Source organism: Canis lupus, chromosome 6, assembly GCF_003254725.2.
Source record: "Canis lupus dingo isolate Sandy chromosome 6, ASM325472v2, whole genome shotgun sequence".
NCBI lineage: Eukaryota > Metazoa > Chordata > Mammalia > Carnivora > Canidae > Canis > Canis lupus.
Window position 1 is genome coordinate 10,785,462 of NC_064248.1, and position 244,573 is coordinate 11,030,034.

Below are 244,573 nucleotides of genomic sequence, written 5' to 3' on the forward strand. Positions count from 1 at the left end.
TTGTTCTCTCCAAAAGAGAATTAACATGGAAAAGAATATTCCATTACATTCCACCCTCTCAGCACCCCCTGCTGTTCACATTGGGTCGTTGCTCAGCAATCCAGTTTTCCTTCTGGCTTTGCTGTGGTGACAGCGGCAACAAGGAAGGGCATGAGAATTGTCTATCTGGCTCAATAGATTTCTGTAAAAGCACTTCAGAGTGTCTTTCTCTAAGTCTTTCCTCCCGAAAAAAAAAAAAAAAATTCCAACTCAAGGTAAAATTGTTCCAGAACTTATTGCGCTTTTCTATCAAGATAAAATATTGGGCACACGGTGCAAGAATTTAAGTCTCACAAAGAGGAAATTTGCAGACGTGGTCGATGTTTGGCATTTGCTAAATACAGAAAACAAAGCTGCCCAGGAAGAGAAAGTCTGGAACTTTCTCTGCTGACATTTTTCCCGTGGATAAATAAAAGACAAGGCAAATGAAGACAGGCCAGGCAGATCTACTTCCACAAATGCAGCCATCTTCCCCATGAAGCCAAATCACTAGGGTTTTCAGGACAACAGACAAATGTCTCTCCCTTTCTGCCCCTGGAATAGTAAAGAATGTTCAGGTTATCTTGTTGTCTGGCAAATAGCCTCTCCTCACAGAAGCCAATTCTGAACCTAGAGAATAAGACTTCAGAATAAGTACTGTAGACAGAAGTTTAAAAAAAAAATCAGAGAATTTTAGAACTGAGAGTAACTTGACCAACCACTCTATTTCGGAGGTGAATAAACGGAGACCAAGAAGTGGAAAATGCTTTGCCCGGTCCTACACACTGATAGAGGCAAGCTGGAATGTGATCCTCAGCCTCCTCACCCTGTACTTATCACTCCATAAGCAGTTTCAGATGGAGGCTACAAAAGCCCTTTTTCATGCTTCTGGCACACTGTACAACCCAGAATTCCTCCAATTATAAATACTCAAAATTACATATAAAATGTAACAAAAATATTTTAACACACAGCTGAGTTTGGGGAGAGAAAGAAAAAAAAAAAAAAAAAAAAAAGGAAACACCAGATGCCAAAAACACAAAGGAAAGCAAAACAAGCCCCCAGGACAGATGACATGGCAGCCGTTCGGGGTATGGCTGTGAATGCTGGCACTGGAGGTGGGCCCAAATGGTCAGAGGTTTCAAATGTTTTAAGTTCCACTTGTAGAACGACTTGTGACCTGTACAAGATGGAAAGTAGACACCAAGATCCATTCACACTGGTGGGAGCCTCAGGAGGCTGCATGCCAGTAAGAGGGGCATTGGAAAGTGCTTTTTAGGTAGGGAGAGGACAGAGGAATTTGGCTTCATTGGGATGTGTAGTAAAAAAAAAAAAATACTATCTTAAGAGAAATTAGCCCACCAAGCCTGTGTGACATGCTTGGCAGGTGCAGAGCCTGAATTTTATATGTTCCCTTAGTAATTTTTTTTTTTTTTGAAGTGGGCTCCATACTAGGCATGGAACCTGGACTCAGAGCCCTGAGATCAAGACCTGAGCTGAGATCAAGAGTCAGATGCTTAACCAACTGAGCCACCCATGTGCCCCACCTTGGTAATCATCTTGGAGTGCCTGGAAGGAACAAATGCAAAGCTTTTCTGGAGGAACACTTTATAACCCAGTCCACATGAGATTTTTATAGACAAAGTAGATCCCCACTAAAGATGACCTCATAATAATTACCAGACCCACTAAAATGAGCTACATTCACACCAAAACCATGAAGAAGTCAGCCCAGGTCATCATTGAGAAGTACTACACATGCCTGACAGTAACTCCCACACCAACAAGCATGTGTGCGAGGAGATTGCTGTTATCCCCAGCAAGAAGCTCCACAGCAATATAGCAAGCTGTGTCACACAGCGGATTGAGAGAGGCCTGAATGTATCCCCATCAATGTGCAGTAGGAGAAGACAGAAAAGAGAGAGAACTATGTTGCTGAGGTTTCTGTCCTGGATCAAGAAATCATTGAAGTTGATCCTGACACTAAAGAAATGTTGAAATTCTTGGACTTTGGGAGTTTGTCTAACGTGCAGGTCACTCAGCCTATAGTTGGGATGAATTCCAAAACACTGCATGGAGCCACTTGAATCTTTCTGCTGTGCTATCTTTAATAAACTTTAGATGACAACAACAAATTCCCAAGACAGATAAGAAAATGTTGTGATTTGCCATAACAGAGAATCAGCTAACACAACCATGGCTAAATGAAAGGCTAAGTAGCCAAACCAGACAAAATAAAACCAAACAGAAACTACAGAACGATCTGGGAGAGACTATAAAATAATATTGTAAATGATTACAGTGGTTACATAATAGAAACCATAAGGAAATAACATCCAAAAGAGAAACGTAAAGATCCTATAAAAAGAGATTAGATTAGCAATTTTAAAACTTCCCACAAAACAAAGTTCAGACCTAGTTGGACTCTCAGGCAAATGCTACTAAACATTCAAAGAAAAATAAATACCAATTCTTCATAAACTCTTCCAAAAAAAAATAGAAGATGAAGGAACACTTCCCAATTCCTTCTATAGACTCAGTTATTACCCAATTATCAAAACCATTCAAAGACATCACAAGAAAACAATATAGCAATGTTCCTTATGATATAGATGTGAGAGCCATCAACAAGATACTAGGAAACTGAATCCACCAATAATAAAAAGGGTTATAGACCATGACTAAGTGGAATTTATCCCAGGAATGCAAGGCTAATTCAAAACACAAAAGTTCAATCATTATAATATGCTAAATCAACAGAACAAAGGAGAAAAAAATCCAGGAACATCTCAATAGACATAGAAAAAGCATTGACAAAATCTGACACTTTCATGATAACGACACTTGACAAACCAGGAATAGAAGGGAATTTCCTCAATCTGATAACAAGGTTTGAGATAAATATACAAAAATCAATTATATTTCTGCACACTCTCAATGAACAATTGGAAAATGAAAATAAGAACACAGTTCAATTTACAACAGCATTAAAAAAAAACTTAGGAATAAATTTAACAAAAGAAGTGTAGTGGTGCCTGGGTGGCTCAGTTGGTTAAGCATCTGACTCTTGATTTTTGGCTCAGGTCATAATTTAGGGTCATGAGATGGAGCCCTGAGTTGGGCTCTGTGCTCACTGTGGAGTCTGCTTGAGAGTCTCTCCCTTGGCCCTCCCCCTACTTGCTTTCTCTCTCTCTCTCTCATAAATAAATAAAAAAATAAACAAATAAATAATTATTTTTTTAAAGGAAGTGTAAAACTTATACTTTGAAAACTACAAAACATTGTTTAAAAAAATGAAAGACCTAGATAAGTGGGAGGACATTCCATGTTCATGGATTAGAAGATTTAACATTGTTAAGATAGTAATACTTCCCAAATTGATCTACAGATTCCATAAAACCCTTACCAAAATACCAGATGCTTTTCCTGCATAAACTAACAAGCAAATCCTAAAATTGGTATGGAAATACAAGGCACCCAGAATAGCCAAAAACAATCTTGAAAAAGTCAAAGGACTTACACATTCAAATTTCAAAACTTACTACAAAACTACAGAAATCAAGGCAGTAAGCAATTCAGTGGTAGGACAGACATACAGATCAATTGAATAGAATTAAAAGTCCAGAGATAAACCCTGACATTTATGGTTAATTGATTTTTGACGAGGGCGCCAAGACCATTCAAATGAGGGAAAGAATCATTTTTTCAGCAAATGGCACTGGGGCAACTGGATATTCACAAGCTGAAGGATGAGGTTGGAACCTTTTCTTACACTATACCCCAAAATTAACTCAAAATTAAATGCATATATATATATGCTAAAACTATAGAACTCTTAGATGAACACATGGTAAATCTTTATGATCTTGGGTTAGGAAATGGTTTCTTAGACTTGACATCAAAATCACAAGCAACAACAGAAAAAAATAGGTAAATAAGATGTAAAATTAAATTTTTGTGTGTGTTTTAAAGGACAACGCACAGAATGGAATCATATATGTAATAAGAGATTTACACCCAGAATATATGAAAAACACTGACAACTCAATAATCAGAAGATAACATAACACAATTTTAAAATGGACCAAGGATCTGAATTGACATTCTCCAGAGATGATATGCAATAAGTGCCTGAAAAGTTGCAGAAGTGGCATGTGGGTGACTCGGTTAAGCATCCAACTCTGGTTTCAGCTCAGATTGGTATTTCATAGGTTGTGGGAATGAGTCCCAAGTTGGACTCTGAGCTCAGCAGGTAGTTTACTTGGGGATTCCCTCCCTCTGCCCCTCTCTCCGCTCACATGCACTTTGTATCTTTCTCTTTCTGATAAATAAATCTTTAAAAAAATACAAAAAGAAAAGATGCTCAACATGATTAGCCATTAGAGAATGCAAATCTAAACTGCAAGCTACCAATTCATACCCAGTATGATGGCTATAATAATTAAAAAAAAAAAACAGACAAAACAAATGTTGCCAAACGTGGGAAAATTTGAACCCTCATACACTGCTGATAGAAATGTAAAATGATGCAGCCACTTTGAAAAAAAGCACTTGGCAGTTCTCAAAAATGTTCAGCATAGAATAACCCAGCAAATCTACTCTTAGATATGTACCTAAGAAGCACCAAAACTTATAAATGTTCATAGCTGTATTATTCACAAAAGCCAAAAAGTAGAAACAATCCAAATGTCCATCAATAGCTGAATGGATAAATAAAAGTGGTATACAATGGAATATTATTCAGCAATTAAAAGGAATTAAGGACTGATACATACTACAACATGGATGAGCCTTGAAAACACTATCTAGATGGAAGAAACTAATCACAAAAGACTACATATTATATGATTGCATTTGTATGACATGTCAGAGTAGGCAAATCTACAGAGACCAGAAAGTAGATTTAGTGGTTGCATAGCACTAGGAGAGAGGGTTGAAGGAAAATAGGGAGTAACTGCTAACGGGGACAGGATTTCTGTTAGGGATGATGAAAATGTTCTAAAATTGATTGTACAACTTTATGAATGACCTAAGGACCATTAAATTGTACACTTTAAGTAGAAACATTGTATGGAATGTGAATTGTATCTCAATAAATCTATTTTTTAAACAGTGATAGTTAAAAGAGAACTAAATTATAGAAATAAAAAAATTAAAATTTAAAACTCAGTGAACAGATTAATTACATAGGAATTTGACACAGCCAAGGAAATAATGAATGATTCAGAGGATAATTCTGAAGAAATTATCCAGAACACAGCAAAGAAAGATAAAGATGTGAAAAACATAAAAGAGAAATATGATTTCTATACCCAGATAAACTAGAAGTCAGTAGTGAGAACCCTTTCAAATCTCCAGCTCTGATTTCATTACAAGTTTAAGTGTTCTTTGACAGGAGAGACAACAACTATTAAAGTGATGCAGAATAACATAGAAAATAACAAAATAACATTTCACAGTACATTTCACAGTAACCGAACCACAGAGAAGATAGATGAAGATTTGAGCTTTCTTCAACAAAATTGAGCAAAGTTGAAAAAAATTGAACAAAGTTGAAAAGCAGAAGTGGCTCAAAATACCACTGAAGTGACAAAATTGGTTTTCACGTGTACCTTCTGGAACCTATTGAATGCTTCATAGTAATAGAGCACTTACAGTATATGAATACATTTTGCATTTAATTCTTATTCACAGGACTTTTACTAGACATTAATATGCCAGTATACAGGCATCATTTGGTGTTTTTATCAATAGATGAGTATTTACACTTTTTTAAGAAAAATATTCTATTTATTTATTCATGAGAGACACAGAGAAAGAGGCAGAGAGATAGAGGGAGAAACAGGCTCTTGTGAGGAGCCCAGTGTGAGACTAGATCCCAGGACCTGGGATCACAATCCCAGCCAAAGGCAGATGCTCAACAATTGAGCCACCCAGGTGGCCCAGTATTTACCCTTTTTTGAGTGCTAACATTCTCAGAGTATTCATACAGCAGTGACAGGGAGTCTACTCTGCAATGCTCTGTCCATTGTAGAAAGTTCAGGACTTTTTCTCAAAATCCATTTATGCCGATGCTTTGCTACCCTTTGATATTTGTTGAATTGATTGTAACATTTGTATATTCTTGTCAAGGACTTCAGAGCCCCCACCCTGTTCTGCAGTCTAGTTTACTGTTCTTTGAAAGCTGGAAAAGCAAACCCCTGATGTAGTTGCTTTTTGTGAAGTGAAGAGCATCTTGGCTGCCTCATAAATGTATCTCCTTAACAGTTCTTGAGCACCTACTACATGCCAGGCACTGAATCAGCTGCAGTGCCCCAGACAGGAGTCACACCTGTCCTGGTGACATTTGCATTCTAATGGGAGAAAGGAGTGGAAAGAGTCTACAGATGGAGAAATGAACAAGGGAAAGATTACCTAGTCTATTCATTTCCCCTTGCTACAGAAACAAAATCCTATGCATTTAGTGGCTTAAGACAACATGTATTTCTTCTTTTACAGTTCTGGGGCAGAAGTCTGAAATGCGTCTTACAGGGCTAAAATCAAAGTGTCCTCAGGTGCAGTTCTTTCTGGAGGCTCTGAGGCGAGGATCTGTGCACTTGCCTTTCCAGCTCCTGGTGGTTTCTTGTATTCCTCGGCTTGTAGCCTCTTCCTCCATTTTCAAAATACATCACTACAGGCTCTGTGTCTGTCATCACACCTTCTCTGACTTCTCCTATGTCCCTTTCATATGCACCTTTGTGATTACATCCAGTCAATCCAAATAATCCAAGATCATCCCCTCCTCCCAAAACCTTTGATCACATTTGCAGAGTCTCTGTGCCATAAGTTAACACTCATAGTTCCAAGGGTTGGACGTCTTTGGGGAACCGTTTACCAACCTACCATAGCAAGCGATAAGCACTACTAGAATGAAAATAGCATGCATGGCAGAGAGGGCCTAAAATAACACCTTCAGGTTGAGTGATGAAGGAAAGGCCTCTTTGAGGCGGTGTCTAGGCTAAAATCCAAGTCACGGGAAAAATGCTGGGGGGCGGGGTGAGCACACTCTAGGCTCAGGGAATAGCCAGAGCACCCGTTAATTCTGAGAGCCCCTCACTGAGCTGCGCAGTTGAGTTCAGAAGGTAAAACCCCAAAACGAGAGTCAATTTGGACTGTGGCTTTGAAAGTCTTACTGAGATTACCATCTGCAATTGCTTCTTACAAGTCTTGTTCTCATAAACAGGATTTTTTATTTTTTAAAATATTTTATTTATTTATTTATTAATGAGAGACACAGAGAGGCAGAGACATAGGCAGAGGGAGAAGCAGACTCCCTGTGGGGATCCTGACACGGGACTCGATCCCAGGACTCTGGGATCACAACCCGAGCTAAAGGCAGACACTCAACCACTGAGCCACCCAGGTGCCCAGGATTTTTGATTATTTACATTCAAGCAGGAGTTAAAAGTGGAAGCCTTGGGTGCCTGTGCCTGGATGCAGCACTTTCTTACCTGGGGGAAAACTGCTGAGCAAAGGGGCCGCTCCTCATCTTCTCCTGCTTCTCATCTCATTCCTTTCATAGATTTCACTTTCCTTGCTCTGAGTCTCATGGAGTCAAGTTTAATTTCAAGTTTGCATGAAACCAGCAAATGTGCTTGAAGAGCCTAATGCAAATTGCCTCTTGAGAGGTCTCCCACCTTTTTTCTAAAAAATAAATTTATTGGGGATCCCTGGGTGGCTCAGCGGTTTGGCGCCTGCCATTGGCTCAGAGCGCGATCCTGGAGTCCCGGGATCGAGTCCCGCGTCGGGCTCCCGGCATGGAGCCTGCTTCTGCCTGTGTCTCTGCCTCTCTCTCTCTCTATGTCTATCATGAACAAATAAATAAATAAATTTTTAAAAAAATAAAATAAAAATAAAAAGTAAATTTATGAAATTTATGTATGTATTTATATAGAGCATGAGCAGAGGGAGGAGCAGAGGGAGAAAGAGAATCCCAAGCAGACTCTGCACTGAGCACAGAGTCCATCACAGGGCTCAATCCCACAATCCTGAGATCATGACCCAAGCCAAAATCAAGAGTAGGATGTTTAGCTGACTGAGACCCCAGGCATCCCTCCCACCTTTTTACATCTACAGCAAGTTTGACTGTCTCAACTACAGCTTCCATTGCGGTCCTCCTTAAATTATACTTCTTACACAGTATTAAAGGCTTGGGTCAAGGCCAATTCACTTTGCACTCCTACACTGTCCCCCCACCCCCCAGCAGAATGTCTGGCACAGAGCAGATAATCAATATTCACTTGTTCTTTTGTGCAACAGACACCTACTAGGCATCTATAGGCCAACTCCTGAGCTGGGAGCTGAACAGCCCTAGTCTTAATATCCATAATATCCATCCAGACTAAGAACTGACCATTCTGAAAGACTTTCTAAAGGACCAGGATGATCCTAACCAGGAAATTATTTCCATAAAGGAAAGTTAAATAAGACTGAGTATCTGTTTGCCAATTTGCATACAGTTATGAACCTGGTCCTTTGGTCAAATTTCAACCTTGGCAATCAAATCAGGCCATCTGAAATACTTGCTACTTTTATGATGGCTTGTAAATCTCTCTTTTCTGACTCTGAACTACACCGCTGAGCTGTGGGGTGTTAAAGGTTAAGCCTCTGCTGTCTTTCTAGCTCCTGGGTTGACTGACTTTTGCAGCAGAGAGTGAAATGACCCCGTTCATCAGAAGGCACAGAGGTTAGTGCTAAGACAAAAGGTGAACTGCAAAGTTAAGACACGGATTTTCAAGCTTAAATGAAAACCAGCAGACATACTTGGAGAGCCTAATACATATTGGTGGTAATTATAAGGTCATGAGTTCATCTCAATATGGCAAATGAAACCTACCTGGCAAATCTTAGGAGTCAAATGCTAGAAATCTGTTAAGGAAAGAGGCAGCTGCTTCCACTGCCTGCAACCTAGGGCTGATGTGTTGTTTCCCCCAATATCCAAGAATATATCATCTTTTAATTCCCAAGCATGATGTTTTATAACTTGCAAAACCTGATAACATTGTCCCAGAGTCCAAGGGGTTATTTCTAAGTCCAGCTGCATCTCTTTCTCCTAGTTCTCATCCCCACCACACACTGCCTCCTTTGTGTACATTTCCAATTGCACTTTATCACAAGAGCGGGTTAGAAGCCTCATATCCTGACAGTTCATAAAATATGCAATTGCACCCAAATGAAAAAATTCAAAAACCAGAAGACCTCCTTGTTGGGAGGATGTCTCAGATATCAAGCCGTGGTTCCTGCTGGGAGAAGCCTGTTCTTCTGGATCCTCGGGGTTTGGGCTGGGGCTGGGGCGCCGACGGATTAGGGAGCCTCAGGACCCACGCACCTGCTCACACTGAGCGCCCCAAGGAAGAGTTACCTCCACAACAGGTCAGCTCATCACGGTTTCTTAAATCTAGTAAGGATCTCGTGAAGAGCACAGCTGTACTGCACTGAGTTAAAGCTCACTCTTAATGCAAAGTTTAAAAACGCCCTGCAGTTTCTGCAACCAGATCTCGGCATTTATTAAGTTTCTAATACATCGGGAGCCTCCAAAACTACAGGTGGCAGCCCTTTCCTCCGTCTCTGAGAGCCCATGCCCTGGTATCTCTCCGATCTTTGGCGTCAGCGAGTGAGGTGCTCAGGACGAGGGTCAAGCAGGGAAATTGATACAACCGGGAGAAGTGGCTCCCTCTTCTCGCAGCCCCCAAAAGACAGCACTGAGGGGCACCCGGGGAAAACATGGGTCTCGGGGCCTCACCGCTCCCCGTGCGGGCTCTGTCCAAGAAGAACAGCATCGCGAGGTACCGACGCCTCGCGGGACCCGAGGCCGAGGCGCTGCGTCACCGGAGCTCTCTGACCGCCGCAAAAGGGCGAGGGGTGGCCGCCCCGCTTCGGGCGCCTCAGGTGGGGACGCCCCGCCCATTCGGCCGCGCTCGCCTCCGCCCCGCCCACCCCGGCTCGCTGCCCCGCCCACCCCGGCTCGGCCCGCCTTCTCCCCGCCCGCCCCGGCTTGTCGGCCGCGCCCACCCCGCGCTCCTCAGGTGGGGCCGCCCCGCCCACCCCGGCCCCGCCCGCCCGGCGCGCCTCAGGTGGGGCCGCTCCGCCCGCCGCGCTCGCCCAGCCGCGTCAGGCCGCTTCTCCTCAGTTCCTCACGGGCGGCGGCGGCGGCGGCGGCGGCGGCGGCGCCGCTACAAGTTTTGACATTTTGGCGGCGGAGGAGCGCGGCGGCACTTCGGCGCCGACGGCTGTGGCAGTAGCCGACCCTCGAGGGCCCTTCAGCCGCGCCCCGGCGCTCCCGCCTCCCAGGCTTCGGGCGGCCACGAGGCCCGGCCGCGTCCTCCCGCGTTGGCTCGCCGGGCGGCTGCAGCCATGTCGCGGGGGCCGGAGGAGGTGAACCGGCTCACGGAGAGCACCTACCGGGTAAGCGAGCTCAGCACGGCCGGGGGTGCGGGGAGGCCGGGGCCCATGGAAGTCGGGGGGCTCGGGGAGGCCCGGGCCGGCTCGCGGTCGTCGCCGGGGGGGAGGCAGGGACGAGGGGGGACTTCCCGCGGGAACACCCTCCCCGCCCCCTTCCCGGCGCTGGAGACGCCCTCCTGCACTCACCGCGCCGCGGGACGGGTAGAGGGGCGGGGGACGGCGGAGGCGGGAGGGGTCTGCCCGGTGCCTGGGGGCCGCGGCCCGCTGCCCCGCTGCCCCGCTTCCCCTCCGGGTGCGAGTCGCGCCGGCGCGGCCGCCGCGGCCGAGCTGCCCGGGACGCGAGAGCAGCGTCGGGGTCCGGCGGCGGGGTTCTGGCCGCGCCGGGGGCGCCTCTGGGGGGCGCCGCGGGCTCCCGCCGTCCGCTCCCGCCGCGACCTGACGAGATCCACCTAACCTTCAGGAACGCCTTGACGGTCACTCTTCTGAACTTGCGTTCCTCGCGGAAGAGCGTTTTTTCCCCAGAAACAGACACAGATTTAGGATTAGTGGCCAGCGAAGTACTTGTAAATGAATTCCAGTTGAAATAAGATACGTGTTTAATCATCTGCAAAACGACTTTGGTTTTAATTCGGCGTCGGCTCGTCGAACACAACTTCTCCAAATTGCAGCCATTTTTAATGCCCGCAGTGTGGTCACTTTTATAGATTTTATTTTTAAGCCCTCGTGCAAGGTCTGCGTGAATTCCTGAAATCAGAGAGGTTTATTGCCTGTTGTAGGATAAGAATAAGGAAAAGCTTGAAAGTACACGCGTAATCTATCCTTTGAGTTCAAAATATTGATTCCCTTCATCGGAAATCAGGCACAAATAGGCAACGTGAATTATACTTCTTGGATAGATATGGTATCCATAGTTGACACAGCATTTTTGGTCTCTAAGTGACTGTATTGTCTTAATAGAGGGCAATTTTTAGAATTCCCAGAAATTGGAATGTTAGGATTTTACATCTGTATTGAGTTTGTTAATATTTTAAATGATTTCTGAAGATGGTTGGGGTTGACAGTGTGTAAATAAAACATTTTTAGACTTGGGGGAATTGGAGCTACTCTGATAACTGTCAGTTAAGGAAAGTATGCAGTTGAGGAACGCAGATCATTGCAGATTTCAGGCAGTCTAAATATCCAGTGGGGCACAAAACCACGTGAACACCAAAGTTGCCTCCAAGAAGACAGGCGCATCTATCTTTGAATCTAGGATGATAGATCAATTTGAGACAAGCAATCAGATGCTCTGAAGTAACTTTTGCTCCCCCCCCCCCTTCCCACTTCTTCCTTTCACTTTTAACAATGACTCAGTGGAGGGGCTGTACCCAAGTGATTTGTAGTGCCACAAGTGCCAACCCCAAAGAACTGGGGCAGGATGCAAAACGTATGGATTTCACAGTTTGAGTTATACATATTTATAGACAACAGGCAGTGTAGGTCATTTTTATGGTTTGAGAAGTTATACACTGAACATTAGAGACCAGTTACTGCTCTCCATTCCCAGGTGTCTTAAAACATATTAAAAGCTCACAAATGTGGGACACCTGGGTGGCTCAGTGGTTGAGCATCTGCCTTTGGCTCAGGGCGTGATCTCGGAACCCGGATGGAGTCCCACGTTGGGCTCCCTGTGGGGAGCCTGCTTCTCCCTCTGCCTACCTCTCTTCCTCCCTCTCTGTGTCTCTCATGAATCAAAATTTTTTTTAAAAAAATCTTTAAAAGCTCACAAATGTTTATTGATAAAGTTTAATCACCATTTTTTCATTCACGTTTTGGGAACATGTTTTTTTATGTTGAGTGACGATAAAAGAATTTACAGCTCCAGACAGCAAGTATATATATATAGTCTACGAAGTGAATACTGCTGGCTCATGTTTTGGCTATGATGGAAATGCATAGTGAAATTTTACATTTGCAGATCTGATTGAAATCCTGAAATCCTTCACCACCACCTCATTGAGTTCTTCCCCACCCCACCCCCCTGACAACCAAAGCTAAAAACAATTTAAGCTTAATGTTGTAAACTCACAGTGTGATGAGTCTAGTTATTTAATTAAATTAATTCATTTTATTTTTAGAGAGGGAGGGAGGAGGATGGAGGGGAAAAGGGAAAGAGAATCTTAAGCAGCTTCCATGTCTAGCACGCAGCCTGGATGCCAGGGCTCAATCTCAGGACCCTGAGTTCATGACCTGAGCAGAAATCAAGAGTTGGATGCTTAACTGACTGAATCTAATTTTTTTTTTTAAGCGATTTCCTTTATGTTACCTAACAGTCTACAGTGTTTTGCTAATAGAAATATAAGCAGGTGTGTTGACAAAAGCACCTGCAAATGAGATTTAATGACTTGCTAGTATGGATTTTAGATTTTTTTTTTTTTAATACTCAAATTTCTCCAACTTTGAAATAAAGGAATAAATTCTTTGGGGAAAAGTAGGGGATTATAAAGTGTAATTCTCTGTATGCAGTATCAAATATCTTTCAGTATTTATTTACACATTTGCTGAGTTTTCTAAAATGTGTACTTAGACAAATGACTACTAGAGACCCATACTGAATCCCAGGAGGATGTGTGTTTTATGGCTTCATAAACAAATGGTATGATAATAAGCCCCAAAATGTCAAGTAATGTTACTGTTGCTAATTAGAGTTCAGCCAAAGATTCCTCCCCATATCCACATAGTATGCCCATAATTTGCCCTCAATGCTTACTTGTGATTTTGCATGGTTTTCTGATGAGTACATGCTTTAGTGGTATGAGGAAGAAGTAAAGTTCAAAAAAACCTTTAATTAAGAGTAACCACAACCTTCCTAGAACTTACAACTGCTAAAGTCTTAGGAAGTTGAGGACAGATGAGTATGAGGTCATCTATACCTATTTTACTTTTGCTAAGCAGCTGCGAAGAGGAAAAATGTCACTTAAAAAGGAGGGAGAAAAGGGCACATAAGTCTTTGTTTATTTTTTTTTATTTTTTATTTTTTTTAAAGATTTTATTTATTTATTCATGATAGTCACAGAGAGAGAGAGAGAGGCAGAGACACAGGCAGAGGGAGAAGCAGGCTCCATGCACCGGGAGCCCGATGTGGGATTCGATCCTGGGTCTCCAGGATTGCGCCCTGGGCCAAAGGCAGGCGCCAAACCGCTGCGCCACCCAGGGATCCCAAGTCTTTGTTTAAATGTCATCTTCTCAGAGAGGTCTGCTCAAACAACTCTTCAAAATTGTAGACAACACCATCCATCTCCCAGTCCCACCCAACTTTACCTTTCCTGTGTAGTGCTTAGGACATTTTACATGAACATTCATTTATCTCTCATCCCTCTCCAACTAGAATATTAGCTCCCAAAGGAAAAGAGCTTGGCTTTGTTATATTCTGAACAGTTACTGGGCATGTAGTAGGTGTGCGGGTTTGTTGATTATGTGAACATTTATTTGATTTATTTAGTAAATACCTAGGCTATTACTTGATACTTTACATAGAGCATTTGTTTCATTCTAGTTATACATCAACCCTGGAGGTGGATGTGGATTTTGTTACTTTTGAGAAACTGAGGCCCAAAAGTCTAGGAGGGACCAGTATCCACATGCTTTTTACCCTGCCAGCTTCCATCCCTCTCCTTTTTGAAAAGTAGTTTAGTCTCTAGTGAGCAACAAATTCACAAATCAAATGCCTTTTCATAATTTGGTGATCTAAGATGTCAGGATTTTCTGCCATTTTGTCCACCATCTTTGTTTTGAACAAAAATTTGTTTAATAAAAAAATGAGGTACTTTTGTTCTTTAATCGGGTCAAGCAAGCATCTCAGCATGTATACTGGGTTTTGTTTTTTTAATGGTTCTTTATTTTCTGGACTTGGATTTAATTGGAGATGTGGAAGTGAAAGTCCCTACCTAGTTGTCTTCCAGTGTGGACTGTGGTATACAGGTCCAGCTTGTGAAGGTTTCAGTTGTCTTGTGTGTTTATTGCAATAGCTGTATACACTATTTGATCGCTTCATCTGTTCCCAGAACACTACTTTCTTCAGGTATGCTGAAGATAAAATGGGATTTGCAAAGGCCCAGACATTGCTCTTGGCTCCATGATGACCATAAAAGGGGACAGTAAGAATCAGGTGCCAGTAGCAGCAGCAGAAAGAGTTGCCAGGTATCAAATATTAAACTAAACAGCCCCGTATTGTAGCTTTTTGTCTGGTAAAATGAAAATAGAAAGACAAACAATGGTTGTCTTTTTCTGTCATACATTTTTTCCTGATTGGAAAGAGGTTTTAGAACTATGATAACATTATTACTATGTAGACAGAGCAATGTCCTTTATTATGAAGCTTGGGAGGCTGGGAACACTTGGCCAGGTGATACCATTTATAAGTTTCAGGTTGCTTTTGAGTTTACATTTGTTACATTATTCCAGTAATGGGCATTAATTCTTGCCTGGCACTTCCGTTATAATGAGCCACAGGCAGACCTGCAGGGGAAACCTAATGTGCATGGAATTCCAACAAATTGGATTTTTGTTTTTCATCAGCATTCCACACAGCTATTTATTCTGTAGTTCAAAAGTAAAAATTATTATAAAAGCTACAGAAACATTAACTTATCTGTTGACATTTGCAAGTAAATTTTATTTCTTAAACATTTTATTGAATTATACATTTTGAAAGGTGTGCTTTGGTGTATATAGCTCACAAAATCCTCTCTAACTAAAAAAAACAAAAACAAAAACAACCCAAAAACCCAAAATCATCTCTAACTGAACACATGTGTATAACCAACATCCAGATCAAGATACAAACCATGACCAAGCCCTCCTGAAGTCCCTTTTATGCCCCCTTCCAGTCACTGTGCTTCCTCCAGGATAACTACTCTCTTTAACGTCCAACAGCACTGATTAGTTTGGCCCATGTCATCTGACGTCTTTCACCCAATGTGTTTGTAAGATATACCCCTGTTGGAGTAATTGTAGTTCATTCTTATTACTGTGTAGTGTTGTACTAGGCAAATATATCACCATTTATCTATTCTCGTGAGAGGCTTTCAGATTGTTTTCAGACTACTCCAGGATATTGTGAATAGTGCTGCTATGAACGTTCTAGTACATGCCTGATGGGCATAGGCCCTCATTTTTCATGGGTATATGCATACATGGGAGTGGAATTGTTGGGTTATAAAGTATTTGAGTATTTAGCAGTTTTCCAAAATAGTTGTACCAGAGTTCCAATAGCTCATTCTTGGCAACAGCTGATAATTTCTTTCCTTTTACTTTCAGTGTGAATATTCACAAAAATTTTGGAAATTTTCTAGTATCAGAAAAATACAGTTTGAGTGTATGCAAATAAGATTTTAAAATTCAAAACAAAACTGCCCCAGGTTTGCTGGTTGGATGCCTGCAGTGCAATCTGCTGAAGGCTGACTCCCTAAGGGGTACTTCCGGTCAGAAAGTAGAACCTAGAACCTAGGGAATGTGGGTCTGAGAGAGGCCATTCAGCTGTGGTATTCAGTAAAGTAAAACAAATTTAAGTTTAGTAGGCTCTAAAACTATTGTAGTTGAACACATCAAAAGGTTTTATTGCATAAGGGGTTTTCAAGGCATAGAAGAGCCATGTTTTAACAAATGAATGCTGGGGCAGGGGTGCAGAGTTACAGTTAATTGAATTTTCTTGTTCATTTGAGTATTAAAGCACCTTTCCCTTTCTTTCTGCTTGACTTCTCTTGAAAATGTACTTACTTTACTATTATGGGCTTAATAGACTAGTTTTTTAAAAAGAATTTCAGTGAGTTACAGTTAAGAGGCTTCAAGACTAATAGTACTTTCTGAAGGAAATGACCATTTTAATTTGGGTCTTTTCCCCCACTTACATTGTACATGCTGGAGAACAAATCCCCCAAATCCTGCTTCTCAGCATTTCCCACATTCATATTATATGTTTTTTTTTAATTTTTATTTATTTATGATAGTCACAGAGAGAGAGAGAGAGAGAGAGGCAGAGACACAGGCAGAGGGAGAAGCAGGCTCCATGCACGGGGAGCCCGACATGGGATTCGATCTCGGGTCTCTAGGATCGCGCCCTGAGCCAAAGGCAGGCGCCAAACCGCTGCGCCACCCAGGGATCCCCATATTATATGTTTTTTATGTGTGTGTTGGTTTTAATCTCTGAGGCTTTTTAAACTGTATTTTTCTGATACTAGAAAATTATTCACAAAAATTGTGGAATTCACACTGAAAGTAAGTCATCTGGATCTCACAATCCAGAGAGAACAATATTAACTCTTACTGTCACACTTTGTGATAGTTTTTAGTCCATCTGTCTGTGTCAGTCAGTAATCTGTGCCTCATCAGCTTGCTGACTCCACAGTATTCCGTTCTTTATCAACAATTTATTGATCCAGTCCCCTTTTACCGGACATAAGATCGCTGCCAGCACTTTGCTATTAAAGCACTGTACCAAACATCATTGTAAGTAAAGCTTTGCATAAATCCGGGATGTTTTCTTTAAGCTCAATGCCCAGAAGGGAGTTGTGGGTCAAAGGGTAGGTGCAATTTAAAGCATATTTGCTACACATTGCAAAATGCCCTCTGGAAAACATGCCCCAAATTATACTTAATCTGATTCTGTGAGAATGTACCTTTCTTGAACCCCAACCAATTAAGTAGGTCTTTCAAAGCCACTTCCTTTTTTATAACCTATACAGGGTTTTTTGTTCTTGTTTTTTTAGTAAAACATGTATAGCTATAATGTATAATAGCATGTGAACATTGACCAGGATGATACCTGAGATTCCACATCTTCTGCTATTGAGTATAACTTCCCCCATAAACTTTGTACTTAGAGATGTGTACAGAATAATTATAGCTCTGTGGTTCTTGAGGCCTGTGTATTTTCTTATTTTCCTCAGCCTTGATTTTATACTTCAGACCTTGAGTCTGTCTTTCTGGTTTATTATTATTTTAGAGACTGTGTTCTGGTTTTAATAGCTGCCTCACATCCTTATGGATACAGGTGAGATTTATGTAAATGAGATAAAAAGTTGCTGGTTCCTTTCTCATTCAAAAATAAATGAAAAATATTACCAGGAGGTGTTCCCAATCCAAGGAACAAAACAAATGAGCACTTCTCAGAGATCTGATTGCTCCCAGCCTTTTAGAGCTACCTGTGCTTTAAGGAGAGCAGCCTAGGGGTAAAGATGCCCTCAGGTTTATTGCTTAAACTATTTATATGGTGCTTTGGAGGTTTAAAAGTCCCTAAACAAGAGCAATTTCTTCACTAAAAATACCCAAGTATAGCAGAGGTTAAACTATAGGGCAGGGGGAAGGAGACTTACTTGTCACTTTTATTCTGCCTTCTAGAGTGTTTACATTTTCTTTTGTAAGTGGATTACTTTTATAATTTTAAGCTTTTAAAAAAGAAATTGATGTACCATTTTAATGGGTAAGAAGTTTTGAAAACTAAGCTAAAATGTGCCATTTTCTGACCTTTCAAAGATAAACCTAAAGTCTCACTGTTTTTCTCTTAATTACTGCTTATTGGAGTACATCTTTAACATTTACTAACCTGAGACTGAATGCAGCAGAAGAGAATGCAACAAAACCGAGAACCCTGAAATTCCAGTTCTTATAGCTATCTTTTAAGAGTCTTTTTCTGATGTTATAAGCAGCTGATCCTTTTAGATGCAACTGTATACTTGAAAGGTATAAAAGCAGTAATAACAAGGACAAGAAAAGGTACAAAAGTAGTAATAACTTGTCAGAGGTAAGTAAGGATAAAAGTTCAGATGATTAGAACACATAAACATGTCTAGAATAATAAACATGGAAAAGGTTGGAGTTGGGGGTCAGAACAGATCTCAGATGATGTATCTGGCTACCAGCCACTCTAAGTGCTTCTCTTTGGCCTTGAGGCTGGAGCAGCCCCATCCTGAGTTAGGAGAAGGGAAGCCTCTGCCTGTGTGGAGGGAGACTGCAGGAGACAACCCTGGTCATCTTCGTATTCTTATCAGGTACAGATGCATGAGACCTAAGCTCACTGACCAATCTGTTACTGGGCACAGAAACTCAAATGGTAAAGGAAAACCGGGAAAATCACAATGATAATTCCTTTTACTTAAGTGCTTTTATATGTATATATGTCATCTATGTATATATAAATATATATAAAAAGATAAATATATATATGTTAAAATTAAGCTCTATGCCTACATGGGGCCTGAACTCATAACTCTGAAATCAAGAGTCACACACTCTACCAACTGAGAGTCAGCTGGTGCCCCTATCTGTGTGGGTTTGTTTGTTTTAATAAAACTTGAATGGTTTTAATTGATCAAATGGTATATTTTGTCATGGGCTTCATCTTAACGCTCAGAGCAGCTTGGTGCAGGACATCAACATTTCTAAATGTATAAACATGTAAACACATTTAAAATATGCAAAACGTTCTTACAGGACACTCAGTCCAATTGTTAAACTCTTTGAGAAGACTGCTTATGCAGCTAACCAGTCCATTCTTTTGTCTTATCCCAGATTTTTGTATGTACTTAAAGTCATATTCCTCCATTTGACCTTGTGCTTCAATTTTCTCATCTGTACTTAAAGATAGTAGTATCTACCTCTGGTTATTGTGAAGATTGAACACTATAATACATGAAAGCTCTTAGTGTGTTAATTGTTAGCAGAAGCATGTGTTTACTGGAGTGTAGCCACCATAAGAGCATTGATTTTCATCTATTTTGCTTACTGCTTATCCCCAGTATCTAGTAGACTGACTGCCATAGAGGCAGCACTGAGTAAATATTTGATAAAAGAATAGTGTTGATATTATTGGTACACATTTTTCTGTCAATGAGCTATACACTTCTTGAGGGTTTTTTTTTTTTTTTTTGAATCCCTCAATTCTGTGCACAGAACTCAGAAAAATTTGTTGAATACGGAAGATCTATGTTTATCACACAGTTGTAGCTAAAATCCTCACCTTGGTGGCCAGGGGGACTGAGCTAGCACTGGTAGTAATAGCTATGATGTTCTGAGCACCTGTTACAGATGTGCCAGTTTTCCTATGTACCACATTTGTGCCAAGCACTATGATCACCACTAGGAACCACACTGGAGAAGAAAACAGTCTGTGCTTTTCTAGAGTTTATGTCTTATGACAGGACAAAAATGCCAAAGTTTTCATCTGTCCAGCATTTCCCTTCCTCCTTGGCTTGCCCAATATTGCGTTATGTTTCCTTGCTTCTTCCCCACCCTCTCTCCCAGGGATCCAGTCTTTATCAATTTAGTTCTTTGGACTTTATTTTATTGGAAGAAAGGGAGAAAATAAATGCATGTGCAGGTTAAGTTCAAGAGGAGTTTTTAAGGCAGGTTGTAAGAAGTCTTTGGAAAGTTGGGTATAAATAAGAGAATTAGATGAGAAACAAAAAAAAAAGTTTTGATTCCTCTCACTGGTATCTGAGAACTACATGTAATGAACTGAAAGTATTTTTAAATTATGTTTTTGAACAGTATTTTTCAGATTGCAAGGGCTGCAGGCTTAAGATTTATTTTAAGCAAGCACCCCGGTGAGTTGGGGGAGGGGCAGAGGGAAGGAATCCCAAGCGGACTCCTCATTGAGCAGCATTGAGCACAGAGCATCGTGCTGGGTTCAATCCCTCAACTCAGACCATGACCTGAGCTGAAATCAAGAGTCAGATTCTGGACACTTCACTGAGCCACACAGGTGTCCCAGGGCTGCAATTTTAATGCAGAACAGAATAACCCATCTTACAGGGCCTGGGTGAGGGAAGTTCAACTAGAATTATTTGAGATATGATGTAAGAATAGCATTTGGAACTAAAAAGAGAATGTTATTTGCTGTATGAAATCATCAGTACTTTGATCTAGTAAAGTTCCTGTTGCATACTTAAGGGCTTTCTAAACAAATGCAACTCAGCACTTGAGAATGCTTTCCTGTAAATTCGTTGCTTGCTTTTTATTCCATGACACACCTTTTAAAAACAATAAGTAGGCAGGTAAGAACGCTCAACCAAATAGTCTAGTGTGCTCTATAGCCTTCAAAGTATATATCTGTTGACAGCTATTTTAAACCCAGTAACTTGGGCAGCCCGGGTGGCTCAGTGGTTTAGCGCTGCCTTCCGCCCAGGGCCTGATCCTGGAGACCTGGGATCAAGTCCCACGTCGGGCTCCCTGCATGGAGCCTGCTTCTCCCTCTGCCTGTGTCTCTGCCTCTCTTTCTTTCTCTCTGTGTATCTCATAAATAAATAAATATCTTTAAAAAAATTTTTAAAAGACAGTAACTTAATCATTGCTGTTTCCTTAATAGATACTAATTTGTGATAAAATTATGTATTTCTGATATATAATATTAAAGATATTTGCATTTATTTTTAACATGTCAATCTGAATTGCCTTTTTTTTAAATACCTGTCTCCCTATTTTTTTTAAAGATTTTATTTTTTGACAGAGAGGAAAGCACGTGGGTGTGCACACAAGCAGGGGGAGTGGCAGGCAGAGGAAGAGGGAGAAGCAGACTTTCCATGGAGCAGGGGGCCTGATGCAGGATTCTGTCCCAGGACTCTGAGCTATCTTATACCTGAGCTATAAAGGCAGATGCTTAACCAACCGAGCTACCCAGGCGCCCCCTGTTTCCCTGTTAGACTATGCATTTACAAGAGCTAGAATACTTTCCTCATTCATCTTTGTGTTCTGTATGTCCAGCATAGGACAGGGTTCACTTCATTGTAGGTATATAAAAAAGATTGAACACATACATATATAGTAGTTTCAAAGGCCCAAACATGAGAAGACTTTATAGTTAGTGGAATGAAACCTAAATACATGTTGTATAAACTTGCCATACTACCCTTCTTACTCCCCACCCATAGGAGATACTAGAAGAGAGGCCCATTTTCAGATTCTGATTGAGAGTTATGTAATTGTCATCTTGGTACTGTAGCTATGGGGGGAATTATGTTTCCATTCTTAAAAATGGGAACCTGCACCTCTGTGAACCAAGCAGAAAAAAGAAAACTGATGTCTTCATAATTGGAATTTCAAGAAGTGATTTTTTTTCTTCATTCTCCCAGGTATTACTCCCTCTGAAGTGCAAGGTCCAGAAGTTACTTCAATTCTGGGGTAGGGTCCCCAAATACTTTGTCCCATTAAGGCCAGGGTGGGCCAGACATAGTTATAGTGTCTGATAGCTTGCTAATTGCTAAGGTTAGGAACGCCTGTTTTCAGCCCCAAAAGGTAGCTTCACCCTGCCATGAAAATCTATAACTTAGTCGTGTTCTATATAGCACCTGGACATTAGACCCAGTATAAAAGTGTGCATTTAAACTATAAGGGAAAGTGGTTTCAAGTCCAGGATCGAGTCCCACATCGGGCTCCCTGCATGGAGCCTGCTTCTCTCTCTGCCTGTGTCTCTGCCTCTCTCTTTGTGTCTCTTATGAATCAATCAATAAAATCTTAAAATCTACAGACAAATGTAAAACTTTTGTCTAGTATTTAAAGTAGAATGATACTTTGTACTATTGAACAGGATTCAGGCCATGACTTTTTCTTCCAGTTACTTTATCAAGGATGGTCATGAACTCAGATTGTGACATGTTTCTCCCTCCCCAATCAAAACAAAACAATTGAGTACCTAGATTCTTATACTAATTTACTGAGTGGGATAGCTCTGGGACTGAATTCTCTTGATTGGTTTGATAATTTCATCCAAAAGGCTTGAACAGTTACAAGAACATACTTCTTTTCTCCTGCCAGTATGGGATCTTTTTAAGCATCTTAACTGCTTTTATTTTTTTTTTTTAAGATTTTATTTATTTATTCATGAGAATACACACAGCGCAGAGAGTCAGAGACACAGAAGGAGAAGCAGGCTCCATGCAGGGAACCTGATGTGGGACTCCATCCCAGGTCTCCAGGATCATGCCCTGGGCTGAAGGCGGTGCTAAACCACTGAGCCACTGGGGCCACCCTCTTAACTGCTTTTGCGTCTACAATTCTTGCTGCCTAAATGAGGAGAGAATAGAGAAAGTGGAGTTTGTGAAAGAAGTCTTTCTTTGAACAGTGAAATAAAAGGTCATGGAAATGTTATTGCTTCTGGTAATGTATCTTAAGAGGTAGCAATACATAATTTTCTGGATGATTACACTGGGTCTCATCACTCAGTTGGTTCTTAAGGAGCTCATGATCTAATAGGTGCTCTCAGAACCTTTGGAGAACATTCTTCCAAGAGAAGCTAAGCCCAAAGAGATGGCCCTGTGCTTTGCTGATCACTGGCCCAGCAGCTTCTCTTGCTCAGGTCATGTTGCAAGGGATGGAGCCATGTAACCCTGAGGGTGTCGTGGCTTCATTTCTGGCATGCCTTTTGCACTCTGAAGAACCACTTTTGCAGAAATAATTACTTATGGAACACCAGAGGGGCTCAGTCAGTTAAGCATCTGCCTTCGGGTCAGGTCATAATCTCATGGTCTGGGATCCTGGTCATCGGTGAGTCTGCTGTTCCCTCTGCCTACCCCCCTCCACCCACCCCCCAGCTTGTGTGTGTGTGTGTGTGAGTGTGTGCACGCACACACACAGTCTCTCAAATCTAAAAAACAAACAAAAAAACTTATAAACCAAAGCCTGGATGTGAGGGGGAGAGTGGAAAGGAAGAATGTAGGCAAAACAATGTCTAAGTCATAGAAACTTTTATGGAGAATTTTATCTGTGAGCTAAAGATTTCCAATGAAATTACCCTTACTGAAGGACACAGAAAGGATTTTTTTTTTTTTTTGCCTGGAGAGACATTTGCCAAACTCCTTCCCCAATGATAGCTGGAAAGACAGCTGCTAATCCAGCAGGAGATTTGCCTCAAAATAGCTGGGTTATCTTTTTCTACTAATGGATCTAATTGATTTTCACTCTAGGAGGAGAAGTTCCTGCTAACAGGTACATGGGCATAAATGATTGCAGACCAGTAGGAGTTTTCTGTATGGTCTTGGACCAGCGTTCACAAAGTACAGTGGATGGCCTGCATCTCTGGCTCTTTGTGGGCAGGCTAGTTAGAACGAACCAAGGAATGAACAAAGACACATAGCTTTGTGACATTCCATAGCATTAAGGATTTAAAGCCTGAGCCTTTAGCAGCCTGGAACGTTAAGGAGAGTCAAGGGTTTTTGTTACTGCTATTTTCCTTTAAAAAACAAAAACAAAAAAAAAGGCTTAATTGAAGTGTAATTCATTAAAAATCACTCACTATAAGTGTACAATTCAGTGGGGTGTTGTGGTTTTTTTTTTTTTTTTTTAAGTAAAAGGAACAGAATTGTACAACCATCGCCACAATCCAATTTTATAACATTTTCATCATGCTATAAAGGTCCTTTGTGACCATGGCTGTCATTCTTCATTCTCATCCCAAGTCCCAGGCAACCTCTAATGTATTTTTGGTCTCTATAGATTTGTCTTACTAGGTATTTCATATAAATTGAATCATATAATATGTGGTCTTGTGTGACTTACCTTCTTTCAGCATGATGTTCATCCATGTTGTATGTATTGGTACATTATTACTTTTTATGGCTGAATAATCCATTTATGGGTGTACCGTGTTTGTTCATCTGTTCGCCAGTTGGTGAACATTTCCAGAGAGGGAGAAGCAGACTCCACACTGAGTGCCAGGCCTGACATGGGGCCTGATCCCAGGACCCTGAGATCATGACCTGAGCCCAAAGAGCCAGTTGCTTAACTGACTAAGCCACCCAGGTGCCCCTAACAAGATACTTTTTTGAGGGCCACGTTACTGTCTAATACTTAAAAAGTAATTTAAAAGCCAACTTGGAGAAACATAGAGTTGGGAAGGCAAAATTCACAAGGAAAACCCTGGCATTTTCAGATTTTGTAAGCTTGTTAGGACTTAGTAGGTATAGAGCAGAGCCTTACTACTTTTGTGACCCTCAGTTGGAGCTGTTACTTTGAGCTAATGAAGTTACAAGCAGTGTATTACCTCATGCCTGATTTTCATGGCTAATTGGCCCGCTGGGTCATTGTGTCTGTTGCATTATGTTCAGATGAGCTGAGGGCACACCGTGCAGCTTGATTCATCCATGAGCACATACATCTCTTCTGTAACAACAACAATAATCAAAAACTGCTGCTGAGTACATTTTGGGCATTGGTGGTCCAGGCACTGTTCTTGATGCCACAGGTCCTTGGCCTTATTTTATATGCAATTCCTGTTAAGGAAACACTAAACAGATTGGTTGTATCCTGTGGGGTAGTGAACAGCCTTTTGAAGGAAGAGAAGCAAGGAACAGAGTTAGGGGGTGATGGTGGGAGGTTAGAGGTCCTACTAGACATGGTAGGAGCCAAGTGGAGGAAAGTGTCTCAGAGGTTTGGAGCTAAAGACTGGTGGCTGGGTGTCCAGGAGGAGAGCCTTCAGGCGGAAGGAGAGCAAGTACAAAATCCCTGTTGTGGGAATGGGTTTGGTCTGTTCCGAGAACAGCCCAGAGGCCACTGTGCCTGGAGCACGGTGATTTGAGGCAGAGGAGGGAGTGGCCAGAGCCCAAACCTGCTTGATTATGGGAAATACACAGGCTTTGCGTGCCCTACCCTACTGTTAAAAGGATAACACTCTGATAACGTTAATCTGTGAGAGTTGAGGCTAAAACCATGATAATGTATGAGTAAACTACCTTTCCTTGTTTCTTTTCTATCAGATATTTTCAGTCATGTATACTTTTTTGATGCTGACAGGGGAAGCAGTTAAGGTTCTTTATAAAAGGTACTATTTTTCACTCATAGGAAAAAAAGTGTGACAGCTGGTTATGGGAGCACACGTTACTACAGCTTCTTTCTCCAGGGTGTTTGGTGGTATCTAACAAAATTGAAAAATTTGTCACATACCCTATGTCCTAGCAATTATTTTTCTAGGTAATTTCTTTGTACCTGTGTGTACAAGGAGATGTGTATAGTCCCTTGCCACATACTTTATATTAGCCAAAACTTATAAGCCATCTAAATGCCAATCAGGAAGTAAAGAAATTAGCCTAATTGATTGTGAGAGCTAGGAAGTCTGAAATCTGTAGGACAGGCTAGAAGCGTACACTGCAGGGCTTAAGCAGAATGGAGTCTTCCTCAGGGAAACCGTAGTTTTATTTAAAGGCTTTTCCGCTGATTTAAATGAAGTCTACCCAGATTATTGAGGATAATACTTAAACTGATTATAGATGTTAACCACATGTATAGAATTTCTTCAGAGCAACACCCACATTAGTATCTAATTGACTGACTGGGTACCTGGCATGCAGACACCTAAAGCTAGCTACCACAGTGGGAAGTTACAGAAGTAAAATAGGAATAGACCAGTCAATAGATAATGAGGTGGACAGCTCTTGGGAACATAATACTGAATAAAAAAATATAAGAGTGAAATGTATTATGATACCATTTATTAAAATGCATGAAGCAAAAGTATAGGTCATTCATAACTAAATATATGTACGTATAAAAGTAGAAAATGAACAGCATTCTTAATTGATAGTTCTCTGGGGAGACTTGGCCATGGTGGTTAAAGCATCCTGTGGTTTGGTAATATTGTTCTGCAATGTTTTAATTCCTTCACACTGAAGGAAATCAATATGGTAGTGTTAACCATTATACCTGTGAGGACACAGGTAGTTGAGGAATCTTTTTCTTTTCTTTTTAAGGGAAAGAGAAGAAGGTCACATATTTGTTTGCCTGAGTAGAATTGGTCAATATTTTACTGCTATTAGAAGATGTTCATAAAAAGTCAAGAGTAATATTACAAGAAATCCTCTAAAAAGAAAATAAGCATAGAGCCTGAAAAATAGCACTACATAAACATCAAAGTGTATCCCAAATGGAAAAAAAGGAATAAAATGTTCTCAACTGAATAAAAACACCTTCAATTTCCTTTGTACCCCACACTTTTTTTTAGAGGTTTATATATTCACGGTCTCTCTTGTCCTGATGTGATGCTTCAAGGTAGAATAGCCAGTATCACTTATTTTCATGTTACAGACAGGAAGTGAAGTATCTGGAAACATCTGTGGAAATGGGACTGTTCATCCATTTGAAGAGTTGACTAATATTTTAGAGCTTTTGTCTTGCAAAATTAATTACTACGATTGATTCGGTGTGCACTAAATGTCAAGTGCTTGGAAAAGCACATCAGTCTTCTATAAATAGTACTTATTATCTCACTGAATCTTCATACCCCACATGAGGTCCAAATGATCATTATTTACATTTTATAGAGGAGGAGATTGAGGCTTAGTGAGGTGGTGATTTAATTTGCCCAAGTTGTTTTCAGAGTTTTTTTATCCCGTGTTCCCCAGACCCATTGCTACTGGGATGGCAGGTAACAAATGATAGATAATACAAATTGATATATTCTGCAAGTTGATAGCTAGTAGCGTAGATAGATAATACAAACTGAAGGGAAACCAAAATACTATTTACATTTGGCTGATAAGCATTTTGTGTTTTATAAATTTGAATCTTGTGTATTTTTGCTGTAACTTAATGCTTCAAACAAAACATCTCTGTTGTCTTATTTTCCTTTACTTGGTTTGTGCTTCCCATTCAAGATGGGTATGGAAAACAGGATTCTTCTGACCATCTGTTAGCCTACAAGCAACTGCTCTTTTGCCAAATTTACTCACTAATATTTTCCCTAAAGGCAGAGGACATAATCAAGTACTGATGATGTTAGTACAGGAACAGCAGCTTCCAACAAACAACACAAGGAGGGAAGAAGATTTTCAAGTGATGTCTATCAGGACATCTGGGTGGCTCAGCAATTAAGCGCCTGCCTAGGGTTGGGTGTGATCCTGGAGTCTTGGGATCGAGTCCCACATCGAGTCCCACATCGGGCTCCCTGCATGGAGCCTGCTTCTCCCTCTGCCTGTGTCCCTGCCTCTCTCTCTGTGTATCTCTCATGAATAAATAAATAAAATCTTTAAAAAAAAAAAAAACAAAAAAACAATCAAATGATGTCTATCTAGAAGTATTCCCCCACAGTTTATCCTTATTAACAGATAATCTTGTCACATGAAATTAGAATGTTCCTTGATTAGTTTAAGCATTTGTAACATTGCTGGATTAATTTATGAGATTGTATAGAATAAAATATTGAAAATTTCAAGGACAATTATGTTATCTGAAGTGTGTTATAAAACTCTATTTGAGATTTTTAAATCACTGTTAAGAGTTTATTCTAGTGTAAATATTACCCGCATTTTTCAACTCAGAAAAATAAAACACTGAAATATCAAATAATTTGTCCTTGGTCATGTAGAGAATTGGAAAAAGAAACCAATTCTTAGAATTTTTTAAAAAAAGATCTTATTTATTTATTCACTAGAGACACTGAGAGGTAGAGACACAGGCAGAGGGAGAAGCCAGGCTCCCTGCGGGGAGCCTGATGTGGGACTCAATCCCAGGACCCTGGGATCATGACCTGAGCCAAAGGCAGATGCTCAACCGCTGAGCCACCGAGGCGTCCCCAATTCTTAGAAATTTAAAGTCAGCTCAGTTTAACTATCTGCCTAGTCATAATTGTATTAATTTATGCTTCATAGTCTATAGTTCCATATTGGTAAAGGTAATAATATTTCAAAAATGAAAGAAAAATCTGAATAGTGAGGAAGTTAAAACCATCATGAGATTGTATAATTCATTTTAAAATTATGATGTGTAGGTCTACAGGAAGCAGAGAGAAATGAATGAGATAAACGGGCCAGCTAGAAATCTGGTGGAAAGTGCCTGTAGGTTCTGAGTAGCCTGTTTGTCAACATTTTATTTGGAACAGCTGACAGTTGATTCTCCTATCCCGCTGATTGAGCTTTTGTCTTAGAACCAATTCCTCTTCATATGAGACACAGCACAAGTAGAACAGTGATATCACCAGTTATTATAGCTTAGACTATCCATATTGATCTTTGAATGGAAATGAAAGTCATCGTGTTTGAAATTGGTTTGGGAAATTATCCTCCTTGCCCGCGATAACAGATAGAATACATACTAAGCTTTTGTTATTGATTGTAACAAAATTGTGTTTCTTGGATCATTAATACCTTTTATACTTTGTATCTTAAACCTTTTATTCTTAGTGCCAAACCTAAATTAAAATAGATTAGTTAATTACTACTGGTGATTTTTCTCTAAATCCTAGGTTATATAAAAAAATTTAGGTCTTAACAAGCCTTAACACAGCATGTGACCTATGAAAGGACAGCTGCCCTCTCAAAAAAAATGTGGGACCCATCCAATTCACAAAGATATCCACTGCTACTTGTGAAATTTTACAGATCATGGAATACAAAGGCAGCACTGCCTTTTTGTTCCTGGGTTTAAAAATACATGTACTTCAGCTAAAATAACTAGATTAATGGCCAACAGCCAGGGTTGAAATGGATTTTCCACTGTTCAAAGGGGGCAAAGTTTCTGGGGGAAAAATTTCTGTACCTAAAGCTAAATAATGAGGAATTGAATGTTGAACTTAGAAGCTTAAAAACTCTTGTATTGTTTTCTCTGAAGCTTAATGTAGTTCCAGGTCTTATTAGTTAACCTGTTTTTCCCCAGTAGCATCATTTGGGTAGTGGTTTATGCTTGGTGTTAATTTTGGAAGTTCTCATTAATTCATTGTTCATATTTTAAGATAAGACCTAACATGTAAACATTTCAAGAATTTTATCAAGAAACCAAATTATATTTTTCCCTCATTTGGGTAAGCTGAATTCAGAATAATCTTAAAGAACATAGATCTGGGCTTCTTTTTATGACTGTTTATATGCTAGTAGACAGGGTTAGTTCTGTATCTTTTTCCTTATATTCTTACCCATTGAGACTTGGCCTCATAAGATTATTATAAGAATTTATTTTTATTTTTTTATTTTTTTTTATTACAAGAATTTAACATGGGGGCACCTGGGTGGCTCAGTGGTTGAGCATCTGCCTTTGGCTCAGGTCGTGATCCTGGTGTCCTGGGATTGAGTCCCACATTGGGCTTCCCATGGGGAGCCTACTTCTCCCTCTGCCTATGTCTCTGCCTCTCTCTCTTTGTCTCTCATGAATAAATAAATAAAATCTTAAAAGAGAATTCTAAATGTTTTTAAAAGTTTTTTCTTTTATATCAGAACTTATGTTCTCAACATCCAGACTTGGTGTCATAAGATTATTATAAGAATTTTTAATGATATTTGAAAAGTAGTATCTTTTTATTAAAAAGTGATTATTTTTTAATGAAATTCTTAGATTTTTTAAATTATGAAATCTCCTACATTGCTGATGGTAATGTAAAATGGCACAGGCACTCTGGAAAATAGTTTGGCAGTTTCTTACAAAGTTAAACATACACCTATATGACGCAGCAGCTGAACTCTTAGATATTTATCCTGGAGATATGCACACTTATGTTCACACACACACACACACACACACACATACACACGCAAAATATGTGTGATTGTCCATATCAGGTTTATTTGCAATTGCTGGAGACTATAAACATCCCAAATGTTCAGTGGGCAAATGTATGAACTGTGATACATCCATACTAAGGGATACTACTAGTCAAAAAAGGGAAAAAATTATTGATACATTGATACATCCATTGATATGGATGGTTCTTAAGGACATTGTGCTGAGTGAAAAAGTCAGTGTCAAAGGTCACATATTATATGATTCCATTTATATAACATCCTCACAAAAAAAAAAAATATATAACATCCTCACAATGACAAAATTACAGTGATTGAGATCAGTGGTTGCCAGGAATGGTGGTGAGGGTATGGCTATAAAGGGGTAGCACAAGGGAGGGAGATCATTATGTTACGGGAACAATTCTGTATTATCACTGTAATGATGATTATACAAATCTATACATGTGGTAAGATTTCATAGAAACAGTGCACCCCTTTCCCAAATGAGTGATACAAAAATTGGTGAATACAAATAAAGTCTATAGTTTAGCTAAGAAGTGTTGTACCAGTGTCAATTTCCTGGTTTTGATAATATACTATGGTTATATAAGTTAGCATTGGGGGAAGCATACCTGAGAACTCTGTGCAGTTTTTACAACTTCTTGTGAATTTTAAGTGATTTCAAAATAAGCCTAAAAACAAGGGAACTGAGAAAAGATAATAGAAATAGCAGCTGTGGCCACAGATCCCTGTGATCATCAGGTATTGAGGCTTACCGTCTTGCAGAGAGACTAATAGGGGAGTCATCATTGGTTTTGGAGCTTTATGGCTACTGGTTGTGAATGCAGCTCAAACAGATAACTGGCTCTAATAACACAGGATGAATAGACTTCCAGTTAAGCACAACAGATTGACCATGACTTTTCTTTTTCTTCTAAGAATACATTGAAGTGATAGCAAGAGAACTTAAAGGGAAAGAGGGGGGGAACCTCCTAAATCCATATTGTAAAAGGCTGGCCAAAGGCCTAAGAAAATTTGGGGAAAACAGAAAATGGACAGAGGAGTAGTAGCTGCCTTAAGAAAACATAAAGAGTCTGCAATGGGAGTACTGATGAGAGCTGAACCATTCACCCCCAGAGAACTCCAGAGGCTGAGGAGCAGTCCCACAGAAGGTGGGGATGGAGGGCATACCTAGGGGTAGTATAGGAGTTACACAAGTTAAACTGCCCGGTTCCCTTTCCTACCCCAACCACCACTACTACCAGCAGCTCCCCCTGCCTGGCAGACTGGAGATTTAATCTTAGGCTATATTGAATCAGAGGAGTTCTCCATGTGAAAACACCAGCAGGAAGGAATAAACCTTGGAGTAGAGAGCAGGGGAATTCAGTAAAAATCAGCCCAGTAAACTGTGGAATTGCCAACCCAGTCCCCTTCCTGGTGGGGAAAGCTGACGACCTGGTGATTGCCTCTTCCCCTACCCTTGATGGGAAATGAGAAACTTCTCCAGAGAGAGTCAGTGGACTCTGGTTACTGTCACAGGGCCATTTTCTCTATAGCTGACTTGTCAGGTCACTCTGAAAAGTCATTTTGAATGAAGCCTGCTAATCAACAACTACCCTGTATACACACCCACACACACAAGCTTCCAACCAGCATTTTAGGGCTTTACTCTTAAATACAAGCTGACAGGGATCACCAGATGTTTGAGGAAAACCTCCAACACAAAAGACAGATGGATACTAAACAATGAAAAGAAATAATCAGGAGATAATATGGGAAACTGGAAGAAAATAAAAAATATTCAGTTTATTCAGATTAGAGACGATATTACATTTACAAAACAGGATGCTTTTTTGTTTTGTTTTATTATATTTATTGCTTTTATTTTTTAATACTTATATATCTTTAAAGATTTTATTTGAGAGAGTGTGTGCATGTGTGAGCAGAGGGGAGGGATAGAGGGAGAAGCGGACTCCCGGCTGACAGCTGACTTCTCAATAGCATAACTGGTTATTAAAAATAGTGGAGCAATATCTTTAAAATTCTAAGGGAGAATCGCTTTAGCTCTGTAATATTTAGCCCAGCAAAATATCAATCAAATGTCAAGGTAAAGATAATTTCAGACACATGGGGACTCAAATTTCATCTCTTATGCATCATTTCTTAGGTCGTTCTTGGAGAATGATCTACAGCAAATAGGAATAAATGAAGAAAGAGGAAGGTGTGGAGTCCAGTTAATGAGACCTTTAACACGGGATCAGAAAGGGACATGCAAGGGTAACAGCGTGGCAGGGACAGTCAGGCCAGACTGAGCAAGAGGACGAAGAGTCCTTGGAGGAAGTTCTGGAGGAAAATGGAAGATTAGTTGACAACTTTGTGCATTTGAAAAATAATACTGATAGATTTCTGCTAGATGTGATGGAGCATGTGGAAAAATTTAAGGTAGATTCATGGAAAACTAAGCTGGAGGGGAGGGGGATGGGATGATTGTTAATCCCAGGAGAAGAAAAGAGGTACCAAGAAAGGAAACCTAATCCTTATTACATTCCTTGCATTGTAGTGACCGATATTTACAAAGTCATAATAAACCCTGACTATTGACTTACCAGGAAATTGCCATTTAATTATATAGGAAAGATTGAGGTAGGGCAAGTGGGGTGATATGAAGAATTGAGCCCTCTTTTACTGTAGTAGAAAGCCAGTAGTTATCCAAAATTGAGAAATCAAGAATATTATCCAAAACTATGGTAGATAAACACAAGAAGAGCAGCTTAGTTGAAAGTGCTCATGGGAGTAAGTTCAGGTTTGAAGAAAGGTTGAGCCAGGCATTGTTTTTCATGATAAGCCTTTATCACTGTTTGATAGAAGTTATTATGTTCTCTCTGTACTGATTTATAAAGGAGAACCTTTTTATTCTGAAGAGCATGCGTATCAAGTATCTGCCCCTTTGAATGTTGTGTATTTTTCATTCTTTTTATTGCCTGGTCCTCTACAAACAGGGTTCACATTTTGACAGAGGACGTAAGGAGATTTGAGTAGTCTATTTGGAATGATTAATATTGTGAAGCTCATTATTCATAGGTGAAACAAATACATTCAGTCACCATGTGTTCTAAGTCAAGTTACAGCCCCACAGGAATGATGTGTTATCTGTACTTCAGATTTAGGATATTTTAAGTTTAGATCAACATTCTAATCAATTGCCTTAAATTATCATAGCATTTGTCTCTATGTTGATGACTTTCTAGTGCTATAGGAGTAATACTTTTAGAAATGAAAACCATGACATTTGCACAGATATGGCATCATGAAATCCATGAGAGGGAAACCATGCCTTCCCAGCTACTACTGTGTGCATAGAACCTACCACTTGATGTTACTCCACAAATACTTAATGAATAAACTGATCACTAGGGAAAAAAATGCCAGCGACCACCTAGACGGAAGGTTGCAGGCTGGACTGTATCCCAGAACTATCAGCAATACCCACCCTTATACCTTCTCCTGATAACTAAGTGTAGTAAAAACAAGATCTCTTAGAAATTTCTGTTCAGTTGATAATGAAAATATTGCTCATGTAATTAAGTTCCGGTCACGTGCAACTGTTTTTAACACTAGCCTGACAACCATTAACCTACTTAAACCGCAAAGGGAGTATCAGCTTCTGGGCCCCATAGCCCCCATGGGGTATGCTTTGTAGGTGTGCATGTCTGCTACTTGATCCATTTACAGTAGGTTCTAGGCAGCCCTTGGGCAATGGAAGACCTCCAGGATTACATATGCCTTGCTGATGCAAGCACCCTGTTCCATGTACAGCTCTGTGCTGTTTACCATATGTGTTCTTCATTATTTTAAAATAAACATTCATGGCTTTCTGGACTGTACCGTCAAGTATACATAGATATCCCAGGCTATGTAGTGACAAAATCTAAAGATGATCTACTGTTTGCTTATTTTATTAATTTGTTTATTTTGTTTATTTGTCAGAATGTTATGGAACAGTTCAATCCTGGGCTACGAAATTTAATAAACCTAGGAAAAAATTATGAAAAAGCTGTTAATGGTAAGTCTCTTTTCTAAATTTATAAATATGGTGCACCTATAAAAACCATTCATTAAATATTCTACTTAATTATTTTGAAGTGCTTAATAGTGAACTCTTAAAATATCTTTAAGTTGGTAGAAATTATTTACATTTCATTGTAGAAGTTTGCAATGATAGGATATTAATATATTTGAGATGAATAAATGGAATCATAACCAATAATACATTAAATGGTAATTAATTGAATTTTTTTTTTTTAATATTTTATTTATTTATTCATGAGAGAGACAGAGACATAGGCAGAGGGAGAAGCTGGCTCCCCATAGGGAGCCTGTTGCTGGACTCAATCCCAGGACCCCGGGATCACACCCTGAGCCAAAGGTAGATGCTCAACCCCTGAGCCACCGAGGCGTCCCAATTAATTGAACTTAAATTTACAAAATTAATGGAGTAATAGACTGTATACATGATGCATTTTAATGATCAAATCATAGTTTTTTGGCATGACTCAGTGTTTTTTTATGACTCCGTGTTTTATATCTTGCCATAAACATGTTTTCTACTTTGCAAACCAACTTCTTTATGAACTAATAACACATATGAAATGTATACTTAAAATATTTGTTAGTAAAAAAAAAAAAAAATATTTGTTAGTATCTTGCGGATACAGAGGAATTGTTCTCTTTCTATAGAAGAATTCTTTGCTTTTGGGTGTATAACTTGTGATAGTGATATGAGCAAATAGTTAGCCTGAATGGAAAAACATCTAAATTAAAGGTTGAACTTAGATTCTCATTTCAAAATGAGTGCTTCCGTAAAATGAATTCAAGCATTGGCTTTGTGAACCAGAGTTGTATGCTAGTTTCAGGAGGTTTCATTTGAGGAAGCTGACATGCATTTCCCTAATAAAAGGTGAATGTTATCAATGATTACCTTAAAAACTTGAGATGCTACTAATCATCAGATTCTAACACGGGCAAAACAAGTCTTCCTGTGTAACAAGTATCACCTCCAAAATATTCAGACCCCAGTTCACCCTCTACTCTGGTTCACAAAGACCACCAAGTAATGAGTAGAAAAGACTTCAGATCAAGTTTTGTGTCTTTTATGTATGTATCTTTTGTTTTTCTCTTTCACCATGGCCAGCACCTTTGGCTGCTCCCTCTTGAGATTTTGAAAAGAAAACTGTGACCTCACACACCCTCAGCATAAGCATGCCCCAGGAAAGGAGTGTGGTAGCTAGACTGTATGACAGGTGCCCAGTTGTCACGGTCATGGAAAAGTAAAGTGCTTATTTACTTTCTTGATCTCTGTGCTATTTACCAGAGATTTTCAGCATCGGGAAATCCTCCCTCACCCCCAAGTAGTGTCAGTGACTTCTGCAGGTAAGCCCTCACTCCTTCAAAGAACAGGAAGGAGATTTGTTTTAGAATTCTTGCACAACTGATTCTCCCTTGATGACTGCTTAGTCATAAGGCCACAAAGTCATGGCCTTAGATGCCCCTGTGAAGGAAATCACCATGACCTGCAAGTGGTTTTTTGTTGTTGTTGTTGTTGTTGTTTTTCCTTCTAGCACTTGCTGCCTCTCTGAAACAGAGTTTTATAAGGTGACTCAGGGACCTTCCAGCAGTTTAGTCTCTTGTTAACAAGGCTTCTCCTCAAGGGGACTATTCTGTACTTTGAAAGTATTTCCAGTATTTTTGCAGGCCATCTGTTTTTTACTCAAGCCATTGAGAAATTGAGATGAATTTGTGAAGTCCTTGGTAAGAGTTTGTAGTATAGTTGAGGATGCCAGATGTGCAGTCGACACTCAGGTCATAAATCAGGACAACATGTACAGCTAACAAAGAGCATGGGACGAGCAATGTCACAGGAATTTGAGCAGTCAAGGTTGTTGGGGGACAGGGAAGGGAGGGGGACTTGTAGAAGCTGTGCTGGGTGACAAATGGTAGGTTTCAGGCAGAATAGACCACATCCAAGCCAAGATTTGAGGTCCACATTGGCATGGGTGGGAAGCTGTTGGGAAATAGTAAAATACAAGCTGGAGTAGGGTCAGGTTATTAATGCATTTGCAGCATCAGTTACCTATTGTCACATAATCAGGTGTCCCTAAACTTGGTGGCTTAAGATAACAATAGTTAATTATTTCTTAAGTCCTGTAAAGGCAATGCAGTTCTCTATCCCCCAGGGTCCCAATCCTACAGTTGCAGTCAGTAGGGGCACTGGGCTCTCTCCCTCCCATGGGCATAGTAGGCTGTTCTAAAGTGCAAACCCCTGTGGGAGTTATGCTTGCTGGTACCCCATTGGCCAAAGCAAGTCAGATGACCAAGCCACCCATTGATATATAGGCTACTACAAAGCTTGGGAATTCCGGAAAGTGTGGTTTATTGAAGACCATTGCTGTACAAATCTATCATGAACTCTGGAGTACTGACTTACACTGTGGGCAGTGGAGGCCATTAAAAGTTTTTGAGAAGAACTGTAACCTGATGAAATCATATTTTAAGGGAAAATTATCTGGTAGAAGTATATAGATTAAATTGATGAATTGGTCAGCCACTAAAATAGAACAAATATGCTTTGTCCTTAAAACAATAAGTGATAGAGGGCCACCTGGGTGGCTCAGCGGTTTAGTGCCTCCCTTCAGCTCAGGTCGTGATCCTGGAGTCCCAGGATCGGGTCCCTCATCGGGCTCCCTGCATGGAGCCTGCTTCTCCCTCTGCCTGTGTTTCTGCCTCTCTCTCTGTGTCTCTCATGAATAAATAAATAAAATCTTAAAAAAAAAAAGTTATAGAAAATCTCAATGTATTCACAAAGGGGGGGATAGCAAAATTATGAAAATATTATTTGATTTTTTTTTTATAAAGTTCTGGGTAAATTAGTTTTTATTTTTGTTAAAGATGTATTTATTCATGAGAGACACACAGAGAGAGAGGCAGAGACATAGGCAGAGGGTAAAGCAGGCTCCCCATAGGGAGCCCAATGTGAGACTCAATCTCGGATCCTGGGATCACGCCCTGAGCCAAAGGCAGATGCTCAACCCCTGAGCCACCCAGGCATCCCAAATTTTATAGTTTTTAAAGTTAATTCCACTTTATCATAAAAGCAAGGATATTTTACCATTCTGAGGTTAGTTTTATTTTATTTATTTTTTTTTCTGAGGTTAGTTTTAAATATAAGAAATGTTAATGAAAATTTTCTTTCTTGTTAATGAAAAATTTTGATGTAACATGTGAATGTAGACCAAAAATTTTGTTTATATATTGTATAAAACTGTATGCTATTCTCCCATCAATCTGCTTGTCAGCTTTATCAGTATCTTACAATTTAAAATCTTCATATTAAAATATTGCATGTATTAACTTGATAGTTTATTGGCTACCAACCTTGTTTTTAAGTGGAGTCTTCTCTTTTTTTAGTTCTGGCTGAGACCAGAGACTCGAAAAGTACCATAAGTTAGAACTGAGGAAGTGACCTTAGCTGGAGTTGTGTGCACTCCCTCTTATTTGCCACGACCTTGGGCATGTCCCAGCATATCTCTGCTCTGCTCTCCTTCATGAAACAGGGTGATAACACCACTGACCCACGTCTTCATATTTCTAGGTAGATGAACTTAAATAATGGCTTGGAAAGTCCACATAAATGCTAATTGTTACTGTTCTTTTTTACAATTATGCTTCAAGGTTATTCTCAGTCTTATGAAGTAATCCTATAATAGAGCATAATCATTCTTAAACTTGTATGCATATATAGTAAAAGCTGTCAGTTCTGTAATTTTTTAACTCTTCAAGAAATGCTACCATCGATGAATTTGCCATGAAACTACTGCTTTTTTGGCCAGGAATATCTTCATCTGGACTTGTATATAACTTGTTCTGTGACACCCTCCCTCATTTTTTATACTTGAAATGCCTTTTTTAATTCACCATTTTAAAACAATATCCATTATAAAATTGGGGCAAAGCAGTTGGTATGGCCTCTAGTTTTCTTTGCAGTAAAAGGAAAGGAATCTTAGAGATTCCTAAGGGCACTTTTAGCTCCAAAATTCTATAATCTTCAAAGTTGGTCTTCAAGTGAAATACATTTTCTTCAAAATCACCCGAAGTAGGCTAGGTCTTGTTGAAAAGCTTGCTTGTTGTACATTGTCAATCTCCTCAAACTTAGCTTGTTGTAAAGTGAAAGAAGGAATCCATATTAATAGCTTCCATTTATTTGTCTTGTGCTCACAGTATTAGGACATTTTATAGATGACCATCCTTTGCTTCAGAAAGGATAGCTACATTGCCCAAGGAGGTCATGTCATTAAAAGTAAAGGTTCAAACCCGAGTCTGTCCTGCCCCCAATTTCCTTCCCCAAAGAAAAATCAGAAACAGATTTCTGTACCTTATAATTTAGTCTTCAGAATCAATTTGAAAGGAGAAGTAGTATTTTTAGGATGATTAGAATTCAGTTTATATAGCAATAAAAGTTTTCCTTGTCTCTGCCAAAGGGTATAGTAGAGGGAGGATAGAAACTTCAGTTATTTTTCAGTAATTCTGTTGTGTTTTTGTAATGATAATGTATTTCAAATTTCATAGATTTTTTTTTTCCCTAACAGCAAGGATATTGTTCTGAGCCACAGGCTCAGAATACCCTTTTTCAATAGAAAAAAATAAAAACTCCATTGAAAGACCAGGTTCCTGGGCCACCCTATACAATTTTTTTTAACTAATAATGTTGTAGACCTGTATAGCTGTAGAATAACCAGCTGAGGAAAGATTTCTTGCTGGAGTGGATGTGTTTCCAGCCCTGATTTGATATTGAAAACATCCACGCTGGAACTGGTATCATGTTGAAGGCAGGGCCTTTTCTAGATTCCAGTACCTGCTGTTGAATGTTCCTAAAGTCTAAGGTAAGGATCCTATATGGTTTTCCACCAGGTGAGGGCCTCTGGAAGAGCAGTGAAGGGACCACTGCCCCTTGGCACAGCAATTAAGCAAAAGCCCTGACTTCTGAGAGCCACCATCGGCACAGCCCAAATCTTCCTGCCCTGGAAGGGACTGAGGGATATTTGGAAGCAAACCTCAATGGCACTTCCTCTTTTCTTTGTCTGAGTGATGACTTGTGTGTGTCACCTTCCTTGTCTAGCTATGATCCTTGCGGGAAAAGCCTACTACGATGGAGTGGCCAAGATTGGTGAGATTGCCACCGGGTCCCCCGTGTCAACAGAACTGGGTGAGCTGACTGTCCTTTATATACAAACGCAAGTTGAGCTGGTTCCAGGGCCTTTCCTCTTGTGAGCCCTTGAAAGAAACATGAAGTGGCTCAAATCCAGAGTAGTAAGAAGAACTAGCCCAGTATTCCAGTGTGTTCACTTCTGGAATGATTGAGTTTGCTGTGGTCTGTTGAAAGTGGAGGCTTAGTTAGAGGGCAGGCCAAGCCCAATGACTGGCCTCCTTGCTCCCTAGGAATTGAGCTTCTGGCTCTAAACTTGGGCCCGAGCTCTTCCCCTTGGATCCCTGGAGCATAAAGCCCCAGGAGCTTTGACCTACATTCTTAACAGAAGGAGATGGGCACCGCAGGCCTCCTGACTCTGGCAGGAGTGTTTCCTGTGACTCACCTAGCAGAAAGTCAGACTCCTTTACGTCCTGCTCTTGGCTCTCACTGCTTCCACAGTTGCTCTCAGTTGTGATTTTTCCGGTTTTGCTGGTATGAATTGATCTCCTGTGCACATGCGGAGGGCAGCCACGCCCTCAGCAGCACTAGTTGCAGAGGGAATCTGGGTTTCTGTTTACAGAGTCCATTCACTGCGCCCTCTCCTATGGGTGGAAAAGTCACTGTTTTTCCTTTTCTAATAACCCCACACATAACCATCATTTTAAAATCTTGAATAAAGAATGAATATGTTTTGTTTTAAATTAAAATGTTTTTCTTTTTACAAAGGGTAAGATTTCTGGCTTTAAAGTATTTGTCATAATTTGAAATGTTCAGCATAGCAGAAGAAAATATTGGTGAAGTGGGTGTATTTAAAGAAAAGTGTGTCTCCAATTAAAAAGCAAAAAGGGAAGCTGAGAAGAGGTGTGTATAAACAAACATTTAGGAATCAAATAATTCACATCATTTCTGTAAAGTGTCTTAAGGGTGTTCAAGATTGCTTGGAGAACTCTTACCTGACCCTTAAAAGTGGAGAAACAAATTCAAGGTGTGGTAACAGTGCTGGGGTTGGGGGCTGGGCTGCAGGATGTGAAGTGGAACTGTGCACTCAGGAATATTTTTTGACGACTTTGGTTCTTGAAGAGTTTGTAAAGAGTCTTGAAACCTAAGCCTGAAGTGATGTGTGATGACTAAGTCTGTACTGCTCTATTTAATAGAATGAGGTACATGCAGAAATTTTTCAAAGCTGTGACTTGTGTTCTGTTGGTGCCATCACTTGTGTATGTTCTGGCAAGGTATGGACTCTAGAAACTCTGTCCTCAGCAGAGTCAGCTTAAAAAAAATACACACTGGATTGTGTACACAGAAAGAGATAGTAAAACTTACTAGGATGATGAAGATGATTAGAGGTTGCCAAAATAGGATTAAATTAAAAAGAAACATCCTATTTGTGTCAGGCGCCACGGGAAAATATATGACCCTTGCATTAAACCATACAGTGCTCTGATCCACCATTATTCAGTTTGCCTTTTTAATGTTTTATCGTTCTTGCCACTATTTAAATAAGATTTCTGTTCCACACCTTACTTTAAGCAGCTATGAGTTCATAACATTGAATCAGCTATTTCCACAGCAACTGTGTTGTTACAAACATAGGCCAAAAACTTCAGTTTCAATGAGGAAAATATGTTGCAGTGGCAAAATTTCTTTCATGTGGACATGCGTTTTATTTAGAGGGAATGGAAATAACTTCTGTGTTTTGTTTTTGTTTCAAGTTGTCTTTTTGCTTATATTCACCATGTCATATAGTTAGTAATTTTCTGCTCATTTGCAGCAATTTCACAACAAAGTGCCACCCTAGCAAGCGTTGCTTTCAGAGCCTTAATGTTTAAATTGTTTTCATGTGCCTGCTTTTTTTTATTTTGTTTAAAGTATAGGCTAAAATACTCCTGTTTAAATTCCCTGTATGAAAGAGTAATGAATGAATCATAGAAAAAAGAGACCTATGGTAGGTTCTATATTTTTCATTTTTCAAGAAGGTTTTATTGTCTAATTACTGACTTTGGGTGTTGGTATTCATAACTTTGTTATGATAGTATCTAATAAAACTGAAGGGTCCTTTCATATGTAAAGATCTTGAATCATTTCAAAGTTTTCATTCCTTTAGAGTATTATTATCTCTGAAAAACCTTTGTGTCTCCACTACCCCCAACAAATCCTATAGTTCTAAAAGTTTCAATTTAAAAATTTTCCTCAGGAAGGAAGTGAAAGGGATGTTGAAGAATTCTTATGATTTCTAAAACAGATTACAAGAGTAGTTTTCATTTTAATGTTGAACTCCTATTTTTTAATGTTGCTGTAGGAGAACTTTATATATAGTCTTTTTTTACCTGAAATTTTTACCTGGCCAAATGCATTATCAGTGTTAATTAGAGTGGCAAAACTGAACATTTCAGTCTCTCTTCTTACTTTGGAGGTGGGGGAGGGAGAGAAGGAGCTAAAAGCCAGAGGAGAAAATTGATTAGCCTTTTATTTTTTACTTGTCATTTGGATTGGCATCTATTAAGACAGAGCTGTAGCCCTGCCATTTCTGATTCCTGGCTATGGGTGTTTCCATTTATATATTCCTCTTAACATATCAGCTCACCAAATGCTGTATGAATAACTTTAAGATGCTTTTGCCTAAAAGTAACAAATACCCAATTACTAGTGCCTTAACCATTAAAGATGCTCATTATCCCACATAAGAAAGCCTGGAGTAGCAGGCTCCTGGTTGGGTAATCATTAGTAAGAACTCAGGTTCCTTCTCTCTCTCTTCTCATCCTTAAGCCCTACTCCTCATGGTACCAAGACGCCTGCCATTGCTAGTCTTAGGCATCATATCCTTTCTCCTCCCTTTGTATCCAAAAAGCAGGAAGGGGAATTTCTTCTCAGTTGTGCCCTTTACAATGGAGGAAACCTTTCCCCATCCACCCTAGCACATGCATCCTCTTATGTCCCATGACCCTGAAGCCAGAGAGCTTTCCCCAGTATGGTTAGCCAAGGAATCCATCTGAGAGGGAGAGGGCATAGCTGTTAGGACACCTGATGAAGCTACCAGATCAGGCAGTTCTGGTACCAGAAGTCTTGTTTCAGCAACTTTCAATGAAATGAAAGGACTTACACAAATGTCCTCACTTTGCTGTGTCTCAGACTGCATAGTGCTTCTGGCATTCTGTGTGTATCTCTGAGTGGGATTATGTTTTTCTCCCACGTTGGGGTGTGTGGTTTCAGTAACATGTATACTTCAGATGTTATGATTATTGCTTCTTCTGGACACTTGCTTTTTCTCCTGAAAACCATACCTATCCTTTGTGGTCTATTCCTATTTGGGAAGGGACTCCAAGCACAGAGGAGGAGTTAGGGATTTGGGGGTAGTTGCTGTTTTATTGCCCTTTTGTTTTCCTTTTCAGCCTTTGAGTGTCTTGTAATCATGAACTCTGAGGTGCATTTTCTCAGTCTCTGCTTCTCTCCTTTCTTTCCTTTTCTCTTCTTCCTCTCTGCCCATGTGTTGGTGTGACCTCATGGCCTCATATTTGAAAACTGGGGGACTAGAGAAAATCCCCTATAATTTTACCACTGTAACACAACCACTGTGTCACCACTGTATTCTTTTCTGGTCTTTTCTTCGCATGAGGATGCTCCTATACAGGATGCCTTACAGCAAACAATGAGTCCTGGCTCTTCCAGGCACAGGGTGAAGCACCTGATGGGTGTTATTTCATCTCATTGACTCAATGGCCCTATGAGTTGGGTGTAGGCACTTTCACTATCTCTGATTTATAGGTAAGACCTGGGAGGGAAGGGTGTGCCCTAAATCACACAGTTGATAATAGGTGGTTCAACCTTAGAATCTGAGTTTTTCATCTCTCCACTATACTTCACTGAGGCAAAGGGAAAAGGAAAGAGCTAGCCAAGAAAGGGCCATTGAAGAGGGAGATGGGAACTCCCTAATGAGGACCTTTCCAAGAGGGAGATGAGCAGGAAGCAGAGTGTCATTGGCCAAAGACTGTGGAGAGGCCGGCAGTTGTGGTGATTAGAGGTCACCGGTCCCCTTGAAAATAGTGGTTTCACCAGAGTGCTGACCATATATGCCAGGTATTATATTGGGGTTAGGAAGGATGGAGATTACAGAGAAGTTAACATATATATATTATATGGATAGTGTATATGGCTCTTACAAGTATTGCTTGACTTTTGCACTTGTACTGCTATGCTTCATACAAAAACTCAAATTTCATTAAGTGCCTCCTCTGTGTCATGTCTCATCCTCAAGATCTTCAGAGATAAATTTTCCCTGCATTATCTGCAGTGTGGGCAGTAACCCACTGTTTCCTTGATGTGGCTAATAGGCTCTGAGGGTAAACTTGGTGGTCACTTCCTGCATGGAGGGAAAAGAGAACCTCCATGAGCAACCACATTGAGTCCTGTGTCCTTGGCTATGTACTCTGCATCCAAGCAAGACAGAACAAGGGTTATAAGAGTTGGTGACCCCTAGAGAGTATGGTAGGTGGTGTTGGGTGCTACGTGGGTCATAGAGCTTCCCCCCAACCCCAACTGAAGGTCAGGTAATATCCTGTGACATAGGACAAGGACACCAGGCTAAATTTTATTTTCCCTTGAGACCCTGTCAGGTAGCATGCTGCCCAACACCTAAGAGATGCTTGTAAAGTTTATGTTGTTATTTTGCTCTTATCAACTTGTGTGACTTTGGGCAACACTTAGTGTCTGTGAGTAGGTTGGCGTGCCTAAAGGGATGTCGGCAATACCTTCTGGGTTGTTTGAAGATGAAATGAGATAATGTGCCTTGTGGATTTTAAAGTTTCAAAGACTAGGGACACCTGGGTGGCTCAGCGGTTGAGCGTCTGCCTTTGGCTCAGGGCATGATCCTGGAGTCCCAGGATTGAGTCCCACATCAGGCTTCCTGCATGGAGCCTGCTTCTCCCTCTGCCAATGTCTCTGCCTCTCTCTCTATGTATGTCTTTCATGAATGAATAAATAAAATCTTTAAGAAAAAAAAAGTTTCAAAGACTAGAAAGATGCCTCTCTGTTGCTACTTCATATGCACAAATATTTGAGAACACAAAAACAGTACAGTTTTTTTTTTTCTTTTTAAAGATTTTTTTTTTATTCATTTATTCTTGAGAGACACACAGAGAGAGGCAGAGACACAGGCAGAAGGAGAAGCAGGCTCCATGCAGGGAGTCCAGTGAGGGACTTGATCCCAGGAGCTCAGGATCACTACCTGAGCCGAAGGCAGACTCTCAACCACTGAGCCACCTGGGCGCACCCAGAGTACAGGTTTTTTTTTTTTTTTTTTTTTTATTGACATTATTCTTTTCTGTAGAGTAGGTGATGTAAGTTTGTAAGGCTATACATTTTACTTGATTATTCCTGATTATTCATGAACCAGTTTTTCAGTTCTTTCCATTGTATTTTGTTTTCTATTTCATGAATCTCTACTCTTACCTCTATTTTCTTCTTTCCATTATCTTTAGAATTACTGTTACTCTTTTTCTAATTTCTGAAATAATACATTTAATTCATTAATTTTACATACAGGCCTGATTTTATTTTATTTTTTTAAAGATTTTATTTATTCATTCATGAGAGACACAGAAAGAGAGGCAGAGGGAGGAGAAACAGGCTGTATGCAAGGAGCCCGATGTGAAACTCCATCCCAGGAATCTGGGATCACACCCTGAGCCAAAGGCAGATGCTCAACCACTGAGCAACCTAGGCATCCCCAGACCTCATTTTAGGTGGCGTTGCAGGACCATAAAAATGACCATGCAAGTTAAAACTATTGAAAGCCATCTTAATAATCAATGGGGAAAATTAGGATTGCCCCATGACCTTTGAAAATGTTTGTCAAAAAACACTAAAAATTCTCTTATTCTCAGTTATAAATGTATAGGGAAATGAAAAAAAATAGTAAAACTATTTAGTACATAGTAACTTAAAGTATTAGAAGCACTGATTTATAAGCATTTTTCTTTATTTGTAAGAAACTTAGTTCAGTGGCATTTGTCTCCTCCTGTAACTCAGAATACAGAATTGGCCTCTTCTGTATGCTTTTGCAGATTGTCATGCTCTTTCCTAAGCTTGCATCAGCTTCTAGCATTTTATCTTTTGTGATTTCAGTGGGACGAGGTATTCCCAATAGTTCTTTTAATGTTAAGTTTTCTTTGATTTGACTTTTTCTAAAATATCTCCATTCTTTTTGTCATAACCATTTTGCTCATTGTGTTGATAAGTTTGGGCTTCACTAAGTTCTTGTGGCTGCACTTCCAGTCTCCTGAACTGGCCACAGTGTCAACATTTTCATAGGCAGCTGCTACTTCAACTCTGTTTACTCTTGTTACTATTCATTTCTTTGCTGCACTTTCTCTTTTAATTATCCATTTTTGTAACATGTCACATGGATTTATCACTGGAAAACAAGGAAGCAACACAACTACTGCACTTTGCTGTCTGTGTGCCACACTGTCTTAATCACTGTGACTTCCTAATGTACCCTGATACCTAGTAGTAGACATCAAGTAGAACAAGTAGACCCTTTTACTCAAGATTGCCTTGGCTATTATAGGACTTTTGTGTTTATATATATTTTAGAATCAGCTTGTCAGTTTCCACTAAAACATCTCCTAGGATTTGTACTACAGATTGACTCTGTAAGTAGATTTAGGAAGAATTGACATCTTAACAATACCGTGTCTTCTAATTCATGAAGATGACACTTTTTTTTTTTAAGATTTTATTTTTCATTCATGAGAGACAGAGACAGAGAGGCAGAGATACAGGCGGAGTCCATCCAGGAAGCTGAATGGGGAACTTGATCCCAGGACTCCGGGATCACGTCGAGTCAAAGGCAGATGCTCAACTGCTGAGCCACCCAGGCACCCTGAAGATGGCACTTTTTAAAAATTTATTTAGGACTACCTTTATTTCTCTCAGCACTATTTTGTGTTTTTAATTGAAGGAATCTTGCACATTTTTATATATGCATTCTTATTTGTGGTGGTTTTTGTCCTCTATTGTAAATGGTATTTTAAAATTTTTATTTTCTAATTGATTCCATTGTTTTCAATTTCAGTGACTATTTTCCATCACTATTGTATTTAGCTCTTTTGAAATCTGCAGATTGATTTTTGTCATAGCAGCTTTGAGATATAACTACATACAGTACAATTCACACATTTAAGGTATACACAGTTTTTAAGATTTTATTTATTCATGAGAGACACACAGAGAGAGGCAGAGACCTAGGCAGAGGGAGAAGCAGACTCCCTGCAGAGAGCCCGATGTGGGGCCTGATCCTGGAACTCCGGCATCACACCCTGAGCTGAAGGCAGACACCCAAGGTCTGAGCCACCCAGCCATCCCTTGTGACTAGTTTCTTTAACTTAGTATAATGATTTCAGGATTCATTCACGCTGTAGCATGTATGAGTACTTCCTTTCTTTTTATGGATGGATAATATTGTATAGGTGTACCACATTTTATTTATCCATTTATCAGTTGATAGGTACCTGGGTTGTTTCTATCTTTTAACTATTATAAATAATGCTGCTATGAACATTGATGTACAAGTTTTAGGTGTACACTTCGGAGTGCAATGCCTGGCTCTTACAGTAAGTCTACATTTAACCTTTTGAGGAGACACCAATCTGTTTTTCAAAATGAATGCACTGTTTTACATTCCCACAAGCAGTGTGAGGGTCCAGTTTCTCTACATCCTTGTTAACATCTGCTGTCTTTTTGATAATAGCCATCCTAGGGAGTATGGAGTACTATCTCATTTGGGTTTTGATTGACATTTCCCTAGTGAATAAGGATGCTAATCATCTTCTCACATTCTTTGGAGTGTCGTCTTTGGAGAAATGTCTATTCAGATCCTTTGCCCATTTTTAATTGAGTTGTCTTTTTGTTGATTTTGCAAATTAACTTCTAATTTGGGTTTTGTTTTTACATTTTGATTCCTTTTATTATCTATGCAGTAGTTGCATTGAAGTTCTGATGCTATTATTGTGCCTCTTGATTCTCATTCATAGAGGATACTCTGTATAAGAGCTTTATTATCTTATAGTTCCCTCCTTATGTTAGGTAACACCTAAGGGGAGTGTATAAAAGTTTTGTTGCCACTGGAAGTCACCAAGAAGTGAACAGGAGAAATGCCAAGCAATGATGGGACTTCTGTCATTTAAATGTATTTAAATAATACAGTTTACTTCTTAGAAAATAGGAATCGCTGATGTAATATGACTTACCATTTGATAAAATTCTTGTAAAATATTTAGAATTTACAAAGCAGCAGAAATGCCGATTTTCTGTTTTATCTATATGAGCAGAGGTATTTGTGCATGTTTTGCAGGGTGAGATGACTCAGACTTCATGGAAAATATTTTAATGTAAATATCCAAAATTTAAGTTATTCTAACTCTCTGATACTTGACAAATAATACCAGTTTATTTTCTTTTTCCTTTTTTTAAAATTTAAATTCAATTTGCCAACATAGTATATAACACCCAGTCCTCATCCCATCAAGTGCCCTCCATCCCTCCACACTCCTCCCTTCTGCAACCCTTTGTTTCCCAGAGTTAGGAATCTCTCATCATTTGTCTTCAAATTTTGTTTTATACATAGAAGACATGTTTTTTTTAAAGATTTTATTTATTCATGAGACACACAGAGGCAGAGACAGAGGCAGAGCTCCATGCAGGGAGCCCGATGTGGGACTCAATCCTGGGACTATGGGATCACGCCCTTAGCCAAAGGCAGCTGCTCAACTGCTGAGCCACCCAGGCGTCCCTGTCTTCAAATTTTTAATTTTCTGTAAATCTGCCAGATATATATCCTTCCCCCAAAAAAGTCGTATCCTGGTCATTTTCTATGGAGATTGAAAGACTCTGTATTAATAGACTCTGTTCTCCTATTGTAGAGAATACTTAGAAGATGTGTCATTGCTTTTTTTCAACTGTAATTTAAGGTAAAATATTAATTTAAGAGAACTACCAAATTTTAGTCATTTTTATGCTAAATACTCTAAATCATTTGAAGATTATAATAAGAATTAGTATATATTTTGAAGTCTCTTTCAAGTTCATTTTGCTCAAGTATCACCTTTTCTTAGTTGTACCTTAACTGCAGAGGTGAGCAAACTGGAGCCAGAGGGCTGGCCAGCACCTAATCGTAAATATTATTTTACTGGAACCTGGCCACACCTGCTTTCTCACGTATCCTCTGTGGCTGCTTTCAGGCTTCTGTGGCAGAGTTGAGTGGTTACAACAGAGAAGTTTCCCACAAGGGCTTAAACTATTTACAACCTGTCCCTTTACAAGACCTTACCCTGAAGATAGATGGAAGACTTTTAATACCATACAGTTGATTACATGTGAAGACTGAATGATTGTGTGAGGGATTTGATATCTTTTTTCCAAAGAAAAAGTGATTCCTTATCACCTGCTAAATGTGTAGGTTTAACAGACATTAACAACCACAGCAGTACATGTGCTTAGAGCACAAAGAGCACAACCACTTTGCCTTATTGGGAGGAACTAACAAAGCCAGAAACCAGAGCTCTGTAGTCAGGATTGGTAGGTAAAATATTTTAATCTATGTTAATTGTTAAATAATAAGTCCCATAAAGAATTCATTGTCAGAATGTGTGGTTGCAGTGCATGCACAAATCTTTATCATGTGTATACAGTTCACCTCAGGAACAGTACTCGTTTAAGAGAAGAAACTAAAAAAACTAAAAAAAAAACTAAAAAAAAGATAAAAAAAATAAAAATAAGAGAAGAAACTGAAATATGTATAAAACTTTCAGTTTTGTCTCTAAATCAAACAATGTTTGTTTTTAAAAACTTAGAAAATATTGAAAAAAGTAGAAAGGGAAAACATGGTCAGAGGAAAAAATTTTGGCAAAATATTTAAAAAAGTATGAAATAGCTTTTTCTTTTTTTTTTTTTTTAATATTGATTTATTTATCTTATGATAGACATAGAGAGAGAGAGGCAGAGACACAGGAGGAGGGAGAAGCAGGCTCCATGCCGGGAGCCTGACGCGGGACTCGATCCCGGGACTCCAGGATCACGTCCTGGGCCAAAGGCAGGCACCAAACCGCTGAGCCGCCCAGGGATCCCCAGCTTTTTCATTTTTAAAGCATGGAAAAATAAAGCTCATTCTCATTTATTTCTCAAATAACAGGAGACTTACTTTGGGGAGTTTACAGATTTGCTTTGAGGATCTTACAGCTCAACGTTACATAAATTTAGACTTTTGTTCCTGTTTAGTTAGCTATTATTTTTTTTTTAGTTAGCTATTACTTTGAATCATTTATTAATTTGTTTGCCCCAGTTTCTTAAATTGTGCACAAAACAGACGATTTTATCTCCTTATCACCAGAAAACCTACAAAATCATAGATTTTCTTTTGTTACTGATAGAATGTTTATAGGTTATGCAATCTATATTTTTATTTTCTTAGGTTACGCATCTTTAAGAAATACATTTGTTATAGTTTTGTCCTGATACTCAAAATCAGTCTTTGGTCTTAAAAATAAGAGCAGAAAAAAGTATCTGAAATTTCTTCAAAGAAATGTTATGAATATACAAAGAATTGATGAGAGCACTAAGTTGAGCCAAAGCAGTTATTTTTCTTTTAAGATTTTTGGGAAAAAAAAAAAAAAAAGATTTTTGTTTAATTTTTTGAGAGACAATGAGCAGGGGGAGGGGCAGAGGGAGAGGGACAGGGGAAGCAGACTCCCCATTGAGTGGGGGATCCTATGTGGGCCTTGATCCTACAACCATGAGACCATGACCTGAGCGGAAACCAAGGGTCAGATGCTTGACCAACTAAGACACCCAGGCGCCCCCAAAAAGCAGTTGTTAGTGACTAAAATCCCTCATCTTTTAGTTGCAGTTTAGGCTCACTTTAAAGAGATTAAAATCCTTACCACAAAAATAGGAAACAATAGAGAATTTATTTTATTTGCTTAACCTTGTACCTGCTGTATCCCAGGTGCTGTTAAGCACATTACAAATACTTCCGTACTCATGATAGCCCTCTGAAGTATGTATTATTATAATTATTTCCATTTTATAGATGGAGACACTGGGGTTCGAAGAGAATGAGTAACTTGCCAAGGTCACCCAGTTGGCTAATGGGTAGCTAATTTGATCCCCAGCAGTCTGACAGCTATGTGATTTAATTTTCTATATATATCAGAAAGGTGTACTTTTTCTGACTTGCTTTATTTTATGGCAGTGAAGATTATCCTATCCTGCTTGTTATAGTTTTAAAAGATTGTGTTAAATAGTGAACCATCATGTAGTCTGAAACCAATATGTATGAGTCTGCATTTTGTGTTTTCATTGGATATTATCAGGATTTTCTATTTTGTACTTCAGAGCATTTATAACATGACCATTTATTGTTTTTATTGTTTAATTTCAGTTTGGGTTTGGAAAAAAGATTTTTTGTCCTGGAATTGTACACGTGACAGATGCCTTTGGACTTTGCAAGTGACTTTTGTCATTTGGATTTTGAAGTGACAGATACTCAACACGTCTTTGTCCCTTTGGGAACAAGAAAGATCTTAGCTATAGTAATTATAAAGATAGATCATCTTATAATTTATAAGTAATATATAAAATATCTACATACACACCTACTGTTTAAGTCCCCATATCATTAAAATATTGATTTCTGTATAAATTCCTAAAACGTCCAAGAGGAGGTTCTATAAATTGTACTTTAAAGAAATTATTACAAGAAAAGCATTCTTTTTCTTAGCTTTGAAGTAACTATATGTGCAAATGAAGTACTATAATTAGTAAAAACTAGAGGTGTAAAAGCTAAGTTGTCAAAATTAGTTTAACATTTAATGCTTCCTGATTGCATAGTGGGCACATCCTGAATGTAAATCTGAAACATCATTGCCTGTTTTTCATAACTTTATTATGCTTATCTATTCTCTTAATTTTTTGAATTTTGAAGTATGTGAAAATTATTTTGCTTAAACCCAATTTTCACAATTGATTCAAATTGGTCGTCGTCATCTTAAAGGATATCCTGTGTACTATCAATCATGTTGGAGAGAATATAGGAGTCCTTATTCTCATGCTCTCAGCCATAGCCAAAGAACAGCTGGTCAGGGGGCCACAGCATCTGCACAGGTCATAGTAAGGGGCAGTGGCTCAGGAGACCCATGGGGCTCTGCTTCACCACCACCACCATCATCTTTGATGGGAGCTATTCGTATTCTCTTACAAATGCTGGAAGATGTCTTACTTTGTTCATGGCACTGTGCTAGACCTGAAGTTATGTGTCAGAAACAAACTAAGGTCTAATACACAAATAGAGGAAGGGAAGGAAGAAAAAAGTATCTCTGGTCAGATGCATAGGAAATAGCAGAAAGGGTGTGGCCCTTGGAAGAGGTTGAGGAAGGGGGGAGGATAAGTAAATAAAAGGGAGACGGATATGCCAAAGATAGGTGTAGTTAGAATCATGATGTGGGAGGGGCTTGGCTTGATTGTGCTAGACACATATGCCAAAGCAGACTCAGATGCCAGGGTGGCAAGTGACAGCCATGATGTGGGGTTTTGAGTAGGTTCTTTGTTAGTACAAGTGGAGTTCTGACCGTTTTTGATCATCAGCCATTTGGGAATAGATGTACTTCCTTAGGTACTCTTTCCTGTTCCAAACAACTTGACAAAATGATTTACAGTAAAAATGCCAGGATTCCTGGGTGGCTCAGTGGTTGAGTGCCTGCCTTCAGCCCAGGGCATGATCCTAGAGACCCAGGATCGAATCCCGTGTCGGGCTCACTGCATGGAGCCTGCTTCTCCCTCTGCCTGTGTCTCTGCCTCTCTCTCTCTTTCATGAATAAATAAATAAAATCTTAAAAAAAAAAAAAAAAGTAAAAATGCCATCAAGCACATGAAAAGATATTCAGCATTATTAGCTATTAGGGAAATGCAAGTCATAACCTCAGTGACCTACCACTTCATACCCAATAGACTGGGTATAATTTAAAAGACAATAACAAGTGTTGACAAAGATATAGAGGATTTGGAACCCTTGTACATTGCTGGTGGGAATGTAAAATGAAGAACCTGTGGTGGAAGAGATCCTGTCAGTTCCTCAAAAATTTAACACAGAGTTACTGTGTGAGCCAGTAATTCCATTCCTTAGGTATCTAAAAAAATGAAACATGCCTGCACAGAATCTTAGCAGCACTATTCACAATAGCCCAAAGGTGGAAACAACCCAAATGTTGAACAGCTGATGAATGTATAAACAAAATGTTAGGATATCCTTATAATGGAATATTATCTAGTCATTAAAGAGAATGAAGTGCTGACACATGCTACAATGTGGGTGAACCCTGAAAACATGCTAAGTGAGAAAAGCCAGATAAGGCCATGTATATTACAAGGTTTCATTTATATGAAATTTCCAGGGTCAGCAAATCGATGAGAGACAGACAGTGGATTGGTGGTTGCTGGAGGCTGAGGGAGGGTTGGATGACTGCTATTGGGTACAGCATCTCCTTTTCAGGAATGAAATGCCTTTGAACTGGCTAGTGGTAACAATTGTACAACATTGTGAATGTACTAAATGTTGCCACCGATAAACTATGTTATGTGTGTTCTACCATACATAACAAAAAAGGTGGGGCACCTAAGTGGCTCAGTTGGTTGAGCATCCAACTCTTGATTTTGGCTCAGGGTCCTGAGATTGAGCCCCATGTTGGGCTCTGTGCTCAGCAGGGAGTCTGCTTGAAGCTTTCTCTCTTCTTCTCCTTCTGCCCCTCCCCCCCCACTCAAGTGCACTCATGTGTACTCTCTCTTTCTCTCAAATAATATCTTAAAAACCCCAAAGTAAGTGTGTTCTTTCTGAGAAGTTCCCAGCACAGGATATCCTAATTAATTCATACTATAAACAGTATACTAGACATATTAATTCAAGAGGCCAGTTGTGTATGTTTCCCAGTCCCCTTGAAAATGCAGGTAGCCCAGCAGCAGCATCATGAACATCAAGTTATGTATGACTTTATTCTCCTCAATTTTTCAGCAGAAATCTGCAGACCTGAATTAGGACCCCAGTCAGAAATTTTTGAGACAGTCTGCTCTGTGCTGTACAGCACGTCTCACATGTGTTAGCTCCTAACCTCACCATAACCTATGGAGAGTTTTAGTTGGCCCTGACCCAGTGTGAACAGGACAATAAATGAATTTTGTTGGCAGTAACGGAAGTTCAGAATTCAGCATCTCGTTTAATTCTCACAACAGTCCTCTGAGATGGGGTTATTTCCACTTTATGGACAAGAAAACAGAAGCTTAGCTTAAGTAACTTGTCAGACTTCACTCAACTGGGGTGAAGGTGGGGGGTCTGTTGAGTCCATGGAGAGTGGAGGCCTTCCCTAGACTGAGGGAGCTCAGTCAGGTACAATACGGCTTTTCAAACCCTGTGCTTAAGTCTGAATTTTTTATTTTGTAGTCCGTAAAGAGGACCCCAAAGAAGTTAGATTTCTATGTAGGGAACAAATTATGAAAGTAGTCTTTGAAATCTGGAAGACTGGGCACATGACAAAAGGATTTCGATCCCTTGTGGGTTATTCATTAAATCCAGTGGAAAGAAGAAACCAGAAGCCAGACTTTGATTCAGTATAGAAAATGGCCTTGGGACAAGTCAGTCCTTCTATAATACTTGCAGAGGAACTCTGACCATCGTGCTTGGAACAGTGTCTCCATAAGGATTCTGAGCCTGGAGGAGGTGTCCTGACCACCATTTAGCAGTGTCTGCTGGGGCAGGGAGGCTGGTGAGTCAAGGGTATAGAAGTGGGTATACTCTAGGATGAGCTTAGAAAGGTTTTTTGATGGACCAAATGAGTGTTCAGATAAGGGTTTTGGGCTTATTCCATTCTAACTCTATAAACCAGTTTTTTCTAGACTCTTTTGAAAGCATGGCTATCATTTACAGCATCCTTAAACTTGGTCCCACATTCAAGTTATCTACAACATAATAAGGACATTATCCAAATATATACATGCATACCTGTAATCCAGGACTGAGTGCAAGGGCAAAAGATACACAAGCTACGGGATTTCACAGGATGAGGTAGAGTGGAGGAGGTGGAGGGAAACCAGGTGTCAGAGATGCTGTAGCATCCTGATGAGTCAGCACTGGAATTAGAAAGGGTGGTGGTTTCTGGAGGAGGGAACAGTTTGGAGCAAGGGAAGTGTATTTTAATTTGCCAAGAATTTAGGATTAATGGAGAGGATCATGGATATAATGGGTACAAATTAAATGGAGACCTTGTTATTTGGAGGGTAGGCTACAGATTGTGTTTGTTATGTCTCATTTCATATTGAAATAAGAATTAGTAGTATTAAGACTAAAAGATTTTGACTTGTTAAAAGCTGACTAATATTTTAGGAGCGTGGGTTCAAAGATAAAATTACAAGGCGATTACAGAGTAAATTGAATGGCAAGCCCTTCACAAATAAGAACTGGACCTGTAAGAGTCCAGAATAAGTCTATTCCTGTGACTCTTGAGTGCAGTGTCGCTGACACCTATATGAATCAGGCGTTTATGACTCAGCCATGCCGGATGGTCAGCAGCTCCCACTTGTGTAACAGTAGAAATTTGTGACAGTAACTAAGGTCTCTCTCTCTCTCCTGCATCTGTGGACATGTGTGTGATTAAGTATTTTAATCTCTCATTTTTATTTTCTACTCAATCCTGCCCAACTTCCCATTTCATGTTAATATTTTAAATAACTTATGGATCCTCCAAGAAGTTTAGAACTGTACTTTCATTTTACAGTGAGTATTAAAATATACTTCAAGTTTTTAAAAAATTAATATTTTTACTGAAGAATCAACTTAAACGCATTTTCTACCTTTATTATTTTCAAATGTCTGTTTTTAAACATAATTAAACCTGTGACTATATAAACTATTTTGTGCACTGCTCTTTTAAATTTAGCATTCCACTATTTTTTTGAATTAACAACTAATTGGTTTACTCACTGTTTTTGGTGATGACTGCCTACATTTCACTTCTTTACATGACCAAACTGGAGGCCCTGTGCTGGGACTCGGAGGGTGAGCATTGTGGTATCAAGGTTTGTTTCTTCTTTGCTCTTGTGAAAAATGGTCCCTTAACTGGGAAGGGAAAAAAAGGTCACTCCATGGTATTCTGAAAAGCACATAAAATCAAATATTCAGTAATTAAGGGATTATAATAGTTTTTTCCCCATTTAAATCACGATATAATTGAGCATCTACTATCTAGCAGGCATTGTTGTGGACACTAAGAATATGTAGAAGTTCCTGCTGTCTGGAAATTTATATTCTAGTGGGTGGTAAATGAACATGTCTGATATCCCAGATAGTAACAAGGTGACGTGCTGAATGAGGGAGGAAAGGGGTGAGTCTAGGGAGCATGGTCAGGGGTATACAGTAGGGAGGGAGCTTCACAGGCACATGTCTGGGGAGATCATTCTAGCTTGAGTCCAGCAAGGGCAAAGTTCCTGAGGCCTTGTGAACTTGGGTCACAGTTTGAGAGCCAGTCTGATTGAGATGCAGTTAAGGATAGGAGAGTGGGAAGCGATGAGTCCAGAGGTATAGCAGGTGTGAGGGCGGGGCCAGGTCAAGTAGGGCCTCATGGGTCTTGTAAGAATGTTGCCTTTTAATCTGAGGGGGGGGGGTGGAGAGCCTCTGAATGTTTTGAACTCAGGTGTGACTTGGTTCAACTTAGATTTTAAAAGCTTCTTACTGGCTTCTGTGCAAAGAATAGTGTAGGAGGGTGGAAACACGGAGACCAGTTGGGAGGCTGTTGTACCAGTCCAGGTGAGAAAGACGGGTAGCTTGGACTGGGATGGAAGGTACAGACAATGGGGTTTGCTGTGCACTGGATGTCAAGTGTGCAGAAGTGGGTGTGGTGAGTTGGGGTGTCCGGGTTTGCTTTTAAATATGTGAGATTTGATGCCTATTAGACCAAATGGAAATGTTGACGCGGCCACTGGAAATGTGAATCTGGAGTTCATTGTGTGAATGTGTAGCTCTATATCCCTGCGAACAAGTTGGGCCCTGTTTTGCTTGCCCAGCAACATTGACACTTAACACTACATGCCCCCTGGCTTCCCTCAGTGGAAACCAACAATTACTGAGGATCACAGCATGTCAGATGCTTCACTTCTTTCATCTTGTTTGAGTCTAACCAGGTTCTCCGAGGGGCTGTTTATTGACATGTCCATCTTACAGATGATAATTGTAATGGATAATCCTTTCTATGCCTCCTAAGTTCCTTTCCTAAATCGTGTTTAGTTTGTTCCAAAGTTCGTTGCATGGAGCAGGTAGCCATTGGGAGTGAGATACTGTGGGGGTGTGTGTGGGGGTGTGTGTGTGTGTACACCTTGTTTGGTGTTGGGGGCGGGGCTCATTTTCATGGGGTGCATTGAGGAGTCAGTCCCACCACTTTGGTTTTACTTCCTGCATGACCTAAACACTGAGCTGAAATGGCTTCAAGCGAGCAGGCCGCCCTCACCCACTGATACTGCCCAGCCCCCCAGAGGTAGCCTGTTCCATTTTCAGGCAACACTAGTAATTAAAGTGTCCCAGCTAATGCTGAGTAGACATCCCTTTCCCTGTAATTCACATACACTGGGCATCATTCCATCCTTGGGTACCTAGTAAAGAAAATGTAATTCCTCTTCTACATGGTTTCTTGTTGCATATTTGAATGAGGATGCAGAGTAGTTACAAGCACAGACTTGGGATCAGGCATGAGTTCAAATTCCAGCTCTACCACCTTTTAGTTCTTGTGTAAACTTGGGAAAATCATCTAACTTCTTAATGTCTCAGTTTCCTTCTCTATAGTGCAGGTAACAGCAGTACTCCCTTTTGGGGTGTGAGGACTAAATCAGGCCATCTCTTTAGGGCAGTTAGCACAACACTTGGCACAACGAAAGGACTCAATCAGTACCTGCAAGCTACTGCTCCCTTTGGGGATCTTAGAGTTGTGTGCTGGTATTTGTCGTCTTCCCCTCTAAGGTAGAAGGTTAGGACTTCATTTGAACTGCAAAAACACAGAGTTATTCTCTTTTCTGTGTTTCAGTTATCCTTGTGGAATAAGAGATATAATAAAGTAATTCTATGTTTTGTGGAATCTACCTTAGATTCACATCATAATAAAACCACCCAACATCTACATGAGGTGTGTGATATTTGATCCAAGGAATAAATGGCTTCCCATCTGAAAGATGGGAGCAGTAGCCCATTTTATTGTTTTTAAATTTGTTTAATTAGAATTGGTTGCCTAAAACAAAATAACCGAAACCCTTAGTTCTTTTGAAAGAAATTTTTCACTTAATTTTTTTTTAAAGTAGGCCCCAATGTAAGGCCTGAACTCACGACCCTGAGCTTGAGACCTGAGCTAAAATCAAGAGTCAGACACGTAACTGACTGAGCCACCTAGATGCCCCTTCACTTCGAATTTTTAGGATGATTTTACTCAGTAATTCTGAACCGAAATAGTCTTTGCACCTTCTTATATGTATTGTCCTCTCTTTGTATTTTGGGGACCTGTTTCCACATTTTATTTTCTTAAAGGGGGGCAGAGGGATGGGGAAGAAAGAGAATCTTAAGCAGGGGCTCGATCTCAAAACCCTGAGATCATGACCTGAGCTGAAATCAAGTTGGATGCTTCAGGTGCCCCTGTTTCAATATTTTTAAAGGACTTAAAAATTTTTCAGATGTAGCATTTTTTGGGGGCTTGCATGAAATTTCCTATAATTAGTTAATGATACCATACTGAATAACTAGTTATCAGCTTCATTCATTATTAATAATACACCTGCTTTCATTTTTGCTAGTATCAAAATGGTTGTTTTTTAGTCTTAATCTACTAATCAATAAAAAAAGATGAATAATTAATATTATCCTACCTCAATATAATAGCTTGTAGAAAACTTAATCTTTTGATGCTGTTTTTTTACATTCACATGTAAAGAAAACAATTGCTTGTAATCTGTATATGGATGCAAAATTGATAAATTATTTCTATGTGATATATAATTGATAAGCTTGAATAAATTAATGTCATCCTTTTAGCCAAAATAAGAGTGGTACATTAAAACCCACCTTGGGGGATCCCTGGGTGGCACAGCGGTTTGGCGCCTGCCTTTGGCCCAGGGCGCTATCCTGGAGACCCGGGATCGAATCCCACGTCAGGCTCCCGGTACACGGAGCCTGCTTCTCCCTCTGCCTGTGTCTCTGCCTCTCTCTCTCTCTGTGTGACTATCATAAATAAATAAAATTAAAAAAAAAAAAAACCCACCTTGGGAAATATTTTTCCTTCATTGCAAATCCTGTGCTTTATCTTGACAGTGCTTGTGTACAGCAGATGAGCTAAATTAGTTTAATTGCTAATCAAAAATGAAGTGGGTAATAAACAGTTAATTTGTTTCCTGAATCAGTTTATCAATACTGATGACAGAATTATCACCTAAGCCCTGAATCTTCCCCTACCTTTACATAATAATACTTGGTCATAATTTTCAGAGAGGACGTGTCTGTTAGGTTTTACCTTGGGGTTGACTAGATTTCTGATGTTAGATGTGAATTTGTTCTCTGCCTCACTGAAAAGACTTGAGTTTAAAATATCTAGAATATTTTCTAATAATTTCCATTGAGATTTTAAGTCCTTGTGCAAGGATAACAGTAATATTTTTATGGCATTTTTATATATAAATTAAGAATTCATATGTCATATGGGGTTTATTGGTTTCCATTTATTCTTCCTTCAAATCTTGTAAGTTATCCCCTTTCTTGAAAAAATTGTTTAATGTGGTTATTTCTAGCTACCTTCATACTTTTCTCTTATGCCAAACTTCTAAAGTAAGTAGTTTATACCAACTTCCTCCTTTTCTATATTATCTTTCCTTTCCTTTCTCACTTTTTGCCAGAAATCAGGATGCTGGAAGGAAGCTAACACTGAGTATTTAGTGTGCGTCTTGCTCTTGGCACCTTTCCTTTATTAGGACACTTAATCCTCACAACCTGGGTTGCCAAGTGTCCATCACTGAACCCACCACTGTAGTCTGGTATTGTAGCTTTTGCAGAATGAAAATTTTGTAAGCAAAAATGTCCCTTATTTTGGGGGCTTTTTGATACGTTGTTTATGGCTCAGGATTCTCTGAGACCAGATGTCGTTGGTGTTACTAAACTTTGGTGATAGGAAACAAAAGCTGCCAGGAATTTGCTCCTGGAGGCTCTGAGGATGGAAATGTGTCTGCGTGGGTGCCAGCCCTGCTTAAGAGAGCTTGTTCTTCCAGGGCTCAGGGCCCTGTGGGTGAATGCCAGCTGCTCAGACTCCAGATGCAACCAGTGTCTGTACTGCCACAACAGAAGCCTCTCCTTCTAAAACTGCTTGTTGAGCTTGGGGGGTCGGAGAGGGCAAATCGGGGATCAGGCATTCAGGTTCAACAGAAATCATTTTTCCTGTAGGAATTTCTGTAATACCCATTTGTATAGCAATAAAATCAAATACTACAGATACCACCTTATGATGGATCAAACTTTTGCCAGAGTTTTCTTTCCCCGACCTCACTGTACTTCTTTATATTTTTTTTTCACTGTGATTACCTTTCATTCATCTGTTCAATAAACTTATTTATTGATCAGACTTTTAAGGACTATTAGGTGCCAGACAGGCACTGGCATCACACAGGTGACTGAGTTCTTGTCCACAAGTAAAAGATTCAGACAGTGCATGTGTTTTCCTCCAAACAGGGCACTAGTTTCTAATTACTGCTAGTTGCAGATGGCTCTCTTGTTGTGTTATTTTGTTTTTAATAAGTTTATCTTTTTTAGAACAGTTTCGATTTAAAGAAAACTTAGCAACTCTTACCCAGAGTTCCCACATACTCCTCTCTCCCCTACTCAGTGATGAACCAGTATCAATACATTGTATTGTAAAGTCCATAGCTTACATTAAGGTTCACTCTTTGTGTTAACATGAGTTTTGACAAATGTTTAATGACATGTGTCTACCATTACAGTATCCACCCCCCACCCTCCTTGGCAACCACCGATCTTTTTATTGTCTGTGTAATTTTGCCTTTTCCAGAATCATTTGGTTGGAATTTTGTAATATGTAGTCTTTTCAGACCGGATTCTTGCACTAAACCATATGCATTTAAGCTTGCTCCATGTCTTTTTGTGGTTTTAATACCTTGTTTCTTTTTTATCCCTGTATAATACTCACTTGTACACATGTACTACGGTTTATCCATTCATCTTGGTTGCTTCCTAGTTTTGGTCCTATGAAAAAGCTATTAACATTCATGTACAGGTTTTTCTGTACACAAAAGATTTCAAGTCATTTGGGTAAATACCTAAGAGCACAATTACTGGATTGAATGGTAAGACTGTTTACCTTTGTAAGAAATTGCCACACTGTCTTGCAAAGTGGCTGTGCCACTCTGCATTCTTACTAGCAATGAATGAGCATTCCTGTTGCTCCACATTCTCAACATTTGGTATTGTCCGTTTTCTGGATTTTAGCCATTCTGATAGGTGTGTGGTGGTGTCTCATTGTTACTTTAATCTACAATTTCCTAATGGCATATGATGTGAAACATCTTTTCATATGGTTATTTACCATCTGTATATCTTCTTTGGTAGGTGTCTTTTTATCTTTTGTTCACATTTTAATTGATTTGTTTTCTTATTTTAATCTTTACATCTATTGATAGGATCATATGATTTTTTTTTTTTTGCAGCTTGTTGATGTGATGAATTGCCTTAATTGACTTTATTTTTTGTTTAAAGATTTTTATTTGTTTCTTAGCACAACCAGAGGGAAGAGGAAGAAGCAGGCTCCTTGCTGAACAAGGAGCCCAACATGGGGCTTGATCCCAGAACCCTGGGATCACTACCTGAGCTGAAGGCAGACACATTTAACTGACTGAGCCATCTAGGTGCCCCTTTAATTGACTTAAATGTTGAACTAGTCTTAAATACGTAGAATAAATCCCACTGCTCATGGTATATAATTCTTTTCATACGTTGTTGGATTTGATTTGCTAACACCTTGTTGAGGATTTTTGTACCTCTCTTTATGAGAGATACTGGTTCATAGTTTTCCTTTCTTGGTATGTATTTTTTTAAGATTTTATTCATTTGATGGGACACCTGGGTAGCTCAGCAGTTGAGCGTCTGCCTTCGGCTCAGGGCATGATCCCAGTTGGGGGACTGAGTCCCACATTGGGCTTCCTGTGAGGAGCCTGCTTCTCCCTCTGTGTCTCTGCATCTCTCTCTCTTTCATGAATAAATAAAATCTTTTTGAAAAAGAAAGAAAGAAAAAGAAACACTAAAAGGGGATGAATGGTCAGGAACATATTAACTCTGAAATTCCAGGTGTGTTTGATTAGATTCAGGTGATCTAGAATGCTGAGTCATTTTGTGTCCTGTGAGTATCAAATTTGATAGTGTTCATCTGCCTCTCATTTGTGACAATTTTGATTGTCCATTGGAGGTGTTGTCTGATTTTTCCACTGTAAAGTGGAGAAATTTTCTTTCTACTGCTACTAATAAGCTATCTGAAGCGGTAACACTTTCAGACTATGCAAATATCTTATTTATCATCAACATTTGTTCCTTAGGCTTAGTATCTATTAATGAATTTTGCCTGAATCAGTGTTTGCTTGTTGCTGAGTGATGATTTTCTGACTGAACACTCTCTCCATATTTACCAGTTTGGCATTTTACTTTTAGTAGGAGCCCTCCTTGCTCACATCTTTGCCTATTTATTGTTGTGGACTCATGGATTCTAAGATTTTTTCAATGATTTATAATTTATAACTGTCCTTAATTACTTTGGTGCTTAAACTGTCCTGTGTTTGGCCAGTAGGAGCTCCTTCAGGCTGACTCTCATCCATTCATTCACTCAGCCATTCATTCACTTATTTCTGTGTACTTTCTCTCTTTCTTGTGTAACTGTATGTTCCAGGCTCATCTTGTCTTTTCTCAATTGTGGAATCAATGGCCATTTTTTCTGAGGAATGATACTTCCTTTTAGGGGGAATGATATTAGAAGCTAAGATTTGAATATTGGGTGTGCTCGTTGCTACTGAAGTGTCATCTTGGTCCTTTCAGCAAACAGAGCTAGGAAATACATATATACACACACACACATATGTATATGTACAGTGTATGTTGTAAACATACATACACTCAAAAATAGACATATATGTATACACATATATAGAAATAAACAGATGTACTTACATTATGTGTTCTGTGGGTTTTGTGGGTTTTTTTTTTTTTTAAGATTTTATTTATTCATAAGAGACCCAGAGAGAGGCAGAGACATAGGCAGAGAGAGAAGCAGGTTCCATGCAGGGAGCCTGATGTGGGACTCGATCTTGGGACTCCAGGATTTAGGTCCTGGGCCAAAGGCAGGCATATGACCGCTGAGCCGCCCAGGTGTCCCACATTATGTATTTTGAAAATGTGTGTGTACATTGGCTCCCAATAACCTCAACATGTTTATACATTTTCTCAATCCTGTAATACATCTAAAATAGTTCTGGAGGGATCCCTGGGTGGCCCAGCGGTTTGGCACCTGCCTTTGGCCCAGGGTGCGATCCTGGAGACCTGGGATCGAGTCCCATGTCAGGCTCCTGGCATGGAGCCTGCTTCTCCCTCTGCCTGTGTCTCTGCTTCTCTCTCTCTCTCTCTCTCTCTCTCATGAATAAATAAATAAATAAATCTTAAAAAAAATAAAATAGTTCTGGAATTATTAAAAATGTTTATTAATTTAACACTGTATGTTACACTTGAATTTAAAAAATAGTCTTGAAATATCTGCACATTCATATTTATAGCAGCATTACTCATAATGGCCAGGAGGTAGAAAGAACCCAGGTGTCTATCAACATTTTTTTTGCAAGTTGTGAATGGACAAATAAAATGTAGAATATCCAAACAATGGAATATTATTCAGTCTTAGAAAGGCAATTCTGATGCATCCTGTAAGATGGATGAACTTTGAGGACACGGTACTAAGTAAACCAGTTACTGAAGGAAAAAATGTGTATCAATTTATAATATATTACAAATTTATATTATAACATTAAAGTTATAAGTAAACGTAAGTATTATTAGAATTATAAAATATTTTGGAATACAAAAAAAAAAAAACCTACTAAAAAGAATTCAGAGTTGATAGGTTTGCCATTCACCCTGTCTACTGATTTTTTTCTTCCTGTGCTGAGCACTGTGAGAAAATGTTGTAGAGACTCAATTCTGTTATCTTCCTCTTAAGATTGTGAAATTCTATTCTAATAGGCAGTTAAATTACTAGTAGATAACCCTGATTTGTGGAGGCTTAATTGTAGATTTTTCTGGTGGATCTATTTTGGTTATGCCCTTAGTCATATGACTTAGTCTTTATTCCTAAGGTAAGTCCCTACCAGATGTCTGTGGGAAGCCTGTGGGATTGATTGATTGATTGATTGATTGATTGATTTTATTATTCATGAGAGACACAGATAGGCAGAGACATAGGAAGAAGGAGAAACAGGTTCCCTGGGGGGAGCCTGATGCAGGACTCCATCCCAGGACCCCAGGATCATGACCTGAGCCAAAGGCAGACCCTCAATCATTGAGCCACCCAGGTGTCCCCCTGGTATTTAGTAAGCCTTTCTCACTTAGTGGGACTACAGCTCCCAACTCTGTATCCCCAACACTGTGTGTCTACTGAGAATCTCTGCTGAACTCCATGTTCTTTCAGCTGCTGATTTTCTTTGAGTCTAACCCTGTACATGTGCAATTTAGGTGTTAGCCAAGGATTCGAGAGGAATGAATGAATGAATGAATTTGTTTGTTTAAAAGATTTTATTTATTCATGAGAGAGAGGCAGAGACACAGGCAGAGGGATAAGCAGGCTCCATGCAGGGGGCCTCCATCCTAGGTCTGCAGGATCAGGCCCCGGACTGAAGGCGGCGCTAAACCGCTGAGCCACCCGGGCTGCCCTTGAGAGGAATTTATATACAGATTTTGGGTCTTCCTGTTCCATTGTGTCAGTTTATTCTATAATTTATCCATTCTAGTGTTGATAAGTTGTTTGGGTTGTTTCTGGCTTGGAGATATGAATAAAGCTGCCATGAACTTTCCTGTGCTTGCCTTTTGGTAAACAAATGCACTTATTTCTCTTAGGAATATATCTAGGAGTGAAATTGCTGGGTCACAGAATAGGCAGATTTGTTTATCAGATGCTGTCAGTTTTGCCTTTCCCGGAATGTTTTGTAAATGGAATCCTATAGTATGTAGTATTTTTAGTATGGCTTCTTTCATTTACTATACTATTTCTGAAATTTATCCATGTTGTGATGTCTGTCAGTAGTAATTTCTTTTTATTATTGAATAGTATTCTATTAAATTCTTGAAATGAGTAGAGCATTTATTTTTTTCACTCATTCTTTTCTAATATGCATTTGAAGGCTATAAATTTCCTCTAACCACAGCTTTAGTTGCATCTTACTTTTTTTTTTTTTTTAAGATTTTATTTATTCATGGGAGACACAGAGACAAAGAGAGAGGCAGAGACACAGGCAGAGGGAGAAGGAGGCTCCATGCAGGGAGCCCAACGCAGGACTCGATCCCGGGTCTTGAGGATCAATCACATCCTGGGCTGAAGGCAGTGCTAAACCACTGAGCCACCAGGGCTGCCCCATCTTACATGTTCTTATATGCTATATTTATTTTTTCATTTCAAAATAATTTAAACTTCTATTGTGATTTCTTTTTTGACCTATAGATTATTTAGAAGTCTGTTTTTTCATCCTCAATATATGGACATTTTCTGGCTACCCTTCTGTCAGTGGTTTCTAGTTTAATTTTGGTGTGGTTAAAGAGCATACTCAATATGATTTCAGTCCTTTGAAATACAGTGAGGCTTTCTTTTGATCCTTTTAAAAATATATAGATGGCTTTAAAAATGAAGTTATCAGTTATAATATTCTGTATATGTTCATTAGATCAAGTGTATTTTTCAGGTCATCTATATCTGTAGTGATATTTTTGTCTGTTCTATATGTTTACTAAAAGAAGTATATTGAAGTCTCCTACAATTAATGACTTATCTATTTTTTAAAATTCAATTTTAAATATGTTGAGACTATGTTAATAGATGCATACAAATAAAAAATGTTTCCATCTTCTAGACGAATTGAGTTTTTTCCCATTATGAAGTGATTGTTTTATGTCTAATAATGTTTCTCACCCGCTTTGACTTTGGTTTTAATAGATCTACATCAGCTTTCTTTGGGTTAGTGTTTGCTATGTATCTTATTCCATCCTTTTACTCTCTATTCTTGTATTTAATGCATGTCTCTTGTAAGCAAAATACAATTTTTTAACCCTAAAAATCTTCGTTGTTTAAATGGATTATATAGTCCATTTACACTCCATGTAATTTCTTTTTGCTTCCCTACTGTCTGTGTTCACTTCTTCTCTTTACCTCTTTTTGACTGGTTTTGTTTTTTTTTTTTTTGACTTTCTATTCTCTTGGTAGTTAGGTGTACTTTATTCTTTTAGTGACTACCCTCGTGGCATTTTTTTCTTACCAAAGTCAGATGTTACTTGGCACTTTACTTTCATCTCAGACTATGAAAGAACTTTGAAAGAGTATATAATTCTAATGTATAACTTCTGTTTGTCCTACTTGTTTTCATAGAATGATACAAATCATATCAGTGGTGGAATAATTAATAATTAATTAATCTCTCTGCAAGACATTAGCTAGAACTGTGGTACTATGGTTGGCTAAGTCAGAAGAAATATTGAATGAAATGCTTATCCTGTCACTTTTTTTTTCACTTTTTCGGTGTTATTTCTCCATGCACATTGTTTACTGGTAGAGTACTTACACTGACCAGAGGAGAGCACCTCCGACTGCATCCAGGGACTGTGGGGTAGGCAGCTACCAAGGGCTATTCTTAAAGTTTAGCAAAGCCTTTCAAGTTCAGTCACATGTTCACGGTTACTAATCTGCCTCTGTACTAATTCAGTGCTGGTGACTCTAATCTGTAGGATATACACTTGTGTATTTAACATATTCCATCTATGTGTAGTTTGCTTTTATTTCCTTTATATTTTCTCCTGGCCACATTTGATATTTCGAAAATTGTCAGAAAAAGTACATCCTTTTCTAGTAACAGTTTTGGTCAGGTTTACATTAATTCATAGCATGTAACTTTAGGTCCACAGTAGATTGTCTTCCACCCTGTCATTTTATTGTCTGATTCCACTTGAAGTAACATGAAAGAAGTAGTGTGTGGCTCGGTCATTGCTCTGTGCTATTTGGAAATATGGTGTTCTGATTATCCATGATCAAATATAAATGAAAAAATATGTATTCCTACACGTTTGGCACCTGTTCTGTGCTACTCACATCCATTAATAATCCCCATCTGGTTTCTCTAAATTTATACTGTGAATTAATGAAGAATTATCTAGTTGAAAATACATAATAAATAGTCCAATGACTAATCTATATTTCAAATGAAAATTTTGTGTGTTCTTACCAATACTCTTAAATTTTATTTAACTTTTTAAAGTCCATTTTGCTGATTGACTAAATTCATATTTTTACATAGTATTGTCCAAATTTTTGGACATGTTTATTCATAACTCCTAAAATTGGAGTGATATCTCTTGTCAGCTATCTATATGAATTTTAAGGAAAAACTAATGGTATCCTGTCACTTTATCCTGTCTATTGACTTTTAGCTATATGAAGTTCATGATTTTGAAATACGATGTATTTAAATTCCTTTAATATTGCCATTAAGAATATAATTTACTCAGACTGAGTCATATTTCAGTACTTACTACATGTCTCTTCCCAGAATGTTTACTCAGAACCTAAAAGGGAAAAAGGAAATGGTTGATCCAGTTCATACAGTGCTGTGATTTCTGAGACCAGCACGTTGGTTCCTGTTTGGGTGTGTATTTAGTTCTGCTCCATTAGAATCTGGGCTGTGCTCCACCCTCTCCTTGAAAAATTTTTTTCTTCTCAGATGTAATTTATGAAAAATTAGGTTACCAGGCTAGGAGTAAATAAACGTGTGTGATGCCACATTTGAGACATAAAGTAACTTGGTATATTTAAGAATAAACTTCTATAGATTGAACATAAAGGGGCTGTTTTCATTTTCTGTTTTAATATACACTTTTGGCAACTCCCATAGTCACATTAAAGATGTTTTCTAATCCTTCTTTTGACCAAGGACTGCTGCTGCTAAAAGTCAGCATTTAAATTCCACGAACTGTGAGGGACAGGAATAACAAGGATAAGGTCAGGTGTTCCGTTCCTGCCCACAGAGTGAATGAGCTGTTTCAGTGAGCCTTTCCACCAAGCTGCCTGCAGGGAGAACACCCCAGGCAGAAGGGGCCTCAGGGCCCAAGCACCAGGTTCAGCAGTGCTGGCTTTCTCCATATTGCCACACTAGCACATGCTTTTGTTTTGGCAACATGCTTCTCAGAGATCCACATTGTATAAGGTTGTAGAGATAAAGTTCATGACAGTTTGGAAAAAAAAAAAATATATGAGTGCCTTGAATTAGTCTGAATCACTCCTGATTTAAGCACAATTATTTTTAGACTTTAAAAAAAGTAGATCTGACTTGCCAAGAATAGAGTGCTTAATTTTCAAGTAATTGAAGTGGGGTTTTTGTTGTTGTTTTTCATCTCCAGCCAGGAGTCATTTATGGGTTTAAAATGGATATGAAAGTAACTCAAGCTATTTCAGTATCTGATATCACTAAATGATAAAATGACGTATTGTACTTATACTCTTGGTCATGTGAGGGGCTTCCTTTGTGAAGAACTCTGATTTGTTTCCTGTTGAACTTTAGGAGAACTTAATTACGGGAGAAATGAAGTCAGTGTCATTAAGCATGGAGAGTGGAGGCAGCACCTGGGTGGCTCAGTCAGTGAAGTGTCTGCCCTCAGCTCAGGTCATGGTCTCAGGGTCCTGGGATCGAGCCTGTATCAGGTTCCCTGCTCAGCAGGGTGTCTGCTTTTCCCTCTCATTCTCCCTCTCTGCTTGTTCTCTCTCTCTCAAATAAATAAAATCTTTCCAAAAAAAAAAAAAAAAAAAGGCTGGAGAGTGGGTATCTTGGTAACTTGGTGTGGTGGGGATGAGTCTGCCCTCCCATGTTTATCCAGCAGGCTATTCTGTTAGAGGTTTCCAGAATCACAAGCTGCTTAGAGACTTACAGGTTATATACCAATAACCTTATAAGGAGAGTCTCTGTCCCCACCACCTGCCATGGTTATTTTAAGCAGCATTATTGACGGTAGGCTTCATGCTGAGGAGTTGGTATACCATGGGGAGGGGCTGGGGAGATGACATGTTACATGTGGTTTTGAGGGATTCCCAGCACATGTGAGGAAGAGGGTCTGGAATAGAACAAGCTAGGAATCAAGAGAAATGATAAGAGCTTGAGGGGCAGGGAGACTCCTAAGAGATCCAACTTGTGGGTTTGAATGTGTTGGTGGGGGCAGACTAGGGAGACTCTTCTCCCACCCCTCATGGGACAGATGATTGGGTGCACGTAGATTTCACAAGTCATCAGCATATACCTCCTCTCCCAGACAGAGAAGGGCTGCTACTTTGTTGATCAAGGAAGCAGGATGAGTAAGGGGCCTGATTTCACTCTAGACTTTGGCCCAAGTGATGACACACATGCACAAGGGAATGAGTCTTTGTTGTTGAATTGTGACTATGGGTGAGGTGTCAACCCCATGTGACTGGCTAGTTGGCATCCAAGAGCTGGGATTGGACAATAGGGGGGGTGAATTCACTTTTAGACATGTTGAATGTGAGGCACCTAATGAGACCTTCAGGTGGACATTTCAAGGAAAAGGCTGAATTTCAGAATCTGACAATGGGGGTGTGGGGAACTACAGAGTGTCACGTGTGTTAACGGTTTCTGGAACAGGACACCATAGTGTCATTTGTGTAAAGGTGATAGCTGAAGTTACAATCTAGTTGGTATTCTTTCTCTTTCCCTGTATCTACCACAGTCTTAATTTTAATTCTCCTTCATCTACAGCCTTTCAGTTCACCCAAGGAATTCCTACCAAAACTGTGGGAGGATCTCTCCAGCACATTGTGTTATGGTTTAGTATGATCTGGTGGTTGTTCCAAATGATTCTGTTTTTTCCAGTTCTTAGGTATCAGACCCATTTGGTTCCTGTAGATAAGGGAGCAGGGAGAGGCTCTTGTTCACCTTTATTAGAGTTTAGTAGCAGAGATGCATCACACTGTCTCAAACTGCAAGAGATGTATTTTGCAAATCAAGTGGTTGTCTTGCTGCTTTTGGAGTAAAGCTCAATTCTGGAACATTCTCCTGTGACTGTAGTTATTTCAGAGAATTGATGTAGTCCCAGGAGATAAGAGGCAGAGCACTGTCCCTGCTGCATTTTCCCATGGCGTTACTATTTTCCAAAATGACACAAGAGCTAATATGAGAAAAAATGACCTTTATCTTTTATGCCTGACAGATAATCAGATTACTCTAGGGATTAGATAAAAATAAGTCATTTGTTCCTATAGTTACTATAAGGGCCATGATAATCTTTTGTAAGAGAATTTAAAAATTAAATCAGATAAATAAGATTCAGCTTAGGGAATGAGAAAATATAGAAAGCATGATGTGAATTTAAAGACAAAGTTGGCATTCTTTGGATGAACAGTGTTGTTAGAGTAAGTTTGCTAGGGCCTGTGTTCCTCTGGAACCCACTGCCATGGGCATGCAGTTAGTGTTTCTGACATGCCACAGGCCCTGATGCTTCCCGGTGCTAAGGGCAGTGAGAGATTGTGCTATATTCCATTATTTTACTTTCTGTAGTATCCTTACAAAATCCACACAGTGACTTTATCCCCAACATCTGGTTTTATTCACAGGCCATGTACTTATAGAGATTTCAAGTACCCACAAGAAACTCAATGAGAGTCTTGATGAAAACGTATGTGAACTATTTTTGTACTTATAAAATATATTTTCTTTCCAAACATTATTTTACTTAAAGTCTCAAATCTGGTGTGGATTTTTAATTCCTTTTGTTAACAGTTCAAAAAATTCCATAAAGAGATTATACATGAGCTGGAGAAGAAGACAGAACTTGATGTAAAATACATGAATGTGAGTACCTGGTTTTGCTCTATCTCCATGGCTGGAGGTGAGTGTGGGATATGGGAGCCTGGCAATCCAGGAGGTTGCATTGCCTGATCTCAAAGCCTGAGGAGAACTTTCTCCTACTGTTTATCCAGCCACAGCAAACTTGGACAGAGCTTAGTGCTGAGTACATACATAGATGCGTGAAATTGACAAGGTCCATTGGAGCTGGGTGCCCCCTTTGCATTAACACCTGGGATCTTTATTAAAAATCAGAGAGGAAAATATTGCAAGGAATCCTCCTACCTCTAGAAAGCACTGTTTTCAAAGAACACATGTGGGGAAGACATCTGCATCTATATTAGTGCAACTGTTGCTGTCACAAATCAGCACTTGAGGATGTGAGACATGTGGGAGAATACCATCTGGGGCTCTCTCAGGCGCCTAGGTCTGTTTGTCAAAGACTATTATGTGGTGTCCCTTACCTGTCCCCTGGTATTGATGACTCCAGCAATTTTCTCCTGTCTGACCCTCCAGCCCTGTCACATGGCTCTTTTCATCTCCTTTACCTGCTGTGGAATAGCTGCTTTCTTTGCCACCCAAAGCCCCCTTCTCACCAAGACTTCCACTTGGCAGTAAGTTGTGCAGTTACCCTGAAAACACCCCACTGCCCTTGTGTGCATGTGCTCTGCGCAGTCTGGAGGAAGGCCACAGGACCACCCACAACTGCTGGGGTGGATGTAATGCCAAACATTTTACATACATTATCTGATTTTTACCCCTACAGAAACTCCATGATGTAAACTACTCTTATCCTCACTGTATAGATTAAGGGAAAACATGGATTTTATAGAAATTAAGTAATTGGGCAGCCCGGATGGCTCAGCGGTTTAGCGCCACCTTCAGCCCAGGGTATGACCCTGGAGACCCAGGATCGAGTTCCACATCAGGCTTCCTGCATGGAGCCTGTTTCTCCCTCTGCCTCTCTCTCTCTCTCTCTCTCATATATGAATAAATAAATAAAATCTTAAAAAAAAAAGAAATTAAGTAATTGCTGAGATTACACACCGCAATTCTAACCCAGGTCTATGAGGCTCCAAAAATCCTTTGCTACAGAGCACCCAGAATAATTGGAAGTGATTACACTCATTCATTCTGTTTTTTTTTTAAGTTTTAAGTCAGAGGTGCATGGGTCCCTCAGTCCATTAAGCTCCTGCCTTCAGCTTAGGTAATGATCCCAGGGTGCTGGGATCAAGCCCCACATCAGGCTCCCTGCTCATTGGGGAGCCTACTTGTTCTTCTATCCTTCCCCCCGCTTGTGATCTCACTCATGCTCTCTCGCTATCAAATAAATAAAATCTTTTAAAAAATAAAAAAATAAAACTGTAAGTCTTGAAACATGTGATTTAATATTGCTTTTTATTCACCAAAGCACTTAACCATTCAGTGTCTAAAAAAATTGAGAAAACAAGAAAGAAAAGAAAGAAAAGACATTCTTGTAAAAGCTGCCCTTGGGTGTCACTGGCCCCTTGTATGAACAGGGGACTTTAGGACAAAGCTCCCTGCTGAAGTTGGAGGGAGAGAGTGGTATGAAGTGAGAGTGTGTGCATTGTAAAAGGATGCAGGACGACTCCCAGTGGGAATATCAGCAAAAGTAACTGCCCAACAGTCTGTGTGGTGCTACATTCAAATAAGCACAACATTTAACTTACAGGCAACTCTCAAAAGATACCAAACAGAACACAGGAATAAATTAGATTCTTTGGAGAAATCTCAAGCTGAATTGAAGAAGATCAGAAGGAAAAGTCAAGGAGGACGAAATGCACTCAAATATGAACACAAAGAAATTGAGGTGAACTTTTCAGCACTGTTTTGTCTTGTGGTTGGTAACTTGTACAATTTACAGGGAGGCTTACCTACCTCTGTCAGTCTATACTTTATTCGCTCACTGCTGTGCTGCTGTTGAGTTAAAAAATGAGCATTTTTAACTAGGTATGAATTGCAGGCTGCAGAGTTTTCCAGAGCTAAGAATCATTAGTAGCCTCCTAAAAGCATTGGCCTTTTCTCCTGGTTCAGGAGAGGGATAGGTAAGGGATGTTCCTTGATTAACATCACTCTCCCCATTTTACAGATGAAGAAAATGGGGCTTGGGCTAAGTCATGTGGTTGATATTTAGAACTGGGGTTTAAATTTGGACTTTCTGGTTTTTAAAGCCTTTGATTTGCCAATAGAACACAATCCTATTCCTGAAGTATGTAAAGTGATACTTTGTGCAGGTTGCCTAGTGAAGAATGTAAGGCCTTTGGCAACGTCCTTCCACACATGAGTCAGGGATCTTAATGAGAATGATGATACCTGCTCAGGTTAGGTTACAACTTTGTTATTTTATCTCATGTTTATCTGCATTTAGTGTTTACTCCATTTCGAAATAAACCAGGTGTAAAGATGGCACAAGATAAATGTCTGGCTATACAGCTATTTGATTCCTCATGTCATACTTGTATAATTATTATTTATTTTCCTAGTATGTAGAAACCGTTACTTCTCGCCAGAGTGAAATCCAGAAATTTATTGCAGATGGTTGCAAAGAAGCTCTACTTGAAGAGAAAAGGCGCTTCTGCTTTCTGGTTGACAAACACTGTAGCTTTGCAAATCACTTACATTATTATCATTTACAGGTGGGTTCATGATGGCAATTGTGTTGCATTATTAATTTAACTTCATATTCAAATGCCCTTGAAATGCTTTACTTCCATATGTGCCTCAGTGTAAAGTGGTGGGCCTATTTTACCAATGAGAAGAGATGCCAAAGAAATAGCTTTTGACCGACTTGAATATATAAACTTTCAGAAATGTAGATGAAATGATTAAATGTTGCTTATAATATGTAATTAATTTAGAAGTATATCCATATTTAAAATCTTTCATAAAAAATGTGTAATCATTAAGAATTAGCACTTTCTTTTCTCACCTACGAGTCCGCTTTTCTCAGACTCTCATGCGTCTTCACCAGAGCCATGGGATGAGTGTCTTCACCAGAGCCATGGGATGAGTCCCAACAGACCTGGGTGGTTTGAGTGTTTGCCTTGGGAGTCCATGTACAGAGGTGTCCCTGGAAGTTCTTTCCCAGCCACAGACCCATTCACAGCATCAGGACACTTGTTGTGTTTCCTTTCTCATTCCTCTCAAGGATGTTTCCTCATGAACTCCTTAACTGAAGAACTGGCTTTCCTGCCCTCCTTCCAACACACATAGTTGTGAGGTTTTTAACCCCAGGAATCATTACAAAATATATATATTACTTTCGTTTTTTTAAAAAAAAAACTATAAATTTTATTGGGCCTATGTAAGTATCCAAAACTAGCATTAAATTAAGTCAAATATTCAATGTTATTTATAATAATTTAGAGAGCACTCCATGATAAAAGGTTTGTAAGAACTTGAAAATAAGGCAACTTCCTCTTTTTCAGGGGAAAAACACTTGGCCTGGTGTGTATGCATCAGTCGTATGTTAAATATTTTATAAAGTCTTTGCAAATTTAAGGACTGTTCACCTACCAAATAAATCTAAATCCCTAAGATCTGATATTGTTACAGGAAAGGAAAGAATTGCGGTATTAGATGATCACTTTTGTCAATAGTGCATCTGTACTTAGTTCAGCAGTGTCTGTTTCCATGGTAAGGATGTCCTGCTGGGGCAGGGTCATAGGTCAAGAGACCTTGAAGCTCTTTCTGTGGTGAAGCCCTGCCATTAATGGGGTACTCACTGTGTCACAAGGCAATCTGGCCTATTTCCAGGGAGCTCTAGTTGATGGTAGACTCTTATGTTTAACCTTGGATCCCAGTTATGCTTTTTGGCATAAATCAAGTCTACTTCTTTTCTCTCCCGGAAGTCTCTTCACCTCTCTGAAAACTACCCTTTTTTTGGCTACAACATCCCAGTCCTTTCAATGGCTCCTTGGATAAAGCAGGCCCAAGCAATTGGTGTGTCAGTGCTATGGTCCAAGGCCATAGGTGGTTTGGGGCGAAGGGGTCTTGCCCTCTCTTAGGAGTAGGGAGGAAGAATGCACTGACTAACATTTCTGGGGCCATTGGGGAAACAGTGGGGCTTAATAAGATTGCTCAACCCTTCCCTTTCTGTGTTTGAGCTTGTTCTGAATCATTTACATTACTTATATTAGTCTTATACTCTGCATTCACACTGAGGGGGAAGGCAAGCTCCTGTAGAACAGGGGCCTACAACTCTTTCAGCAAATAAAGGTGGAAGCTCATAGATACTTAAGCCCTCACTGAATTTAACACAAAGCTCTCACACTTCTGGTGGTAAGCCAGTAAAACATTATTGTTGATAATTGACGTAACTTTGCTCTTTGAACAGTACACATTTGTGCTTAGTTGTGTTTCTTTTGGATTTATAGTCTGCAGAATTACTCAATTCCAAACTGCCCAGGTGGCAAGAAACCTGCGGTGATGCTACCAAAGTGCCCGAGAAGATCATGAATATGATCGAAGAAATAAAGACCCCAAGCTCTACCCCTGTGTCTGGAACACCCCAGCCTTCACCAATGATTGAGAGAAGCAGCATGGTAGGAATTAATTCTCTCTCCAAGATTTCAGTTGTGTATTTACTGATAAGACTTGGGCTAAATCTCCAAAAAGACGAAGGCCTTGGTTGGTGGCAATTACAGGTCCTCCTTTCTTCTGGGGCCTCTTCTTTTCTCACTCTGATGGTCTTACCTTCAGATTTGACATAGTTGTGTGGTGCTCAGCACTGTGTAGTGCTGTGTTCAGTGCTATTATCTTTGTTTTGGGAATGTTATTGTTACTGTTTTGAATTATAACCATTCCAACTTTGTAAATTTATTCCCAGCAAAAGAAACGTAGGTGGCTTAGAGAACAGTTAGCAAAACTCTGGTGCCATTCATCACAACATAAGGCACTTCAGAAAAAAATAGCCACCAAAGACTTCAAGGTAATGAAATCAAGCGTTGTAGTTTGCTACTCTTTGAACCTGGGCTCTATTACTTTTGGCAAACATGTGGAGATTTGGATCCAGTGGTTAGTTTGGACACATAGGTTCACTCTAACCTCTGAAATGAAAACAAAGATGTTAAAGACCAGTGGACAACCTACAGAATAGATCCATAACTGCATGGGGAATAAAAGAAGGTGCTGTCAATGGACCAGAAACACTATAACAGTCTCAAAGAGAAAAAGGCAAGATTGGTATGTGGAGAATCAAGAGAGAAGGAAATCACAGCCCCAAGCACATGAGGGCAAGACTGCAGAAGAGGGCAAAGCAGAGAGCCCAGAGCCAGTAGATGCAAGAGGAGCCGAAAACCTGGCTGTGGTGTTCCTGTGTGTGGTCAGTTGTAGATGATTTGCATCCTCTAAGCTGGTTAGTTTCTTCCCCCTCACACTTGCGGTTAACAGTAGGCAGCAGGGCCTTTTTGTCCACTGGCGGAGACTGTGTTTCCAGAGAAGAGGCAGAGTGTACTTCCCCATCCCTACCTCACTGCAGGCAGTCTGTGATAACAAGAAAAACAGGCAAAATACAGACTATGATAAACATGTGAAAGAATAGGGAATGCCGTGCAATACGGAAATGGACAGATAACCAAGAATCACTGAACAAGGGAGGAAAACCAGTGTCATGAAAAGACATACTGAAAGAAAAAAACTAGAATAACCAATATTGGAGGTAGCAGAGGCAATAGGGCCGAAAAGAAATCTTTAAAAAGAGGGCAGCCCAGGTAGCTCGGGGGTTTAGTGCTGCCTTTGGCCCGGATTGTGATCCTGGAGATCTGGGATCGAGTCCCACGTTGGGCTCCCTGCATGGAGCCTGCTTCTCTCTCTGCCTGTGTCTCTGCCTCTCTCTCTCGCTCTGTGTCTTTCATGAATAAATAAATCTTTTTTAAAAAAGTTCTTTAAAAAGAGATGAAAAGATATTACATCCCCAGGGGAAAATCAGCTAAAGATTTTGGAAATTAAAAAAATCAGCTAAAGATTTTGGAAATTAAAAATTAAAAAAGGATTATTCCTAATTAAAATGTCTGGGATTTGCTACAGCATATCCCAGGTACAGGGGAAGATGGGTGCAGCATATATGAAACAATATTGGCCATAATTGATGAAGCTGGGTGTTGGGTACAGGGAGATTTGTTGTGCTGTTCTCTCTCCTTTGTACATGCTTGAAATTTCTCTAAAATAGGTTTTTCGATTTTTCCCTTCCCTTCCCCCTCCCCACAAAAAAAAACATAAACAAGAAAACCCCCACACCAATAGACTGGCTCATTAACAGCATGGAATTGCTTAGAAATTAACCCGAAACACAGAACGAGAAGAGAGGGTATAAACATAATTTTAGACAGGTTGGAGATAACCTAATTGCCTTCTCAAAATCACCACCAGATGTCTAATGAGAATTTCACATTCAACTCATCCAAAACCAGGTGACTGATTTTCTCCAAACATGCTTCTCCAGTCTTCCCCATCCAGAAAATAGCAGTTCCATCCTTCCAGTGGCTCCCGCACGAATGTGGACTTGTCCGTCTCCCCCGCCCCCCTTTTTCTCCCCTCCCCTCTTCCCAGACCACAGCCAACCCACTGGCATGCCTGCCTGCTGCTTCCACCTTCAACGCAGATCCAAATCCAGCCACTTCTCACCCCTCCACACCCCTGACTCTGGCTCCTGCAAAGATTACCAGACTCTGCCTGGTCTTTAACACAGCAGCCACAGTGAGCCTGTACAGATGGGAAAAAAACAAAACCTTGACATATTATGATCAAGTTATAGAAGAGGACAAAGAAAATTCTAAAAACTTCCAGAGAGGGGGAAAATAAAATACTTACAAAGAAAAGAGAACTCCACTGGTACTAGATTTTTTTGTTAGCAAAAAATATGAGAAATTTAATGGAGGAATGTACTCAAAATTGCTTGGAAAAATTATTTTAAATGTAGACTCCTGTAGCTAAGTAGCACCTAAAAGGGATCCTAAAATCCATAGAGACAGAAAGTAAATTAGTGGTTGCCAGGGGGTGGTGGGAAATGGAGAGTAACTGCCTTCCAAAAAAAAAAAAAAAAATGAAGACAGGAATGAAAAAAAGAATGTGATATTTTTGAAATAATAATTCAGAATACAGCATTGCCATCCAACCAAAAGAACTTTGGAAAGACAGTGGAATTTAAAGCATGTTAAAACAGCCCTGGCAATCTCTATAGTTCCATTGCTGTGTTACACTAATATTAAACTAATCAGAAATTTTTCACAGGTTGGAAAAGATTATGACACTCTTTCTAAATATTCACCAAAGGTGCCCCCAGCTCCTTCAGCCAGAGCGTATACCAGTCCTTTGATCGATATGTTTAATAACCCAGCAACAGTTGCACAGAATTCGGAAAGGATAAAGAATTCAACAGGTAAGAAATTTATTTTGATCTCTTTTTAAAATACCCTTGCCTGGGTGGCTCCGTCATTTGGACATTCAACTCTTAGTTTCAGGTTATGAGCTTTGGCTTGGGTTATGATCTCAGGGTCATGGGATTGACCCCCGTATCAGGCTCTGCGCTCAGTGGGAAGTCTGCTTGAGATTCTCTCTCCTTCTGCCCCTCCCACTGCTCGTGTTTTCTCTCTCTCTCAAAAAAAAATCTCTAAAATGAGCATGATTAAAAAATAAAATACCTTTTTAAATTTTTTTAATAAATATTTTGGATAAATATTACCCTGAAGTAGAGGTAAAGAAACGTGTATGGTAGCACACATTTAACATTGCCTTGTTGAAACTTATACTTCAATAAATAAAGGTCTGGATTTAATATAAAACCATAAGACATTTTGTAAGTGACACATTTCTTTGGCAAATTCTAATTGCATATGCTGATTGATGTTTACATAGAGGAAATGTACTGTTGAAAGATGTTACATTTTAAAATTAGAAATAATGTACAAAGAGCCCCACCATGTGCCATATTTGGCAATTATAATATTTCTTTTTCAATAAAACAAACTATAAAAGTTCACATGACAAAATTATGGCTATTGATCTTACCAATAGGCTTAGTGTGAATTACAATCAGTGCTTTTCATCTCTAACAGAGAACTTCATGCTTTCTGGATGCTGAAGTTTCTTAACTTTGTTGATGCTTTTACAATAAATCAGGACCAGTTACTGTTTACAGAGATTCCAGGCATCTTTGCTTAGGCTCCACTCTGTGTAGACAGAGTCTTTGGGACCCAGAGACCGCCCCCCTCTCTCTGTGGAGTATCTCACAGGCCTCAGCCTCTTGGGTATGAAAGTTGTGGCAATCAAACCATGTGCTAGAGAGAGCCTACAGACTACAGCATTTGCAGCTGCTGAGTGAGATCCAGAGATAAGAGTTTCAGAATGGCAATTTTGTTTCTTTGGATTGGCAAATATCAGCCTGTGCTTCAATTGAGACAAATGCACAGCAAGGTACTTCATATAGTGCGGTAGACTGTGGAGTCAGGCCATCTGTATCCAGGGCTGGCATGCTAGTTGTGATATCCCAGTGAGTCACTGCTTCTTCCCTCAGAAGCTGTGAAGCATTGAGAGTGTGGACTGGCATGTAGGGGAGGGTTTAGTAAACGTACTGGTCCTCTCCACATCCTTACTACTTCCTAGATGCGATGTTGAGCAGTTGCACAGTGACAACATCTGCATTTCCAGTCTCCACTTATTCTTTGTCATGGGCAGTGGGGTGTGAGTTGATGCCCATTTGGGGTCCCTGTTGGGAGAGTAGGGCAAGGAAAGCATCAGACCCTCTGGATGTGTCAGCTTGTCTCTGGTTAAACCAGAGTGCAGTTGAAGCTTAGCACACACAGTGTCCTGTCTGCCTGGAAAAGAGAATTTAGCCACAAGGGTCCTCCTCAGTGGAAGACCTCAGGCGGGATTCTGCTTCTGCCCCTTGCAGTCCCTGCACATCAGGGCAAAGTCTAAGGTGTGGAAATAAAACGCATCGGAGTTGCAGTCGGAGTCCTGGTGGGCCACAGTGGATGGCTTTCTGGAGTTTGCTTGTTTGAACTTGTTACCAGTCCTTGAAAAGTTCTCACTGCTATGTTCATTTTCAACAGATTCTTCAGATGATCCTAGTTTACAGCGATCAGTTTCTGTTGCAACTGGACTCAACATGATGAAGAAGCAGAAAGTAAAAACCATTTTTCCACACACTGCTGGCACGAACCAGACCTTGCTCAGCTTCGCCCAAGGAGACATCCTCACATTGCTCATTTCTGAGGAGAAAGATGGCTGGCTTTATGGAGAGCATGATACCACCAAAGTGTAAGTCTCAGGGCACATGCTGTCCCCACAGCAGTCAAGGCCGCCCAGTACTTCAAAGAGCTACCATATCTCCTTTTAGCCACAAATTGTCTTTGTGGTCATAGTAGCATTTTTACCAAAGGTAAGTTCATAGTTTAATTATGGTTCTAGTTTAGTTAATTGGAGTGACTCTGTCCCAGACTATTTTCTGTATGTCTGTGTGTATATAAATGAATTCAGTATTTAAACAGATGATATGAAGTCACCTCTGAAAGTAGCTTAAATAATTGTGTTCTTTTTTTAATGACTTTGGATTTCTCAAGAATAATCTGCACATCAAATGGATTTTATTAAGATTTAGGTTATAAATAGTTTAAATGCCAGCGTTGTCATTTCAACCAGGAGTATGTGCATAGGCCTTACTGTAAGCTGGTTAAATTAGTTTTCTGTGTAGATTATTCAGCTATTAAATGAATGTGGAAAAAAGCCAAAAAGGGAATCCAAATAAAATGAGTGCTGTATATAAAAGACACATTGTGTGATGTGAAAATCGATTGGTCTGCCCCTGAGCCGCCCCCAAGCCATTCTGTAGTGTGCTTACTGTTCACTTGTCTGCTGCTGACCCCACAACCAGGCCTTTTTTTTCTCACTCCTCACCTGTAGGAGGGGCTGGTTCCCGGCATCCTACACAAAGTTGCTAGAAGAAGATGCAAAGGAAGCCATGAGTGTTCCCACACCGAGGTAGGACCTGACTGTGGCTCTCTTTTCCCAGTGACAGAAAACTCACTTTTGTGGGTTTTTGGGTTGTTGTTGTTTTTTGTTTTTTTTTTTTAAGATTTTATTTATTTATTTCATGAGAGACACAGGGAGAGAGGCAGAGACACAGGTAGAGGGAGGAGAAGCAGGTTCCATGCAAGGAGCCCAACGTGGGACTCGATCCCGGGAATCGGGGATTAACCCTGAGCCAAAGGCACTCAGGCATCCTGGAAAACTCACCTTTGACCTCATGTTTTTGGGCATATCAGAATTCTCTTTAGATGTGTAGTTACCCTCCAGGGAAACCTCCAGTCATATAGTTGTATACTGAAGGGGACTGTTATCCCCTAGTTGTTCCCTTTGTGGTTTCTGCAGTGGAGACACACCCCATACTCTGCCCCTTACCCCCCATCATCCCTCTGGAACCACTCACTCCCCCAACCCATAACTAGTCACTAAATCCAAGGTGACTATCATCACCATCACCACTTGGGGAGTGCCAAGTGCCTTACACTAACTAGCTCATGTAATTCTCATAACAACCTATGAGGTAGGTCCTTACTTTAAAATTGAGGACACTGAGGCATGGAAAGTTGGAGCCAAGGCTGGAGCCTAGGGAGGTCTTTCCAAGACCTAGTTATGAATCTTTATATGTATATCAGGTAGTTGTAGTTGGCTACCCCATGGGTCCTCTGAAGTGACACATCCAGGGGTACCTGGGTGGATCAGAGGGTTAAGGATCCCGCTCCGTTTTAGCTTAGATCACGGTCTCAGAGTCATGAGCTTGAGCCCCACATTTGGCTTCAAACAGGGCATGGAGTCTGCTTAGAATTCTTTCTTTCTCCCTCTGCCCCTTTCACCTCTCTGGAAGGAAGGAAGGAGGGAAGGAAGGAGAGAGAAATGATACATCCAAATCGTACTCCTCATCTTTACCGTAAATTGCTTCATCCTTGGTGTTTTCCATTTCAAAGAAACCCTGTAATCCATCCAGCTGTCCCTGCAGACCTTTAAGCACCACGCTTGATGCTCCCCCTCCCGCACCAAGTCCTGTTCTATGTCATCTGTGTGTCCTCAGCCCTGACAGAACAGCTTAACTGCCACTGGGCCAAGGAGTAAGACTAGATGTCATGTTTATGATGTTAAAATGCTGAGGTGTATTGTTTTGTTTTATTTTCCCCATATCTGAAGTGCCCAATATTTTTGCTAAGGCTTGTGCTATAGTCTTCATTTTCTTATAGATCTTCTTAAGTTAACCAAGAGACAGCCCTTATGTAAGCTAGTTTTTTGTTTTGTTTTGTTTTTTTGGTGAGTGTACATTTATAAACTAGTAAAAACATTACGATGATTTTTACAAAGATATATATATTGTGTGTGTGCATGCACACATTTTGTAATCTCCCCTCTCACATTCTGTTTGCTTGTTAATCTATTACAGTTCTGGCCCTTACGCTATTTAGGATATTTGGGATTCAGAGGGCAAGATCTTATATGTAACTTGTATTCTCTACTTGTTGATTGTTAGCCCGGCACCCGTGAGAAGCATCAGCACAGTGGACTTAACTGAGAAGAGCAGTGTTGTCATCCCCCCACCAGATTACTTGGAATGTTTGTCCCTGGGAGCAGCTGCAGATAAGAGAGCAGATGTTTCCAAAAATACATCTACCTTTAAAGCACCGGTGTCCAAACCAGAAGCCTCATCTCCTGTGAGTGGAGCTGCAGCGTAACATGCTATGTTCCCCCACCCTGAACGACAGCCTAGGGGTGTGGGCTTTTGTCCCATAAGGAATGAAGGTGGTGTCCCCAGGGCTGGATAGGGACTGGCACTTTTCTGCATTCCCTTCTTGTCACATAACCATGCAGCTTCCTTAATTTCAGTCCTTCTGTTTGTATTTTATCTGACAGTGTAGTATGTCAGATAGTATCAGGTGTGAATCTCTCCTCACCTTTGGTCCTGGCTGCAGTCCATCAGTCACCTCATCACTTTTTCTGCATTTTCTTCAATTTTCATACTGTTTCCTAAAGGAAGGCTTCAGGTTAAAAGTAGTAACTGTATCTTTGTGTCTTCAGAAAGTGTTTAATTTGCACCAGGGGCTGGGTGAACCCCATGTCATGTACATTCTCTGTAATCCTAACTAACCCTGGAAGAAAGGCCATAGAGGCCATGGGCTCCCAGAATCCCTTCATTCCTGTGGCAACTGTGTCTGCTTAGTGCCAGTCTCTGGTGTGGGTGCTCAAGGTACAGAGATGAACAGGACCAGTTCATGGCTCTCTTGGAACTTACGTTCTAGTGATGGGAGGCAGACAATGAGAAATAAACAGTAAACACAGTGATGGAAGCTGTGCAGAGAACTAAAACAAGGTGAGGTGAGAAAGGGATAAGGCGACAGCTAGGATGGATGTCACAGGCTTGCGTGCAGATGCTTATGAAGAAGGCATGCCCTGGGTCCCCACCTGTGAAAGTGAGAGGAGGGGAGCAGCACTGGGCAGGGGGAGGAGCTGGACCTTCAGGGGAACCAAGCCTTGATCACTGACATCCAGGGTGAGAGAGCTTTAGCCAGGGCAGTTTCCTGAAGAGCCTGGACAGCCGAGGGCAGGACTTCTTACAGCCTGGAATCAGTCCCTCAGTCCTGAAGGGGATCTGGGCAGCACATGACCATGTCTGCACCCCCAATGAAGAGACACTGAAGCTGAGACCTGAATGGCAAGGAGCCCATCATGTAGGGGTCAAGGGGCGGAGATTCCCAGATAGAAGGAGCAGAGGAGGGCACGTACTTGGCATGCTTAGAGAATGAGGCTGAGATTCCAGGATGATGGAGAATCGAGAACGGATGCATGTTCTCCTTTTTTTTCTCAGGATAGATTCTACCATAAAGAAGGGGAAGGATGGAGAAGAGGACACGTGGTGTGTGGGCAGGAGCAGGGAAGGTTGTGAGCGGGAAGCCATGGACATGGGCAGAGGTGCAATAGGACACGCAGATTGGGAAGTTCCTGAATGAGGATGTCTACTCTCGGTGGGGAAGTGAGGGCCTCAGCAGAGGGGCTGGGCAGAGCGAGTAAGTGTAAAGAAAGAGAATCTGTGAAATGGGTGTTCTGAAGAGTGAGAAGGTACATGTGCTACAGAATACAAGGGTCATGCCATGTCTTATGCCTTATGCCTTATGATTTGGGGTCATGATTTAAAACAAAGCCAAGCAGTATGGTTGTTTCTCCAGCAACATGCGGCTGCTCCTGTGTAGACAAGAAGTAATTAACTAGTTGGGGGTTACCAGGTGATGGTGCAGGAGGAGGAGCAGAGAGTTCTGGTGTTTGTGAGGGTGAAGCTGTGGTGTCCCAGATCCTGGAATTCAGCCTAGGCCATGAAAGGATCTGGAGGTGGGGGGCGGTGGGCAGAAAGGAGGTGCAAGGGGTGCCAGAACTTCTGCGAAGCTGCACAGTTGCTAGAGTGCAGTGGAAAAGGAGCCTGGGAGGTGAGGGTCAGAGAGTAGGCTGGACTTCTGGGGGGCTATGCTGCTGAGCTTTGTGCCCAGGGCTGCACAATTGGTTAGGTGGCACTAGAGGCTGCCCAGCCCATGCCCTTGCCAGCTTCCTCCTAGAAACACCCCTGGGCACTGTTCATGGTCCACAGGCAGTTGGAGCAACGATCCCAGGCTACTGTTTTTTATTTTCTGGTAATTGGGTGGTCCTTTCTGTAGTGCATGCAGAAGCATCTCCCTGCTTCTCACGGAACGTGTGGCTCCACAACTCTACTGGTGGCCTTTGTTCAGCTGTGAATGGTACATGGGTGCGGTCCCTGGATTAGGTGGAATGGGAACTCTTAAAAATGTGCCCTGTGTTTCAGCATGAGCCTTCAGGTGTTTTGGAACATGCATACCTCATAAGCTGCAGTGCTGTGTTCTAACCCAGGAAATGCAAAGTTTTGCAATGTCACTCAAAAATATCTTTGGCTTCTCAGATTAACACACTATACAATATATTGTTTGCACCTTTATCACTCCAAATACAGAACTGCAAAAATTATTTTCAAAAGAATGACACACAGCTTTGAAAGTGGAGCTTTTCCATCCTATCATCATGTTAATAGAAATTACTTGGAAGGACAAAGATATCAAATGCTGTTTTATTAAATGCCCTAGTACATTGTAAAGTAATATTCAATTCACACTCTTTGGAAATGATCTTAGGCATTTCAAAAATCCTTAAAATTCCTTTTGCTGGGGATGCAGGGGTACTTAGAACTGCATGTGACAGAACTCAGGATCCGGAAATACAAAGTACACTGTTCATTTTTTATTTTTTTCTGGTTGGCAGCATTGTGGGGTTTTTTAAAATTTTAATTTAAATTCAGTTTGCCAACATATAGTATATATGTTATCACATCACGTGCCCTCCTTAATTCACATCACCCTGTTATCCCATCCCCCACCCACCTCCCCTTCAGCAACCTTTTGTTTCCCAGAGTCAAGAGTCATGGTTTGTCTTCCTCTCTAATTTTTCCCCACTCAGTTTACCCCCTTCCCTTATGGTCCCTTTCGCTATTTCTTATATTTCAGTCAGCATAATACCCTCCAGTTCCATCCACATCGATGTAAATGGTAGGTATTCATCTTTTCTGATGGAGGAGTAATAATCCATACACACACACACACACACACACCACATCTTCTTTATCCATTCATCTGTCAAAGGACATCTCCGTTCCTTCCACAGTTTGGCTATTTGGATATTGCTGCTGTGAACATTGAGGTGCAGGTATCCCGTAGTTTCACTACATCTGTATCTTTGGGGCAAGGTACAGTGTTCTGGTGTGACTTGTTTGTAGGACCTTCTCCTGTTTTTGTTTGATTTCCAACTTTTAGGGAAAAAATCAAACATATATAGAATTGGGAATAATGACCTGGGGATGCCTAGGAGCCTGCTTCTCCATCTGCCATCTCTGCCTTTCTCTGTGTGTCTCTCGTGAATGAATAAATAAAAATCTTTAAAAAAAAATTAATAATGACCTGGTCTCTTCATCTCCAGCTTTGACAATTGTCAATACATTTACCAGTTTTTTTCTTTTTTTAAAGATTTATTTATTTGAGAGAAAGCACAAGTGTGTGAGTGGGGGAGAGGCAGAGGCAGAGAGAGAATCCCAAGCCGACTCCACAATGAGCACAGAGCCCAATGTGGGGCTTTTGATTTCACAACCTATGAGATCATGACCTGAACCAAAACCAAGAGTCGAACGCTTAACTAACTGACTCTGCCAGCCAGGTGCCCCCCAATCTTTTTTCATCTTGCCCCTGGCCACTGCCACATCAACTTGATGCGAATTCCAGACTTCATGTCATTTCATGTATAAATACCTTAAATATATTAACACCTTTTATTTTTATATGACCATAATACCAATCATCATATCTTTAAAAATTGACAGTAATTCCTTAATATTATCAACCAGTCACTTCATATTTTTTATTGTCTTACTAAAAATTGAACAGTATAGTTTGAATCTGGATCCAGGCCAGCTCCATACTTTGTAAATGGTCACTGAGTCTCACGACAAGTGTTTTAGTATCTAAGGTCTACCCATCTCTTTTTCTTTGTAACTTATCTGGAAGAACTAGGTTATTGACCCTGGAGGGTGGCCCCAGGCTGGATTTTGCTGCATCCATATAGCGTCCTTCACCACATTCCCCTTTCTCCTATATACTCAGCCTGGATCAAAGTCAGTATTATTTTGTTTCTTTGCCTGTTTTGTTAGAGCATTTCCTCTGTGGTGATGGCTAGTCCATCCAGAGAGAAACCTGTCTGGCTATCTCTCCTTTTGTGATATTAGCAGTTTTGATAAGGACCACCTTATACTATTACTTTAAGACTGTGTAATATCTTGTTTTTTTTTTTTTTTTAAAGATTTTATCTATTCATGAGAGACACGCAGAGTCAGAGACCTAGGCAGAGGGAGAAGCAGGCTCCCGGCGGGGAGCCCAATTCAGGACTCGATCCCAGGATCACAGCCTGAGCTAAAGGCAGAGGCTCAACTACTAAGCCACCCAGGTGCACCTTGTGTAATATCTTTAAAGATAAAAGAATCTTGCCTCAAAATCAGAGTTAACACAGAAATTATAAGTGAAAATGCTGACATTTTAGCCAACAGTCTTATTTTAAAAAACATTTTAATTTTCAGTGTTTTTCCCATGTCAGTAAAGCTTTATTATGAAAGCACTGATGCAGTTCTTACTATACTGAATAGGATACATTGAAAAATCCTGTTTTTAAATATCAAGATAGTTAAAAAATGATATTGCTTAGCATTTTGCAATTTAAATGAGATCTAATTTTTTTTAAATATTTTATTTATTTGAGACAGCATGAGAGCGAGAGGGAGAGAGAATCTGAAGCAGACTCCTGAGCATAGAGCCCAACGTGGGGCTTGATCATATACAACTGTGAGATCAGAGATCTAACTTTATTTTTAAACCATTTGGCTGGATCATAATAGACTGGCAGTATAAGGAGCCTGCCCTGAAAAGTGCTGAGACCATCTAGTAAACTGAGGGGTTTGGACAATACCCTAACATCTTACTCATCCACACATAATTAGGCAGCAGCTTTAGGCATACAACTGTCTCCTGAGGGCCAGGATGGGGCTGCTCACATCACGTGTGCACCCGGTCCATCCTGTCCCAGGGCTGCCTCCAGGCAGAGCTCCACACCCCAAGTCCTCTCTCCCTACCATGGGCCATATCCACTGATCAGTAACCTAAAGCCTCCCAACAAAGCCCCAGACCTGATGGCTTCACCGATGATTTCTGCCATACAAAGAAGGGCTAATACCATCCTTCTCAAACTTTTTCCCAAAAATCAAAGAGGAGGGAACACTTCCTAACTCATTCTGAGGCCAGCATCATCCTGATAACTCTGGTCAGTCCCCCTGTTTCTGTTTTGCAAGCCAGAAAGCTTTTTTTAGCCTTTCAGTTTAGCAGCCTTTCATGTTTGGTTTCATGTAACATTTAAAAGCCCCAGATACCTAATGAAAATGCCTCCCTTGTGGGTTCCAGTGGTGATTTTAGTTGTCATTGATTTTATGAGTGTCAGAATAATAAATGATGTTGACTTTTTTTTTAATTTTTATTTATTTATGATAGTCACACAGAGAGAGAGAGGGGGGCAGAGACATAGGCAGAGGGAGAAGCAGGCTCCATGCACCAAGAGCCCGATGTGGGATTCGATCCTGGGTCTCCAGGATTGCGCCCTGGGCCAAAGGCAGGCGCCAACCCGCTGCGCCACCCAGGGATCCCGACTTTTTTTTTTTTTTAATAATTGAGATCTTCCATAAAAAGGAATGTTTAGCACTTCAAACAGGTATAGAGTGTGTACCTGCAGTGAGGTCACATAACTTGGGAACTAGTGTTCCTGTGGCAGCAGACGCTGGGACCAACCATACTTTTTTAAAACACAGCATGTGGCATGTGAAGGTGTGCTGCATAGAAGAGATCTTTGGATCACAAACCTTCACACTGGAATCCATCCATTGAGCATTGACTGACAAGCTACCATGGTCCAGGGAAACAAAGAGGAATAAGACCAGCCTAGGAGTTGAGTCCAATGAACAGTATGCTTTATGTTTTACACATAAAAGATGCATGGGGCAAAGAGGCAACAGAGAGGGGAGGGGAGGCTTGGGCTCCGGCGAGCACCAGAGGAGGCTTCTTGGAGGCAAGCATTTGAGCCAAGTTCTGAAGGAAGAGCTCTGATAGATGTGTGTTTTGGGAACCCTGCTGGCTGGGTGTGGTCCAGGACCACAGCCAGATAAGTGGTGGGATGAATAGGCCCAAGAGAAACACACCCAGCCAGGATGTCTGGGGTGGATGTCATCCTTCCTCCTGGGAGGTATCTGCAGGCAGCCTTGAAGGTGTGCACTGGAGCCTCATGACAGGGCAGGAGACTGTGGGTCATCCAGGGGGAGACAGGGTGGTGGGAATTGTGATTAGTGAAGACAGGAATGTGGTGACAAGAGTTATTCAAGAGGTAAGAACTGACAGAGCTCGTGACCAACTGGTGTAGCCTAGTTGGGAGAAACCATTGTTGTATCTTAACTCTGGAAGCAGTTCTGGTTTGCTCGTATAAATTTGGAGCGCTCTCTCTTTTTTGGGGGGGGGAGGGTGGGTAATTTATGTAATCTTGAGGTCCAGATTTTTGACTTGTGAGCATTTTTCAAAAAGAAAAACATGCTTATCTCCACTTAAGTTACAACCCATAGAAAAAAAATTGGGAGATTCCAAATAAGGTAAAATAATCAGGGTCCTATAAATATGATTGTATTCATTAAAGACCAGATTACTTTATGGTTTTTTTAAAGTACCTAAAACTTGAGATACCTTTCTTCTCACAAAAAGATAAAAGTTTTCTTCCATGGGTGTTTTGATGTCTTTCATGATTTGTTTACTATATTAAACTTAGAAGGAAGTAGCTTTATGGTAAAAATTTGTCTAAAATTCAATACAAATAATCAAATTGATAAATTATCCCATTCTTGAGACAGAAGTAATGATGCTCTCAAATTAACATTTATCTGATGCAACTTAAGTAAACAGGTGAATTTTTTTTTCTTTTTTTTTTTTTTAACTGCAAATGGTAACATTTGCTAAACAGATGCTGAAATGAGGTTTCCTTTATATCCACCTGGCCGTCATAGCTGTAGGTTTAAGTTAAAGAGAAAGTCCAAGTTTGTAAAAATTAAAATAGCCATCACATGTTATTTAAAACAGCTCTTATTATTTTTTTGTAAAGATTTTATTTATTCATGAGAGACAGAGAAAGAGAGGCAGAGACACAGGCAGAGGAAGAAGCAGGTTCCATGCAGGGTGCCTGATGTGGGGCTCGATCCCGGGTCTCCAGGATCATGTGCTGGGCCAAAGGCAGGCACCAAACCACTGAGCCACCCAGGAATCCCCAAAACAGCTCTTATTAAAGTAATACTTTTTCTGCTTATGAAAATAACCCAGGGAATTTTTGTTTTGCTTGAAAATATTTCTAATTTCACTTCCAGGATAACCACTGTTAGCACTTCATTGTATCTCCTTTGGGAAAACTATAGGTAAATTTATTTTTTTAAGAAAAGATTTTATTCATTTATTTGAGAGAGAGAGCGCACGAGCAGGGAGGAGAGGGAGAAGCAGACTCCCCACAAGCAGGGAGAGATAGACGTGGTGCTTGATCCCAGGACACCAGGATCATGGACCTGAGCCAAAGGCAGACGCTCAACCAACTGAGCCACCCAGGTGCCCTGGTAAATTTATTTAAATACATATTTTACCCTCCATGCCCAGCACCCACACACAGGAGGATCAGAGCATTTGCTCATATCAAGTTAAAAGCATTTATGAGTGCCAGATGAGCCCCAGCACTGCTGCCCAGGCTGGCATGCAATGGGAACAGTGCCGATCCAGCCTTCTAACCTCCTGGACTGTGAAGCCTTGGGAGGAGGAAGAGAGGGGAAAGCACAGAAAGCAGCAGGACCTGGAGTTTCTTCAGATTGAGAAACAGTTCGAAAGCCTCAACTCTCCTCTTATCAGTGCTCCACCCATCTGAACTCTTGATAAGACAAATACCACTGTCCTCTGTGTGCTATTCACAAGGTTCCGATAGGTTGCTTTTTTGTCTTTGTGACCTGGAGAATAATGGAAAATAGTTGTTAAAGGTCACAAGAAAATATCAATTGGCTTTTAAAAATCAGCAAAGGCCATAAGGTTTGAAGGCCTCCCTGAAAAGGCACTGCCAGCCGTGACTTCAAGGACTCCTTCCCCCGTCACCCTCTTCAGGACATTCCTTAACCTTAAGACCATAAAGAACATCTACTTTTGGAATGAAGAGGGTAATAACCCAAAAATAAGTACACGGTGCTTCACAGATGCATGGTGAAATTAAATGACTGATTTATCTTCCATTTCTGTCACTAACATGTTTTGAAGTCCTATTTCAAGATCCTATGCAAACTGCAGAAGAAACCCCACAAGTCCCAGTGGAAACCCTTGTGTGCCGCCTCTGCTGACACCATTCTATCAAGTCAGGTCAGGAGCTCCAAGAACATAACTGAAACAAGGAGGCCCGCTGCAGGGAAGGACAGAAGAACTGGTTCTGCTCCAAAGAAATTACCTCAGGAGCAGTGGAAGCTCCTATCATCATAACAAGCCACATAGTAGCCTCTTGGGCACAAAGGCACTTGAGTGCTGGAAAAAGTGGATATGCATGAGTGCTGGAAAAAGTGGATATGCACTAAAGGAATTGAATTTGTATTTTAATGCGAATAGCATATAGGTAGTGGCTACCATATTGGACAGTCAGATATAGAGCATGCAAGATAGAACAATGTTCCATTTAAAAACTGGATCTAGGGCAGCCTGGGTGGCTCAGTGGTTTAGCGCTGCCTTCAGTCCAGGACATGATCCTGGAGACCCGGGATCAAGTCCCACATCAGGCTCCCTGCATGGGGCCTGCTTCTCCCTCTGCCTGTGTCTCTGCCTCTCTGTCTCTCTCGGTGTCTCTCATGAATAAATAAATAAAATCTTTAAAAAAATAAAATAAAAACTGGATCTAGGGTGCCTGGGTAGCTCAGTTGGTTGGGCATCTGCCTTCGGCTCAGGTCATAATTCCAGGGTCCTGAGGTCAAGTCCTGTATCATGCTCCCTGCTCAGTGGGGAGTCTGCTTTTCCCTCTCCCTCTGCCCCTCCCCCTGCTCGTTCTCTCTCTCTCTCTCTCTCTCTAATCTTTAAAAAAAAAAAAAATAGATCTAGAAATGTAAGTGGAGAAGCATGGAGCATGACAGACCTGCCTGGTAGCCCCTGAGGGCTGAGGACATGGTCCTGGAATTTCACATCTTAAAAGTTCTTATGCCCAACAGGCTGATAAACTTATCTTTCCTGAACTAAAATGTTTAAACCAGCTGATGATGGTGGGGAAAGGTATGTTCTATCTCAGCCAAATGCTGGGATCCATGGCAGCTGGCAAAGCATCTTAATACTTTTATACATACTTTTTATGTACAACCATTCATTAATGCCAGTTACATGTAGTTTTGTTTAAACACCAGGATTCTTAGGCTTAAGTACACTGAACATCCAGACCTGGGAGCTGCCTACTATGGAGTAGAATGTTCCTGAACCCACCTCCCTACAGTTCTGTGGCTGCCCTTTGATGTTCTTAGATACTGACTTCTCCCGGCGGGGGGGACTACTTAGGCCTTTAGATTTTCTGGAGGAAAGAATTACAAGATGTGTCCCCACTCTGCCTTCTCTTACTCAGCCATGATCTGCTGGCTGTGGGCTATGTTGCTGACCAAGCCCAAGCCCTTTATTGCCTTCCTGTCTCGTGGGTGACCTGTTCCACGCCCCTAATGACATGCCTAGGCCCTGGTGGTGCCTGCTTTCATCACTTGATAACCTCCTGTCCTGCTGAGTGCACTCCAGACCAGCACCATGCTGGCTGCCAGGAGGGGACACAGAACATGCACCTGGCTGTGCCTATGAGCCATAAGTGCTGGTCTTTGGGAAGTCTGAGGAAAAGTATAAGATATATAGTGATATAAAGTATAAGATATATATAGCAAGGTCCACCATGCGTCACAGTCCACTAAAAGTAAAGTGGCATGAAGTAACAACTCCTGCTGTGAGGGAAGACAGCCTGAAGCCATTCGGTGCCAGGGCAAACTTGGGTCCCGCCAATTGCCTATGGGGACCTCGGGGAGAGCCCAGCTCTGCAGACACGCTCTAGCACAAGCTGTGTCCCCTTCCGAGCCCCATCAGCCTGTGCAGAGACCATGGGCCAGCAGGAGCCCTAGCGAGTCAGGTCTGGTGCTGGGACACAGGACCAAGAAAGGTCTCCAGGGATTTGGCTGTTCCTACAGGACAAAGGAAGAGGGAAAGATGGGATTGGGGAGTGCAGAGACAAGGGACCCCAATCCTCACCACACAGCCCAAGAGAGGCAGGGGAAGGACAGGCTTAAGTGGAGCTTTTGGAGGCAGCAGGCAGGACAGGAGAGCTTGTGGTATCGACCAGCATGAGAAATGGGGCTCTGCAGTCAGGTTTGAGGTGGGAAGATTCTGAAAACGCTTCTGAGCAGGATGTGCACATCCCTCATGATGGGACCCAGGGCGGTGCCCTGTGTGGCCTAGAGGCGCACTCCCCTGACAGGGAGCAGGGGCAGGTCTGGGGAGGTGGTCAATTGTGGCCACAGCAGTGGGCTCCATGGAGGTCTGTTAAAGGAGAATCCTTTCTGAAAACATCCTTTTTTAAAGTAAATATTGAAGAATACCATGTGCGGGAAAATGCATGACTTTTTACAAAGCAACTGCATATAACTAGCACCAGATCAAGAACTAGAACGTTACCCACCACCCACCCCCTCACTGTCCCTGCTCACAGTCCAGACTGGCCCGATTTTGGAAACCAGGATGGCCCATTCGGTGTGACCTTGTGCAGCATGCCCTCCTGTGACACACTGTTGCTGTGTGGCATTCACTGGATGGAAGGCTGTCGTCCCTTCTCCTGGTGACAGATGTTTAGGCTGTTCTGACGGGACTCTGAGTGACCTGGTAGGGGTTTCAGTACCCATGGGCGCTGCTGGGACCCATGGTGTAGAGTTCATGGCAGGACCAAGGTTTGCCTTGGCACTGAATGGCTTCAGGCTGTCCTCCCTCACAGCAGGAGTTGTTACTTCATGCCACTTTACTTTTAGTGGACTGTGACGCATCTCTGCCGCCATGTTTGTTTCTCAAATGTCTGGGCCAAGTACTTGGATGGCACAGCTCATGAAAATGTGCCCAAACTCTGTTTTAAAGTCAAATTGTGTCAGTCAGGGCCCAGGAGGGTCTGAGTGACCTGGTAGGGGTTTCAGTGGGTCTCCTGGGAACAAGCCCCAAGACCCTCCCCTCAAGGACAGCCTGCAGGTACCCCAGGAGGGTGGTGTGTCTGGTTTCCAGTTCAGGGTGCACAGAGCTCTCCTCAAACTTGCGGATGCACCTGGCAGGGATACAGTGTTCCACGCCCGAGGACAGGCAGCAAGAAGGTGGTTTCCAGTGAGAAGATCAAGGAGCCAGGAGGGCTGTGTGCCTCTGGGGCCAAGCATGGGCCCTATGTGGGGAGTCTGGCTCGGCAGGAAGTGTGCTCTCCAGGCCGGGAGGATGCCAGAAGCCTCTTCCCAGTGTAATGTGATGTGCCTCCCCGGCACAGGGCTTTCTGCTCTAGGCCGGGTACCACTGCCAGCGGTCTGAGCACGTGAGGCATTGCAGGGCAGGTCTCCTGGAGCTTTTTAAATAAATCATAAACTAGCCTGTAACTATCATAGAATATGAGCGCTACGCTCAGAAATTACTTACTTGGAGGCCTGCTGGGGAAGCTCAGCCTGCCTAGTAGGAAGAAACCACTTGCAGCCATTTCAAGCCCAATTAGGATGTGCTGAGCAGGGCAGCTGCTTTGTGCATCAGTGAAGAAAAGTAGACATGCTGAATTGGGGCACAGGACTAACTGGAGTTGTCTCCTGGTGCTGGGGTTCCCCATCGGGATGACCCCGCTGGCCCCATAGTCTCCCTTTGAGGTCCTAAGAGACGGCAGGCATAGTTCTGAAGTAGCCCAGGGGCCTGCGACCCTTTTTGAGAGTCTGTGTGTCTAACACCCAGGAGTCCTGCAGAAAGAGCCCTGGTGGGCTTCTGCCCCAAGTATGGCCTTCAACCCCCCAGGCTGGCAACAGGAAGTGAGAGTGGGAATCCTGGGAGTTTGAGGACTGGCTGCTCTGGTGGCCTGTTGCTCAGATGGCGTTACACTGCCCTCTCCTGGGCGGCCGTCTGGAGAACTAGCCTCACAAATTTGGGCTTAGTGATTTCTTGGAACAGCCAGAGCAGATTTAAAGCAAATTTTTAAAGCCTGCAGGCTTCTAGAATGAAGGACAGGACACACCCCCGTGGTCCGTGGCCACAGTGGGAGACCCCCAAGTCCCCAGGCTCTGGTGGTTGTGAAGGCAAAGACCGCTGGCATTGTTCCATCCCCTCCTCACCTTCTGAAGTGTCCTGCTGGATCTCCGGCTAGCTGTGGGCACCAAAATCCAGCAAGGTTTTGTTTTTACTTACTGGTTTTTCATGGCATCATTCAGGATTGGGCTCCCAAAAAACCACCTGCAGGCACTGTAGCTCCACAGCCGAAGGGCCACAGGTGCACACATCCTGGCCTCTAAAGTCCGAGGCATTTGGGTGCTCGTGGGGTCCCTCCCTGTCTATGGTTTTCTGTTCTCACCCTGATTTTTTAAGTGACTTTAGGAAGACATTGAAACGGTCTCAAATGGCTAGAGACTGCAGGGCACTTTTAAACACGCATTAGCCACAAATAGTCCCTTCTGCCTTAGATGGCTTTACATTCCGCTCTTATTAAGTGTCCCAATTTCATGAGCCGTCCGTAAACTTCCTCTTTATCTTCTTCACAGAACGACACAAATGGGACAGCAAAGCCTCCTTTCCTCAGGTACGTTGAATTTTGGGGGTTCCTTCATTGGTGCACAGCCCAGGAAGGGTGTGAGGAGGATGCGGCCACTGTGTTCTCGTCGCGGTGGCGGGGGGGGGGGGGGGGGGGGGTGTGCTGGAGGCTCTGCCCACCTCTGCCCAGGTCCTGAAGGGAAGCCGCCTGGTTACTGTTGTGTCAGGCAACTTAATCCAGACCGTGTCCTCGGTGGCTCCCGCCCCCGTAGCCCTTCTGCACAGGGGCCACAGCGAGGTGGGCTCTCCTGTTACGGTGTCTGCAACTCTAGAGAGTTCTGTGGCAGGTGGGTGGCACGGAGAGATCTGCCACAACGTTCATGTTCAGAAAACGTCCAGAATTTTATATAGAAGCCACAGAATTGCACAGAGCGAGAACAGTAGTTCATAGCTCTTTTAAAATCAAATTTCCATCACCTAGTATTTCTGCAGCTGTTTTTCCTCCCCACACAGTGGAGAAAACCCCTTTGCTACTGTGAAACTCCGGCCGACGGTGACAAACGATCGCTCAGCGCCCGTCATCCGATGAAGAGAGGGCCCGGGGACTCCTGTTCCTCCAACATTAAGTTCTCACTTGCAAAATGATACACGCGGTTTGATGTGCGCTGTAACTGATGTAAAGCTTCGCCAAAGGGTGCCTGATTTTACCTGTATTCTACTTGAGCAAATCAATGCATTCTCTCAATTGAACATAGTTGGGTTGATACATTTCTGTCTTTAAAGAAGATAAAGAGTAGTTTAGTGACCAACTCAGTTATTTAAAATATCCCTTTTCTGTTCATCAGAAGACAGTAAATTTGGTCCCAATCCTTACTGTATCTTTTAAAATATTCTATGATTTTTAATAGCCAGAGTAAGGGATGTCTGCACTTTCATGACTGGCTTTCTGCACCTGAATGCAAATGGGACCACAGTTTTATAAAGCACGTGCTCTTACCTAGCATCAAGACATTCATCTAAAGGAAATGATGTGTAAATTTGCCTCTTGGCATGCAAATCACAGTTGTAAGCAATATAAATTATGAGACTATTATATAAAATTTAATTTTTTAACTTAAAAAATTAATTTTTGATCAAATGTAGAGCAATCTAAGCTGGAAGAATCCCATTTCCCTCAATTTAGACGTAGCTCTAGAGTACGGAGACATTTTGCCTATCCCTGTCACGGCCCTGAGGTTTAGTACTTGAATAATCCCAAGAGCTATTGAGCTTGGTGGCTTGGAGTTACCACCTGGACTGACCAATGAAGACCCAGTCGCTCAGAGCGTCACACATCCATGTGAGCAAAGCCAGGGTGTTCTCATTACGCTAGCTGACCAAAGCTGCCTCTATCCACTAGTGTACTCTGAAACATCTTGGGGTCCAAGTTTTCTTCATTTATGAGTCGGGTACGGACACCCCCCCCCTCCCGAGAAGGCATAGAAAGCAGGAGCCTGAGTCTTGGCGACTGGGACGGGAAGGTCTGCATTTCATCCAAGACCTGCCATCACACCCTCTGAGCCAGGGGCCCAGTTTACTTCCAGGTGCCAGAGATTGGGCCCTGTTTTGGAGGAGTGCAGAATCATGACTCCCACCCACGCCATTCACTGTGCGTGGGCACAGCGGTCCTTGTTTATCATGGCTCCTTGGGTCTCGCCACAAATATCAACATTTTTCTATAAGCTTGAAAATGGTCACCGTCAAATGCAGGTAAACCAGTGTGTGACAATATGTGTTCTTGGTCCTGTCCCAGTTGGTCAAGTCAACCAGGCAACCCCACCAAAGGCTGATGCGTCAGACCTCTGTGAGGGCTCTTCCAGGGCCAACCAAGTCAGGCTGAGTGCAGCTGGCAAGCAGCATATCTGTCTTGAGAGAAGATGCGCCAGCCAAAAAACCACCAAATTTATTTGTTAAGTGCTCCACTGCTTCTCTCACCATCTGGGTAAGAAGGTTCACGGAAGCTCAGTATTTCCAAAGGTGGGGAGTCAGGTGTAACACAAGCGTGTTAATGGGGTGGGGGACCCCGGCCTTCAGCGCTCTGCTCTTCAGGATCCCCTGGCTTTGTTACGGAGATGATCACCGTGGGCTCGCTGGGCTCACCCGACCTGTCCTACATCTTCACAGAGTGGGTTGCGGTGGGCACTCACCTGCCTCACAGAGGATGGGAGGGCTTGCCTTAGGTCCTGGGCACGGAGGTGCATGCTCTGTACATGTCAAGGTATTACGTTTCGTTATAGTAATAAAAATTTGGAAAGCACATTCTCTTGAGCTGTGTATGCCTACGGAGAAATAGATCGAGATCTGCCATGAGCCGGACCATGCCAAAGCCAGGCGTCAGGTATATTATTCTAGTAGTCTGTTTGGTTACAGAAAATTTCAAACATATATGCGAGTCTGTTTATACAAGTAGCAGTGTGCACACAATAAGCAGAACCAGGTAAACAATGGTATGAATCTCATTTATTTAAAACAGTATTTCTCACCTTTCTCAAATTGAAGACTGCAAAAAAATAAAAGCAGTGCTTTATTGAGCTGTCATTCACCCGGAGCAGTGCTGCCGCGTCCCCACGCTGTGACCCCTGCGCCCATGAAACCATGAAACCGCAGCTCACGCCGTCTATCCCACCTCGCTTTACAAAACAGTCCTGAAAGCTTAATCAAATAAAGCTACTGTACACAACATTTACATTAGAAAAAGACAGCTGGATGTAGGAAAGCCAGGTGTGTTGTTCCCTTTAAGTGAAGTTGGCTCCACAGTTGGGGCATCTTCGCTTCCTCAAGGCAAAACAGCAGATGAACCCAAACGGGAACAAGATGATGGCCAAGAAGATGCCCAGGAAGGTGAAGGAGTCCTCCAGAACCCCGACTCTGTGGAGAGAAGAGGCGAGCACTGGCGTCAGGGCCCTTGGTAGAGCCGTGCCTGGAGAGGCCCTTCTGGCCCCGGCCTCCCGGTGACCGTGTCCACGGAAGCAGTCTTCGCCCTGCCAGCCACCAACCTGCCCCCCCGGGGGAAGGCGGGCTACTGCTCTCTGCCACCACAGGAACACGTGAAAGTCACCTGAAGGAATCCTCACTTATGACGACGAGAACATTCACTGCCCAGGCTACCTGCCACATTTTCTCCTCCATTACAAAAAGAGGAATGAGAAGCAAATGCTAGTTTCTATACGAATGCTTGTATCTCTGAAGACCAGATCAAGAAAACAATCATTTTAGAGTATTTTTCCCCACTGTTGGAAAGTTTTATTCTCCCATCCCTTAGACGGAAATTCTAAAAACTGATGTCAGAATTCTGATTTGGGAAAGGTTACGATGGATTTTAGTGAAAGATTAAAATCAGCCATATTCACAACATAAGACAACTACTTTCTCTTGAGAAACTTAATCTCCATTTCTTCTTCACAAAGTCAAGTTTACCTTCAATGTGCACCACACACAAGATGCCTAGGGGCTGTCCCCACAATCAGGTGCCGTGAGTACAGGTTCAGTGACCTAAAGTCCCCACTCATTCTAGGGTCATTTTCAACGGCCCCAAAGGTGGGAAGCAAGAGCCAGGCACTCAGTTCCACCACTGCTCCTTAGGTTACTTCTAGAAAGTTCTGGACACAGCTGAAATCCAAATGAGAATAGCCAACTCAGCCCTAATGAGAAATGGTTCACACTCCCAAGAGCCAGGGAAAGTCAGTGGTAACCAGCTCCTCCTCAGGCAGCCAAGGACACCTCCAGCCTCGTCTACCACACTGTGAGCTGAGGGCCTCTGGTGAACAAGGCACTTCAACAGAATTCACCAGAACAAGTGCCATACCAGCCAGGGCTGCGTACTGAGAAAGAAGAAAGGAGGAACTTCAGGGAGGGTCTCCAGGGGTGGCAGGAGCCCAGCCAGAAACGGCAAGGTCTCAGCAGGAGATGGGCCAGTAAGCAGAAAGGCCTGATGCACCCACGCCCCACTGCGCTCCCAGAGCCTGCCTGCCTTCAGCAGTGGACCCCACTCCCAATCCCCACCCACCCCCCTTCACCCCAGCTGCCCCCGTCTTCCCGTAGCCACTTCCTCCTCTACCCACACCTCAGCCCCTGGTCTTCAAATGCTGCTAAGGATCTCTTGTGCCCACAATGTTCTGCAAGCCGTTGCTTCTTGTTTTGCCACCCTGTGTGGAGGAGGATGGTTCAGCTTAATGGAAGGTCAAGTCTCAAGGTGAAGCACCCAACTGAAGGCTTCCTCCGGTCAAAATGCCACCAAACCTGCTACTGCCCACAGCTGTGGCCGCCCCACCGGGCCAGGGCTCCAGCTCCAGGCACCAGGCTGAGAATCATGATAAATAAACTAGACTATGAGGAAGCCTGGTTTTCAAACTGCTTAAATAAAAGTCAAACTCGATGCCCACTTCCCTTCTAACCCGCTCAAGAGGGAGTTACCTAAAATGTCTACAATAGACATGACACTCTAGAAGCACTTCCCAAAGTGCTGGTCCTAAAACAGCAGTTCTCCTGATAAGCTCTGCAGAAAAGAAAAAGGGAGTTTTTTTGCTTAATCTGAGGAAACCCTCTCCCCGTCCTGGAATCACAGTGCACAGCAGTTCAGGAAAGGCTCTGAGAAGTCCCGCAGTAAAGACCCCTGTTAAACTTTCAGCTGGTGTTTCCCAGACTGACGTGTGCGCTGACCGGTCTGGCTAGACACAGGCAAGGCTCGATCTGAGGGAAAGCTAATCAACAGGCCTGAATTTCCATCATTAGAGTTACCTTTTCTTGTCTAGATGGTTACAAAGTTTTGTAACCGGAGTCCCCTTTCTACGGACTACAAGGGCCATCAGGTCCCTACACTGTTCTCTGCCCTCCCGTGGCTGACCCTGCCCTGAGAGTCCAGACACAACCATGCAGAGCCCACCTACACCTGCCCCAATTGAAAAAGCACCTGAGTGCATGTTGCCAAAGTCAGGGATGAGGCTTCAGGGAGGCCCTGGGCCACCACCTGTGTCCCCACACACGGGGACAGGAACACCTGCTCTGTCCACAGTCCTCACCAACAGCCCCCGTGACTATGGACGCTAGTGAAGCCACTTCCATAGCAGCTGGATGCGGCCAGGTGGCCTTGGACCGCTAAGAGCTATGGAACCACCCAGGTGTCACTGTCCTTCCTCCTGGCATCTACAAAAAGTTCCACCCCAGCTGAAATCCCAAGAATTGCACCGGTTCACAAAGTCGCTTAGAATGCCCAAGAAAAAAAAGCAAAGGGCCAAAGTGAACCAGGCCTCCTAGCTGGGTCACAAGCACCAGCTGAGAACCTTCCAGAACAGCTTCCCTCTGAAGAAGTTAGGAGGGAGCTTTGCCCAGCATCCCCTCCAGGGGAGCGTGCAGCCCAAGGACAGGGACTACCTGGCTGAGCACCCACTCAGGCTGGACAGCCCACATCATCACTCAAGGACTAAAGCAGTTACAGCAGCACAGCCTAGAAGCCCGCGTGTCTGCTCAAGGGCTCAGGGCATCCAGGAGGAGGCTCCTGTGGTCCTCAGGAAACCCATGGCGGGGGCGGGGGGGGGGGGCGGGGGGGGGCACTGTTCACTCACTCCCAGGCCCTCCCTGCCCGAGACGCCAAGAGGCTGGCCCTCCCCGAGATCAAAGCTTCCCAGTGGCCACCACACCGTCCCAGCCCCACGCTCCCGTCGCTCAGCCTCAGAGGCGCTCTGGGAACTTAAAACGCAAAGCAAGGGTAACACACAGCCAGGCGCACCTCAGCTCCCAGGCACGAGGGACACAAGCCCTGGCTGCTCAACCCTGTGGTGCTTTCAGTCCACACCTGTCAGTCACTCTGGCCGGAGCACAGCTGGCAGCCTGGGCCACCCCACTCCTCCGTCCTCAGTGAGGAGCACTGTGTGCCGAGTCCTTGACCCTGTGCGCCGAGTCCTTGACCCTGTGCCTCACCCCAGGCCTACCCATCAGGGCCAGAGCCCCAGCTCGCCCCATTTGCCTTCTCCCCACTCTAAAGATGGCCTGGCCACATGTCTCTGGGAAGAGCAAGAGCCTTCCTTTCACGAAGCCTCCCTGCCAGCAAGCTGGTGACCAGATCATCTTCCACGGGGCAACGACCCAAACCCACCATGGCCTTCAAGCCCGAGGAACAAGGGACAGCCAGCGGGGAGCCTATGAGCAGGAGATCAGCCCTCAGGCACCACACTTGCCACCACACTTGGAGCCCAGGGAGTCCACACACCTCTTCCAAACGACTCTGAAAGCAGACTTTTTTACAGGTTTATACCAAACTTGCCTGGCAACCACCTGTGGCCTAAACTGACGTGTGGCCATTTATGGTCATAATTCATCTACTTCACATGAATAGTCATGTCTTGCTGCAAAAATATTAACGTTCTGACCATGGGTACGGCACCAGACCTCAAAACCAATGCTGGCATAATTCACAGTTTTTAAAAATCCAGAATCTTCTGAATTGAGAAACACAATCTGATCTCTGGGCCACTCTTGATGGAGCAAGACTCCAGGATGCAGAGCAAACCTGTCCCTGTGAGGCACCAAGAAGGGAGGGGACACCTTGGAACAACCCAGACCCAGGCTGCCTCCTGGAGGGGACGCCAGCCTCTCCCAAATGGCCTACAGGTTCTTCCTCCAAATTCCCACCCCCCATCCCCATGGTCCCAGTCAGTTTAGGACGAGCTTCAACTCTCAACTGGCTCCAAATCCCAAATCCAAACTGAGCAAAGCTGCGCTCCGCTCTGGAGAAAGGCCCCACCCCATTCTTGAGCAAGGGGGGCGGGGGGAGCGGTTAGGGAAGGATGTGGGAGCTGGAGAAATCAGGAACTGACAAATTCTGAAAACGCTTATTTAATTCCCAACTCTGACGCTATGGAGAAAGTGGCCACCGGACATCTGTCCGGAGCGGGCCTGGCCCCTGCCTGCCCGGGGCCCCCGCCTCCTGAGGGAGGGCAGAGTGGCCAGGGCACTGCCTCAGCAACGGGCCACCACGAACAGCAGCCCCACACGTCCCGGGATGGTCCCAGATGTCAGCATGCCCTGTATCGCTCTCAGCAGCCCAGCCCAGGGCTTCCCCACCCAGGAGCCCCAGGCACTCAGTGCCACCAGCTCCAGGGGCCCTTGGTTTGTCCCCCCTTACTCAGGGCAGGATCCAGCCCCAGGAGCAATCCCCAGGCCATGCCCAAAGCACCTAGCCAATCGTGTCACGCCTCACGTGCTCGGAGGCGCATCTGTCGGGCCTTCTGCTGCCCGGGGCCTCCGTGGGAGGAGGGGCGGTTCCACACGAGCCTGAGGGCCCGGAGCCTCCTGCCTGCCTGAGCAGCACGACCTGCCCGACCTGCCCTCCGGCGGGGGCCGTGCACCACCAAGGCTCAGGCTGGACCGGCGGACTGGAGGCCCCAGCACTCCCTGGAGCACTCCCACGAGCTGCGTGCCCTGCCCAGCACAGCCCAGGGCACGAGTCCCAGCTCATCCGGGTGCTGCCGCCTCCTGAGGCGGGCAGAGCCCACGGGACCATGGACAGGACAGGGCCCATCCTGGTGGCCTGCTGTCCAGCCAGCCCAGGCCAGCCAGGTCTTCCGGGCGCGGCTGGAAGGCTGGCTTTGCAGTTGCAGGCGCCGGATGAGCTGGGGCCCCAGTCACAGGCAGCGGCTCCTCCGCCACCTGCCCACGGCCACTATCCACACACCCTGGGCTCTGTCCCAGGGCCCTTCCTCTTAGGACCCTCCCACATACCCCCCCTCATCCCCCTGTGCCCTGTGTCATACCTCACCCTGCCTCTGTCCCCAGAGGCTCTACCAGGGCCACCAGCACCCTCCACGCTGACCACCCAGTGCCACGTGGGCCCAAGAGCACCTACCTGAGAGCTGTTCCTCCAGCCTCTCCCAGCTTCCAAGGCCCCACTTGTTTCTAGATCACCTCCTACCTCTCTGGTTACCCCCAAAACTAAATACTCAGTGACACCCAGCTGGCATCAGTGGGGAGCCCAGGGAAGGCCAGGCCCTGTGCCTGCTACGTTATGTACTCTTTGGCCTTTGACGCCTGCTGCCCAGAGAGCCTTCCCAATAGGCTGCCCCACCACCGCCCGGGGTGAACCTAGCCAGGCTTGGGCTCCCAGACTCTGGGGGCTGCCACCGCCCCTCATCCTGCATTGAGGGTGGCCCACCCCCCCCACCCCCCCCCACCCCCCCCACCCCCCCCCGAGGAGGACCAGCTTCAAAGGCCAGGGGCTGGCCAAAGCCCTGGCTGGGCAAGATGGCACATAGTCCAGGTAGGAAGGGGTGAAACCAGGACCATGCTCATCTGCTGAGCTCCAAAGAAAAGCTTTCGTGTAGCCCACTAAAAAGGGAAGATGGGGTCAGGCTGCTAGGATGACGGCCAAGTGACACAGGCCTCTTATGCCAAGCCTCACTCAGAAGGAATCACAGACGTGTGACTTGGGCAAATCCCTGCCAAGGTACCAGGGAGGAAAGGGGACAGAGCCTGGCGGGCTGGATGGAAAGGGAGACAGTGTAGTCACATGACAAGCCTGTCTCCCAATTCTAGATGCCAGACAGTGGCCTCGCTGGACTATGCTCAGGGGACACCTCTCCATTCTCCCCAGAGAAGAGCCTCCCCAGGGCCACACACCCACTCCCCAAATCACAGCAGTGCTTCCTTGCAAAGCGTCCAGCCTCTCCCCACTTCCCCCTGCCCCTACCCCCATCCCTCCCACCCTCACTGGCTGCCTATGAAGGTGGGTCCCACACCCAGGGCTGTGAAGTCAGAGAAAGGCCTCACAGGGCCAAGGGGAGGGCCCCTGCTGCCCGCATCCATCCAATCCATCTGCAATCTGCAGACAAGAGGGATCACAGGGGGACGTGCCAAGAGGGAATCAAGTGTTTGGTCCCAAATCAGTCCCCAAACTTGCTCTCAGAGGACCCCCTCCTCACTGCGACCACCCAGGAACAGGGAGAATGGTGATCCCAACATAAAAAGGAGGAAGCCTGTCCCAGGTGCGGGGTCCCACACCTCAGCCTCAGGCAGCCTGACCTTGATGCAGATTCTGCGGGACCCCAGCTCTGGGACCCCAAGCAGGGGAAGCCACAGGCCTTGGGGAGAAGAGCACTCCCACCCTGGGGTAAAGGAAGTAGCAGGGCAAGCGCTCCCTCACCCCACAGAGCCTCGCGGGCCTTGCTGTGGTCTCTCGGCACAAGCGCTTGGGCCAGAAAGGGTTCCACAGAGCGCCCCAAGATACCCCCATTTCCCCAAGTTGGCAAATGTGGCCAGGATCTGAACCTAGCGCCCACAGCAGGCTAGGCACTGGCCGGGACACAACAATCAGCCACAGCGCGGACACACTGAAATCCCAGCCAGGCTGCTCTGCCCGACACCTTTAGACACTTGCCTGGTTCTCCCCGAGTCTGTCAGCCTGATACTCTTCCCTAAATTTGAGACATCACTCAAAAGACTCTCCCGCCCAAAAATAGGTCCTTGGAATCCTCCAGCTGACCTGAGTGGGGACAGAAGGACTGTGCACACAGCCAGAGCTCTGAGCACCCAGCACCAGCCTCAAAGCCAAATACAGCGGGTTTCCGTCACCCACCTCTACACACAACCCCCCAAGACTCCCTGTGGCTCTCTTCACAGGGGACCAAGCCCCGACCCCAGCCCAGCAGCCCAGCCCAGTAGCACCCGGCCGGCTCCCAGGCCCTGTCCCCTCACGTCTCTAAACCCCAACAGCTGCGATGCCGTGAGAATAGTGTCCAGGATGGTGCAACCCCCTTCCTGTTCCCCAGAGATGAGATCAGAAGATGTACCTGAGTTTACAATCGAGGCACACTGTTGGCTCTGGGAGTCCAGCTTCCTACCCCCATCTCTGAGAGGCTCTCTCCCTCCCACATGGTCACTCCCTGTGACTCTGAAATCTTTAACTTCTCCTGGACTCCACTCTGAGCTCTCTAGATACACCTTTGACATTAAACCCAAGCGTAAACCAGCATTTCTCAATTCCATCTAACACTTCATCTTCCTTCTCCCAGACACACTGAAGACCCCTAACTCTTGCATCAACCAAGAGTAAGAACCAAGTCTTATCTGAACGTGCACCCTCATGACCCACACAGAGCAAGCGCAACCCAGCTGCATCTCAGACCCTATAAAAGCCGCTGCGAGCCCCTGGAGCCTTTGGTTTGAGAGTATGAAAAATCGCTCCCGCCCCAGAGAACCACCATCCTCCTCCAGCTAACAGCCCACAGTTGCTCCCCGGCCTCCTGGACCTCCGGATCCTTGGACACACTGGCCATCTGCGTCAGAGCGCCCCTGCACTTCAGGCCACCCTTCCCAACAGAGGAAACCTTCCACCACTTTTGGAGCAAACCTGCAGGTCCCAGAACCAGGGACACGACATGTTAACATTTCTGCGTCCCACTCATCTGGGACTCAGTGGCCCAAAAACCACTAACTCCGCAGGAAAGGGAGCCCCTCCCCTGTGACCTGTGAAACAGCACTCGGACGGGAGGACAAACGGACCCGCTCTCTCGCTCACCGCAGGGCAGCGCTGGTCCCGAGACCCGCCACCTCGGGGCGGCCACCTCCGGGCCAGTGGGCCTCGCTGAGGCCCTGGGTGTATGATCTCAGAGGCGTCTGGGCCGGCCCCTGCCTGTGACATACCTGCAGACTGGGCAGCCTCCCACGACAACGATGGAATTGGCAGGGTACCTGGTGACATTTCGACTGTGGATGCTGTAGACCCTGGGGTGGTGGGTGGGTATCCCTGTGGACAGGAAGGCACGTCAGAAGGGGGCCGGGAGGAAAACTGGGAAGTTTGAGGGTTACTTCTCCTGCTGTCCCCCCACTCCGACACCCCCGCCCCCCAAAACTTATCGTTTTCCAAAATGCAGACGACGGCCGCCTCCATTAAGTGCCCACTACGGGCTCTCCTGGGTGCCGATCTGCCGGGCGCTCCCCGGGGTGGACGGGCCCGGGGCTCGCGACCCCCCAGGTCCGCCAAGGGCCCGACCCCGGGCTCCCGGGGCGGGACACTCGGGGGACACTCGGCGGCCACTCGGTCCACCGGGCTCGGCGTCCACGGACCCCGGGGAGGCCTCCCCCACACCGACCCCCGAGCCCGGCCAGGCCGCGCCCCCCGCCGCAGCAGCGTCCCGAGAAAAGTTGGTTTCGGGGTTAAAGGTCGCCACGGAGCCGGCCCCAAAGTTTGCTCCGGGGGCCGCGGGCCCGGCCCCCCACCCCGGCCCGCCGCCCCCGGCTGCACCTGTGACGAGGTAGGGGTAGGGCGGCGGCGGGGGCGCGGCGGGGATGGCGCCGTAGCCGTGCGGGCCGCACGCGAAGTCGCCCTGGCCGGCCTCCAGGTTGTAGGCGGGCGGCCGCTCCTGCAGCAGGGGCTTGTGGTCCATGGCGGGCGGCGCCCACCGCGCCCGGCCCGGCTCCCGCCCGGACTCCCGCAAGGACTCCGGCTCCCGCTCCGGCTTGCACTCGCGCGGACGCCCCGACCCAGCGGCAGGCCCCGCTCCTCGCTGGCTGCGGCGGCGGCGGCGGCGGCGGCGGCGGCAGCGGCTGCGGCGGCGGCGGGGCTGGGCCCCTCTCGGAGGCGGGCGCCGCGGGCTTCCCCTCCGCGCCTCCCCCCCGGCCAGTCACAAGACCCGGGTCACGTGGCGCGGCTCCCGGCGGGGGTGCGGCGCGGGGCGGGGCCAGCGCGGCGTCTTAAAGGGACCGCGCCCGCCCCCGGCAGCCGGGTTGGCGGCTCGTCGGCCTCGACCCCGCGCTCTGCCGCGCCGCGCCCGCGGCCCCCAGACCGCCGCCGCGAGGAGACACCGCGCCGCACGCGCCGCTGCCGGGAGACGCCCCTCCCATCTCCCGGCGGACACCTGCTGGGCCGGCGCGAGGTCCGGAGGCCGGAGCCACTCACCGCGGCGGGGAGGAAGGGCAGGGGCCCGCGGCGGCCCGGAGGGCAGTCCCGGAGGGGCGTGCCCCGGCCGCCCCTGGCTGTCCCCGCTCCGCGGCGGAGGGCCTGGGGGCTCCGCGTTCCGAGCCACCCGGGATCCCGCAGGGCCGCTTCGGGTCGTGCAAGCTTTGCCCCCTGCAGGGAAGAGCGGGGCGCGCGGCTCCGCCTGGCCTGCTAGCGCTCAGCGGATGTTCGGTCCCTCGGTTTTCTTCTTGACAAATTAAATTAGGTAATTTCTAGGAGGTGTAGCCGCTGATGACAAATAATCCCCCGCTTGGAGACAAAACCCTGCATATTGAGCCCCCAGTAGGTGACACGCACCGCCCCTCCGCTGCTCGTCGGCCCCGCCAAGCGTCGCAGCAGCCCGGGAGGTACTTACCATTAGCCCTCGTTACGGCCGGGACCGAGGCTCGGGCAAGGGGAGTGGCCTGAGCTTGACGCAAAGACCGGCCACTCGGTCGGGTTCCCTCCCCGATGTACTTTCATTGCCACCAGCTAATGCTTAATGGGTTTGGAATAATACTTGGAAAAGAAGGATCTGCAGGCTTAGGGCTCCTGACACAGCTCCTCTAGGCCTTTCCAGGGTCTTCTGTAGCACTTGGTGTACCCCAGCTCCTTTCAAGTGACTTGGAGATTGATCTAGCGCAGCACTCACCTTATTTTTTTTTTAAGATTTTAATTATTCATGATAGACATAGAAAGAGAGAGGCAGAGACACAGGCAGAGGGAGAAAGAAGCAGGCTCCATGCAGGGAGCCGGATGTGGGACTCGATCCAGGGACCCCAGCACCATGCCCTGGGCCACAGGCAGGCACCAAACCACTGAGCCACCCAGGGATCCCTCGCTCACCTTATTTTTAACTCTACTTCAGGGACCATCCTATCTGTCAGTCCCAAGATTAGCTCCTCAGGGCCTGTCTCCTGCACTGGTCATCATCATCCCAGCATCCTGGTGGGGAAGAAGGGAGGCCGAGCCTGGGTAGCATTAGGGGAGAGCCAGGTCAAGAGTGGAGACTGGACTAGAGTCGCCAAGGACTTTGGGGCCAACAGGAGTCCCGGCCTGAGAGAGGGATGGCCCCAGTGTACCATCCCACCAAGGAAGAACAGGGGTGCACCCCCAACCTCATCAACCAGTGAAAAGTGGGCTTGGGTCGATTGTGCTGGGTGACCAGCGGACACTCCTACAGCCCCCATCCTTCCCACCTGCAACTGCTAATGAGGTAGCTGGGTGAGATCCTTTCCAATGGGACTCAAGCTAATTTGGCTGATGTCCCTTCAATTTCCTGGTTAATTTCCCCTTCTTCATGTGCCTTTGCTAATCAAGCTCCACAAAGTCCTCGCCTCTGGCTCACTCTTCCTCCAGTTATTGGTTTGCCACCCTGTGAGCAGTGTCCCCTTGGAAATCCATAGTCCTGAAGGAGAGGGTGCGGCTTGGGATTTCCCAATGTCACTTTGGTGGGACATTGCTCAGACACCACCAAATGGGTCCTGCCCCTTCATTCAGGAGCAAGCGGAGTGTGACCTGTTATCCTAAGTTCTGCCTTTAAAAGGCCTGGGATGGGGGGTGGGGGCGGGTGGAAGAACAAAGATGACAGGCCGGGGACACATACAAGAAGCAGTCTGGTAGGAAGTCAGACTCACAATGGCAGTTCCATAAGGTTTGTGCAGTGGGGGGGTTGGAGGTGCCCATGAACTCTGGGTGCCCTAAGAGTAGCAGGGCAGAAGTTCCATCTAGAATGCCAGTGGTGGGCAGCCCAGGTGGCTCAGCGGTTTAGGTTTGGCGCCGCCTTTAGCCCAGGGCCTGATCCTGGAGGCCCCTGGTAAGAGTCCTACATGTCAGGCTTCCAGCATGGAGCCTGCTTCTCCCTCTGCCTGTCTCTCTACCTCTCTCTCTTTCTCTCTCTCTCTCTGTGTGTCTCATGAATAAATAAACAAAATCTTAAAAAAAAAAAAAAAGAATGCCAGTGGTGACTTGGCCCAAGGGGCCAGGGGACCAGCGTTCCAGGCAGCATGAACTCCCGTCCCAAAGAGCAGCCCCCTATCTGGTGAGGCTGAGTCACATGGTGTGATCCAAACCCTGGGAGAGTCTCCAGCAAGCAAGAGTGGGGCTGCCCAGAGGAGGGTGGGCCTACATGTGGGAGGCAGGATAGCATCCTATAAGACTTTATGGCAGAACTGCCAGAGCTTAAACGGGAGGAGTAAAAAAAAAAAAAAAAAAAAAAAACGGGAGGAGTAGCATCAGATTTGCACATTAGAAAAATGGCTTTGGCAGCACTGTAGAGGGTAGTTCAGAGGCAGGGAATCAAGGAGAGAGGGACAGCCGTGGATAGAGATGGAGAGGAGAGGAACGGGGTAAGAGAGCCCACGGAGACTTGATCACCTCCTGACGGATGTGGAATAGTCATGATGCTCAGGTTTCTGAGCAGTGTTGCCAGAACACAGGTGTGAACCAGAAGCAGTGGTCTGGAGGGGACACGTGGGAGCTCGCACTGGCTGACTCCATGCACACAGATCCCGAAGAAACACCCAACCCCAAGGGAAGGCTGTGCAGGAAGGAAACTATGAAGCATTAGTCTTATGGTAAAGATCTGAAACGATCTTAGCGGCTGACAGCCGATCACCCACTCAAGTATCTATGGAGCCCAGGATGCAGCAGAACTAGCACCATCCTGCCTCCTGGAGCTACACTCTAATGGGCTGGAGGCAGCTTTAGGAAGTGGCGAGTCCTACAGCTGGGAAATGAGCAGGGTCCTGGCCCCAGGGCTGAGGTGGCCGAGGTGCTTGGAGTGGGTGTGTCCAGAAGGTGAGCAGAGCCTGGAGGCAGATCGGAGCTGGCTGGGACGCGGCCAGAAGGATCAGCTTCTGTTTGTTTGCTTGCGTTCTGAGGGGAAGGAAACAGCGTGTGTATAAACTAGTGGGAATGATGTAGGAAGAGGGAGGATGTGGGAAAAAGGGAGAAGCAGCCCAGCGGCCCAGCCCCTGCTGGGACAGCGGGGTCATCCACAGAGAAGGTGGAGTATGTGGGGGCCCTGCAGGTGGACAGGGCAGGTGCGGTGTTCTGTTTGTTTTCCAGATGACACAGGAAGCAAAGTCTGCAGTGAGATGGAGGGGAGGGAAAAGGAGGGGTAAGGGGGTTCAAGGAGAAAAGAGGAAGTAGGGGAGTCACTGGGGAGAATGGGCATTTGGCCAGGCTAGAGTCAGGATCTGACCGCACCAGTGTTAAGAGCTGACCTGGGGCGCCGCTGCTTCCTTTACCTGGGGACCAAGAGTAGCCGGACTTGTGTTATTTTTTTTTTTTTTAAGATTTATTTATTCAGAGAGAGCACGAGAGAGGCAGAGACACAGGCAGAGGGAGAAGCAGGCATCATACAGAGAGCCCAATGTGGGACTTGATCCAGGGTTTCCAGGATCACACCCCGGGCTGCAGGCGGCGCTAAACCGCTGCGCCACCAGGGCTGCCCCGGACTTGTGTTAGAAAAATGACACGAGCCCCGGATGGAGTGCCTGGTGCTGTCTCCTGTCAGCAAACCAGGACTCAACACCCAGCCAAACTGCAGCTTCAACCCTTCCCAGGAGCGGTTTCAAACCAATCTGGAATGTCCTGGCCAGCAGTAGTGAGGTGATCCACTGGACAGGACCCTCAGAACCCCCGGAGGGGAGGTGGCCCGCTTGCTCCTTGCCCCGTCCCCGTCTGCCTACAGAAGTCTCCCATGTTGTGCAGCACTTGGAGCGCCTGTCTGCTGAATGGGATGCTGCCCAACTCACGAGTCACTGAATAAAGTTAATTTGATCTTCAAATTTACTCAGTCGAGCTTTTAAACACCTCAGTCCATCCTCAGGGCCATCCCATGAAGTAAGACTTGGACAGCCCCCAACTGCTTGACACAGAGAGGTCCTGTAACTTTTCCAAGGTGTCTCAGCCAAGAAAGGTGGATCTTCAGTTCCCACATCGGCACTCATGCCACTAGCGATCCCTGTATGCTGCTGCCTCCGTGCAAAGTGCACAAGAAAAGCCAGCCACGACGCTTTTAACAAATACGTTCTGATTAAAGAAGATTTGGAACAATCTTCCCTTGTGCACATTTCTCAGCTGCAATTCTGCACATTCATATCATGTGTACATTAAAAAAAATTGTAAGTATTGCCAGTTCCATAAAAGTAAGTAAATGTGATTTTAACTGCTATGTGTACATGGCTTCACTGGGAGCACCCTGTAGGGGACCTGGTGGGCCGGCGGACGTGCTGGCCCCCACCTGGGAGGCACCACTGTCCTCCAGACCTTGACTGTCACCAAGAGCTCCCTCAGATGTAGCTAGAGGAAACCAAAACAAGGATCATGGCCTTTTTTTTTTTTTTAAGAATTGGATTTTTAATTTATTAGACATAGAGAGAGAGAGAGAGAGAGGCAGAGACACAGGCAGAGGGAGAAGCAGGCTCCATGCTGGGAGCCCGACGCGGGACTCGATCCCAGGACTCCAGGATCGCGCCCTGGGCCAAGGGCAGGCACCAAACCGCCGAGCCACCCAGGGATCCCTCGTGGCCTTTTTTGCAGACTGCTGATTACCCATCATGTGAGTGTCTTGCACATTCAGGAAACTAGCATCTCACATGGTTGGGATTGTGGGGGGCGGGGAAAAAAGCAGCAGCAGCAAATATTTCAAAATCCAAGGCTGTAAAACCACAAGTGCCTGGCTCAGAGAAGGCGCTCACCAAATATTTGCTTCATGTTTATCTTAGATAAACATTTGGTAAACCTTACAATCCTACTAGGTGCATATTTCTGAATATTTTTATAAATTAAGCACCTATGTTTCTATGCAACACAGATGACAGTTTCATGCTGGGTCACCATGTAAATCTCAGCACACATAATACATATTACTATCTTTAAATGCATCCTATGCCCTTTGTTCTCTAAGAGGTGGTCCTTGCTCCATAGGTCTACTCAGTAGAACACATACAGTAAAACACAGATAACGTCTAAGTCAACATTTTCCAGCAATTCTCACAAGAACAAACCGCAAATCCTGGATGGCAAGTTTCTAGCCAAGTCTATTTCCAAGTAGCTGTACTCGGCAGCCCTGGAAAGCAGCTCTGTATAAGTGGATGTAACGGACGGATCTGGATTAATAGGCAAAACCACAAAGTCAAACGCCAGTGTGGCAACCACGTGCAAAATTGATTTAACGCCTTTTAGCTCTGCCATATTCGGCGTAACAGAGCCAGGTGCTTTTCCCAGACTGCTTGATCGGGGGCTGGGGGAGTCCAAGAAAACTGCAGCCAAATTTGGATGCTGAGGGCGGCACACAGAGGAAGTGGCTGAAGTTGGGATAACAGCGGGTTGCCAGCCGGATTTCTACAAAGTGAGAATAGCTCCCATCTGAGCTTTGTAAGCCCGGCTTTCTTACACTAAGGCTTCCAGCATCCTTTCACAACTCTTAACAGTGTCCCCGCTGTGGGGCATTTCTACCCTGTCACTTCCCACAATGACAGAATCACCATTTCTAAACAGAACTTACGGGGAGAAACCCAGCCATGGTCACACACGTGTTGGGTACCGTGTGGGGTTCCCTATCAGGGCCATGACAGTCAGATTTTACATATAAGGAAAGTGCCTTCTCTCCACTAAGTCAGGCCCACTGAACCCCTTTGGGCCAGGATAGTGTCTCATCCACCCACCCCACCCCACCCCACTCCCGCACCCCCCTGCCTGGGATAGTAGGTGCTCAACAAGTGCTGACCTTAAGGTCACTTGCCCACGATCATATGGCTGGTAAGGATGCCAAACCAGAGCCTCCTGCCGCCAGGACTGAGCTCTGGCCCATACACCATGACGTGCATCTCTCTTCAGGCTAGAAATAGGTATGGATCATCCCAGAAAGCCATTCCTGGTTTTAAAAAGCCAAGAGTGCCCAGAGTGTAAGGAAGATGTCCATGAAGATGATTAATGCCCTTTGGGATCTCACGCAGTGGTTTTTGTGATTACAGAGTATCATTCAGGGAAAAAGATGCACCTCCAAAACTTCTGTACCCTCTCCGAGGTCAGTGAAAGTTACTCAGATTTACAGAAGGTATTTCCCTTTGAAATCTGTCACCATTGTTTAATTTGTGACAGTAAAGAGAAACCAAGGTGAGCTTGTTACCATTTACCAGAGCACTGAATTCAGTGACACCTGGGCCTCTTTTGGTTGGGAGAAAGCAGATGACCATTCCCAAGCTGATGTGACAGGTCACCTGCTTAGGTCAGCAAGGGACCCCTGTGAGCTGCCCCAGCTGGGGATTTCTATAGCCCCTTGCAGGGCCTCCAAGGGTTCTGGCCTTCCTTCTCAGCCCTTATTCTGTTTGGCTAGCAACTCCCAGAACTCAGTTCTGCAAGCTGCGGAGTGAAGCAAAAGAGAAGGAGGCTTTGACATGGTTTCATTAAGGAGCTTTGTGGGGCAGCCTGGGTGGCTCAGAGGTTTAGTGCCACCCGCCTTCAGCCTAGGGCATGATCCTGGAGACCTGGGATCAAGTCCCACGTCAGGCTCCCTGCATGGAGCCTGCTTTTCCCTCTGCCTGTGTCTCTGCCTCTCTCTCTCTATGAATAAAAAATAAACAAAATAAAAAGGAGCTTTGTGAAACTGACTGGCTTGGAGGGGTGAGCGGACGGGGGTCCCCAAAAGAGGCCACCTCTGCTGAAAGGCCCCAACCCCCTCTCCTCTGGCCAGCCTGCCCACCCTATCCAGTGGCCCCTACCTGCTGCTTGCACTGTTGTCATGGCTAACTTCAGTGAGCTGCCCCTGGGCCTGGGGAGGGAGCCTGAGGACCGAGCTGGGAATGGTCCCCTTATGCTCCAGCAGAAGACAGGCAGTGGCTGACATGAAGGCGAAGTGGAGAAGGCCCCAGGGGAGGAGCCATTGCGGGGCAGGGAGGCCCAGGGGGAACTAGGCAGGGGATAGAACACAGCCTCACAATCCTCCCCTGTTCCAAGATTCTCAAGTTCTGAGCATGGAGTCCAGCCACCAGGAAGAGGCTGGAGGCACCACCCATGAGACTCAGTCTCTGGCAGTTAAGACAAAGCCCTTTTAATAACACCGCTAACGCCATCCCTGGTCAAATCCATGACTTATGAGAGGTAGGAAAAGTAGGGTGAGCCAGGTAAGGACAAAATGTGACCGGCACCAAAGACAAAAGCCCGGTGCCAGGTTTCATCCTGTGTCCCAGGAAACTGTCAGTAGGGACAGGTGGAGCAAGGATTGTAGCCTTATCCATGAGGTGATGGCCCCCTCATCAGAGCAAGCGCCCTTCACAACCATCATTCATTCATTTCTATGGGTTGTTGCCCTGACTTTTCTCGGTCAAGTTCCTTCCGGAGTTCCAACATAGACCTAAGAAGGGAAATGTACATTACACCTCTGCCAGAGAGGGGGTGCCAGGAGCTGAGCATAAGACTGGTGGCAGGATCCAGAAAAGCAAGAGCTGTTGGGAGAAGCCCAGCAGGGCCCACTCTGTCCATGGTGGGTCCTGTTCATCTACCTGACTGCTGCAGGCCAAAAGTTGTCATGGGTGTGAAATGCAGACTGGCTCCTCACTGCATCCCACATACCGCATCGCTGAGGAATCCGCTTTCCAATCTGAGCTCCTATCTGAAGTTCACATCGTTACAGTGAGAAAAACTGGATACTGCAGAACAACATGTGGTCTGTGGTGCTACCCATATGCAACCCTTAGTCTTCTAGTTTCAGAGAAGCCTCCTGCAGTGAAAATACATCCCCCTCCCATATGCCTGCACACAGGAGCCAGGACGCACAGGAGCCAGGACGTGTAGTCTCTCCTTTAAAAAAAAAAAAAAAAACCACAACACAACACAACACAACAAAACCCAAACCTTATTTAGATGTAATTGTGAGGTCTTTCTTTTAGAGATGACACAACCTTCTTGTCCCTCTGTCACCGCCAAGCCTCCTGAGCATATCCAGGCTCTCTGGGCTCCTCCCATACCAAGCTGGGAAGAATCACCCTTCGGAGCTGCTGTGCTCTGCTCTCATTGCTCAAACGAGTCAGCGGTCCTCCACTGCCTGCAGCACAAAATCCAAGCTCTTCAGTGTAGCATCCGAGAGCTACTGACCATGAGAAGCAGCCCCTACGCAGGTCAGCCCTTCCTCCTCCTCCCACATCACTCACTTGGCACTTTTTCCCAGGGAACCTGAGTTGACTGGTTTTGTTATTGTTTCTGACAGATCCTCCTTCCCAGACAGAGTCAACAGGCTCCAGGATGTCAGGCTGTCCAAATTCCAGACCTCCATTCCCTGGACCCACTAACCTGGAGCCCACCTAGGGCTGTTTCCTCACCTGTCAAATGGGGTCATAACTGTAGCAACCTCATCAGATTTTTGTGAGAGGTGATTGTGTGTGTGTGTGTGTGTGTGGCACGGAGTGGGCATCCAGCATGGCACGTGGCCACTGTCTCCAAGCACTGGGTACTGCCCGGAACCTTGTACAGGAATCTGCATTGACATCAAGTAAGAGAGGACAGTCCTTCTGTCCCCATACGTAACACAGGAAAGGGTTTCTAGCGGATCTGGTGATCCTTTCCTAGGAATTAGATGCACATGTGATTTACTAGGCTTGACTTTTCCCCCTCGTGGACAATTTGCTTTTTTTTTTACTTGGAGATCTCTGCATCTCCATGGAGATGCCCAGGCCCTCTGTTCTCTTACTATAATAGAAGAGATGTCTCTGTTTGATGGAAGGCCAGGCCCCATCTCAGATTTTGGAACCCAGATCTTTCCCTGGTTGACTATGTAGGTTCCTAACTATCCCAGAGCATCAGGCATGAAGAGGACATCCACATTCCCTATACTTTTTTAATACTCAGTTTAAGCTCTTATGAATCAAATTTCACAAATCTTTCTTTTCACATCTAAAACACAGCTACAAATAATGTAATTCTCTTCAACAACTTAACCTGTTATAAATAGGGCATGGTTAGTTATTGCAAACACCTCAGCACAGAAAGCATGTACTAATTTCTCACCAAATATCATCATCATTGGGTCGACTGGGGGGGCTCAGTCAGCTTTTGGCTCAGGTCCGCACATCGGGCTTCCTGCTCAGCAGGGCGTCTGCTTCTCCCTCTGCCTCTTCTTCTCCCCCTGCCTGTGCTCTCCCCCAAATAAAAAAATAATATATTTTTTTAAATATTTTATTTATTTATCCATGAGAGACAGAGAGAGGAAGAGAGAGAGGCAGAGACACAGGCAGAGGGAGAAGGAGGCTCCATGCAGGGAGCCTGATATGGGACTCGATCCTGGGTCTCCAGGATCATGCCCTGGGCTGAAGGCAGCGCTAAACCACTGAGCCACCCAGGCTGCCCAAATAAATAAAATCTTAAAAAAAGATAACTATCAACATCATCTTCATGATTCCCTTTACTTTTTGAAAAAAGAGAGGTTTTTTCCCTTTTTTTTTTTTTTAAGATTTTGTTTATTTATTCATGAGAGACACAGAGAGAGAGAGGCAGGGACATAGGCAGAGGGAGAAGCAGGCTCCATGCAGGGAGCCCGATATGGGACTTGATCCCAGGATTCCAGGATCATGCCCTAAGCTGAAGGTAGACACTTAACCGCTGAGCCATCCAGGTATCCCAATTTCCTTTACTTAAAAAAAAACAACAAAAAAACAAAAAACCTTGCTAGAGTTACGGCTATATTTATTTTGGTATTTTTCCAAGGTTAAAGGCCCCAAACAAAAAAGGGTACCATCTATAACTAGCCAAGTTAGGACATTTTGGTTACAGATGGATTCTTGGTGAGGGCTGGAGCTAGGCCATCAGACTAAATTTGCTTTTTAGAAATGTCATTTCCTGCATCAGTCAGATTTGTAAAACCCACACCCTTCACATAGATTTAAGTTCTTTGCAACTTTATGTCTCCCCTAAAATGATGCATCTTTTTTTTTCTTTTTTTTTTAAGATTTTCCTGATTTATTCAAGAGAGACACAGAGAGGCAGAGACATAGGCACTGGGAGAAGCAGGCTCTCTGTGGAGAGCTTGATGCAGGACTCGATCCCAGGAACCCTAGGATCACAACCACAACCAAAGGCAGATACTCAACCTCTGAGCCACCCAGGTGCCCAACAATACATCTTTTAAAAAATATTTTATTTTTAAGTACTACATGCAACATGGGGCTCAGACTTACAACCCTGAGATCAAGAGTCACATGCTCAGGGCACCTAGGGGGTGCAGCTGGTTAAGCATCTGACTCTTGGTTTCAGCTCAGGTCACGGTCTCAGGGTTGTGGGATCAAGCCCCGCATTAGGCTCTATGCTCAGTGGGGAGTCTGCTTAGGATTCTCTCCCTCTCCTCACCCACTTCCCTACCCTCCCCCATCCCCTACCCTGTGCACATGCACTTCCTCTCTCCCTAAAAAAGTCGCATGCTCTACTGGCTAAGCCAGCCAGGTGCCCCTATAACAATGCATTTTTAAAGTCTTGCTGAGGGGTATTCCAAAACCCATCTTTGGGTATTTTTTATAATTGATTAACCTAGTCCTGTCATTACAAAATTGTGACTTCATCTGTTAGTATTATTAAAAATTTATGTTTGCCTTATTAGCGTTGCATTAAGATTAGCAAGATCTCTAGAAATTTTATTACCCAGAAATGAAGGACTGAATCTTCATGGTGATGTCTTCTCTTCAGGACACTTGGGTGATGTATTACCGACCTGGGAATATGTAGTGAAGCCTGTTCCTTTTTTTTTTTTTTTTTTAAGATTTTATTTATTTATTCAAGAGACACACAAAGAGAGGGGCAGAGACATAGGCAGAGAGAGAGGCAGGCTCCTCAGGAGCCCAATGTGGCACTCAATTCCGGGATCTCGGGATCATGCCTGAGCTGAAGTCAGATGCTCGGCCGATGAGTCACCCAGGCGTCCTGAAGCCCGCTCCTTACCTGGCTTTTGTGTGTGAGCACTGCAACAGGCACCTGCCTGTTTTTGTGAATAATCACCAGTCCAGGGGCACCTGGGTGGCTCAAATGGTTAAGTATCAGGAACCCCCGGTGGCTCAGCGGTTTATTGCTGACTTTGGCCCAGGGCGTGATCCTGGAGACCCGGGATCGAGTCCCACCTTGGGCTTGCTGCATGGAGCCTGCTTCTCCCTCTGCCTGTGTCTCTGCCTCTCTCTGTCTCTTATGAATAAATAAATAAAATCTTTTAAAAAATGGTTAAGCGTCTACCTTTGGCTCAGGTCATGATCCCAGAGTCCTGGGATCAAGCCCCATGTCAGGCTCTCTGCTCAATGGGGAGCCTGCTTCTCCCACTCCCTCTGCCTGCCGGTCCCCATTTGTGCTGGGAAAATCAACACGTACACGTATGTTAGAAATCTCCTACTGTATTCATTTTCTAGGCTACACGACACAGTACCACAGATTGAGCAACTTAAAACAATTCATGAGCCCGTAGCCAACATGTGGTCAGGCTGTGTACCCACCTGGAAGCCCGAGTGGGGAAAGATTCACTGCTGGGCCGTTGGGCTGTTGGATGGACTCACTTCCCTAGCTTCTCACTGGCTGTTTCAGCCACCCTCAGATCCTAAAGGCTGCCAGAGGTCCCCTGCCCCAGGGCCGTCCCCAGAGGCCATTGATAACATAGCTGTTTGCCTCTGCAAGGATGGCAGGAGTGAGTTTCTAGCCTCAGAAGAGACCAAGTCCCCCTTGAAAGGGCTGTTATCTAACCCAAGCTCACCCAGGATCATCTCCCTTCCAATTAACTCAAAATCTACGGATTTCGAACCTTAATTACATCTTGTACACTCCCCACGTCTCTGCAGTATTCTACTAGCTAGAGGGGAGCCACGGGCCAGCCCACATCACAGGAGGGGACTACAGAGTGGGCAGAGATCACGGGGCCACTCGGGGTCTGTCTCCACAGCCACTTACTGAAAGCAGTGGGCATTATGCAGATGTCTGACCCTCTGCACCTGCAGCCACACTTGTGCAGCTTCATAGTAACGTGTGCCCTGGGGCTCCATGGGCCTGGCCCTGCAGGCTCTCTGAGCTCACTGTTACTTGCCTCACGTCTCCCCGGCCCCAGCCACGCCGCCTCCCTGCGGGTCCTGGGCTGTTGCATCTGACATTCCCGGCTTGTGCTTCACTCACATCCTCGCCCCTTTATTCGCCGCCCCCCTCACGGAGCCCCATCAGGGAAACCCTAAAACTACGCAGAGAGGCAGTCAGTAGGGATGAGGCTCTGGGGTCAATGCCTGAAGGCTGAATCCCAGCTGCCTCTAGGCAATGTGACCTCCCCAAGCCCCAGGGTCAGCCTTTGTCAAGTAAGGCCAACAGTCTGAGCCCTTGCGGCAGCGGCCTGGCTAATGCACCTGAGTGTCCAACCTCTCCTTTCCATCTGGGCTGGGAGTGGACCCTGGTGCGGTTTCAGGGTCAGCTTGCCTGCATTCCTGCCCATCCAGAGGCCCTGGTCAGGGATCCCACCCTGCTCTGGTCCCTTCCCTGGTCCTTTTTGGTTTCTGGAGAAATTTCCTTTATATATTTTTTTCCTCAATTTCATGTCCTTTGGATCAGGAGGCATATTGGCTACCTATAGAGGCCTCTCCATACCTCAATCAAGTTCATTCTGTCTCCCATTTCGCCAAATCACTTCCACTACCTGCCCCACGTCCAACCACTCTCCAGCATTTACTGAGTACTCACAATGCCTAAAGCACTATACCAGGCAGCAAATCAGCCTGTCAAACAACCCCGAAGTTCAATTTCCTTAAGCTTCCTTTAATTGGTGATCTTCACCATTTAGGGATAATGAGTGACAACAGCTGCAAAATATAAATTGGGAAAAGATCATAGAACACTTCATCCTTAAAACATGTACTTGGAAATACAGTAGGAGACCAGAAAGAGGAATTCGGGAATTCTATAATAAGACCTTACGTTAAAGGCAGCAGTAACATACAGCTGATGTTTGTTTTTTTAATTTAATTTGAGAGGGAGGGAGAGTATGCACAGCGTAGAGGGTGGGGGAGGAGCAGAGGGAGATGGACAAGCAGACTCTGCACTGAGCTGGGAGTCCAACCCGGAGCTTGATCCCACGACTCCGAAGTCAGGACCTGAGTGGAAACCAAGAGGCAGATACTCAACTAGCCAAGCCGTGCGGGTGCCCCAAGCCGATGTTTTAAGAGATTAGACCACAGGCTCTTTAGAGCAGGAAACTGGGCTCTTTCTGTACCTGCACCCACACTGTCCTTGGCCTGCTGTTCAGTGGTTTGAAAGTAACTTAGGAATTGCTGTTGGGACAGGTTCTTGCGTGGGAGACCTCGGCAGGTTCCTGCCTACAGCCCCCAGGCCAACACAGCTGGGTGAGCTTTTTTTTTTTTTTTTTTTTAGGGTGAGCTTTCTGTTCACTTGGGGATCTGACACCTGTGACTATATGAGAGGGTGAGGACACCACCACTGGTGACTGGTATTTGCCTCCCATCTCACCATCAGGTCCAAAGCAACAGAGGGGACTGGAAATTCATGTCGTCCTGGGCACCGGTCCCAGCCTTGCCACTGCCTGCCTCTAAAGAGAAAATCACAATGACAATTTCTGACTGTTCTGTGTGAGAACTACCTCTGTTGCCTAGGAGATCTGGGAATCTTGGCAGGGACCCCAAGAGGTGAGATCCTTGCTCCCTCAAACCTCCAGTCCCTAGGACATACCAAAGGAACTGGATGTTGGTTAATGCATACTCGAGCCTGGAACTTTGGGTCTGCAGCGAGACAGAGGGAATGGGCAGAGGGCAGCAGCAGCACCATCCAGGGTCTGGAACTGAGTGGAGGCCATGATACTGGGGCTGTTACGATGGCAGGATGTGCATGGTGATTTGGGCTCTCATGTACCCTCTTCCTGCTGGTTTACTGAACCTGGTTTTCTTTTTTTTTTAAATTTGAGCTTAAATTCTCCTTGTTTTTTTTTTTTAATTTTTTATTTATTTATGATAGTCACACACAGAGAGAGAGAGGCAGAGCCATAGGCAGAGGGAGAAGCAGGCTCCATGCACCGGGAGCCTGACATGGGATTCGATCCCGGGTCTCCAGGATCGCGCCCTGGGCCAAAGGAAGGCGCTAAACCGCTGCGCCACCCAGGGATCCCTGAACCTGGTTTTCTAACCTGCTGTGGATTCTATGAGTTACACAAGACCCACTGCTATGGATTCCCTTCCACCTTTCAGTCTGCAACCCAGCTGTGTGGACACTGATAAATCACTTTATCTAGCTGTGCCTTTGAGCACTGTCAGATGGGGCTGGTAACAGCCACTGGGACTGGCCCAACACAGGCTGCACTCTTCTTTCCCAGGGGAAGCTCCCAGAAAAGATGTGGCTGACTTGGGCTCAACTTTTTGAGAATAAAAATGAAATGGATGTCAATTTGTAATATTCATTAACTTGGTTTTATGTGCAGATTTCCAATCAGAGATACACCCATGAAATGTTTAGAAAACATTTTTCACTCTTACTTTTCCGAAAATGACTCAAACTTCTTTTTGTGTTGCTATCACCACGGTGTCCCCATCATGCCAATGCTCCCTGTGCCAACAAAACAGATTTCCAGGGCTCATCATCTTGTCTTTTTTCTGGATTGTTTGAGCTACAACATTTTTTAAAATCCTGTGTGATACTGTCACTAGTAAGTTATCTCATTCATGTAGAACTAGGATAGTTGCTTTTACCATATGTCCTTAAAAAAAAAAACCACGCCTTTTTAAATTATAAAATATAATAGAGAAGTCTGTCTGAGACATAAATGTTGTGAGTTATCATAAAGCAAAACTGACATAACCACTGCCCTGGTCAAGAACTAAAACACTGGCGGTAATCCCAAAGCCTCTGCACATCCCCTTGGTGCTCCAAAGGCATCCGCACCCTGGTTTTTATGGTAATGTTATGGTAACCACTTCCTTATCTTTATATTTTTACCAAAAATATACATCTGCAAACATTGTAATTCTTGCCTATTTTCGAACATCACATATAAAAGGGATCACATATACTCCTTTAGGCTAGCTTTTTTTACTCACCATATGTTCTAGATTCACCCGCATTTTTGCATCGAGTTGCATTTCATTTTTTGTTACTGATAATATCCCGCCGTATGACTAGATCACATTCATCTGTTCCACTGCTGATGGACCCTGGGGGCCGTTAGAAACAATGCTGCTGAGAATGTTCTCATATGTGCTCCCGAAGTGTGTACTGGTAAAGGCACTGCTGACCACAGGACGGGCCTAGCTTCAGGTTCACTGGATAGTGTCAGACTGACTTCCCCAGGGGTAGCAGCAACTTATACTTCCACTTGGCATAACCTATAGGCAACTCCTTGTGGGTTTAATTCCTATTCCCCTGCTTTCTAGCTAAAATTGAGCATTTTGTCAGGTCTGTTAGCCATTTGTAGTTCCGCTTTCTTCTTAAGTGCCTGTTCAGGTCCTTTACCTTTTTCACAATTTAAATGTCTGGGGGCACCTCGGTGGTTCAGTGGTTGAGCTTCCACCTTTGGCTCAGGTGGTGATCCCAGGATCCTGGGATTAAGTCCCGCATCAGTCTCCCCGCAGGGAGCCCGCTTCTCCCTCTGCTGAGTCTCTGCCTCTCTCTCAATGTGTCAAATAAATAAATAAATAAAATCTTTAAAATTAAAAAATAAACAATTTAAATGTCTGTCTTTTTCTTACTGACTGGCAGTTCTTCCTATGTTCTGGATCCTAGCCCTTTGTTGGTTATGTGTGTTGCAGATATCTTCTGTTCTGTGACTGGCCTTTTTACCCTTTTAATGGTGTCTTGATAAAGACCCATTTTTGACTTTAAAGTAGTTGAATTTATAATCTTTTCTGTTATAGGTGGTGCTTTCTACATCTCTTTTGTAGAAATCCTTGCCTATCTCAATATTTTTAAGATATTTTCTTATATGGAGGCACCTGGGTAGCTCAGTCGGTGAAGTGACTCTTGATTTCAGCTCAGGTCTTCATCTAATGGTCACGAGTGAGCCCCACGTTGGGTTCCATGTTGGGTGTGGAGCCTACGTTTAAAAAAAAGAGAGATTTTCTTATATTTCTTCAAGAAGTTTTGCTTTTCACATTTAAATCTGTAATTAGAGTAGCCATAAAGCTAGGTTTATAACTCCCGTCCTAGCATCTCTTCCAGCTAGCAATCCCTTTTACTCTTAAGGGCATCTGGAAATTTCCTTAGGCTTTTCTTCTTGGAATGAGTTAGCAACAGTTGACTCTAATCCTAGCCACCAGAGATTACTGGGTTTTGGAGAGGTACAGAGAAGCATACCAGAATGCCTCAGAAGAGCCAGCCTGGGCCTGGCTTTCACGCCTAGTGGTGGGGTGGCACCCATTCTTGGTGCTCTGCCTGCCTGGGAGAGCTGTGGTGAGCCCAGCAGAGCTGAGGCCAGGAACTCCCTTATCAGTCACCACCCAGGGCAGAGCCTACCTGTGGCAACCAACAGCAGAGCTCCATTTCGGTGCTGGAAAGAGAGTTGATGGGATTTGAGATAGGAAGCATCACTCCAGAGTATGTTAATAATAAACTTCATTTGTGTAAATGATGGAAAAACACAATGAAGGACATTTTAGGTACAAGTGTCTTGTCTGACGAGTTATATCTCTGGAATCAGATATACAGTATGTTTCTTTTACATGCAAGTAAAAACATAGATGATGGTTTGGTTTTTGAACTGTCTGTGTGAAGTTGCGGCCATTAGAAATTCCTGGGCACGTGGTGGGGCTCAATCGGTGCAGCATGTGGATCTTGATCTTGGGGTTGTGAGTTCAAGCCCCACACTGGGTGCAGAGTTACTTAAAAATCTTAAAAAAAAAAAAAAAACAATAAGAAGTTCTTCAAACTACTGTCAACCAGGAGCCATCATGTGGTCTGGTGCAGAGTGCTGCATACAGTGAGTGCAAAGTCCATCCTGTGTGAGAAGCCTCTGGCCCAGGAGAGAAACAGACCTGTATACCTACTGGTGTATAAATAATCAGGACTTTAAAGGTATGAGTGCAAGCTTTATGTTGCTTCCTGGGGCGTAGTTTATGTTTCGCAAACTAACCTGGGTATTGTCTACTACTGACCCTTGTACTTTACCAATGACCTTATCACTTTACCCTCCTCCACCTCTTATTAAACACCTTTATACACACAGCTCAAATACACCTCTATGGGTTATAGTACTTCCTGCCTTCTCGTGTAAGTTCTCATGCCTTCTCCCTGATTGGACCTTTTCTGCTCCAGGTAAAAAGGTCTCTCAGCCAGTTTGAATCCCCAGCATTGCTAGCACTAACCTAACATGTAGGTTAGGCATAACTCCAAAGATGGCTGTTGAATGAACCCTTGCCTTGGCCATGTCTGTGGGAGTCTGGATAATCAGACAACGGAGATGGTGGCTAACACTGGCTTCCAGGTTTAGCTCACTGTTTGCTGCTGTTTTAGATTTTAGGTGTTGTAGGTTTCTTCATAGAAACAAAAACAGTTTTTCACTTTAAGGCATCGTTACCTAGATGAATCAGGACATGCACATGAACTTTGGAGTTGTCCTTTTCAACAGATGGTTTCAGCAAATTTTCCTCTGCCAGAGATTCAGTCGGGGGGGATGGGTAGAGTGGGTTGGGGAATGCCACATTCTTAACTGCTTCCTCTAGCACCTTAATAACTCTGTACAGTGTGGGTTAGTGGGAGTGAGGCACTACTGATGGAGCGGTGACAAGGGGTAGCTGAAGTCCCTGAGCAATGCTGCCCAGGGTCCTGCCTTACCAGTACCAGGCTCACAGGCAGACATCTGACTTGTGGGCTTTACAAAGGGAGGGATAGGGGCACCTTGGTGGCTCAGTGGTTGAGCATCTGTGTTTGGCTCAGGTCATGATCCCAGGGTCCTGGGATTGAGTCCCACATCGGACTCCCTGCTCAGTGCAGAGTTTGCTTCTCCCTCTACCCCACTTCCCCTGCTGGTACTTTCTCTTTCAAATAAATAAATTAAATTAAAAAAAAAAAAGAAAGTCACTCCCTCAAACTTATTGCAGTGTGGTCAGGGATATATATAGGAAAACAATAAGACAGGATGTGGCGGGCACAGAATAAAGAACATACAAGATGAGGGCATAATAACCCATGTCTGGATCCCTGGGTGGCTCAGTGGTTTGGCCCCTGCCTTTGGCGTGATCCTGGGGTCCCAGGATCGAGTCCCATGTCAGGTTCCCTGCATGGAGCCTGCTTCTCCCTCTGCCTGTGTCTCTGGCTCTCTCTGTGTGTCTCTCATAAATAAATAAATAAATAAATAAATAAATAAATAAATAAATAAAATCTTAAAAAAAAAAATAACCCATGTCCGTGTTCCTCTGGGTTTAGTGAGACATGACCTATGATCTGAGACTTATGGCTGCATGAGAATGGACAGCGGAAGGAGGATGCGTATGGCATGTGGTAACAGTGGGGGCTGCATAGGAGAAGTTTAGAGGTCCGATGGGGCGAGGGGCACAGCAGCAAATTCTGCCAAGGCTGGAGCCTAAAGATTCAGAGAAGCGCCACAAAATTGAGGATACCATGGAAGGTAGAAATGGTGGGGAAGAGCCAGCGATTTGGAAAGCCTGAGCTCTCTCCTGTGGCTGATGGTCAAGTGTTGGGGAAATCAAGACCGTCCAGCATGTCTATCCAGCCATCCCTCCCTGACCCAAAAATGAGAGACAGATACAGTAATGTCCATCATCCTGAAAGCAGCCCTCTATCGATCATTTGGAATGCCTCTCAACCCAGTGTTGCTTCTGAAACTCTGAGACTTGACACAAATGGCCAAGAGCCTCAAACTCAAATATGCAGAGACTATAATAACAACACTAGTAATATGTGAGCGCTTGTAAGTGCTTTACATGTACCTTCTCATTTCATCCTCCCTCCAGCCCAAAGACACGGATGGTGTTATTCCCATTTTACAGAGGAGGACACAGGCTCAGAGGTATAGTAATTCATATTAAGTTATGGAGCTGGGTGGGATATGAACCTACTAGTGTCTGGCCCAGGAGAGAAGTGGGAAGGACGATAGACAGGACACAAGAAACGGAGGTTAAAATGAAAGAGCAGGGGCGCCTGGGTGGCTCAGTGGTTGAGTGTCTGCCTTTGGCTCAGGGCTGATCCCGGGGTCCTGGGATGGAGTCCTGCATCAGGCTCCTTACAGGGACCCTGCTTCTCCCTCTGCCTGTACCTCTCATGAACAGAATAAACAAAAGTCTTAAATAAAATGAAAGAGCAGAAATAGGAAGGAGGACTCTCAGCTGTGGTGAGGGCAGATTTAAAATGCAGGCGTCCTGGCAATAAGTGAAGAGAGTCACCTCTGCATGGGCTGAAAGAACTGGAGGGAGGAGGGGTGCAGTGTTGGTGGCAGGGGGAGGAATCTTGGATCCCCAGAAGTTCCACTGGGTGAGAGTCAGTTCAGGGAAACTGGAATGAATTGTGTGTCACAGCACAGGTGCTCTGCAGGGGCTCCGGGGAACTCCTAACTCAAGGCTTCTTTTAACATGGAAACTGAGGCCAAGTAGAAGAAATGGCTATAAAGTGTCACCGACTGAACAGAATAGAGGTCCCCTGATCTCTAGATGACTACTGCTCTGCTGTCTGGCAGCTACTTGTCCTCCTGCTAATAGAACCTCCTTTTCCTCCGAGGAACCACCCCCTTGTCTCACTGAGCCCTCCTGCCATGGGTCTTTGTGAGCTGGGGCCGCTATAACACAAATATCACAGACTGGGGGTGTTCAAACCACAAACACTGAGCTCTTGCAGCTCTGAAGCTGGAAGTCCAAGATCCAGGCACCGGCAGGTCCCGTGTCCAGTGACAGCCTGCTTCCTGGCTGGAAGACAACCCCCGCCCCCGCCCCCCCACCCCACTGTATCCTGACAAGGGGAGGGGGCGTGGGCTCTTCTGGGTTTCTTATAAGGGCGCTACCTTCTTCTTCTTCTTTTTTTTTTAAAGATTGTATTTATTTATTCATAAGAGACACACAGAGAGAGAGGCAGAGACACAGGCAGAGGGAGGAGCAGGCTTCACGCAGGCAGCCCCTCGTGGGACTCGATCCTGGGTCTCCAGGATCACGCCCTGGGCTGAAGGCGGCGCTAAACCGCTGAGCCACCTGGGCTGCCCCAAGGGTGCTACCTTCTTAGGAGGGCTCCACCTCTGTGACCCAATAACGCACCACCAGGGCCTCATCACCAAACACCACCCCCACTGGGGATTAAGGTTTCGATGTATGAATACTAGGGAGACACAAACATACAGTGTACAATAACCCACATCTCCAGACTAAGTCAGTTCACAAAAGCTACGCTGAAGGTTACACACAAGACCACAAAACTGTCCAGGATGAAGCAGAGGCTTTTCTGCCTCTCCTCCCACTGCTGGCCTTAGCCTATATGGGGCTTCCCACAACACAGCTGGTCTGCAGCCTCAGAAAGGAGCAGGGGCGAGAACCAGAGCAGAGAGGCGACCTGGGTCCCAGCCACAGGGTTTCCCCCTCTATGTCAGGCTGTGTCTGGCCTGCCAACAGTCACGTCTGTTTTTTGTTTGTTTGTTTTTTAATCTCCATCCTCACTGTGGGGGTCGCTCCCGGGGTTGTCGACTGGGTGGAATGAGGTGCAGGAGCCTCACCTGCATCTGGGCCTGGCAGCCAGAGAGCACTCTCATCTGAGCTAGCACTAGGCGCTAGGTTGGCCGCCTCCCATTACGTTTTCTGTCCGTGGCAACACGAGTCTGAACAAAACAGTGGCCTGTTATTGCCACAGCCCCATGCTGTCCCCGCACAATCACAAGTTTGGAGGATTTCTCCTGAGAAGGATAAAGCCTTGAGTTTGCGTGCTCAAAGGCGACATTCAGTTGGAGGGGGAACCACCCAGGCATGGGCAGCCGCCAGCTCTCCTCCTCTGCCCTCCAGGGCCTCCCGGCCGCCCCCTCCTCGCCTTACGTGCTGAGAACACGCGGCTGCCGGGCAGGTCCGGGGGGACGGCGGGCCGGGTCCGGGGGGACGGGTCCCGGGGGGACAGGTCCTGGCAGGCGGGTCCTGGGGTCGGCGGGCCGGGTCCTGGCAGGCGGGTCCTGGGAGGAGGGTCCTCAGGGGTCGGCGCGCTGGGGCCTGAGGTACTACGGGTCGGGGCCTGAGGGGACAACGGGCCGGGGGGGGGGGGGTGCCGGCAGGGGGCTCTCGGGGACGACGGGGGCGTCGGTGGTCTGCAGGCCCGCCCGGCTCCCGGGAGCGCGCGGAAGCCCCGCCGCACCAGACCGCCGCGGCACTTGCCCCCGCGACCCCGGAAGTGGGTGGGCGCGCGACCCCCAGGCGGGCCGGTGATGCGGGGCGCCGCAGCCAATCGCGCGCTCCCGGCCTTGCGTCACGACGAGGCCGGCCAATGGGCGCGGGCCTGGCCGCCGCTTCCTGCCGGCCCGCTAGCCCCGGCCGCCGGGGAGGGCCGGCCGCTCGCCCCGCCGCCGAGGCACCATCGCCGCGACCCCGCCCGCCGGGCGCCAGCCCAGGTGAGTGCGGCGGCGGGCCCGGGCAGTGGGAGGGGCGCCGCAGTCCCTCGGACGGGCGGGGGGCGGCGGAGGGCAGGGGCGCCCCCTCTTCCCGCCGCTGCGCGGGTGGGAGAGGCTGTGCGGGCGCCGGCGCGGTTCCCCTGAGCGCCCGGTGACGCCCCCGCCCCAGCCTTCGCGCGGGAGGGACCGGGGAAGCGGGTTGCTGGCGCCTGCGGGTTCAGAGGAGCGAGCTGCGCGGGGCCCGTTTGTCCCTCCCCTAGGCAGCAGTAGGAGCGGATCTGCCAGTCGTGGGATTAGCACGGGCAGATGGTGAGGGCGGGGCGCTCCGGCTGTGCCTCTGGTGGCCGCGCGGGGGGCCCACCTGTCGCCCGAGCGCGCGAGGCCGGAATGAGACCAGGCCGACCTGCCCGCTGTGATGCGGGGTGGGATGGGGTAGGGCTCACCCCCAAACTGCCGGCTCAGGGCATCTCCTGCCCAGTGCGGCCAGCGGATCCTGCTTCAGGAAGGACTCAGCTACCGGACGTGTCCTGCTATTTTCTCCCGCGTCTCTGGACCCTGCCTTCCGACAGCCCCCGAAAGTGGCAGGCAGTAAGCAGCCATCAGAAATCAGGGCTCTTTCTGTTTGCACAGGGAGTGGGAGTGACAAGGTGTAATAGAAAAACAAACCAGCTGGAGACCTTTCAGGGAGGAGCCCTAAGGCAGACGCGGGGAAATAGATGCTTCAGGAGCTCCCCCGGTACCTTGTGTCCCTCCCTCCACCATGCCCTGGCCCTGCCCCCGCCCCTCCCACCACTTCACCTTCCTTTGAGGACCTTTTGGTCTCTGAAGGGATCTATTAGTAAACCCGTGCAGAAGGGCAGATGGCTCTGAGGGCGGTGAGCAGGTCTTCTTAGTAGATTGACCAAAGGTCCAACTGGAATTCATTGTACAAAAGTTCTTGGTGAATCCGAGGTTTCTTTCTTGGAAACTGTCCTCTCTAGCCTTACAAAACAAAGAAATCCCAGGATCACAGAACCATGGGACTCAATGCTCAAACCTCCCTTTCAAGAGTTTCAAGAGTCCCCTGACCCAGTGACCCAGTGTCCCTGGATTGGCTGTCTGGTCACCTCACAGCCAGGAAGTGGCATATGATGAGCTGGGGTGGCATCCTGGTAAGAGCAGAAAGAGGGTGAGGCTGGCCAAGGATGTTCACCCCTGTCATCTTTAGCTAGGAAGCTATGGTGCCTCCGTGTCCACTCTGGAGGGAGTTCGCAAACATAACCCCCCATCCTGTCCTTTCTCTGCAGTAGAGTCTTTTGTTAGCTGCCTGGAAGGTTAAATTATATCTATATGGAAATTAGTGCTTAGTCATCTTTCTGAAAGGAAGTGTATTAAATACAAGTGAAAGTCACTATTCATTGAGCTAAACCTACAGATAGCCTGACTTTGCTGGTTTCTTGTACTGTGAACTGTGACCCGAGAGATAGCTTTAAAGAGTAGATTTATAGTCATGTAACATTATAGGAGCCAAAATTCTCTTCACCCCCAAAATTCTTACTTTCCCCCCAACAATTTATGATGAAGATATTCAAACACGCAGCCAAGTTTAAAGAATTAACACCTACACCTACCACCTAAATTCTACTGTTGATCTTTTACTCTTCTTGTTTTATCACATATGTATCCACCTGTCTTGACCTTTTTTTTTTTTTTAAAGATTTTATTTATTTATTCATGAGAAACACAGAGAGAGGCAGAGACACAGGCAGAGGGAGAAGCAGGCTCCATGCAGGGAGCTCAACGTGAGACTCAATCCCAGAACCCCAGGATTATGACCTGAGCCCAAGGCAGACACTCAACCACTGAGCCACCCAAGTGCCCCTTGATCTTCCTTTAAACCTTAAGTCATTGCTGACATTTGGCTTCTGTGGAACAGGATTTCCATCTTAGCCCAGGGAGTTGGCCATGCAGTGGATGTAGGTGGCTGTGATTCTCCGTAAACTTTGGGTGAACACCCACTATGTGCAGAGCACTGTTAGGTGCCAAGGAAGCAAAGAAGCTGAAGACTCAGGCTGAAGAGGAAGGGCTTTGATATTTCCTGTTTCTAAGAGTTAGGAGATAACCAGTAGTTTTGTTTTTGTTTTTGTTTTTTTTAAGATTTTATTTATTTATTCCTGAGACACAGAGAGAGAGAGAGAGAGAGAGAGAGAGAGGCAGAGACACAGGCAGAGGGAGAAGCAGGCTCCATGCAGGGAGCCCGATGTGGGACTCGATCCCGGGTCTCCAGGATCACACCCTGGGCTGAAGGCAGCGCTAAACCGCTGCACCACCTGGGCTGCCTGATAACCAGTAGTTTTAACGTAGGTGCCAAATAATAAAACGACACCAGTAATACTTGCTGAGTTTTTGCTGCGTACCAAGTACAGAGGCTCTGTACCTGTATTATCTCACTTCATTCTTACAAGGACTTTGTAGGACTTTGTAAGTAGGTCGGTGTTCCTTTCTGCCTTCCACAATTTAAGAAATAAAGGCACAGAGAGGTTAGCTGGCTCTGGATGGTGCCAGAAAGGGATGGAGCCAAGACCCAGATTCCAACAGTCTGGGTCCAGGGTGGCTCTGGGCACTCTTAGCCACAGTGTAGATGCCAGAGGGGGGATAGTGGGCCCACAGGCTTGGCCAGGCAAGAGTAACCACAGCTCTTCCACCTGGATGCAGATACGCTCCAGAAAGCTGGTGTTGTGACTTCCCATGTGTTTGACCCGGCCTTGGTGCCAGTGTGGAGAGGTCAGGGTTCTGGGAGGTCTCCCAAAGCAGGGCTCCTGTTCCTTCTGTTTGTCTTCCTTCTCATCCCTTGGTTACTTCCTTCCTAGCCTGCACTCTGTTTGGTATTTGTGAGACATGCTTTGTTCCAGAAGAGCCTCTGTGCCTGTAGCAGACGCTCCCATTCTCAGACACTTAGCACCCGTCATCCCCTCCCAAGCGCCCACAGCATCGGGTGTACTGCGGGTGTGGAACAGCCTGGCCCAGCAGCAGCCTCGAGGCGCCTGGCCTGCCGGCTGTCTCCTAGTGGCTCTGCCCCCCTACTGGCTCTGGGGCAGTGTCAGGCTGAGCTTCTCGCTGCCCCCCACCCCCAGGCTGCTGTCCTCCAGCTGGGGAGGTTCTGGCCTTCTGGCCCTGAGGTGGTAGGAGGCTTGACCCTTCTCTAAGCCAGTCTCCAGGAATTAGGCCCCAGGGAGCACCAGCACAGTCAGCCCTGGAGGTGTGGGGGTGGCCAGTCCTAGAATTTACTGGCCGCTGCCCACCTGCTGCAGAGTGGAGAGGGAGAGGACCGCAAAAGGAGTTAGAGTGGGGGATGGCAGATGGGGAGGGGTCTGGGAAGAGAGGGTGGTAGTCACACACCAGGACGCCAAGGACAGGACCCTCACGTCCCCGCCACATAGCTGCAGGGCTCCCACAGGACCAGACACAGCTCTGGCCGGGGTGCCAGATCCCTGAGGACACCTTCACCAGAACCCACATGGATGAGAAGACCTGCCCACTGTGGGGGCAGAGGCCTCCCAGAGAGGCAGCGATGGGCATAGGCTTTAACAAACTTTGGGACTTTTCATGAATTCTTTCTTTTTGTTTTGTTTAAAATTATAAATTTATTAATTCATGAGAGACACAGAGAGAGGCAGAGACATAGGAAGAGGGAAAGCAGGTGCCCTGCGGGGAGCCTGATGTGGGACTCAATTGCAGGGGCAAACGCTCAACTACTGAGCCACCCAGGTGCCCCTCATTTATTCTCTTGATGAGAAAGAGCGAGGCTGTGACCAAAATAATAATATTCATTAAATTGGAGGAGGTAGACACTTGGATGTTGCAATGTCCCCTCCATACATTTTTGCATTTGGAAGCACTGCCCTAGACGCTGGCGGCGGACATTGACCTGGCCTCCTGCCGCCAGCCCTCCTCCCGCAGCCGCCACCACTACCATCACCACCGCCACCGCCACCATGCCCAACTCCGTGCTGTGGGCGGTGGACCTCTTCGGGAAGGTGTACACGTTGTCCACGGCGGGGCAGTACTGGGAGCTGTGCAAGGACAACCGGCTGGAGTTCAAAAGGGTCAGTGCAGCCATGCAGTGCTGCTGGGGCATCGCCTGTGACAACCAGGTCTACGTTTACGTGTGTGCCAGCGACGTCCCCATCCGCCGCCGGGAGGAGGCCTACGAGAACCAGGTGGGGCCGCCGAGTGGGGGCTGGTGTCCTGGGAAGCCAAGTCCCCCCAATCCCCACCCTGCCAGATCGTGGCCGAGTCCCACGTCAGTTTCCTCCATTCTGCTTCTGGTTCGAGTCACCACGTGGTCAGGGTCTTGGGGGTCAGAGTCCCCATTGTGTCTTTATAAAGGCAAGCTGGCCAGGTCTGTGTGAGGGTGGGCTCCAGCTCCATGGGTGTCCAAGAGCCTAGGACTGAGCGGTGACCTCTCCTGTCACCCCTCAGGGCTCTGTGTCCTGTGGCCAGTTCTCTGTCCTTTGGGGCCATGCTGGCATGCTGACTCTGGGTGACCAGCCATGGGTGGCTCTGGTCCCTGAGTTCCAGGCAGGCCCTCTGCTCACTTTCCATCCCCGAGATCAGCAGGAAGGCCCTTAGTGGTGGGGTTCCACTCACCCCCGAGAGGCCCCTACCGCCCTAGGCCAGCTGTGGACCTAAGGCCTGTCTCTGCCTCCCGGCCCTCAGCGCTGGAACCCCGTGGGTGGCTTCTGTGAGAAGCTCCTGCCAAGTGACCGCTGGCAGTGGAGCGATGTGAGTGGGCTCCAGCAACGGCCGCTGGATGGTGTGGCACTGCCCTCACCGCACTGGGAGTGGGAGTCGGACTGGTATGTGGATGAGAACTTTGGAGGGGAACCCACCGAGAAAGGGGTAGGTAAATTCAGCTCCCACTGTGGCTCCCATGTGGGCAAGGAGTGCTTTGGGCTGGATCCGTACCCCCGCTGCCATCTCCCACGCCCCCTGTCCAGCGTCAGCCACTGCTCTGCATGCTCCCGACCTCTGCTCGGGATGGGTGGCCTTTGGGGCTTTGGGTACCACCACTGCCTCCCTCCGCCTCTTTGTCCCTGCTCTCTGCCTATCTCCAGTCAGTCCTTCCCTAGGAGCCCGACAGAGCCCCCCCACTTGGTATTTCAGGGGTGGACATATGCTATCGACTTCCCTGCCACCTACACCAGAGACAAGAAGTGGAATTCTTGCGTGCGGCGTCGGAGGTGGATCCGGTACAGGAGATACAAGTCTCGGGACACCTGGGCCAAGGTCTGCACCTGAGTGTGGCCTGGGGGTGGAACAGCAGTCCCGCTGTTGAGATAATCGCAGGGACCTTCCTGCCCGCCCAGCCTACCTCTGCACTGGAGGATACCAGGCCCACCTTGGTACCTAGCCTTTGACCTGTTTCCTGTCCCAAGAACACTATGGTCCTGTGTGTTCCTTTGCATGGGAGCTGGCTATACAGGAAGCCAGACTAGACTGTGGCCCAGGACAGCATAGAACTTGACCTGACCCTGGTCTCCAGGGTGTTCTGTCCCAGCCTGAGGCCCCATCTGTGCACTTCCTCCCTTAACCCCCACAATGACTCTCATATTATTCCCATGATCCCCCAAAAACCTTGCAAACTTAGGGCTGTGAGGCCTGGACTAGGATCCTGTGTGGCCTTGCAGGAGAGGAAGGCCTTGGACCTTCCTCTGGAGGGTTCAAGTCTGGTGGGGCCGCTAGTCCAGCCTGCCAGGCCTTTGCACTGGAAGCAGCCCACAGAGCAGGGTAACAGCCAGCATCATGAAGGGCTTACCCCACTGGACCAGGTCCTGGGATCAGCCCCCATCTAGGTGAGGGGATGGAGCCACAGTGATCAGGCTGCTAAAGGCTAAAGGCACAGAGCCAAGGCCTTGCGTGTGCATCTGTCTTCTGTGCTGAAGCAGCAGGACCCCTCGGATTACAGCCCTGGCCTGGTGGCCAATGGAGGGAGGACAGGACAGAGGGGACCCAGGGCTAGGAGCTCTCTGTCCTAATGCTGCCTTCTCTCTGAAGTTTGGTAGTTGTGGGCTGAACTAGAGGATAGGAGTGTGCCTCCCCCTGGGGGTGGGAGGGAGGGAGCTTTGGGGAGGAGGGTGTGTACCACTCAGGTGTCCACTGGGAGGGGAACAGTGCCACCTACCGGCCAGGTGTCCACAGGCACTGACTGCCCCTGCCACATACCTTCTTGTTTCAGATCCCTTCGAAGGATGACCCCAAGCAACTGCCCGACCCCTTCAATGACCTCTCTGTGGGGGGGTGGGAAATCACAGACGAGCCCGTGGGCCGCCTGTCCGTGTGGGCTGTGTCTCTGCAGGGCAAGGTAAGGTCTGCGTCCCCCTGTGCCTAGGATGGGAGGTGGCTGAGGGAGGCTGGCTACAGGCAGGAGCAGGGCAAGAGAGAAACTGGCCTTCTGATGTCCTCCCAGAGGTGGAAGAGGGGTGGCTGGCTACCTTCTCCTCTCCTCCTGTCCTTACAAGGGAGACTACCCTGAGCAGGCAAGGCAGCATGTTACTGGGGTCCCCCAGAAGCCTCTGACATCCCACCCCATGCCTGGTCCTGGCCTGTCCCTTCTCTGAATCCCCAGAGCATTGATCAGTGCCCTTCCTGAGCTCAGATGCCATCAATATTGTCTCCTCAGATTCTGAGCTCCCTGCCTATTCCTTTCTGCTGGTTCCCACACAGCAGTCTGCAATAGTATTGTGGATGGGGGATGGATGTATATATGGATAGGTGAATGGATAGGTGGAGAGATGGGTGATGGATAGGTAGGTGGGTGGGTGGGTGGATACATGTATGGATGTGTGAGAGATGGGTGATGGGTGAGTGGGTGGATGATAGGTAGGCGGATGGGTGTGTGTGTGTGTAGGCGGATGGATATTTAGAGAGGAGAAGAGATTCTTCTCTCATAGAGTTTATGAACAAAGGCGTAAAGCAGCCCCTGTTGGCAGGAGCAACATGGGTGGTCCAGCTGGCAGGCAATTCAACACTTTAACTGTGGTTTTAGAGCAGACTTGATCTAGTCAGTATTCTTTATCACCAATTCACCAAAATTCTCTGATTGGCTTCGGAATAGACACAGTAGGCTTCGATCAGGCTTACTTCTGGGGTTCTCTTTGGTCTGGGCCTAGGTCAACCCATAGTTGTTGGTTTTCTCTGAGCCATGCTGAAGGATGGTGGGGAGCTGGCCTGGGGCAGAGCCCCCACTGTGGGGCCTGTGCCCACCTGGATACAAAGAGAGGAGAACAGGGTGTGAAAGCAGTGTCTGTGGTCACCATGCACCAGTTGTTAGCCAGGGCTGCCCCACGCCAGCCACTCTTGTGGGCCACTAAAGGTATGACTAGGACCCTGGCTCCAGGAGGAGCTAGAGAGAGGACTACCCAAAGCACCAGGTGGCAGAAGGGAGGCTGCCTAGGCCTGGTTCTGTAGTGTGGAGTGTAAAGGTGAGGTGAAAGGTTAAAAAGCTAAGGTCCCCACTGTGAAGATAGGCTGGGAGGGGGTCCCCAGCCCTCCTGCACCACGCAGTGAAGTGTAACCCCCTCCAGATGACAAGAGCCAGTTTGGACCATGTGGGCAGGTGGCTCGGTCTTAAATATTTTGTTATGTTCCTTGTTTTCAGATTAAGGGGAAAAAGAAGTGGATGTTTTAGACACTTTGTATGAAAGGGATTTGGGGGCTTTCCCGCTTAACCACAAAGAACCCCACTTTACGTAGAGATGGTGTACTGAGAGTACATGGCCACTAGGGGGCACAGGACACCCAGGCTGGGGCCAGAGGTCTCCCTGGGGCCCTAGGTGAGTGGGGAAGGGGTTCCTTCCAGGTAGATGATCCAGAGGTCCATCTCCCAGGATGGCTGAAATCCAGGGTTGCATTTTTTAGCAGGATTGGGGGGCCTCTAAGCTGAGGCATGAGGATCCCGATGGCAGTGAGGGAGAATAAGTCTGAACCCTCAGGGCCCCCCTGGCCCCGGAGACTCTACGGCTGGCTCATGTGTACGCTAACGCAAACGTAGCCAGCCTCGGGCAGCCTGACCCAGAGCCCTGACCAGACCCCGTCTGACCCTGCCATGGGTTTCTCCGCCACCCAGGTGTGGTACAGAGAGGACGTCAGCCACCCCAACCCCGAAGGCTCATCGTGGTCCCTCATGGACACCCCAGGGGAGGCGGTGCAGATCAGCTGTGGGCCCCACGACCTCCTGTGGGTCACGCTCTGGGAGGGGCAGGCCTTGGTCCGGGAAGGAATCAACAGGAACAATCCCAAAGGTGGGCAGCCCTATGCCCCATGCAGGGAGTGGTGGGGGATGCCCAGCTTCTCCCTGGCGCTCTCGCTGATGAGGGCCACCTGCTCTTTATTCTGGGGCCGGGTAGGAAGTTCCTGGTCCATAGTGGAGCCTCCCACCTCTGAAAATGGGATCATGCATGTCTCCGTGGGAGTTGGCGTGGTCTGGGCCATCACCAAGGATCGGAAAGTAAGATGGGGTCCCTGGGGGCTGGGGCCAAAGGCTTTTGTTTATTTCTTTTTATTTGAAGGAGTCACTGGCCCATATGGGAATCAGACTGAGGGCTCAATGTTGAGGGCTGTGTGGTTTTTTTGTTCTTGCAAGTGTGGTCTAAACCCTTTGAAATAAATCCAACCAGGCACCTGCACTTTCTGGGGCTTGAAGGGCTCAGTGATCTCCATGATATGCCCGTGCCCTGTACCAAGTGCAGGACAACTGTCCTTATCACTCAGAAGGCCATAACATTTTAAATAGGTGCCAATTTTCTGAAACCCTCAGCTAACTGAATGTGTCCCTTGACTCCTATCCAGTGCTTTCCATTTTTACATCATGAGAGGTAAGTCCAGTAAAATAAGCAGATTTGGGGTTGCTTCCATGCTCTTTCTAACCCCACCTCAGGAGCATCCTCTAGCAACCCAGGGATGATGAATCCCCCACACATCTGAGTCTGTGTCCATGCAGAAGTCCCTGAGCCCAAAATTCAGGTCACCTGAAGCATCTGCCTCCCATAATTCCTCAGTCCCTCTCAGAACAGTGCATTAAATGAGCAGAGCATTTTATTTATAGGAGCAATGTGCTCGGTCTTCAGACAGATATTTGTGCAAACTTTCTTTGGGTCGAGGAGACACTTCAGGCATTCTAGCAATTGTTATAAAAGAGATTTGAGAGTTTCTCACCAGTCACCTCCCCCCATCCTGCCTCAGGAACTTCCTGATTAAATACGTGGGTGCTCCTCTCAGTGGGTCTCAGAACTGCTGGGGTCTTGCTCATGTGGCAGCCAGAGTGGGTAAGGACAGTTGTGGCAGAGCACAGCAGGGGCCAGGGTGGGTGGGTTCAACTATGGGGCCACATGTGGGTTGAGGGAAATTTGGTTGGATTGTGTTTATTTTTATAAACTAACAACAACAAGGAAAGGCCTGATTTTTTCACAAGTTTATCTACCTTTTTAGTCATGTCTACACTCGATGTGGGGTTCAAACTCATGACCCCAAGATCAAGAGCTGCATGCTCTTCTGACTGAGCCAGCTAGATGCCCCGAAAAAAGTTAGGCTTAAAGAGACTATTTCCTAAAGCACTAAGAATGGATCCAAAGTGTGTTATCTCCTGATAAGTTTAGAAAAAACGGTTTTTCTAAATAGCATCATTAAGGCCGTCATCTGACATAGAGGCAAGCTTGATTGGACAAACACATTTTCCAAGTGTCAGGCTAAGATGGGACTACATACAGGTCTATGGGGGTGAGATGTTGCTAGTCAAGCTCTACATTCGAGATGCAGTATGTGTCCGTCCCTCCCTGTCCCCAAACATTGCCCAGGAGAAGTCCCACCTCCTGACTGTACAGTAAGACAGCTGATATAGGTGACACCTGCTGCTCCTGCCTGGTGCCAAGATGTGAACTGGTAGAAAGAATGTTCTAGAAAGATTCAGACAGCCTTGTCTCCTGGAGGGGCAATGCCCTCTGCCAAAGAAGAGATAGGAAGCCACCAGAATAGGTACAGCTAGGGGCAGGTGACCCTTGCTGAGTGGAACAGCACCAAGCCCAGAGGGAATGCGGCAGGGGTGCAGGGAAGAGGGACCCAAATGATGTCTTCTTTCTCACTGATGTGCTGTGGTCATTTGTGGCATGAACCAAAGAACCAAATTATTCATTCGTTCTTCCAGAACCTTTGAAAACAATATCCAATTCCAGTGGCCCTCCAAGGAGGCATTTTATTTCTGACTTTCCTCAGGTGTGGTTCCGAAGAGGCGTCAACTCGCACAATCCCTGTGGCACCAGCTGGATTGAGATGGTCGGAGATATGATGATGGTGAACGTGGGGCTCAATGACCAGGTATGTGTGTGACTCTGAGCCCTGGATCCCGATGGATGGGGCCCAGCAGCTCGTACACAATAGAGGTCTCAGAGTGGGGGCTCCTGATGCTTCCTGCTGCCCCTTCCCACCAGACATGATGCCAGCATGGGAGGTCCCTGGCACCTCCTCAGACTCCCAGCCTGCAAGGGTACCCAGGGGGCTGGCTGCACCCAGGTGCGAGGGCCCCTGCTTGTCCCAGGCCCCTCCCCCTGGGATCCTCAGAGTGGTGGTGGTGAGCACAGACCAGGGGTGCACATCCCAGGGACTGGCAGGGATATTTTGTCGAGAATTTTTGGGGCACAGTCAGCTCAGTAAGTGAAAAATGAAACCGATCTTCCCAACTTTATGAATGCAACATCTCTTGAACATCACCTGTATAGTTTGTACAGTGTGGTGGATGAGGTTTGGCTGCTTTTAAGACTGACGGTGTGAAGGTGACTCCTTCCCCAATGCCCTGCCCTAGAAACTCTTCCCGGGGGGTGCTGGCCTTTCAGTGCCCCCATGCTGTCCTCTCACCCACCCCAGTCAGCTGGGCACACAGCAGTCGGGCAAGACCAGGCACTGGTAGGTACCCACAGGGACAGAGGGCAGAGGCTAGCCTGCCATGGCCAAGTGATGGAGACACCGCCTCCCTCCCAGCAAGGCTACTTGGGACCGCCATGGGCAGGCTGAGGCCCGGAGGCACCCCCACAGGCCTCAGAACCCAAAGGCAGACAGGAGGATCCCTGCCCAGCTGCCTTTTTCATAGAAAATGAGGTCAGGATCAAGGATGCTATCCTGCATCTGCCTGCATTTAACGCCAGTGGGCAGAACTGGGACTTACCTACACTCTCTAAAAAGACCCAGACCATTCTCTGGGTTCACTCGGGGAGCAGCATTCCTCCTCCCAGAGGCTACATGGAAGATCGGGACATGAGTGGGCTTGTGTCACAGCACAATGTCCAGTAGCACCACCACCTTCTCTGGACCTTGCCAGCCTAAAGCCCAGGGTCTCCCTGAGCCCCACTTCTCCTGAGCTTGGTGCTGTGCCCTCCTCCTGGCCCTTTCTGGGCTCTGCTCCCTGCATTTGACCTGTGCACCCACCCCACATCCGCCTCCCGCCCCCGTCAACCCTCCCAGCCATAACACTCATATGCACACACATACACACACATTGCACATATTAGGAGGGGATCCTGTCTGCATTTATAGACACGTCCTCCAGCCTTGGGGTACTCTCTCCCACCCCTCGTCCTCCCCCACACCCCTAAAGGGAAGGGATCCTTCAGGTCCATCCTGGCCTCCCACCCAGCAGCACCTCTCTCTGTGCCAGGTTTGGGGCATTGGCTGTGAGGACCGGGCCATGTACTTCCGTCAGGGTGTCACCCAGAGTGAACTCAGTGGGAAAACCTGGAAGGCCATCGTCGCCAGCCGAGAGAGTGACCGATCGCACTCTGGTAGTTCATCAAGTCTCCTCAGGTGATCCCAGGGGCAGCAGGGTATGGAAGACTCGGGTCAGGAAGGGTGGCAGTGTCCAAAGGAGGCTGCCACTTGGCGTCTCAGTGGGGCTCTGGGCCTTGCCCAGGCAGGGAAAAACCAGGCCATGGCCCGCGAGGTCTCTCCCCATGCCTGGTGCCAGGGCTAGGCCTGAGGGTGGTCTGTGGGGATAGGCTGTGGGCAGGGTGGGAATGGGCCAGTGGGTGAGGTTGGGGTGTCCATCCAATGTCAGAGCCAGGGAGTCGTCCCTGAACAGAGCTGGCCCGTTGGTTTTGAAGTCTCAAGGTCTGGGAGAGAAAAGGCTTCTACATGGGGTGGATGCTAAGGCCCCTCTGGCAAAAGAAAGCGGAGAAGAAGACAGAGGGTCTCTCTAGTCTAGAACAGGGACCTCAGACTTGGCCACGCACTAGAAACGCCGAGAGGGCTTGATCCCACACAGATGTCCAAGCCCCAGCCCCGGAGCTTCTGTTTCAGTAGAATTTTGCAGTCAGCAGATTTTGCATTATTTGCAAGGTCCCAGGTGTGCAGTTCCTACAGTTCTGAGATCCGTGGGTGTAGAGTGTGGGTGAGTCCCAGCTCTGCCACCTGCGTTAAATGCAGGCAGATGACTTAGTGTCTTAGCAGGGGATCACCTCGGCTCTGTAACGCGAGTGCTCACAGTGCTTACCTGCTCGGTCCTGTGGCACAGGGACCCTTGGTACAGTGCTCCACGGCAGCCACGTCCCTGTCTGCGACACAGGCCCTCCACAGGCTCCAGTCCATGTCCCTTTGCTCCCCCAGCATGGCGGTCTTCACTCTGCTGAGCTGGAAGCCCAGATGGCTGAGAGGCTGGCCAGGCTGGACTTTCCTCATTTACCTGAGGGTTTGGGCTCTCAGCTGGTAGTACTCAAATATTGGAATCATCTGAGATGCTTCCAAAACTGCTGATGCCAAACCTTACATTTGGCAACGGCTTCTTAAATAGGACACCAGAAGCACCAGAAAGGAAAGGAAAAATAGATAAATTAGAATTTCATCAAAATTAAAAACTTTTGTGCATCCAAGGACACTATCAGGAAAGGCAAAGATAATCCATAGAATGGGAGGAAATATTCGCAAATCACATAGTTGACAAAGGTCTAGTATCTAGAATGTGTAAGGAACCTTTACAACTAACAACAAGAAGACGACTCAATTTAAAAAGTCAAGGGACTGGAATAGACATTTCTCCAAAGTAGATATGCAAATGGCCAAAAAACACATGAAAAGACACTCAGTATCATCAGGGAGATGCAAATCAAAACCACAAATGAGATACCACTTCACACCCACTGGGAGAGCTATAGTCAAAAAAAACAACAACATCAAGTGTTGACAAGATATGAAGAAATTGGGACCCCCGTGTACTGCTGGTGGGGACGGCCACCTTGGAAAATAGTGTTGCGGTTGCTCAAGAAAGTAAAGATAGAGCCACCCCATGACCCAGCACTCGCATCACCTAGGTATATACCCAGGAGAACGGAAAACAGATGTTAAACAAAAATTTGTGTATGCGTGTTTATAGAAGCATCATTCACAGTAGCCAGAAGGTGGAAACTCAGATGTCCATCCGCGGATGAATAAATAAAATGTGCCGTATCCATACAGCAGAATATTTTTCAGCAACAAAAGGAAGTACTGATCCATGCCACAACCTGACTGAACTTTGACATCATCATACAGAGCAAGAGAAGCCAGTCACGGAAGACCACATATCCCACAACGCCCTTTGTATGACACGTCTAGAATAGGCAAATCCAGAGGCAGAAAGCGGATTGGTGGAAGCCAGGGTGGATGGTAGGGGGGTGGAGGGTGGCTCCTGAACGCAGGCAGGGTTTCTGTTGGGGTGATGACAAAGTTCTGCAACCAGCTAGTGGTGGTGGTTGCACAACCTCATGGGTATTTAATGCCACATCATTTGAGATGGTAAATATTATCTTACATGTATTTTGCCACAATAAGAAAATAACGATACTGCCAGATTTCCACCCCCAGATAAATGGTTTGATCGGCTTGGGCTGCGACCTGGCTCTTCCCGCGCCCTGGGAGGTAGCCTTCCATGTGTGTGGTGTGGCTGTGGCTTGCCCCCAGGGTCACAGCGGGTGAGCCAGGCCTGCCCACAGCAGCACGTGCCCTTCCCTCGAAGAAGTCACAGGTCTGCCCCTCTCATCCCCAGTGCTGGCTGCTTCTTTGGCGACGAGGTGAGGGGCAGTGGTGAGTCCTGTGCACCGAGTGACACGGATGCCTCTTTAGAAGCCGAGAGACTGGGGCCTGACCAGCCTGTCCCTGCAGAGTCTGTGGACGGTCCCAGGAACCCCAGGGACAGCTTGGCCACAGGCCCGGGCATCGGCAGGACCACAGAGCATGCCGTGGAGGTCACCAGCCTGGCCACTCCGGCTCCTGGGCCTGGCCTGGCCTCCACCCCGGCTGAACTGCCCTGGACCAATATTGACCTGAAGGAGCCCAAGAGAGCACCCAGCCACTCAGCTGCTGGCTTTCCAGAGACCGCCGGCCTTTCCTCGCTGGGGCTCCTCCCACTGGGCTTGGAGGAGCCCTACGGGGCTGATGACCACTCACTATGGGCCTGGGTGTCAGGAGGAGGCTGCGCTGTGGAGGCCCACTCTGTGCTCAAGTGGTTCACCATCCAGTCGGGTAAGCACAGGGCTCTAGGGGCCCAGCACCCTCTGGGGGGGTGGGAAGCAGACCCAGTGTCCTGCCTGAACACCCCCTTCAGCTCAGCCCATCTGTCAGCAGCCTTGGGAGACCAGCCAGAGTGGCCCTTCCCCTCCCTGTGGCCTAGCACTGGTGGCTGCTTTCGAGGCAGAATTGGGGGTCCCATCAGGGAGAGCCCTTTGGAGAGGGCTTATGGGGCATGTTGCAGAGATCATAGCTCTCCAGCAAGAACAAGTGGTTAAAAACAAGAACAGAGAGACGAGCCCTGGCCTGCTGGCTCCTGGCCCTGAGGCTCTGCTGGCCCGCAGGCCTGTCCCCCTCGGTACAGACGCTGTCCCTGTCCATCACGCCGGCCCAGACAGCCGCCTGGCGGAAGCAGATCTTCCAGCAGCTCACTGAGAGGACCAAGCGGGAGCTGGAGAACTTCCGGCACTACGAGCAGGCCGTAGAGCAGGTAGGCAGTTCCTGGATGCATTCACTTAGTACCTACTGTATACTCACCCGAAGAGGAAACAGAGAGGTAGCCATCCCTCTGTCCGTCCCGCTCAGAGGTGAAGCCGTCCTTCCCAGGTCCTGTAGATTCAAGGCTGAAGACAGAGTCCATTCCTTTTGTCCTCCATCCCGAGGAACTCATCCCACTGTGCTCCAGGTGCAGCCTCAGCCCGGGGGACCCAGATACCGGAGCAGCCTCAGAGGGGGGCGTGGGGGAGGGGAGCGCTGTGGTCCCCTTCCCTCCAGAAGGAACCCCAAGAGCCAAGATGGTGTGGCTTCATTGAGATGAGTGAGGATGGGCTTAAGGGCTGTCCTGGAGCCCCTCAGGTGGGTCATGGTCCCCCAAAGCCCTCAGTCAGCTTGGCAGGTGAAAGTTATATGAAGCATGGGGTCCTTGGGCCTCGGCCACAGGTGCAGAAGCATCTCACTGGTGGCTAAGCATTGGGCCTCCAGACACAAGCAGGCCAGGCGTGGGCCCCTTTTTTGCCCCCGACTCCCTCATTGACCTTGGGTCAGGTCAGAACCTCTCTGAGCCTCAGTTTCCCTATCTTGAGCATGGGGTGACAGTGTGACAGAATTAGGAGGGGGTACACAGACACCATGGCTTGTGGACCCAGCAGCTGTTGGGTGAGCAGCCGCAGCACCACCTTTGTCACGAGGGGGAGGTTAGGGAGCAGGGCCCCCAGAGGCCCACCTATGACTCTGTCCTGTGCCCTTGGGGCCTGTGTTACAGTCGGTGTGGGTGAAGACGGGGGCCCTGCAGTGGTGGTGTGACTGGAAACCCCACAAGTGGGTGGACGTCCGTGTGGCCCTGGAGCAGTTCACGGGGCTCGATGGGGCTCGGGACAGCATCCTCTTCATCTACTACGTGGTCCACGAGGAGAAGAAGGTGTGTGTGGGGTTCCCCTGGGAGGGTGGCTCCCATGGGAGGGGGGCACAGGGCCATGCCTGGGACACCAGCCCCCAGGTGCTCAGTCAGGGACCGTGTCTGGCAGTGGCAGAGCGGCTGCCCGTGGTGACAGCAGCCCCAGTCAGTGGCCAGCACAAGTGCGGGGGCCCCTGCTGCAGCCCCAGAGAGCCATCTCCTCATGGAGCTGCGGACAGTGCCTGGGATTTCAGCTCGGGAGTTAAAGCCCCTCTGCCCTCCTGGCGCTGGGGTTTGAACCCAGTTGACTGGGTTCTGGAGTCTGCTGTTGACATCAGGCGCATAACTAAGGCAGTTGCTCGTGAACTGGGATTTCCATACTGAACAAGCTTGATCCTGGAGCCCACCACTAACCCCACAGGCCCCAGGGACCCCTACGACTGGCTCTCTGGAATTGGGGGTGACCCAGGCCATCCTTGTCCCCTCACCACGGCCGGGGCTCCCCCAGAGGCCCTCTGTGCCCCACAGCCCCACAGGTCCCCCTCCTCCCTGGCGACAGCCCTGCTCCCTCCTCTGTAAACAGTACCTCCACGTCTTCCTCAACGAGGTGACACTCCTAGTCCCTGTGCTCAACGAGACCAAGCACTCCTTTGCCCTTTATACCCCCGAGAGGACACGGCAGAGGTGGCCCGTGCATCTGGCTGCTGCCACTGAGCAGGACATGAATGATTGGGTGAGTGGACATACACGACAGGACAGGCTCATGGGGCAGGGGTCTTGGGCCTGCCACCTGCCCCCTTCGCAGTGGTGACTGGCTGTCTCCCCCTCCAGCTGGCCCTGCTCAACCTGTCCTGCTGCGAGAGCCGGAGGGTCCACGGCCGCCCCTCCCCGCAGGCCATCTGGTCTGTCACCTGCAAGGGGGACATCTTTGTGAGCGAGCCCAGCCCAGACCTGGAGGCCTCCGAGCACATGCTGCCCTGTGACCAGATGTGAGTCAGCTGTGCTCTGCACTGGCCCAGGGCAGCCAGGGTTGTGGTTCAAGAAGGGAGGGTCTTGCTTCCTGCTGGCCAGCCCTGGGAATGGCATCATGTGAGTGTTAATAAGGAGGGAGCTGGTGGGGGCCCCCACCTGCCTGGCACCTGGTCATCAGGACGAGGTGCAGTCAGGAACAGGGTGCAGGGCAGAGGAGCTAGAGGTGGTGCAGATCGGAGATGTAATGCGCTGCAGGTTCTTCTCATGGAGGGTGTACAACCCCAGAATAATCACAAAGCGAGAAAGCCAAGCCAGGCCTGTGAACCCCTCTCTACTGGCCCTCCCCGGACCCTCCTCCACCCATTCTCTGCAGCTTTCAGTGCTTCAGACAGAAGCCTGAGTCCCCAACCGGCAGCCTCCTCCCTCCCCAGGCTTGGCCAACAGCACCAGTAACATCTACATGCGGGTCCTAGGCCTCGAGTCTTCCTGGGCCTGTTGGGAGGACCCCAAGGCGGGGCCAGAAGCCTGGTGGGGCTGAGGCACATCAGGTGCCACTGAGCAGGCACTGTGTGTTGGGGGCAGGAGATGGAACAAGGTCACCCACAGTGGCAGGGGCGGTAGCATTCTGGGGTATCTGGCATTTAGGGTGGGAAAGCAGATGGGGACCCAGCAGGGGACACAATGCTCCTAATGCCAACCCAGGGCTTCCCCTAGGTCACTCTGAGCCTGTGTGGACCGGGGGAAGGTGGGTGAGGCTGGGAGGCTCCGCTCAGGATGGGAGAGTGGATGCATGTGTCCAGCCTTTGTTGGTCTGTTCTTGGAAGCCCCGTGTGCTTAGCACCTGGATGAACAAGTCTGACTACCTCTGGTGACAGCAGGCAGGACCTTGGCACACAGGAGGGGGACCCAGGCGACACCGTGCACACTGGCCACCCGAGAGGCCGTGCTGTCACCTCTCAGTGTACTGGCCTGTGTCGTGGCTCATCCAGATGAGATGGCCCTGCCTTCTGCCATGACATGCCTGTCCCAGATCCCCAGGGGCAGGTGTGGAAAGGTGGCTGCTGGTGTGCCTCCGCTGCCCGCAGATCCTGAGGCTCCTATGCCCACTCTTGGGCCACATTAGCTCCGATTACTACTGGATGGGGAGCCAGACAGATGTTATCGTCCTAAATAAAGTCCACCCTTTAGAGATGGAAGATCAGTAAAAATAGGATGTTTGAGGGAGGCCACTGAGCCAACAGGGCTGCAGGGTAGAAGGCTGGCAAGGTGTGCTGAGACACACTCCTCCTGACCTCTCTCGCCTCGCTTCAGGTTCTGGCGGCAGATGGGAGGCCACCTGCGAGTGGTGGAGGCCAGCGGCCGGGGAGTGGTGTGGGGCATCGGCTACGACCACACAGCCTGGGTCTATACGGGTGGCTACGGCGGAGGCTGCTTCCAAGGTGAGAGTGACCTGCACTCAAGAGGCCAGCCAGTCTGGCTTCCCAGGCCCTGTCCACAGCCTTCCCAGGCCCACCCCTCCAATCCCACTTGGCTTCCCTGCCCCACTCTAGAGCCACTGTCCCCCACTCTAGAGCCACTGTCCCAGCATTGGCTCTCGGCTGACCTCACCAAGGCCAGCCTCCAGAGGATGGCTTCGGGGCTAGCCCTTGAGTTGTGAGAGCCCGGAGACCAGCCTTGCCTCCAGCATACCTTCCTGGGCACCCACAGCTGAGCCCGGGGCCTTGAAGTTTCTAGAAAGACAGCTGCCAGAACAGAGGAGCTAGAGGTGGTGCGGATCAGAGATGTAATGCGCTGCAGGTTCTTCTCATGGAGGGTGTACAACCCCAGAATAATCACAAAGCGAGAAAGCCAAGCCTGTGAACCCCTCTCTACTGGCCCTCCCCGGACCCTCCTCCACCCATTCTCTGCAGCTTTCAGTGCTTCAGACAGAAGCCTGAGTCCCCAGCTGGCAGCCTCCTCTCTCCCCAGGCCTGGCCAGCAGCACCAGTAACATCTACACGCAGTCAGACGTGAAGTGTGTCTACATCTACGAGAACCAGCGCTGGAACCCCGTCACGGGCTACTCCAGCAGGTGAGTGGCTGAGGCGCCGGGCCAGGCAGGGGCTTCATGGGAACATAAAGATGGTTTGTGACAGCCCCGCCATTGGACACTCGAGGGCGATCCAGGTCATCTAACCTCCTCTCAGTGTCGGATAGGGAGATCTTTTGTGACCTTTCCAAGTTGTACGAACTGCTTGAAGGATTTTCTTGTGTGTAAATATTTGGGAGTTTGTCCTTCATCCCAGTAAATCAGGGCTTGAGCTTTGTGAAGGCAGTTGACACACGTTACCAAAACTTGTCCTAGAAACCTCTGCATGGGTGCGGGTAGCATCCCTGCTTATTCCTTGGGCACTGTGCTCCCTGGTCCTCGCTGAGTGTGGGTACCCAGGGCCACAGCTCCCAGCTCCTGCCACCTGAGCCTCACAGCTGCCTGCCCAACACCACTGCGTGGCCTTGTCACTCTGCGAGTGTCTGAGTGAGCTCGGCTGCTGTCCCCAAGCACCACACACTGGGCAGTCTGAACAATGGACATTTAATCTCTCCCTGTTCTGGAGGCTGGGAAGTCCAGAACCAAGGTGTGCGCAGGGCCACTTCACTCTGAGGGTGGTGAGGGAGGATCTGCTCCCAGCCTCTCTCCCGGAGGCCTCAAGTATGCCCCTTGGTTTGTGGCAACATCCCTTCCATCTTCACACTGCTTTCCCTATTTGGAAAATTTGAAGCCCATTAGGACACTGTCGTATTGGTTTGGGGCCGACCTTGATGACTCTATTCTAACCTGATCTCCTGCAAAGATCTTATTTCCAAATAAGTTCACACTTGCAGGTACTGGGGCTATGGCTTCAACATCTTTGGGAGCACAGCAACCCATAACGCAAGGGGAGGAGAGGCTCTCAGACCGCACAGCAGGCCACAGCTCGCGGGTGGATGGCCTGGCTGCAGGTGGCGACCCAGGCTCCTGGGTGACAAGGGGTCCTCTGGTTGCTGTCCCCACCCTGGGGCAGTTCTGGCTTTGCCCTCACCCCTCTGGAGACGCAGACACTCCAGGTGCTCCTGTCTTGTCTGTCACTGGTCATCCCAGCGGCCCTGTCATCCACTGCAGGGGTCTGCCCACCGACCGGTACATGTGGAGCGACGCCTCAGGGCTGCAGGAGTGCACCAAGGCCGGCACGAAGCCCCCGTCCCTGCAGTGGACCTGGGTGAGCTCCGGACTGCGGGACGGGGGCTGACGCCGGGGGCTTCCCGCACTCACCCACCTCTCCTCCAGGTTTCTGACTGGTCTGTGGATTTCAGCGTTCCCGGGGGCACCGACCAGGAGGGCTGGCAGTACGCCAGCGACTTCCCTGCGTAAGCATGCCTCTGCGTGGGGTGGGGCCCTCACCCTGTGCCAGCAGGCACCCTTGTCGTCCCCCCCCCGCTGTTCCGGGGCCACTCCCGCCCCTCCATGCACCCGGATATGTCCAAGGAGCAGACCCCTGTATGCTCAGCAGCCAGTGGGGTGGCCAGTCAGAGAGATGAGCTCAGGCCAGCACACCTGCCTACCTAGCTCAGTAGACAGGCTCAGGGAGGATGACCACGACTCCCTCAGCACCCAGCTGTGTCCCTGCTACTCTGGGGAGGGGTTCTGGAGAGGGGGGGCAGCCAGGGACCTGGTGCACTGGGCTTCTCTATCAGGGGTGGTGTTGGGGAGCTTCGGGGCAGGCCCTGGGGGATGGGCGGAGGTGGCTGGAGGGAGGTGTCAGGTGGAAAGGCAGCTTGAACAAAGTGGAGTGAGGCCAGCAGCATCCTGAGAAGTGAAGGGAGAAGTGAGTGACATATCCACAAAGCCAGCAGACCCTGGTGGCCAAGTGGGCACATGGCATTGGTGGGTAGCAGGTCCTTCATGGTGCACAGGTCACATCCAAGTGGATGACAGAGCTGTGGGAGCCCGAGCCAGGGCCTCTGAGCAGGCCCAGGCCTGGGGACCAGGCAGGTCAGGGACAGGTGAGCCCATAGGCATCCCCTCCAGCCATAGCCAAGCCGCCTGGACTGACCCTACCCTTGTCTCTAGGCCTCCACTCGACTGTTCCCCAGAAGGGCTCAGATGGGCTGGGTGGTGGGGAGGGCTCGGAACCCCCTAGCTAGAACCCTTAGTCTGGCAGCTGCTACATCCTAGCCCATGGAGACCCTGACCCCAGGGAGACCTGTGCCCCAGTAACCCCAGCCAGGCAATGGGCATCTGAAGGATAAGCCTTGTGTCCTGTCATACCTGCTGCCTGTTGAGCTCACTCATTGGCTCACACGGAGGCTCTGCCCTTAATGAGGAGAAAAAGAATGTGTGTGCACACGTGCATGCACCGTCTTGCTTTCCAGAAACTTCCACAAAGTGGCCTTGACTTCAGCTTCTTTCTCTTGCAGCTCATACCACGGATACAAAACCATGAAGGATTTTGTTAGGAGAAGGTGCTGGGCCAGGTAAAGACGGGAGTGACATGGTAACCAGGGGCTGTGAGCCTGCCCTTCCTACCAGTCCCTCCTGGGCCAGTCCCTGTGGAAGAAAAGCAGAGGGAGGGGGGAGGGAAAGAGAATCAAAGTAAATGTCAGTCCAGGAAATGCCCTTGGGCTCCCAACGCTCTCTGGTTTCTGCAGTTTGTTTTCAAGAACAAATAAGAGAAATGTCACTGGCAGGCTCTGCTCTAAGCAGGACAGGCAGGTCAGGATGGGAGGCCTGGCTGGGGGCAGGGCAGGCAGGGGCCGCCTCTCCAGGCCCCTCATTCCTGCCCATCAGGAAGGGGTGCCCACTTGGACACTGGGGGCGATCCTGGCTCTGCCTCCAGGCCCGCAGAGGCTGTGTGGGCTAGAGGGCGGCCTGATGCACGCGCATCTAGAGCTCCTGCCATAGCATCAGACCCCAGGGTTCTGTTTTCTTCCACTGTGCAGAAAATGTAAGCTGGTGACCACTGGGCCCTGGCTGGAGGTGGCCCCTATTACCCTTGGGGACGTGTCCATCATCCCAGAGAGCCCAGATGCCAACAGAAGTGGGCATAGCATTGCCCTCTGGGCCGTCAGTGACAAGGGAGATGTGCTTTGCCGCCTGGGCGTGTCGGAGCTCAACCCCGCGGTGAGCACCTGCCCCCAGGGGCCACCCTAGTCCTGCCCACCTGTCAGCCCTCGGGCTCTCCTGGGGTTCTGGCAGAGTCTTTCCAAAATAGAACTCTGGACTGAGGTCCCGCGGGGCTCAGGCCTCCCAAGGCCTGCCCAGGACAGCCCCGGGGACTGTGGACACTGTATGTGGCCCAGGGGAGTCACCAGGTTGGGTAGCTGGAGCCGAGGGTGAGGTTGGCGTGAGGAGCTGCCGCCTCTCAGGTCCTGGTCCTGGGGCCAGGGGAGGGGCAGAGGCCGGGCTCCCGCAGCCCTCAGTGTCCCTCCTGGCTCCTGTCCCCAGGGCTCCTCCTGGCTGCACGTGGGCACTGACCAGCCCTTCACTTCCATCTCCATTGGAGCCTGTCACCAGGTGTGGGCCGTGGCCAGGGATGGCTCCGCCTTCTACCGGGGCTCTGTGTCCCCCACCCAGCCAGCTGGTGAGTGCACCCCTCCAGGGGGATCCCCAGCTGTTGTGAGCAGGGATGAGGGTGGCCGGGGCTGCTCAGAGCCAGGCTGCCTGTGCCTCTGCTTCCAGGGGACTGAAGACGGGTCTCCTAATGTTCGGTTCTGCTGGACAAACATGTATTGAGTGCTGCGCGTGGACTAGGCCTGGGGCCAAGCCAGGACCCTCCAGCGGCCATGCCCCTTCCTGCGGGGGCCAGCTGGGGGTGGTCATCTGGGGCATGGGGCAGTCCCTCCCAGCTGCCCCTCACCAACCTCACCTCCAGCCCCGGGCATTGCTGGTTGTGGGCACTGAGTACATCCTGCCCATCAGGCCGCCCTCCCGGGGTGGCCCCCACAGGGCCTGGTGCGCAGTAGCGGCTCTGGCAGCCCTCTGGGAGTGCAGGCCGTGCTGGCTTGTTCTCGGCTGGACGTCTAGACAGCGTCTCGCACAGGGGCAGACAGACGACGGAGGGTGGCTTGCATGTCGCTGCCCTCCACACAAGGACGGGGAACTTGTGCTGTGGTCGTACGTGGCAGTCCCCAGACGGGCTGTCCACCACATGCCAGGCTGGGCACCCTGGCGTCCCTGTGCTGAGGTTGCCCCATTGGATCCCACCGTCTAGAACCACCCACAGCCTCCAATGGCCCTGGGCAAAGTGGCACGTTGGGGGCTTTGCTCTGCTTGGTCTCCGGCTCACATGGGGCCCTATCACGTGTGTATGGCCTGGCTGGCCCAAGGACAGGCCGGCCATGTGGCCCACGAGCACATGGGGTGGCAGGTTTGGTGGCTCTACAGTGAGTCTGGCCTTGCTCCGCAGGTGACTGCTGGTACCACATCCCGTCTCCTCCCAAGCAGAGGCTGAAGCAGGTATCTGTGGGGCAGACGTCAGTGTACGCCTTGGACGAAAACGGCAAGTTGTTTCTCATCCTCGGTGGTCACCGGAGAAGGCTAGGGCTTCCCTGAGCACCCCAGTGGGATGAGACCCTCAGCGGCCCCAGGGCCCTGACACAAGACCTGTGTGAGCCACCGTGAGAGGCCGGCAGCCTGAGGTCAGCCTCCAGACCCAGCCCTCTCCCCAGCCGTGCAGGGTGGGGGGGGCGCCAGCCCTGCCCGGGGCGTCGGTGGAGGGTGCAGCACCATGGCCGGGTGATGCCGCGTGGCTGCTTGGGAGCCCCACGGGCAGCTAGGGGCCATCCCACCTCGGGCAGGGCTCTGGTCAGGTCCCTTTTCTGCTTTGTGGCTGTGGTCACAACAAGCACGGCGAGGAATAGGGCAGAGTTGGGCCTGGAACTGGGCTTTGAGTCCAGACCCTGTTCTCTGGATTTGTTTAAAGAATTCCTTGTCCTCAGTTTCTCATGCGTAGAGAACGTGAGACGATGCCAGCCCTGCACAGCGGGATGATGTTGAGCTTCAGGTGGAGTCCAGTGTGGATAGGGCAGAGGGGGCTGGGACCCCAGCTTTTCTCTCTTGCTGGCTCAGCAGGAGCCCCAGGAAGTGTGGGGACAGCCTCCTCTGTCTCTGTGGCCAGACCCTGACGTGGGTCCCAATGCTCTGGGCCCCTCTCTCTCCAGGGAACCTGTGGTATCGCCAGGGGGTGACGCCCAGCTACCCACAAGGCTCCAGCTGGGAGCACGTGTCCAACAACGTGTGCCGAGTGTCCGTGGGGCCCCTGGACCAGGTCTGGGTGCCCGGGGGGTGAGGGCCGAAAGCGGATGCTTGCTCTGGGGGTTTGGGGTACTCTGGGTCCTCACTGCCATCCCCACAGTCCCACCAGGGCTGAGGGCTGGGCCTTTACCGGGTCTGCATTCCAGGTTTGGGTAATCGCCAACAAGGTCCAGGGGAGCCATGGCCTGAGCCGGGGAACCGTGTGCCATCGCACAGGCGTGCAGCCTCGAGAGCCCAAGGGCCAGGGCTGGGACTATGGCATCGGGGTGAGTGGGGCCTGTGAGAGGCGGCCGAGCCGGCCAGGGGTGGCGTGGTCATGCTGCGTGCTCTGGGATCCAGTGTTGGGGTGCACGGGAGGCCCCAGATGGAGCCCCTCAGGGGTCTGGAAGCATGGTCTCTCCCCTTGGCCCCCAGCAGCCACAGCTGACAAGGCTCTTTCCTTCCAGGGGGGCTGGGATCACATCACTGTCCGGGCCAATGCCACCAGAGCCTTCAGGAGCAGGTCCCAGGAGACAGCCACTGACTGGAGTGGGGAGCCGGGCCTCCCCAGCACGCCGTCGAGGGTGGCTGGAGCCTCGCAGGAGGCCCATGGCCCTGTCTGCTGCTGAGGCCGCAGCCTCCCCTCACCTGAAGCAAGTGTGTCCTGCAGGTGTGAAGGATCAAAGTTGATATGTGCGCCTTCCGGTCTGAGCCATTCTTACATGTGGATCGTGGAGGGAACCTGGCCTGAGGTCACAGCCACTTCAGAGGCACTGGCTGAACCAGCCCAGAAATGTGAAGTTTCGTGGATGCTCCCGCACACGTACCCCTGTCTGCAGCCGTGGAGTGGGGTGGGGGCTCCTTCACCCCAGCCTTTCCCACCTGCCCCTCCCCACTGTGCCTCCTGCCGTTCTGGAACAGGAGCCTGGAGCTTTCCAGGAATGCTGCCTTGGGAAGCCAAACCCAGGAAGCCCCCAGTGTCCCCAGACAGATGGGGTACAGCACCCCTCCCCCACCAAGACAATGGCTGTGGGGCTCAGGGCCACTTTGCCCTGTTCTCTGATCATTTTTTAGAGCCAGACTCGAGAACACAGTTTAATTTCAAAACTTAAGTGAGAATTGACAGCTTGGAAGCCAAGGTTGGAGAGGGGTTTCTTTTGGATGGGCACAAGCCCCCCTGTGGGATTGGAGGCTGCTCCCTTTGTGTCTAATGATACAGTAGGGGCTGCAGGGACACGGGGTGTGCAGGCCGCAGCCCCAGGCCCCACACACTGGGGCAAGACTCCCCCCTCCCCGCCCCCAGGCCAGTAGGGAAGCACCTCCCATCGGGCAGCTGCTTTGCTGCTCTTTTTTTAAGATTTTATTTTTAAGTAATCTCTACACCCAACATGGGGCTCAAACGCACCACCCCGAGATCAAGAGTCGCATGCTGTACTGACTGAGCCAGCCAGGCGCCCCTTTTCTGCTGCTTTTTATTCCATTATGGCTCCATTTGGTGAAGCCTCAGATTTGATTCCTGCAACCAGACACTTTGCCTGAGAGCCCAAGTTGGCCTCTGCTCATTTTGGGACAAAACGAACTGGCTCCAGCCTTCCCTGGAATTCTCATCAGGAGGGGTCAGCCATGCATTTGACTCCGTTTTGCGGTGTGGCATTCAACTCGAAGGTCTCCTCTGGGGTCCCCTCCTGCAGGGCACTGGAAGGGGCTGATGGTCTCTGCATTTGCTGTGAATTGTGGAGGTGGGACCGGGAGGCGTGAGTGGGGCTTTGGGGGCACCGTCCCGTGTGTCTGCACCATGGGTTCCTTCTACAACAGCAACCTGCCGCTCTGCTGTGACTCGCTGTCTGTCTGTAGCTGGTTCCACGTTGCTCTTGCTCCAGGGCGACTGTGTCCTCACTGCTGAGCGCCCACTGTCTACCTGGTCAGCACCACCAAACCATCTCGATTCCTTGGATGCTTTACTCAATAAAAACTCACACCAGAATGTGAACGACATGCTATTTTTTTTATTGCTACATTGTGATTAGAATGCACAGCTCCCCATGAGTGTCCAGCCTGGGGCGCAAGTAGCAGTCGTGCTAAAATCTTTCATTTTTATGACACAGCATTGGTTTCATTAGTACACTGAAGGGACCATTAGGAGAAATCAAAGCAAATCTGGGGCATTTAAGAAACATTTTCACCACAATTACAGCAAGGGCACTGGCCGTTCAGTTCCAGTGTGTTTTCCCACACAGAGAAGTCCCAAGTTCTGGTTTCTCAGGTCCGGGCTGTGGGGTCTCGGCCCTCCAGAGCTCACATGGGTCTGGTCAGCAGGTGGGTACGAGGCCTGGGTGTGAGGCTGGATGGCAGGGCCCTGGGGATAGCGGTTCGCTGGTCTTAAGAGTCCTTGCAGGGCAGGAGGGCCCAGGACAGGGGCGGAGGGTGCAGACCCAGCAGCAGGCCTCACCAGCCTGCCCCCAGACCCTTCCTCTCCCCTGCTCCCCATATTTAACACCCGAAAGCTTGACTTTGTGACATGGCCACAGGGTGTGCAGATGCCCTCTGGCCACAAAGGAAGAAGGACCAGACATCTGGGCCCTGGTCACCCTCTGGGAACCAGGTGCTAGCTTGGGACAGAAGGTGCTGAAAGCTGGTGGTGACCCACAGACCCTCCCACCACCCTCGGGCTTTGGCGTGGTCTCCCGGACGGAGCCTCTGCTGGCCTTTCAGCTCGGTTTCTCAGTTCATTCAGCAATTTTAGCGGTGCACGGGGCTCTGCTCTGGCCCCGGCTCAGCCAAATAAGAGCCACGAGGTCTGCGGGCCTTGTGTTGTGTTCCAGCCGGCAGGCCCCCCACAGGGGGGCCCCCTCCGTCCCGAGCTGGACATGGCCCTCAGCCTCAGCTCCTGAGGTGGAATGTCCTGACGACCGACCTGCCGAGTGGCCGTCTCTGAGGGGCAGGCCAGGAGCACCTGTGGTCCCCACCCGACCACGCTGAAGGAGGGCTGAGGCCCGACCAGGCCTCCCAGGGCCGCCTTCCAGAGGGCCTGGCGTGGGGCCTGGGGGTGGGGGGTGTCCAGCCAGTGTCTCACCGGGAAAGAGGACTGACCGGTAACGGCTGTTCCGAGGGCCGCCGCCGCCTGCTCTCCTTGAGGCCGACGCGAAGCCTGGCAGTGGATTGAGCATCTGGGGCCGGGACGACCAGGGTTGGGAGGGCGAGCCAGCCCTCCACTGTGGCAGCCCTGCTCCCATGCGGCTCGGCCCCCCCAGGAGGGGCTTGACCCCCCCCCCCCGCCCCCAAGGCCTTCTCGAGGTCTGGCTTCATCTGCCAGGCCAACTCCACCCTCACCTCCGCCCTTGTCAATGGGGTTCCTGCCCGAGGCTGCCAAGGTTGCCTTGTGCCCTCCCCATATTGGCTGCAGGTGTAGGCACAAGGGAGGAGAGATGCCAGGGGGCATCGAGAGCAAAGTGGCCAAGCCTGTCACCAGAGAAGGAAGCTTGCTTGGCCTGAGGCGGCCGGGGACCTGCCAAACTGCCCAGGCCCGCCCTGACGGAGCAGCAGCCGGTGGGGGAGGGGAGCTCCCACCACCTCGGGCTCCTTCCCACAGAGACACCTCAGGGCCCCCAACTCCGAGCCAGACCCGACGGCACCGCAAGCTCTGTCACACTGCCCTCTGCCACTTACGTGGCCCCGGCAGCGACAGGACAGCAAGCAGCGACCCTGGGCGGGACTCGGAGGGAGGCTGCTGGGGGAGCCGTGGCTGGAAGCCTCCCTCCCAGACCTGCCTCCAGCAGCCCCGTGCCAGGTGCCAGGCCGCAGGCCCTCGGGCCTGGCTCAGACCCTCCAGAGTCAGGACCCCCGCCCCCAGGGGGAGGGAGGCGAAGATCCCAGCCGCTCCTCCTGCCCAGCTCCCTCTAGGGTTAATTCTAGATAAACGGATTCGTATCTCTAGGGGTTCTGGGGTGTCTATCGGACACATGCTGAATTCCACACATCAACCATCTCGGCTCAGCCACACTCTGTGGCTTTGCTTTGCCGCATGTCTCAGTTTCCCTGAACGAGGAGCTCCCACGGAGGATGGGGGAGGCCCCTTCCTGGGCCTGGGCCTCGGCGTTGGCTGGGGAAAACTTACCCAGGCTGACCTTTCCCTGGATTCTCCCCCTGCCTCAGGAGGGAGCTGGGAATGAAGAGAACTTAGTTACAAAGGCCTGTCGACTGCGGCCTCGTCAATTAGAAAGCAGGTCCTGGGAGCTCTGCGGAGGTTTGGGCCTCGTGCGGCCCGGAGCCGTGGCCGCCGCCAGGCCACTCGCCAGTCTTGTCCCCTGGGGGGGCCAGGATGGGCTCCCAGGAGGCAGCTGAGTGTCCAGGGAAAGCGGGGGCCACTGGGGCCATGTCCGTGTGGGGTGTCCCCACCAAGCCGGGGCTCTCGGCACAGAGGCGGCAGGGCCGGGAGCGGTGGGCCGGGCGCTAGGAGCCCTCGCGGAAGCTGTGGATCTGCGTGGAGTACCTGTGCAGGTGGCCCTCGGGCTGCGGCTCGGCGGCCCCCAGCGCGCCCCCAGCCGCCTGCTGCTGCTGGTAGTGCTGGTAGAGCTTGGGGCCCGGCCCGTCCAGGCCCGGGAGGCGACCGCTGGACATGGTCAGGATGGTGGAGGTCAGCGACTTGATGTAGTTCTTGGCCAGAGTGAGCGTCTCGATCTTGGAGAGCTTCTTGTCCGCTCGCACATGTGGGATGACCTCCCGCAGAGCCTGGAAGGCGTTGTTCAGCTTGTGCATGCGCTGCCGCTCCCGCTCGTTGCTCTCCAGCCGCCGCTGGACGCTGCTGTCCCGCCGGCCCCCCGGCCCCGAGGCCCCCGGCCGTCTGCGTCCCCCCTCAGCCCGTGCCGCCTGCGCCCGCGCTGTCCTGCTCCGCAGACCCTTGGCCAGCTCTAGCCCCGAGCCCTGCTGGGGCCTGTCAGGGCTCTGTTCCCCCGCGGTGGCCTCTGTGGCCTGCGGCGGCACCCGGCGCCTGGGGGGCCGGTTCTTGGTCTTCATGGCTCCGGGCTAGAGATCCTGGCAGGTGGCGGCTCGGAGGGAGGCCCTGGGACCTGGAATCCAGAACACAGGCCTCGTGGTCACACGGCAGGCTGGTGGATGCCTAGGGTGCCCGGTGGACACTCAGAGCAGCCGCCCGGCAGCCCCCCGCTGCCCGATGGCAGCCGACCACTCGGGGCACAGCCCCCGGGGTGCTTCCCACTCACACATGGAGCCCCGAGCCCAGCCCTGCCACTCCCGCCTGATCAGGCTCACCCCGGCCCCTCAGACTTCTCTGACCTGCTGCCCCTCAACGTGACATGCACTGACCCTGGACCGCCCCGAGCTCAGGCGGCCAGTGACACTCCTCTCAGACCGGCCAGCGAGCCGGGGGGACGCTGGCTGCGCGCAGGGTCCGCCCCAGGGGACAGGCGCCCACGCTGGCCGCCACCTGACGCGCTGCCCGCCGGACGCCACTCACGCGGGGGACTCCGGACCCAGAGTCGCTGTGGACGCGGGGCGCCTGTCCGGGTCCGGGTCGGGGTCCGAGGTGGGCAGCGGCCAGCGCCTGCCTCAGCCCCGGCCCTACCACGTGGATGCCCCCCCACCCCCGACCCCCCCAGGTCCCGCCCCTCGGCACTCGCCCCTCCGCCCCACCGCGCTGCCCCCCCACCCCCGCTCACCTGGCGATCCGCAGCCGCACGCGCCGGGCTGCCCACGGGGGACAAGGACACGTCGCTTTAGCCGCCTCGGGCGGGGCTGCGGCTGTATGTAAATGAGCCCGCGGGGCGGGGCCGGGGTGGGCGGGGGCGCGCGTGTCCCTGCCAGGCGGGGGCGGGGGCGGGGGCGGGGGCGCACCTGCGGGCGGGGGACCCGCGCTCCCCGCCCGCCCCAGAGCCGCAGCCTGCCCGCCGCGCACCGCCCGGCCTGGAGCCCATTCGGCGGAGCGGGAGACTGAGGCGCCTGCGGGCCGGCGGGCGCGGAGCGAAGCCCTGGGACCGCGCCCGGCCGCCGCACCTGGCCTTGAGGTGAAGGCCCGGAACACGCGCAGTAGCCCGGAGAGTTGGCGGAAAAGCCATTTTGCGACGATAACACTAGTTTCTGAAAAGGGCCGCAGCCCCCGGGGGCTCCGAGGGCTCCCCCCGCGCTGCGCGGGGCGGGGGCGCAGGTCCAGGGGCGAGTGGGCGGAGCCCCGCGGAGCGACGCGCGGCCTCTGCGGGCGGTCACCGGCCTTCCGAGGTCTCCACCCGGAGAGGGGCTGTTAGGGCTCAGACCCTGGCTTCCACCCACATGCTTGACTCAGTCGCCCGCCTGCCTGCCTCAGTTTCCTCACCTTTCACAGGAGCGTGACAAAGGGGTAAAAGCAGCCTCTGGCTCAGGGGTGCTTCCAGGCTGCTGGGGGCACCTGCAGCCCGAGGTCCCGCGTGCGCTGGGCCTCCCGCCCCTCGTGACCCGCAGGGTCAGGGGCCGCGCCGAGCTCGCCCTTTCCAGACGGGCTCCCAGGGCGGCTCGTGGGCTCCATCGGGCCCCGAGGGTCTCAGGGGGCTGGTGTGACCCAAGTCGGGGTCAGCCTTACTCAGGAGGAGGCTCCTGCGCCGGGCCAGGGGAGCGGAGGTCCGCTGGGGCAGAGAAGGGCTAGGGCTGAGCAGACCAGCCTCTTGGTTTACAGCTCATCACAGACTGTATCTCCGAAATTAAAATGCTTCTCAAACTCAATATAGGCTTTGAGTTACAGATACACTTGGAGGCGGCACAAGCACTACGACTCCAAGTTCAGTTTTCCAGTGATTATACAGACTTTCATGTTCTCAGGAGAGTGGGGGTTTTAGGTCATGTAAAAAGGCACACAATCTCGAGAGACCCGGGGAGTGAGTGCCCCCGGCAGGGCAGTGAGTGTCAGGTCACCCACCCCGGGCCTTGCACAAGGGGGGGTGGGGTGGGGTGGGGTGGGAACACGAAAGAAACGCAGCGACAGAGTTTATAAATATATAACTATATTTATTTTGAATATTAAATAGTTTTTAAATTACAAGCAATTTATTGAATCACACTATGCATCAATATACAGTAAAAATCTTACAATTTAAAAATGTACACAATTTAAACTGAAAGTTCATTAGCTGTGATATTGCCGTGAACCTCTCACAACTGTGTTAAAGCACAACAGGGAAGCCGTGTGGGTGTGACTGCCCCATGGATCTTCTCTTGCAGGCGGGATTCAACAGTGGATGCACGCACCAGCCCACTGGTAAGGTCTGTCTGCATTTGTGTGAGCCTGAACCACCTAGTTCAAGCCATTAGGGTAGCAGGTTGTTGGTAATTCAATACTGTCTACACACCTTTCAGAATTTATCTGTGTACTGAAGAGGAGTTTCGTTAATAGCCAAAACTGGAGCCAACCCCGTTACTATTAGGAATATTGTTTATGAGACTGAAATCTGAAGGAACTGTGCCACCCATTCTTATTTTAAGGCTACTTCTCATAAGGCTACTATTCTGAAGCCCTGATCACCGAAGCCCAACATTCAGAGCCTAACACTAGGTTCACCTCTGGAATTTCAGATGATGGGCTGAGTAGGGTAAAACCAAGAGCTGCTTCCGTCGCACCCTGGGCCCTCAGGACAGAAATGCAGTAAGTCACTAACCCTACAAGTACCCTATGGAAAATATGAATACAAGGGAGAGGTTTTGAAAGGCGTTTTACGGCAGCAAGACATACAAAGACTTTTCTAAGATAAAACTCACTTCTATAGAAACAATCGCCTGTACATTTAAAAATAGAATGAATGCTCTGTTTTCAATTTAGCTTTGTGGAGCTTCTTCACCCTTAAGATGAATGGCTTCTTACCCAGACGCACAGTCCTTCCAGAAGGATTTAGGGAGCACTGTTTTTTTTTTTTTTAATTTCTTTTTTTCTGGCTTATGACAGGATCATTTGATAACACAAATTTAACATCTAGTAGGAAGGAAATGAAGGTTATTCTTATTATAGGATTTAAAAGACGTAAACTCCACCAGAGTAGCACTAATTAAAACCTGATAGATTCCAAAGAAGGCCAGGAAATACCACTGTGAATCAGGTATTATCAACTTCACCCATATTTTCTGGAGATTTCCACTGATTTCATTGCATAACTTATTAGAACAAGTTCGGTCTGAAAATCCACTATTGGTAACCAACGTAGTTTAAAAAAAAAGAAAAGAAAAGAAAAGAAAAGAAAAGAAAAGAAAAGAAAAGAAAAGAAAAGAAAAGGAAACCTGACTTGAACAACAAAGCACATGCTGACACTTCAAAGATGGGCTGAAAATTCTAATCTACATAATTGGTTTCCTGTGTATTGCTTGAGATTTCAAAAGAACATATTGACTCACATGTTTATTATAAATATAAAATCTTCCCCACCATGCAACACCACAGTAAGATTTACTACTCCAACCCACCCCCCCAACTCAATGTATAAAATGCTTTCTTTTGGCAATTAATCATGACAGCAAGATAGACCTAAAATAAATTAAAATGGGAATTAGTTTGTTAAAATCTCCTTAATCATAGTGAAAAAGGTACAGCCCCCAAATATCAGTAAATTGATCCCAGGCTGATTACACAAGAAGACTATATATTCTATGGATCTGCTTGACTTTAGTCATTAAATCTGAACTCGTTATAGTTTGAAAAAACTTGTATAATTATCACCTCTCATGTATCTCTCACAAAGACTGATAGATATAAAAATTCAGGAAACTCAGGAAATCTTCATAGCAGGAAATTCAGAGTTATGACAATTTTGGCAAAATCACCTTTTAATGCCCTATTAACTTTTTCTTGTCCAGTCTGCACATCCCAAGGCCCTGCTGTCCTGGCTGTGCTTCCTGCTCACACCAAGAGGAAGCTCTTTCTCCGTTCTGAGTTCTTGCTCTGGATAGTTATTGCTAGTATAAAAAGTGAGTGGAGTGAACCAGAATTGATAATAAAGATCATAACTGATTTTGTAAACTCTAGCCAGTATACACAACTGCATCTCACATGAGGACCAGGGTTGCTTGCTGGGACTATCACGCAGCCCCAGTGGGCCCATGTTATGCTGGAGTCGGGGAAACAAATCAGCACCGGAAAACATTTGGGGTGAAAGGCCAGTGTGTGGTGACCACAGACCTGATGCCCGACCCCGGTATACACGGCTTCATGGAGGACATGCCAAGCCTCCTCCGGCACATGCTGCTCTATGGCCCCTGGAAACTTCCTGATGTCAAAGCAGAATCATGGACTGCAGAATGAGGTCAGCTTTATCACAAACGCCCAATTCCTGGCAACATTAGGAGGTTGTGTGGGACACACTCGGTCCCTTTCAAGGCAAAGGGAGAACATGGTGCTTAACGCAGAAGGGAAGGGTCAGTGCAGATGAGTCCCAGGGCCATGTCTCGGTGTGATGGCCACATGTGGCTGCCTAAGGTCCCAACCAGGAGGACGTGCTAGCTGTGCAGGCTCCATCATGTCCCTCGTCCCTCCTCCCAGCTGCAGGATGTAGTGTATCTCCTTGGTTACAGAGACCAGCCGCCGTGGGCCACGATGAGAAGTGGTTCTTCGGGGAAAATTCAGCTCTGGAGGTGATTTAAAAGCTCAACGCCTAGTGTGTACAAACAGAATGAACTCAAACTGTCCTTGGCAACCAGAGCCCTGTGCGGGCAGCTTCTTCCTCAGAGTTCTGTACCATCTGAAGGAAGGAGTTACGTAGCAGCCTGTGCTTCCAAAAACCAAGCAGAAGAGCAGACTTTGAGGGGAAGTGGCACAGGGGCCACAGCAGAACTCGGCCCAGATGGGGGCACTCGGCTCCCCAGGGAGCGGGCAGGAGACCTGGACACTCTAACCTGAAGCTGAGCTCTGCGGTGAACCACCTGTCAAGTTTCTCAGAAGGGTTTAAAAAAACTGGGGAGCAGGGTGGGAGAATCACACGGAGGGGCTGTAAGACCCTTGAGCTCCTCAGAGAAGCTGTGCTTGCTACAAGGAACCTGCGTCATAGAAAGAGACAAACGTGTGTTCATTCAGTCAACAGAACAAAGCAGTCTTTTTGGACTCATCAAAAATATTTCCTATAAGAACAAAAAAAAAACACTAACCTTCGGAATCATTTATCATTTACGAAAAAGTACCATATGTACAATTCCAACAATTCTAGACAGCAGAACACTCAAAATATTTAAACTTTACAAGTACCATGCAGAGCAAACAAACTATAAAACAGAAAAAAAATCAAACTAGTGGATAGCACCAGCTTGACCTGCCTTATTTTCCTTGAATAATTTAAGATTCTGTACAATATCAGGTACTCTTAGAACATTTATCCACAGTGCAATTACAGAAAGCAATTAGTGATTTCTTTAAAATAATAAATATGGCTCACTGGTGCCCATTCCCATTGTGCACCTCTGGGCCCTCGTGCACAGAAGGATGCACAGGTGCAGAAGTGGAGAACACCCCACATGGAAGCCAGAAACAACCCAGAGCCTACAGTTCCCCACACACCAGAGCAGGATCGACGCTCCCCAAGGATGACCAGGGCACAAGCACTTCTGGCAAGTGACAGCGGCCACAGGGCCTCCCCAGCTGGGCTTCCCACCATGGGCACAGAGCCAGCCGACTCCCTTCCGGCCTCCTGAGTCTCTCTCTTGCGCCGCACCCCACTGCAGCTGTGCCCACTGCAGCGGACGTGGAGGGGTATCACTGCTGGGCTGCGGTGCAGGAATGCCACCCTGGGGGAGCAGCCTGGGACTCGGGAGTGCATCCACATCCACCTAATCCTTTTCTCCGTCTTCGCTGCTTCCTATTTAGGGAAGAACAAGCAAAGCTAGGTTTGTGAAGTGATTGTCAAAGATAAAAATAGTTTAGACAGCATCTGACCTGCGCTACAGAAAAAAGGAACTGAGAGTGTGGCTGCCCACCACCTGCTCCAGCTGCATAGCTTCCTGTGACAGCGGCACCTGCCAGACTCTGGCAGGCTTTCGCACACACATCTGCTAAGCTCGCACGCAGCTCAGTGTCAGCGCTTAGGGCACAGGAGAAAGTCAGTCCTGATCTCTGACAGATCTCTAAGTAATGGGCATTATCTAATCAGCACAATTCAACAGAGCACAAGCACAAATGAAAGCGCTTTATGTTTCATAGTTAGTATTTGAACGGCAAACTTCAAATCAAAAAATGTACCTATTAACATTTATCTTCCAATCTGGTTATGGGGAAAAAAGGATCCATATGTTTAGATAATAGCACTTCAAATGTGCCCTGCCTGTGACTTCCCACCTAGGCCTCTGCTATCACACAAGACCAAGACTTAATGGCAAAATCAATATTCCCAGGGAAGAGCCAGAGCACATTTGGGCTAAATCCCAAAATCTCGGGCCAAGTGTTTTTAAGAACAGCTTCTCTCTGGGGGAAAGAAGCGGGGAATGGGGGATGGGAGGAGGGGTTGTGGCAAAAGGGAAAAAAAGGAGAAAAGAAGGTGGCAGACATCCTGGAGCAAGTGCAGGGACCTGGAACCATGCTGCCACCAGGTCACCTAACCCAACAGGGTCACGCGGGGACACCTCAAGTAGCACTCAGCTTGTGGAGTGACAGAGTCCTACACGTGGATATGGCCCTGAGAGCACACTCTTAAGACTGTGAGAGCATTCTAAAGAATTTCTGTACAATCTACTCTGCAAACACTAAGAAGGTACCAAATGAACAAGCATTCAACACACAGCCCTCCTCTCACCTCCTTGCTCAATGTCTGAGTCCGTAAGATGAGTGAGGGAAAAGCTGGCGATGTTGGCAGGAGAGATGGAGAATCTGGAATACGGCGGGGTGTGAGGCCAGCTCTGTTCCGCGCTCCGGGGTGGCGGAGGTGGTGAAAAGTACTTGGATGTCTGAAGAGAAGGCTTGGAACTAAGAAGGTTACTTGTTGTCTTTGACATGAAAGGGTCCGGGGAAAAGTCATCATCCCATTCAAAGCCTCCACCTGAAAGTAAAAATAAAAACCAGTTCTCCTTTTATGACTTCATTATAAAGAACAGGAAGCGGGGGGTAGGGGGTGGGCAAGCACACAGGCATGTGCTGCTGACCAACCAAAATCAACTTGGGTCCGAAAAATGGCAGAGCTGCTTCCAGGGGTCGTAAGACAGTCATTTAAAGCAATCCATGATGTTAACCTCCAGAAAAATGCACCTTATTCACAATGCACTGTTTTTAGTTTCTTTTCAAACCCATCAATGAGGAGAAGTACCTTCTTCATCTGTTGAGCTTTCCGAATTTATGCACCTGCTCAGATAAGGAGAGCCTGAGGATGGTGCTGGGCTGTTCAGCTCGGGGCTGTGTGCATCCCCTCCGCAGTGCCCCAGCTCTTTGGTTGGGGTCTCCTGAAAAGCCAGAGAGAAATTCTCGTCAGCAAAGGCCCACTCCTGGGAGCCCCCTGCTGTAGGTGTGGCAGGATGGCACCATGTCTGACTAATGGAGGGGCTCGGGGCCTGGGAAAGCCACAGTAGGAACACACAGACAGACCTGCCTCTCCCACCGAAGCAACTCTGAAGCCCAGGCAGAATGCATGCAGCAGCTGCTGGAGGCCTCCGAAAAGTAAATAGTAGCAGGCAGGCTAGGGAAGCATGCCAGAACTCAAGGTACACCAGGGCAGCAGTGGATCTGCTGTCTTCCCATGGCCCCTGCCTCAACAGCTCCTGGCCTGGACCCAGCACAGCCTGACATCCAAAGTGGGCACTGGGATGGACAGAGAGAGCTCCAGAAGCCCTTTGGTTCTGGTTCTGAAGCAGGCACGGGGTCTTCTGACACTCGGGAACTGGTGGGGGGTGGGATAGAACTCCAGACTTTCCCCCTCCATTCTCTTGCTCCCTAGCCTCCAGCAGTCCCAGGATGACAGACACCTATATGCTGAGGGAAGTGACCTCCCTCTCCCCCTGGAGGAGTGGAAATCCCAAGACAGTGAGAAGAAGCCTGCTGCTTGTCTTCCTTTCTGTCCAGCCACTGCACCAGCTGTTTAGCTGGAAAGGGGGGGGAGGGCAGGCCAAGACATGGGAAAGTACCAGGGATCCCATGGTGAGGGAGGAGCTCAGGAAAGTGACCCCATCAAGTTCATGAGCTCCTGCCTTACCTCTGACCTGAGCATGGTAGAGCTGACTCTCAACAGCACAGCAAAGCTCTAAGAACTGAATTGCCGGGCGGCCACTGCCAAGATCCATCCTGGCCAGCAGGGGGCACGTACAGAGCCCAGATTCAAACAGTACAACAAGGGGGGACCTCACCCACAGAAAGACCGGGAACTTGTGACCTAAATCCCAATGGGCCAATGCCTGCTAGAACAAAACTATCAGCATTCTCCTTAGACTCTAAACAAGACACAGAGTCACGGAACACACAATGGATACAGTCTAAAATCAGTCTACATACAAAGAATCAGGAAAACTTCAATTCCCAGGGAAGAAGAAAATCAAGAAATGCCAGTGTCAAAGTGACACACATGCTGGGGTTCTCTGAAAAGGGTTATTATGAAAATGTTCCTACAAGCAAGGGCAAATGTTCTTGACATGAACGTAAATAGACAAAAGTCTCGGCAAAAGAAGATAAAAATGACAGCAAAATGCAAATTTTAAAAGAGAAAAATACAGTAGCTGAAACCTAAAAACCCCATGGATAGACTCAATATCAGAATGGAGATGACAGAGAGTTTGAAGGAGATTAATAGAAATGATCCAATCTGAACAACAATGAAAACTGAAGAGCGTGCCAATGGGTCATACACAGCAATCTGACACTGGAGCACAGCAAAAGAAAGCATTTGGGAAAATAATGGCTGAAAAGTTCTTGAATTTGGTGAAAGATATAAAACTACAGTTTCAAGATGTTCAGCAAATTTGAAACGGGGTAAACTCAAGGAAATCCATGCCCATAATCAAACTGCTAAGAAGAGAAAGAAATTTCGCAAAGAAAAATATCTTGACAGCAATTAGACATAATACCAAGAGAACTGTCAACTCAGAATTCTATATTCAGAGAAAATATCCTTAAGGAATGAGGGGAACTAAGATAATCCGTTGTCAGTAGGTTTGATTTAAAAAAAGAAAAACCTTCTTCAAACAGAAGGGAAATGATACCAAAAGAATCCTGGAACATCAAAAATGAAATGAGAGAAACGGTAGGGACTGTCTGGGTAAATAGAACCTTATTTGTCTCCTCTCGAGTTTCTTAAAATATATTTGATAACTGGGAGTAAAATGCAGAGCACCATCTGATGGGGCTTTGGCGTCTGTGAGCGGAATACACCAGATAATGGTAATAAGGTTTCTGCATTCCACCTGAAATGGTGGAGTGCTGACTCTAAGTAGACTGTAAAAAGTGTAGTATAATCCCCAAAACCACTATAGAAACTACACTCACAGAAGATACACAATAAAAATGCAATAAATTAAAAGGTAACACTAAAAAATGCTTAAATTACCACAAAGAAGACAGGAAGGAGGAAACAAGAACCAGAGGAATAGAAACAGTGAACAAAATGCCAAAATTCAAACAAGACTAATTTTACTGAATGTAAAGGGCCTAAAACCATCAATTAAAAGATAATTTTTTTGAGAATAGATTTAAAAATCTCTTTGCTATTCACAAGAAACTGATGTTGAACATAAAGATATACGATTGAAAGTACAAAGGCGAAGAAAGATATCTCATGCAAATACCAATCAAGAGAAAGCTGGAGAGGCTAAATGTCAGACAAAGGAATACAGAAGGACATTACATAACGATAAACAGGTCAGTTCAATCTTTTCAAGAAGATCTAGGGATCTTAAATGTGCATACAGCTAACAATAGAGCCATATAACAGAGGAAGCACAAACAAACAGAAATGGAGAGTTCAAATCCACAACTGCAGTTGGAGACTTCACTTCTCTTTCTCGCCACGGGAAGAACTCGCAGCACACAAAAAAATCAGCAGCCGTGTAGAAGAGCTGGACACTACCAACCATCCAGACCTAACCGACTGGCACGTTTTTTCAGGTACACACAGAACATTCACCAAGACAGACCATGGCCTGCCTCAGAAACAAACCCCTGTAAGTTCAGAGGAACTGAAACCATACCAAACATGTGCTCTGACTGTTAACAGACTTAGCCTACAAGTCACTTAACAGATATAAGAAAATCTCCAGCCCTAGATTGTAAAGAGGCTGAAGTCGGAGCTCACGGAGCAGTTCTCAACAGGCACAGGAGGGTGGGAAGGCTGCAGACTCCACCACTGCCTGGTCCCAACCCACAGAGACGGAGATAGCCAGCACCCCTGGGGCTGCCTGTGAGCCATGGACTATTCGTTGGCACCTGTGTGCTGGCTATTGCTGCCTACTGCTGGATTATAGAAATCTGGTCTGTAAAAGGGAACTAATTTCAGTAGGACTCTGCCAGGAGACCTAGAAGGGGCATCCACGTCTCCTTCCCTTAACAGGAGTTCCCTGTCCAAAATGCATTTCTGCATATTCTTGGAACTATAACCAACCCCAAATTCTTATTTATGAGGAATCATAAACTAGTTGGTGGCCTCGAAACGGCAATCAGGAAAACAAAGCACCCTCTATTTCCTAACACACCTTGGAATTTCCTAATATGGCAGTTTAGAATTAACAGGTACCTGGTCAAACAGATAGACTGTGACATCGTCAAAGAATGTCACTGCCTTCTTTTCTTTTTTCCAGTCATCTGGGAGCTGCTCAATGGCAACAGTGGCTGAGGGTTTCAACAGGCTCCGTAAGTGCCGCCCATCCTCATTGCTGAGAATCACAGGCACAGGGTGCTCAGTCTCATCCTCTGACTCGGAGCTGAGGCTGTGCAGGTTGAACGCCCGCAGGTCCTCGTCGGAGTCGTCACTGTTCTCATCTTCCTCGTCTGCGTCAATGCCATCCTCAGAGAGGTCAAGCATCCCTGACACACCAAGTTTCCCCAGGTATTTCCCTTCAATATCTGGCTCCTTCAACTTGGGGCCCTCGGCATGGCCACACAAGGACTTCTCCACCGTCAGGTCTGATGGGCTGCCAGAGCAGAGGGTGGAATTTGTGAAGGCGAGGAGCTCGTTGGTGTTGGTTCCAGTGGAGGTGAGTGTGCAGGGGCACTCCTCTTGAGCCTCAAAGTCATCGCCACTGCTCAGCTCAGAGTTCAACATACTCAAGGGACTGCCAGCCTTGTCTTCAGAAGCAGGTGTCTGCTTGGAAACATCAGTTGGTGCTGCGTCCAAGGTTTCTCTAGACTTCAGGTGACTGGGATCTTGTGAGGCAGGGAGACAACTTTGGTCTGGCTGGCAATGGTTGGTTTCCAGGCAACTGTCCTTGATGCCATGACTGTGCTCTGGAATGACTGGCTCAGGCAGGGGAGGATCCGTCACCAATACCAAGGGTGAGGCTGGGGGTCCTGGGACCCCCTCAGACTTCTTATCGGGCTCAGAGTCATTATCTGAGAAGTAAGCAGAGTCTCGGTATGAGCTCTGAGAGCCAGGTGCAAAAGTCTGCGAGGTCACTTCTGTACCTCTGTGGCCATCAGCTGCATCTGAGATGACGATGACCGGTTTGGGAGGCAAACTACCATGACTGTCATTGCCCACTGTGGCAGCCTCTGAGGCGGAGGTGCCGTCGGGAGCAGGGTGCAGAGTCCACTCAGGGGACTCTAAGTTCTCTGTCTCGTAGCCACTGTCTGCAGGCTTATCAGGGGGCAAGAGTTTCTGAGGCGTGTGAGAACTTAAAGAACCCAGTAAGGCTTCATGGACATCCACTGAATCCAGAGAGTCTGGGGTCTCCACAGACTGTTCTGAAGTTGGAATGGGTGTTGACAAGCTGTCTTCTAAAAGGCTGTCTTGACTGGTCGAGTCCGACGAGAGGGCAGACACCAAGCCCCCCTCTTTTGTGGCATCTTTACAATGCAGCTGACTCAAAGTCTCCACAGCTTCCACGTTTTTCTCCAGCAGGCTATTACTATGATGGTCTTCTGAAAGCGTCTGGTTTTGTAAGTTTTGTCTCAATTCTGGAAGACTACTTCCTATACTCACCTTATTGGCAAAAACGTCATTAACAAGAACTGAGTCACTTTTGGTCAGTCTCAAGGCCTCCTGACTTTGGTGGGTCAGGTCGTGAGACATGTTGCCAATGCCACATGTTTTGGCATCAGTGGAGGGAATTACAACTGTGATGGTGACAGAGTCTGGTTTGATTTCCTGGCAGAGACAGTCTTCATGGATACTGACATCTGGGTACGTGGGTTCTCCCTGCTTCAGGAGCGGATCTGGAGGTACATGATGAGGTGTTCCTTCTGTTTCAAGAGAGGTAGGAGGTACCTGCACTTCCGGGGAAGACTGTGGTGAGGTGTTTAAAGTGTTGTCCTTGAACACACCACCTGTGTCTTCACCCTTTGTGCTTAGGTTTTCCTGCAACAAAGAAAAGCCTGGTTTATTTTCAGCAAACTTAACTTCAAGATCTAAAGAATTTCTACGTGGAGTTTCTAATATTGTTTCAGTGAAACCAGCATTTTTAAGTTCTGTTTGAAGATCATTTACATGTTCTTTGCTAGACAATGAGTCTTTTAGTAAGTTTTTCTCTTGAAGAAATAAAAAGTTTTCTGACAATTCTTGAACAGTCAGTGGATCAAAATTATCTTGGTGCAAAAGGTTTTCTGATAAGCAAAGAGGCTCGCAGTCAAAAAGCTTACGGGGCTTTTCTTTCTCAAAGTGGCACGCTGTTACTGACTCTCTGGAGGCATCCAGACTTGAACTTAAAGCGGTCGGCTTCAAGTCCGTTTGAACTCCGTTTAGTTCCATTAAATCAAATATTTTTTGGTGACTGGGTAGATCCTCTGATTTGTCCAGATCATTAAATATACTGTTGAAAGGGCTCTCAGGACCCCTGGTAACATGTATGTCCTCAGGTATGCTGGAATCTTTGGGGTCTGTACTGCTTTGGAAGAAATCTTCATCTGTACTCGACTCTTCAAATTCAAGATTCCTGAGTGTCAGAAACTGGGACGTCTCATCACTTATCTTCTCTGGGTTATCCATCTCAGTTGTGAGCAGTGCCGGCGGGTAATCAAGCTCCAAGTTGCTACCACTTTTTTCTTCCAACTGGATGTAATAGTCGCTTCCAACAGAAAGGTTGTGGGCATCAAAAACAGGAACCACTCCGGGGGCCCCACGGGGGACATCCTGGCCACTGTCGTCTTGTTTCCCTGGTCCAGGATCTGAAAGTGAACTCTCAAAAACCTCAACTGGAAAGAAGATGCTTGTGTAGGACAAGGCTTCATCTGCGGGGCCCCGACCATGCTCGTCAAAGTGGTCATGCTTAGCTGCCTCCCACACATACTCAAAGCTCAGGCCCTGGCTGGTCTCAGTTACAGTGAGGACTTCCTCCATCTCTCGACCAAGCCGATCTCTGGCAAAATGGTCGAGAATTGGGAATGCAGCATTACTTGAAGTGTCTCTGCTATTTGTATTTGGTTTAAGAGCATTCCACTGTTGTTCAAAGTCAACTTCTGAATCCCTTTGGCTTTGCATCCGTAGGTAAGTGAGCAATCTATGCACGTCCTCAGCTGCTGGTCTCTTGTCTGGTGACAGCCAGCAGAACTGTAAAACTTCATACCTAAGTGACAATGGAGAGGTAATTAATGGACTGATGAAAAACTGCTTTAAAATAAGAAAGGGCGGCACCTGCGTAGCTCAGTGGTTGAGCATCTGCCTTTGTCTCGGGATGTGATCCCAGGGTCCTGGGATCCTGGGACTGAGTGCCTTATCAGGCTCCCTGCAGGAAGCCTGCTTCTTCCTCTGCCTATGTGTCTTTCATGAATAAATAAATAAATAAAAATTTAAAAAATAAATAAATGATTAAAAAATAAAATAAGGACTTCACAAGGACTCCTAAGCCAACTCAACACCTCAAAAGTTTCCATGCTATAATCACTGTCAACCACATGAAGGAGCTCAGTTCATGGTGAAAGAGGAAATGAAGAAATATAAAAATGTGGCCTACTAGTGTTTTGTGTTCCAGGACATTTCACAGAATCAGTGTCTGTCATTTGTTCTGGTGTTTATCCAGTGACTTAGCCCCAGAATTTAGAAATAGTTTTAACATGATCTCCTCTTTAAAAAATTACCACACATGTTCTGTGTAGTAAAGAACACACTTGTCTTACATTTTCAGATTTACTTCATTTTGTAAGAATTCTCAGAGACAAATGCTGTTGTAACTAATCTCTCACTATTTCCCCCAATAAAAAGTAACACTGTGATCTTATGTAGCACATGGTTTCCTTAGATCAGAGAAGAGGCCCAAAGTGGAGAGAAGCAGTAGAAAACAAAGTCCACAGAGGCAGCAACCAGGAGCTAGGTCTTCCAGGAGTTGACTGAAAACAGCCACACCTTGTTTTTAAAAAAACGATTTTATTTATTTGAGAGAGTGAGCACGAGAGAGGAGAGAGAGAGAATGAGCAGAGGGAGAGGGAGAAGACAACTCCCTGCTGAGCAGAGCCTAATGCAGGAAGACCCCAGGACCTGGGATCATGACCTGAACAGACACTTAAACAAATGAGCCACCCAGGTGCCCCACAGCCAACATCTTAAGCTGGTGCCGTGAACAGCAGGGAAGACAAAGATTTAATACTTCAAAGTATTAAGTGTATAGAGTACATTTAGAGGACATTAGGTTCCATTAATCTGGATGAAAGGGTTCTCGCTGAAAGGGGAGCTGAGCCAAGCCTAAGTGCAGGGGATTGCCATGCTTCAGAGGCAGTGCATGCTGGGCACACAGTGGTTTAGAGGCTTAGAAAGAGGTGAACCTGATTCTAATTGGCAATAAAGAATTAGTCCAAAGACTCATAAGAAATAAATATATTTTGCAAATGTCACGTATATTATGCAAATTAGCTTCTCCTGCCTATTTAAATATTATCATTTCTATGTTGTCTCTTTTCTTACATATTAGGTATCACTTACAAAAACAGTTTCATTTTAAAACAATTCCACAATAGAAAACTCCCTTCATACTGACTTCCCTAATTAGTTCAGACTTCACACTTTTTTCTTACTGCATATAATTCATAACTTCCTACCTGTCCTATACATTTTTTTTAAATGTTAAATTTTAAAAATTGATGTTCATCTAAAATCCTTTGTGAATAATATACAAATGACTGCTTTTTGTAACATTTACTGTTTAAAAACAGGGAATATATAACTGACACCCACAGAAAGATTTCCTTATCTTTTGAAGACAATAAAATATAAAATTGGGTTACCCACCATCTGTCGGAATAAGGCTGCTCCAGCTGGGGCTTAGGGAGTTTTGTGTCTCTCTCTCGAATCACCTGATTGAGAACATCTAAGTTGGAAAGGTTGGAATAAGGCTGAGCAGCATTATCAAAAAGCTCCCAAAGTGTCACACCCAAGGACCTGTGGAAAAAAGAGAAGTTATTTCTTCCTCTATTTATTTGTTTGTTTGTTTATTTTCTTCCTTTCTTTAGATGTCAAATTTTTTAGCACCAACACTTCTATTTGTACACTCATTAGGGGCTTTAAGAACAAGGTGTATACTGAAAAGGTTATTAAAGACAGCTCTTTAACATGATTTTTAAAAAGAGGCATTGTCTATAAAACAAGGACAAGTATGCCTCCTATTTATGACTGAGTACTCTAGAAGTTTGGCCAATGCAAAAAGAAAAAAAATTGAACAGATAACAGGCATAATTATAGAGAGCAGCTAATATAATTATCATAGAGAGGAGCTAATGTAACTGTCAACTTTGAAACTCAAGAAATTATTTGAAAGATCATTAGAATTATTTCAGAGTTCAACGAAGTGGGGAGATACAAGATAAACAGCCTGAGGTGGACAAAAAAATCCCATTCACCTAATGGTAGTAAACACCAGAAAATATCTAAAGCAAACTTTTAGATAATTAAATAATCTCTTCTTTGGTGGGTCCACACATTTTTTGTTGCAATGATTCCATAGCGCCATTTGTCACTATGATAGAGAGATTTCTTGCCATCATTCTGCCACCTACTTGTGTGCCAGAAGAGGCCATCCACTGAGCCTCTCAATGTCTCTAGGGACACGGCTGTTACCACAGTTGGGCAGGAGTGCCCCTTCCCAGTGCCAACTCCCCATGTGTGTTTGTCTCTCTCTCTGTGAGTGCTCTGTCGTCATGGAAACGGTCTCCGTGGCTCAGTCCCAGGTACCAGCCTTCCGTTGTGTACTAGCATCTCCTAGTCACTGCTCTGGCTCCTAAACCTGACTGTCCACCTGTGTCATCTGGGAATACAGAGCTACATACGACCTGCTCCCAAGGACTTGCAGTTGGTAGATCAGGTGTGGCCAAGAAACTGTACTTTAAAAGTTCCCTAGTGATTCTGGCATCCAGCCAGGTTTGGGTATTGATGGTTTACATGACTTGGCTCGGTAACTCCAGAATTCTTGTTTGAATAAGCTGTACTGAATAAACCAGTCTGTTATTTGACATTGTATTAGTGCAACATAACTTAGAGTTCATTTCTCTAAACTTCATAAATCAGTGAAAAAAATCAGCATATTCAGTATCTAAGTTGAGAGACCACCTCTATCAGAGGAAATAAACAGACCCAAATTTCACAACTCCATTCAAGAAAGAAAAGACATCTTCTCCCTGGCGCAGATTTGTCAGAGGCAGAGGGCCATCCTGGATACAAAAGAAGTTTAAGACATTATTGAAGCCTTAAAAAGGGAGTTTACAATTTAACTGAGGAAAATAAGAAAATCACATGGAACACTAAAGACCACATAATGAATGGCACAATGAGTGTTATTGCTGCCATGCTTGGTGTGACCTTGGGCATTTAACTAACAACCTGCCTCAGTATCTCCAAAGCCCTGTTTTAATTCCTTTCCCTCCCCAAAAAGGCCTATTCCCAGACTAAAACCCTGTCCAGCCCCAGCCCACTCTGTTCTTCAGAGAACACGAAGCACAGGCTTTCTCAACTCCCCACTTCCCCAATTCTAGCATCTCTGTACACACCCTTCCCATTCCTCAGGCCACAGAGAAGGATGAGATACATCTCCTCCTCAAAATCTGTCCCTGCCCTGTAGCTCTCTACTCCATGTGGTGTCCTGCCACCAATTACTGCCTCTGATCCCTGGCTATTCAATTCTTCCCCTTGTACTGGCTCCTGGGTCCTGGAGTCCCACCAGCCTCTCCCTCCTGGAGTTACCTTCTCTTCCACCAAACTATGCCCCTCTCATTTACCCCTGGTACAGGGTAGGTGGCTCTTGCCTTGGGCTGCAGTTGGCCCTACTGCCAGCCCTACCTCCAGATACTTCTCAAAGTGTCAGCAACAAGGGGTGGGAACACAAGCTAAACTCTGTCTCTGGGAACACAGGCTAAGCTTTCTGGCTCAACACCCTGCTAGGAACAGTGAAAATATGGATGAAGCATAAAAAGTATCTTTTTAAAGGCATCAAAGACAGGAAAGCAGGGACTTGCCAGGAAAATCTCTAGAACTTGAAGATGTAAGGAGAACACTAAAACTACCTCTGAGCTGGTGCCTTTGCTAAAGCACAGAAGTTGGGCTTTTGCAGTTTCTGTTTACAAGGCAATGCAGGTGGTAGCGGAGGTAAATAGGCCAAAGCCCTGGGTCTGCCCAAGCTAAGGGGAATCACAGAGAGACTTCCTCACAGCGAGATTAAGCCTGCCCCCTGCATCCCTCCAGGAGTCTGAAAGGCAAACTGACTCGGCACTGAGGAGCTGTGAGTTAGTGTACATGTGTATGCATGTTTGAGTGTGTGTGTGTGTGTGTCGGGGGCACACTGGCCCCTAACAAGCTGTAACCACAGAGCTGGCCATTGACTGTATTTGCGGACTGAATTCACATGACCTGGGTGGTCAAAAACCTTGAGCTGAATACATGAAGCCCTGTAGTAGTAGAGCTCCCTTACACAGCAGGATACTCCCCAGTATCCGACACAAGCAGGTAAATGTGGATCCTCTCTGGAGGAATGCTCCCCAACTCTAGGTTTCCAAGATCCTCACCCCAAGGAAACAAGGCACCATCAAGAATCAGCAAGATCAACTCCACCAAGACCTCAGATACAGGAATCATCTGACGCAGATCATAATCCAATCGTTTTAAAAATGCTGGGGCATGTTTTAAAACACCAAATAGAATTCCTAAAACTGAAAAATCAATAGCTGGACTATATAAAACTTAATAGAGAGATTTAACAGAAGAATAGACACAGCTGAAGAGAGAATTTTTAAAAAGAGAAAGAATTAGTGGCTGGAACACAGGTCTCAAAATTATCTAGAGTGTGGCACAGAGAGTCAAAGAGACAGAATATATAAAGGAGAGCTTAAGAGACAGAAGGCAGAGCAGGAAAGGATAGCACACATCTAAACAGACTTTCTAAAAGAGAGAAAGGGAGCAGAGGCAGTATCTGAAGAGGGTAAGGGCTGAGAACACCACCAACCTAAGGTCTGGGAAGCCAAATAAATCCCGAGCAGAAAAACATAAGAAATCCACACCCATACACGTCATAGTGAAACTACAAAAAATGAAAGACAAAGAGAAGAATTTAAAAGCAGCCAGAGAGAAAAGATCACATTACCTTCAAAGAGCTTAGGTAGACTTACAGCTGACTTCTCAATAGCAACAATGGAAGCCAGAAGACAGTAGAATGATCTCTTCAATATGCTGAGAGAAAGTAACTGTCCCCAAGTAAAAATAGACTTCAAAAATGAAGATAAAATAAAGGTATGTTTAGATCTACAAAAAACTGAGAGTCTGTTACCAGCAGGCCCTCACTCTAGGAAATTCTGAAGGACATACTTCAGACAAAGAAGGATGATCACAGATGGAAATGTCTGAGATTAAAAAAAAAAAAAAAAAAAAGAATGAGGAGCAAAGTGATTTAATTATGTGGATAAACCTGAACAAAAAATGCTAAAAAATAATAACGATGTCTTGTGAAGGTAAAAGAAAAAAATACCCAACAATAAGATATAATTGTGTATACGTGTGTGTGCAAGTGCATGTGTGTGTGCACGCATGCACGTGTGTGGTATATGGTTAAACCAAGTTAAGCATGTTAAAGTATCCTGAGATCCTTGTATTGATCAGACAGAGGATCAAAATATGAACTAAAATGAGACTAAAATAAGTGGAATATACATGTTATAACTTCTAGGGCAACCTTTAATAAAAGTACAGGAGTATCATATACAGCTTCCAAACTAACAGGAAAAAGCAGTTTAAAAAAAGTAGTCCAAAAGAAGACAAGAGAAAAGGAAAATAGAAAAAGCAGAATAATAGCACAAAAAAATTTATATATAAATTAAGAAAGCTGTAACAGAAATCGTTAGTCAAAGACATAAACACATTTTTTCCAACTTTCATTAAACTGATCTCCTATAAATCACAGTATTACATATTGGTCCAAACCTCTTCTTGTTTTTTTCATTCACTTCAATAAATATTTAAAATGTCTCTTATACTGTAGGCCCTACAGTAGCCACAGAAAAAAAGCCGAGTTCCTGCTTTTATGGACCTTATTACTGTTGAATGGGTAAGAGAAAAGTTAATTATTACCATCGCAATTGTGATAATTGATATGAAGTCAATAAACTTTTTCATACCATCAGGCATTTCTGTGTTCCTACATCTTAATTATTTTTCCTCAAGTACTCAAGGGGAAGGAAGTTAGGACTTTGCTACACAAGAGAGGCTAACAAAATGGTAAATCTATACATACCAGATGTTACTATACTTAGTTTGATCTGCAGTTAGTAGTCTGTCTTGAAAGCTGGTTACTAATTCTGGAGCGGTCCATCGCAGAGGGAAAATTTTTTTATCATCTGTTTCAATATAATCCTCCTGTTTTGTCAGAAAGCATACAGGATTTTAAATTCTATTACGCTTGTTAATGAACTTAATGATTGAACACCAGGTCATTCTCAGAAACACATACTGAACCTAAAAGATGAATCAGAAAAAGTAGTGGGAACGAAGAGAGATTTTCTGGGCAGAAGGTGGGTGAGGTTTTCTCTGAAGCCTCCTGGGCTTCGCAAGCTGCTCTCTGAGCCATGAACGCTTACTCAGTCAGCCTTCCAGGAAACGGAAGGTACGCCACGTCTAATGCACAGAACATGGTTTCTGACTGAGCAAAACATCTTTTAAAATATGCTGGGCATTATGCCCCGAGTAGCATGGCAGTGCCTAAGGTTAATGAGTAAGAGCACAGACTGGGCTGTAAGTCCATGCTCCATTACTTACCAGCTAGCTAGCTACTCTGGGCAAGCAACAGATGTGTTAAGCCTTTTTCTTTATCTGTATAATAAGGATGATACAATACCCTTTTATGGTAAGGATTAAATGAGATACTGTCAGCAACTATTTCCTTGTGCTTGGTACACATCAAGGGCTCAAGACACGAGAGCTACTATGTAGACACATAACCAACTTATATTTGCATGTTTTAGTTACAAAGTACTATGAAAACATGACCCCTGTGGTCCTCACAAGAACCAGTAAGACAGAACAGATATGATCCTCATGTTATTGCTGATGGCATAGAGCCAGGACAATCACCTTCTCTGCTCTAAATCATGCTATCTCATTCAGTTGGGTGACATAAAAATAAATGAAAACCTCATCTACTTCTTATCTTGTTTGGGGATAAGTTTATGGCAGAGTTTAAAGAATGTAAATTCCATGCTTACTAAATCTGACCCAGAATTTTACTGGAGAAATGCCGATTTCATCTATTTTATTATACAGGTGGGTCATGATTACTGCCCATGTGTTCATACTAAAATGTATTATATACCATCAGACTATATCAATTATTCTGTGTAAAAAGTCTTACTTTTAAACAAAGCCTTTGGAAAGCTGTCACAAAACCTCAGCACAGAGCCACTATGCAGACAAACCACACGTCAGAAGCCAACACTTCTGTTAAAATGACTAGAACAAACCACTTTCCAGAAAGGCCACAATAACCAAGATTCTTGCCCCCTCTTCCACAACTAGAGTGGCATTTTGTGATAGGACCACCTCATGACTATGAAATTAAATCAGCTGTAGGAAAGAATCTTTAAGCCTTGGCTTACCTTGTACCTGCTGAATCCTATTCCGTAGTCTCCCACTTTCACATTCAGGTCTGAGGTAAGAAAACAGTTCCGCAGGGCTAAGTCACTGAATACAGAAAGAGCGAAGTGAACACAAGTGTGAAGGGGAACCCACAAACAAGCAGGACGATGTCACCCCAAACTGCTGTGAACAAGGCTTTCTCTATGAAGCAGAGTGGCATGTTCAGCTCTCTGCTCAGTAATGTCTTAAAATTCTTTTTTTAATGGAAAAAGGATTAAATATAATATTTTTCATTATTTAAGTCCATGGAAATGATCAGATTTTTTTTTTTTTTTTTAACAAATAACTGCTACACAGCAGGGCATCTGGATGGCTCAGTCGGTTGAGTGTCTAACTCGTGATTTCAGCTCACGTCATGATCTCAGGGTCCTCTGGCTCCATAACACTCAGCAGGGAGTCTCTGCTTCTAGATTCTCTCCCTCTGTCCGCCCCCTGTGCTCACTCCTCATGCGCGCACACACTCTCTCTAATAAATCTTTTTTAAAAAAAAACAACTGCTAAGGTTAAATACAGACCACATTTATACCTTGTGCTGCACTGATACCAGATTTATGGCCCATTTCCTAGTGTTTGAAGAGTGACCAAGAATTTTTAAATACTATAGGCTGAACTATCTAAATAATGTTTTACAATAACCTATAGTACTTGCGTAACAATCTAGTGGTAGTCTATTTATTATAAAGAGAAATAAAATTACAACTTCAAATACCCAAAACTAATTATATTTAAAATGTTGTTTTTTTAACTTCTTTTTCAAAGATATGGGAGCATTTTGAGGAGGCACTTTCCATATTACTTGGCTTTCTTGCAAACCCCACTTCTCTACAGGGAGGTAAGGAGCACATTTTCAGGACTTACTGAAAACAATTTACATAGTTTATTTAAGAACAGATTAATTCTCAAAAACACATGTTGAAAAGTAAAAACTACTTTTTCTGAAGGACCTTTCCATATAGACAACAGAGTAAACACTTTGGATTTCGTATAAGCCCCTTTTTATCTTTCAATCTTTCAATCTTCTTGATTTAAGTTTATTTAAATCAAGTTTAAGTAAAATTGTACTTAAGTACAATTTTAAGTACTTAAAAGTTTAAGTAAATTTAAGTAAAAATTTAAGTAAAAAATCGGGTACTTTAAGGTACCCGATTTATAGTTTCAGATCATAAAGTTATCAAAAACTCTCCATAGTCCAAAACTCAAAATGTCTGTCTTTATAGGACTGTAGAAGACAACAGCTCAAATTAATGATTAAATACTTATTTTCAAAGATTTTAGTTTCTGAAGCTTACATGCCTGAAAGAGGATGATGATGAGGCTAATGACGACAGCAGCTATCACTGATGTAACTCAGTGACAGCCTGGCTGGCACCTAATGACACTGATTCAATCATATGTTCATGGCTAAGATTTGCAAAGCACTTCCTTTACACTGGGCAGTTCTCTAGCTCTATACACATATTAACTCATTTAATCTGCATGACGAACCTTGGAAGTGGATACTCTCTTATCTTTCCCATTTACAGAGGAGGAAGCAGGTAGAGGATCAAAGTAACTTTGCCAGGGCTGTAAAGCTAGCAAGACGCCGTCCCCACCAGTAGTTATCAAGCGCCGATGCATCAGCAATTGGCAAGCGCTGGTCTGGGCATATGGTTGGTACCCAAGGAACACATGCTGGTGTTCTAGATCTAGACATCCAGTTGGTTCTGTTCAATCGTATTTACACTGGGTTCACTAGTGGTAATTTTTGTGGTGCTCTCCTCAGAAGCCCTCAGGCCTCCTGTGGTCTCTGGGAGCAACAGAGAAACTTCAAATTTTAAGAAGAAAACTGGTGTCTCTTTTTTTTTTTAACTGGTGTCTCTTTTGGACTGAAGGGAGGCAAGAGGGAGGAAGAAGCAGTATACTCTCTGAGGGCAGAAAAAGGGAAATGCTCTCAGCCCAGTGGCATGGTCCACTGGTCCAACAGCTCAAATAGGATGGTGCCGCGAGTTCTGCCAACATGGCTCTGTCCCCAAGCAACACTGATGGGCATTTCCAGAGTCTCTAGAAACAGATCCTTCTTAACCTTGCCCACATCTCTCTCCTAAGACCAGAATTAAAAGCTGGGTGCCAGTATTCCAACAGGGCCCTGTGTGTTTATCACCTGCAGGCAGGAAGCAGCCTGAGCACTTGGCGCCTTCCCCTTGGGTCATCCAAGCAGCTAAGCCTTGAGCAACTCCTAGACTGCCCTGCTCTTTCCCTCCCTCCTCTTCGCTCTTACACATGTTCAGTGCGGTTCTTTAGACACATCAAATGTGAAGGTTACGGAAAAGGTGAAAAGTCACATAAGCAAAAGGCCTTTGACTTTCACTGTAAAAGGCTTAATCCTAAAACTCTAACACAATCCAACTGATGTTCTCAGGGCAGGGGAAAGAGGAACGCTTCTCACCACTTGAAAACAGAAGTAATGAGGACAAAAACGAGGGTGGGACTGGAGGAGCTTCTTCTAAACCTGCCCCCTTAAATCCACTGCATGTGTGCCAGCGCCACACACAACACAGGGTGGGAAGTGACAAAGGCCATCTTAGAACTAGTCTCGGCTCCACTGCTCAGAAGCTGTGTGACTCTTGAGCACGACTGTTGCTCAGAGATTTTAAATTCGAGGAAGAAAGATTCACCTCCATGTGCTGTCTGGGAAGGAAGGTTTGGTGACACGTGGCATCTGTGACTTACAATGTCAGGGGCCTGTATGGCCATTCAAGCTATTTTTTTACACCGAATAGAGTTCTTTAATTTTCATTTTGAGTCATTGGTGATCACTGTTGTTTCTTCAGCTGTGAACGCATGGCTGATGCTGGGGAGATGGATCTCACTTCGTTTTATACTGTGTGCTGTGAAAGTGCTAAATTACTTTGTGATTATGAGCAAATTTTCTATTTGACAAAGCCCTGCTGTGGGATCTTAATGATTCTTCTGTACCAGATTGTTCTCTTACAAATATATATGTTAGAAAAATATGCACACTTTCAAATAGAAGAGGGTGAGGCTTTTTAGCCATAGAAATCACTTTAATAAGAGCTGTATGATAAATTGTTGAGCGAGTATAAATATTTTTACGTCTATCAGGGTTCTTATTTGGAAGGGTGCTCTCACCATTCCCCTTGTTGAAGAGAGTAAAGTGGTTCTAAATGTTTATGAAGGATGTGCGTGCTTGCTCCGGAGGTCCCAGGAAAAGCAGGCCCCTCCCAGATCACTCGAGAACACTGGCCGCCTTACGGGGACTGAACCCACACTTTCTTTCATGAAAAAGATGCAGATGAATTACTTTTGTGTTATATAGAAAAACAGCAAATACACGTAAGTACCTGCAAATATATGTAAATATTGATATACGGGGTGTCTGTGTGTGGTCGCAAGGCCTGTAAGCAGGTGGGCGGGGCCACCCTGGGGCCGTCGGGTCAAATGTGAACACGTGCTCTTCATAACTGCGTCACTCTGGGGCTGTCATGACTGCTGTACTTGACCGTTTCTACTGTACACTTCATTTGCAATCTATTTTTAATAAACTTTGTATGTATTTAAAAAAAAAAAGAAGCCGTGTGACTTTGGGCAAATCATTGAACACATCAGAGCTTCAGTTTACTCACAAACAGGGATGTGCTGTAAGGGCTTACTCACAAGGTTCTGTGAGGATAATATAAAGCAAGAGATGAAATGTTCTCAAAATTTTAAAGCACTATCTAGTTCCAAGATAATATAATTTGATTCAAAATTGGTGAAAACAAATATTCTCTGAAGCCCAATAATACACAAAGCTAGGGCAGCCCCGGTGGCACAGCGGTTTAGCGCCATCTTCAGCCCAGCGCGTGATCCTGGAGACCCAAGATCAAGTCCCACGTCGGGCTCCCTGCATGAAGCCTGCTTCTCCCTCTGCCTGTGTCTCTGCCTCGCTCTCTCTCTCTCTGTGTCTCTATGAATAAATAAATAAAATCTTTAAAACACACACACACACACACACACACAAAGCTAGAGAAGAGAAAAACACAAAGGTGTCACTTAACAACACAGGTAATTATTGACGTCAATGGCTGCTTTTGGTCAGGAAACACAAACATACCCAGTATATTCTTCCTTCAGGTTGAAAAACAGGTCCATCAGGGAGGCTGCCAAATGATCCAGCCTGACAGCCTCTGGCTCAGTCCCCTCAGCTACAGCAAGGCCATCACCTGCGTCTGCACAGTCAATGACCACAGGGGCCTCAGCCGTGGAAGCAGGGCAGACAGATGCTAGAAGTGAGGATCCACAGATCTCAAGAGCTCCCCAGCCTGACTCACAAGGAAGCATTACTACTTGTTCTCAGCTCACGCCAGACCTAGAGTTAACCCAGCTCCAGCAGGAATGCTTGACCAGAAATGGCTTGGTGAGGCTGGAGCCATTCCCAAAATCGCCCACACTTCTATTCACGTTACACAGGCTTTCCCGAGCAAGCAGAGTTCCTGATAGAGAGAGGCATAGGTGGAGGGATACCTGGGTGGCTCAGCAGTTGAGCATCTGCCTTTGGCTCAGGGAGTGATCCCAGCATCCTGGGATTGGGTCCCGCATCAGGCTCCCTGCATGGAGCCTGCTTCTCCCTCTGCCTGTCTCTCTCTCTCTCTCTCTCTCTCTCTCTGTGTCTATCGTGAATAAATAAATAAAATCTTAAAAAAAAAAAAAAAAGATTTAAGAGAGGCACAGGTGGGAAGCAAAAGAACTGACACTGCTAAATATTCTCCTAAGGCGTGGTAAACGTTATCTAAGTCCTCTCGACAACAGCACTTCAGGATAAAAACTATCTCCAATTCATAGAAGAAACAGGTTCAGAAGGATTAAGTAACAGGGCTTATCTTGGTAAAGCTGACAAGAGGTGAATTAATAAACTTGAACTCCTACTTTTTGCATTGTTCACCAGACCGCTCTGCTGTTGGCAGTCATAAAAGTTAAAAAAAATCACTATGGGTTTTGAGGAATTGCCATTTACCACTCAAAGATGGGATGCAGCTCAAAGAGATACAAGCTCAAGGTGAAAATGAGAGGACTCTGATAGGGTACAAAGGACAGTTTTGACAACTTTCACCCTGATTTATTAGGCCAGTCCTTGCTAGTTGAACGAGACTACATTTACTAAGCACCTCCTGCATGTCAGGCACCTGTTAGGCTTCGGATGTACAGAGAACACTCAGGCTGTGAAATTCTGGGTGGACGCAGAGAAGGTCTGTGGCTAGAATGTGGGCCACCACCCCTGGCCTGGGTTTCGAGGGCTGGTAATAAAATGGGGACAAAGCCTTTGGTTCTCAGTTTTCTCCAGGGCTGGGCCAGAGCTGACATTGAGCTAGACAGTCAGGTTTCTATGGGTTTCAACCTCCCAGTTATGGCTTATCTCCTCACTGTATACATGATCACAAGACTGGACAAAATGCACAAGGAAGCAGTCTTCAGGTACTGGACAGTGAAGACCCCAGGGTTCTGATCCTGAAGGAAAACAAAATACCAGAGGTGAGCTTCACATATGCTCTACCTTTCTGTTTAGGGTCACTTTCCAAACCACAGCACAAAGATACAGAGCCCAGAGAGCAACAGCCTCCCTGGCTGGTGGAAACAGAGGCTGCCAGAGAGGCTGATTGTAGGGCAGGGTAGAAGAAGAGAGAGCAAGCTCAGAGACCAAGCAAGCACCCCAGAAATCTACGTGAGGGTCCCTCTGAGTCTTGTCTGCGGCCGACTCCTGAGCTGGGTACATACGTACCCTGGGAGACAATAAGGAGCTGACAAGATACTCCACAGAACTGGGAAGACTGGTTAGAGTGGGGAGACCTCCCTTAACATCCTGGTGACAGCCCTCAAAGTCCTTAGAAGACAGTTACTGTGATACAAGGCAAGGGATCCTCTAGGCCTGTCCTAAAGGTGTCCATACCAGGATGGAGCTGAGCTGCCAATTAAATACTTTCCAGGATGCAACTGCACACTCTTCAAAGTGATAGTTCTCACACTGGGCATATACTGGAATCACTTGGGAGGGAAGTGAAGACACAACGGGCCTGCAGTGGAGTGGCCAGGAGTACCTTCAACCCCCAGAATCCAAGCCTGGCCTAGAAGGCTGCACCAGATCAGGGTCAGGGAAGGCCAGCATGGCTCAGGTGTGCACATTTTAACCAGTGACAAACCAGCAGGCTTTAGAACACAGCTGGTATTATGCCATGATCCCAGAACATGAATTTTCCCATGAGGCCTAGAGTCATCTAGAAAAATGGGATATTTAATACCTTACTTACCACTGATAATTTGAAGTTGAGGTCTAGGGTCCCAAGGCAAAGTGGCCCTCCACACGAAGACATCACTTTCGTTTTCCCTCTGCTTCATACACTCAGCCTACAGCATGCTTTCCTTCCTGAGGACACAGCACATAGAGCCCAAGCCGAGAGCTCTGTGCTCTCTAATCCTCTCAGTCGCTTTTTGCATTAACTGGGTTATAAGAATACTAGTTTTTTTTTTTCTGAGATTTCCTCAAGTGTGGTCATTCATTTTTTTTTTTTTTAATTTAAAAAAAAACAAAACAAAACACACTTCTTTAAAAGTATCTTCCTCCCGCAGCAACACCCATTCCAGGTAACATGTATTAACAAACTGGTAGATATAATCTTTCTGTGTTTTTCTATATACATAGCATACACACAAGAAAATACAGATAAAGGAATAAGGAGCATTTGCTTTATGTGCCATCATGCCCACCCCCTACATCTTTCTTTCTTAACAAACAACATCACAATGTGGAAATCCTTGAGTCAACTAATATAGCAGCTCTCTTTCTCTACAATAGCCATGAAGTACACCACTACACCACAGTATGAATGGCGTGAAATTGGTTCCTGTCCCTGTCCCACCCCCTATAAACATTGACTTTGTCCTGTTTATTTATTTATTTTTTTTTTGCCACTGCCTCAAACAACGCTGGGACAGATTATTCCAATCCACATCCTTAAATTCCGGTGTCTCTCTGTCCCATGGAAGTAAGTCTATCAACGGGGATGTGTATTTTTAATTATACAGCTATTGCCCCAATTGCTCTTCAGAAATCGGTAATGAGTAATATGGGATTCAGGACAGAAACTTCCCCACATTGCTACTAGCAACAGGCATGGCAGTTCCCTTGGCTCTGAGGTTCCATGACTTTAACCTGCATGTCTCTGGCTAATGACTGGGATCACCTTCCTGTCTGCTGGCCTGTCTCTGCCCGTCTGTCTAGAGGCTCATCGTCCTCTCACCAATTCACAGGTACCCATTGTGTGTCAGGAGCAGTTGCCCTTCAGCTGCTCATGTTGGCAGCTACACCTTCCCAAGTCTGTTGTCTGCCAACTTTGTTGTGGTGTCTGTTGCTATGCAAAATATTTAATATTTATAGAATAATCAACCTTTCATGTAATAGCTACCCTTTACTTTACAACTCCTGAGTTTCCTACCTCAGGAAAGGAAGGCCTTTTTAGTTAGGAGGCCTCACTCAGCCCTGGGTAACACATAGAGCCTTCTGGAATTTTGCCAGTTATCACATTTATTTCTTATATTTTAGTTTTTATATACAGGGTGCTGTAGACGTCCAATATTTTCCCAGATGAGTAACTAACTGCCTGCAATTAATAGGGAAGCCATCTCTTCCCCGCTGATATGAGTATCAGTTTTGCCATACATTAACTTGCTCTATATACTGTCTACTCTCCAGTCTGTTTCTCCATCAAAACCACAATGATCTTGGGCATTGGGGTGGCTCAATCAGTTAAGTGTCTGCCTTCAGCTCAGGTTACGATCCCAAGATCCTGGGATCCAGTTCCACACTGGGGGGGGGGGGGGGGGGGGTTGTGTGTGTCCCTGCTCAGTGGGGAGTCTGCTTCCTCTCCCTCTCCCCCTGCTCATGCTTGCTCTCTCTCTCTCTCTCAAAATAAATAAATAAAATCCTAAAAAAAAAAAAAAAAACCCAAAACAAAAAACACCATACTGATCTCTACAGTGGCTTGCTGGGAATTCTGATACCTCGTAAAGCAAGCTTCCCTTTCTGCTCCAACAATTCCCTTCTTTTTCATACTGTACTGGCTCTTTTAGACATTTATTTTTTCCACGTGAAGCTAAAGATAATTTTATTCATCCTCCCTGCCACAAATGCTGTGAGGATTCTTACTGGGATTGTTTATGAAGTTTACGTACTAATTCTAAATTAACTGACATTTTTGTGTTGTCTTCCCACAATAAAATAGAGTTTATCTTTCCATTTGTTCACATATTTTATGTCCTTCAGTAAAACTGCACAGCTTTCTTCACATAGTCCCATATCTTTCTCACATTATTTTTTCCCAAATAATTTATAAAACATTAAAATAAATACATTTTGTGGCACTGGTCAAAATGGAATGGAATTTTTTGCCCTCATTTCCAGGTATACTTTAGTATATCTATAAGCAAGCTACAATAAATTCTCTTATTAATTTTGTTTTTTAAAGAAACTAGCATCTTGCTTTTTCTCAATATACAGAATCATGTCATTAGTAACAAAGGGTGACTGTTTAGGGTAGCTTACTGGCTAAGAGTGTGAGCCCCAGAGACTACAGCTCTGGTTTTGAATTCCAGCTCTGCCCTATCACCAAGATCTTCCAAGTGAAGAGCATGAGGCTGGAGCAGGTGAAGCCCCATGTTTGAGACTCTCACTCTTTCAATTCACGTACGTGGTCAAATGCCTGGAGACTTTCAGTTTAAGCCAAATTCCACAGCCCGTGTAAGGAAAATCCTTGGATTTTCATGAGAGCAAGATGATGGAACAGCATCTTCTTTTCATTTAACACCACCATGTGCCAAATGCTACCTGTAACTTTGATATAAAATGATCAATCAGGGAGAGCTCCCCTTGACTTGGCAGACAGGGTGCTGCTGTCCAATTCATGAATCATTTAATAAAGCCAATTACATCTTAAAAAATACAATAATCTAAAGCATTAAAGCAAGCATATTTATTGCCATTTAAAAATTGTTTTCCTTAAAGACTAATCTTTAAAATTAAAAAATGTAAAAAAAATAAAAATAAAAATAAAATAAAATTAAAAAATGTTAGAAGGAGTTTCAAAAGACATAATCTGAAGATTTTACATGCACGCAAATTAATGAAATGCCCTAATGCACCAACTGAAAGACACCTGCTAGAGGTATGACACAAGCCAATTAGTAACCCGACTTTCTAATCCCTACCAATGTGAACACACACAGTACAATTTAAGAAAAAAATCATGTAAAACGGCACCTAACACTAGTGTTTATTTATCATGTTCCTGTAATACTGGAGAGCCACACTCTGAGAGCCGGAGAACCTGTATTTCTCAGCAGAAAGTTACTTTAATTTTAAAAGCAGGAAAATCCTAAAGAGGCTCTTTCATGAACAGGGGTCACCAGAGTACTCCTCAAGGCCATAGCCACACAGGCCTACAGCTACTTGAGCCACCACGAGGCCCATACTGCCCACTGGAACCTCTGTGCACTTAGCTCATCTCAGTGACCTGTGGCATCTCACTGGAGCCAAGGAAGGCTGACAGGGGACAGGAAGTCCCAGGCTCTCAGCCAGAATGGGAGAATAGTGGGGAATACAGTACACTGGCAGCTTCTCCTGTTTACACAGCCTTCACGGATGTCACATGTAAACTTCAGAGATGCAGGCTAAGACTAGGCATACATCTCCTCTTAAATAAGCAAAAATAAAATTTAATTGGGGGTGCTTTACTAGATCAGTTTCCAAACACAGCCAACAGCTTCTAGTTGGACGTGTGGGCTATTCTATCTTCAATCAACATAGAAAGCCTGACTTCAAGTCAGCCAACAAATATTCTGAATTTCAACTTAAAAATATTCTGTACAGTCAAGAAAAAGCACAAAACTTAAAGCACAAATTTTGCCCCAAGTGGGAATTTTACGTAAAATATGGCTACTTAAGGGGAGAGGGATAAAGGGAGGGAGGGATAGTTGCCAATAGTTTAAAGAATATCCTTTACCTTGAGATTTTGTGCCTGGATAATATCCAAACCATGTGACTTAATTTATCATTTTTATTGTCCTAAAATTCACAAAATTCTAAATCAAGTAGAACTTTAACCTATAGAAACTCACAGGAAAAGAACATATACTCTGACATCTTTGCCAACTTTTAAAATGCAGTAGTAGGAATATGCTTGAGCTTTAAATGCAATTTCTAGCTGTGTCCGAGACCTTCACGTTGCTACATCTGACATGACATTCTCTCTAAACGTCCCAGCCTCCAAGATCTAAAAATTCCTAAACCACCTTTCAGTGAATAATCTGCCATGTCTCACAAAAGAGTAACAGTACAAATTTGCTGGGTGTTAGCCTGTTATAAGACATTAAAAAATGAAATACAAGACTTCTCCATTATAAAACAAATAGATATTTATATTTTGAAGTTTCGTGTAAGGGATTTTGTCTTGCGCTTGAAGAAACCCGTAATCTCTGAGGTCTTTTATAAAGCCTTTATCAGAATGACTTGCTCACTCTGCACGACAAAGATGATCTAGATATATGGGAAAATGTTAATAATTTTCTTTCTTCCCTACCCTGAAATAACGTTGAGAATTTGATAGGGTAACTTTTCCACGTCTGTTCTCACACGAGCTCGAGCACACGAACGCACGCACATGTACAGACACACACACCACTACAAATACAGGCAGGTGTTTTCTTACTTTAAAAAATGGCGTCACACTATAAATATATTCCTGTGCAGCCTACCTTTTAAAAAATAGAATACTTCAAAAATAAATTTAAAAATAAAAAATGGAATACATCATAGCCTTTAAAGTCAACACTCACAGGTGTTGCTTTTTGGGCCTTTGGACTGTTAAGAGTTAAATAATTTAATTAAAGTCAACTAACGAGAAGCTGGTTTCCCTGGAGATCTGAGAAATAATTTCAAACATATTTTAAACATAAATCAGAGCTCAGAAGGGAGGAGAATAAGCAGAAATCTACTTTTGGGTTCAGAGAATGCTCTCAGAAAGGATTCAAAGCCCTTTGTTGTTTTAATGACGAAAATTACATCAATGGTCTGAGCAAAACACAATGTGCTCTAAAGAGGTGCAGCTCTTCAAGTCGGACCGGAAAGGTTTCTGCACAAATGTGTTCCACACACAACCCCCGACCACCTACAGCCTGGCCCCGGGCAAGGCAGGGGAGGGGAAGCAGGCCCCTCGGAGTGTTGGCCAGGAACCACTGCTCTGACCCTCTAGAAAAAAATGACGCAAGCCTATCAGATCCTCTCTTCCTCACCCAGGAACCTGGCCATTAGAACCACAGCCTGAAGCTGACATAAAAGGGGCACAGAGAGACATCAGCAGGGAGACTGGAGCTGTCTGCTCTCAGCTCTGAGCAATGTCCAATTTTTTACATTCTCTGAAAATCTGGAAATGGCTTCTAGACCTCAGGCCGTATGAAGACATTCTGTTCACTGGTACTGGTTTAACCAAAGCCCAATTCCACCCTCATTTTGACACTGGGATGCACAGGACAGTTTCTACTTAAGACACTCTCCAAAGTACTTTGTGGAACCTTGACACCAATGGCGCCACCTCCTGGGGCACAAACTCTGTGGTGAACAGGGTGCCGAGGATGGACCTTACCTGTGCAGGAAGTGAAGCTTGTGCATGGCCGCCAGGCCTGCTGCAATCTCACAGGCCATCCGCTGCAGCAGCATGGTCTGCGAATCCCCCCTCATGTGCTCTTGCTCGTTGCGCAGGTAAGCTTTCAGGTCACCCTGTAAAAAGTAGTCCAGGTCAGCTTCCAGAGGGGATGAGGTAAACAAACTAGCATCTAAACAGGCGCCTTAGCTAATGTTAACTACTAAGGTTATTTGTTAGAAATCACTTGGATTTGACCTTAATAAAGAATCTAATTTGAAGAAGTTCCAAATTATAAAAAGTAACTCCAGAGACTTTAAAAGTATAGGAAACACTATTATCTTTTAGGATCACTCTAGCTAAACATTAGTTTATCTTCAAACAAACTAAATATTAGTTTATATGAACCCATGTAAGACAAAACAGTCAAAATAAGATAACTTGTCAATGATACACAACATAAACGTGCAGAGGTATAGAAGTTTCCAGGTAACTGAGATGATACAGTGCCATCTGCACTGCTTTTAAGGCTAGGAGACACATGGTTGAAGAACATGCATCATGATGGTTATCACCAAAGCACTTGTGAGCAACAGAGAGGGAGTGAAGCACTTCCAACAGAATGAAAGAAAACTGGGTGGGAGAGAAGGGAAAAAGCACTCTGAGTGCTGGCCAAGCATCCGCAACTTCCCTAGGCCCTGTGTTGCCAACACCACCCTGAGAAAGAACATTCCAGCCCCTCCAGAAAATTTCATAGACTTAATATACCTATTCAGAGGGCACCATGGGCAGTAAAACAAACCCACACCCGGACCCCTGAAACATGCTGACATGCCGGGCTTTCCGGGCTCTCCTGCCAGACTTCCCTGTGCCACTCTGCTTTTCTTCTGGGACTTTAATTTAGGACTATATGTTTTGGCGGAATACACATCTGAGAAAATAGAATCTTCCACATTCTCCTTATCACATGAGTAAATATTTATCAATCTGACTTAATTCCAAACTAAAGCTTTTTTCTAAATGGTTAATAAAGTTTAGAAAGCAAGCCAATACCTTTCAATATGTGTTATACCTGAGTCAGAGAGACTCCTGAGGGAGGAAACAAACTAAGGAACAGAATGCATTTCTTACAACTGTTAGGGGAGACAGCAAACTTACCAAATTCTTCCCAGAGTAAAACCTTAAAACACAAATACTCTGTTACAAACATTTGCCTACATTTAATGCTAAGCACATTACAATGTAAATTCTAGGTCCATTCCAGGAATCTTTCATTCCCAGTTTCAAGGATTTTTATATGAACGATAATGATGAGATTAATAATCACTACCACTAGAACTTTTGAGCAGTGTGCCAAGCACTGTGCTAGGAGCTCCTATATTTATTGCCTCAAATAATCCTTGCAATTTGAAACATTTCCTGGATGTGGAAATGAGGCTCAGGGGGGAGGCGAAGAAATGTGTACACGGCCACAGCCAATAAATGGAGGGTACACTCCTACTTTTCAATGTTACCAACCTGTCAAGAAGATCAATTTATTTTATAAGAATGAATATAAAATAACTTAATGTCAACCCCATGGGTTTGTCAGATTCTCCCAAACTTAATGGAACTTCGAGTGTGTATGTGTGAAGTTTTCTGCCCTCAGGACCGGTATCTCTGAGGGTTTTTTTTTTTTTTTTTACTTTTTTTTTCTTCATTTAAAAGATTTTATTTATCTATTCGTGAGAGAGAGAGAGAGAGAGAGAGAGAGAGGAAGAAACATATTCAGAGGGAGAAGCAGGCCCTCTGTGAGGAGCCCAATGGCAGAACTCGATTTCAGGACCCTAGGATTACAACTCGAGCCAAAAGCAGCCGCTCAATCACTGAGCCACCCAGGCATCCCTGTTTCTCCAAGTTATTTCCTCCCAGACTTGATGCTGGAATTGTAAGCCGCTCCAGAGGAGAAACAGACCCTTACTCGACTTTTAAAAATACATCCTCCAGGGAGCCTGGGTGGCTGTCAGTTAAGCATCTGCCTTCAGCTCAGGTCATGATCTCAGGGTCCTGGGATCAAGCCCCACATCAGGCTACCCTGCTTAGTGGGGAGCCTTCTTTCCCTCTTCCCCTCCCTCTGCTTGTGCTCTGTCAAATAAATAAATAAAAATCTTTTAAAAGTAAAAATAAAAAATAGAAATACTACATGGCTCTTCCCACCCCTACCCCACCCTCCTCCAGGCTAGCTTCTATCCAGTGGTGGAAGTTGTGGGAATAAAGAAAAAGGAATACAGATGATTCTCATGATAATTAAATTAACCCAGACAAGCACCAGCAAAAAGCTCCAGCCCTACAGGCTAATGGGATTTTTATAAGGTGGCCCATGCGGAAACTAAATATGAAAATAGATAGTTTAAGTTTATTTACATTACCAATGAAATGACAACCTAAATCCATTTGTCTAACCTCTCTCATGCAATATCCATCTAAGGAAAAAATTACCCTCACACAAAAGTAGTATTTTGCTGCGCCATGTCTGGCCAATTCTCAAAACAAACAGTAGGTGCTGGCAAACAGTGAAGACTTCACAAGTGACTTTGGCCATGGAGGCAGAATGGCAGAATGGGTGTAGTTATTTTTCAAGGTTATCTAAAGTACATTTTACCCTTGAACAACGTGGGGAGGTTAGGGGCACTGACCCCCAAGTGGTCAGAAATCCACATATAACTTTAGACACTGCAAAAACTTAACAGGTAACAGCCTGTTATTGACCAGAAGTCTTACTGATAACACGAAGTTACTTAGCAGGTATTTTGTATGTCACATATATACTAGAGTCTTATAATAAACTAAGCCAGAAAAATGAAACTGTTTAAAAAAATCATAAGGAAGAGAAAAAGCACTTATGGCATCTAAGTGGACCTGCGTAGTTCAAACCCATGTTGTTCAAGAAGCAACTGTATACTCATTACCACACACTGTGTTAAGAGGTCTCCACAATATTTCTTATTTCTTATTGTCTCCACAATAATTCACTCACCAAATTTCACCAGAATGTAAAATATAACAAGCAGAAGGGGATTTTTGCTTTAGAATGTTAATGCTTCTAATGTTTCTGGCTTGGCAAAACTAAAAGCCTCTCCCCATCCCCCATGACAGATAAAGTTAGCAGTTAGCACAACCCAGGTGACACACCTCTAACCAGGGAGGAGCTAACATCAATGACTAAGGAGGAACCTGTTCAGTTTCTCCAGGAAGGGACTTGTGGTTTGTGCAGGACCCAGAGTTAGTTCTATGGTCTAGAAAGGCCCTCAGGGACGCCTGGGTGGCTCAGTGGTTAAGCGTCTGCCTTTGGCTCAGGTCATGATCCTGGGGTCCTGGGATCAAGTCCTGTGTCTGGCTCCCTGTGGGGAGCCTGCTTCTCCCTCTGCCTGTGTCTCTGCCACTCTGTGTCTCTCATGAATAAATAAAATCTTAGAAAGAAAGACCCTCAGAGCTCTCCTAGTACCACCATTTAAATCTTTTTCTAAGATTTTATTTATTTGAGAGAGAGAGAAAGAGTATGAGCAGGAAGGGCAGAGGGAGGCAAAGAAAGAGAATCTCAAGCAGACTCCACACTGAGCGCAGAGTCCCATGTGGAGCTCGGGGGCTTGATCTCATGACCTGAGATCATGACCCGAGCCGAAATCAAGTCAGACGCCTAACTGACTGACCCACCCAGGTGCCACACCGTTAAAAAAGAAACGGTACCACCGTTAAAAAAAAAAAATCAGCATAAAAGCTTTAATTACAGTAAAAATGTTTATATTAAATACTAAAAAATTGATTCATTTTATCCAAAACTGACAAAACTATATTGATATATCTGGTTTATTTTATTTATGTTTCAGTGGTACTTAATGAGCATACCAGGATTATTACTTTGGTCCCTTACTTAAAGGAAAAACCATGAAGAATGGCAATGTATTCTGAATTAAAATATACTTTAAGTCTTAAAAATTTCTCAGATCCTCCCCAAAACCACCAAAAAAAAAAAAAAAAAACTTAAAAAAAATGTATGACACTAGGTGGCAGCAAAGTGCTGCATCAAGAACCCGGACTGGCCCCAGGCAAGAGTCACCCACAGCCCCCCCACAGGGACCCTTACAAATGTCCTCCTGAATTCCAAGCCAAACTGCCATGAGGGCGCTATCCAACTTTCTGAAGGGCCATGAGAACAATAAATTAATCTCCTCATAACATAAAAACTCAACTCAGTTATTGAAGAATTCAATAACTGGAAAATCACAGTCATATGTTTAATAGGAGGACTTGGGAAAATTTATGGTTACTAAACAAAGATTTCAATGAAAGGATGCAGGCACATCCTCAGGCCCTGCCAATGAACAAAAACGTTCACGTCTAGCTGGACACCCTGAGCACCACCACTCTGGTCACCCCCCACCCACCCCAGGCCGCTTCCTCAGCACCCAAACCCCACCTGCCAATGTCCACATCCTCACACATCATCTTCTGCTGTTAGGGATTATTCACCCCTGTGCCCAAACACCCCTCAGGTCAATCCAACCAACCACCAAACAAGCCTCCCTCTGCCACCACACGCCTCTCACACTACCATCCCATTTCCCTCTTCTTTTCACAGACAACTCAAAAGCCTGCTCTGTTCTGCTGGTTCACCTCCTGTGCTCCCACTCTCTCAAGGCTACTCCCCCCTACCCCACCCCCACTCCCACCACGTCTCCCACCACATCTACCCAGCATAGCCAAGGTGGAGCCATCCTTCCCTCTCTACCTGTTTTCTGGTCTCCTCCTATCTCACTGGCATGCCTTTCCCAGGCCCCAGGGCTGGATCCTCCTCCTCTTACTGATCTCTAAGTACTGGCACAGTCCAGAGCTCCATCCTGTCACTCATCACTGCAGACGCTCATTCCCATAGCTTTAAAAATCATCCTTAACACATTTTACAGGCTCAAAGTCCTTTGTCCCGAGTCCCAGACTCATCCTCCCAACCAGTAACTTGATGTCTTCTCCTAGATGCCCTGAGAGGCACCTCTAATCTAATAGGCCTGATGCAAAACTCAGACAACTTGCTCCATCTCAGAAAATGGCATCACCAGTGAATCAGATGGAAACCAAAGACCTCATTCTTGGATTCGCTGTCTCTAGACTCCCACATCCAACCCATCACCAAGTCCTGATCTATTTTCACCAAGAGCCAGGGCCTCAGTGCCCAGGGCAACAGCCAGACATGAGAAGGGAGAGGCCACCACCAGCAGGGCCCAGGGATACCTTCTCAACCCAGGTGCCCATGCCCTCACTGTCAAGTCTGATTGTGGTGTATTGTCCTGTGGTACTAGCATTCCCTCTGCTGCCCCTAGATTAGGGACACTGTCCACATGTTCCACTGCAGCCCCATGTCCTCTTCTACATGAGCTCTGTGGGGACAAGGACATGTCATTCATCTTCGTATGCCCAGCACCTAGAAGGTTCCCTGGTACATGAGCTTACTTAAGTAATAATAACTCTCTCTCTCTCTGTCTCTCATAAATAAATAAATTTAAAAATCTTAAAAAAAAATAAATCAGGCTCTTCACTGGTGGAAAAGCCACCTGGTTTAAAAACACAAAGAATAAAATTAAGCCATCAATTAAAATCCCCATTTTGCCACTGGTAATTATGCAACCTCAGGCAAGCTGATTAACCAGACAAAGAAGAATAGAAAGAATAGTGCTGAAGCCTGGCAGACGTGGGTTTGACTCTTCAATGAGTACCTTCATCTTTCTCAGCCTCAATTTTCCAATCTGTAAAATGAGACCACTGCCACCCATCTCACAGGACTCTTAGGACCCACAAAGGGAGTAATGGACATTCCCCATGCCTAGCACAAAGCCTGGCACAGACAAGCTAGAGCCTTCCTTTCCTTAGGCCTCTTGGTGAGCCCACGATTCTAAGTGTCACTGACTCCTGATGAGATACCGAATAAAGAAAACCCCATAGAGGAATATACTGAGAATATACTGAGAATCCCAAATGGACTTCTTTCCTATTCTCATGTAGCCACTGCTAATTCCTCTCAGAAACTTACTCCCTGCTTTATCAGCTGACTACCATAAAGGAAACGTGTACCTGACGTCAAGAATACTCCCTTACGAAGAAAATTGCTTTGGGGTCAACTGATGACTCTTCAGAAAGATTAAGACGGAGCAACATGTCTGTCACTCAGCCTGCAGTCTGGGCTCCCGAGTGGTCTGTCTCTGCTTTTCACCCTTCCACCTGATCTTTTCCAGCAGACATTAACCTGCTCCTAGTACCACAGCACTCTGCATCCCCCATCACCCTCTGCGCCCCTGCAGGGCACTGTAGGCTTCTCTGCCTGGCTCGGGAGGTTCCTGCTAACACAGGTCTATCCAACCACTCCTGCACATTCCAAGCAAACACCTTCTCCAGAGCGAAGCCTTCTCCAATGATCCTAGTTAGAACTGCTGTATTTTCTTTTTTTTTTTTTTTTTAAAGTAAGCTCTATGCCCAATGTGGGGCTTGAACTCATGACCCTGAGATCAGGAGTCACAAGCTCTAGTGACTGAGCCACCAGGTGCACAGAACTGCTTATACCTCTATACACTTTATTCAAAACTTTACTAAATCATTAATTACGATCAATTAATATATAATGAACTAGAAATAAGTAAAAATAACTATCATGTCCTAAGCACTTACTATGTACTCCAAAATTTACATTTATCATTTATTAATCCTCGGTGTTGTCTACCAGGTAGGTGGTATTATGCCCATTTGACAGATGTCTAAACTAAGGCTTAAAGAGGTGAGGTAACTTTCCAAAGTGATACATAAGTGGCAGAATGAACATCCGAAGACAGGCCAGCCTGGCTTTACAGGCAGGAAACGCAGGGATCTGGGTGATTTGCCTGTGTTCCTGAGGGCACTGTGTAGGAGAGGGATGACTCACCTCAATACTCCCTGGGGCGCTATGCACAGCCCTTTGTACTTAATAGGTATCTGGTACACTTTTGTTGAATGAGTGATCCTTACCCCCAAAACAATCTCCTTGCCTGGATATTCATGTAAGGGCACTATGTACCTCCTATGGCAACGAGTTACAGACAACACCCTGCAGTAATCGCTCCTTCCATGAACATTGCATCAACAGCATTATAAATTGCTGGCTGCAGTCCAGCTACTGAACTCGCTCAGGAGAGTTTTCATTTTCTTTCATAAAAATTCTAAGATAAAGTGCTTTTCAACAACAGACTGGTAATTCCATCTCAAAAGAATTATTTAAGTGCAAAAATATTCTCTCCTTTCTATTTAAAAGATGTTATCATTGAGTATGATCACTGCTCAATGACGACTGAAAGGGCCAATGTTCATTCAATAGCTCTTGACCTACTAAGGACATGTGAAGATAGTGGCTCCTTTCACTGTGGCTGCAGCTGCTTATTACCGAGCCTGAGCTATTACCCTCTGTCCTCTGGACCCTTGCCAGTAGGCGGTTTTGCCTTGGATGACGCCCCTCTGCTCAGGATGGCCTATTTCTGGGAGGGTTGTGGGGCATCCAGGCTGGGAGCAGGGCTCTCTGTTGAAGCAAGGCTTTGGTATGTTAGGGGATGTCCCTGCAGGTGGGTACCCTCTTGGGTTCAGTGGGATGACACTACCTGAGCCTTCCTGCCATGTAGCCACTGTATAAACTGAGCTCAGACAACTGGATTTTACAGTTGGTGACCCTGCTAAGCCCCTAGTGTGAGCCACTGCTGGGCCTGCTCCCTCTGAAGTTACTAGGGCCCAGTGGTGATAAGAACGAAACTGTCCAATGACATAAACGTGACTCCTCGCTGCTGGACAAGGCAGAGAGCTCCCTGGGTTAATAGCCTCTACTTGGCTGGGAAATCAGCCACTCCAAGCACTGACCACCAGATTTCCCAAGGGCATAGTAGCATCCTGCTGGTACAGATAACACCTGATACAGCACCTTAACTAAAAGCGGGTAATCATTGACTTGTGTGTGTGTGGTAGAAAATGTTTAACATAACGTTACTATCTTAACTATTTCTACAGGTTCAGTCAGGGGCACTAAGCACCTTCACTCTGTTGTGCAGCCATCCCCACCATTTGTCTCCAGAACTCTTCATCTCCTCAAACAGAGACTCTGTCCCCGTTACACACTCACTCCTCATCCCTCTCAGCCCAGTCCATGGCTCTCACCACCCCACTCTGTCTCTGAGTCTGACTACTTCAGATGCCTCATGGGTGGAATCATGTAGTATTTGTCTTTTTCTGGTTTGGCTTAGCTCACTGAGCATACTGCCTTCGAAGTTAATCCATGTTCAAGAAGGTGCCAGAAATTCCTCCTTTTCAAGGCTCAGTAATATTTCTTTGTATGGATAGACTCTATTTTGTATATTTATTTATTCATCCACTGACAGAACACTGAGTTGCTTCTACCTCTGGGCTCTTGTGAACTATGCTGTTATGAACATGGAAGTGCAAATACCTCTGAGGTGCTTTCAGCTGCTATGAACATGGAAGTGCAAATACCTCTGAGGTGCTTTCAGTGATTTTGGATACATGTACTTAGAAATGAAACTGCTGGGTCATACGGTAATTCTATTTTAATTTTTTGAGAAATAATTGTTTTTAATGTTTTACTGTTGATGAGTGTACCACTGGGCAGTGCACTTAAATTAAAAATAGCTATTAGCTCTGCACTGCTAGTGAAAGCTGCTGGTGGGGGTGAGGGCTCTTTCCATGCGTCTAGTCTTTAGGAGTGAACACTTCTGCCATTATGACTTAAGAGGTTCACATAAAATACGTTTCAAAAACATATTGGTTAATTCTGGAGGGCTGTACACATAATCTTCACCCTAAAATATGAAAGCCAGTCTTTAGGTAAATTAATATCCTCTGAATACTCAGTCTAATAAGTACTTGGAGAATATGCATTTAAATGTGAGATCTAAAAGTAGTGGGGAAAAATTTTTATAAAAAAGAATGTTACCAGGGCAGCTGGGTGGCTCAGTTGGTTAACCATCTGCCTTCAGCTCAGGTCATCATTCCAAGGTCCTGGGATCAAGCCCCACATCAGGCTCCCTGCTCAGTGAGGAGTCTGGTTGTCCCTCTTTCTCTGCTCCTCCCCCTGCTCTCTCTCTCTCAAATAAGTAACTAAAATCTTTTTAAAAAGGTAACAAAAACATGTATTTATTATATTTATATAAAAACAATGTATAATAACAAAGATAAAAAGAATACTCAGGGGACACCTGGGTGACTCAGCAGTTGGGTGTCTGCCTTTGGCTCAGAGTGTGATCCTGTGGTCCCAGGATCTTTGTAATGTTATAGTTTCTTTATAAAGTAGGTTAAATTCCTACTCCTGAAAAGAATATGCAGCTTTGTGAAAAAATAAATTAAAATAGTACTAAAACTAAATCCATTGACTCAATCATCCAGAAGAAAACATTAAGTTGAGCACCCAGAGGCTTTTCCCATTCAAGGAACAACAACAACAATGTCTAATAAAACTTCCAGAATGGACACAGAAGGTGAAGAATAGGAAATGCCAATGTGTATGAGATGGTTTTACAAACCACCGTGATTAACGCAGAAATGTGGCATTTCAAGTAGATACACTTCCTGCCAACTTCTGTTGTGTTCACTCATGGAGATGGTTGTGATTGTCATTTATAAGAAACATCAAGAGCTTAGGGACCCAGAAAAGCCAGCATAAAGTGTTGCAAAAAACTACAACTCTGACAGCAGACTTGTCTCATCACATACATATGCATCTTTACATTTTCTTCTCAAGCGCTGGCAGCACAGGAATCACCTATCACACTGGTCACCCACGGGCCAACTAAAAGCAGTTCTCATATTGTAATAACCAAGGATCATAAATATTACAACTTAGAATACTGAGATAATCAAAACAAAATTTACATGCAAAAAAATGATCAGAAACATCACCAAGAACTCCTTCCTCTTAGTTCTCATGCCTCCATTCAATAATTTATCAGGATGAATAACAATTATCACATGTCTGTTCCCTCTACAGAGGAGCTCCAGAGAGCAATGACCACACCTTCCCTCTATGTCCACTGAGTGCAGCCTGCTGTCTCTCCACAGCAGCTGTTCAACAAATAAGCACCCTTGATGAGACAAGAAAATGTGGGGATGGCCCAGGAAAGTAGGTTTAAAATTTTTTTTAATTTTTATTTATTTATGATAGTCACAGAGAGAGAGAGAGAGGCAGAGACACAGGCAGAGGGAGAAGCAGGCTCCATGCACTGGGAGCCTGACGTGGGATTCGATCCTGGGTCTCCAGGATCGCGCCCTGGGCCAAAGGCAGGCGCTAAACCACTGCGCCACCCAGGGATCCCGGAAAGTAGGTTTAATTCCAGTTTTCCTTACATGGAGAGAGAGCTCTCTGAGGTCCCAGCTTCCTTGGAGGAGGGTTAAAATATTAATTTTAGACTTAGTCAAATTACATATGCATGTTATAATTCCCAGTGTAATCATAAAAGAAACTAAGAACAGTCTCAAAAATCCAAACTAGTAGATGGGAAAAACTGAACTACACCCTGCCCCCCTCAAATCGAGAATCTAAAAGAAGGCCAGCAAAAAAGCAAGACAAAAAACTTCAAACAGGTAGGTAGGAAAAATAATACAAAATAGGTACATAAAATTCCAAATATCTCATAGATACAACACACATAAATGGACTACATGTTCCATGTTAAGTGATCAAGACTGACAAATTAACAAAATTTTAACTTTAAGCTATTTACAGGTGATGTAAACTAGAGAAAAGGACTGACAGAGATAACCAGGCAGATTCTAACCAAAAGAAAACTGGGATAACTATATTAATACAGTTAACAGGCTTAATCCTTAGTAATGCTTCTAGTCTTAAAAAGAGCCCCTTCATAATTACAAAAGGTTAAAATCACATGACGTTATATATCAATTCTAAATTTGTATCCTTGGCACAACATTCAAAGCAAATACAATTATAATTATAAGGAAAACCTGTAATCAGCAGATTTTTTTTAATCAGCAGATCTTAATATGCCTCTCAAAAACTGAGAGAAAACAGACTCAGACTCCTCTATCAATTTCCCGCTCCCTCTGCCCTCTATCAACAATCCCCAGATCAGAAGGATACAGGAGATTTGAACCTCATAAACCTGACCCAAAGAGAGCCATACAGATACACCTATGCAGAATACCAGAAAATACATCACCCCCAGCACCTACAGATAATAAAAAATACACTGACCCAGGGTGAAGAGGAATCCAGCAGCTGGGAGAGAGGTGATGCAGGAGGGGAGTGAGAATCACTCTTTAGTCACTGAGATCTGGAGGTTACTCTGATATAATCTAATGAAAGCTAATATACCAAGCTTATTAATTTTTCTTTTCTTTTTTTTTAAAGATTTTATTTATTTATTCATGAGAGACACAGAGAGAGAGAGAAGCAGAGACACAGGAAGAGGGAGAAGCAGGCTCCATGCAGGGATCCTGATGTGGGACGCAACCCCGGGACTCCAGGACCATGCCCTGGGCCGAAGGCAGGCGCTAAACCACTAAGCCACCCAGGGATCCCCCAAGCTTATTAATTTTTCTTTGGAATTAGCTATCTCTGCCAATAACAGTAATATTCAAATCACATTTAGGAATTAAAACAAAAATCCACAATGGTTACTGCTCTCTTTCAATTTTATCAGCTGAAAATATTGTCTGCACTAACTAGGGATTTATCCTGTTGTACTCCTACTCTTCTATGCACGATCTTAATGTTAGAATGCTCTGAAAACTGAGATGATGCAAAGAAATCGGTTAAAACCTTGCTTTTAAAAACAGATGCTTACAGGAAATTTTCACATAAAAGTTATTATTAATAAAAACAATTTTCCAAACTATAAATCTCAGTAAGTAGTACTATCATGCTAAGAAATGAGGCTATTAAAAAAAAAAAAAAAAAAAAAAGAAAAGAAATGAGGCTATTAATTTTAGGCTAAAAAATCATCTAATTATTTAAAAATATAAATGGCACATACATTCACTACTTTAAAAAACTGACAGGTTGGGCGCCTGGGTGGCTCAGTTGGTTAAGCATCTGCCTTTGGCTCAGGTCATGACTTCAGGGTCCTGGAATCGAATCCTGCATCAGCTCCCTGCTCAGTGGGGAGTCTGCCTCTCCCACTCCCTCTGCCCTATCCCCCACCCTACTCTGCTTGCTCACTCTCTCTCATGCTCTCCCTCTCTCAAATAAATAAAATTTTTTTAAAATAAAAAAATTAAAAACTGACAGGTCATAGGTACTACTCTATAAGATCACCTTAATGAGAAAAGTGTTTTGAACTGTCTAGCTGAAGTTAAGACCTCAAGCTCTCAGGACGGGTGATCCTAATCCAAGCTCTGGCTCTGCTATATACTTGATAAACAACATTTTCTTCATCTCTGTGAGCCCTACTTTAATCTCTCTCTCTCTCACACACACACACACACACACATATATATACACACATATGTGTATGTCCACATACACATAATGTGGACAAATATGATTAAATATCCACATTAACAAATGCAAAGAGCCGAGCAAGGAATGGAGTATAAGACAACACTTACATAAGCATCAGTACACAGTATTTTCAAAGGTAATGACTTAGCACATCATAGTCTTAAAAATAGGGGACAGAAGTGAAAACAGTCCCTCATCCAGCATTTCTGTGTCAAAAACACTTGGGTATATATAACCTTTTGAATGCATGACCTTGAATTTCCACTGAAAACTTACCAAGTCACAGAACTCAAACACCAGAAGATAGGGAATTGCTTCTACACATTGTCCAACACACTGAAGAATATTTGGATGCTGAAGAATACTGGAGAAAAATAAAAGTCACAGTGTTGTTCATCAGGGAGCAGGCTAGTAGAACTGTTCACACAGTAATCCAAATGTTAACATTCATAACGATTTAAATATATGATAAATAGCAAAGTCATTTTAAATACATGATTTTCAACAGACTTCAGACTATGTTTACAGAACACATAGTAGCGTTTACTTACTAGTAAGGTTCTCCATTTTTCAAAAAAGTATCTTGTTCCTTTGGGCTTGCACTTGCTTTTAACTCCTTCACTATGACTCTGGCTACGCTAGTGCCTGTATAAATCTCTCCAAGGAGGACCTAAAACCAAAGAACAGTTTTTCATTTCACTTCCATCAGACTGGTAAAGAAGTATGTCTCATTATCAGGAAATGGAGTACAGGAAAATAAATGAAGCAACAATCAGGCCTTCCACTATGAAAATATTACCTCAGAAAAAAACTAGAAAAATGAAACCATTTTCCTTCAGTTTTAAACTGTTCACTGGATGTTGATAGCTTTCATATAGGTGTCTGTATTTCTTTTCTATTTATTATAAAATCATACCATATTTTCACAGATATTACCATTGACATCACAGAAGAGTAATTTGTAAGTTCAAACATAACTCAAATGTTTCTCAAAACACTTCAACTGAGTTTTGTTATTTTTGTCTCCTTCAGATATGAGAAAGTAAACTGACACACAGGCAATGTACAAATATACTATCATTGCATTATAACTTTAAAAATCTATGGTATTCCAATTATTTCAGACCTTTATACTAAAACTTCATTCAAAACAGAAGGAAAAAAATAGGCCACTGAAATGAACAGAGTACAAAATGAATGAAAATAATGGGGTGCCTGGGTGGCTCAGTTAGTTGGGCAACTGATTCTTGATTTCGGCTCACGTCATGATCTCAGGGTTGTGGAATCGAGCCCTGAGTTGGGCTCCAAACTCAGCACAGAGTCTGCTTGGGATTCTCTTCCTTTCCCTCTGCCCCTCCCCGCTGCTCATGCTCTCTTCTCCTTGCTTTCTCAAGTAAAATCTTAAAAAAAAAAATTTTTTTTAAAAGAATGATCAAAACTAAAAGCCTGCTTTTTAAAAGTTTTTAATATTTTTATCAAGTAAATTAATTTTAGCGCCCTGGATATAGTAAGACCTTGAACAGAAAATAGTTGATTAAGAGTGTAAAGGAAAAAAAAAAAAAAAAAAAGAATGTAAAGGCAGAAAAATAACAGAATAAGGAATTCTGATAATTAACAAAGTCATATTCTGGATTCAAATAACCAGCTTGTACAGCTATCATAAGCCTAGTACTCATAAGATAGCAATTCCAAAAAAGGTTAGAATAATCTCACTGCCACTGCCATCATTGTTGGTCTTCAATGTCTGTAAGGACAATTCATTCAACACCTTGACCTCTCAGGTTTTTACTTCACTTCCAACAATCTTTTCTCTGACCCTATCTTGGAAAATCTCCTGTGGGTCTAGACCTAGTTAATAACTGGATTATGGTCCCAAACCTTGAACTTTGATTTCTCCTTCTCTACCTGTCCTTTAATTTCCAGCTCACTCACTTAAACAGTCTAATCCCACAAGGGCACAACTTGTCCTCCAGATCCATTCATGATACCCTCCTTCCACCATCCCGCCCCTACCACAGGGCTGGCCCCTCTCCCCTCCCTGGCAGCTTAGACCCTACAATCCTTTACTATCACCATCCCCTTTGCCCCTCTCACAGAGCCCTATGGGCTTAGCCAAACCCCAGCACTGCTTAAATTCAACTACCTGCCTATGGCAACACCAAAAGTAGACAAAACACAACCGCAATGACTAGTCTCATTTCAAATTCATGAGGGTCTTCAGCATTCCCAACCCCCTGCTATGTTCCCTAGTTGGTAGAGTTCCCAGAGGACTCTCTCACATGTTCTTCTCCTATTCAAACTCCCAACCCATCTTTTTACTCCTCCCTTTCAACTGGCCTATTCATTGAATAATTCCTCCTTTTAACACCAAATCCACCTATACCTGTATCTATACACACTGTTTTTATTCCCTTTCTAAGAGAACTCCTACAGTACTCCCCTTTCCTCTCTCCTGCATTATCAGCTTCTCCACTCTAATATAAAGAGGCTAAAATAGTTGCACATCCTATAAAAAGCAAGGCAAAGCAAAAAGAAAAATCTTTCCTTGGCTGTTAGGTGTTCCCAAACAGCTCGTATTCCGTTTCTCTGCTTCCTTTTAGAGTAAGACTCAGCAAGGTTTGTAAATGTGCCATCTCTGCTTTCTCCCTTGTGCCCACTGCATGTGAGCACATGACCCCTCTACAGCCTCTTAGGACAATACTGTGGCCCTCATGTGCTATACCCTACCTCTCCCAGTCTTTACTTAGTTTGCATTTACTACCATTCCTCTTCTTGGCACTCCTCCTTTGCCAACTCTCAGAATACCCTGCTCTCCTGCACCCTCTTCCTCCTCAGTGGCTGATCACCCCAGCTTCTGTCATTGACCTGCGCTGATTTCTCCTTGCCGCAGATCCTCAGGGCTCTGTCCATGTGCACCCCTCCCCACCCCCATTCTTCACGTGCACAATCTTGGTGATTCCATCTAGGCTCACATCCCTAAATACCAGCTAGAGATGGAGCTCGCCCAGACATGTACCTCTGGCCTGGGACCTCTCTTGAGCTCTAGGTGTATACTTCCAACTGTTTACTTGGAACCTCCATCTGGATGCCTAAGAGCCATCCCACCTAACTTATCCAAAAGAGAACTCCTGACTTCTTCCTCCATGCCTGCTTCTCCTTAATCTTTGCCATTTCACTTGCTAGCAATTCATTCTTTCCACTGATCAGGCCATAAGCAGCCATCCTTGACTCCCTCCTCCAGACTCCACTGATCCATCCCTAGTCCTGCAGGCTCTTATTTGAAAATCCATGTTGCTCACACCACTTCTCACTGCTCCATGCTATCATCTAGGCCCAATGTCCCTGGTTCCCCTTGGTCTTCCACAATATGACTGCCCAAGTGACCCTTTCAAAGGTAAGCCAGATTACAGTACTCCTCTCTCAGACACCAAAGTATTTTCCCAGCTCCCCCTGAGTAAAAGTCTCTAAATGCATCTCCCATCACCTGGCTCTCCCACACCTCTCTGAGCCCATCTTTTTTTTTTTTTTTTTTAATATTTTTTTTCAATTTTTATTTATTTATGATAGTCACAGAGAGAAAGAGAGGCAGAGACACAGGCTGAGGGAGAAGCAGGCTCCATGCACCGGGAGCCCAATGTGGGACTCGATCCCGGGTCTCCAGGATCGCGCCCTGGGCCAAAGGCAGGCGCCAAACCGCTGCGCCACCCAGGGATCCCTGAGCCCATCTTCTACTCCTGACTGTTTGCTGTCTGATCACCTGCCACCACACTTGCCAACACCCCGCTACAGCTAGAGATTTAAGCTTTGTTAGGGCAAGGGTCCTCTTTTGTTTGCTGCCACATTCCTAGCACTACACACAGGCCAGGACTTCACTTCACCTGCCTTCCTCCACATTGTACCTTGAGCACCAAAAACAAGGTATGATACACAAAAGGTTTTGCCAAATGGCTTAGAAGATTTGGTAACTAATAAAGGCTGGATAATGTCAAAGACACAGAACTGACAACTCTGAATGGAAAGACAAGAGGCATAAGATGGCTGATCGATCACCAAGCAAATACCTCTTCTTGTCTTGACCACCCTGCTTCTGATGCAATTGCCACTAAGTGAGGAACCTTTTACACAAATTCACTGCTAATTACATCAAGAAAATAGCTATGATAATAAGATTATTCCTTCGGAACACCTCAAAAGAGGTGTTCAGTAAAGTACTGCTACTATATATCCCTTGACAGGCTATGAGAAATAGAGAACAGTTCTTTGCCATGGTTTTCATTATAATAATACTGTGTATCTATGGTTCTAAAGTGGTTTAAGTATCATTAGGAAGACGGGGGAGAAGTGGAGAAAAATTAAAAAACAAATAATTTACCTTGAGGAGGATTTAGCTTCTAAAATTCCAGTCTTTCTTCCCTTCTTACTGTTCTATGCCAGCAATTAGAAAAGTATCTGACACATAAATAAAAGACCTTCTTGGAAAAATGCACACACTTAGAAACACTGAAGCTCACACTCCTGTGTGGTTCAGGGCGTAAGGAATACATTCAAGTAGTACCAGAGCAACTAAAGAAAATGTGAAATATCCTACAATACAACTCTTAATTAGCTTTAAATTCTAAACACTGTAACTGTGTTTAGAAGGGGGATAAAAAGTAAATGTGAACATTTTACCTTTCCAAACCAGCCATTTCCAATTTCCTGTATATAGTTTAGACTGTGGCGAGCAACTTGAGACTTCAAACCTTCTGTAGGGAAAGGAACAAAAAACAAAATATGGGCATTTAACCGGAATGAAATAAATATTAAATATATAAAGTATAAACAATGTAAACTTAAAGCTTGTGCTAATAAAAGTAAAATATATTCATTAAATATATATACCATCACTTTCAAACTAATACTGCTGAAATGGTTTTGGTTTTTAAAACTGACAATGTTTTTCTGAATGCATTTCTTACCCTGATACTTTGCACTGTCTTCTCATCTAACCACTCTACTATAACCACTAATCACCATTCCAATGGCTTTTACTTAGTCCTTAGTTTCCTGGTAGGGGTGAAAATCTTGTCAAAAACTGTGTCAGCCTTATCAGAACTGTGGAAGACAAAGGTTTACAGCAACCAATCAAACCAGGAGAAAGGCCACTGAAATAGGGTAGATCTTGTGTCTTTTATCATAGCTCCACCACCTCCCCGCAAGTCCCCAGTGCAGCAGCAGTCTTAACGATGACACACGTTCCAGTGTGCGTCTCGGTTCCAGACAGAGCACAGTGGACCTTAGAATTCCCAAGGAACTGTGTTCCCTTTTAATGCAAGTTTCCCTGAAGGACTGCCACAAGTGGCTTCCCTGGGTTTCACCAACTCAGAACTCTATCAGGATATCATATGCCTCAAAAACAGTGAAAGCCAAATGGACAAGATACTTCCATTTGGAACAAAAAATAAAAGTACAGAGGCAAAGAGTAGAAATGCTGAAAGCTTTACGGAAAAGCCGGGGAGTGAGATTTGGGAGGTGAACAGGAGCTCTGAAAAGCTATTGCAAAAGAGGAATCTTGAGAGCCACTTGCATGCTCAGGGAAGGACACACACTCACAAAAGCCTTGAGAAGAATGTAACTTTCGCCTCTAGCTAGGCTTCATGCCCAGCACAAGCAGGAGGTGAGGACTATGGCAGAGCTCTAAGGAGCCTGGGTGAGAAGTGTCCCAACACTGAGCTAATCTGCAAAGACCCACAGAATATTTCTTTTGTTTTTTTCTTCTCTTACGTACACCATATTATTCAGAATGTCCAATTTTCAACAAAAAAGTACAAAACATGAAACAAAGAAGAAAGTATGGCCCAGGGGTTTAGTGCCCCCTGCAGCCCGGGGCGTGATCCTGGAGACCCTGGATCAAGTCCCACGTCATGCTCTCTGCATGGAGCCTGCTTCTCCCTCTGCCTGTGTCTCTGCCTCTCATTCTCTCTCTCTGTCTCTATGAATAAATAAAATCTTAAAAAAAAAATAAATCCATTGCCTTAACCATGCTTAAAGAGCAAAAGGAAATCACAGACAAAGAACTGAAGGACACCAGAACGATGTCCTAATAAGTGGAGAAGATCAATAAAGAAATCCAAATTAGTAAAAGAAGCCAAATGCAAATTTGGAGCTGAGAAGTACAATAACTGAAACGAAAAAATTCACTAAAGGGGTTCAACCACAGAAGGAAACAGACAGAACCAGCAGTGACCTTGAAGAGAGTTCAAATACAATTATCCAGGCTGAGCAGAAGAAAAAGAATGAAAAAAAATCAATAGATAAAGGCTAAAGGACTTATAGGGACACCACCAAGGAGACCAACATACACATGAGAATCCCAGAAAAGGGGAGAAAAGGGGGGCAGAAAGAATATTTGAAGATACAATGGTAAAAAAAAGTCTCAATCTGATAAAAGGTATGAATCAATACATCCAAAAAGTTCAACAAAGTCCAAGTAACATAATTTCAAAGAAACCCATTGCTGAAACGCATTGTAACTGTCAAAAACTAAAGATGAATAATCTAGAAAATAGCAAAAGGGAACTGCTCATCACATACAAGAGATCTTTGATAAGATTAACAAATGATTTCTCACCAGAAACCAGAGGCCAAAAGAAGTGGGATGGCACATGTAAAGTGCTGAAGAACTGTCAACCAAGAGTTCTATACCTGGCAAAACTGTTTTCCAAGAATGAAGGAGAAATTAAGACACCTCCAGATAAACACAAGTTTAAGGAGATTGCTGTCATGATACCTACCCTACAATAAATGTTAAAGGAAGTCCTTCAGGCCAAAATAAAAGGACACTAAACAGCAACTGGAAGCCATACAAAGATGACAGGTAAACATAACTACATAGGTAAATATAAAAGCCAATTATTGTATTTTGGGGGGGTTTTTTTGTTTTTGTTTTTGTTTTTAAAGGTTTTATTTATAGGGACGCCTGGGTGGCTCAGCGGTTGGGCATCTGCCTTCAGCTTGGGGCATGATCCTGGAGTCCTGGGATCGAGTCCCACGTCGGGCTCCCTGCATAGAGCCTGCTTCTCCCTCTGCCTAGGTCTCTGCCTCTCTGTCTCTCATGAATAAATAAGATCTTAAAAAAAAGATTTTACTTATTTATTCATGAGACACAGAGAGAGAGAGAGAGAGAGAGGCAGAGACACAGGCAGAGGGAGAAGCAGGCTCCATGCAAGGAGCCTGATGTGGGACTCGATCCCAGGTCTCCAGGATTAGGCCCTGGGCTGAAGGCGGCGCTAAACTGCTAAGCCACCTGGGCTGCCCCAGCATTATTGTATTTTTGGTGTGTAGCTCCTCTTTTTATTTCCTACATGATTTAAAAGACAAACATATAAAATATTAGACGTCTATGTTAAGAAACATACAAGGTATGAAGATGTAATTTGTGATAACATAAAAGGATGGGACTGAATTGCAGAGTTTTTATATGGTACTGAAGCTAAGTTGGTATCAACTGAAACACAACTATTATAAATTTAAGATAATTGTGATCTGAAGGAAATATCTAAAAAATAAATAAAATGGAATAAGAATCAAAATGGTACACCAACAAATCCCAATGGCCTATTTTGCAGAAATGGAAAAACTGATCCTAAAATTCATATGGGGGGCAGCTCAGTCAGTTAGGCATCTGCCTTTGGCTCAGGTCTTGGTTCTGGGGTCTTGGGATTAAGCCCCGCCTGCTTGTGTTCTCTCTATCCAATGGATAGATAAAATCTTTTAAAAATTAATTAAAATAAAATTCATATGGAATTTCAAGGGACGTTGAATAGCCAAAACATTCTTGCAAAACAAAACAAAGTTGTAAGACTCATAAACTACTCAATCCCAAAACTTAAAACAAAGCTATAATAATCAAAACACTGTGATATTGGCATAAAGCTAGATATACAAATCAACTGAGTCTGAAATAAACATCAACAAATACGGTCAGCTGATTTTCAACAAGGTGCCAAGACAATTCAATAGAGGAAGAAAGGGTCTCTTCAAAAATTGTTGTTGGGGCAACTAGCTAACCACCTGTAAGAGAATGAACCTGGAAACTTACTCATATCATATATAAATATTAATGGGTTAAAGACCCAAATTTCAAAGTTAAAACTATAAAAGTCAAAGAGGACACCACTGGTGTAAATCTTCATGACCTTGAGTTCAAGAAAGGCTTCTTAAGTATGACACTAAAAGCACAAGCAGGGATCCCTGGGTGGCGCAGTGGTTTGGCGCCTGCCTTTGGCCCAGGGCGCAATCCGGGAGACCCGGGATCGAATCCCACATCGGGCTCCCGGTGCATGGAGCCTGCTTCTCCCTCTGCCTGTGTCTCTGTCTCTCTCTCTCTCTCTGTGTGTGACTATCATAAATAAATAAAAAATTAAAAAATAAATAAAAAAATAAAAGCACAAGCAACTAAAGAAAAAAATAAATTAGACTTCATCAAAATTTAAAACCGTGCATATGAAAGGACACCAACAAAAGAGTGAAAAGACAACCTACAGGATGGGAGAAAAACTTGCAAATCACATCATTATTATGAAGCTATTAAATCATTAAGACACTACGGTACTGCAACAAAGAATTAGCAAATTACTGAAATAGAATAGAAAGCCTACAACAGACCCATACACATATGGAACTAAAAAGCAGAGGAGGAACTGAAGGACCAATCAATGACGAAAGCTCAGAAAAACACAGCAATGGGACAACTGGGTGGCTCAGCGGTTGAGTGTCTGTCTTTGGCTCAGGGCATGATCCTGGGTCCAGGGACTGAGTCCCGCATCGGGCTCCTTGCAAGGAGCCTACTTCTCCTTCTGCCTATGTCTCTGCCTCTCTCTCTGTCTCTCATGAATAAATAAAATCTTTTTAAAACATTTTAAAGAAAAACACAGTAATCTACCAAAAAAGACTCATTCGTTCCTTAACAGCATGCTGAAAAATCAACTCAGAATGGGTTATGGATTTATTTATTTTCTTTTTAAAAAGATTTTATTTATTTATTCATGAGAGATACAGAGAGAGAGAGAGAGAGAGAGAGGCAGAGGGAGAAGCAGACTCCATGCAGGGAGCCTGACATGGGACTAGATCCCAGGCCTCCAGGATCACAATCTGGGCCGAAGGCAGCACTAAACCGCCAAGCCACCCGGGCAGCCCCTGGGTTATGGATTTAAAGTAATATGTCAAGGTGAAACCTTAAAACACTGTAGAGAAAAAAAGTAGTTAAGTATCATTTTGACCACGGAATAGGAAAGGATTTCTAAAGACATAAAAAGCTCTAACTCTAAAAATATTAATTTTAAAAAATTAAGAGAGAGAGAGAGAGAGAGACTGCAAAATTTCTAGCTTAAGAGGCTGTTAAATTTGGCTATATTAAAATCAGAAAACTTATCAAAAAATTCTTTTTTCATGTATATTTGACTAATTTTTTTAGTGCACATTTTGATTTCTTCATTTTCTGTTTCCATTTTTACTAGTTATTTTCTTAGTAGTTACCATGGAGATTACAGTTATCATCCTAAATTTATAAGAATCTAATTTGAACTGATACCAACTTAGCTTCAATAGTAATAGCATATAATATTTGACACCCAAATAGCAGGAACATAAATTAGCACAATTCCTTGTGGGGGGTAAGCTGGCAATATCCCCCCAGATTATAAAACACGTGTACTCTTTGACCACTTTTAAAAATTTATTATGGGATCCCTGGGTGGCGCAGAGGTTTGGCGCCTGCCTTTGGCCCAGGGTGCGATCCTGGAGACCCGGGATCGAATCCCACGTCGGGCTCCCGGTGCATGGAGCCTGCTTCTCCCTCTGCCTGTGTCTCTGCCTCTCTCTCTCTGTGTGTGACTATCATAAATAAATAAAAATTAAAATAAATAAATAAATAAAATAAATAAAAATTTATTATGCCAGCCCAACATCAGTGTGCAAACCAACATAGGCAGAAGATTATTTTTTTTAAGATTTTATTTATTTATTCATGAGAGACACACACAGAGAGAGAGAGAGAGAGGCAGAGACACAGGCAGAGGGAGAAAGAGAAGCAAAAGCAAATCTAGAAGAAACTTTTTCCACTTAATGTATCACAAAAACCATTCATCCTTTTACAGGACAACATAATGCTCCATTGTATGGGCTTACCATAATTTAACAAGATATGTCCTGTCAGATATTTCACTGACCCTGCAATAAATTCCTTTGTAGATATTTATTTGCATACTGACATAAATAAACTACTGAAAGTGGAACTGCTGGATCAAGGGTAAACACATTTTACGTTTGGATGCATACTGTCAGAATACCCTTGGGAAAGAGCATCTCCACCAACTGACAGCCCTGGTAAGGGCAACTGACTGTCCAAGTGCCGGCTTCCCACACATGCCCTTCACCCATCACCACCCAGGGGCTTTTCTTCTCATCTTTCTTTAGCTGTTATCATCTTACTTTACATTTGTATTTCTTTAATTGACAGTGAAATTCCGATTTTTTTTATTGGCCATTTGAATTTCTTTTCATGAGTTTCTCCTTTCACATCCTTGACTTATCCTTTCCTATTAAATAAAATTTAATTTAATTTAATATTGTTCTTCCTATACATTTATTTGTAATCTTAATATATATTAATAACATGGGATGTTTTTAGACATTTTTTTGTAGTTAACAATTTTTTTGCTACTTGGTCAAATTTGGTTATGATGTCTTTTCCCATACAGAGTATTTCATTTTATGAATCAAATTCACCAATATTTTCCTTCATGGTTTCTGCATTTGGTGTCAAGCTTGGAAAGCCTTCTTACATCCCAAGATCATAAAAATATTCTGGGACTATTCAATGCAGAGAAATTGAAAAGCATTTCTTCCTATTAAGAAGGGATTTAGAACAGAGGGCTCTAGAAACACAGAAAGGTATATGAACATAATGAGAATGGCTTTCCAGGTCACTACCATTTCTGTTGTGCCCATGATTGCACTCCAATCCCTCTCCACTATGCCTTGGATAGAAGCTGCCTGGCCCTTCCCTCTTGAGCCTTCCTGCCCACAGTGAGGGGTCAGCACTATCAGACTGGGGGAAGCCAACCAGAATGGCTCTCTGAGGGCTTTCTTTCTAGTCAAAAGAGAGAGAAGCAGGGTAGGCAGCAGCCATGCTCCAAGCTGAGGAAAGGAGCTGGTGTGCAGGATTCAAGCCGACTGACAAAGAGGAGAGAGATGAAGAGTGAACGAAAAGCATGATGGTGACCAGGTTCCCAGTTCCAGAGGTTTCTAAGGTCTGCCTAACCCCTACTCTTTCCATTGCCTGGTTCCAAGTGTCAAAAAAGGTCCCTTTTCTGTGTATGCTGATCTGAGTTAGGATTCTATCACTTGAAATTAATTCATGGGTATTAAGACTCCAAGATGGCAAAAGCCCTAAGAGAATTCTCTCAGGGCCTCTCTTAAGTATAAAGGAAAGCCTATTATTAAGAAAGCAAAAAGAAGAGAAAATATTTCCATTTAGAGAGAAGTATACTTAGGTTACTTAGGTGATCCCAAAGGTATGTTAAGACTCCTGTCAAATTTCACTCTTTTGTGCGCCTGGGTGGTTCGGTGGTTGAGCATCTGCCTTTGGCTCAGGTTGTGATCCCAGGGTCCTGGGGTTGAGTCCTGCACCAAGCTCCCCACAGGGAGCCTGCTTCTTCCTCTGCCTATGTCTCTGCCTCTCTCTGTGTGTTGCTCATGAATAAATAAATTTAAAAATCTTAAAAAAAATTTTTTTTAATTTTCACTATTTTGGTTGAAGTAAGGGTATTGTTATTTACAAAAATGAAAGGTAAATACTACATGTTAGTTTTTAATGTTGCAAAACCTACAAATTAAAATATATACCTATATGTCCAAATATTTTATAGGAAATGCACCCCAGCTGTGTCATGTTTTATCTTACTTTTTAAGTCACATATACTGCATTTCTTTTAGTGCCATCTTCTAGGTTTACACTACCCTAAACCTACACCACCATGCACAGAACCACAAGAGGCAGGAATGGCCCTGTGCACAGATACAACAGCCTTCTCTTAGTAGTCTCAAAAATCCCTGATTCTTGAACTGCCAGTCATATTCTATTTTATAACAAGAAATCCATCAACATCTAATCAAACCTCTATCTCAGGATGAAAAGTCCATTCAACTAATATATTCAAATATACTGTTCCTCCTCAAACACAGGACATCCTGGGAAAGATAGCAGTGTCCTACTCAGCAAGATGAGCAGTGTCTAGAACTACCCAAGTAAAGGCCAGGAGCTCTGTGTGAGCTCCATTTCAATGAACAGAGGAGACCAGTTTATTCTGATACCAGACCAGGGTCCAAAAGGAAAGGACTACGCTTCTGCAGGCATGCAATGACCAGGCCTCTATAATTTAGCTTCCCCAGGGAGCAGAAAGGAGAGAACTAAGCAAGCAGACCAGACAGGCAATCCAAGTATTTTATGATTAGCATCAAGGTTCCCACTCTCACCTCTGAGAAATGATTCATGAAAACATGACACTGGGACATAGGACCTTACCTACAGAAGGCTGGAGCTGGGCCGGAGCTGGTAGTGAGATATTTGGTACTGAAAGTGTGAAAACTTCTGCCGGTGACTGAACAGAGGGAGTATCTTCTGCTGGTGGTGTGAAATCTATTTCATCATCAAAATTATCTTCAAATTCCTAAAATAAAAGAGGAGCAATGTCATACTTGATATGAACCAGCATATTAAAAACATATGCTAACAAACGTCTGGGACATGAGCATTTACTCACTCATCTGAAATACATGGCCTTAATTTTTCCAATTTGTACCTACTTAAGTAAAAAGCATACATAATTGTGTTCTCCAATGTGAAATAGCAGAATTGATATGGTTTGAAAATAAATTATCCATACTTTATGCAACTTTTTCAACTGACAGCTTGGACTTAAGTACAACGTTTTCTAAAATGATCATAGACCATCAAGTGGAAATATTTGTCTAGGTTGGAAATTTTCAGTTATTAGAGCTTCAGCTACTCTTTTCTTCTTTATTATTCACTTTCACAAATCTTTTAACATATTGAATCAAAACAGATTCATTTTTTTTTAAATTTTTATTTATTCATGATAGTCACACAGAGAGAGAGAGAGAGGCAAAGACACAGGCAGAGGGAGAAGCAGGCTCCATGCACCGGGAGCCCGACGTGGGATTCGATCCCTGGTCTCCAGGATCGCGCCCTGGGCCAAAGGCAGGCGCCAAACCTCTGCGCCACCCAGGGATCCCTGGATTCATTTTATTTTAAAACTATATACACTTTTCTAATTGCAACAAGATTTCAATCAAGATAAGGACAGTTAAAAGACCTCAGATAAGATACTTTCTTTCTTTCTTTTTTTTTTTGAAAAGATACTTTCAAGGAAGTCTTATTTTCCTGGGAAAGTAATAATGGAAAAGTTACTGAACTAGGTAGAAAAATCATCAGTGTCTAAAGAAGGTGAGGATGAAGCTGTGTAGCATGTTGGTACTACTGACACACTCAGAATGTCTGGTTTTCTGAAGATGGCAACTTTAAAACCAATGCTGTGTCTGTAAAGCTACAGAGATCTTTTCAGTGACTCTGTTCAGCAGAAAGCTACCATGACTCCTGCTATCATCATTCTAGTGAGCTGGGTCTCCCTTGGTACCTGTGTTCATTTAACATTCATACAGAGAATGATCAAGGTCATTCATTTTCTCAGATAATTAATGAGCATTACCCCACCAGGCACCATAACGGAAGCCGAGAATAGATCAGTGAACAAGACTGTTTTCCATTCCTCTACAGAATATCCTTTTCGGGCAGCCCGGGTGGCTCAGCGGTTTAGCGCCGCCTCCAGCCCAGGGAGTGATCCTGGAGACCCCGAATCGAGTCCCGTGTCAGGCTCCCTCCATGGAGCCTGCTTCTCCCTCTGCCTGTGTCTCTGCCTCTTTCTCTCTGTGTGTCTCTCATGAATAAATAAATAAAATCTTAAAAAAAAAAAAGAATATCCTCCTTTTCATTTTCCTTCTCTACCACTTCTCCTTGCCATTCCCCACCCTCCCTACAAGGGAAAAACCAGAAGGTAGACTTCTCTAACATGTATGTTCTCTCATTCTAATACATGTCACCTACATTGTCAAATGAATTATGACATTTACTGCTATTTGTAATGGGGTGGGGAGGGACCAATGAGGTGCCGTAAGTTCAATCCATGAGGCACCTCTGAATGGAAGAGCTTTGCTCAATTCCTCTTTGGATATGCCTAAAGCTTCTCTCATTAAAAAAGATTTGGGGGGGCCTGGGTTGGTTGAGCATCTCTTGGTTTCAGCTCAGGTCATCGCTCTGGGGTCATGAGATTGACCCCCAAGTTAGGCTCCATGCTGAGCAGGGAGTCTGCTTGGGTTTCTCTCTCCCTCTTTCTTTGCCCCTCCCACTCACTCTCTCCTTCCCTCTTTCTCTAAAATAAATCTTAAAAAAAAAAAAAAAAAAAAAAGACTTTATCCATCACTCCTACCTTAAAAGCAGTATCACTCAAAACTCTAGCAACCAATGATTCTAAAGATTCAAAGAGGTAAATCAGCCTAATAATAAACATGGGGCTAGGGAGAAGACTGGGTCGCTTTTTTAGTTATACCAGCCGCTGCCTAGATACTTGGGGGGCAAGTTGCTTCCTTTGCTAGGCAGCAGCTTCCTAGTCTGGAACATGATTTCCAAGGGACGGAGGTCTCTGACACTAAAACTAAAGGAATGGACACTCACCTTCAGTCATGTCTTACACAGCTGGAAAAGATCCTCTATACAATGTGGTCCTGGGGCCATATGTGCCAGAACCATGTGGGTAAGCCTGAGAGAAACACAGACTCCCAGAATCGACATCACCATGAACTCCCTGGGTCAATACCGAGACCCAGTCAGGTCAGAATAATCTAAGGCAAGAATGACGCATCATGACCTGTGAGAGAGCCTGGATTTCTGTTTCAGCAGCACCGTTCAGACTTTATCTTTGTCCCAAAAGACAAGGTGTCTGTACACAGTCCCTCAGCAAGACTGAGGGTCAAGGGAAAGAGATTCTCTGCCTACCACTGTGCCCCCATGGTGGTACAGTCATTAACTTCCCACAGAAGTGTCTGTAGTGATTTCAGGGCCTGGGAGCTGATATTGTGAATAAAGCCCTACCCGTCTGTTTAGGGTAGAATCTTCTAAGGAAAACGTCCTGTACTAGTAAGTCTTTTCCTTTGGCCTTCCTCTGTTTTCATTCTCCCATGTGTGTTAGCATAGAGCCAAAAGGACAACACATCTCCTTACCTCTTGGAGCTGCCTCCAGACTCAAGGCAGAGAAAACACAAACAGGTTGTGAGACCCTAGAAATAATGTTCATGTGTCCACTAAAAAGAGGGTTTTAGCTACAAGACAGCTTCCTCCACCCCCCAGTTTGAACCAAAGGCCCTCAGGGCCCCCCTGACAACCCTAGGACAACTAGCAGGGCTCAACATTAAGGATCATTTTCTCCACATGCATTCCTTCTTTTTCTTCAAGTATTCCTCTTTAACAACTATTCACTGAGCCCTACTGCACAACATCAGACATATGCTAAGTTCTTGAGTAGGATATCCCAGCTGGTTTCCAGCAGATTCCACCCTTCTGTGGCTACAACACTAGGCCCCTCCCCCCCAGCCCTACCAGAATTTACAACTGGTACCATTCTTTCTCCCCCTCAGAGAACTCAAGGGTTCAGGTACAACAAGAGATGATCTTTCTCATACACAAAACATATTGGTGGATCCCTTGGCCTCAGTAATCTTAACAACCACAATTCACCAGCATACAAAGTTGGGGTGGGGGTGGTGGGGGATCAGCCTGCTCTTCCTTATAGGCCTTACAGCAAGTGAATTCAATCATCCTTTATTCTTCACTTAGTGAAAATTAAAATAGGCAGGTGGTTATTGTTGCTGATACTTTAAAGCAGGGTCAGCAAACTACAGCTGGTGGGCCGAATCTGAACCACTTAATTCTGTAAATAAAGTTTTACTGGTACACGGCCACAACCATTTGGTTTCATGTCTCATGTCCATGTTGAGGGAGCACCACAATGGTGGAGTTGAGGCTGGGTAGCCATGACAGAGACCTTCCAGCCCACAGTATCAACTATTTACAATGGCTTAATATATTTACTGTTGGGCCCTTACAGAAAAATTCTGCCCACCCCTGTTCCTGAGGGACTGTGATACATAGCCCACCTATTGTTAAATGTAACAGAGGATGATCTAAAGTGTTTCCATCACCTGCACTCACCTTGAAGTCTATTTCCGGGTCCTTACAGCAGGAGACACAGTTTGCAATTAATACTATTAATACCAGTAAACTGCATGCAGACAGGATCACAAAAGATGAGACTTCTGCAGCAGGTGCTTCTCCTGAAAAGAGAAAGAACTAATATTAACAACACAGACATTCCAAAATCAACTTTAATATGCAAATCAATAGGTTTCCCACCCAATATAAAGGGGGCCAAGAGTTAAGAAAATAATGCCTAGCTGTTCAAGAGAGAGCAAATGACCAATCCAGGATAAGACGTCAGGGTTTAAAAAAAAACTTTGAATATGGAAAAATCTTCCATTTACAGAGGAGCTAACGGGACACTCCCAAGCTCCCCCCCCCCCCCCCATAAATCCTTCCCCCGGCTTCCACACACATCAACATCTTACATCCCCAGTGCAAAATGATCAAAATTAAGACTGTTAATATGCTATAATGCTACTCAGGTTTCACCCAGTTTTCCCACGTCCCCTTTCTTTTCCAGGATTTCAGGCTACCAGCGCTGCACTTACTCCTCTCATCTCTCTGATCTTCCTCAATCTTCCCTCATGTCATAACTTGGACACTTCTGAAGAGTGCTGGTCAGCATTTTGTAGAATGTTCCTCCGGTTGGGTTGCCTGTTGTTTTCTGCCTAATAACTGGACTGAGGTTACAGATAGGTGGGAAGAATCTAGAAGACCACAGCAAACTACCCTTCTAGTCACATCACATCAGGAGCACACAGCATTGGCCAAATTTCCTCCCAGTAATGTGAGGCCTCATCTCCTGGCCCAGGTGCTTTCTGCCAGGTGTCACCACTGGTAAGTTACCACTTTTCCCCTTTACAGATCCCTTAAGAGTGGGTCACAAAGTCCAGTTCACACTTGCAGGGACATTTTATGCTGTACTCCCTGGAAGGAGGAATACTACAGAATCTATAGACATATGTTAATAATGTCACAGTAATTCATATTTGGAAGACACTTTGAGGCTGTGCAAATATCCCATGTCTCTCTAAAGTCTGGCACAGTTATTTTCACATTTGTCACTGTGTCCTATCTGCAGTAATTACCACTATGATGTTCTAATGGCGATCTTCTATCTCCCTCAGTCCTTCTACGTTTATTACTTGAAGTTCTTCTATAAGGAAGATTTGTCCCTTCTCCCTGAATTATTTATCTGGTCATTTATTTAGTTATGGACTCATAGACATTTATTTTATATTCTTTGGGTTACAATCCATTATTAAAATTATTTTATAGCTCAAATTGTTCCAGCTTTGGCCCCTGGCAGCTCTCTCAAGTTGACTACTGGATCTTTTGGACATGCCCCATCTTTTCCTTCTCCAACACTTCCTTATTTTCTGGCACAACCAGAAGCTCTAGGCTTTTCTTCTGTTCTCCCTGCTCCAGCTTTAGAACCAGCCACTTCTTCAAGGAGCCTTGGTCAGAGTAAGAAGCTTTCTACCAGAGCACGGGGCTGCAAACTACAGCCTGTGGCCTGTTTTTGGCATGGGAGGGGAAAGGGAGACCCCAACTTAGAATGAGTTTTATATTTTTAAATTTTTATATTTTTAAAGGGGTGTTTTTTTGTTTTGTTTTGTTTTAAGATTTATTTTTATTTATTCACGATAGACACAGAGAGAGAGGCAGAGACACAGGCAGAGGGAGAAGCAGGCTCCACGCCGGGAGCCTGACACGGGACTCAATCCCGGGACTCCAGGATCGCACCCTGGGCCAAAGGCAGGCGTGAAACCGCCGAGCCACCCAGGGATCCTGTGTTTTTCAAAACAAAATGCAATTTTTCCTTTCAGCAAAGAGTTATTTGTAAAACATCTTATTTGCTAGGGCTATTCTGAAGCTTTTCTTTCTTAGGGTGAATTGCTTTGTCTCACCTAGTGGTGTTTGACTAAGAAATAAATGACTCTATGCTGCTTGCTTTTTTGAGATGTAACTGACATATAACATGTAAGCTCAACGTTCGGTACACTGAGGGGAAGCATGGAGATAAGTTAAGGAATGAGGTCACTGTTTTCTTGAAGTGAAACTACAGAACCTGAAGAAAATAAGAACTAACCCAAACTCCTATGTGGAAAAAAAAAAAAAAACTTTTTTTTTTTAAGATTTATTTATTTATTTGAGAGAGAGAGAAAAAAAAAACATGAGTGGGAGGGATATAGGGAGAGGGAGAAAGAATCTCACATAGACCCTATGCTGAGCATGGAGCCTGATGTGGGGCCCAATCTCACAATCCTGAGACCATGAACTGAGCTGAAACCAAATATGTTCTTAAATATAAATGACCTTAGTGAAGAGTAGAGAAGTCTGAAATCAACAGCAAACAGGACTAAATTCCTTTCCAATTACAAGAGGTTCCTCTGGGAAAGGACAATGCTGAAATTCATGCTGTTACAAGCAGGGATCAGGCCAGCTGAAGCCTTGCTCAAGTCAGCTCTTAAGAAAGTAAGAGTTAACCAAGGGTTGTTAAGAATCTGCAAGTTCCTGGGGTGCCTGGGTGGTTCAGTCAGTTAAGTGTCCAACTCTTGATTTCGGCTCAGGTCATCATCTCAGGGTGGTGACAGCCCCGCATCGGGCTCCACATTCGGCATGGAGTCTGCTTAACATTTTCTCTCTCCCTCTCCCTCTGCCCCTCCTTCTACTCATATGTACTCCCTCTCTCTCTAAAATAAATAAAATCTTAAAAAAAAAACTCAAGTTCTAAACAAATAAAATCCATAACATAGAAAAATCCATTTATTGAACAGAGAAAATAACTTGGTGATTCCTCTCAAAGTCAGATGTCCCTGAAAACAAGGACTCCCCAACGAGACACTTGTGTACACCCAGAAAGCTAAGTGTTGAGCAGAGAGCCACTGAGAGCCACCTCTCTATAACCAGAGGCCCATAAGAATGGCACTTCTCTTTCTCCTGGGAGCTACCACCCTCTCTCACCCTGCAGAGCCTCTGCTTCCCAGTGGTATTTATTCTTACAACTTTGTTTCATTCCCCTAACTCATATAACAATGATTAAATAGGACTCCTGAGGCTTAGATAGCAAAGCACTTTCATATACACTGTATTTTATTGATTTTTAAGAGGCAGTTTTGTCCAACCTCATTTTAACATTCCTAAATGTCAGGGGCATCTTAGACTCAAAAGAAAGCTAGTTTACACTGGCAGTATTCCTTCTTTCTTAATGGCACAAAAATAAAGGTGTGTCATAGTCAATCATATCAGAGATTTGTTAAAATACAGTATTACTCCATTCAAGCATCACAAGACCTCTGAGGGAATCTGACCAGCTCCACGTCACATATGAGACCAGTGAGAAGCCCAAACTCAAAGTAAGAAAGTGGCAGGGCCAGACTCTGGGTTCAGGGGTGCTGAGGACAAATGCCCCATTGCTTCCTTTGATACCACATTGTTTTGCCTCAAGGAGGTTAACTTTTAATACTTAAAAACAGCCTAACCTAAGTACTTTGAACCAAAGGCCACTGTTGTTCATTAAAAGTTCATACTTCTGGTGCTCTCCTCCAAACTCCACAAGGTAGATATTAAATTACTTTTTCCTGTCTTTTCACCATAATTTTTATCATCACATACTATCTATTTATTGTAAAATTTGATGAGCACTGCCTGAAGGCCAGCTCAATTATCCAGTTCATAAAACTGTCTTCTATGAGTCATTAGGTAGGCATGAAAAGTCAGACTCATGTTAAAAATAACTAGTTATGAGGGGTTTTGCCCTACCTTGATAATGTACTTATTTCTGTTAAGACACTGCAGAGGCATCTGCTTTCTCATACTCAGATTTCTTCCACGTAGGTGAGGCGTACCTCAGGGTCCCCCAGTGCCACTGAAAGGCCTCTATAAATTACCGCCTAAGAAGAAATTCACTGGGTAGGCTCAAGAGAAATTTTTTTACAGCTGTACCACTTTAAAAGAGTATGTTATTTACTGTATTTTTCTTTTTATCAGTTCAAAGCACTGTGCTTTAAAAAATTCAACATACCAATGAAGGAAAAACTGCCATAAAATGAAGATATCAAATCCACCTATGAATAGGCTGGAAGGTGAGATGGGTTTGCACAAACCACAGAGAGGAAGTAAATTCTAGATGTGAAGAATGACAACTAAAATCCCCACACCCCAGCAGTTCAAACTACAAACTGGGCCCCTGGAAACAGGAAACTAAGAAGACAGCTTTCCTTCAACATTCTCAGCCTACAGCATTCAAAAATGCATAAAGCAGACCAATCACCTACCAAAGAAATACATCAATGACCACAGGAGTGTCTCCACACTTTTAGGCAGCTTTACGGATTACAAACCGAAAATGAAGATAATTAGAGGTTTGGAATAGTTAGTATGCTTCCCCAAGACACTGATTAAAAAATACTTGGCACTGCCAAAGCCCATTCTGTGAGTTTTCATTTCACAGTTTTCAAACCATTTTAATAGATATCTAGCACCTGATTTAATAAGCAGAAAACTTGAGAAACCCTAAGAAGTGGGTACATATTATCTGTTTTATAGACAGGTAATTTGGAGAATGCAATTTCATGGCAATGACTCAGAGTAAATCAGGAGTACTACCTGATTATTAATTCAATCATTATAAATCCCTGCCTAGAACCTCCCTCAGAACTTGAACACATATGTAATTAACTAAAGAGTTACTTGTGAATCCATTTTTGGATTAAATAAAAAAATTTTAAGGTCCACAGATAAAAACAAGTGATGGTATGTGCAAATCCATTAGGGACTGAAAATGCTGATACTCTTAATTTTGTCATTCCTTCCCCAGTCACTAGCTGATACACTTTTATAGAGAAATGTCTTCATATTTACTGTTTGGTTATCCAGTGGTATATTCAAATCCTTTGGCTACCACTCCCCATCCTGAAGCTACTGAGGGGCTGCCAAGAATCACTCCATTAGCATAAATTCAAGTATGGCTGAAAGGGGCTTGTTATTAACAACAAGAGATGCTCCTATTATCTCATCAGGAAATTCCAAGGGTTTTAGGAGTTCTGTGCCAGGAAAGGGACAAAGACCTACATGTTTCCTATGATGTCATGGGTATGTATATATCTCAGAACAAGGATTGGGAGACTATGGCCTATAAATGAAATCCTGCCTGGTTGGTTTGGGTATGGCCTGCAATCTAAGAATGGTATTTACATTTTTAAATAGTTGTTCAAAAAACAAAACAATTTCGTGAATGTGACATTTATATCAGAGACAACCAGACATGATGTGCCTCCCAACAGAAAAACACCACCACCTACTAAACAGTACAACCAAAAGCAAACAATAATAACAAAATATCAAGCCTGTATCTGACAAACCCTCTAAATCTAAATACCAATTCATAGGAAATAAAGAGAATCCTGGAACATATTAAATAACCACCACAAGAATGTGATCGGTGAAGTAGAGGTTACCAGCAACACCAAGGAAGAAAATCTGCATTAGGAGAGATGGAAAAGAGACTGGAAGAGGTTTGAAAAGACATACTAACCGACTGCAATGCACAGGTGTCATTTGAATCATGATTCAAACTCAAAATATCCTGACATCTGAGACAACTAGAAATCTGAACACTGGTAACTGACCATATTAAGGAAGTTAAGACTTCTTTCTCGTAGGAGTGATAATAAATGTGATTATGTTTTTAAAAGTAGTCCTCACCTTTTTACAGATAGTCCTCACCTTTTTACACCTATTTAAAGGTGTCTGGAATTTGCTTCAAAATTGTATGAGGGCAGCAAAAGTGATGGGGGTAGCACAACAGAAGACAGCCAGCAGCTCATAAAAGCTGAGTGAAAGCCACAGGGGAGGTCAGTTTAGTCGCATCTGTCTGGTCTTGCACAGAGGTGTATGTTTCAAGTTTTCCATTTATTACATAATTTCTTCATGTCCATTAAATAAAAAGTTTAAAATGGGGGGGAGTAGCTATAACAATTCACAACCTATATTTCTGTCTGCTCTAAGAATGTGTATCAGTTTGTTAGAGCTGCTGTAACAAGTACCACAAACTAGGTAGCTTCACCAATCCCAGAGGCTACAAGCCCAACATCAGATGTCAGTGGATCTGGCCCCTTCTGTGGGCTGTGTGGAAGGATATGCTCAGGGCCCACCTCCTGCCTTCTGGAGATAGCCATCTTCTCCCTGCATCCCCTCTCACGGACTTCCCTCTGGATCTGTCTCCATGTCCAAATTTCCCCTTGTTATAAAGACACAGTCATTTTGGATTAGGGCCTAAAGACCTAATTTTAACTTGATTACATTGGTGAAGACCCACTCTCCTAAGAGGGTCACACTCCAAGGTAACAGGAGTTAGGACTTCAGCGTTTGAATTTGGGGGAGTGGGGATACAATTCAAACCATCTCTATGATACATGTTTAAATAAAACAAGAAAAAACAAAAACAAACAGATCAGATCAATGTGTACACAATGCTACTCCTGGTCAACAGTGGCTACCAACAGAGAGGGAAACCTGGCGTCTGGGGAATGAGGAGAGGCTGTTATGTCCTTGTATAGTTCTTAAATTTTGTCCTGGGGCTTCCCACAATCTTTAGCCTTATGTTCACACTCCTTAACAAGCCCCACTGTCCCTCATTGTTACCTGCCATCTGCCTCCCACCCCAGGCTTGCATCACTCCTAACTCCCTAGTGCATCTAGTTCCATCTACCATAACTCCTCGCAGTCCTTCCAGGAATGTCCTCTGCCCCTTCAGAGTCTGTGAGTTGACATTCTCCCCAACCAGGAGCCTCTCCCACTGGCACATTCTCCACTCATTCATCCTCACCACTAAGATCTCAACTTGGAAAGCTGTCCCAAAGTTCCACAAGTTAGAGTCCCTGCCTCTGGAGCCTCCAAGCACCTGTACTGCCCACCGTAAAGTTTATCATACTGTGTATTTTAAATGCCCAGATGTCCTCCCCACGAGACTGCAAGCTCAAAGGGGTGGCCAAGTCTATAGACTCCAGCAATGACTCCAGGGCCCAGGACAGAGCCTGGCATTCAGTCAGAAGGGGGGATGAGGGGATAGAATCAGGGACACAGCAACTAAGGGGCTGGAGAAAGGGAGGGAAGATAAACATAACAGGAGAGACAGAAAGAGAGAGGGGGGTGGGAGACATCCGTAAGTCATCTACTGGTTACTGGAAGAAACTTACGTTTTCAGGGTCAAACAAGTAAGATTACAAAAGTAGCATTCCTTCAATAATTTTATGTTCTTATCTGGCAAAGATTTTCCTCCCATTACTAATCATACCCATACAGACACTGTATTGTGGTGGCTGTCACCCTTTCCACTAGTAATAGTTTACCACTTATTCCCTGGGTCGCAGAGAACTCCTACAGTCTTTACCCATTTTGCAATTCACGTTTAGTAGTGTAACTACTACTTAGTTGATTTCTTTAAAACATAAGTATTCTCAAAAAGTGGACCTTCCCTGTTCCCTTTAAAACATAAGTATTCTCAAAAAGTGGACCTTCCCTGTTATGTTCTCCTCTGATAATGAGTATTTATTCACACCTGTGTTCTCCACAGAGCTGCATCTCACTGGAAGCTGTCGGAGCAGGTTTGCTCTGCCTGAAAGGGAGGAACTCAAAGGTGTCCTCTCCCTAAGGAGCCCAGCCCTGGACTGAGGGGAAAGTCCAGCGCACAAGTGGAGCTCCACCGTGACACTGGTTAAGAGGCGCTGAATTTGCTTCAGTCTAGATGCTGCATACTCATCTGTTAAGCCTGCCCCAACAGTTCACCACACACCAGTGACTAAAACAACAGAAATCCAATGTCTCACAGTTCTGAAGGCTGGAAACCCAGGATCAAGGTGTGGCAGGGTTAGTTCCTTCAGAGGCCTTTCTCCTTGGTCTACAGAGGACAGCTGTCTTCTCATCGTGCCTTCACGTGGTCTTTCTGCTTTTTGCACATCCCTGATCTCTTTGTATTTTCAAACTTCCTCTTATAAGGACACCAGTCATACTGGATTAGGAACCAAGAAGCTAATAGCCTCATTTTAACATATTCACTTCTTTAAAGACCTCGTCTCCAAATACCATCACCTTCTGAGGGACTGGGGGAGGCGGGTGTTGGTTTAGACAGGGATTTAATTTGGCCTGTAATGCTGTACACAGTTGATAATTCAGGAACACCATCTCCCCTGGTGAGGGATCCATCTTGGGCAGGACCTGGGACAAGTATGCACTGCCTTCCTCTCTGGTTTCCCAGGATGCAGTGACTTGGGAATGGAAAGGACCAGTGAGACAAGTGTCAGATGTGGATGTCACCCTCCCATGTTCTCTCTTCTTTAACTTCTGGCCTCTGGAAATTCACATAAGAGATTTCTGTGTCTACTTAAAGATGAAAACCGGTGGCCACTGGGCTGACTAGACAAGGGGAACTCTGTACGGCTCACAGAAGCTAAGGACTAGAGATCTTCCAAACTGGTCCTGACATAAAGTCCACTTCTAAATACAAAGTTTTGGCTTTTTTTTTCTCTTTTTTCCTGCAAGGATAGGACTAATAATTGGACCTTTTCCAATATCCTGACAAGTAGCTTCACATCCTGGAGTCCTAGTAAAATGAATCATCATCATACTACTTGGGGGGAAAAATTTCAGAAAATCATTGCACATCATGCATTTCTACTTAACACCTCGAAATTACAAACCCTTATGATAGATCATAAAGCTTTCCTGTGCACAGAATCTTAAGTCACTAAATGTTTTCCTTGCCTTAGTGTAACAATACATCTATTTATAACATTAAATAATCTAGAACGTCCCTAACATATTTTAATTTTAGAAAAAGAAAATGAAGCATAGCACCAAATACGCCCAACCACACAGAACAGTAAATAGTGCATTGATGATCTAGTTGATGAATCAAAGATTCCACAAAGACCCCTAAGCCAGAATATCAACAGCCTAGAAAAACAAACTGCACCGTGTGCTAATCACAGTGAAGTGTTCTTTCTGTTCAAAAATGATTTCAAGGTCAGCCAACCCAACTGTTCTCTAGTACTTGTGGAAAGGTTATGTAATTTGAGTGCTGATGGAATACCTGTGAATGAGATCATTTTATATGAAGTTGCTTTCATCTCAGCCTTTTCCATCGAACTGCTATCAAAGGTTCATTTCATTCCAATTTAGAAAACACTAACTAGGATGGAGACTACCACAGAAGAGTTCCTCTAACATAACAGTTGGGCCAAAGGAATGTCAGATTTCCATGACTTCTATCAGATTGCTGTGTCCTTACCCCATGGGAAAACAACGGCAGGGATAATATCTTATGAATCTTAATGAAGTCAATGGCATAGTTAGGTTGTGGAATAATCGACAGTACTCAGATGTTTGTAACAGCTCTGAATCATGATCTTCCTGTAGTTCAGGAAGCCAGCTCAGGAAGAGGCAGCATCTGGTCCCAGAAGTAGAAATTCGTGGCCAGTTTCCCAGGGCTTCTTCCTCCATAACTGGTCACTTCAGTGTCCCACTAACATCTAGGGGAAAGGACATTCTGTCTTTCCATATGACTTCCTGTTGAAATCTGTAGAAATGTACAGGTAAATCAAAGGCAGTACTGGATTCACAACACTAAGCCAGCACAATTTCTGCACAATAGGACCCAGAGGATGGGAGAAATGACCTAAATGTCTGCTCCTTACTTCCCAGGGAGGGTAGACCTTCAATACTCTAGAAAAACATGTCTACCTTTTTCCTTTATTTATATATTATATATATATTATATATTATATATATTTAATTTTAATTTTATATATATTAAATATATATAATATATATTATATATATTTAATTTCCTACAAGACCTTTATATAGAGTCTATGGTCTCTGAAATTTTCTAGCTTCCTAAGATCTAACTGAAATTCCTGCTAATACAACTGAAATGTATTCTTAGGCAATATGTCTTTGAAAGTTCTTTCTTCAGAGAGGAAGCAGAATTGTGATGGATGTAGCTGGACTGGCCATAGGCATGGTTGGGACTTAGGGATATGTACAGAGGATTCATTCTACTCTTCTGTCTACTTCTATGCATGTTCAAAATTCTCCATAATAAAGTTTTATTTTTTAAGTATGATCTTTGTAATAAAGTCAGAACTGCTAATGATACTGACCTTGACAAGTGTCTATAATACATGCAGGCAAGATGATCTACGGTTTCCTACCTGATAATGCTTCACTGATACATCTTTATATATAGAAAAATAAACCCAATGATAATTTAACCCAATATATCCAGGTGCCTCCAGACACTCAAGTGTCCAGCCTAAGATAAAAGATCTATAGATAACTAAAAGAGCTATAGGGGTGGGGTGTCTTCTAGCCACACAGCTGTTCCATCACCCTACTGTGAAGTCCACGAGTCAGCAAGTCCCACCCCACACATCCTTCATTCAACAAATGTTTACTAAGCATCTTCCATAGGGCAGACTAAGCATCTGCTATATTCTGGGAATCTAGAAGATCCCACACTCACAGTTTACATTCTCGTGGAGGGAGACAGACAATAAGGTAAATAAATATACAGCACCTCAGACAGTGATAAGCAATGTGGGAAAATTAAACAGTAGATGGGAAAGATTCATTATTTTATATAAAGTGACCAGGGAATACATTTCTGATATGACAATTAACCCAAGAAATGATGGTGATTTGGCCCAGGTGGTTATAAAAAGTTGATACTTAAATGGCACTTACTACATGCCAGGCACTATTCCATACTCACCCAAACCCACAACAAGCCTTTGAGGTAGGGACTATTATTAGCCCTGTTTTATTATTTTTTTAAAGATTTTTTATTTATTTATTCATAGAGATGCAGAGAGAGAGAGAGAGGCAGAGACACAGGCAGAGGGAGAAACAGGCTCCATGCAGAGAGCCTGACATGGGACTCCAGGATCACGCCCTGGGCTGCAGGCGGAGCTAAACCACTGCACCACCGGGGCTGCCCTATTAGCCCTGTTTTAAAATCAAGAAACTGGGCAGCCCAGGTGGCTCAGCAGTTTAGCACATAATGGAATTTATATATATATAATATATGTACATATATAAAGTTGTTCTATTGTATGTTAACTGAAAGAAGGGGTCCAGGAGAAAACACAGGTGACAGAGAAGGATGTCCCTGATGACTAAGCCCTGAAAGGAAGCCAGGGCTAGAAAAGGATGGGATGTAAGGCATAAATTAGGAAGGTAGTCTTAAAGAGTTGAGAAAAAAAGAGAAAGTGACACTTGTCTACAACTCCACATACGTTTCTCAATACCTATCTGTGAATCTTAAAAATATACACAAAATACCTGCCAATGAGCATTATTCTTGGGATCTGCAGCACTTAGCAAATTCTAACAAGGGTTCATTCCTCCACAAAAGCATACAAATTCATGTTTGAAGAACTTTTCATGTTTACAAGTTTATGATTACATTGCCTAAAAGTCAGAAATATTTTTATCACCTTTAAACAGTACAACTTCATCTCATAGGTAGAAACTAAAACTAATTTTTAAAAAAATTTTATTTGAGAGAGAGCAAGCATGGGGGGCGGGGGGGAAGGGCAGAGGGAGAAGGAGAAGCAGATTCCCCAGAGAGCAGGGAGCCTGATACAGGGCTGGATTCCAGGACCCCAAGATCATGACCTGAGCAGAAGGCAGACACTTAACTGACTGAGCCACCCAGGTGCCCCTAAACTGTTTTTCTTATAAAATTTTTAAAACAGGGCAGCCCTGGTGGCTCAGCGGTTTAGCGCCTGCCTTCAGCCCAGGGTGTGATCCTGGAGACCCCGGATCGGGTCCCACGTCAGGCTCCCTGCATGGAGCCTGTTTCTCCCTCTGCCTGTGTCTCTGCCTCTCTCTCTCTCTGTCTCTCATGAATAAATAAATAAAATCTTTTAAAAAATAAAAAATAAAAAATAAATAAAATTTTTAAAACAGTTAAACATGAATGTGGGTTTTGAGCCTCTTTATAGAAGTCTTCACTTTAGCTTCCTAATTTTCAGTAAGTAATTATCTTTAGTACTTTAAGAATCAACTATACGACAACTACATTTAAATTTCATCTCCAGGGCACTTGGGTGGCTCAGTCAGCTGAATGACCGACTCTTGATTTTGGCTCAGGTCATGACCTCAGAGTCATGGGATATAGCTCTGTGTCAGGCTCGTGCTCAATGCAGAGTCTGCCTGGGATTCACTCTCCCTGTCCCTTTATCCCTCCCCTCACTGGCAAGCTCTCTCAAATAAATAAAATCTTTAAAAAAAATTCATGTCTGTACTTTCAGATAATAAATAGAAATAAATAGGGGCGCCTGGTTGGCTCAGTCGGTTGAGTGACTGACTCTTGATTTTTGTGCAAGTCATGGTCTTGGGGTGGTGGGATCGAGCCCCATGTCCAGCTCTGCACTCAGTGTGGAGACTGCTTAAGATTCTCTCTCTCTCTCCCTCTGCCCCTCCCGCTTGTGCTCTCTCAAATAAATAAATTTTAAAAGACTGATCCAGAGGAGAAATGATCGGGACTAGCCTTTGTGTGTACATGTATGCATCACCCAAATGAAAGTGTTCTGAGGGGAGGAAGCAGTGCACTTGGTGAATGGGTGGGGCACAGGGGGTACCTGGCTGTGAAGGGCCCTCTTACTGCAATCAGGTCTGCCACTGACTGGCAACACAGGTTCAAACTTGCTATCGAACTTCTCTGGGCCTCAGTGCCTTCACCTATGAGCCAGCACGCTAGCTTTAAAACTCTACACGAGGATTTATAATTCCAAAATTTAAAAAAAAAAAAATATATATATATATATATAATTCCAAAATTTTATGAGTCTACCAAGTACCTGTACAGTTAATACCAGAAATCAGATCTTTTACTAAAGTACTTTTTATTTTTCTTAAGAAAATGAAGTTAAACGACAGACTTCTGGGTTGCACCCAGGTAGCAGGCCTCAGTGGAGTGTTCCCAGGGGACTATTTTGGTAAGTTTGTTACTCTTCTATGCCTCACTAGCAATCAGTGTCCTGGTGTTGTGTTTTAATAATAGTCTGAAGCCAAAGTCAAGTGGGGCTCTGCGCTGTGTGACTGGCAGGCTAGATCCTTGGAAAGTAACCGTTACGGCTGACACAGAGAACAGTCCTCACAGGCACACTGCCAGGTGGAACCAGGAAGAGGAATTTCTTTCCTTATGAAAGGAGCACAGGCTGAATTTATCAGGGGTTTGGAGAAGAAATTGCAATGTGAAAAATACTTAAAAAGACTTTCAACTTAAATTCAGTGGCTCATCTGAGAGGCAACCAACCAAAAGACTACAAGGCTCTGGTTTTGCAATAAAAATGCTGAACTACAAAATTTCACAATTGCAAACTGGTTAAAGTAGCTACTATAAATGTGCAAAATGATTGCACACTCATTCTACTCGACCTTCGAATAAGTCCACGATGCCTTTGAGATTTACTTCCTATAATTAAAGGTTGCAGTGTCATCATGTCAAACTCCTGGGCAGTAAAGCAAACAAGGAAAAAAAGATGTTTTCAGGATGGACTCTGAACATGGGCCTTAAGGAGGAAAAAAATCATAAACTCTAAAAAAATTAAATAATAGTGTTTTTACCTTGGATAAAAGCAACTTCCCTCTCAAAAATCACTATCATAAATGCTTGTAACTCAATTTTTTTTCTCCCATCCAAGCCATACAGATGTTGCCAAAAACAACAGTCCTAAATTATCTGTACTAGCTTGTGAGCCCAGGATGTTCTTAATCAAATTGGACTGATTATACAATCATTACAATGTAGCTGTTTCAGAGATTAAATGGTGTACTTTCTTTAGCTCATCATAAGACTATTTTGTACATACCAATACATCCACAGCAAATATACAAAAATATATCAACTGGCTAAAAAGAAAGTACTTGTTGAAAAATATGAAATAGGCTACAAATCCCAGACTATTTTAAAATAAACTAGCTTAGAAAAATAAACTTTTTGAGAGCAAGACATTAATGACATGATATTATCCTGGAAAGAAACAGCTCTGAAAGTTACTGAATAGGTCACGAATCCAGGGCTCTCACACACTAGCGTGCATGTCTCACCTGGGGAATCAGGAATGCCACTGGGTTACTAATGCCTGCTCTAGCTTAATTTCCTTGCTAAATCTGAGCTCCAGTGGGCAAAACCCTGGGCAGTCCAGGGCTGGCACGTTTACACCATGAGGCTCTCAGCTCATAACACTGGCATCTGACTGTCAGGTTATCAGCTCAAAGTTTTTGCTGATTATTTATATAGGATATTTATAAAATATAAAGAAGTTGTTATTTATACTGACTTTCAGAGAAAGAGCTAAAATTTAAAAAAGGGGGGGGGGGGCATTTAGAGCTGTGACTGTTCTGCCCTGCAGTATTTAAATTTGTGGTTGGGGATCCCTGGGTGGCTCAGCAGTTTAGCTCCTCCTGCCTTCAGCCCAGGGCGTGATCCTGGGGTGCCGGAATCGGGTCCTGCATCAGGCTCCCTGCGTGGAGCCTGCTTCTCCCTCTGCCTCTCTCTCTGTGTGTGTCTCTCATGAATAAATAAATAAAATCTTAAAAAAAAAAATTCCTTTGTGGTTATTGCATACCTACTTTTCACAGGAAGATTCCTCAGAATGATATCCACATACCGTGGTCAGGAGTATAAATCTCTCCAGAATTTAGGTGTTGACATTAATTTTTTTTTTTTTTTTATGATAGGCACACAGTGAGAGAGAGAGAGGCAGAGACACAGGCAGAGGGAGAAGCAGGCTCCATGCACCGGGAGCCCGATGTGGGATTCGATCCCGGGTCTCCAGGATCGCGCCCTGGGCCAAAGGCAGGCGCCAAACCGCTGCGCCACCCAGGGATCCCTGACATTAATTTTTAAAATTTAAATTGTTCTTCCTTCCTTGAGTCTCACTAGTTACCCAAGTCAACGGATTTCCCCCAAGTAATTGATTTTATCTTATCTCTAGTAGAAGATAAAATATTTATGTTGTGGGGGCAGAGAAATCACCAAAAATGTATTATAAAGGCATATTCCCAGGCCAACCTCCAGAATTGATTCAGTTGGTTTGTGGTCCAAAAATCTGCATTTCTACAAATACCTCAGCGATCTTCATGCAAGTGTACCATTTTATAAAAACATCTTCACTTCTTCCTGAAACATTTACAGCTCAATGGGTACCATGGCATTTATAGCAAAGCAAGGGAGTGGCCGAGCTAGTAGGAAGCACACAGGTGAACAAGATTCATCATAAATTAAAAATTGTTGATGCTGGGTGATGGGTACGTTAAGATCATTTACTTTTGAAAATGTTTGAAATTACCCAAAACTAAAAGTGAAAAAAAAAAAAAATGAAGAGCTCTGTAAAATGATCAAAACAAGTCCACCCTTTCACGAAGATGGCGCCGAAGGCGAAGAAGGAAGCCCCTGCCCCTCCCAAAGCCGAAGCCAAAGCAAAGGCTTTGAAAGCTAAGAAAGCGGTGCTGAAAGGCGTGCACAGTCACAAAAAAAAGAAGATCCGCACGTCACCTACATTCCGACGACCCAAGACCCTGCGTCTCCGAAGGCAGCCGAAATATCCTCGAAAGAGCGCCCCCAGGAGAAACAAGCTTGATCACTATGCCATCATCAAGTTCCCCTTAACTACTGAGTCAGCCATGAAGAAAATAGAAGACAACAACACACTTGTGTTCATTGTGGATGTCAAGGCCAATAAGCACCAGATCAAACAGGCTGTGAAGAAGCTCTATGACATTGATGTGGCCAAGGTCAACACCTTGATCAGGCCTGATGGAGAGAAGAAAGCATATGTTCGACTGGCTCCTGACTATGATGCTTTGGATGTTGCCAACAAAATTGGGATCATCTAAACTGAGTCCAGCCGGCTATAAATCTAAATATAAATTTTTTCACCATAAAAAAAAAAAAAAAACAAGTCCAAAGCTCCCTGTAAACTTTTACCAATTAAAAAATTACCAATTAAAGGAGTTACCTACAATTCAACAACTGCCAAAGCTGACAGACCCCCTAAAATAATCCTAATTAAATTCTTAAGCCTAAGAGGTTTCCCTCATATTCTCAGAGATTAGGCTGCTTTTTGAGAGAATAAATCACATCTATTTTTCAAATACCTATTGCTCTAAAAATAAAAATAACATCCTGTCAACATCATTCTATCACAAACATGGGATGTAGAGTACTTATGGCAATGTTTATAGTTGGTTAATAGGTAGTCAAGTGACAGAAAACATCGCCAGGGCCTTGCTAAGTCATTTGCTCCTAAGGTCCTTCATCCTTCCAAAATCTCTTTTACTCTCTCTCTTCTTCCCAACACATAAGATTAGGTATAGGAAGCAGAGGATCAAAACCCCATTATACATGCCCCAGTAGCAGTGAATAAATCCAGGGCCCACATCTTGGTTTCTAATGCCATTCTCCAAAAAAAGAAACCAAGATACTGGATAAATGGCTCATTCTAGGACTGGACAGGAAAAAATATAAGATGAGCCTATAGCTTCTTCAGTGCCAGAAAGAAAGAACATGAAAAAAAAAATTTTTTTAAAGGTGGGAGTGGGGGGTGATGGTACCAGAGCCAAGTGAAGGAGCTCCAGTGGCCAAAGCTGGTACACTCTGAGCAGGAAAATAAATAAGATGATATTGGATTATAACCCCAAATGTAAAATCAATATCTATGTGCCCACTCTAATATAAATAATTGAGTAAGAAAATTAATGAGGAAGATGAGTTAAATCTCCCATACCAAAGAATACCATATAAAATATATAGGTACTTGGCCAGGAAGTGGAGCATAACTCACCACCTCTTAAATGTGGGCTATATGTACCATGGAGGAGGAAAGAAAAAGAAACTTTACAATAGAGAAAGCTGCCAAACCAGTCATGTTGAAAGCATGTACTCCTGACATGATATGTGATTAGACTGGCACTTTGCCTCTGTGGTCTTCCTTCCAGAAACATAGGACCCCAGCCTAATCAATGAGAAGAACATCAAACTCCTCAAGAACTGTCAAGATCATTTAAAAAAGGGGAACACAGCAAAGGAGCCTAAGGGGATGTGCCAACTAAATCCAATGTAGTATCCTGGAACAGAAAAAGGACACTAAGGAAACGTTAAAGAAATATGAATGAAGGGACGCCTGGGTGGCTCAGCAGCTGAGTGCTTTCAGGTCAGGGCATGATCCTGGTGTCCCAGGATTGGGTCCCACATCGGGCTCCCTGCATGGAGCCTTGCTTTTCCCTCTGCCTGTGTCTCTGCCTCTCTCTGTGTGTCTCTCATGAATAAATAAAATATTTTTAAAAATATGAATGAAGTAGGACTTCAGTTAATAATGATGTATTAATTAGTATTGGCTCCTTACCACACAAATGTAAGATGTTAAGAGGGAAAATTGGGTAATGGATATGCAGGAACTCTTTGTACTATCTTTGCAATTTTTCTGTAAATCTAAAAGTGTCCTAAAAGAGAAGGTTTATTATTAAAAATAAGACAACTAGGGCAGCCGGGGGGGGGGGGGGGGGGGGGGAGGGGGGGGGCGGTGGCTCAGCGGTTTAGCGCCGCCTTCAGCCCGGGGCATGATCCTGGAGACCCGGGATCCGGTCCCACGTCGGGATCCCTGCATGGAGCCTGCTTCTCTGCCTGTGTCTCTGCCTCCTTTCTGTGTCTCTCATGATAAATAAATAAAATCTTTAAATCAATCAGTCAATCAATCAATCAACTATAAAGCCCAGGCAATGGCCTATGGCTGGATAAAAAAGCGAAGTTTGCAAGAGAATGAGAGGCTCCAAACTTATATCCTCTCCTTTTAGCTCACACACTCTCTGGAGAACTGGTCTGTGAACTTCGTTCTCTGGTACCATCCTCACCCCACAAACTTTGCCTGAGTGTCCACAACCTGTGAGATATCATGCAAACACCAGAAATAGGATATAGGACACAGTCCTTGCAGTCCGGTGAAGGGACGAGGCTTAAAGAAACCAGTGGTATTTGCTAAATGCAAATGATAGACTGGTACAGCCAATCCAAACCTTTTCTAATCAGAGCCCATCAGTAAATTTTCTTTGCATTCCTTCCATTTCATGCACACTGATTTACAAAGCATAATGTTAGTGTGCCAGTATATTCTGTACCTTAAAAAGTCACATAAGTCAAAATGTTTAAAGAACAGAATGAAAACAAATAAAAACTGAGGCTCCAATGTTTTCATCCCACACCTTACAGAACCTCTAGTTCTACAAGCAAACACTCTAGTAGGAGTTCATTGGGGGAGGGGATCTCTAGGATCTGGGCAAGAAGAAAGTTCTTGGTAGGGAGGCGGGGCTGCAAAGAGGTGAAAAGAACAGAAAGAAACTGACAACAGCACATATGTGTTGGAAGAGCCAGACAACACATGGAGACTATATGGAGAGCTGAAGATAATTTACAAATAAGAAGCAGATTAATTTTGCTCTTAAAGTGCCACAAAGGTGGAGAGGGGAGGCAGGGACCCCAGATGCCCTATAGCAGAAATCTGGTTGCATCAATTGGGCCTGACCAATGCTTCCCAAACTACAGTCAGATGCCGGAGGCCAGGGTCTACCCTAGCCCGCCATGGCACATAGTCTTGGTGTGCCCATCTGACTTGATGATAATTGAGGCCTTATAAACAAACACATATGATGAAACGCAAAATCTGCCAAACTGTCAAATATAAAAGGTGTGCCATCACCATTCTCCAAGCCCCAGGAGGATAGAAGAGTACAGAGTCACTCTTTTGTAGTGGGGGGAAGAGCAGCAGAGCACTGGCTTAGCCCCAGATGGGCCAGGGAGAATGAGAGGTGCTCCCCATGCTATGGTTTCGGGTACCTGAGGCATTTGGCAACAACAATTCTCATTTTTCCCATTTGAATCACAATAAAGTCAAATGAAATCTGGAACCTCCGCATTGTGCTAACCTTTGGGGGAAAAAAACACCTTTTTCTTTCTTTTTTTTTTTTTTAAATACTGAGGTTATTTTTCTGATATGCCTGTTCTTTGTGGCAAATAACTGTAATGCCAAGGCACCATTCCAAATTAGTCACTTGCTAACAATTTAAAAATACTTCACTCCAATATTTTGCTCTGACGCACTGATTTTACCATATTTCTTCAGCTTTCTCTTACATTGTCTTCATATGAAGATTTACAGAAAAGTTGAAAATCAAATTCAGAAAAGACCCTAGATAGCAGTCTGTTTTAGACCAGGGGCATCTGTACACCTTTTCCTCTTTCTAATATTCCTTTCCTCATGCCTGAGTAATAATAAACAAACCTCTTAAGGGGCGCCTGGCTGGCTCAGTCAGAGGAGCTTGCGCCTCTTGATCTTAATGTGGGTTTGAGCCCCACGTTGAGTGTGGAAATTACTTAGACTTAAAAATAATAATAAAATAAAATAAATAAACCTTTAAAGAAGAGTAAGGCACAGCTAGAAGACTCCAAAAATATATGGCTTTAAAAGAAAGAGAGGAAGCAATTCAGTCATATTCATCCCTCCAAATGATACTTTCTAAGGGCCCAGTTTAGCAGGCTGTTTTCAGGGATGCTTTATTCAAGTACAGTTTTTGTTTGAGATCAACTAGACCTACATTGCTTGTAGTTCCTTTAAGTACATTAAAACCAGAAAATGTTCACATGCAAGAGCTTTAATAATCTTGACATTTAAAAACAGGTTTATTACATAAAAGTGGACTAATCCAGATCATCCTAAAAATTTCTAGCACAATTCCTCAACATTATGAATTTCAAGAAGTAACAATACCAGCCTATGCATTATCCTTAAATAAGCCAGATTTCTCTGGGAAGGATCTCCTCTTCACCCATCATATAACAAGTTATTTTAAGTAACAAAGGTTTTTAAATCCAGTAAATTTTAGGCATGCCATGATAAGCAGCTACCTTTGAGTTTCTTCTATGAACTATACCACTCACCATTAGTCGATTCCATGGTAACCCACCAATTTTACAAGGAAATCTGAAGCAATGAAGAAGCCTAACATAGCAGGCATGGCATACATGACATGACCTCCTCACCTTCCCACAACCCTTAGGGAAAATATCACCATTCTTTTTCTGAGCTGAGTTCTGTGAAGCTTGGAGAGGTCAAGTAACTGGCCCAAGGTCTCAATACTATTGAAGTGGCAAGGGGAGGCCTCCGCCACAGACAGACTCCAAAGTCCAAGCTCTGTCCAGAATACTCACTCCCGTGACTGGTTCACAACTTTCCTTCTTAACGGGACTGAAAGGTTGGCTTCTTTTGATACATCCACCTACAAGGATTTTTTGAGGACTCATTTGTTGCAGAACCCTGGCCACCCCTTACAATAAATTTCATTTTCATTACAAAGTCTTTTTTATGATATATACAGCTGCTATCCAAGTGACACAGCAAGCCCAAGGACTCTAAATTTTAGGAGAATTGCATGAAGAGTCAGCACATTGATATCAGCAAAAGTGTAGGGATTTGATAACTTCAGTGCTGATCAGCAACAAGACTTTTCTACAGACTTCCTATTACTGTGCAAATGAACATATTTAGTTAACCCCTAAACACTACCGACTAAGAGCAACCACAACATTGCTGACCGAAATCAAATTTCAGGCCTTACAGCCAGAAATCATGAAATCATCTGCATGGGAAGTCTGTTAAAAATCATTTTTATTTCCCAGAAGCTATTGAAATAAACACAAAAATTCACACTTTTAGAAAGCACTTCCTTTACTGCAGAATCTTTTTCAAGATCCAAGTCTGTTTGTTTAACCTAAAACCAGAGCCCCGGTTTCACAAGCTGCTGTTTAATAAGTAGCTGAGTCCCACCGGCTTCACAGACTTCCGTGAGCTCCTTTATCTGGAACTGCTAAAAAGCTTCCTCTGTCCTCGGTGACCTAATATGCCACAGAACAATAGAAGTGGGTTTCCTTGTCTAACCACTATCCTAATATTAATAACAAACTGTGGACTTAAAGGAATGCCTTCACAAATACAAACAGAAGATCCATCTTTATGATCTGAATCCTAAGAATCATATAAAAGGTACATAAATGTTTTCTAAGAGAAGAATGATCTGATAAGTATGACCTGGAGAAAATAATTTCTCAACTGTAACCTTAGTTTAGTAACTTAACTGTGTGTGAAAACAGTGGACTTTCTCCCTTTATGTAAGCTTCCTAGTGAGGACCAACAAGATCTCCATCTACCTAACAAGGGCCATTGCAGAAATATACATTCTCAGGAAGAGGCCCCCAAAGAGGGCATATACAAAACCCCCAGAGCAATAAAGAGAGGCCCAAAATAAAGTTCAAGCAAGAAATGCCTTCCTTGTACACCTGAAACTAATATAACACTGTATTTTACCAAACAGGAATTAAAATAGAAAGAAAGAAAGAAAGAAAGAAAGAAAGAAAGAAAGAAAGAAAGAAAGAAAGACCTTCTTGCCTGATAGACAAAGGCAATCCACATATTTACAAAGCTTAATTATGACCGAATATGTAAGTACCCTTTTCAACTTCCGAACCTAGAAATGAATTTTGGCTTAATTTTAGTTAACTGCCTCATTTCTTTCCCCATGCAAATGGACTGGCAAAGGATAAAATCCAAGTATTTTTTCCAACCTATTTTTGATAAGCCATTCTTTCTCCAAGGCACTGGAGAAACCAGTTTAAAATTTAAGTAGAAAGAATAATGCCAAGGAGATAAAAAATACTATGTGATGCATCTGTCCTTAATTTGAAAATGGCCAGTCCCTCAGATAATCAAAGGCTCGAGAGTTACTATGTTTTCAACATTTAACTGCTCTTTTACCTAGCTTCTATGTTCAAGAGGGGTTCCTCCTTCTTAACCAGTGAGATCACTTCCCAGGATTAGCTCAAATGTTTCTTTATTCTCCTTGGCCTAATACATCTTCATCAAGAATCCATCTCCATAACCAGGATTAATCATCTCTTTTGGATGGTAATACAAACCCCCAAATCGATGTGTGATTGTGCATCTTTTCCACAGAATTTAACCTTAGGTACCTGTCATTCATATGCCACATGTCTAATCACATACCTTCTAAGCAACAGAATATGAAGAGAAAATCTGCAAAAGCAGCTATACATCACCAAATATTTGTCTTATTAATGCCAAAATTTGGTATTTCTATTTATGGATTAATTTTCTTGATTATTTATGTTTTACAATGCTCTGAAAAACCCTCGGATTTTATGATTCACAACTCCATAAAATAGTGAAAGAATGGAATAAAAATCATGTCAAGAGGTTTATAGGCAGACACATTTCCATAGCTTTTCACATAGAATCCGTTTTTCAAAAAATATAAAAATTTAAGTGCAAAGTCATCTGGAAACTTCTTGAATCCCTTCACTGAATACTCTTTATCCACTATCTTACTCTAGTGCTAATTTTCAATTTTACCATATAGTTTCTTTCAATATCAACATCAACATCTTTCCATACAGTCTTTTACAACTTCCCGAGTACTTTCTGTTACTGCAAACCCTCCTAATAACATTCACTTTCCATATCTACCAGATCAGAAAACAGAATTCACCTAACAAATATTTGATCTAAGGCAGTGGCAATAACTTAGATGTTACATGGTACAATGATAACAGTTAAAACTCAACTAACACACTCAATGACATAATCTGGTGTAGCTCTGAAACAATTATATATAACTTTCATTGTAGATGTGTTTGTCTTTACTGGGTAAGATACCTTCCACATTGTGTACCCAGTGAATTTCATTTAAAAATAATTCTTAACGTCAAGAGTATGCCTAAACACTTACAAGTCTTGAAGTGAGAAGTGGAAAAATCACACAACTAGGGGAATCTAAGACCTGGGTATTAGATGTGGCTCCACCTACAATTTAGCTGTGTCACCTTGGGTAGGTCATTTGACCCTCAGGACCTCAGTATCTTCAACTGCAAAACAAAGACATCAGACTCAATTTTCTTTAAGGTCTCTTCCAATTCTAAAATTTCATGACTCTATGAAGTTTCAGTCTCTCCTTATTAAAGATAAGCACTAGATCTTAACCCAGAATTTTTTTTAAGCAAAACAAAACAAAACAGAAAAGACCCAACTAAAGACGCATTCCTAAGGTAAAGTTTTATCTAGGAAAATAAACCACAACTGAAAACGACGTCGAAAAAAATGGGGAGAAAAAAAATCACACACTGACGTAGCTAAAATAGAAACTTCAATCACCCTTGGGCCATTCTGTCAATAGTTATTCAAAGGCTGCTACTCTAATCACTGGCTTCCTAAAATAGAAAATATTTACAGACTTGTTTCCTTCCCATCCCCAGAGATTCAATCCGAATAAAAAGCTCAGCGTCTAAAATCAATTTACAACTTCAGAACAAGTTGCAGGGAGCGAAGAAAAACTCCGCACATCTCACCAAGTCATTTGCATTTAAGGAGGATTAGGGCTAACAAACGGTTCTTATTATAAGAGGTGAGAAACGCACAGGAGGCAGGTGACATCTGAAATGGAAGCAGAATTGCCAGAAAGGGATGTAGGCTGAGGACCTTCGGGCAACAGGTTCAGGGCTGGTACCGCAGCCTACCTGGGGAGGGGTCGACGCTGCCACCCGGCTCGCCGTCCTCCTCGGCCCCAACCGCATCGCCTCGCCCCCGCTTCGGCCCTGGAGAGGCTTCCCGCTCCCCCACCCCACGCCCCTGCGGCAGAAACCTCCCTAATCGCTCGCGTCCCCGGGCCTCCCGCCCCGGCAGGCCCTCCGATTTCTCGGCGCCGACGCTGGACCGGGCCCGCCCCCGCCTCCTCCCCCGCCACCCCCGTCGCAGTGGCCCCGCAGCCTGGGTTCCCGCAGCCCGGTCCCTGCAGCTGGCCTGCTCACCTGCACCTGTTTGCGGAAGTGGCGCGGCCCCGGCACTGCCGGCGGCCAGGAGCAACAGCAGCAGCAGCAATGCCGGCGGCCCCGGCATCTCGCCACGGCGCGGCCCCGGGGCCGGCTCTCGGGTCGCCTTCCGTCGGTCTGTCCGTCAGTCGGTCCTGCCTGCCTCAGCGGCACCCGCGCCGGCTGCTCCAGAGCACAGGTCGCTTCGGCCAAACCTCAACCTGGCTCCTGGTCCGCACCCGCCGCTCGGACCACAGAAACACCATCCTTCCCGCCCGCCCGCCTGTGCCGCCGCCGCCGCCACCCCTCAACAGCAGCAACGGCAGCAGCCCTGCGGAGCCGCGGGCCAGGGCAGCTGCGACCCTACCGCCATGATGGGCTGCGTCATGTGACGTAGGGCGGGGGCGGGACGCCGTGACGAACAGCCCAGCCAGCCAATCGTCAGTTCCACACCGGCCGGAGAGGCCCCGCCCACCATCCTGAAAGAGGGAGGATGGCCGCTGGTGCGCCCCCTGCAGACAGAGGAGTGCGTGGGCAGCAGGTAATGCAGACAATTATTTTAATTTTTAAAAGACAGGGAAGTACAAAGGAGACAATAAAAAGCATTCCGAATTCACCTGAATTTTTTTCCAATATTTTAAAATGAGCAAAAATAGGCCTATTTTGTCTTCTTTTTTTACCTGTCATAGACATTTTAGGCCATTCTTAAGTTGACCTACACATCCTATCAGCCATCAAGGATACTTGGGCTTTCATTTCGATTCAACAGGAATAGAATGGCTCGCCCCTCACACCCACTGACTCGGCTCCTGAACTCAGGATGGTCCCTTTGCCAAGAGTGCCCTTCCTCTCTTGGCCACCTGGCACACTCCACTGTCAAGAGTCACCTAAAGGATGACGTCATCTAAGAAGGCCCCGCCCAGCCAGGAGAAATGATTGACGTCTCCTCGTGCCCCACCCCGGCCCTAGACAGGCTGCTCTCCCAGCTGCCCTATTTCGTTGTTCCTGGAACTGTAGGCTCCCTGAGGACAGAACTGTGCCCATGTCAGTGGGAATATCCCCGGGGGCTGGCACAGGGCCTGGTTCCGAGTAGTTGTTTCCTAAAGGAATTGTCCCTGGTCCCGGGGCTGGGCACTCCCAGGTGCCAACTTCTCCCCACCAAGAGACAAGGTCCAGCCAACAGGTAAGGAGAGACCATAGTCCTGCAGAAAATGTAGAGAAAGCACCTTCCAGGCAGAATTAACAAAATAAAGGCCTGGAGGATGGGAAAATGCTGGACTTTTCTGGAGAATGTACTTGTACCAGTTTGTGCATGAGGAACTGATTTGAATCTTATCAGATGGAGCTCTATAAACTGCCAGCAGGGGAGCCCAGTTCTCCAAACTCCTCAAATGTCCATCCTAAATGTCAGCTCTCTGCAGTGCTAAACCAGCATTAGACACACAGACGATGCCCTAGGGAATATTTGTGGAATGATTAAGGCAAGCCAATAAACACCTAAGTAAACAAGTAGGTGGAATGTGAAACACTGAGTTTGAAGTGTCCCTGCCTGTCTGC

The 244,573-nt window shown here is 45.1% G+C and overlaps 5 protein-coding genes, 2 long non-coding RNA genes and 1 pseudogene across 21 annotated transcripts; 4 read left to right on the plus strand and 4 right to left on the minus strand.

Annotated features, from left to right (window-relative positions):
• The first annotated feature begins 1,711 nt into the window (after window positions 1-1,711).
• Window positions 1,712-2,105, plus strand: LOC118355025 (40S ribosomal protein S17-like; annotated as a pseudogene).
• An 8,004-nt stretch (window positions 2,106-10,109) lies between these two features.
• BAIAP2L1 (BAR/IMD domain containing adaptor protein 2 like 1) lies at window positions 10,110-97,106 on the plus strand. 6 transcript variants are annotated; one of them, XM_049111140.1, is made up of 15 exons: window positions 10,110-10,461; window positions 33,897-33,972; window positions 39,082-39,168; window positions 69,268-69,339; window positions 70,122-70,183; window positions 70,288-70,359; window positions 72,047-72,184; window positions 72,858-73,010; window positions 74,751-74,918; window positions 77,605-77,752; window positions 79,425-79,632; window positions 80,275-80,352; window positions 81,890-82,070; window positions 94,820-94,857; window positions 95,322-97,106. In XM_049111140.1, exons 1-15 carry the CDS (start codon window positions 10,411-10,413, stop codon window positions 95,395-95,397), a joined length of 1,608 nt encoding a protein of 535 aa, XP_048967097.1. In that variant the 5' UTR covers window positions 10,110-10,410; the 3' UTR covers window positions 95,398-97,106. The 6 variants fall into 6 exon arrangements, with proteins under 6 accessions (XP_048967097.1, XP_048967098.1, XP_025281990.1 ...); XM_049111141.1 differs by having other exon boundaries at window positions 77,647-77,752; XM_025426205.3 differs by lacking the exon at window positions 69,268-69,339.
• Window positions 97,107-97,290: 184 nt separating this feature from the next.
• Window positions 97,291-106,352, minus strand: BRI3 (brain protein I3). Its single transcript, XM_025426209.3, has 3 exons — window positions 106,081-106,352; window positions 105,480-105,582; window positions 97,291-97,715 (listed from the first exon to the last, which is right to left on the minus strand). Exons 1-3 carry the CDS (start codon window positions 106,220-106,222, stop codon window positions 97,583-97,585), a joined length of 378 nt encoding a protein of 125 aa, XP_025281994.1. The 5' UTR covers window positions 106,223-106,352; the 3' UTR covers window positions 97,291-97,582.
• Window positions 106,353-113,734: 7,382 nt separating this feature from the next.
• On the plus strand, window positions 113,735-115,949 carry LOC118355012 (uncharacterized). Of its 2 annotated transcripts, none has more exons than XR_004816597.2 (3): window positions 113,735-114,265; window positions 114,672-114,899; window positions 114,989-115,949. It is a non-coding gene; the product is annotated as an uncharacterized LOC118355012 (long non-coding RNA). The 2 variants fall into 2 exon arrangements; XR_007411147.1 differs by having other exon boundaries at window positions 113,736-113,906.
• Window positions 114,632-128,088, minus strand: LOC112646311 (uncharacterized). Of its 5 annotated transcripts, XR_007411145.1 has the most exons (10): window positions 127,743-128,088; window positions 127,430-127,606; window positions 123,235-124,366; window positions 122,715-122,815; window positions 121,824-121,937; window positions 121,263-121,332; window positions 120,247-120,325; window positions 118,245-119,582; window positions 115,786-115,907; window positions 114,632-114,826 (listed from the first exon to the last, which is right to left on the minus strand). It is a non-coding gene; the product is annotated as an uncharacterized LOC112646311 (long non-coding RNA). The 5 variants fall into 5 exon arrangements; XR_007411144.1 differs by lacking the exons at window positions 114,632-114,826; window positions 115,786-115,907; window positions 118,245-119,582 and adding an exon at window positions 119,717-119,873 and having other exon boundaries at window positions 127,430-127,531; XR_007411142.1 differs by lacking the exons at window positions 114,632-114,826; window positions 115,786-115,907; window positions 118,245-119,582 and adding an exon at window positions 119,717-119,873.
• An 85-nt stretch (window positions 128,089-128,173) lies between these two features.
• TECPR1 (tectonin beta-propeller repeat containing 1) lies at window positions 128,174-154,411 on the plus strand. Of its 3 annotated transcripts, none has more exons than XM_025426211.3 (25): window positions 128,174-128,305; window positions 132,181-132,504; window positions 133,004-133,186; window positions 133,451-133,573; window positions 134,523-134,648; window positions 136,413-136,587; window positions 136,693-136,793; window positions 138,554-138,655; window positions 139,989-140,134; window positions 142,347-142,822; window positions 143,152-143,297; window positions 144,069-144,224; window positions 144,784-144,933; window positions 145,032-145,189; window positions 146,484-146,611; window positions 147,141-147,243; window positions 148,312-148,408; window positions 148,477-148,556; window positions 149,607-149,663; window positions 150,129-150,309; window positions 150,634-150,769; window positions 151,595-151,687; window positions 152,349-152,455; window positions 152,589-152,708; window positions 152,889-154,411. In XM_025426211.3, exons 2-25 carry the CDS (start codon window positions 132,280-132,282, stop codon window positions 153,048-153,050), a joined length of 3,531 nt encoding a protein of 1,176 aa, XP_025281996.1. In that variant the 5' UTR covers window positions 128,174-128,305; window positions 132,181-132,279; the 3' UTR covers window positions 153,051-154,411. The 3 variants fall into 3 exon arrangements, with proteins under 3 accessions (XP_025281996.1, XP_025281997.1, XP_025281995.3); XM_025426212.2 differs by having other exon boundaries at window positions 128,209-128,305; window positions 132,231-132,504; XM_025426210.3 differs by lacking the exon at window positions 128,174-128,305 and adding an exon at window positions 128,686-128,893.
• BHLHA15 (basic helix-loop-helix family member a15) lies at window positions 154,408-158,204 on the minus strand. Of its 3 annotated transcripts, none has more exons than XM_025426213.3 (2): window positions 158,097-158,204; window positions 154,408-157,487 (listed from the first exon to the last, which is right to left on the minus strand). In XM_025426213.3, the coding sequence occupies exon 2, from the start codon at window positions 157,432-157,434 to the stop codon at window positions 156,871-156,873; it is 564 nt and encodes a 187-aa protein (XP_025281998.1). In that variant the 5' UTR covers window positions 157,435-157,487; window positions 158,097-158,204; the 3' UTR covers window positions 154,408-156,870. The 3 variants fall into 3 exon arrangements, with proteins under 3 accessions (XP_025281998.1, XP_035573841.1, XP_025281999.1); XM_035717948.2 differs by lacking the exon at window positions 158,097-158,204 and adding an exon at window positions 157,895-158,011; XM_025426214.3 differs by lacking the exon at window positions 158,097-158,204 and adding an exon at window positions 157,714-157,867.
• Window positions 158,205-159,390: 1,186 nt separating this feature from the next.
• On the minus strand, window positions 159,391-243,410 carry LMTK2 (lemur tyrosine kinase 2). The gene is made up of 14 exons (XM_025426215.3): window positions 243,017-243,410; window positions 219,088-219,209; window positions 215,329-215,473; window positions 207,435-207,508; window positions 203,315-203,433; window positions 203,040-203,127; window positions 190,256-190,389; window positions 178,550-178,634; window positions 177,193-177,314; window positions 172,713-172,862; window positions 168,075-171,057; window positions 164,670-164,802; window positions 164,163-164,405; window positions 159,391-163,232 (listed from the first exon to the last, which is right to left on the minus strand). Exons 1-14 carry the CDS (start codon window positions 243,102-243,104, stop codon window positions 163,204-163,206), a joined length of 4,515 nt encoding a protein of 1,504 aa, XP_025282000.1. The 5' UTR covers window positions 243,105-243,410; the 3' UTR covers window positions 159,391-163,203.
• Window positions 243,411-244,573: the final 1,163 nt, after the last annotated feature.

Bases quoted from the DNA above. Each gene is read 5' to 3' on its own strand.
- LMTK2 (XM_025426215.3), bottom strand. From the start codon at position 243,104: ATGCCGGGGCCGCCGGCATTGCTGCTGCTGCTGTTGCTCCTGGCCGCC. The intron at 215,474-219,087 runs GTGAGTGCAGGT...CTTTTATTTTAG, and splicing joins ACCCGGAAATAGACTTCAAG to GAATTTGAAGATAATTTTGA. The intron at 177,315-178,549 runs GTAAGCCAAGGC...CTGACAAAACAG, and splicing joins TAGGATTCAGCAGGTACAAG to GAGGATTATATTGAAACAGA.
- TECPR1 (XM_025426210.3), top strand. From the start codon at position 128,693: ATGAGACCAGGCCGACCTGCCCGCTGTGATGCGGGGTGGGATGGGGTA. The intron at 147,244-148,311 runs GTGAGTGGCTGA...CATCCACTGCAG, and splicing joins GTCACGGGCTACTCCAGCAG to GGGTCTGCCCACCGACCGGT. The intron at 151,688-152,348 runs GCAAGTTGTTTC...CTCTCTCTCCAG, and splicing joins GTACGCCTTGGACGAAAACG to GGAACCTGTGGTATCGCCAG.
- BHLHA15 (XM_025426213.3), bottom strand. From the start codon at position 157,434: ATGAAGACCAAGAACCGGCCCCCCAGGCGCCGGGTGCCGCCGCAGGCC.
- BAIAP2L1 (XM_049111140.1), top strand. From the start codon at position 10,411: ATGTCGCGGGGGCCGGAGGAGGTGAACCGGCTCACGGAGAGCACCTAC. The intron at 33,973-39,081 runs GTAAGTCTCTTT...TTCCTTGTCTAG, and splicing joins TTATGAAAAAGCTGTTAATG to CTATGATCCTTGCGGGAAAA. The intron at 70,184-70,287 runs GTATGTGAACTA...TTTTGTTAACAG, and splicing joins ATGAGAGTCTTGATGAAAAC to TTCAAAAAATTCCATAAAGA.
- BRI3 (XM_025426209.3), bottom strand. From the start codon at position 106,222: ATGGACCACAAGCCCCTGCTGCAGGAGCGGCCGCCCGCCTACAACCTG. The intron at 105,583-106,080 runs GTGCAGCCGGGG...TCCTGTCCACAG, and splicing joins CTACCCCTACCTCGTCACAG to GGATACCCACCCACCACCCC. The intron at 97,716-105,479 runs GTATGTCACAGG...TTCTCTCCACAG, and splicing joins GGAGGCTGCCCAGTCTGCAG to AGTCGGGGTTCTGGAGGACT.